The 208,263-nt window shown below is 45.9% G+C and overlaps 12 protein-coding genes, 4 long non-coding RNA genes and 1 other non-coding gene across 18 annotated transcripts; 13 read left to right on the top strand and 4 right to left on the bottom strand.

Moving 5' to 3' along the window:
• The first annotated feature begins 558 nt into the window (after nucleotides 1-558).
• LOC110141977 (spermadhesin-1-like) lies at nucleotides 559-7,298 on the top strand. Its single transcript, XM_070469877.1, has 5 exons — nucleotides 559-604; nucleotides 3,904-3,933; nucleotides 4,966-5,101; nucleotides 6,904-7,091; nucleotides 7,285-7,298. Exons 1-5 carry the CDS (start codon nucleotides 559-561, stop codon nucleotides 7,296-7,298), a joined length of 414 nt encoding a protein of 137 aa, XP_070325978.1.
• A 2,672-nt stretch (nucleotides 7,299-9,970) lies between these two features.
• LOC110141976 (vasculin-like) lies at nucleotides 9,971-13,029 on the bottom strand. Its single transcript, XM_070470365.1, is given in 3 exon segments — nucleotides 9,971-10,497; nucleotides 10,500-11,267; nucleotides 11,328-13,029. Coding segments are annotated over 3 exon segments (1,419 nt in total). The 5' UTR covers nucleotides 11,806-13,029; the 3' UTR covers nucleotides 9,971-10,324.
• Nucleotides 13,030-17,511: 4,482 nt separating this feature from the next.
• On the top strand, nucleotides 17,512-22,997 carry LOC110125150 (spermadhesin Z13-like). Its single transcript, XM_070470367.1, has 4 exons — nucleotides 17,512-17,614; nucleotides 19,935-19,964; nucleotides 20,830-20,971; nucleotides 22,811-22,997. The coding sequence occupies exons 1-4, from the start codon at nucleotides 17,569-17,571 to the stop codon at nucleotides 22,995-22,997; spliced, it is 405 nt and encodes a 134-aa protein (XP_070326468.1). The 5' UTR covers nucleotides 17,512-17,568.
• Nucleotides 22,998-26,287: 3,290 nt separating this feature from the next.
• Nucleotides 26,288-74,014, bottom strand: LOC139035990 (uncharacterized). The gene is made up of 3 exons (XR_011488661.1): nucleotides 73,878-74,014; nucleotides 28,385-28,432; nucleotides 26,288-27,377 (listed from the first exon to the last, which is right to left on the bottom strand). It is a non-coding gene; the product is annotated as an uncharacterized lncRNA (long non-coding RNA).
• On the top strand, nucleotides 34,384-41,462 carry LOC110122841 (spermadhesin-1). Its single transcript, XM_070469870.1, has 6 exons — nucleotides 34,384-34,429; nucleotides 36,550-36,639; nucleotides 36,713-36,742; nucleotides 37,837-37,972; nucleotides 39,902-40,089; nucleotides 41,196-41,462. Exons 1-6 carry the CDS (start codon nucleotides 34,384-34,386, stop codon nucleotides 41,198-41,200), a joined length of 495 nt encoding a protein of 164 aa, XP_070325971.1. The 3' UTR covers nucleotides 41,201-41,462.
• Nucleotides 45,087-48,001, bottom strand: LOC110122840 (uncharacterized protein C10orf120 homolog). The gene is made up of 3 exons (XM_020870400.2): nucleotides 47,691-48,001; nucleotides 47,406-47,481; nucleotides 45,087-45,850 (listed from the first exon to the last, which is right to left on the bottom strand). The coding sequence occupies exons 1-3, from the start codon at nucleotides 47,888-47,890 to the stop codon at nucleotides 45,110-45,112; spliced, it is 1,017 nt and encodes a 338-aa protein (XP_020726059.2). The 5' UTR covers nucleotides 47,891-48,001; the 3' UTR covers nucleotides 45,087-45,109.
• Nucleotides 74,015-78,703: 4,689 nt separating the features above from the next.
• On the top strand, nucleotides 78,704-95,013 carry LOC139035989 (uncharacterized). The gene is made up of 5 exons (XR_011488660.1): nucleotides 78,704-78,735; nucleotides 79,321-79,350; nucleotides 88,310-88,363; nucleotides 90,156-90,221; nucleotides 94,959-95,013. It is a non-coding gene; the product is annotated as an uncharacterized lncRNA (long non-coding RNA).
• A 2,418-nt stretch (nucleotides 95,014-97,431) lies between these two features.
• Nucleotides 97,432-103,287, top strand: LOC139035945 (scavenger receptor cysteine-rich domain-containing protein DMBT1-like). The gene is made up of 5 exons (XM_070469878.1): nucleotides 97,432-97,746; nucleotides 98,666-98,695; nucleotides 100,495-100,566; nucleotides 101,211-101,528; nucleotides 103,205-103,287. The coding sequence occupies exons 1-5, from the start codon at nucleotides 97,437-97,439 to the stop codon at nucleotides 103,285-103,287; spliced, it is 813 nt and encodes a 270-aa protein (XP_070325979.1). The 5' UTR covers nucleotides 97,432-97,436.
• A 2,634-nt stretch (nucleotides 103,288-105,921) lies between these two features.
• Nucleotides 105,922-109,957, top strand: LOC139035991 (uncharacterized). The gene is made up of 3 exons (XR_011488662.1): nucleotides 105,922-106,045; nucleotides 108,841-109,031; nucleotides 109,864-109,957. It is a non-coding gene; the product is annotated as an uncharacterized lncRNA (long non-coding RNA).
• Nucleotides 109,958-111,503: 1,546 nt separating this feature from the next.
• On the top strand, nucleotides 111,504-115,898 carry LOC139035946 (putative DMBT1-like protein). The gene is made up of 3 exons (XM_070469879.1): nucleotides 111,504-111,531; nucleotides 111,849-112,231; nucleotides 115,464-115,898. Exons 1-3 carry the CDS (start codon nucleotides 111,504-111,506, stop codon nucleotides 115,896-115,898), a joined length of 846 nt encoding a protein of 281 aa, XP_070325980.1.
• Nucleotides 115,899-116,128: 230 nt separating this feature from the next.
• LOC139035947 (putative DMBT1-like protein) lies at nucleotides 116,129-132,304 on the top strand. Its single transcript, XM_070469880.1, has 10 exons — nucleotides 116,129-116,132; nucleotides 116,370-116,402; nucleotides 119,725-119,878; nucleotides 121,785-122,002; nucleotides 124,482-124,523; nucleotides 126,147-126,176; nucleotides 126,832-126,985; nucleotides 129,326-129,543; nucleotides 130,953-131,355; nucleotides 132,298-132,304. The coding sequence occupies exons 1-10, from the start codon at nucleotides 116,129-116,131 to the stop codon at nucleotides 132,302-132,304; spliced, it is 1,263 nt and encodes a 420-aa protein (XP_070325981.1).
• TRNAQ-UUG (transfer RNA glutamine (anticodon UUG)) lies at nucleotides 127,147-127,218 on the top strand. Its single transcript has one exon. It is a non-coding gene; the product is annotated as a tRNA-Gln (tRNA).
• Nucleotides 132,305-133,125: 821 nt separating the features above from the next.
• On the top strand, nucleotides 133,126-144,742 carry LOC110140525 (scavenger receptor cysteine-rich domain-containing protein DMBT1). The gene is made up of 8 exons (XM_070469881.1): nucleotides 133,126-133,147; nucleotides 133,899-134,052; nucleotides 135,944-136,161; nucleotides 136,967-137,278; nucleotides 139,581-139,631; nucleotides 140,547-140,585; nucleotides 141,473-141,784; nucleotides 144,648-144,742. The coding sequence occupies exons 2-8, from the start codon at nucleotides 133,988-133,990 to the stop codon at nucleotides 144,740-144,742; spliced, it is 1,092 nt and encodes a 363-aa protein (XP_070325982.1). The 5' UTR covers nucleotides 133,126-133,147; nucleotides 133,899-133,987.
• Nucleotides 144,743-152,229: 7,487 nt separating this feature from the next.
• LOC139035988 (uncharacterized) lies at nucleotides 152,230-155,999 on the top strand. Its single transcript, XR_011488659.1, has 6 exons — nucleotides 152,230-152,267; nucleotides 152,982-153,014; nucleotides 154,849-154,881; nucleotides 155,044-155,082; nucleotides 155,250-155,294; nucleotides 155,961-155,999. It is a non-coding gene; the product is annotated as an uncharacterized lncRNA (long non-coding RNA).
• A 1,494-nt stretch (nucleotides 156,000-157,493) lies between these two features.
• Nucleotides 157,494-168,767, top strand: LOC139035987 (scavenger receptor cysteine-rich domain-containing protein DMBT1). Its single transcript, XM_070470366.1, has 6 exons — nucleotides 157,494-157,568; nucleotides 159,373-159,678; nucleotides 161,173-161,205; nucleotides 161,742-161,917; nucleotides 164,499-164,866; nucleotides 168,080-168,767. The coding sequence occupies exons 1-6, from the start codon at nucleotides 157,553-157,555 to the stop codon at nucleotides 168,369-168,371; spliced, it is 1,191 nt and encodes a 396-aa protein (XP_070326467.1). The 5' UTR covers nucleotides 157,494-157,552; the 3' UTR covers nucleotides 168,372-168,767.
• Nucleotides 168,768-168,897: 130 nt separating this feature from the next.
• Nucleotides 168,898-176,287, bottom strand: LOC110140530 (protein FAM24B-like). Its single transcript, XM_070470370.1, has 4 exons — nucleotides 175,075-176,287; nucleotides 174,261-174,381; nucleotides 172,938-173,126; nucleotides 168,898-169,060 (listed from the first exon to the last, which is right to left on the bottom strand). The coding sequence occupies exons 1-3, from the start codon at nucleotides 175,154-175,156 to the stop codon at nucleotides 172,943-172,945; spliced, it is 387 nt and encodes a 128-aa protein (XP_070326471.1). The 5' UTR covers nucleotides 175,157-176,287; the 3' UTR covers nucleotides 168,898-169,060; nucleotides 172,938-172,942.
• Nucleotides 176,288-183,597: 7,310 nt separating this feature from the next.
• Nucleotides 183,598-203,149, top strand: C7H10orf88 (chromosome 7 C10orf88 homolog). Of its 2 annotated transcripts, XM_070470368.1 has the most exons (6): nucleotides 183,607-183,948; nucleotides 184,789-184,992; nucleotides 185,787-185,859; nucleotides 187,708-187,914; nucleotides 197,004-197,458; nucleotides 202,414-203,149. In XM_070470368.1, exons 1-6 carry the CDS (start codon nucleotides 183,785-183,787, stop codon nucleotides 202,646-202,648), a joined length of 1,338 nt encoding a protein of 445 aa, XP_070326469.1. In that variant the 5' UTR covers nucleotides 183,607-183,784; the 3' UTR covers nucleotides 202,649-203,149. The 2 variants fall into 2 exon arrangements, with proteins under 2 accessions (XP_070326470.1, XP_070326469.1); XM_070470369.1 differs by lacking the exon at nucleotides 202,414-203,149 and having other exon boundaries at nucleotides 183,598-183,948; nucleotides 197,135-197,221.
• Nucleotides 203,150-208,263: the final 5,114 nt, after the last annotated feature.

The following is a 208,263-nucleotide window of genomic DNA, read 5'->3' on the forward strand; positions in this document are numbered from 1 at the left end:
CAATCGTGACCCACACCTGGAACAGGCGAGGGTCCGTTTACCTGCCTTTGCCCTGAGTGATGCAGGAGGGCTCTTAAGACCAGCCAGCCAGGACGTCAGACTGGTCCTGCTTCTGCCACTGGCGCCTTGGGATGTGGGCAAGTCCCTTGGTCTCTCTGGGTCTCAGTTCCTCTCCATCCAAGTTGTGCTGAGGTTTATGAAGTAACTAGGGGTGGACACGCTGTACCTGGACCCCAGGGAAGAGGGCCCTGCAGACAGGGCATCCTGGTGGTCTGGGGCTCATTTGTCAGCCTTCATCGAGGACCACAAAGACAGGAGAGGGAGAGAAGGAACAGGTCATCATTTTCCAGTCCGGGTGGGAAAGGACACAGAAAATCTCTGGTGAAGACAAGGTGGGCAGCAGTAGGCAGCCCCCTTCTCCTAGAGAACCCGGGGTTCCCGCAGCCCTGCGAGGCTGGGCTCCAGGGGAGGAGGAGATCAGGTGTCAGCTGCTGTGTGTATATAGCCCCAGGCCTCGGGGGCCAGGCTCACTGCTGAGGCCGGGGCCAGGCTGCGAAGATGAAGCTGTCCAGTGCCATCCCTTGGGTCTTGCTGCTCAGCACAGGTAAAGCCTGGCCCCCAGCCCCCTGCCCCCGGGCCTCTCTGCTTCCTGTTCACCTAGAGATCTGTGCAGTTCGCTTGTTGCCGCGGAAGAGGGTCTGCAAGCTGCCCTCCTCCAAGGAGATGCCTGCCCTAGCCTGGCCTGGAGGAGGAGGGTCCAGGAGGATGGCCAAGACCCAGGGCTGAGTATATAATGATTTTTAAGCATTTTCTGGGCTGTCCGTCCTTGTTCTGGCATTCATTCCTTGGGCCCCTCTGCCTTAACCAATGTCCCCTGGGATACTTCCCTGCTGGCTCAGCTGGTAAAGAATCTGCCTGCAATGTGGGAGACCCGGGTTCGCTCCCTGTGTTGGGAAGATCCCCTGGAGAAGGGAAAGGCTACCCAATCTAGTGTTCTGGCCTAGAGAACTCCATGGAGTGTATAGTCCCTGAGGTTGCAAAGAGTCAGACACGACTGAGCGACTGACACTCACCTGGGATGCCCTGAGGAACAGCCATCCCTCACCCAAACCTGGAGGAGGTGAACCAGTCACGGTCAGCTTTTCAGGGGTCTTGGAGGTGTGACAGTGTGGGTGCTGTAGGTGGGACCCTGGCTGGACCTGATTGGAGGGTGGCATCCAGAGGGAAGTGGGGGCCCTTAGAGAAGCCCCTGGAGATGTGGGAGTGCTCTGCCTCTGCCCGCGGGATGGAGACGTGGCAATAACCTGAGCTCAGGAATGACCAGCAGGAGCAGCAGCTCCCAGCAGGGCTGGGGACGTCCCGACAGGTAGTCAGAGTTCTTCAGGGGGCTAGGCCTTGGGCCTGCACTGAACACAGAGGGCCCCATGCTGGTGTGGACTCCCCGGGCAGCGCTAGTGGTAAAGAATCTGCCTGCCAATGCAGGAAACTCAAGAGATGCGGGTTCGATCCCTGGGTTGAGAAGATCCCTTGGAGAAGGCAATGGCAACCTGCTCCAGTATTCTTGCCTGGAAAATTCCTTGGACACAGGAGTCTGGCGGGCGACAGCCCATGGCGTCTCAAAGAGTCTGACACCACTGAGGGACTCGCTACTCATGCTGGTTCCCAGTGCTGGCGGGAAAGAACAGGAAGGCAGCCATTTCTTCAGGGAAATCCCTGTCTCCTCCTTCCTGGTTCTCTCTGTCTGTCTCATTTTGTCCTTCCTCCTCTGCCCTTTTCAGTCCATCTCCTCTTTTCCTCTCTCCTCACCCAGCTTCCCTCCCCTCTCCCTATTTTTCCTCCGGCTCACCTTTGCCCCTCACACTTCCGGTCAGGGGCTGTCCCGTGGCTAGGCTCTCTCTTCCCTCTCCGCTTCTCTCCCTACAGTCAGTGGTGGGTCACGACTAGGAGTGAGTGGGGGCGAGCGGAAGGGAGGGTCATGCAGTCAGTGTGTGCGCCCACATCCCCCTCAGCGTCCACCCCAGGCTCTGGTGATGGGGACCTTCCTGTCTCCCTGGCCAGCGGTGGGGGTGGTGAGGGGCAGCCCTTCTCCTGGTACACTTCGTGGGCACCTTGCAGGTAGAAGCGGGTCCATCAGAGCCCCTCCGGCTTCTGCTCCTTCTCAAGCGCCTTCAGCTCAAATCATCAACAGATCAAGATGGCATGTTTTGGGGTGACGTGTCTTGAGCTCCTACAAGGGGCTATGTGTCCCCCTGCTTCAGAGTCGGGACCTCAGACTCTAGATCAGAGGAGGTCACTATATGTGTAGGTCCAGGCCAGATACACCACCTGAAGGGACAGGAATGCTTTCTGCTTCTGTCCTTGAGGCCTGCTCTCAGGCAAACCTTCATTTGTATCTTCCTAAGCAGACAGTGATGGATGCCCCAGGGTGGGGAGGGTTTTTCATTTTTTTAATATTTTAACTTTTGTTTTTTAAATTATGAAAGTATGATAACACCTTTACAGGAGACTTGGAAAATACAGAACAAAGTTACATATAGTTCCACTGTCTATTACAATTATTTTTTAAAATAGATAAGATGTTTCACTGGAGTTTCAATATCAAACTCTCAAAACTAATATAAAGAATATACAGAGAAGTTAAAGGATATAACAGACCTGAGAAGCCCTGTGAACCAATTCAACATAATTAATATTTATACAGTTTTCACACAACAGTAAGATACCAATTTTATTCAGGTTCCTATAGGCTATAAACTAGGAGACACTGGAACATATCCAGGGACATAAAACAAGGTACAAAAATTTCATGGTCTAAAGGCTTTGAAATCATACAGTCTGTTCTCTTATCACTGTGGAATTATGTTAGAAATCAATATCAAAAGAAATTTGGAAATAACTGTGCCCCCAATCCAATGACACTTCAGGACTCAGGAAGGGTAGGTGGAGATGGACCACAGTGTCCTGGTTGACATTTATGGTCAAATGGCTTCCAGAGGACTTGTTGATTTCTATTTACCAAGGAAAGCAGTTTCTATGGGAAAGGAAATGAAGGAGTGGCAGGTAACCTAGTGGGGAGCATCCCTGGGCCAGGCACTGAACTATGCATGTGTGGACTGTCCTCTGGAACCAAGGAGGCTCTTACTGTTGAATTTCCATTTTAGAGATGAATGGATTGAGGCTTAAGGAGAGAAAATAACTTGTCCAAAGCCATGCATCTCTAATCCCCACAGGGCTGTGACCCAGGGCCATCTGATTCCTAAGCTTTGCTACGCCTGATCGTTGTATTGTGAAGATAAGCCACATTGTAGGTCCACCCTGGGAGGCCATGTGATTGAAATCAGGGCCCTTGATCCATTCACCTAACTCAGGTCCCTGATACAGTGAACCTTCTGCAAATTAAGATGGTCCACTTCTCCTTAACTGAAAATGTTCACTCCAACCTCAAATTCACCACCAAAGGATGAAAAAGAAACGTTCATGCCCTAGTTTGGTGAACTACTCTCTTAGTTTGGCTGGGATTGAGACATTTTCTGGGAGAAGGTAGTTCAGTGCTGAGACCTGGATAGTGCCAAGGCTAAAGGGACAAGGTGGTCACCTTCCTGGGAGCTGACTCTTCCAACTCTGGCTACAGAGAGGGAACAGTGGCCCTAAACTGAGTAGATCTGGGGAAAACAAAGACATCAAGCTGAATGGGCCAAACATCGAGGGCCCTCCTTCTGCCCTTCCGCTGTGTGACCAGGACGGTCCCCAGGGTGGAGGACAGCAGAGCATCTCTCTCATCTCAGTGCCATCCCTTGGCACACAGCTCGTCCGCACAGGACGTTATGCGTTTTCCATTCTCTTACCCTGGCCGCTCCGTAACCTCTCATTTTCACAATGTTTTTCTGTTTTGCCACCTTTCAGCCACACTGGTTTCAGCAGAATCGGATGAAGGTAAGTGTAGACGATATGATTTCACCACTTCCCCTCATCACGTAGAGATGGGCCTTAAAGTTGAGGTGCATGGTTTCTCTACAAGGGAAGCGTACGCACCCGTTACCAAAAGAACGTAGCTTTCTGGACTTCACAGCCTGGCTCCGTCATCACAGTCCCTAACTCTAGTCTCTCCAGGCCTCTGAGGACTCCCCGCCCTGCCTCACTCCTGCTCTCCACCCCACCGCGTCTCCCAAACTCAGGAGAAGCCTCACTTGGCGGGAGGAGGAAGGGGCCGCGTCTCCATGGAGCAGGTGGCCCAGGAGGATGGAGCCGCCTCCTAATGGCTGGAGGCAGTAGGGCTGGGGGACATCACCGTTTTCAGGGTCAGAGATGAGAGCTTCGAAGGGAGAGGCAGTGAGGGCAGCGGGAGGGACCGGGTCAGAGGGTGCAGCTGGCCAGAGATGGGTCCTGTGCTCTAGAAGTTTCCAGGCCCAGGCACTGGCTGAGCGCCTTCCAGCCAGGAGCTCATTAGATCCAAATGCCCGAAGGAGAGTGCTCTTTTTATCCTCACCTACAGGGGTGGAGCCTGGGCGTCACTGAGTGGGTCCTGGCGCCCCTGCTGGTCCGCACAGTGAGTGGGTTCTCTTGGCACTGAGGGGTCCTTGGGCTGCGCCTTTGCTATTTCTCAGGCTTCACTGGGAAGAGACATGCAGGAGACAGAAAGAGGGGTTTGTGTGCACCTTCTGACCTCCAGTCTGGCCATGCTGTTGATGATAAAGATTTATTTGCTGAAGAGGGATTAAATATATCTGTGTTCAGGGGTCAAAACAAATTTCAGTGATGGGTATGGTTCCCTTTAAAATGTTTAAAAGAGTAAAACTTTAAAAATACATTTTTGGAGGTCATTCGACTTGGATCATTGTTGATTTGTGATTCTTGGAATCCAGAGATCACAAGGTGTAATGATGGTATGGGGCCCGAGGATGGTGCAGCCCCCACCCAGGGGTTGTCACAGCCTCTGGGCAGCAAGAAAGCTGGCTTCTGTTGTAGACACTAGGAAATGCGGGGGCGTCCACAGAAGCCTCTCCGGGAGGATCTCCAGCGCCTTCTCATGGCAGCCAAAGTGCACCTGGACCATCCAGTTGAAGAGTGGTTATCAAATTATACTGACAATTCCATTTCTCAGGTCAGTGCTCAGCAGAGGGTTCTTTGCTGATGCTCTGTTTTGATGGGAAGGTGTCCCTCTTTGCCCCTTCCCTTTCCCCCTGCACCACCCAGCACACACATCTGGACACATCCTGACTCCAGCTCACTCCTGCTGACGACCCTGCATGGCCCCCTGCCCTCTGCATAAAGCAGACCCTCCTTGCATGGCTTTCAGATCCCTCCAGGGGACCCCTGATCTCCCCTCCCTTCTCACCTCTTCTCCCCCTGCCCCCTCTCTGAGCTGAGCCATCACACACTGAGCTGTGGACCCACCAGACTGTCGGGCAGCTCTGAGCCTTTGCTCACACTGTCCCCTCTGCCTGGAAGGCAGCTCCCACCTCTCCCAGACTCACCACCTGCTGCTTAGGGTCCTCATTTCCTAGTGCATGATTTCACTGGAGGAAGAACGTTTCCATCACACCTGAAACCCCTGCTCTGACTCTGTCCACAGCTGGGCGGATCTTTCTTGGATTTGTGCCTTATCCATTAATCCGTGCAAAACTCTGGGGGAATTGGCAGCATAACATCACTCCTACTGATGTCTGAGTTTGTCTCTCCTAGGATGCGTGTCTATCGCTTGTTTGTTTTACCTAGGAGTGGATACATGAATGAAAGATCTAATTAATGTTTGAAAGTGTGAATGAAGTTATTACGCTCCAGAAGGCATTTCCAAAGTAGCAATAATTACAGCATTTCTGTAGCAGGTTATTCTTCACATATTTTAACCTGGAAGTGACAGTTTCATTATTTGTGGAATAAAATTCACTGTCAGGGGTGGCTGGGATTAGTTCTATCATCTTGTGACTGAGGGCCTTGTCCCTCCAGACCTTCTATGAGGTCAGGTCTCCCACTAGGCGGAGGAGCTGCTCCGTGTGAGGAGGACAACCTGGAGATGCCTGCCCCGTAGCAAGGCTCAGACCATCTACCCAAACCACATGCCAGGGCTGAAGGAGGCAGGCATTTCCTGCATCACCATTTCTGTTAGAGTCAGAGGGATAGATTATCCTAAAAGTTTTCATTATTGTCCCTTTGACCCTCTCCAAGGCCAGTTTTGGATATGACTGCCCTTGGGGCCAGGAAGGAATCAGTCCTTCCAACAGCAAGCTAGTCTAGAGGGAGCTGAGTCTGTGTCCTGGTGAGATGTCCCTTCCGGGTCTCGTTTTAACCCAGAGAGGCTCCAACCTCCCTCCTGGGTGGGACACACGCTGGGGGCTGAGAGAGGAAGACAGAGTGGGGTCAGGTCTGATGGGCAGGAGGAGGAGATGGAGAGACCTCAGCAGGAGTGTGACAACCCGTGTGTGCACTTTGCTCACAGCAGGGAGAGCTGGATGCCCCTCTCGCCTCTGCAGGTCCCGGAGGCCAAGCAGGGGTCCTGGGCCCCCTGTGCCAGGGGTGCAGAGGGTGAAGCAGAAGTGGAGTCACACACGCCTGTCTGGGCCTCACCTGACTCCATGCTTGTTGCCCAAGGAAACGGTCCTCAGCGTTGACTGTACTATTCCCTCCAGTGGCTCCTGATCCCAGAGTCCTGGGTGGGCTTCCCTGAGCCCCATCAGTGGGGCTGCCCAGGAGGCAAGGAGTCACCTGCAGCCCTGGTGTGGGGAGGGTCCTGGGTGACCACCACCCCCTCCTCCAGAAGGGTGAGTCTCCCTCCCCGAGGGCACCATCCTGGGAAGTCTGGTGAGCAAAGCCGTGTGATTGTGTGGGGTCTGGACAGGGGAGGCTGCCTGCCGGAGGGACCATGATTCCAAAGGCTGATGCCTGCCCTTCCCACTGCTCCGACAGACTCAACTGTAATGAAGAGGATGTGGAAATCATAGACGGGCTGCCAGACAGTACTACATTTGGGAAGTTCTGTTCAGGGGCACGCCTGGTATTTCGTTCTTCTTCCAATGTCATGACCGTGAAGTACTACAGAAATTCCAACCAGCCAGTATCTTCTTTTGATATATTTTACTACGGGCGTCCGTCAGGTAGGTGAGATGGGCAGGGGTCTGCTGACATGCCCTCTCCTGTCCGCGCACGGCTCTGTGGCCACTTGGGCACGTGGCTGTCACGTGACTGCTGAAATAAGGTGGAATCTAAGCTCTGCATGCCCGTCACTGGGTGAGCGAGTCAGCACGACCCAGTGAGTCTCTCCGGAGACATCCACCCTCTCATTCCCAGCATTCTGCATCTGAGATACTGGAATTTGAAAGGCCCATATGAAAATTCTTTTCAAATTTTACTCTTCCCTTTGATTATGTCCCATATTCCTCCCAAATAGAACATTTCTTTCTTGATCTTATTATATAACCTTAAGCATTTCTAGCATGTATATTTAAAATGTGTACTACACATAGTATACTATATAAAATGTATATATTTAGCAGATATATAGATATAATGCACATACATATCTTAGTACATAGATATAGCAGGATGTATATTCGCCATTTACTATACAAAATGTATATTATGTTCACCAAATATTTATGCATACAAATATATACATGTGTCACCTAGGGCAAATCAGACACAGTTTCTCAAAATTGTTTCTTTTTTCTCATTAATGATCAGTTAAACTTTTCCCCCACTTATCAATGGGAAGAAAATGCTTGTTTAATTGAAGTGAAGTGAAAGTCGCTCAGGTGTGTCCGACTCTTTGAAACCCCATGGACTATACAGTCCATGGAATTCTCCAGGCCAGCATACTGGAGTGGGTAGCCTTTCCCTTCTCCAGGGGATCTTCCCAACCCAGGGATTGAACCCAGGTCTCCTGCATTGCAGGCGGATTCTTTACCAGCTGAGCTGCAAGGGCAAGAAAGTGAAAGTGAAATCACTCAGTCATGTCCGACTCTTTGCGACCCCATGGTTCCTCCATCCATGGAATTTCCCAGGCAAGAATACTGGAGTGTGTTGTCATTTACGTCTCCAGGGAATGTTCCTGTCCCAGGGATTGAACCCAGGTCTCCGGCATTGCAAGCAGACGCTTTTACCGTCTGAGCCACCAGCAAAGCTCCCTGAGCCACAAGGGAAGCCCACATATACTGGAGTGGGTAGTCTATCCCTTCTACAGAGTATTTTCCCAACCCAGGAATCGAATCAGAGTCTCCTGCGTTGCAGGCGGATTCTTTACCAACTGAGCTATGAGGGAAGCCCTGTGTAACTGACTTAACCAAAGACTAGTTAAGTTCTCCATCCACAGCTTCGTGATCTGTGCTCACACCGAAGAGTGGACAAGTGTTGCAGATGAAAACAATCTTCCTGGAAGACTCTTCTGGAATCAGCTGACCAGGAGGAGAGACACTTCCTGGGCCACCTGTCCCACCCTGTCTCCTCCATCCTTCTGTCTCTTTCCTGCAAAGAAAGATTCCTTACTCCTGAGTTTTCAATACTTACCAGTCTTGTGGTTGGATCATTCTAGTTGTCATTATAATCATTCTGAAAAAAGTCTCTTTACCTGAGTCTGGATTTGTTCTTTTACTCTAAATGTCTTCATGTCACAGATTAGAGAATCAGACATCAGTGAGAATGAGAGGAACCCCTTCTGAAGTTCTTTAAAATCATAGGGGTTTTTATTTTTTGAGGCCTGTCTTCAGATAGTTCATTATTTACTATTTCCCTCTCCTGCCAAAGATAAACCTCTAAGACAAAATAGAGACATTGGAGCATCTTTCTGCTAAACTTTCTGACAATGTGGTTGATGATAAAGGATATTTGATGGCGATGCCTTAAATTTCTTCTAATACCCACTAGCCAACTATAACTACATTGGGGTGTCTTTAAAAGTTCTGCAAAGACTAAAACATATTTTGTTTGTGGGATCATCAGATTCAGGGGTTTTTGTTGGTTGGTTGGTTGGTTTTTAATGTTTACAATGTTGTGCTGGTTTCTGCCGTAAGAGGACGTGAATCTGCCATAATCTTACATTTATCTCCTCCTCCGTGTGCCTCCCTCCGCTCCCCCATCCTGCCCCTCTAGGCCATCTCAGAGCACCAGCCGGGGCTCCCTGTGTTACAGAGCAACTTCCCTCTAGCTACGCATTTCACACATGATAGTGTGCACATGTTGATGCTACTTTCTCCATTCGTCCCACTCTCTCCCTCTCCTGCTGTGTCCATGAGTCCAGTCTCTATATCTGCATCTCCATTAGGTTCATCTGTACCATTTTTCTAGATCCCATAAGTAAAGTAAAATATTAGTCGCTGCGTCATGTGCAACTCTTTGCAAATGCATAGACTGTAGCCTGCCAGACTCCTCTGTCCATGGAATTTTTCAGGCAAGAATACTGGAGCGGGTTGCCATTCCCTTCTCCAGGGCATCTTCCAGACCCAGGAGACCCAGTCTCCTGCATTAGCAGGCAGATTCCTTACCATGTGAGCCCAAGCCCCAAATTCCACCAGTTTCAGTTCAGTCACTCAGTTGTGGCCAACTCTTTGAGACCCCGTGGACTGCAGCACGCCAGGCCTCCCTGTCCATCACCAACTCCCGGAGTTTACTCAAACTCATGTCCATTGAGTCGGTGATACGATCCAACCATCTCATCCCCTGTTGTTCCCTTCTCCTGCCTTCAATCTTTCCAGCCTCAGAGTCCTTTCCAATGAGTCAGTTCTTCACATCAGGGGGCCAAAGTACTGGGGCTTCAGCTTCAGCGTCGATCCTTCCAATGAACATCCAGGACTGATTTTCTTTAGGATTGATGGGTTTGATATGACCATGATACCCTGAACGTGGCCAATGTCGTCTGAACTCAGGAGCTAAATCCCATATATATATGTGCTAATACACAATATTTACTTTTCTCTTTCTGACTTTCTTCACTCTCTATAACAGGCTCTAGGTTCATCCACCTCTCTAGAACTGGTTCAAATTTGTTCTTTTTTTTTTTTTTTGCAAAACATTACACAATTTTTTTATTATTAAATGAGAAACTCTCATTTGTTACATCGTCACATTGCTAGTCAGAGAAATGCTGCAGTGATGAAGAAAGTCAATGTTGGATCAACCAAAGTCCTCATTTCTACAACATTCATTTACAAAGAAATAATGTTCAGCACAGCCCAACACAACATTCTTGGTTTTCTTCATATTGAAGTCCCCCCAAAAAAATCATCTTCTAACGGGGTATTTTACTACATAAATTATAGTTCTTCATTTTTACAATTCACCCCAAACTGTATGAGAGATGTATCACACTATAATTCTAAAGCTGTTAGGAAATCCTTCACACATCGTCGTCATCTGATGTGTCACTGCTACTTGTCTCTGTGTCCTCATTCTCAATAGTGGGTTTGAAAGTGCTGTTTTTCCAGGGTCCAAACTTGAAGTCACAGATCAGGCCATTTTTCAAAATACCATTTTTCCTCAGACCATTCTTCTGTAACTGTTCACTAATAACTGGAATTCTCTCATTTCATCCTCAGTTAAGGGTGCACATGTTTCATCATTTTCACTGTCTTCTTGCCAACCCATCTCCTTTAACAATCTGTGTTCTGCTTCAAGTGAACTAGAAAGAACATCAGTCTGTGGGAAGGTTGAAGACCGAATGATCTGTTGGGAAATAACCGAGGCATTGCCATTCTCTTGTGGAATTTCATTTTCATCGAAGTTTCGATTTATATCCCTTTCTTGGTGAGTACTATTGCTGTTATGCAAATTAAATGAGTCGTCATCCTTTTCTGAGCCCACATGGCTTTCATCTTCATGCTCCTCTTCCACTCTGTCCCTTTTCAATGCTTTCAAAAACTCACTCTTCTTATCTGTGCGCATTCGTGTCAGTTTGGTTAGACGAGGCTGCTGATTAAGTTTGTCAACAGGTGAAGAAGAATTTGAGAGATTACACTCTTTCACTGAAGTTGTTGATGGACTAAAATTCTTGGCAGTTGATTTAAAAGCATTAAAGTTGCCAACACCATAGGTAGACTCATGAGGGAAAGAAGTCCCAACTTTATTTTCTTTAGTTTGGCTTTTCCATTGTGTAGGTTTTGTAGGTGGAGCAGCAGGTTTAGGAACTAAGCCTTTATAAACACTTGGACCAGTCCCATTCTTAACTGGCTGTGACTGAAGATTTCCTACTACTGGGAATCCAGATAGTTGTAAGTCTTTTGTATTACCTTTCTTAATGACCAGCATCCTTTGAGTTCTAGATTTAGGATTCGGGGGATATTCTAAGAGACGAGCTTGGGAGATTTTTTTGGTTGGGTATGTGTGTGTCTGGGCGTGTAGGCCCCATACACCCGCAGCTAAAGATTTATTCTGATTTGGTTCTCTCTCATATTCAGGATTTAGAGATGGAAAATCCTCAGCCTCAAACTGCTTGCGTTCTCTCTTGTCTTCTTTCCTCCCTGTTTCACTGTCAGGTATATTGTTTTCATGTAGTCCTTGGCTTTTTCCAGAATGGAAAATACTGCTACGAGAACGGGAACTTCCACCATGGTATCCCCCTCGATGATTTATGTTTTCAGTACCATTTCTTCCATGTGTACGCCATCCATTTTTTTCTTTCCTTCCAAAGTTACCTCCATTAGGACGTCCAATGCCAGAATCAAAGCCATCTGAAGAGTTGTGTCGTCGGCGGTTCACATCGTAACGATTTTCTGTCCATGAAAAGTTTTCAGAATGCTTTTCAAAATTCAGTGACGACTTTGTTGATGATGGTGGGGTAGGAAAATTAAGCCAGGCTGGAGCAAAGTCATGCTGCGCCATTTAGGTCCAGTCTCTCCAACTCAGCGAAACAAGGTTTCAACACCTCATGGCAAGTCCAAATTCCAACAGGACTGCACAGGAAGGTGTTGGGTTTGTCTCTGTAATCTTTATGTTTTCCAGTTTGTTTTTTTATTTTGTATCCTCTGAAATAATATCCAAGTTCTTTGAAGACACTTAACCTATGGCTATTTGACATAGAGTTACTTCAGTCAGCTACCCATACTTCTGTTTTAAAGTTTTCATATGGCTATCGCCAGAATTAGCCAAGTTCCTTGGATTTTAAGATTTTAAAGTCTTCTTTATTATTCCATGTACTTGTCACTGTTGTACTTATCCACTCCAGATGAAATAATCCAATTTATGAGTCAAAAAGCAAAAACAAAAAGAAAATTTCACATCTGAAGAGCATTCCTAAACATCAGCATAAACAGAGACTATCTCAATACTACCATGCTGCTGGGAAACTGCCACATCTTAAATTTCCACGTAAATAAAAGATAAAAGCAAAAAAACTCTGTATTCATTCAATGTCTTCATTTAGAAAAGCTGTCCCATTGTGACATGAAAAGGGCTGAGGTCAAAAATTCCTAAAACTTTTAATAAAGGTAAAAACAAACTGCCATGAAAAACTTCAGCAATATTTAAACAGTAATTTGAAAACTGCCGAAACTACTCAGTACACAAATCAAACTTATCTTACAGTTTTGGCTGAAGAACACCAACAACAGGGGAGGGGTTGGGGGGGAAGCAAAAATACCACCAGCTGAAACACTTTAAACCAGTTATATAATCCGTTTGAACCAAATACTGAAGAAATGCCTGGATCTCTTTTTAAGTAGCTTGTAGAATTGTTCACTACTATCAATTCACTTCAGAGATGATTCTTGCCAATTTTAATAAACTTCTGGGGTAAAATTATCCAAAAACACTGTAATTCCAAAATGGCCACTTGAAATATCCGGGGCCTTTTACACAAAACCTAGAAGATGATCTTCATATCTGAGTAATTCAATCACCCGGCAGCCACGAGATGTGAGGGTTACCATTTCCTTCTGCCACACCAGAGGTGCCCCTGGCCTAGGGGTGCCGCTGCGCTCGATCCCGGGAGGAGGTTTTCGGTACTTTGAATAATCCCCTTTTGCCGCTTTTCCCTCCCCCACAACCAGTCTCAGTCCCAAAATGGCGCCGACCCGATCCGCAATGTTCTGGGCCAAGTCTCGCGAGATCGTGAAATTTGTTCTTTTTTATGGTTTAGTAATATTCCCAGATTCAGGTTTTGATGTTGCATTTTACCAGAGGCCAGGATGTTAGGAGGACCGAGAAGCATAATGTCTGCCTGAGTGACACAAATCCCACACATGAGGGCACACCCATATCCTCCTCTGTGTTATTTTGTTCTCTTTGGAGAGTTGGGGGATGTAGAGTCTTTTCCCAGACTTGGGGCAGGGTCATCAACTCCCTCGAGAGCACCACTACATCTATCTGGACCATCCTGATGAGACCAGCTCAGAAAGTCATGTTGGGATCTCCCTTCCTCAAGTGAGTTCCCTGGAGGTGGGGTTTCTCTCCTGATGTAGATTTTAAGAAAGATCCCACCCTGGTCTCTTCCAGTTCACCATCCAGCACACGCATCTAAACACATCTGATTCCATTTGCACTTCCTGTTGAAAACCCTTCTATGGATCTCTGTCTTCAGGATAAAGTTTACCCACCTTAACCTAGTTTTCCAAAATCTCCCCTTTTCTGACCTGCCCTCCCTTCTCACCTCTTCTCCCCTCTGCTCCTTTCAATGCTGAACCATCACACACTGTTTTGGAGACTGAAGAATTTTGGACAACTCCATGCCTTTGACACACGATCTGGTCTGCCAGGATTGCATCTGTCCAACCCTCTTGCCTCACACGCCCTCTGCCAGAACCCCCCCCCCCCCCCCATACAGGATACTGTGGTTCAGAATGAGGGCTAACGTTACCTTATCACCTTCCCGACACCTCTTAGGTGCAGGGATCTCGCTCCTTCCCCTCCACTTACCTTGTGTAAATCCCTGGGTCATTTAACTTATCATTTGTTTATTAGTTGTGTGGCTGTACCACTGTGGGACTCCAAAGTCCAAGTTGCAATTCTTGAATGAATGAGTGAATGAGTATGTGTTCACACATGCATTTTCAATGATCCTCTAAAGTACTGCATTTCTTTCCAGCCAGTCTTCACACAGGTTAACATGGGGAATCATATTTCCTTCCATTCTAGGCTAAGCTGAACATAACCTATGTAAAATTTTGTTCTACATTTTCCAAATCTGTAAATATGTTATCATACTGTCATAATTTAAAAAACAAAAAAATGGAATTAATAATGAGAAGATTTCTTTTCAGAAAGTTGACAGTTCCAGAGAGTTTAACAATGAAAATCACTGTTTCAGTGACCTTTAACTTTTCCAAAATATCTTGAGGAAGTGAAAAGGGTACCCAGCTCATTTTATAAATTTAGAATAATCTGATGTAAGTATAATCTGATACGAGTAATGGGAAAGAACAGTACAGGAAAGAAAACTTCATGCAATCTAATTCAAGAACATAGATGTCAATATAAGAGCAAGAAATTAAATAGAATTTCAGTTTTAGAAATTTAACTTAGTAGAGTGATAATATTCATAAAGTATAAGGATTTATTCCAAGAGTACAATGATACACCAAAAAACTAGAGAAACTTGTCATTAACAGAATAAGTATAAAATCTATAATGACACATCAATAGATTCAAAACAAATGAAACAAAATTCTGTTAACTATTAATGATGTCAAATAAAACTCTTAGAAACCACTCACCGACGGGTACAAGCTTAACATCATAAAGTGCAGCTATGAAAAACATCCAGCAAGATGGCTTCTTTACTGATGAGTCTTTGGAAGGAATTACATTACATTACAAGCAATACACAATGGCTGGCATCACCCTTGGTCAATTTTCTGTTGCAGGATTTGAAATTTTTGCTTTTACTCCACACACACACATGGCTGGAGCAGGTTTGCCAGCTTGGGGTTTCGAAAAGGGGCTAGAAAGTTTTTCTTTTTTTAAGACTCTCTAAGAAATTTTAGGAACACTTTTTTGTTCTGGGATTCATGGCACCTTGAAGGGGTGAGGATATTTCCTCCTTCGAGTGACTGACATGCCATCTCGAATCCTTCAACCACAAGGACAGGCAGTGCCTCCTGGAGCTGGAAGGGAAGGGGCTTTGGGGCGAGCTTGCCCGGTGGCTCTGGGCTGGTGGCCCCACCATCCTCTTGCGCTGCCTCCATTGTGACTTGGCTTCACCCTCAGTTGGGATGACGTGGAGCAGACCTCTCCCACCTCCCCTGCAGCCAGACCTTCCCTGTCCCTTCACCTGGGGACATGCTCATTCCTGCACCATCACCTGGATGGGGAGCTTCCTGGGGACACTCACACCACCTCCTTCACCACTGAGGCCAGTTCTCAGAGCTGGGTCTGGGATCGGCTTCTCCCAAAGCCCGTGGCACACGCAAGGGGAACAGATGCTGAATAAACCTGTGGTTCCGGGGAGGCAACTTACAAAATGCCCGGCAGACCCTTCAGCTCCTCCCTGAGAATAAAAGCGTGGTCGCTGAGAAGGAGACGATGGCTACCCACGGGACGGTCTAGAAAGAGAGTGCTGGGAAGCTCTGATGGAGTGGGAGGTACTTAGGGGGTCTCTGAGCCAGGTGCAGACACCCAGTGCATCTCATGGAGAGGAGAGGACAGTGTGCAGGGGAGCAGTCCACGGGGAAAGCGTTTAGAAGCAAGGAGACCAGGCTTGTTTAGGAGCCTCAGAAACCAGACGTGAGCTTTGGGACAAACATCTGAGGGACGGAAGTCCTCAAAAGCTGCTGTTACCCCATAAATTTTCTCCAGAGGGTCTTGTGAATTTAGGAACCTAAGACTTTGATTCCTGAGTGTCCCTAGAAAAGAGACTGTTGGTTTTTTTTCCCCCCAGGCAGCCACAGCCCTGCATGGACACTTCCGAGGAAGACAGTGGGCCTGATGTGGGATGACGTAAGATGAAGACAGGCTGCTTGGGCTCGGATGTAAGATGAGCAACTGCCTTCCTTCCATGGTTCCTGCATTCCCTCCATCCAGGCACTTCCATCCGTGGGCAGCTCCTTGATCTCTCCACAGACCAGGGCCAGGAAGCATTCTGTGTTTGGGGACTGTGAAAGGAATCTGGAAATGGTTAGGAAAGAGAGATTCTAGATAGAAGGGGAACTGTGAGGAATTATTGCATGTTATCGTAGTCACAACCAGGGAGCTTAACCACTAGTGCAGAACCAGTATTGTTTCCTGAGAGGGAGACCCAGTCTAATCAGCCTCCTCCTCCATTCAAGAGCCAGGAGAGCTTGAATGACCAGCTGGCTCAGGCAGTTTCCCTGGGCTCTGCTTGAGGTGGAATGTTTCTCCCACTGAGCCCATTAGGGCTTCTGTAAAGAAAGATATGATTTAGAAAGAACAGGAAGTTTCTACAACCCATAAGGAAAAGTGAGTGATGAAATAGTAATAGAAACTGGCCCAAAGATACGCACGAATAGGCATTTCACCAAAGGACTACAGCTGAGCTAGAGACATATGGATAAGAGACCAAACTCACTGGCAGTTGGAGAAATGCACATTTTAAAAGATGTTTTATGAGCATTCCTAATCAGCCAGAAATTTTGAAAAATTTAATAAAATTCAGAGTTGCGTAATGTCAGGAATATGGACATCGTGTTCTCCTGGTTGGTATGTAATTGTAATGGCCCTTGAAATGCTATTGGACTGCTGTTCCTTTAAATGGGAGAATGACTTCTGTTGTATAAACAGACCATGTTTAATTTATGCATTCGACGATGAATGGATGGACATTTGGGTTTTTACCACTCTTTGATATGAATAAGGAAACTATGAATATTCATACACAGTATTCTGTGTGGACATGTTTTCATTTCCTTGGTTTTCATTACCTGGTAGAGAGTTGGCTTATACATCCTCCACATGCTGAGATTCTGATGCATGTTTTCAACAAGGAGCTCTTCTGGGTTCTTATAACTGTAACACCCTCACTAGTCTGAACCATGTGGGTTTTGGTATAAAAATAGAACAAATGTCAACACGTGCATACCTTTCTCCCCTGTGGACACACCACACACAGGCTGACATGTCCTCCAGCTGCCCCGCCAATCGTGACCCACACCTGGAACAGGCGAGGGTCTGTTTACCTGCCTTTGCCCTGAGTGATGCAGGAGGGCTCTTAAGACCAGCCAGCCAGGATGTCAGACTGGTCCTGCTTCTGCCACTGGCTCCCTGGGATGTGGGCAAGTCCCTTGGTCTCTCTGGGTCTCAGTTCCTCTCCATCCAAGTCGTGCTGAGGTTTATGAAGTAACTAGGGGTGGACACGCTGTAGCTGGACCCCAGGGAAGAGGGCCCTGCAAACAGGGCATCCTGGTGGTCCGGGGCTCATTTGTCAGCCTTCATCGAGGACCACAAAGACAGGAGAGGGAGAGAAGGAACAGGTCATCATTTTCCAGTCCGGGTGGGAAAGGACACAGAAAATCTCTGGTGAAAACAAGGTGGGCAGCAGTAGGCAGCCCCCTTCTCCTAGAGAACCCGGGGTTCCCACAACCCTGCGAGGCTGGGCTCCAGGGGAGGAGGAGATCAGGTGTCAGCTGCTGTGTGTATATAGCCCCAGGCCTCGGGGGCCAGGCTCACTGCTGAGGCCGGGGCCAGGCTGCGAAGATGAAGCTGTCCAGCGCCATCCCTTGGGTCTTGCTGCTCAGCACAGGTAAAGCCTGGCCCCCAGCCCCCTGCCCCCGGGGCCTCTCTGCTTCCTGTTCACCTAGAGATCTGTGCAGTTCGCTTGTTGCTGCGGAAGAGGGTCTGCAAGCTGCCCTCCTCCAAGGAGATGCTGCCCTCAGCCTGGCCTGGAGGAGGAGGGTCCATCAGGACGGCCATGACCCACGGCTGAGCATATAATGACTCTCAAACATTTTCTGGGCTCTCCCTCCTTGTTCTGACATGTGTTTTCTGGGCCCTCTGCCTCCCCTCTACCTCAGCCTTATGCCAATAGCCCCTGGGATGCCCGATGGGACAGCCAGTCCTCAGTCCAGACCTGGAGGAGGTGAACCAGCTGTGGGCAGCTTTGCAGGGGTCTTGGAAGTGTGATGGTGTGGGTGCTGGAGGTGGGACTCGGGTTGCACCTGATTGGAGGGGGCATCCGAGGGGAAACAGGGACCCCTGGAGAAGTCCCAGGACAGATGGGGTGCTCTGCCTCTGCTCCCCGGGAGGGAGATGTGGCAGTAACATGAACTCTGGGTTGAGCAGCAGGGCTGAGGACGTCCTAACTGGGGTCTTAGCCTTGCAGGGGGCTGGGCGCTGGGCCTGCACTGAACGCAGAGGGATCCATGAGGATTCTCGGTGCTGGAGGGAAAGAAGGGGACGGCTGTACCTTCAGGGAAGCCTGTGTGTCCTTCTTTCCTTGCTCTCTGTGGGTCTCATTCTGTCCTTCCCTCTTCTCTCCCCTTTTCTGCTCAGACTGCTCTTTTCATCAGCCCACACTCTGCTTCCCTCCCCATCCCCTGCTCCCCTGCAGGCAACTGTAGTCATGACTAGGAGCCGTATGGGAAGCAGGTGGAAGGACGGGCTTGCGCTGTCAGCATGTGAGCACAGATCCCTCTTAGCATTTATCCCAGTCTCCTGTGATCAGGACCTTCCCATTTCCCTGGTCTGGGGGCCTCACGGTTCTCTCCTGGGACACTTTGTGGGCAGCTTGTAGGTAGAAATGTGTCCATCAGAGCCCTTCCTGCGTCTGCAGTTTCTCAAGCACCATCCGTTCAAATCGACAGATCAAGGCAGCATGCTTTGGGGTGAACTCCTACAAGGGGCTTCTTGTTCCCCTGCTTCAAAGCTGGGACCTCAGATTCTAGATCAGAGGAGGTCACTGTACGTGTGGGTCCATGATGGGAAGATGTGTGATTCTGCCCTTGAGATCCACTTTCAGAGAAACCTCGATTTGTATTTTCCACAGTCGAAGTGATGGACGCCCCATTCATCCATGGAGGGTGGGGCCCCCAATCCTAGGCCACTTCGGTACTCAGGACGGGCAGCTGGAGATGGACCCAGTGTCCTGGTTGACATCTCTGGTCACATAGCTTCCAGAGCACTTGTTGATTTCAATTTACTGAGGCAAGCAGTGTCTATGGGGAAGGAGATGAATGTGGTGGGAGGTTGACAGTGGCAGGGAGCGTAGTGGACAGCCTCTCTGGGCTGGACACTGATCTGTGTATGCATGGACTGTCCTCTGGAACCAAGGAGGCTGTTACTATTAAATTTCCAGTTTACAGGTAAATGGACTGAGGTTTGTGACAATAAATGCCTTGTCTAAAGCCATCTAGCTCTCATCCGAGCAGCTCTGAGCCGCAGGGCCATCTGATTCCTGCACTGTCTGTACCCAGTGGTCACATCGTGAGGACAAGCCAGGGTCTCATCAACGGTGGAGCCTGAGGGGCTGGATCAGCACCCTTGACCCAAGCCCCAGACTCAGTTCCCTGATACAGTGAAACTTCATAAACTCAGATGGTTCACTTCTCTCCAGTGGAAAATCGATTTCATTTTGTTCAACCTCAAACTGGTCACTGAGCTCAGTAAATAACTGTCCAAACAGTTCACTTTCATTAGAGTGATGAAAAGTCTTGTGACCCGGTTGGAGAGGTTTCTCGGGAGAGGGTCTTACAATGTTAAGACTGGGAAATTCCTGGGGAGATCAGGACAGGTGGGTCAGCATCCCGAGTGCTGACCTCTAACTGGCTCCGGAGAGGGGGCATCACAGGAGACGTGGTGGAATTGGAGAGACGAGGAGAAAGCAGCTGGATGAGGGAGTCTCCAAGGTGGAGGGCCAGACCTCCATGCTGCCCTGCCCCTATGAGACCAGGTTCGTCCTGGGGACGAGGATGGCCGTGCTTTCCTGTCTGTGCTTCGCACCTCCCTTGAGACTCAGCCCTTCTCCACATTGTCTCTGCGAAAGGCTTGACTCTTCCGTAATGTCCACCTTGTCATCTTGACTTTCTGGTTTTTTTTTTTGTTGTTGTTGTTGTTTTGTTTTTCAGCCACACTGGATTCAACTGATGGGCTTCCCTGTAAGTGCACAGATATTATTTCATCCTTTCCTGCTCATCACACAGAGAAGTGCTTGGGGGTTGCAGTTTGAATAGTTCTCCTGGAAACACTGGTACCGGTTTACCATTTTGGTCAAAGGAACGTGGCATTTCCAGAGCTGACTGTCGGCCTCGGTTTTAACAGTCCTTAGGGTCCCATACCCCCTGACCTCTCATGACTCCCACCGTGGTCCTCCTCCCCTCCCCACCTTCCCTCCTCCACCGCCCACAAGCCTCCTCTGCCCTCCTGCCCGAACAGCCTCACGAGGCAGGTGTGGGACCCCCTCTCCACAGCACAGGTGTCTCAGGATGACGGAACCGCCTCCAATGGCCAGAGCCTGGAGGGCTAAGGGGCATCACCGTGTCCAGGCAGAGGGTGTGCTGGCATCAGGAGGGGTGCTGGGCAGAGGGACAGGCTTCCTCCTGATGAGAGGGCTGATTGATGATTGATAATTGATTGATTGATGATTGATTGATTTCCCTGGTGACTTCTGGCCCAGGTACTCGCTGAGCATTTTTTACAAATAAGAAGTCTTTTGATGATAAACACCCCTGAGGAAAGTACTGACTTTATCCTCACTTGATGAAAAATGTTTCATCATGCAAGTGTGAAGTTCTTCTATTTTCAGGTGTCAGAACAAATTGCAGTAATGTGTGTGGGTTTGCTATGTTCTGCAGGGTACAAGATAAGATTCACTTTTGGGGGACTCCAGACTTAGACCCTGGAGGTTCCTTTGTGATTGACAGAAGGGGAAGTTAGGACCAGGTACAGTGGTGTGGCGCCCAGGGGTGGGACCTTCCCCGCTGGCCTGGTGTTGCTCCTGGGCACCTGGAATTCTCTCTTCAGTTAAAGATAAAAATTTGTGTGGGGGCTTTTATGAAGAGGAATATGGAGTGATCCTCCCCTATCTGGGACTGCACACGGAATGCCTCTGGATCATCAACATGGACCCAGGTTACAAAATTCTTTTGGAAGTACGCCATCTCTAGTAAGTGCTCTTTGCTGATGTTGTGGCTTTATGGGAAGGTGTCCCTCTTTGCCCCTTCCCTTTCCCCCTGCACCACCCAGCACACACATCCGGACACATCCTGACTCCAGCTCACTCCTGCTGATGACCCTGCATGGCCCCCTGCCCTCTGCATAAAGCGGACCCTCCTTGCATGGCTTTCAGATCCCTCCAGGGGACCCCTGATCTCCCCTCCCTTCTCACCTCTTCTCCCCCTGCCCCCTCTCTGAGCTGAGCCATCACACACTGAGCTGTGGACCCCCCAGACTGTCGGGCAGCTCTGAGCCTTTGCTCACACTGTCCCCTCTGCCTGGAAGGCAGCTCCCGCCTCTCCCAGACTCACCACCTGCTGCTTAGGGTCCTCATTTCCTAGTGCATGATTTCACTGGAGGAAGAACGTTTCCATCACACCTGAAACCCCTGCTCTGACTCTGTCCACAGCTGGGCGGATCTTTCTCGGATTTGTGCCCCATCCATTAATCCGTGCACAACTCTGGGGGAATTAACAGCATAACATCACTCCTGCTGATGTCTAAATACGCTCTAGAGAAAGCAGCCTAATCTTTGGGGGGTCAGGGAATAGTTTTTTAACTAATGAATGAATAAATGAATGAATGAACCATTGGAAGAAAGAAAGAGTAAATGAATGATAACAGGAAAAGTGAATGAAATGATGTGGCAACAGAAAGCATTTCCAACATAGCAATAAATTACAGCACTTCTATAGCAGGTTAGTCTTCATAGATACTACCGCAGGAGCCACATTTCTATGGCTGGCCACATGCAGTCCAGGGTGGTAGTTGAGACAGGTGATGTTATCTTGTGACTTAAGGCCCTGTCCCTCCAGACCTTCTATGACGTCAGATCTCCCACTAGTTGGAGGAACTGCTCCGTGTGAGGAGGACAACCTGGAGATGCCTGCCTCACTGCAGGGCTCAGACCATCTACCCAAAGCACACGCCAGGGCAGAAGGAGGCAGGCATCCCCTGCATCATATTTCTGTTAGGGTCAGAGGCACAGATTATATGAAAGCTCCCCCTGACTGGCCTCTCCCCTTTGCAGAGATTTGTTTTTGTTCTCACTGTCCTTGGCACCAAGGAAGGAGTCAGTCTACGAGCAAACTAACTAAACAGAGGAGGGCACAGCTAACTAACTAAAGGTTAGCTAAACTGACTTAGAGAGTGTCAAGGGTGTGTCCTGGTGAGATGTCCCTTCCGGGTCTCGTTTTAGCCCAGAGAGGCTCCAACCTCCCTCCTGGGTGGGACACACACTGGGGGCTGAGAGAGGAAGACAGGGTGGGGTCAGGTCTGATGGGCAGGAGGAGGAGATGGAGACCTCAGCAGGAGTGTGACAACCCGTGTGTGCACTTTGCCCACATCAGGGAGAGCTGGTTGCCCCTCTCACCCTGCAGGTCCTGGAGGCCAAGAGGGGGTCCTGGGCCCCCTGTGCTAGGGGTGCAGAGGGTGAACCAGGAGTGGAGTCACACACTCATATCTGAGCCTCACCTGACTCTGTGCTTATCCATGGAAACAGTCCTCGGTGTTGGCCGTATGGTGCCCTCCATTGGGTCCTGATCCCAGAGGCCTGGGTGGGCTTCCCTGAGCCATCAGTGGGGCTTCCCAGGAGATGTGGAGTTGTGTGAGGGGAGGGTCCTGGGTGATGCCCCTCTCCAGAAGGGTGAGTCTCCTTCCCTGTGGGCATCAGGTCTGAGAAGTCTGGTGAGAAAAGCTATGTGATTGGGTTGGGTCCAGGAGGGGGGCTGCCTGCCGGAGGGACCACGATTCCAAAGGCTGATGCCTGCTTTTTCCTCTGCTCCGACAGCCTCAATTGTGATAAAGAGTCTCTGGAGATTATAGATGGGCCACCAGAATCTTCTAGCTCATGGAAGATTTGTGAAGCTTCATATGCGGAATACACATCTTCTACCAATATCATGACCATCAAATACACAAGAAAGCCCAACCACCCTGTCTCTGTCTTCTTATTACTTTTCCACCGTGTGTTGTAGGGTAGGTTTTAGAGAGCAGAGACCTTCTGCTCTGCCTCACCCCTGTCCGTGAATGGCTCCACAGGAGCTAGGTGTGTGGTACTTACGTGACTGTTGAAATAAACTTGACCATCACTGGGTGAGTGACAGGTAGGGTGACCCACTGAGGCTCTCCAGAATCAACCACCAGTTCTATCCCAGCCTTTCTGCAAACCCCAGGATTTTGAGTTGGAAAGTCCTGATATGAAAATTCTTTTACAAATTTTATTTTTCATCTCAATGATGTGAAAATTTCCTCCCAAATGTAAAATTTCCCTTCTTGATCTTTTTAAGAATCCCTTTGGCATTTTCCAATAAATTTATTTTAAATTTAAGGTGCAGATAGTGTTGCATGTGTGTGCTCAGTTGTGTCCGACTCTTTGCGACCCCATGGACTGTTGACCGCCAGGCTCCTCTGTCCACGGAGTCTTACAGGCAAGAATATTGGAGTGGTTTGCCATTGCTTCCTCCAGGGGATCTTCCTGACCCGGGGATTGAACTCGCATCTCCTGCGTCTCCTTCATTGCAGGTGGATTCTTTACCATTGAGCCATCAGGGAATATACAATACATATATATAAGGTCTATAGGTGTATAGTAAATATGTAGATATACAGCAGATATATATATATATATTATATATGTATCAGTTCAGTTCAGTTCAGTTCAGTCGCTCAGTCATGTCCGACTCTTTGCATCCCCATGAATCGCAGCACGCCAGGCCTCCCTGTCCATCACCAACTCCCGGAGTTTACTCAAACTCATGTCCATCAAGTTGGCGATGCCATCCAGCCATCTCATCCTCTGTCAACCCCTTCTCCTCCTGCCCCCAATCCCTCCCAGCATCAGGGTCTTTTCCAATGAGTCAACTCTTCGCAACAGGTGGCCAAAGTATTGGAGTTTCAGCTTCAACATCAGTCCTTCCATTGAACACCCAGGACTGATCTCCTTTAGGATGGACTGGTTGGATCTCCTTGCAGTCCAAGGGACTCTCAAGAGTCTTCTCCAACACCACAATTCAAAAGCATCAATTTTTTGGTGCTCAGCTTTATTCACAGTCCAACTCTCACATCCATACATGACCACTGGAAAAACCATAGCCTTGCCTGGATGGACCTTTGTTGGCAAAGTAATGTCTCTACTTTTTAATATGCTATCTAGGTTGGTCATAACTTTCCTTCCAAGGAGTAAGTGTCTTTTAATTTCATGGCTGCAGTCACCATCCAATCCAACCTCTAGATGGACAAGTTTTTAAAGCTCAGGAGTAAGAAGTCTTTCCTTCCGTGGAGGAGACAGATGACTGGGACAGACACAGAGGGAGGGATGGGGTCAATATGTGATCAGACAGGTGAGCAGTGGACGTCTTTCCTCTTGCTCAGCTGATTCCTGAAATCTGCAAGGACTGTTGTTTTCATTTGCAATGCTTGCCCACCCTTAGGTATGAGGAAAATGTCACTAATCTCTGGGATGGAGAGCCGCTTAAATAGACTTTGGGTAAGTCAAATCAATAAGCATTTTCTCCCAACTGATAAGTGGGGAAAACTTTCAGCAAAACATTAATGAGGAAAAAAGTAATTTTGAGGACTGTGTCTTGTTTCCTCTGGGTTACATATGTATCTATAGACCTGCATAACACCTATATAATGAACATAAAACCACAGGAATTCTCCTTTGTCCGAGGCCTGTCTACAGACAGGAATTGTGCCTATTGACTATTTCTGTCACTTTCACAATGAAAACCTCCCCAGAAATGGAAACGAGATGTGGCCCAACTCTCTGCTAGACTTTCTGGCAATACGGTTGATGGGAAGGAATATCTGATGAGAACGTGTTGAATCTCTTTGATTCTCCCTAGCCTAGTGTAACTTGTACTGCATCAGGGTTCCTTTCGAAGTTCTGAAAAGAGTAAAGCATAAAGCCCACGTTGTTTGTCAGTTCATCAAAGTTGGGTAATACTGCGTTTTATCAGATCAGATGGTAGGAGGATCAAAAAGCACAGTGGCGCCTGAATGGCACAGCCTCTTGCAGGCCTGGAACTGACCAAATTGCCTTCAATTCTTTTACTTGTGTTCAGAGCAGAGGGGGTGTTGTGGGGGCCTCTTCATGGACCTTGAGCTGGGTCATCAACTCCCTCAGGAACAACAATGCCCGATGAGGCCGGCTCAGGACCATGCTATGATCTCCCTCCCTCAAGTGAGTTTCCTGGAGGTGGGTTTTCTTTGCTGATGTTGTAGATACTAGGAGACAGCATATTAAAAAGCAGAGACATTACTTTGCCAACAAAGGTCCGTCTAGTCAAGGCTATGGTTTTTCCAGTGGTCATGTATGGATGTGAGAGTTGGACTGTTAAGAAAGCTGAGCACCAAAAATTGATGCTTTTGAATTATGGTGTTGGAGAAGACTCTTGAGAGTCCCTTGGACTGCAAGGAGATCCAACCAGTCCATCCTAAAGGAGATCAGTCCTGGGTGTTCAATGGAAGGACTGATGTTGAAGCTGAAACTCCAATACTTTGGCCACCTGATGCAAAGAGCTGACTCATTGGAAAAGACCCTGATGCTGGGAAAGATTGAAGGCAGGAGGAGAAGGGGCCAACAGAGGATAAGATGGTTGGACGGCATCACCGACTCAATGGATATAGGTTTGGGTGGACTCCGGGGACTGGTGATGGACAGGGAGGCCTGGCACGCTGCGATTCATGGGGTGGCAAAGAGCCGGACACGACTGAGCGACTGAACTGAACTGAACTAGCAGAGTTTGAGGCTTCCCTGGTAGCTCAGTCGGTAAAGAATCTGCCTGCCATGCAGGAGGGCCAGGGTTTGATCCCTGGGTCAAGAAGGTCCCCTGGAGAAGGAAATGGCAACCCACTCCAGTACTCTTGCCTGGAAAAATTCCAGGGACAGGGAAGCCTGGTTAGAGTTTATAAAATCCTTTCCATCTGACCTTCCCTCCCTCTTAATGTCTTCTTCCTTATATGCTTTCTCAGGGCTGAGCCATCACACACGGAGTATTGGGCCCAGCAGAACTTTGGGCATCTTCCTGCCATTGTTCACACTGTCCCCTGGGTCAGAAGTGCATCCTTACAACACTTCCAGTTTCACCTGCCTGCTTCTGAGGGTCCCCAGTTAGAACATCATGATTCAGCTGAATGGATAACTCTACAATTGATAGCTTACGGTGAACAGTGCTGAATTCTCCATCTCTGTAGAAGAACATTTTTAGCTTCGTGACCAGGGACCAGGCTTGATCACTCAAGAGCTTTTTTGTAGCAGAGTTTTATTAAAGTATGAAAAGGGACAGGGAAAGTTTCTGACATAGACATCAGAAGGGAGACAGAGAGTGCCCCACTTGGTAGTCTTTAGCAAGGGAATTACATACTTTTTAAATTAGTTATTATAGTAAATCAAAAGAATGTCTCAAGGTTGTAAAAATTTTACCAGACCTACTCCCACAATTTACACTTTAGGGTAGCAGGATTAGAACTTAACAATAGAAAGATCCTAGCAGACCCACTTCCATAATATACATTCAATATCAGGATTAGTCAGAAGGTTTTCAGGAGGAAGAAACTGTCCTCAAGCAAGATCAGTTCAGTTCAGTTCAGTCGCTCAGTCGTGTCCGACTCTGCAGCTCCATGATCACCAGGCCTCCCTGTCCATCACCAACTCCCGGAGTTTACTCAAACTCATGTCCACTGAGTCAGTGATGCCATCCAACCATCTCATCCTCTGGCAAGCATTCTCAACAAAATACTAGTGTATCGAATCCAACAGTGTACAAAAAGAATTATAAACCTCAGGCATTTGACATTTATTATAAGTATGCAAAGCTAAACATTTAAAAATCAATTTCTGTAATTGATTTCTATAATTCATTGCATCAATATGAATGAAAAGGAAAAGTCACATGGTTGTAAAAAAGGTGTTTCTCAAAGCCTTTGAGAAAATTCAACTCTTACTTATCATAAAAACTTGCAGATAAAATATAGGGAAACTTTCTCAACTTGCTCAATAATATCTAGCAAAAAAAAAACCACACTGTAGCTAACATCTTACTTGGGGCTTCCTTGATGGTTCAAGCAGTAAAGAATCTGCCTGCAGTTTAGGAGCCACAGGTTTGATACCTGGGTTGGGAAGATCCCCTGGAAAAGGAAATACCTGGGAAATTCTTGCCCAGGAAATACCATAGATAGAGGAGCCTGGCAGGCTACAGTCCATAGGGTCCCAAGATTTGGACATGACTATGCATGCACACACCGCATCTTACTTAATGATGAAAACCTTGAAGATTTTCCACTAGTATCAGGTATCAGGCAAGGCTGTCTCCACTCACCACTCCTCTTCAACACCACACTGGAAGGTTTTGCTTCCAAAATGCAATAAGACAAGAAATGTAAATTAAAATATTCACATTGGTAAGGAAGACAGAAATTATTTTTGCATACAGACTACACTACCATCACTTAGAAAATCTGAAAGAATCATCAAAAAAAGAAAAACTCCTGGAAGTAATTAAAGATTACAGCAAGGTTTCAGGATTTAAAGATTAATACACAAAAGCCAATATACCAAAATAAACAAGCAGAATTTGAAATAAAAAAGACAATGTAATTTACCTTAGCACTCCCCAAATGAAATATTATAGTTAAGTCAAATGAAAATTTTACATGTTCGATATGAGAGAAACTACAAAATTCTTATGAATAAAATCTAAATGAAACTAAACAAATGGAGAGATATGTCTTGTTCATGAATAAGAAGACTCAATATTGTCAAGACTTCAATTCTTTCTAACTTGATCTATATATTCAATGCAATTCCATTCAGAATTCCCAGCAAGTTATTTTGTGAATATGGACAAGCTGATTCTAAAATTTAGGTGGAGAGGCAAAAGATTCAATCTGCAGAAAAAATATGGAAGGAGAAGTACAAAACTGGAAAACTGATGCTACTTGACTTCAGGACCTACAATAATGCTACAGTAAACAAGACAGTGTGGTAATGGTGAAAGAATAGACCACGGGAACAGAATAAAAAGCACAGAAATAAATCCCCATAAATACAGTCAACTAATCTTTGACAATGGACAAAGGCAATACAATGGAATAAAATAGTCTTTTGAACAAATGGTGTTGGAGTAATTGATGTCCATATACAAAAATAATATATCTAGATTCAGAGTTTCACAAAGCTCTTCATAAAAATCTTCTCTAAATGAACCATTCACCCAGATGTAAAATATAAGGCTAGAGAACTTCTGAAAGAGGCATAGGAGAAAATCTAAATGACTTTGGGTATAGTGATAACATAATACAAATGGCGTGATCCATGGAAGAAATAATTGATAAGCTGAACTTCACTAAATGTACTCACCTAGCTCTGTGAAAACAGTATCAGGATAATGAGAAGACAAGCCATAGACTGAAAGAAAACATGGGGAAAAGACATATCTGATTAAGGACTATATTGAAACATACAAAGTGAAAGTGAAAGTCACTCAGTCGTGTCTGACTCTTTGTGATCCCATAAGTCCATTGAGGGCTTCCCTTGTGGCTCAGCTGGTAAAGAATCTGCCTGCAATGCTGGAGAATTGTCCATGGAATTCTCCAGGTCAGAATACTAGAGTGGGTAGCCTATCCCTTCTCCAATGGATCTTTCCACCCCAGAATTGAACTGGGGTCTCCTGCATTGCAGGCAGAAACATACAAAGGTCTGTTAAAATTCAAAGAAAAGGAAACGGTCCATTTTTCAAAGGGCCAAATTTTAATAGACACTTCAACAGAAAGAAAAGTATACAAAATGGCAATAAATTTGTAAAGATGCACCACATCTTGTGTCACCAGAGGATGGCAAATTAAGACAACAGTGAGATACAGCTTCAGATGACCACATCTGGAATCCTGACAGCACTGTATGCTGATGAGGATATAAAGCAATGGGAACTCCCATACACTGCTGGTCAGGAAGAAAAATGGAAAAGCCATTTAGGAATGAGAGAGTCAATTCCTAGGCAGGTTGATAAGAAGTCCAGGGTCCCCAAGGAGAAGAATGAGGTCTGGGGCTCTCAAGGAGGAGGAAAGGACAAACTTTTTTTTTCTTCTCTACATTCCTCAGTCTTAGTCACATAAAATTTTTTTTTTTCCTTTAAGCCCAAAACTTGTGATTACACAACAAACAATTCAGTTTAAACTCTGTACTAGGGATTATGTAACAGCAATGTATAATTATCGGAGAAGGCGATGGCAACCCACTCCAGTATTCTTGCCTGGAAAGTCCCATGGACGGAGGAGCCTGGTAGGCTGCAGTCCATGGGGTTGCGAAGAGTCGGACACAACTGAGTGACTTCACTTTCACTTTTCACTTTCATGCACTGGAGAAGGAAATGGCAGCCCACTCCAGTGTTCTTGCCTGGAGAATCCCAGGGATGGCGGAGCCTGGTGGGCTGCCGTCTATGGGGTCGCACAGAGTCGGACACGACTGCAGTGACTTAGCAGCAGCAGCAGCAATGTCGAATCTGACACTGTTCATAGTAAGCTATCAGGAAGACAGTTTAGCAATTTCTTATAGAAATAAACATAGTCTTGGTACACCCAGCAATCTTGCTTCTTGGTATTTATCCAAAGGAATTGAAAACTTATATTCACATGAAAACCCACACAAGGCCATTATAGCAGTTTTATTCACAATTGCCAAAACTCAAAAAGCAACCAAGAAGTCTGTTGGAAGGTAAATGGATAAGTAAACTGTGATACAATAGAATGATATTTTTTACTAGAAAGAAATGAACCAACAAATCATCAAAAGACATGTGAAAGAAACTTAAGTACGAATTGCTAAATTAAAGATGCCAATCTGAAAAAGCTACATACTGCATGATTCCAACTATTTGACGTTGTAGAAAATGTCAAACTATGGTGACAGTAATAAGATCAGCCATTGCCCAGGGTTGGGAGGAGAGATGACTATATGGAACACAGAGGATTTTTAGAGCACTGGAAATATTCTAGGTGATATTATAATGATGGGAACGTGTTGTTATACTTTTGTCCAAACCCATATAGTGAGTCACGCTAACAGTGACCGCTACGCACACTATGCGCTTTAGGCGGTTGTTAATGTTTCAATGCAGGTTCATCAACTAAAGCAAACACGGCACTCTGGGAAGGGGTGATGGGAACCGGGACGTGGCCTACCTGGGAAATCTCTGTTCCTCCCTCTCTAAGACTGCTAAGGGAAGAGTCATAAGCAAAGAGGGGCACTCGAAAGGGGGGGACATATGTGCACCTGTAGCTGATTCACTTTGTTATACAGCAGAAACCACACAACACTGGAAATCAACTCCGATCCAATAAGAAGAAGAAGAAGAAAACGGGAGCAGTGATGCAAGCATCTTTCAAAATAATTACTGTATCTATTCATCCACTCATTAATTCATTGATTCATTAAACATTTTTGCCTGGGGAAAAAAATCGGAGATAGTGAGCAAACGTTTTCTTCTTTGAAGACTACAGTTCTAGACAGTTTAACAATGAAACATCACTGCCTTCAATCACTTTTGATGTCATCGTTGTTTAGTCGCTAAGTCGTGTCCAACTCTTTTGCATCCCTATAGACTGTAGCCCACCAGACTCCTCTGTCCATGGAATTTCTCAGACAAGAATACTGGAGTGGGTTGACATTTCCTTCTCCAGGGGATCTCCCTGATCCAGGCACCAAACCCGAGTCTCCTGCTTTGCAGGTGAATTCTTTAACACTATGAAGCTCAATAACTTTTAATTAATTCAAAATATCTTAGAGGAAGTGAAAATGTTACCCACCTCATTCTACAAATTTATAATAATCTGATATAACTATAATCTGATATGAATTATGGGCAAGGACAGACAGTAAAAGAAATTTTAGGCAATGTAATTTAAGAATACAGATGAAAACAAGATAAAATTAAATAGAATAGGATATAATTTTAGGAAATTGAGTTAAGTATTGTTAAAAATATTTTTTAAAATAAGAATTTATCTCAAAGATGTAAAGATAATTCAAAATCAGAAAATCTACTCGTGTAATTTTTGAGTTTAACAGAATAAGCACTAAAGTCTATATTACTACTTCATGAATTCAGAAACAAATCCAGCAAAACTCAATAAGCATTAATGAATCTTATTGAAGGGAACCAGCTAAATGCCTTAAAGCATAAGTATAAAAAAATCTCCAGCAAACCTCTAATTTATGGTGACACTTCAGAAGTAATCCCATTAAAGTTAAGAGTAAGACAGAATGATTACCATCACATTTAATCAGCATTGTTTAGGAGACTCTAGTCATTTTAGCATTTTTCTCTATAAGAAAAAGGGGTTAACATTGTAATAAATGGCAAAAAAGTAATAAAACTAATCTTATTTTCAGCAAATATGATACACAAATATGATAGAAAATAAAAAAATATCCTCTGAAGTTAAATGATAGGAACTAATACTAAGATTAAGATTGCTGGATCAATGTGTGAAAAATAACAATGCTTCCAACTGTAATAACCGATTAGGTATATCAGGTTTCTATGGAGAGAACTTCTAAATGATACTGAAAGACATAAAAGAAAATGTGATGAAATGGAGAAACACAACTGTTACAGGTTCAAAAGCCTCAGATCATAAAAATGCTAATTCTGCCCAACAAATCTATTAATTTAATGCACTTTCAATCAAAATCAACTTTCCTAGAATTTGACAAGACAATCCAAAACTCACATAGAAGAATGAAAGTTCCAAAACAGGGCAATTTTGAAAAGGAACTGAAATCACACATACAAAGGAGAAATAGCAACTATCACCCATGAAGCATTATTTAAATAAAGCTTTGGTAATTAACCTGTCATATAATTGACACAAGGGCTTCCCTGATGGCTCAGTGATAAAGAATCCGCCTGCAATATGGGAGTTGAGGGAGAAGTGGGTTCTATCCTTGGGTCGAGAAGATCCCTTGCAGGAGGGCATGGCAACCCACTCCAGTGTTCTTACCTGGAGAATCCCATGGACAGAGGAGCCTGGCAGGCTGCAGAATCAGACTTGACTGAAGCAACTTAGCACGCATGAACCCATGATTGGCACAATGGGACACAACCAGACCAGTGGCAGAAGGACAGTTGGCTATCCATACAGAGCTCAGACTTTGACTCCTGAGTGCCCCTGGAAATGGGACTCTGTTTTTCTTTTCCTCCCAAGCAGTCACAAGCCTGCATGGATGCTGAGGGAGAGGACAGCAAACCTGACATGCAGGGAATAAAGGTGGGATGCTTGAACTGGGATGGAAGACAAGCAACTGCCTTCCTCCCACGGCTCCTGTGTTCCCTCCATCCAGGCATTTACAGCCATGCGGTGCCCCTTGTTCGGCCCACAGATCATGGCCAGGGAGTATTCTATACTTAGGGGACTGCCAGGGGTAACAGGGAATGATAAGCTAAGGGAGATTCTAGATGGAAGGAGAACTGTGAGGAATTATTGCATTTTATAGAAATAGCAACCAGGGAACTTAACCACTGGAGCAGAACCAGCACTGTTTTCTGAGAGGGAGATCCTGTCTAATAAGCCTCCTCCTCCATTCATCAGCCAGAAGAGCTTGAGTGACCAGATAGCTCAGGCAACTTGTCTGTGCTTTGCTTGAAGTAGAATGTCCCTCCCACTGGGAACCCATTAGAGTTTCTGTAAAGAAAGATGACTTAAAAAGAACAGGAAGTTTCTACCACCCATAAAGAAAAATGAGTAATGCAACAATAACAGAAAACTGGCTCAAAGATATGCATGAACAGGCATTTCTCAAAAGAACTGGGGTTGGACTAAAAACATTGGAAAGTGAAAGTAAAGTTGCTCGGTTATATCCGACTCTTTTGGACCCCATGGACTGTAACCTACAAGGTTCCTTCATCCATGGAATTTTCCAAACAAGAGTACTGGAGTGGGTTGCCATTTCCTTCTCCAGGGATCTTCCTGACCCAGGGATCAAACCCGGATCTCCCCCATTGCGAGCAGATGCTTTTACCGTCTCAGCCACCAGGGAAGCTCAAAAAGAACCAAAAAAAGCGGGGCAGGCGGTGGGTGTTCTTAGCAAATGAGGACGCATCTAGTGCTGGTTTAGAACCCAAGACAAATTCCACACCCACGCCAAGAAAACTGGAAGTGCTGGGGATTGAACCCAGGACCTCCTGCATGCTAAGCACACACTCCACTGAGCTTACACCCGCTTTGGAGAAGTGGCCAAACCCACTGGCAGTTGGAGAAATGCACCTTTTTAAAAAGATACCATTTTAAGCGTTTCTAATCAGCATGGGATTTTGAAAGATTTCATAAAATGCAGTTTTTAAGGTCAGGAAAGTGGACATCGTGTTCTGCTGGTTGGCGTGTAATTGCTAATGCTCCCTGAAAGACAAGTGGGCTGGTGTTCCTTTAAATGGTCGAATGACTTCCATTGTACAAACAGACTGTGTGTTTTATTTATGCATTCAACGATGAATGGACGTTTGGGTTTTTAACCACTCTCTCTCTTTACAAATAATGCAGCTATGAATATTCATGAATAATGTTCTGTGTGGCCACACTTTCATTTCCTTGGATAACTAGGTAGTAGAAAGTTGACTTATATAGAAACTCCGGTAGAACATGTTAGGAATCTGCTACATGTTTTCAACGAGGAGCTCTTCTGGATTCTCATAGCTGTAACACCTCACTATCGGAGCCATGTGGGTGTTGGTATAAATATAGAACAAATGCCAACATGTGCCCACCTATCTCCCTTGTGGACACACAACACAAGCTGACATGCACTCCGGCTCGACCACCAGTTCTGACCCACACGTGGAGCAGACGGGATGTTTACCTGCCTTGGCCCTGGGGGACAGAGGGCTCTTAAGACCAGGCAGCCAGGACGTCAGACCACCTTTTGCTTCAGTCACTGTCACCCCTTGATGCGGGCAAGTGCCTTGGCCTCTCCGGGTCTCAGGTCCTCTCCTGTCCAAGGTGTTGTGAGGCTTATGCAAGTCACTGGAGGTAAACGTGCTGAAGCTTAACCTCAGACAGGAGGGCTCCCTAATAAGAGTTCCGTGTGGCCAGTGCTCCGTGTCACCCATTATTCAGGACCACAGGAAGAGCAGAGGAAAAGAAGGAACTGGTCATTATTTCCCAGGGAAAAGGACCCAGAAAGTGTGTGACAAAGACATGGAGGAAGCAGCAGGCACCTCCCTTCTCCTAGAGAACCCGGGGTTCCCGCAGCCCTGCCGGGCTGGGCTCCAGGGGAGGAGGAGATCAGGTGTCAGCTGCTGTGTGTATATAGCCCCAGGCCTCCAGGGCCAGGCTCACTGCTGAGGCCGGGGCCAGGCTGAGAAGATGAAGCTGTCCAGCGCCATCCCTTGGGCCTTGCTGCTCAGCACAGGTAAAGCCTGGCCCCCAGCCCCCTGCCCCCGGGCCTCTCTGCTTCCTGTTCGCCTAGAGATCTGTGCAGTTCACTTGTTGCCACAGAAGGGGGTCTGCAAGCTGCCCTCCTCCAAGGAGATGCCGCCCTCAGCCTGGCCTGGAGAAGGAGGGTCCAGCAGGATGGCCAAGACCTAGGGCTGAGTATATAATGATTTTTAAACATTTTCTTGGCTGTCCGTCCTTGTTCTGGCATTCATTCCTTGGGCCCCCTCTGCCTTATCCCTGGGATGCCCTGCACGACAGCCAGACCTCAGCCCAGACCTGGAGGAGGTGAACCAGCTGTGGGCAGCTTTGCAGGGGTCTTGGAAGTGTGATGGTGTGAGTGTTGTAGGTGGGACCCTGGCTGGACCTGATTGGAGGGTGGCATCCAAGGGGAAGCGGGGGCCCCTGGAGAAGCCCCTGGACAGGTGGGGTGCTCTGCCTCTGCCCACGGAATGGAGACGTGGCAGCAACGTGAGCTCAGGAATGACCAGCAGGAGCAGCAGCTCCCGGCAGGGCTGAGGACGTCCTGATTGGGGTGGGGTGGGGGGGTCTTAGCCCTGCAGGGGACTGGGCGCTGGGTCTGCACTGAACGTGGAGGGGCCCGTGAGGAGTCTCGGTGCTGGAGGGAAAGAAGGGAACGGCTGTGCCTTCAGGGAAGCCTCTGTCTCCTTCCTCCTTGTTCTCTCTGCGGGTCTTACTCTGCCCGCCCCCTTCTCTGTGCTTTTCTGCTCCAGCTCCTCTTTTCATCGACCCACACTCTCCTCCCCGGCTCCCCTGCAGGCAACTGTGCTCATGACCCGGAGCCGAGTGGAAGGACAGGCTTGTGCTGTCTCTGTGAGCACAGATCCCTCTCAGCATTTATCCCAGCCTCCTGTGATCAGGAACTTCCCGTCTCCCTGGTCTGAGGCTGTGGGGGTGGGGAAGGGGAGCCCTGCTCCTGGGACACTTTGTAGGCAGCTTGTAGGTAGAAACAGGTCCATCAGAGCCCTTCCTGCACCTGCTGTTTCTCAAACACCATCAGTTCAAATCAACAGATCAGGACGGCATGTTTTGGGGTGACGTGTCCTAAACTCCCCCAAGCGGCTTCTTGTTCCCCTGCTTCAAAGCTGGGACCTCAGATTCTAGATCAGAGGAGGTCACTGTATGTGCAGGTCCATGATGGGAAGATGTGTGATTCTGCCCTTGAGATCTGCTTTCAGGGAAACCTCAATTTGTATTTTCCAGAGCACCCTCCCCAGGGTGGGGAGGTTTCCTCTGTGGCCCCCAATCCTAGGCCACTTCGGTACTCAGGACGGGCAGCTGGAGACGGACCCCAGTGTCCTGGTTGACATCTCTGGTCACATAGCTTCCAGAGCACTTGTTGATTTCAATTTACTGAGGAAAGCAGTGTCAATGGAGAAGGAAACGAATGTGGTGGGAGCTTGACAGTGGCAGGGAGCATAGTGGACAGCCTCTCTGGGCTGGACGCTGAGCTGTGTACGCGTGGACTGTCCTCTGGAACCAAGGAGGCTGTTACTATTAAATTTCCAGTTTACAGGTGCATGGACTGAGGTTTGTGAGAATAAATATCTTGCCTAAAGCCATCCGGCTCTCACCGAGCAGCACTGGGCCCCAGTCTGTTTCCTGAGTGGGGCTGTGCCCACTTATCACGCCCTGAGGTTAAACCACAAGCCACAGCAACAGAGGAAACAGTGATTGCTGTCAGGTCCCTGATACGGTGAAACTTTCCTAAATTAAGAATGTTCATTTCTCCTCAGCTGAGATTTTTATTCCATGTATTTACACCAACAGCAAACTCATCATTGGTTTCATTGAAGAATTAAAAGAAATACTCAAGTTATTTTTGAGTGCCCCTCTGTCCTGATTGGCCCGGGACTGAGAGGTTTCCTAGGAAATGGCAGGTTCATCCTGCCGAGCAGAAACTCCCAGGTTAACTGGAGAAGCCTCTGAGCCTCCTGAGAGCTGACTTGTCTGACTGTGGCTCCAGAGCTCGAACGTTCACTTTCACTGAGTGGAACGGAGAAACGAAGGGTCACAGCTGAACGAGCGAGTCTTGAAGGCGGAGTGCCAGACCTCCTTCCTGCTCTGTCCCTGCAGGACCCGGCTCTTCCCGGGCCGAGGGCGGGCAAGTACTGTGCGCCCAGCACCACCCCTGGAAGCACAGCCTGTCCTCACAGGATGCGCGCTGTGTGTGCTAATGCCCTGACACTCCAGTAACTTCCAGCTTTTCATTTGTTGTTCTCTTTTGATGTCTTTCCAGCCTCAGTGGATTCATTAGACTGGCTCCCCCGTAAGTACAGTCTCAACCCTTACCATTTTATGCTCCCACGGGGAGAAGTGCTTCAGGGCTTCAGTTCAGATGCCTCTCCTGGAAACACTGGTGTCGGTTTACCTTTTGGTTAAAGGAACTTGGCATTTCCGGAGCTGACCGTGAGCCTTGGTCTTAACAATCCCTAGGGTCCCGTACCCTGACCTCCCATGACTGCCACCCTGTTCCTTCTCCCCTCCCCTCCTCACCTCCACAACCCAGGAGCTTCCCCTGCCCTTCTGCCTGCACAGCCTCAGGAGGCAGGAATGGGACCACCTCTCCACAGCGCAGGGGTCCCAGAACAATGGAGCCACCTTCAATGGCAGAGCCTGGAGGGCCGAGGGGCATCACCATGTGCAGTGTCAGATATGAGAGCCTCCAGGCAGAGGGTGTGTCGGCATCAGGGGGGCACTGGGCAAACAGAAAGGTTTCCTCCTGATGTGGGGGCTGATAGATGACTGAGTGATTGATGACTGATTGAGTGACTGGTGATTGATTGATCGACGATTGATTGATTTCCCTAGTGATTTTCAGGTCCAGGTAAAATTTGAACTCATTTGATCAAAACACCAATGATGAAAGTGCTGTTTTATCTTCACTTGACGAACTGTGGGCTTCTGCGGTGGCTCAGCTGGTAAAGAATATGCCTGCAGTGTGGGCTATCTGGGTTGGTCCCTGGGTTGGGAAGATGCCCTGGAGAAGGGAACAGCTACCCACTCCAGTATTCTGGCCTGAAGAATTCCATGGACTGTATCATGGGGTCGCAAAGAGTCAGACATCACTGAGTGACTTTCACTTTCAGTTGACAAACAATATTTTGTTGACAAGGTGTTACACTCGTATTTTTCAGGGATCAAGACAAACTGTAGTAAAGGGTATGGATCTCTTTAAAATTCTGAAAAGATTAAAACCTTGAAAACCACGTTTTCCTGGGTGCTCAGACTGGATGGCGGATGTCTGTTTGTGATTGGGGGGTGGGAGCCGGGACCACCTGCAGTGGGGTGGGGGAGGGGTGGCACAGAGCCCGGCAGCCTGGTGCACCTTCTGGGAGACTGGAATCCCTCCTTCTGTTGTAGGGAATACTAACTGTGGGGGAATCCTCAAAGAAGAGTCTGGAGTGATCGCCACCTATTACGGACCGGAAACTAACTGTGTCTGGACTATCCAGATGCCACAAGAGTACCAAGTTAGGGTGACTATCCAGAACCTCCAGTAAGTGCTGAGTGGAGTATTCTTTGCTGATGTTGTGGTTTTATGGGAAGGTGTCCCTCTTTGCCCCTTCCCTTTCCCCCTGCACCACCCAGCACACACATCCGGACACATCCTGACTCCAGCTCACTCCTGCTGACGACCCTGCATGGCCCCCTGCCCTCTGCATAAAGCGGACCCTCCTTCCATGGCTTTCAGATCCCTCCAGGGGACCCCTGATCTGCCCTCCCTTCTCACCTCTTCTCCCCCTGCCCCCTCTCTGAGCTGAGCCAGCACACTCTGAGCTGTGGACCCACCAGACTGTTGGGCAGCTCTGAGCCTTTGCTCACACTGTCCCCTCTGCCTGGAAGGCAGCTCCCGCCTCTCCCAGACTCACCACCTGCTGCTTAGGGTCCTCATTTCCTAGTGCATGATTTCACCGGAGGAAGAACGTTTCCATCACACCTGAAACCCCTACTCTGACTCTGTCCTCAGCTGGGCAGATCTTTCTCAGATTTGTGCCCCATATATTACCTGCTTTGGGAAGATCCCCTGGAGAAGGGAATGGCATCCCATTCCAATATTCTTGCCTGGAGAATTCCACGAATAGAGGAGCCTGGTGGACCACAGTCCATGGGGTCTCAAAGAGTTGGACTTGACTGAGGGATGACGCATGCACCATTCCTACCCATGTCTGAGTTTGTGCCTACAAGAAAGGGAGTCTTATTTTTGGCGGTCAAGAAATATTTTTTAACTAGTGAGTGCGTGGATGAATGAAAGACTGAATGAACAATTAAAAGACAGAATGGATCAATAATCCTGCAACAGAAAGCACTGTCAATGTAGCAATAAGTTGTAGCATTTCTATAGTAGGTTACTCTTCACAGATATTAACACAGGAGCCACATTTCCACCAACTGCAGACCAAGTGATATATAGTCCACAACGGTGGTTGAGACAGGTGATGTTATCTTGTGACTGAGGGCCCTGTCCCTCCAGACCTTCTATGAGGTCAGGTCTCCCACTAGGCTGAGGAGCTGCTCCGTGTGAGGAGGACAACCTGGAGATGCCTACCCCACAGCCGGGCTCAGACCATCTACCCAAACCACACGCCAGGGCTGAAGGAGGCAGGCATTTCCTGCATCAACATTTCTGTTAGAGTCAGAGGGATAGATTATCCTAAAACTTTTCATTATTGTCCCTTTGACCCTCTCCAAGGCCAGTTTTGGATATGACTGCCCTTGGGGCCAGGAAGGAATCAGTCCGTCCAACAGCAAGCTAGTCTAGAGGGAGCTGAGTCTGTGTCCTGGTGAGATGTCCCTTCCGGGTCTCGTTTTAACCCAGAGAGGCTCCAACCTCCCTCCTGGGTGGGACACACGCTGGGGGCTGAGAGAGGAAGACAGGGTGGGGTCAGGTCTGATGGGCAGGAGGAGGAGATGGAGACCTCAGCAGGAGTGTGACAACCCATGTGTGCACTTTGCCCACATCAGGGAGAGCTGGATGCCCCTCTCGCCTCTGCAGGTCCCGGAGGCCAAGCAGGGGTCCTGGGCCCCCTGTGCCAGGGGTGCAGAGGGTGAAGCAGAAGTGGAGTCACACACGCCTGTCTGGGCCTCACCTGACTCCATGCTTGTTGCCCAAGGAAATGGTCCTCAGCGTTGACTGTACTATTCCCTCCAGTGGCTCCTGATCCCAGAGTCCTGGGTGGGCTTCCCTGAGCCCCATCAGTGGGGCTGCCCAGGAGGCAAGAGTCACCTGCAGCCCTGGTGTGGGGAGGGTCCTGGGTGACCACCACCCCCTCCTCCAGAAGGGTGAGTCTCCCTCCCCGAGGGCACCATCCTGGGAAGTCTGGTGAGCAAAGCTGTGTGATTGTGTGGGGTCTGGACAGGGGACACTGCCTGCTGGAGGGATTATGATTCCAAAGGCTGATGCCTGCCCTTCTCACTGCTCTAACAGCCTCAACTGTGATAAAGAGTCCCTGGAGATTATAGATGGGCTGCCAGGATCTTCTGTCTTAGGGAAGATTTGTGAAGGTTCACTCCTGGACTATAGATCTTCTGCCAATATCATGACTGTCAAGTACATCAGAAAGCCTGACCACCCAACTTCTTCCTATGAAGTGTTATACTTTCAGGATCCACAAGGTAGGTAAAATGAGGCAGGCACCTGCTAATAAGTCCTCCCTCTCTGTTCATGGTGCAGGAAAGTTGGGCGTGTGGTGTTTTTGTGACTGTTGAAATAAACTCGACTGTCAGTAGATGAGTCAGAGGCAGTGTGACCTAGTGAGCCTCTCCAAAAACATCTACCAGTTCTATGACAGCATTTCTGCATCCCCAGATCTTGCAGTTGTGAAGATCTGACATGAAAATTCTTTTACAAGTTTTACTTTACATCTAGACAAGATGATCATTTCCTCTCAAATACAAAATTTCCCTTCTTGATCATATTAAAATCCCTTAGGCATATATCACTTTAGTCACTCAGTCGTGTCCGACTCTTTGCGACCCCATGGAGTACAGGGGTAGGCCTGTCCATCACCAATGCCCGTTTATTCAAACTCATGTCCATTGATTTGGTGATGCCATCCAGCCATCCCATCCTCTGTTGTCCCTTTCTCCTCCCGCCTTCAGTCTTTCCCAGCATCAGGGTCTTTTCAAAAGGGTCAGTTCCTCGCATCAGGTGGTCTATGTAGTGGAGTTTCAGCTTCAACATCAGTCCTTCCAATGAACATTCAGGACTGATTTCCTTTAGGATGGGCTGGTTGGATCTCCTTGCAGTCCAAGTGACTCTCAAGTTTTCTCCAACACCACAGTTCAAAAGCATCAATTTTTCAGCTCTCAGCTTTCTTTATGGTCCAACTCTCACATCCATGCATGACTACTGGAAAAACAATAACCTTGACTAGACAGACATTTGTTGGCAAAGTAATGTCTCTGCTTTTTAATATACTGTCTAGGTTGGTCATAACTTTTCTTCCAAGGAGTAAGCATCTTTTAATTTCATGGCTGCAGTCACCATCTGCAGTGATTTTGGACCCCCCCCAAAATAAAGTCTGTCAATGTTTCCACTGTGTCCCTTTCTATTTGCCATGAAGTGATGGGACCAGATGTATATGTAACCTAAAGCAAACTAAGCACAGTCCCTCAAGAGTGTATTTTTTCCTCATTAATGATTGACGGCAATTTCACCCACATGTCAACTGGAAGAAAATGCTTCTTAAACTCTACTTAACCTGTTCTCCATCCCACAGCTTAGTGATCTCTGCTCAGGCTTGAGTGGACAAATGTTGCAAAAGAGAACAACATTCCTTGAAGACCCTCTGGAATCAGCTGCCCACAAGGAGAGGCATCTTCTGATCACCTGTCTAATCACACCTGCTGCTCTCACCCTGTCACCTCCATCCTTTCCAGCCCCCAGTCTCCTAACTGCAGAAAGATTCCTTACTATTGGGTTTTAGATTGTTGCCAGTCTTGTGGTTAGTTCCTTCTATTTATCACTATAATTTTGAATAAAGTCTCTTTACCTGAGTCTGGATTTTTTTTTTTTTTTAGTTTGTGAGGCCTGGTGTCACAGGGTTGGAACCCCAGACATCGCTGAGAGTAGTTGAAACCCCTTCTGAAGGTCTTTATGCCCAGAGGGGTTCTCATTGGTCTGAGGTCTCTCTCAAGACAAGAGTGCTGTTTATTTATGATTTTCCTTGCCTGCAGAAGAAAACCCTCTACAGACATAGAAATGAGATGCTGGCCTGGCTCTCTGCCAAGTTTCAAACAATGTGCTTGAAGACAAAGAATCTTTGGTGAGGATATGTTTAATGTCTTCTGATTCCCACCATCCAACTATCAATTATATTGCATCATAGTCTCTTTTAAAGGTGTTCGGAGAGTAAAACATAAAGTTCACATTGTTTGGGGGCTCATCGAGTCGGGTGATGTTGCATTTTATCAGACCAGGCATTAGGAGGGTCAAAATCACAGTGGCCTCTGGATGGCACAGCTCCTTAGAAGCATGCAACTGCTTCCATGTCCTTTTCTTCTGTTCAGAGAGGAGCGGGAGTGTGGGGGTCTTTTCACAAACTTGTGGGGAGAACCATCAACTCCCTCAGGCACAATAATCCATGTGTGTGGACCATCCTGATAAGGTCAACTCAGAAAGTCACGTTGGAATCTCCCTTCCTCAAGTGGGTTCTCTGAAGGTGATTTTCCTTTGCTGTTATGGTAGATTTTAGGATCTTTTCCAGTTCACCCTGCACCATCCAGCACAGGCATCTAACCACGACCTGGTTCCATTTTTCACTTCCTGGTTGAAAACCAGCCCATAGAGTTTACCCGCCTTAGCAGAGTTTTATCAAACCCTTCTTCACCTGGCCTGCCCTCCCTTCTAACGTCCTCTCCCCTCTGGCCCCTCTCGGGGCTGAGCCATCACACACTGAGCTTTGGACATGGCACACCTTGGAGCAACTCTGAGCCTTTGCTCACACTGTCCCCTCGGCCAGGAGTCCATCCTTCCAACCTTCCAGACACATCCGCCTGCTGCTCGGGGTCCCCATGAAGCACCTCCTGGTCCAGCTGAAGGGCTGACTGCCATCGCATCTTTGGGACTCCCTCACCTCATGTAGGTCTCTATGCAGTTTAAGAATACAGCTGCTGTTAGACACTCAGTCATATTCAACTCTTGGTGATCCACGAATGGAACCTGGGCTGCCTGCATTGCAGGCAGATTCTTTGCCATCTGAGCCACCAGGGAAGTCAAGTATACAGTACCAATTGCTTATTTATTCAGTGGGTACCACTGCAGCACTCAAACTTTAGGGTCCTACTAGTAATTCTTAAATGAGTGAATGAGTGATAAGGTCAGAGTTGTGTTTTCAGTGTTCCAAAGAGACTCTGCATTTCTCTCCAGGTAGCCTTCAGTGTTAACATGGGAGTCACGTTTCCCTCAACCGTAGGCTGAGCCAAACAAAGACCAGAAAAGATGCTGAGACAGAAGATGCCATCTGTGTGAGGCAGGGTCTCTGTCCTTCCAGACTTGATGTGGGGTCTGGACCTATACTAAGTCACTCTCGTGTGCCCAAGGATGAAACGCCTTGCAGACGGCTGCAAAACGGGGTTTAGACTCTATTCAAACGGTGCTTCTGTAAACTTGAAATAGTGTGGTCAAGAATCAAGACTATGGTGCAAACTCAAAGAGGTAGGATTGACAATGCACGCATTTCCGATGGCTTATATAATTTCTCCAGGTTCAGATGGTTAGATGGCTCTGAAAATTTCTCTGCATTGGCCCTTTGCCAATTTCAGAGATTTCAGGCTCTTCCTGTCCTTATCTCTGCGAAGGCTCTGTTTGGTCAAGCGTGAAACCTGTATAGAAGGTCCTGGTGTGTGTTCTTCCTGGACATGTCCCCTGCCTCCTGCTGGATCCCTTAGAGCCTCCAGCCTGTCCGCTGTGAGCAGGGCATGTGCTTGTGGTTAAGTGAAGATAAAGGAAGGGATTAGGAGTTAAGAGCAGAGGGGGCTTTGAAGGCCAGAGAGAGAAGCAGAAGGACCTCCTTAAGACTAGGAAGGTGCTCCACAAGAAGATGGACACGACTTGTGCCTCTGATCCTGCCCTTGGACAAAAGCTTGGCTGCTGGAGCCATGCAGCCCCACCCCCAACCCCATCCACCAGGGGAGGGGCGGTTAGAAACCGAGGAGAGGCATCTACACACTCATGTCAGAAGGAAAGCTTTGCTTCTGAAGACAGAACAATGAAAGGTTTTATTTTCTGCAGAAGCATTCATCCATCTCTGCGAGGCACTCATCAGCTGCTTCCTGAGCTTTCCTTCTCCTGGGCAGCACTGTGTAACCTCAGTTGGTGTATTATGTTGCTTTTCCCTGGCATCTACCTGGAGAAAAGAATTCCTGGGTAAACAGCTCATCATGAAGCCCGTTGATGATTCAAGGTGTGGGGATGGCAGGCAGGTGACAAATGGAATGCTAGTGACCAGCTAGGACATGGCTGTCTGGAGCAGAGCCCCACGGAGACTCTCCAGGCATTCATGTACAGCTCAGAGTCCTAACACCTCCAGGGTGAAAATAGGTTTGTCATAGGCCTGAGGGAGACTGACTGATGGTCCTGGGCGATGTTGCTGTAATGACCTCTGGCTGTCACAGGAGGGGCCGTGGCTTTCAAACAGGTGGACAGAAACCCTTTGGCCACATGGATGTGGGCAATGGCCATGCATCGGGGTGTTCCCAAAATGACGTGGGTTAGAAAGATCATGATGACACTGACAGTGACTCCTCAGAGGAATCATGAAAAACATCAGCCCAGAGTCTATTTCTCAAAGTTGCTTCAGCTTTGATTCCAGTTGGACACATCTGGGCTTTAGATCTAACCTTCTTTCTCTGTCTCACAGACGCCCGGCCCCAGACCACACACTGGTCAGGTGAGGACCCAGCCTCCCATCTCAGAATGTCACTTCTCTCCCTGCCCTTCCCCCCATAATATAAACCAGTCCACGTGTCCCTTCTGGACATACGGCTTGCTCTACCACTGGCAATATTTGTGCTCAATGGGGCTTCATTTTAAGGACTCACAAGGCCTTGCAGAGCTTACACTTGCTCTGTGTGTGTGTGTGTCTGTGTGTGTGTGTGTGTGTGTGTGTGTGTGTGTGTGTGTGCTCAGTTGCTTCAGAAGAATCTGACTTAGTGTGACCCCATGGACTGTCTCTGCACTGGCATGTGGATTCTTTCCCACTGTACCTACTACCTGGGAAGCCAAAAAGAACATGGAAGTGAAAGTCGCTCAGTCGTGTCTGACTCTTTGCAACCCCTTGGACTAGACAGTCATGGAATTCTCCAGGCCAGAATACTGGAGTGGGCAGCCTTTGCCTTCTCCAGGGGATCTTCCCAACCCAGGGATCAAACCCATGTGTCTTGCATTGCGGGCAGATTCTTCACCAGCTGAGCCAACAGGGAAGCCCCCCCAAATATTAATACATATAACTGAATCACTCTGCTATACACCTGAAATATTGTTAATCAACTCCATTCCAATATCAAAGAAAACTTTTAAAAATGAAAAGTTTTTTAAAAGTAAAAAAAAAAAAAGAGAGAGAAGCCACCTGGGGCAGAGCTGCAGGAGTAAGAAGGACCAGGAGGCTGGGTTACCATGGAGATAAATAAAACTTTAATAATGATGGGAAGCAGTTTTGCACATGTACTCTTTCCAGGCATTCTCTTTTTCCAGGCTGGTGGCCTGTGATGCATAACTGGGGTAGATCCCCCGAGACAGAAAATCCTGATTCATTAGCAAGAGGTCTCCAGGAAATTCTGCCACGTGCAAAAGACTTCTGTTTGTTAAGCCAGTGATGGACCTTTCCACTTTCTTTGCGGGGAGGAACGGTTTTAGATCATTTGGATGGTACGTTATGCATTTTTTGGGTTCTTCTGACTTGAAAATGACATTCATTTTTATTTCTTGTCTTTTGGAGGTTTTGCTCTCCACCTTGCCTCTCCCCTCTTGATGGGCATCGTTGCCATCATCCTGGCCTTCCCCAGCCCTGGCCCTTGCCGTGGAGCCCAGGTCCCCTGAAGGCAGAAGCGAAGAGCCCCTAAACCTTTCAATGTAGGGTAAGAGCTGCTTGCTCCGCAGGGCTCTTGCCAGCTGCATACGCTCTATGTGCTTGCTGATGTTCAGCCTTTCCCGCCGGGGCATCCTGAACTCCTCCGGGGACACGATCACCTTGGCTGTCCACATTTTCCCCAGGGGCCCACAGGTGGCACAAGGAGGGGTGTGCTGCAGTTTATAGTCCACCACCCGTTTGTAGTCTGAAGACAGTGTCTGTAGTTCCTTGAGCATTTTCTGTTCTTCCTCTTGCTTGTAAGTCAGAAACCTCCTGGCTGCCACGGTGTGAACGCCACCTAGACGCTGACAAGTGGGAAAAGGTGTGTGAGTCCTGCAGTCGTGTCCGACTCTCGGCAACCCCGTGGACTAGAGCCCACCAGGCTCTTCTCCAGGCAAGAATGCTGGAGTGGGTTGCCATCCTCTCCTCCAGGCCAGTGGGCAGGGGGCTGGGGGGCGAGGGGAGAGAGGTGGTGGTTAAAATCTCAAGGGGATTGATGTGTTCGTTTAGTCCACATGTGGGTGAATTTCTACAGTATTTGTCTTTCTTAATCTGATTTATTTCACTTAGTATGGGCTTCCCTGGTGGCTCAGAGGGTAGAGTGCTGCCTGCAATGTGGGAGACCCAGGTTTGATCCCTGGGTCAGGAAGATCTCCTGGAGAAGGAAACGGCAACCCACCCCAGCATTCTTGCCTGGAGAACCCTGGACGGAGGAGCCCACCAGGCTGCAGGGAGTCAGACATGACCGAGCGAGTGGGGAGGGGAAGGAAAAAGGGGTGCAGGAGATGAGCTGTAAGGTTATGGAGAAAACTACATTTTGGTGGTAGCACATAGAGAAATATGAAACACAACGTTGTGCACACGACACTGATGTAATTGTTGAGTCCTGCTGCAGGCCACAGGTGTGAGGCCTTGTACCAAGGCCACAGAAGCAGAGTCTAGAACCAAAGCTAACTGAGCCCCTTTGTAACCTTACCACAAGTCCCCTTGATCATCACTAACAAGCTTCCTGACTCCCAGTTAGGCAAAGACGCCCACTCCAGCAAACACCCTGTCACGCCCCAATCACTTTAACGCCAACCTTCTTAGCAGGAATTGTCTTTGTCTTGAGGCTATAAAAATCAACTGTTAACTCACGAAAGCGGTCGACTCTCCCTGGCCTGTCAGGAGTTGTCAGCCTGCTGCACTCGCAGTACCCACTTTATCTTTGCTCTTTTTTAATAAACGCTCTCCTTTCTGCAGTACTCTGTGTCTGGAAATTCTTTTCCAACCTGCTCTCAACAATAATGTTCTAAATCAATGTTACCTCAAAACAACAAAAAAATAAAAATATAGCATTTATGATGGAAAATTTTTAAAAGGTTCTCAATGGGACAGGAGCAAAGGACACCCACAAAAAGAATTATCTAGCGGCTCCCTTGCCCTCCACCAGTGAAGGTGCCCGAGACCCTGTATAGTGAGAATGAGGGTAGATCTTTGGGAACAGACGAGCCTGGGTTCAAATCTGACTCTCCTTCTCACCTACTAAGAATCCGAGAGAATTGTATTGATCTTACAGGCCCCTGTGAGGTCTCCATAAGATGACAAATAGGAAAGCAACTAGTGCAAGATAAGGGCTCAAGAAAAGGCAGCTTCCATGATTTGTTATCACTTGTAGTTACAGTCTTGCTTGGGACTTTGTAATAAGAGAGTATTTTGCTTTTGCTAGGCAAATATGGAGACCACTAGTTAACTCGCCAACTCTCCTCCACTGCTTGGGAGACTCACACCTGTGTTGCTGGTGGTTTTTGAAACTCTGACTCTCCTAGCCTAACTGCCTGGATTCCATGGGGCCTCGTGTATAAATCTCACAGCACTTACTAGGATCTCTTTCTCCAAGGGGGAGTATTTCCCGAGGGCAATGCGTGGGTCTGACTTGTAGAATTTGGTCCATATCCTGGAAGGCAGAGAGGTATATTAGAACTCCGAAAGGGTCTTCCTAATTTTGCCTTTTGGAGTGGGAAATCTCACTAAGGGTGATGCTAAGTTGATCAGGATAAAGCCCCTGTGACCATAGTTTCTAAAGCCACAGGGTGGGTTCTTCCATTTAGCTTCAAATCTGACATGGGTGGGACGTAATGGACCAGAAGCATAGGTTACACTCACCCCAGTGGTGAAGCAGGGCATAGATCCCCTTGGGAGTACAGGGACTCTTTATTCAGGAAGGAATCGCTTATATTGAATGCTTGCATTGGTGTTCCATTCTTATTTAACTTCCCCTCTGTAGTCATCTTTTCTTGGGTCCTTGAATCTCTAGCCCTCTGTTTTCCAATCTTCGGACAGCCATTCTCCCATTCTCTGATCATACTCTGGCTCCAGGCTAGGATGGGAGGTGTCAGTGCCTGGAGTTTCTTTCTAAGACAGCTTTAATGTGAACCCAAATGACAGCCACAAACTTCTTGCATCATAACTGGCCTATGTGGCAGCTATTGTGAGGTCTGAGTTTAGGCATCAGATGATCCCCTGGGGTGAAATGGACACACACTGCCATGGTCTTGGTATGTTGGAGTCCAGAGGAATAGAGCGGGCAGAGAAGTGTAGCTGGAAGATGATCTGACCACTTCAATGCCACTTATAAGCCCATAAAGACTGCTCAGTTCTTTCAGGATGAACACTCATCACCTGAAGTCTCTCCCTGGTATTGGCTTGTCTCTCCAATCTTAGTTCCAATTTTAGTTCCTCATGTTCCATCCATGAACTCTATCCATGGTTCTTGGAATCAGCTTCTAGACATGCTCCCCTCATGTCACAAATACCCGTTTCTGCCTTGACAACTTGTTTATCTTTTAGGGCCCAGCTTAACTGGAAATATCTCTGAGAAATACTGTTAGTGCAAAAATAAAGGCACAGAAGTACATAAATTGTAGACAACCTTTTTGTATTTGAAAGGAAAAAATAAGCATGTATACTTTCATTTGCATAAAGAAACATTAGAATAATACATACAAAAAAAATGTCACAAATGATTATCAGAGGTGGGTGCCTGGCAGATATAGATGAGGTGGTAATGAGTCTTTTCATGGTATACATTATCATTTTGTCTTGAATTTTAGAACCATGTGAGCCTATTACCTTTTGAAAAAATGAGTTTAAAAAGTAAAGAAGCAGCTCATGGAAGAAGATGTCTCTGTCAAGTACTGGTCCTGAAGCTTTCCTTTGCTTCTACCAGAAAACACCCCTAAGTGGGGATATTTAGAGATGGGTCCCGGGCTCATGCCCACAACAGCCATCTGAAACACACCAATGCCCCTCTCACATACCCAGGCAGTTTCAGTTCCCTAGAACAGCTGTGAACCTGGAAATCAGCAGCCAGTGCCTCTGAGCAGTATAGACAGTGCCTCTTGCCCTGTATGCATTGACTGACACATTTGTCCTACACACAGCTGTTTGCTCAAGCCACATGACACCTGGCATACTGGGCGCACTCCACAAATATTTGTGGAACAACCAATGAATGGGACATGATAGAATATTAAGGACTGGGACTTTCCTGGTGGTCCAGAGGCCAAGACTGCACTCCCAATGCAGGTGGTCTGGGTTCAATCCCTGGTCAGGGAGCTAGATCCCATACTCTTCGACTAAGAATTCGCATGCCTCAACTAAAGATCCCACTTGCCACAGTGAAGATGGAAGATTGTGCCACAACTAAGACTTGGCACAGCCAAAAATATAAATATTAAAAAAAAAAAGAATATTATGGACCTTGGTTCTGACGGTAAAGAATTGGCCTGCAATGCAGGAGACCTGGGTTCAATCCCTGGGTTGGGGAGATCCCCTGGAGGATGGCATGGCAACCCAGTCCAGTATTCTTGCTGGAAGAATCACTATGAACAGAGAAGCCTGGCAGGCTGCAGTCCATGGGGTCGCAAAAGGTCAGACGTGACTGAGCGACTAAGCACGGCACACATCAAAAAAATCAAATCTTTGTCAAATTTCCAATAATACAGTCGGAATGTAATGTGATACTTTTTAAAAGACCATACAGAACTTCCAAGAGAATTCGAGAAGAAAAAGGACTGGAAGGAAAAACACAGAGATACGAGCAGTGGACTGTGGGCTAGTGGGGGATATTCTAGGACTGGCCATGGACATGCAGCCTGGTCACCTCCAGGTGTTGAGATGGAGTAGCTATGGCCTTGTCTCAGCAGGTTCAGGTAGAAAAGGTGGCACAGCTCCTCCAGGCATCAGAAAGAGAGTGATAAAGGGCACCCTGCCATGCTGCCCGGAAGTGATGTCACCATGACGACAGTAGGTTTGGGGTGGAACTGGAAAGAGAGAGAGAAATTCATTTTAAGGGATTAGCTTACATGATTGTAGAGGTTGGAAGGTCCAAAATCTACCGGTGTGGTCCAGCAGGCTGAAGACTCTGGGAGAGCCCAAGTAGATGTACAAGACCACTGGGAGAGATGCCTCTTGTTCAAGGGACATAAGTCTTCAGTCTGTTCATGCCTTCAGTTGATTGGATGAGGCCTACTCACATTACGGAGCAACAGGCAATTTGCTTTACTCAAAATTTGCTGATTTAAATATCAATCTCGTCCAAAAACACCCTCACATAAATATCCAGAATAACGGATCAGACCAAAGCATGACTGGGCATACATGTGTGCTAAGTTGCTTCGGTTGTGTCTGAATCTTTGCAACCCTATGGACTGTAGGCTCCTCTGTCCATGGGATTTTCCAGGCAAGAATACTGGAATGGGTAGCCATGCCCTTTCCAGGGGATCTTTCTGATCCAGGGATCTAACCATGGTCTCCTGTGTTGGCTGGCAGGCAGTTTCTTTACCACTCATGCCACCTGGGAAGCCCTGACCGGCACTATGGCCCAACCAAGTCAACACATGAAAGTAACTCTCAAATCTGCTTATAAGTATTAGGTTTTAATGATTTGCTTAATTTTTAAATAGTTTTTTAATATCAGGGCTTTCGGTTTTATATATAGTTTTGCCCATTTTTGAACTTCATATTAACAGATTCGTATAGTATGAATTCTTTTACACCTGCATTTCCCCCTCAACATTGGATTTGTCAGACTCTGCTGTTGTTATGCTTGTGAGTTCAATCGTTTTCATTGTTGTTTAGCATGATCATCTTATTAAACAGTCTTCTGTTGCTTACATTTGGGTTTTTTTAATTTGGGAGCATGATAATACAGGTTTCCTTGCAGTTGCTCTGTTGGGTGCATACCTAAGAGTGAAATTGGTAAGCCCTAGGAGATGTGCAACTTCAGTTTCCTAGCGAATTCTCAGCTCTGTTCCAAAATGTCTTTATCATTCACCATCCCACCAATAATGTATGAGAATTCCTTCTTGCCAACACGAGTGGGTATGTTGTGATATGTCACTGTGGCTTTAATTTATACTCTTCTGATTACAAATGAAGTCAAATATTTTTTCTATTGCCCATCGAGTGTACCCTTAGTGAAATGTCTATTCAGGACTTTTGTCCATTTTTTTCTAGTAATTGCTTTTCTTATTGATATGTACAACTTCTTTACATATTCTTTGTATAAGCCCATTGCCAGTAAAATATATTGCAAATATCTACTCCTACTGTTGACTAGCTTCTTCCCTTTCTTAAAGATGCCTTTTGGGGGTGTGAAGAGTTGGGAGACTGGGGTTGACATATATACACTATTTGTACTACATATAAAATAGATAACTAACGAGAATCTACTATACCGCACAGGAAACTCTACTCAAAGCTCTAAGGTAACCTAAATGGGAAGGAAATCCAAAAAAGAGTGGATACATGTACATGTATAACTGACTCACTTCTCTGTACAGCAGAAGCTAACACAACGTTGTAGAGCAACTATACTCCAATAAAAATTAATTTTAAATATATACACACTACTATCTATAAGACAGATGACAGACAAGGACCTACTATACAGCATAGGGAAGTCTACTCAGTATTTAACATATATGGGAAAATAATACGAAAAAGAATGGATATACATATATGAATAACTGAACCATTTTGCTGTACATCTGAAACTAATGCAGTATTCTAAACCAACTATACTCCAATAGAAAATTAAAATTAAATTTAAAAAGATGTCCTTTATTCCAACTGCACTCCAATTTATGAGCCTTTTTCTGAATGGTTATTGCTTTTCATGGCTTAAGAAAGCATTTCCTGTTCTAGGAAGGAATGATAATCTATATATATTGCATATATATTTATGATTTCTCATATCATTCTCTAAAAATTTCTTTTCTTTTGAACTTCTTAACTTCCTACCTCGTTTTCTTTAAGTACATTTTCCAACTTATTATTATAATGGCTATCAAGGATTGCTTGTACGTGTGTGTATGCAGGTCATACACAAAAAGCCCAGGATTTTCTTCCCTGCTAGCCACACCTGTCCCTGCAGTCACCGCCTAGGCTCTGGCACCCTCTGGTGGATTTTTCCACTCAGTGAAAGCTGGCTCTGCAAAGACCCACCAGCCATCCCTGCTCTCCAGGGCTGATTCCCTACAGACATCGCCCCCTCGGTTTATAATAATGGCGCTCTTTTCTAACAGTGCACTCACTATATCCAGACTTTATATGAGAGGCTGTGTGCTTTAGAATCATAGTTCCCTTTACAAAGCCACTGGCTCTTGGCAGACCAGCCTCCTAGAAAGGTCTTCTAGGCCAGTGATTCCCCAACATTAATGCGCATACAAACCCCCTAGCAAGTGTTACTTGCTCAGTGGTGTCCAGCTCTTTGTGACCCCATGGACTGTAGCCCACCAGGCTCCTGTGTCCATGGGATTCTCCAGGCAGGAATACTGGAGTGGACATGGGTAGCCATGTCCTTCTCCAGGGGATCTTCCCAACCCAGGGATCGAACCCAGGTCTCCCGCATTGCAGGCAGACTCTACCGTTTAAGCTACCTGGGAAGTCCATATAAACCTCCTAGAGATCTTACTAAAATGCAGTCACTGATACATAGAAGACACTAAATAAATATCTGATGGAATGAGAGCAAAAAGCTTAGCTAAGATAGCTCTGTAAAGTGAAGCAGGGCGGTCTGAGCTATGGAATGGCAAGATGTCCTTCTGTGGGCTGGGGTGTAAAGGCAGCGGCCACAGGTTGAGTGAAAACAGCCCTCAGCTCCTGATAGCATGCATCTGGGCTCGTTTCTGGTGGCCTGGTTGAATCACTTAGGTGAGGTCACACCACCATGTATAGGAGGTGAGGCATCTTCCTGAAAGCATCAGGGGTGAGCCCGGTGCTCTGGCAAGAAACGGGTGCCTGGAAGAAAGGCTTTAAACTAAAAGAATTACTGCCATTCTCCAGCTCTTACTCTCCTGCATCTAGGTCTTGGAAAGGTCTAACCACTCTTGCAGGTGGCTCTGGTGGGAAGGAAAAGATGGCCTCTACCCCAGGGAGCCAGCTCGGAGCAAAGTCAGGAGCCAGACCGGGAGCCCCATCGTGGCAGCCAGAGATAAGCTGAACCTTGTAGTTCCATGTGCTTTCCTGATTATGTCTGCTTCCCTGAAGGGCGAGCCCAAGCTCCGACCGCTCCAGCCCGGTCTCGGTCTAGGGTTACATTTGGGCTGCGGGGAGGGGTGGTGGGGAGGGAGTGTGGACTGTGTCTCAGAGGCCAGGACCCTGGGGTCAGCCGTGGTTAGTGAGACCCCTCTCAAGGGGAAGTGGAGATCCAGCAAGGAGCAAGGTTTCATAAGACAGGATTTAGCAGCAGCTCCAGTGGTGACGGAGAGACAACAAAAAACCCAATGTACTCTACAGCAGAAAGCCAGGAGGCAAGGGTAATTTGAAGTTAGAAAGGGATCACTTTAAAAAGGAAGCACTTGAATGCAAATTTGTAGAGACAGAAAGTAGACCAGTAGACTACTGGTTTTCAGGGGATTAACTGTAAATGGGCAGGAGAGATCTTTTGGAGGAGATCCAGCCTGGGATAATGTCTGAGCTCTCTCTGAGAGTCAGGCTGGTGATGGTCCTACCTTACCCTTACTCCAGCTTAGCAGTTCCGAGACTCCATCAGATTACCGGGGAGGGTGTGAACCGTGGTTTCCCTTATCTTTAAATAACAACTTCCACTGTTAGCCTGGCGTGAAGGTGGCGCCAGACAAACTAGACATTGACTGTGCTGATCCCGCTGCAGCCAGACAAGGTGGGAGCGGGGGAATGGGCAGCCTTCCTGTGTTGAGAGCGCTCCTTCCTGCCTGTCGCTCCATGTGCGATCTGGACACAGATAAAATAGGAGACAAGACTCTCCTTGCTGGACCACACCAAGTCAAGTCCGTAGGCTGTGATGCTCCTTTCTGTCCCACGAAGGGGGGAAAAGGGAAGAGGATGGGGAAGAGTATGACCAAGCAGAGTCCAGGCTCCATTCCTGTCTTGCGTCCCATCCCTGCTGACATCTGATTCAGCTTTGTCCCCTATCTGGGTTGCTACAGACCCCACCTGAGAGGTAAACAGCCAAAAAGAGGATGTCAGAGGAAAGGAGGTGACCATGTCTGGGGGGTACGTCCCAGCTGGCTCACCAGATGCAAGGCTCAGAGGGCGCTCATCTGACCTGTGGAGAGACTTAGAGAAAAAGAGAGAGGAGTCACTCAAGACCATGTGGTCTAAGGGCAGATCTGAGTCCCCAGGGCAATGAGAATAGATTTTAAAAAGAGAGAGACGCTTAACTCTTCAGTGCAAATGAGAAAAACAAATCATTTTCACCCTCTAACTAAGGGACCGTGCACCCCAGCAGTGGAAACCCAGGACTGCTGATGTGACCAATGCCCTTAAGTCAGCTCAAGGCTCTGGTTACACCAGGAGTGCCCCGTACAGAGGAGCCAAGAAGGAAAAAGCCCCGTCTTCTTCATCATTTTGAGAGGGAAACTATGGCTTCCGGTGAAGGGATTTGTCCCAGGTTCAGGTCTCAGCCCTGCCCCTCCCGTTCTGCGGGTGCTTGACCTATAATGGGAGAAGGGTCTGAGAAAGAGGGGGTATGTCAATCTCTGGATGTGTAATTGATTCACATTGCTATGCAGCAGAGAGTAACACAACAACGTCAATCAACTCTACTCCAATTAAAAAATTGTTTTTTCCTAAGTGAGATGTGGCTGAGATGCAGCAGGGAAGGAATGATGGGGAAACTGGGAATCAACTTCAAAGGGAGCTCAGCCCAGGGCTCTGTGATGACCTAGAGGGGTGGGATGGTGGGATGGTGGGGGTGGGGGGGATCAAAAGGGAGGCGTATATGTCTAATTATAGCTGACTCACATTGTTGTATAGCAGGAACGAACACGACATTACAAAGCAGTTATGCTCCAGTTTAAAAAAAAAAGAATCTTTTTTTTTAATTTCGAGGAGGCAGACATGGCCCCCAAAGAGAACAAACAGCTCTCCCCACACAGAAGTTACAAACATGAATGATTTTGCGTTTTGAGGTCTTGACTTCCAGGAAGTCCTATTTGTGAATCTGGAAAAGAAGACAACAGGAAAGGACTCCCAGAAGTTGTCTCTACTCTTAACATAGTAAACAGGGCTGCTCTCAGCGCTGTTGCGCCAGGGTCTCTGGGCAGCCCCCTACTCATTCTTCCTCAGGAGATCCTTCGATGGGGTTTTACAGACAAAGAAGTCGGCTACTTTGGGGGAAAGTTTCAATGATTTGCCCAAGGTCACAGTATTTAAAACTAGGCAAAAAAAACCCAAAAAACAAAAAACCCAACAATCTCAGTATAATCTGAGGTTAGAGTCCCTCCAGGAAATGATGAGGTGCTGAATGGACACAAATCAGTCTGATAAGGAGATTAAAACTGAACAGGAAGCTAATGAATTCACACAGGAAAATGGTGAGAGGCAAGGGTTTAGCAGCCCCAAAGTTACCACCCCTAAACCACCAGTCTGGTCTGAAATAAGGAATGCCACCAACATTAGCAATAATAACTAACACCCGCAGAGCATTCATGGATAGGCAACAGTCTATGAACTATAAATGCCTTAAAATATTTAAATACTTTAAATATGCATATTTATTTAAAACAATATTAATGAGAGTTCTAGAAGGCATTTGATTCCAAAACAAAGCATATTAACAGCTTTCAGTTTCAGTTCTGTCCATTCTCTCAGTCGTGTCCAACTCTGCGACCCCATGAATCACAGCACCCCAGGCCTTCCTGTCCATCACCAACTCCCGGAGTCCACCCAAACCCATGCCCATCGAGTCGGTGATGCCATCCAGCCATCTCATCCTCTGTCGTCCCCTTCTCCTCCTGCCCCCAATCCCTCCCAGCATCAGGGTCTTTTCCAATGAGTCAACTCTTCGCATCAACTGGCCAAAGTACTGGAGTTTCAGCTTCAGCATCAGTCCTTCCAATGAACACCCAGGACTGATTTCCTTTAGGATGGACTGGTTGGATCTTCTTGAAGTCCAAGGGACTCTCAAGAGTCTTCTCCAACACCATAGTTCAAAAGCATCAATTCTTCGGCACTCAGCCTTCTTCACAGTCCAACTCTCACATTCATACATGACCCCTGGAAAAACCATAGCCTTGACTAGACGGACCTTTGTTGGCAAAGTAATGTCTCTGCTTTTTAAGATGCTATATGATGGGTGTGTGTGTGTGTGTGTGTGTGCTCAGTCCTGTCTGACTCATTGCAACCCCATGGACTGTAACCTACCAGGCTCCTCTGTCCATGGAATTTTCCAGGCAAGAATATTGGAGTGGGTTGCCATTTCCTAGTCCAGGGGGATCTTCCCAATCCAGGGATCGAACCTGCACCTCTTGTGTCTCCAGCATTGGCAGGCGGATTCTTTACCACTGCGCCACCTGGGAAGCATAATCTGCTATGATAGGCCAGATGATATTAGAAAGGTTGCAGCCCTGGCACAGGGCATATCAAGGGTTGCTGAGTAGATGTATTTCTGTGTTTACATTTTATGTAGGGAAGGTCTGAACTCAGGAAATGGGCTGGGATTCCAAGTGGTTCTAAGGGCACTCAGGAAGCTCGTTACCCACCATTAAGAAAGATCTACAATCTTTCTACGCTGCTACAACTACATATAGCAATCCCTGATGACTCAGATGGTAAAGAGTCTGCCTGCAGTGTGGGAGACCCGGGTTCAATCTCTGGGTGGGGAAGATCCCCTGGAGGAGGAAATGGCAACCCACTCCAGTATCCTTGCCTGGAGAATCCTATGGACAGAGGAGCCTGGTGGGCTACAGTCCATGGGGTCACAAAGAGTTGGACATGACTGAGCGACTTCATTTCACTGATGGAAGACCAGCCCTGCTGGCAAGTCTCAATTCTCAACCATCTTCAGTTTTTCTGGAAACTTCACCAGGTATCACCAACATCTTGCAGTGGAACTACCTGTATGTTTCATAAAATGTAGAGTATGACCCCTAACTATCTGTTCCTGCCTAGAAATGTGATGGTTCTCTATTTGGAAGTACCCCTGCTTGCTTCCCCTGGGCTTGCAAGTATCTGTGTGAATCCCTGGGCTTTTTCACCAATTGAGACACAGCTTACGAGTCGTTTGCAAGGGCTTGGGTTTCCTCCTCCCCAGAAACCCATTGCCCCACCGGGGACTTACTCAGGGAGGAAGCACGCTCTTTTGCAAAGGCTGCAGCAGCAGCAGAACCCAATTGAGCATGCATAAAAAGATTGTGTGAGTCACGGTGTACAAACATGAAACCATCTTATCTTAAAACCCTAGTTGGCAAAGCATCGCCTAAAGATCATAGAACTCCCATGGTGGGTAAGAGGGAGGGAGTTACAGTCTATCTCCTTTGGGATCTAACCCCAGGAAGAGTACAGGTTCATGATCTTTCAGTTGTGTGCGTTGAACAGAGTCCTGGGAACAGACCTGAATGGCCAGGGTAGAGAACCCCAAATTAGCAAAAGGAGCTCTTACTGGAGTTGTGCAATGCTTTGCCTCTTATTCATTCAAGAGCCCATCGATTCTATAAGCGGGAAATTGGTGGTTAATATTTTTAATAGTAGTGTTCAAAGCAAAAGCCCTCCGTGGAGTGTCAGCACGGCTGCTGGCTTCACCACCCACTTCCGCTTTGTCCCTCCCACCCTGCAGTCACAGGCAGGCCTTAGGCTTCTGTGACTGTCCCACTGTCACCCACTAAGGTGCCCTCATGGCAGCCTCCACCCCTACCACCAGCACCCCGTCCCCTCAGTCAGTGCTGGACCCCTCGATGGCAGCTACACCACTGCCTGTGACTGTGGTCACATCAGAGGGGCAGTCACTGTGTCACTGTGTCTTCACCAGCTTTGCTGTCCCTGCAACCCGACTGCAGGCGCTGTCGGTGGGCACTTGAAGTATCAGGCATGTTTGATGTGGCGTCCAGAAGTGGACACATCCAGGCAAGGAGGTCAACTGGCCATGAACCACGAAGGATAGAGGATGGAGGGGGTGCTTTGAGAATGGTGATGTCAAGAGATGGGTCGATGGCAAAGCAGATGAGTGCACTTGTGACCCTGACGACCCCCAGGAGGCCAATCAAGCCTCAAGAAGAGGGATGAGGGGAGGAGAGGGCAGAAATGTGGGTGAAGAGTCACGACGGGCACGGTGGTGAGGTGGTACCATTTTGTCTTGGATGGCTTTCACCTGTAATTCAGGATTTTGTATTTGCAGCTGTGTGTTTTGACTTTGCTGATGACAATAAAGACTTCAGCCTTGTCTGTGCCGGCTGCCCATTCAGTCCACGCCATGTGTCATGAGCGAACTGTCTTCATCCCATAAGTCGAAGTCCTGACCCCTAGGACCTCAGAAGGTGACCTTATTTGGAGACAGCACCTTTATAGAGGTAATCGAGTTAAAATGGGATCATTACAGTGGGTACTAATCCAATATGACCAGGATATTTTTTAAATGGGGAAATCTGGAGGCAAATAGGCACACAGGAAGAACACAAACCAAGGAAAAAGGCAGAGACTGAGGTTGTGCTTCTACAAGAAAAGGAACAAAAAGTACAGATGAACCTATTTGCAAAGCAGGATTAGAGACAGACATAGAGAACAAATGTATGGATACCAAGAGGGGAAAGGGAGGGTGGGATAAATTGGGAGACTAGGATTGACATATACACATCTGCTTTGTATAAAGAAGTCTGAGCACCGAAAAACTGATGCTTTTGAACTGTGGTGTTGGAGAAGACTCTTGAGAGTCCCTTGGACTGCAAGGAGATCCAACCAGTCCATCCTGAAGGAGATCAGCCCTGAATATTCGTTGGAAGGACTGATGCTGAATCTGAAACTCCAATACTTTGGTCACATGATGTGAACAGCTGACTCATTTGAAAAGACCCTGATGCTGGGAATGATTGAAGGCAGGAGGAGAAGGGGACAACAGAGGATGAGATGGTTGGATGGCATCACTGACCCAACGGACATGAGTTTGAGCAAGCTTTGGGAGTTGGTGACGGACAGGGAAGCCTGATGTACTGCAGTCCACGGGTTCGCAAAGAGTCAGACACGACTAAGCAACTGAACGGAACTGAGCTGAGTGAGAACTGATGGCAGAGCAATAGCCTGCTCAGAGCTCCGTGGTCCTAAAATGGAATAAATCCAAAACGAGGGAATGTATGTATATGCGTACCTGATTCAGTGTGCACAAAACAACGTTGTAAAGCCACCATCGTCCAATAAAATTTTTTTGTTTGCCAGCAAGCCACCAAAATCTAGGGGAGATTCATACGCAGATTCTTCCTTATAGTCTTCAGAAAAAAAAAAAAAAAAAAAAACCTTGCCAACAACTCAATCTCATCTCCAGCCTGAAGAACTGTGAGACAATAAATCTCACAATTTACTATTGTTTAAGCCACCCCATTAGTGGTACTTCATTACAGCAGCCCTAGAAAACTAAGACTTCATCAAGCTCCTCCGTACAGACTGTGCCCAAATAGAACTCACATTCTACTAGGAAATTGTTGATCTTGGTAAAGAGCATGCCTGTCTCAGCCAACCTCTGTTAGATAGGGGGATAAAGTCTTCATTGCAGCCTAAGAGCCTGGAGAAGGTGAATTCAAAAGAAACCAAGAACTGAAGAGAGAACTGCTCGAGGGAAGGAAGGAGAAGGCAAAACGGAGGAGAGAAGGTTGAAAGAAAAGATGATCTTGCAACAGTGGTTCTTAACCCCGGTTGCACATTAGATTCGCCTACGGAGGTATGGAGATGTGAGAGGCTATACAATCACATCAGAACCTGGGCTGTGGGACCCAGACATCAGTATTTTGTAAAGATCTCCAGTGTGCAGATCTCTCTGACTCCAATGTGCAGCCAAAGTTGACAACTATTGTCTGGCGAGTTCCCCATCTTTGGTAAACTGCGTTTTAAAACGTTTCAAAACACAGTTCTGAGACATGCTGAAGCTATTCTACTGCTCCCAAATAGTCCAGAATCATGTTTGCAGATGTTGGTGAGCCTATGATTTTCACAGTGGTGTTTTTTCTTGAACCTAATGGTATTTCACGAATGAGGTGCTGAGAGATAAAATGAGGCCAGCCTAGGAGTTTGAGATGACCTGTACACACTGGTGTAATTAAACCAACAAGGTCCTGCTGTATTAGCTCAGGGAACTCTGTTCAGTGTCATGTGGCAGCCTGGAAGGGAGGGGAGTTTGGGAGAGAATGGATGCATGTATATGTATGGCTTAGTCGCTCTTCTGTCCTCCTGAACCTAGCACAACATTGTTAAATCTGCTATACTCCGATATAAAATAAAAAGTTAAAAAAAAAATAAAGTTTAAAAAAATGAGGTCAGCCCCACTCATTCTAGTTTCTTCTGCAGAGGAATGGACAAGACAGGCTGAGTGGTGCGTCAGCCCGTACAGGAGAAAAGGAAAGAAGGCCACTGTGAACAGTAACAGGAGGCAGTGAAAATGCAAAAGGACACGGAAATGTTTGAGCGGTGAGTAACTCAGCTTCCCTTTGTGCTTTCCCGGTGGCTTAGATGGTAAAGAATCTGTCTGCAATGCAGGAAACCCAGGTTCAATCCCTGGGTTGGGAAGATCCCCTGGAGAAGGAAATGGCAACCCATTCCAGTATTCTTGCCTGGAGAATTCCATGGACAGAGGAGCCTGGCGGGCTACAGTCCATAGGGTCACAAAGAGTAGGTCATGACTGAGCAACTAATACTTCCACTTCCACATCAGCTTCCCTTTGTCATTTCTTCAATTAATCTTGAGAGTAGAGATCTGGATACTTGTGTTGAAGCTACCTCTGCTGTAGATTACAAATCAGAGCACTTTCTCCAAGACTATCTAGTCCTGCAATCAATAACTAGTTTGTAGGAGATCAAAAGATAACTGTAATAGAGAAACTCAAGATGCTGGTGATAGAGGGTAGAAGATAGGGACCAGAAAGGAATAAAAATATATCCATACCCAGCAGAGCACAAGCTGTAGTGGGTCAGAATATGTATATATCTTTGAGGAAAACCTTGAATGTAATTGCCTGAAATATAGCTCTCTCTAGGACCTAAAACTTGCATTAGATTTTTCTTGTTCAAAGAAAGCTTTTTGTTCAAAAATGAGTTTAAAAAAAGAAAAGAGCAAGCCAGTTTCTCCCACTTTGAACTGGGATAATACCCTTTGAGCCTCGTATTTCGGATGCAGTCAGTTCTATAATGTCTGTTCACTGTCGTTATAATTCCATCTGATTAGTTTCTTGTCACGTAGAAGTAGGGTTAAAGACGTGAGATTTTTTAGAATTGGCATCTGAGATCACTATTTATTTAGAAAAAAAGACTTTTAGAAGGACCAGTGAAAGTGGTTTTTAGGTCAACTTCCCTTCGTGTGCCTTTGCCTTTTGGTCAGGAAAACACAAGCTCTGGGCAAGAGACATCCCATTTTATTTCAAAGATCTCTCAAGTAATAGAAGTCTAAAATATCTAACAGATCCACATTGCATGTTCATAACATTAGTTGTTTGGTGACTTATATGACAGTCAAATGAAGTAGCTATATGAAGTTCATCTTTTTATCACTAGGCAATTAAAAACTGTTTATTTTTAAAAATTAATAAGTTGGGACTTACCAGGCAGCCCAGTGGTTAAGACTCCAAACTTCCACAGCAGGCGGCACAGGTTCCATCCTTGGTCAAAAACTAAGATCCCACATGCCATGTGCAGTGCAGCCAAAATTAAGTTTTTTAATATATACAATGCAGTCTCTATACAGGTGGCCAAGGATACAGGGTTTACATCCATCCACAGGCCAGGCAGGCCCCATGCTGCGTCAGAGGGTGTGGTAAGTGGCTGGGTTGGTGGAGCCATGTAACCATGATCACCATATACACAACCATCATGTCTACCTAGAGTTTTGAAATTAAAGCTGATCTCATAAGTTATAATAAAATTCTAATACATCGTGGAGAGAGAGAGTGCCCACCCAGTCTCACATGGCCTTTTCAGGACACAGAGACAGAAGACACGGAACCGGCTAACCTGAGTCCTCATCCCACAGTTTCCTTCCCTCACCAACTGACCTCAGGCATGAGAATCCATCTCTCCTTGCCTTAGTTTTCCCATCTGTAAAATGGAGAGAAGAATATCTGTTCTTACAGTACTCTTAAAAGAATTAAATAATGAGTGTGAAACACTCAGCATGATCAGTATATACTAGGAAACATAAGGGGTTACCTGACTCTTACTTTATTTATATAGCAAATGTCCTTTTCAAATTTATTGTTTTAGTCAATTTTGGTGCTTTCACGTCTTCTCTTGGCTTCAGGTCATTTTTCCTAGTCTTATTTTTGCTTTACTCCAGATTCTTCATTTAGTTTTCTTCTTCTTTTTCATATTTTTGAAATTTGTGTGCATTTTTATATCAGCCTTAAGTTTTGTTTTTTATTTCTGGAAAAAGGTGACATGAAAAAAAATAAATAAATAATACATTGGATTCACCCAGCTTGAGGAATCATCTTGATGAGTAATATTACATTGGAGTATTTGGTTGGTAAAACACTTCCTTCCATTTCCTAGAGCTAGACACCTGCTCCAGAAGGTATGTTCTCTGCCCGAAGACCGTGATGGGACATCCCTGGTGACACAGTGGATAAGAATCCACTTACCAATGCAGGGGACGTGGGTTTGATCCCTGGTCCGGGAAGGCTCCACATACCACGGGGCAACTAAGCCTGCGCATCGCCCCCACTGAGCCCACGTGCCTTAGGGCCCGTGCTCCGCAACGGGAAAGTAGCCCCTGCTTGCCCCAACTAGAGAAAGCCTGCACATAGCAATGAAGACCCAGCACAACCAAAACTCAATAAAGAAACACAATATGAGATGAAGAAGACTGTTGTATCCCAAGGCTCAGAAGAGAGAATCCATTGAGATTATGAGATAATTTGTTACTATCAGTCAATGATCTAAGCAGAGAGAAAATACCCATTATGGAAGCAATAATTTGAAGAGCATTGGATGTCAGTGACTACTTCAAAGTTCAGCAAGTATTTCGGTCCAAGGCATCATGCTAGGCAACAAAGTCAGCAGTATTATAAGCAGGATATAAATAATAAAAAGTCTTGTCCTCAGAGAGTTTACAAACTAACGGGGAAAATAAGACGAAAACACTAGCAAGTACAATGCGGAATGTTTTGAGTGATGTAAGAATGGACAGGTGGGCATTGAGGGAATTTGAGAATGCAATTGAGAAGGGAAGTAAAAGTTGCTCAGTCGTGTCTGATTCTTTGCGATCCCATGGATTATACAATCCATGGAATTCTCCAGGCCAGAATACTTGAGTGGGTAGCCTTTCCCTTCTCAGGAGGATCTTCCCAACCCAGGGATCAAACCCAGGTCTCCCACATTGCAGGTGGATTCTTTACCAGCTGAGCTGCAAGGGAAGCAGTTGAGAAGAGAAAACTCAAAAAAGAAGGAGGAGGGGTAGATGTGGGCATTGAAAGATGAGCAGACGTCAGCAGCTTCCTCTACTAGGAACTATTGCCTGCTGAAGAAACGATGTCTTCATTGACATATAGGGCTCCCAGTGGTCTCTCTCTCCTGATTAGGGGCTAGAAGGTCCACCTGCATAGCCAGACATCAGGACACAATTTGTCTTTTTTTCTTCTCTCTGATTTCACCTCCCAATGGTTCCATGAAATGCCTCTAGTAATGGAATCACCCTTTCCCCATAGCAGATACACACCAAAGACCACAACAAAAAGCCTGCCAATCCAAGCCTGTAAAGAGCATCAGATTGCAATGCCCGCCCCGCCACCACCCTCAGAGGAGACTTGAGAGCATATAAAGCTGAAACTCCATGTTTCCCCGGAGCTGGAAGCCTTCCCAACATGGGCCGCCCAGTCCTCCTCCTCTGGCTGCTGCTCTTCCAGACTATTCTACAAGAAGCAGGTACCAGAGCTGATGCCCCAGGCTGTTTTGCTCCTGCCTTGTTCCAAGCTTGAAAGGGAAAGGATGGTTATTTGCACATAGTTCACCAGCACACTAGAAGAAAGCTTAGCATTAAATCCAGACAAATAGAACTTTACTGTTTAATCCAATCCAACCACCATTGAGATGTTACTGGAATAATAACCAAATGCATAGTCATGATTGATTAAGGGAAGTTGCATCAAATCTTTTCTCTAAGATATTTTTTCCCCCATGGACAAGGCACTGGCCAATTTTTCGTTCTTTAAGTCCACGGCTCTGTTTTTAGGATTTGGGGAGAAATAGATAAAGGAGGAATACTTGTCTGCAGGATAATTAAATAGGAGTTTTGAAAATGTTCTTTGGCTTCTGTATTGATATTTACTGCTTTGTTGTTGTTGTTGTTTAGTCACTATGTCATATCCAACCTTTTTGCAACACCATGGATTATAGCCTTCCAGGCTCCTCTGTCCGTTGGATTTCCCAGGCAAGAATACTGGAGGGGGTTCCCATCTCCTTTTCCAGGGGATGTTCCCAACCCTGGGATCGAACTCCGGGTTCCTGCTTGGAAGACATATTCTTTACCACTGAGCCACCAGGGAAGCCCTATTTAGCGCTAGAGGTACTGAATTATTGCCATGAATTCTTTACTGTTGCTGAATGGAGTTAAAAATATAAAGTAAAATAATATCTTAGCCTGAAGTATTGGACATGGCATGAAATTATCTGGACTACTAGACTCGTGAAGTCTTCTAATCTGAAAATCTGTACCTTTCCAAATCAATTTTACTTTCTTAGTCTTAATCTGTACTCCACATCTAGCCCTCTTCAAGAAATTTTAATTTACTTTAGAATTAAAGTAATTTAAAATATCTATATTATTTGAATTATTTCAAATATTTCAATTATCTATATAATTTCAATCATTATTTTGTGGCTCCGGGGAGAAATATTAAAGTCCTTTACTACTTAGCTTTCCCATTTATACTAACAAATGGAAATTTGGAAATACTCTTGACCAGCTAATAGCTTGAATATAATTTTCATTAACTTTAAAGAAAAACATAACCCCAACCACAGAATAATGTTTGATTGTAAAGTTTATACTCTTCTTTTATTCTTCAAGTAATTGTACAGATATGTTTATGTCAGACACTAAAACATTATTTATTAAAACACACTAGTGTGTTAAGAAATTAAGTGAGTTTTTTAATCCTTTGGGGTTCTGGGCCTAATTTCTCATGTATATGTCTGAGGAGGTATGAGTCTGGGCTTATTTAAAGCCAGCTTATTAAAGCATCTTATTTAAAGCCAGAAGGGTCTGCATAATTCTGTACTCCTGGCCATCTGAACTTAGAGTTTTTTCACCGCTCCACGCTATTTGTTCTCCCGCAAAAAGGGGATAATTCATTGTATTGTTGGGAGATTCAGTATGCATTGTATTGTTGTGCTGTGGTTTCCCTTGTGGTTCAGCTGGTAAAGAATCTGCCTGCAATGTGGGAAACCTGGGTTCAATTCCTGAGTTGGGAAGATCCCCTGGAGAAGCGAAAGGCTACCCACTCCAGTATTCTGGCCTGGAGTAGACTCTATAGCCCATGGGGTTGCAAAGAGTCAGACACGACTGAGCAATTTTCACTCACTCACTCCCTCATTGTTGGGGAGATTTAAAAAAATAATGTTTGTAAGTTACTTGAAAGAGTGCCTCAGGTACAGAAAATGCTCATTCAAGATTAAATGTTAGTATAGAGGCTGTAAATTCTAAGTTGTGCATTGTAAACTGATGAAAGATGACTATATAGATTACGAGATTTAGATTATAACATTTTACCATGATATTTCCATTCCCCAAGAAACCAAGAATTTCCTCTTTCAGTATTTCAGTGTAGATTTCAGTTTAATTAACTGATTTAATATTGTCAATATGCATAGCACCAAAAGAGTTCTTTTCTTCTAGCAACATCAGTACTAAGCAGGTAGGTGCTTTGGAGATTCATGAACTAAACCGAATGTAGGTGGGAAAATTGGACTTTCTGAAATATAACATTTTGGAAATTTCTGAGAAAATTCAATTCTTATTTGCTACAATTCAGGTGAAGATGATGCTGACTTTGATGGTGCTGAAAGTAACAAAGCACGGGCTTTGAGAATATAGTTACAGGCAGGACTGAAAGTGACCCCTGGACCAGTCTGGAACGAGGCTCAGTGAGCTCTGCACCCAGGGCCTGACTTGAAGTGTATTGCTACTCTTTGGAAGCAGAAGTGTGCTATGATTTAATGTGCCTGGAATCAGATGCCCAAAGGATTTAGGATGGACATGAAGGGGGCAGGGGGAAAGTGGAGAGACAACCCCCAGTCTGGGATAAGCAAGTTTAATAATTTCTGGGAACTGGACAAAAATGCATCTTAAAATCCAGTGATTTTCTTAAGACTACATCTCAATAACTACTTAAAAATGTGTTGAGAAAAGCAGAGAATGAGTCCCTGGGAATAAAGATCAGCCTCAATTCTAACTCCATCCCCCACCTCCCATCACATTGAAAAACCAAGTATCTGTGGAAAAAACAGCCAAAGGAGGGCTATTTATTACATTCAATTGGGCCCTGTGATAACCTGGGCTTCTTTGGTGGTTCAGATGGCAAAGTATCTACCTGCAGTGTAAGAGATCTGGGTTTGAATTCTGGGTCGGAAAGATCCCTTGGAGAAGGCAACCCACTCCAGTATTCTTGCCAGGAAAATTCCACGGACAGAGGAGCCTGGTGGGCTACAGTCCATGGGATAACCTAGTTAGAACAATATTCAACTCTTGTCTCCTTCTGCCTTATCTTGCTTTCCTTGAAAATTGAAAACTCACCCCCAATGTCAGCGTTATTTGTCACACTGAGGGCACACATTGCCACATTTCTGGACCCATTTCTTAACACAGTCACTGACACAATAGCGGGCTCTCCATAAACAGTTTGAACAAATGAATGAACCAACACGAGCAGGAATGCTTGCAAATCATTTCTATAAGCCCTACTGATACCTGCTTACTGGATCCTCTCAAAATAAAGACAGCAAGATTGTGGGGTTGTTGCCTCTGTGTTGCTTCAAATCTAAGGATATTTGAGAGGCTCAGTGGATCTTACAGACAAGACTTGCCAGTATCCTTTACACCAGGGCCACCTTCTCCCAGACTCTCCGGCTCCTCCTTTATCTGTGCTCCCTCCAAGCCTTTTACCTAGGCTTATCCTCTCCCCCAGGATGAGCACCTCACCCTACAGCTTGTAGGGAGGTGCTCCTGAGCCTCCAGGAGCACGTGGTTAGTGGTCTGATACGGTCCTACAGGCTTTACCAGGCTCCTCGTGTGGACTGCATAAGAGACTGGCAGACAATGGGCCCAGTGAGAGCTTCTGGGAACAACCACCCAGAAACACAGCTGCAGTTCAGTGCAGTCCGCCTGGATATCAGGAGGGATTTGGGGACCTGCAAGCCACTGGAGTTCGGTTGGTATTAGGGTGATTCATGCGGAAAATGTGAGCACAAAGGACAAACTGTTGACTGCCAGAGAAAGCAGGGCTACTTCTGAAAATGTGATTGTTCCCTGTGTTGACTTCACCTGACCAACACGATCCAAGTTAAATATTTTAACAAAATAGTCCCTAAAACCACCTTGCAAATGGAGTTTGGAAAGTTTTGATTTTCAGCCTGATTAAACATCAAATCCCTTAATGGTTGAGTTGCTAATCACTCCCTTCCTTCACATGCATAGTGATTTATGATCCTGTCTAAGGACATTCCAAGACCACTTATCTTTCCCTGGTAGTGAAGATGTAGACTCAAATTTCACAGATACGTTTACATAACTGCAGATGCTCAAACCTGGAAGAGCAGGATTTTAGAAGAGTGAATAGAAACAAAATGTAAACAAAATTTAGTCCAGAGCAGGCTACAGGGGCTAGGAAAGGAAGAAAAAACCAAAAAAATCAAACCTCCTTCCTCTTCAGGCTAGAATATCACATAATCCACATTTAGAATTTGGTTCCACTAGTAAGGAGTTGTGTGGTCACTTAACCTCTCACAGCCTCAACTTCCCCATTAATAAAATGAGAAGAGAGAGAGCAGCCAGTTCACGGAGTTTCTGAAAAGGTTCTCTGGTGGGTCTAGTGGTTAGGATTCCAGGCCTTCACTGTGGTGGCCTGGATTCAATCCCTGGTCCAGGAACATAGATCTTGCAAGCTGCACGGTGTAGCCAAAAGAATAAAAAAGTAAATCATGGACAGCTCTCAGCCCTGCGGCCAGCTCATCGAAGATGGTGGTGTGCTCCACCCTCTCACTTAGAGCAAATTCCCTGAGTGGTCCTTGACTCTGCCTTCTCCCAGAGCCTTCGCCCAATCCTCAGGAAACCGTGTTGGCTCTGCCAGAATCTAGTTACTTCTCACCATCCCATCTTGACTTACTGTCCCACCTTAGACGGGGCCCCCACCTCCTCTGCCTTGATTTCTCCAGTCGCTGTGACTGGTCTCCTGGCTTCCACCCCGTTCTCCCAAGTCAGTTCCCCACACAGCAGCCAGACTGATCCTCTGAAACTCAAGTCAGATCACGTCAATCTCCTGCTCCAAGCCCTGCAAAGCTTCCTCGTCTCACTCAGGGTAGAGGTCAGAGGCCAGCAAAGCCCTCGAAGGCCTGCTCCCTGGTTACCATCCCCACCTCTTTCCATTCCTTCTCATGCTTCTCTGTTCAGGATCCTCAGTCCTTCCATTGCCCCCCGGGAACATGATGGGCAGGCCGGGGCGGGGGGTGGGGTGGGCTTTGCCCTGGACACTCCCTCTGTCTGGCAGTCTTCCCCACATATCAGCAAGTCTTACTCCTTACCACCTGCAAGTTTTTCTCAAATGTTAATTTCTCACAAGACCTACTCTGACCATTCTTTGATCATCCTAACCCTTAATTTCCACTTTTTTATTTCCTCAGCCACTTTTTAAATGCTATAATTCACTTGCTTATCTTCTGTTGTGTTCATTGACTGTCCCCTTCCTCTAGAATGTAAGCCCCACAAGGGCGGGGGTCTTGGTCTGCAATGTTCAATGATAAATGCTGCTGCTGCTGCTAAGTCGCTTCAGTCGTGTCTGACTCTGTGTGACTCCATAGACGGCAGCCCACCAGGCTCCTCTGTCCCTGGGATTCTCCGGGCAAGAATACTGGAGTGGGCTGCCATTTCCTTCTTTATTATTTCCATGATAAATACTAAAAAGCCTCTAATAGTCCTTGGCACAGAGTTGGTATGCAATGCTAACCTTTGAATAAATAAATGTAGGTGTTCAATCAGTGTTAGCTGATTTTTTCCTTTTTTCTCTTATGTATTTATTTATTTGGTTGTGCCAGGTCTTACTTGTGGCATGGAGAATCTTTTAAGTTGCAGCATGTGGGATCTGGTTTTTCAACCCGAGATCAAACCTGAGCCTCCTGCAATGGGAGTGCAGAGTCTCAGCCACTGGGCGACCAGGGAAGTCCCTGATTTTTTTCTTTTTTGGAAGCAAAACATTGAGATATTGGGAAGAACATCTAATATGTATTCCCCAATTCAAGATATTTTCTTTCACACAGCTCTTATTAAAAAAGGGCTAATTGTTGTTCTCTCAGGTACCTGATTGCCTCAAAATATTGCAATCATCATCAACCTCTATTGTCATTCTTTTCCAATTCCTATCTTTCATGGATAACCAAGCCACAGATTTTCAAGTGTATGATTATCACCTGAGAAGTTTGTTTAAATATAAGCCATAATCACACAGGTCAGTAGGTCTAGGAAAAGGCCTAGGAATCAATATTTTAAACAGTTTCATAGGTAATTCTGATAAAGGCAGCTGGAGGATTAACTTAAGAAACATTGTCTTCCATTTTGTTTGCTCTCCTCAATACCCCTTGAGCTGCCATCACACACAGCCCAAGCCTTCAATGTTTCTTGTCTAGCACCCCAGCTAGACACTAGCAACATCTGCACCCCAGATTTCTCCCCACCTTTGCCTCTCACTCACCTCTAGCCACCCCTGCACTGGGCTATGTCATGTCCTTTCTCTGATCAAGAACCCAAAATGGTGCCTCCACTGACACTTGAAAAGTCTGGACTTCTTTTCTGTGCATTCAAAATCCCAAAAAGTGAAAGCCTCCTATTTGTCCATCCTTGTGCCCACTCTTTATCCAACACAGTCACTGTTCTAGTTCAGATGGTTCCCTTTTGATTCCTATACTTAAAAAAGGGTCATACTGATTTACCCACTTCCTCTAAATTTAGCCAAACCATTCTTCAAGGCCTGCTTGACATCCCACCCCATTAATTCATTTACTAGTCAATTCGGGAGTGCCCAGCAGGTTCCAGACACTGTGCAGGGAGAATGGTCCCTTCCATCCAGGTCCACCAATCTGCTGGGGGGGATAAAACACGAACACAGGTAGCCCCAAGTTAGTTGCCAGCCAATGGGTTATTGAGACACTATCATCTGTTGTTGGATCCCCAGAGCTTGGCACATAGAAAGTACTCAGTGATGTTAAGCTTGAATGAACTAAGTATAAATACTTTGGGAAGTTAGGTTTCCAGTTGAGGGAACTAGGAAATACTTTATAAGAGTTTCCAATTTGAGATTGGTCTTGCTTAGGATACCATGTTGATATGAGGGGGTTAAGACATTGCAGAGAATTTTGATAAGTCAGGAAAAGTCATATTGAGGCGGGCAAAAAGAGCTTCTTTCTGAGGAAAGGAGAACACCGTGTCAGTAGGTGAGAAGCTGGAAAGGAAGATGTGAATCTGATCATGGAGGGGTCTGAAATTGAGGCTAAGAACTTTGGGTTTTATCCAGCAGATGATGAAGATCCATAGTAGGCTGAGGGGTGACACCAGAGTGACTTTTCAGATGAGTAAACACTTAGTATGGACTAGAGTGAGGAGAGACTGAATGAGGGACACTGGTTTCTTAAAAATGGATTATGGTGGTTCACACAAAAATCATTTTTAAAAACCCTAAATAGAAGTGTCAGGCATGGGTTTGAATGGCAGGAATAGAAAGTCCACTTTCTTTTCTTCTTCTTTTTTTTTTTTTTTGAATGACTATCTGTAATCCAAGTCACCTGGCTGGGCTTTACCAGCACAATCACAGGGCTTCTTTGATAAAATGAGACAATGGGTGGAGAAAGTGCTTTGGAAAGTGATAGTTTTGTGCAGACATACGGGAAAATCATACCAGGGAAAGGGTAATTGGGAGAAAGACCTGGCCTGATGGTAGGAGATGGGAGGTGTGGGAGGGAAAGAAGAGTCAAAGGAAAGAAGCGGGACTGCCCGGGGCATGAGAGGCTGGGGAACTTAGTGGCTAAATGTCCAGATTCTGGAACTCAAATCCTGGCATTGCCTCTTATTAGCTGTGGGGTCTGGGAACACTACTTGACTTCTTTTTGCATCGACTGCCTAATCTGTTCAATAGGAATAAAAACAATAGAGTCGCTCTCAATAAGACATGGAAATTGCTCCGCCCCATGGCAAGCACATAGTAGGTGCTGAATAAGGGTTAACTATTATCAACAACACCAACTTAGTTGACTTCCAGAAGTCTCTCCACCCCATGGGGAGACCGCTCTTCAGTCTTGCAGCCCAGACCACATATCTTGTCACTGGGTTACATCCTGTCTGGTCTAGTGCTCAACCTATATAGTGAATAAATAGAGATTTTTTTTCCAGCCACAGGAACCAGGCTCTGTATGTCTGTATGGCCATAGAATCTTAGACTTGTCTAGTTTAAATGGACAGCTGTGAATCTACTCAGACCTGACAGCATCACAGGCCTTTGTCCTTGGGTGTGTCTACAGAACATGGTTGAAAGAGGTGGCAGCTGACAGAGATGCTCAGGGTGCAAAAATCTATCAAAGGGACCACTTTGGAAGATATATCTTATTTGTTTGGTCAAAACAATGGTTAGACCAAAGTTATTGTACCTAACCAGAAAGAGTTAGGAACCAGGGGGAAAAAAAAGACTGCTTTCTTTTTGTTGAGCAGCAGCTAAATAGTTCATCCTTTACCAAAGCTATCTTTAAAAGGTAAATGCAAAATGTAAAATTAATTAATTTTAATTAAAAACCCAGCCAACAGAAAAATCTATGTTGAAGATGAAAATAGAAAAATAAATAAAAAGCAAAAAAGGGAGAAACAATTGTAAAATGGCAAACTCAGAAGATATTAGAAAACATCTAATTAAAACTAAGAAGCATGATTGAATGTACATGTAAAGTTTAATTAAAGAAAATGCCTGCAGATTAACTACAGAATAGCTAAAGACATGTAATAAACTATAGTGGTTGACAAAAAGTTGGAATAGCTGATGAAAATAGCTTATAACTATCACTTATTTGATGAAAAGTAATAGTTATAAGACCAGCTATACCCTGCAAGGTAAGAAAGTCATTTTCCAACTTGGCTGAACAACAGAATCACTTGGATTGATAAAATTCAGATTCCCAGGTCCCACTCTGCTGAGCTTGTGAGTCAGTGGGATTGGAGTGGGGCCCAGGAAGCTGCTGTCCAATGCCAGACCATGATCTCTGCTGGGAGGTTATTTCTCTCTCCCTGTTCTGAAGACTCTGGTTCTAACATGGTTCATGCATCTCAGTTTATTCCAAGGGGGATGGCAGAAGACCCAGAGAAAAGCTGTGGAAGAGACTGTCTAAGAGAAGCTCCACGCCAGGCACACCTGTGGAGCAGAGAGACGGTGAGTCAGAGCCCGGTGGTGGCCTGGGCGGACAGGAACGAGGGAGGAAACAGCTTGGCCCTGCTGGGCAGAACATGCTGAAAGGTTGTTGCTGAACCACGAAAGATGCCGGGATTCTTGGCCTCTGGAGGAGAATTCAATCTGGGGCCAGAGATGAAGCTTGATCACTCAGAGCTTTTGTGTAATAGAGTTTTATTAAAGTATAAAAGAGATAGAGAAAGTGTCTGACACAGGCATCAGAAGGGGGCAGAAAGAGTGTCCCCTTGCTAGTGTTAGCAATAGAGTTATGTACCTTTTAATTAGCTATTACAATGAATCAAAAGAATGTCTGGAGGTTGTAAAGACCTTACTAGACCCACTCCCATAATTTACATTTTAAGATTACAGGGTTAGCCAGAAGGTTTGTTTTTTTTTTTTCCAGAAATTGTCCTTAAGCAAGATTATTGTTACATAACCCTAAAGAATGTAGAGGGGGGAAAAAAAAGTTTGTCCTTTCCTCCTCCTTGAAAATTCTTGGGGACCCCTGGACTTCTTATCAACCTGCCGAGGAATTGGCTCAATGCCGAGAAGCAGGGAAGACCCCCTGGGGATGGGTAGTCCCCACCCTGCAGGGCAGGCTCCTCTCCCCTGGAAACGAAGACACTCCATTTTTACTTCTGCCTGACAAGCTAGGAATGCCCTCAGATCTTTATCTCATCTCGTGTTTCTTACACAGTAAAGACTCACGGTAAAGAGCACTCTGTTTCAGATGCTCTTATATATCGGGATATAGCATAATTGCCCCCCAAGAGCTTGTTGAACATGCAAAACCACAGACCCCAGTCCCAGTGTTGGAGTGTGCTCCAGGGGTCCGGTTCCCCAGAGACTGGAATGATGGGGGCTGGGTGAGGACCACACTTGGAGAAGCGCTGCTCAGTACCGCTGGGGAGTCCAACCTGCGGAGGCCCTCGGCCAGCAGCCGGCCCTGGGAGCTTTCATCGGTCTAGTCGCCTCTCTAATCATTCCTGGGCGAAGAGATCAGAAAACTTGCAGCTCCTCGAGTGGCCATTCAGTACCTGGACCTTTATGGATACTTGGTCCATTCATTTCTTAGAGGCAGATACTGTTACCAGCAACCGCGTTTTGCAGGCAAGCAGAGTGCGCCACTCTGCCCACACCTGCTGCACAGCTACCGAGATGAGAAGCAAACCCCGAGTCCGCTGGGCGCTCTGGGGCCCCTCCCTACCTGCTCCTGGGGAGGTGGAGGCCCCAGCGAGGTGGTCCCAGCAAAGAACTGGGGAGAGGTGAAGGGCGGGAGCAAGCTGAAGCGGGAGAGCCCCACCCTCTCCCGAAGAGGCACAGCCTGGGGCGGGGCAGGGCACAGCGCCCCGGAGTAAAGCACAGCGCATGCGTCTATTGTGGAGGTGCCCCCCCCCCCCCCCCCCCCCCCGGTACCCTGGGCTCCAAGCTGGCGATGACTCCGTGCCAAGCATCCTAGAATCAAGAAATATTTCTTAAGCTAAAATAGTAAGGCGCCCTGAGCTTAGAGCTTCTGTCTTCTTAGATGTAGATATTCTTGCCAGTGGGATGGGAGGATCCAACGGGAAGTGCTTTTGAAAAGAACAAAGCAAAGCCGGATGTTCCCCACGAGGCCTGCTGAGGTCAGGGGGATGACCCCAGACCCCCGGGAGCTATCAGGATGTGCTAAAGTTCCTGTTCTGTCCCTGTTTCCTCCTCCCTGGTAAAATGGGGACAGTAATCCGAGATCAGGGAGTCCTGCGATGTCCGCTGAAGAGGGCTTAGCCGTGTGCCGGGAACCTGGATGGCACTTGATGAACAGTAGTTTTTGCCTGGTGATGACGGGGGTGAGGGAGATGCTGACTCCGGTCACCAACGCTTTGGCGGGGTTTGGGGGGCTGCCTTTCTCGCAAAGACTGGCTTGCTGCGCAGCTCGTGGAAGGTAATGGAAGGTGCTCTGGCCGCGTCGAGATGTATTTTGAAGGCGTGGGGTGCACGGTGTGTGCCTACCTGTGGGAGGAGAGTTACGCGCAGGTGGTGTGCCAGCGCTGGGCTGCGGGGCGGCCGTCTCGGCCCCGAAGGGGCCCGCTTCGGCCGGGGCACCGGCCCCATTCTTCTGGACCAGGTGCGGTGTTCTGGGGTGGAGTGGTCCCTGGCGCAGTGCTCCCACGCCGGCTGGTTCATCCACAACTGTGTGCACAGGGAAGATACCGGCGTCATCTGCTCCGGTAAATGTCTCTCTCTTTCCTGAGAGTTGATGTTTCATTTTTTCCAGTCGTTTCCTCAGTCTCTCCTTGACTCTCCTTGACTCACCTTGTCGTCGTTCAGTCGTGTCCGACTCTTAGTGACCCCATGAACTGCCGTAGGTCAGGCTCCCTTCCCTGTCTCTCACCACCTCCTGGAGTTTGCTCAAACTCAGGTCCATTGAACTGGTGATGCCATCCAACTATTTCATCCTTCACTATCTCCCAGAGTTTGCTCAAATTCATGTCCATTGAATTTGTGATGCCATCCAACCATCTTATCCTGTCACCCCTTCTCCTCCTGCCTTTAATCTTTCCCAGCATTTGGGTGTTTTCCGGTGAGTCGGCTCTTTGCATCAGGTGGCCAAAGTATTGGAGCTTCAGTTAGACACTTTAACTCTAACCTCAACCTTTGTGTGTCTGTCTGAGAAGCCAAAGGTAATCATTCTAGGAAAGAATACTAGGTTTGAAATGAAAAGACTTAGTCTAGTTGCAGTAATTGCAGATCCTAGTGCAAAATGATTATGTGGGTCTCCTTTTTCAAAAATTATTAAGAATTTCAAAAGCCATCATCAAGAGCCAAGCACCCATTCATGGATGCTTTGTGAGCGACCCAGCAGTGGACACAGTGTCTGTCTCCTGTGGAATTGACCTCTAGACTATTCCATGTGCCAGCTTCTGTCACAAAGGAGTGGACTCACTTCTCTTGGTGATGACTGAGACCAGAACTGCCCTTCAAGAACCTTTCCCGCTGAAGGTGGCTCTGAGAGTAGGATAAGGGGATGGAGGAGGATTCTGGTCCATTAATCCATCATTCCCAACCATCTCACCACCCCCGCCTCCTTGCCCAGGGTAAAGGCAGTTCTGGTCCCTCCACACTCCTAGACCCCTGGCACCCACTTCGTGGTCAGACCATGCCAGACACTCCCAAGACCTTTCCTTTATAGGCAGAATCACCTTTGCCGTGTCTAGGTGCTCCAGGGGGCTTGGCCCGGTGATAAGAGTAGTCTACTAGTCTATTCTACAGCGTGTCCTCGAGGCCAAGCACCTAGGTTGCTGGGGGGGGGGGGGGGGGGGGCGGGGTGGATGAGCAGGTAGTGCTGCATACAAAGAGGTGCTGAGAGTAGCCCAGTTAGCGAATCTTTGAAGCCGCTTACTTCGGGAGAATTGAAAACCACTTTTCAGGTAGGATTTTGAACAGTTATTCTCAACCAGGGGTGATTTTGTCCCCCAGGGGATATTTGCAATGTCTGGAGACATTTTCGATTGTCACGACAAGGGGGCACTGCTAACATCTTATGGGTGGTGGCCAGGGATGTTGCTCAACATCCTGCTGTGCACAGAACAGCTCCCATTCCCCCCCTAGAGAACGTTCCAGAACAAAGTGTCATTAATGCTGAAGTTAAGAAACCTTGCTTTAGAACCAGGCATGTGCCATATAATTTGTTCATTTTAATAAGGACTTATTAATTGATATTCATTGATGGTTAATAATTAATAATTGTTTTACTAACGAAGTAGACTTATCTACCAGAGAAGGCAATGGCACCCCACTCCAGTACTCTTGCCTGGAAAATCCCATGGACGGAGGAGCCTGGTAGGTTGCAGTCCATGGGGTCGAGAAGAGTCGGACATGACTGAGCGACTTCACTTTCACTTTTCACTTTTATGCACTGGAGAAGGAAATGGCAACCCACTCCAGTGTTTTTGCCTGGAGAATCCCAGGGATGGGGTCGCACAGAGTTGGACACGACTGAAGTGACTTAGCAGCAGCAGACTTATCTACAGCTCCATCCTCAAGTATCAGCCTCAGTTATTTTCCCAGTAATTTCCTCTGATTCTCCCCTTTAAGGATTAAAGTTGATTAAGTTTCCTCTGTCATTTTTCTAGGGAGAGGAATAATCTAATTTCTTTCTAGTATGATTTGTTGACAGACTTACTGGATCTTTATTGTAATCTTAGTCTGCCCCGTATTCCAAGTCCAGGTGCTTTGAATCTCTTGAACGGTTTTGCCTGAGAGCCTGCCTCAAGCGGTCAATCCTGACAAGACTTGTTAACTCCTCCCCATTTTCTAGACACCTAGGCGTTTCTAGGCACCTTCCAGCCACGATCCCTCACCATCCTTACCAACTCTGGTGGGCTTGTTTTATGATGTCTGTTTTACAAATAAGGAAGCTGAGGTTCAGGGGAAAGGTTAAGTCAAGGTCATGCACCTCAACCAAAGTCACGTGGCAAATATTCAAGCCTCTGGACTCCACATCAGCTATTCAGTACCCTTCAGCACCTGCATTCTGGTAAAAGCTGCCCTGAGCCTGAACAGAATTGGCAAGTGTGTAGAGTTGTCTTTGTTGCTCTGCTGCTGACCTCACCCTTCTCCCCTACCTCGCGTGCCCCCAACCTCCCCTCGCCCCCCACCAAACATACACACAGTCACACGCCCCACAGCCTGGCCAGCTCCCCAGCTGCCCTCATTTATTAAAACCGGAGCCTCCAGACCCGCCTTCCCTGTCTTTGCAACTCACTCCACCCTCTTCCATTTCCTGAAGTGCTCTTCCCTCCAGGGATGTTGAAAGAAGGTCAGTATATGTTAATTGGAGAAATGAGTGATTGACTGGGTGGGTGAGGGGACCAGTGTGAATGGAGTAACCAGTTCCCTTGTTTCTCAAACAAATTCTCCCAAAAGCGTGGCCCAGAGTTGCCTGCCTAGAGCAGAGACTCTCTTTGAGATCCTTTTATCTTAAAAAGTCACCTGGAGTTTTACTTCCCAGCCATAACAAAACCTCACTTATTGTGGTATGAAAATAGTGTTTTGAATATTCCCCATTTAGTAATATTGGTCCCTGGGGAAGATGCACCTCTTTAGCCTGCTGCTGCTGCTAAGTCGCTTCAGTCTTGTCCGACTCTGTGTGACCCCATAGACAGCAGCCCACCAGGCTCCCCCGTCCCTGGGATTCTCCAGGCAAGAACACTGGAGTGGGTTGCCATTTCCTTCTCCAATGCATGGAAGTGAAAAATGAAAGTGAAGTCACTCAGTCGTGTCCGACTCTTTGCGACCCCATGGACTGCGGCCCAGCAGGCTCCCCCGTCCATGGGATTCTCCAGGCAAGAGCACTGGAGTGGGTGCCATTGCCTTCTCCGGTTTAGCCTGCAGGTGCCTCCGACCCCAATCTCAGGCTGAGAAACAGAAAAACCAGTACTAGCTAGATGTGTTGTGTTATTCCTGAGTGTGAAGTTTGGGGCTTCCCTGATACTTCAGTTGGTAAGAGTCTGCCTGCAATGGAGGAGACCCCGGTTCGATTCCTGGTTTCGGAGGATCTGCTGGAGAAGGGATAGGCTACCCACTCCAGTGTTCTTAGGCTTCCCTTGCAGCTCAGCTGGTAAAGAATCCGCCTGCAATGTGGGAGACCTGGTTTGGGAGACTCCAGTTCAATCCCCGGGTTGGGAAGGTACCCTGGAGAAGGGAAAGGCTACCCACTCCAGTATTTTGGCCTGGAGAATTCCATGGACTGTATAGTCCATGGTTCGCTAAGAGTCAGACACGACTGAGTGACTTTCACTTTCACTTTCTTTTTTTCATGAAGCTTAGATTAAGATGTTTGTATTTCAGTAACTGTTGAAATAGTCAGAAGGCATTTCCTTCCAATATTCCTTTTTGGAGAAACCGTATTAAAGACTAATTCCAGGCTGAACTGCTTCACCGGAATCTTAACAGTGGGATGATGGCTGAACCATCCAGCAAGGGCAGGACATTCCAGAATCTTGACTCAACTTGCTAGACTCAAGTTACAATCAGCTTTCTTTTCTTTCTTACAGATGATGAATATGAAACTTCAGGAGCTTTTGGTAAGAAACATACCTTAGTATATCTTTAACAGAGCACCCTCAAGCACCCCATCCTCTGATGTTATTTGCCAACATAACCCACTGCAGGAAGTGGGGGAGGGGCAGAAAACAAATAGTGAATTTCACCGAAAGGACTAAGTAAGGGAAAGAAAAGAAGCAGTCGATTCCTGGCCCTGAACCACGCATAAAACATTCTCTCCCCTGACTGTTTTGTTCTTGTTGCCTAGATGCATTTTAGAAAATTATGGAGAGAGAATATGGATGTGATTTAATCCATTATCATTCAAACATATAATTAAACTAAAATCAGACTAACAAAAATCCTTACTTCAGCTGCCCCAGTAATGCCTGTGGCTTTGTGGGTCCTCATAAAATCTTATGTGAAAACCCAATGAACATTTTGGCCAATCCAATACTATCAATTTCTAGAAAGAACCTACCAGATATACTCCTGGAATCATGCCTTTAGCTTAACTTCTACTCCACGGGGCTATCATCACATACGTGCAGTGCTCACCAAGAAACTTGGGTGGGCTATTTTGCAACAACAGCAATGATACATCATTTCTTCCTCTTTGCTCTTAGATGCTGAGATGCTGACACCATTTCCCTGGGGTGAGTCAAGGTTTTGTAACTCCTCATTTGATGTGGTTTAGTGGGTTGTGTGCTTTTAAATGGTGAGTAGGTCCCAACTTTACAAATACTACCAAATAGAATGATTTCATCTGGGGATTTCTATGCATTCTCATCACTCATAAACTCTGCCTTTTCTCAATACATCAAGGAAGGCTCTGCCTCTACTCCATCCCTTTGTCTACTTAACTCCATCCTTCTCTTCCTCCAAGCCTCAAGTCCATCATCCCTTCTTAGAAAAGATATCCTGGAACCCACACCCCCTTATGTTCTCAAAACATTATGAACATCTCCACGTTTGCTTCTTCAGTTCAGTTCAGTCACTCAGTCGTGCCCGACTCTTTGTGACCCCATGGACTGCAGCACGCCAGGCCTCCCTGTCTGTCACCAATTCCCAGAGTTTACCCAAACTCATGTCCACTGAGTCAGTGATGCCATCCAACCATCTCATCCTCTGTCATCCCCTTTTCTTGCCTTCAATCTTTTCCAGCATCTGGGTCTTTTCAAATGAGTCAGCTCTTCATGTCAGGTGGCCAAAATATTGGAGTTTCAGCTTCAACATCAGTCCTTCCAATGAACATTCAGGATTGATTTCCATTAGGATGGACTGGTTGGATCTCCTTGCAGTCCAAGGGACTCTCAAGAGTCTTCTCCAACAACCCAGTTCAAAAGCATCAATTCTTCTGCGCTCAGCTTTCTTTATGGTCCAACTCTCACATCCATACATGACTTTTGGAAAAACCGTAGCTTTGATGTTTGCTTCTTAGCATCTTGCAGAACTGTAAGTTTAAATTTAATGTTGGATCAATGGGGCTGCCTCCTCTAGTCTCCTCAAACTGGACTCTAAACTTTGGGCCAGGAAAAACCAGGGCTGGTCTGTGAATCGCAGTAGCCACAGGGCTATTTGCTGGGACCCAGCATGTGTTCAGTTAATCTTTGTCGAACAGCTCAACAAATGGGTTAATGCAGAAAGTGTCCCTTCTCCTAATATGCAATTTTTTTTTTTTTTTTTGAAGACTTGCTGCAATTGCAGCTAGTGAATGGGTCAGGCAGATGTTCTGGAGGTGGGGAGGTTTTCTACCGTGGCCAGTGGGGCAGGGTCTGTGAGGACACTGGGACATGCATGAAGCCAAGGTGGTGTGCCAGCAACTGAGCTGAAGGCCTGCCCTGGCAGCCCCAGTGAAGGCCCACTTTGGGGAAGGAGAAGGCCAGTTTCTGCTGGATGATGTGGACTGTACAGGAAGACAAGAGTTTTCTGGGACAGTGTCCCCATGCTGACTGGTACATCCATATCTGCGGTCCTGGAGAAGACGCCAGTGTCGTCTGCTCAGGTAGCAGTCACCTCTCCCTCCAAGGATGCACATCCCATCATCCAGACAGCATCTCCACTAATCTATCAGCAGAGCTTGCACTTGTGTGCAGTATTGGTGGAAGTGTGTATGTGCATGTGTTTGTGCATGTGTGTGTGTTTTGGGTTTTTATCATATATTTTTTCTTTTTTTCCCCCCCTTTGATTTGCTTTTGTTTTGTTCCATCAGTTGGGGTTTTGGTTTAGAATGCCATAAAAGCATGTGTGTAGACCATCTATGACCCTTTATATGAGCGCAAAGTCAAGACAGTTGTCAGTTGAGGCACTCAACTTGAGTGCAGGAATTTTCTAACAAATAGATGTCGAAGTGGATTTTAAACAGAGAAATATAATGAAAGGTACTGGGGTTCCCATTACAAGGACTGGAGTCCAAAGTGACTGAAAAAACACCAGAAGTCAGCAGTGACATTAATCATTCACTGAATGCATTGTATTTCCGCAGGGCACTGTGGGGGACTAAAAGATAAAGCTTTTCCCACTAAAAAGGATGCAATCAAATGAAGGTGTAGAAGCCAGGAGTTTAGAAATTAGAATAGCAATGAGTTTTGTCCTGTTGACTGCCAGTCCAGGCCATGTGTTGCTAATCACAAGTCTTTGACCAGTTAGTAATTGTCTTGATTGTTTCAGCCCAGGGTTTCTCAGCCTCAGCACTATGGATGTTTGGGGCCCTGTAATTCTCTGTGATGGGGGCCGCCCTGCGCATTGTAGGCTGTTTAACAGCATCCCTGACGACTACCCACTGAGGGATCACCACCCAAACTCTGGAAACTAAGAATGTCTTCAGACTTTATCCAGTGTCTGCTGGGGTGGGGGTAGGGGAATTGCCTCTGATTGAGAACCACTGGTCCAGACAAAGAAATGAATTTCCACCGGACGTGTGGCTGATATGTACACAACCAACCCTGAAGTCATAAAGGTGTGTACCAGCTGGGAAACAAAGGAAGTCATCTAGTGGATCTAGAGCAAATAACTTGGTTATTTGCTAAAAATCCCAGTTGTATTCAACCGGAATGACTGTATTCATGACAATTAAAAAGTTTTTTAAGTCTATTCCGACAGCTCAAATATTGGTGGAAGTATGTATGTGCATGTGTGTGTGTTGGTTTTTTATTGTATGTTTTTTGTTTCATTCTTTTCCCTTTGATTTGCCTTTGTTTTGTTCCATTATTTGGGTTTTTGGTTTAGAATGCCATAAAAGCAGACAATTCTGTAGAGCTACTGTGTTTCCCTTGTTTCGTGTGGGTCAGGAACTATTTGCCTCCTATTTGGAGATATTGCAGTCTCTGGGAGGAATAGGATGGCCACGATTGTCTAGGATGTGTTACTAGACACACTGGGCTATTGTGTGTCCGTGTATCTGATGGTTAATTAAAGTCATCTGAACTAAGGCACGGAGCATCAACATTTTTATTTCTCGGAGTCACATTCTTTCATTTTAAAATTCACTTTGAATTGAAGCCTCTCTAGAAACAATATCCCTATTCCTAAAAGCGATCTTTTCTTTCTCCACATATTAACAGAGACTGAAAAATTTAAAGCCAGCATGGGGTAAATGCATGTTTTTGTTTTATTGACTTGACATTTTTCATTCTGTGAGCCACCCAGGAAAGTAATAGGTAGATCATAAAGGAAAAGGTAGAATAAACAGGGGATGGACCAGATTGCCGTTTTTTACTATCATTATTTGCCATTTGCACATTTCTGGGCCATTAAGATGATCCCACCAGTAAGTTTTCATGTACAAAATATGTAGTATACTCAGCTGGTATAGAATCTGTCTGCAATGAGGGAGACCTGGGTTTGATCCCTGGGTTGGGAAGATCCCCTGGAAAAGTGAAAGGCCCACTCCAGTATTCTGGCCTGGAGAATTCCATGGACTGTATAGTCCATGGGGTCACAAAGGGTCAGACATGACTGAACGACTTCCACTTCACTTCACTTCTCCCTCCCCAGTTTGGCTCATCAGTTCCAACAAAAAAAAAACCCTTTAACTTTTAAGTCAAAAGGAAAATTTGCATCAAGTAAGTTGAAAGTGCTACTGGGTCACTTTGTTCCCTCAGTAAGAGTTAGCTTCATTTTCTTTTCAGTCATGAGGTTTTTAAGTTATCAACTAGTATTGATATTTTCTTTTTGCCAATGGAGTTGCTACTAAAAGCCTTATTGCTGCCACCATACTAAGGGAAAGTCTTGGTAAATCTTTGTGTAGCTTATGCAGCTGTTCAGCCTATGTTCTTTCCACTCTGTGGCTCAGAATGAATATTTTACATCTTAACAGCCGCTGGAGTCTTGACTCCTCTCCCTGAAAAGAATGCTGGTGAGTCACTGCCATTGCCACAAGGTGGGAAGTCTTCTCATGTTGAATTTGAAATATTCGTCCTTATTTGATGCAAATTTTCTTTTTGACTTAAAACTAGAAGCTTTTTTGGTTGGAACTGATGAGCCAAACTGGGGAGGGAGAACATACTACATGTGTTGTACATGAATCATCCGTTTGTTGATGGACTAGGAAACTGCCGAGTCTTGCATTGTGCAACTGGTAAACTCAGTGGGAACATGTTGAAGACAGGCGTGGGTTACTCAGCTGAGCTCTGGGTTGAGGGAAAGGCCGTGGGTTTAGCAGTAGAAGCTCCATGTTTGAGTCCCACTCTGCATTTTTGGGCTTTCCTGGTGGCTCAAATGGTAAAGAATCTTCCTGCAATGCAGGAGTCCCCAGGTTCAATACCTGGGTCGGGAAGATCCCCTGGAGAAGGGAGTGGCTACACATTCTAGTATTCTTGCCTGGAGAATCCCATGGACAGAGGAGCCTAGTGGGCTACATACAGTTCATGGGACTGCAAAAGACTCAGACACCACTGAGCAACTAACAGTTTCACTGCCATTTATTTAGTGTAGCCTTGGGCAAGCCATTTTTATGAGGGGATTAAAACATCTTTTTTTTTTTTTTAATAAAGGGAACTAAAACATCTGCTTCACTGTGCTCCATTTGGGTTAAATGAGCTCATGTACATGGAATGATAAGAGCAAACTTTATTGAGTGTCAGTGACACTTGGGGCATTGTTCTAGGTCTTGGCGTGCAGAGTTATTATTTAATTCTTTAGTTCGTTCATGATGACTAGCCCACTCTCAAGGGGTGAACATTCTTCGGAGCCAATATCACAGGTTGAAGCTACTACCTTTAGAGTCTCTTCAAATCAATCAAATCAGCAAATATTTCTGAGAATCTATTATGTCCAAGGGCTTGTATTTCAGCAGGAGTTCACTATGTTTTACATTTGGTATTTTTGACCTTCACGTTATAGATTTGTTAAAAATGATTAAGTAGGTGAGGTAGAAGTTATTTGATTTAGTTGAATATTAAATATTTCCATTTATTTGTACCCAATAGATGATGGAAATTCAGAAACTGTACTGTCAGGTAAGAGAACAGTTTTGTGCTCTTTCCTGGGACATTTCTGATTGCTTGTCAAAATACAGGAGAAAAATAAATGAAAGAGGTGCTGTTGAGTTATTTCGCTGAGTGATTCATTATGTGTGCTTAGTTGCCTAGGCATGTCCAAATCTTTGAGACCCCATGAACTGCAGCCTGCCATGATCCTCTGTCCTTGGGGATTCTCCAGACCAGAATACTGGAGTGGGTTGCCATGCTTTCCGCCAGGGAATCTTTCAAACTCAGGTCTTCCACATTTCAGGCAGATTCTTTATCAAGTGAACCACCAGGAAAGCCCAAGAGTACTGGAGTGGGTGGCCTGTCCCTTCTCCAGGGGACCTTCCTGACCCAGGAATCGAACCAGTGTCTCCTGCACTGCAGGTGAATTCTTTACCAGTGGAGCTACCAGGGAAGCCCAATTCATTATAACCTGCCCTTTGTAATGCAGCTTGTGTGGGGTGATTTTCAGTGTTGCCCCAGCTGAGTCTAAAAAAAAAAAAATGAGATAACAATGTCATTATTTTAAACAAATACTAGAAACTATTTTGAACATGGCAATTTTATTATTTTTAATCCTCATCTTGGCAACTTCTCTGAGAGTGTTCAAAATCCCTTAAATGATACGTTTCAGGTTTTATTTGGAGTAAGCATCATTTGATCACATGTAATATTTGTTTATTATATGAGTTTCTAATCTCTGCTTTAAAAGATTGGCATAAACTTAGTGGCTTAAACAACACATTCACTATCTTACAGTTCTGGAGGTCAAAAGTCAAAATTAGGTCTTACTGAGTTAAAACCCAGGGCTACGCCAGGCAGTGCTCATTCCAGAGGCTCTAGAAGTGGAGATCCATTTCTTTGCCTTTTCCAGTTTCTAGAGGCCGCCTGCATTCTTTGGCTCATGGCCTCCTGCCCATCTTCAAAGCCAGCAAGGGGGAGAATATTAAGACCCAAAACATGTCATTCTTGTTAAAAAAAAAAAAAATACTGAGCACCTGAGCTTGAGCTTGGACATCAGCGTGAGACAGAGAGAGAGAAAGGGACTGGATGAACCTCATTAGACTGAGGACCAGTGGCTAAGAGGTGGTCTAGCATCTCTGTCACTCCCACTCCCACTCTAAAGAGTGGGAGGAAAAGGCAGGATTGTGTTTATGCTGAGGGGGGAGGGAGGGTCTGTGTGTCAATGAATGAGAAAAGGAGGTTCCTAAAGAGTCACCTCATATCTTTAAAATTTACAAAATAAATCAGAACATCTGGCCTGATGTCTGGGAAGTGACCAACCTGGAAAGGTTTCATTGTTTCCCTGAATCACCTGAAGAGGGGATGTGTCTCCCTGGTCGTGGTGTGTGCAGTCACCATGCAGGTCATTTTATCTTCGCATCGTGCGACACCATGCCCTCTTCCTTCCTCCATCATCTGTGAGGCTGCCATGTCAGTTACACCATCAAATGATTCATGTCCTAAAGATACTGATGGGATCTTCAATGAGCCCTTGTACCTGCGTTCCATGTGGCTCTGTGGGGCTGAAACCTGCTGTGCATGTCAGATACACCCTGGTTCTTTGGTACCCTAGGAAGAACGTAATACTGCTTCATCAGCATCCTTATATGGACGGCATGTTGCAATAATCATAGTTTGGACGTATTGGATTAAATAAGGTACATTACTGAAATTAATTTCACCTGTTCCTCTTTACTTTTTAAAATCTGTCCGCCAGAACATTTTAAATTGCCCAGGTGACTCATGCTCTGCGTCTGGTGGACAGCACTGCCTTCCTCCATGTCAGTCCCCGTTGTTGACTGCCCCTTGGGGATTTTCTTATCTGATCCTCCTGACAGTCAAATAAGACAACTTCTGTAATCTCCATTCTCTCAACAGGGAAACTCACACTCAAATAAGTTAAATATTATCCCCAAAGGCAGTGGGATGACAGACAATCTGACCTCAGAGCTTAGAGATTAATCTCTGAACTATTTTTTCTCTCTAAACCACATTCAAATCCTATTAACTGCTAAAAACACTGACTAGGCATGAGGCCTATTCAGAGATTCTGAGACAAGGAAAGTGAAGAGTAATGAGAGGGCACTGGCACTGGCAAATAGCATCCAGTCCCATCACTTCATGGCAAATAGATTGAGGAAAAGTGGAAACAGTGGCAGATTTTATTTTCTTGAGCTCGAAAATCACTGCAGAAGGTGACTGCGGCCATGAAATTAAGAGACGCTTCTTGGAAGAAAAACTATGACAAACCTAGACAGCATATTAAAAAGCAGAGACATCACTTTGTAACAAAGGTCTGTATAGTCAAAGTTATGGTTTTTCCAGTAGTCAGGTATGGATTTGAGAGTTGGACCATAAAGAAGGCTGAATGCCCAAGAACTGATACTTTCAAACTGTGGTGCTGGAGAAGACTCTTATGAGTCCCTTGGACAGCAAGGCCAATCAAACCAGTCAATCCTAAAGGAAATCAACCCTGAATATTCACTAGAAGGACTGATGCTGAAGCTGAAGCTCCAATACTTTGGCCACCTGATGCAAAGAGCCAACTCACTGGAAAAAACCCTGATGCTGGGGACGATTGAGGGCAGGAAGAGAAGGGGATGACAAAGGATGAGATGGTTGGATGGCATTATCAACACAATGAACATGAGTTTGAGCAGGCTTCAGGAGATGGTGAAGAATAGAGAAGCCTGGCATGCTGCAGTCCATGGGGTCACAAAGATTCAGACACGACTGAGCGACTAAACAGCAAGAGTAAAGAGACAGCTCAGCTCTGAGTCAGCCTTGCATTTATGTTCTTCCTCTTGCACTTACTCATCCTTTGCCTCCAGGGCACCCATTAAAACACCAGCCGCAACCTCCAGAGCACTCGTCCAGTCCCCCACCCCAGGCTGGCAACTGCCATCCCTCTTCTGGACCCACAGTTCTCTATTCTCACTTTCAGCTCTATTCCTTTCCTGTATGTGTGTCCATATGTCTCTTCAATGATGTCATCAGCTCCTGGGAGCAGAATTTGTATCTTTCTCATCTTTGATATTGCCCCCAGCCAAACACACACAGACACACGCGCACACACAGAGCCTCAAGAATAGTGCCTGCTGTTTGGTAGGCTTTCAGTGCTCATTAAATGAATAAATAAATAAATGCTTGAATAGTGAATACTGCTCCACCCATCCTGGTTTACAAATGTGCATTCACTTCCAAATGTTTGCAACAGAAATCGTGGACCCAGTCAGTTCTTCGATCTCCTGTCTAAGTGGCTCAGGATTCTTCTGAAATCAGAGGGGCATATCCCAGGCTCTTGGCAGGACGGTGCTCAGTGCCAGCTGCTGGTCTCTGGGTTTGGAGCCCCCTCTCCTGCCTCGCAGCTGTGTGACCCTCACTGGGTTTCTCTCCCTCTTGGTGCTTCAGTTTCTGTTCTGAAACATGCGGTGACAACTGTGTGTTTCAAGGAGCGGTTGTGAGTGTTAAGTCAGTGAGTTCGTGTAAGAGTCTGGTGCACAGTCAGGCCCCGTGAGCCTGGCCTCCTGTGCCTTGAGGTGGGTGCAGTGCGATATTGCCCCTCTAGAAGAGGGAATTCTGCCCCATGGCACTCAGCTGGGTCAAGAGAGTGCCGCAGGTCTGCTCTTTGCTGATGGCCTCAGCCGTTTTGTCATCACAAGTCCTCCCCCCAGCACTTGGCCGTCACCAACTTGCTTTCTATCTCGACGGAGGTACTTCTTCTGATTAGTTCCTATAAATGAAATCATACAACGTGTGGCCTTTGGTGTCTAGCACAATGTTTTCAAGACTGATGGTTCCTTTTTAAATGCTCTGTATTGAATGAACTTGTCCACAGCTAATTGGATTCTCCTGGAAATGTGAAGCAGGTGAATAAAGTCTCCTCTTTCTGTGTTGTGCTTAGTCACTCTTTGTGACACCGTGGACTGTAGCCTTCCAGATTCCTCAGTCCGTGGGATTTCCCAGGCAAGAATACTGGAGTGGGTTACCATGCCCTCATCCAGGGGATCTTCCCAACCCAGGGATCAAACCCTCATTGCAGGCGGACTCTTCACCATCTGAACCACCAGGGAAGCCCCCTTGTCTTTCTGTTTGGTATTAAACATCAGGAGTCATTTCTCTTATATTGTTACTTTCCCAGCAGCTCTCTCAACTTCTGCTGTCCCGGAAGACATGAACCACCCAGCTGTATCCTCAGGTAGGTCAATGAACGGTTAGTTAAAGCAATGAAGATGGGTGTGGTGTATTGTTACATGCCACTTCCAGCATTTTAAGCCCAGAGGCAGGATGTTGCAGGTCAGGCTGAGGGAGAATTCACTGACAGCCAAGAGCTCTGTGGTCAATGTGGTGCCCAGTGTCACCTTCAGAACCAGATTTTAAGCTCCAGAGAACAAGGTTTTTATCTGCCTTTCTCATCACTGTATCTGCAGCACTGTCACAGTGCTTGGCACATTAGAGGCACCCAGGGAAAGTTTATTGGATCCGTAAGTGAATGTATAAGACCTGCATGGGTTTTCCAGGTGGCACAGTGGGGAAGAATCCACCTGCCAGTTCAGGAGACACAGGAGATGCAGGTTGGATCCTTGGGTCAGGAAGATCCTCTGGAGTAGGAAATGGCAACCCTCTCCAATATTCTTGCCGGAAAAATTCCATGGATGGAGGAGCCTGGCAGGCTACAGTCTGTGGGGTTGCAAAGAGTCAGACATGATTCATCGACTGAGCACATAAGCCCTCCATGTGTGGATGGGCTGTCTGACCCTGCTGGGATAGCTCTGGTCTTAGTTAAGAATAGTCCTGCTATGAATGGATAAGGAAACTGTGGTACATATACATCATGGAATATTACTCAGCTGTTAAAAAGAATTCATTTCAATCAGTTTTAATGAGATAGATGAAACTGGAGCCCATTATCCAGAGTGAAGTAAGCCAGAAAAATAAAGACCAATACAGTATGCTAACACATATATGTGGAATTTAGAAAGATGGTAACGATAACCCTATATGCAAAACAGAAAAAGAGACACAGATGTACAGAACAGACTTTTGGACTCTGTGGGAGAAGGCGAGGGTGGGATGTTTTGAGAGAACAGCATCGAAACATGTATATTATCTAGGGTGAAACAGATCACCAGCCCAGGTTGGATGCATGAGACAAGTGCTCGGGCCCGGTGCACTGGGAAGACCCAGAGGGATCGGGTGGAGAGGGAGGTGGGAGGGGGGATAGGGATGGGGAATACATGTAAATCCATGGCTGATTCATGTCAATGTATGACAAAAACCACTACAATATTGTAAAGTAATTAGCCTCCAACTAATAAAAATAAATGAAAAAAAAAATAGTCCTGCTAGACAGTGTGTAGTAGTGGCAAGTCCCTCTGCTCAAGAGACCTGACCATCACTCTGGAAAATGCTGGTAGCCCACTGTTGGCACTCACATCCATCCTCAGAAAGAAGTTCTAGGATTTCACATGTTAGCAAACTAATGAAGCCGAATTCCAACAAATATTTTTATTTTTTCATCTCAGCAAATAATGAAGAGTTACCAACTGTCATACCACGTAGAACAATGATTTCATCACTGGATCTATAGATACACAGCCTTACCATGCAGATGGGTGGTACATGGATGGTCATGTCATCAGATTACACAGTGTCCTTTGAGGGGTCGACGATCAAATCTGTATGGATATTATGATTCTTAGAACTTTTGTCCAATTCATCCATGATTATTTTACTACTGCTGAGCATCCTTATGCAGAAAGGGGACAAGGCTTTGGGGGCAGCAGAACACATTTACGAGCTTTCTAACGTCAGTCTGAAGGTAACTCCAGCCTCATTAGAAATGGGTCATTTGTTTTGACATGAGGCCAGCCCAGAGGTTCTGGTAGTGCTGTGGCATAGCTGGCGGCTAGTCCTTGTCTGAAGTGCTCTTGTGTCTGGTCTCAGAAAGAGATGCTTCAGTCCTAATCACAGTTTCCCTGTTGTTCTAGTTCTACCTATGGTCGACTCGCCAGCAGCAAGTCGCAGAGCCAGTTTTCCTTGGCCAAGCCCATCAGGTCAGAACCTTCCTGGAGCTTCAACATCAGTCCTTCCAGTGAATATTCAAGGTTGATTTTCTTTAGGATTGGCTGGTTTGACTCCTAATTCTATCTGGCTAATATTTATCCTGTGAGATAGAAATGGGATGAAAATGACCATGCTAAATCAGGCTTTAAAGCAGTTAATGGAGGCTGGTTTGCTTGGTCCTTATCTCTTGAAGCCTAAAAGGTTTCCCAGTGCCTAATTCAGTATGCCATACAGACGGAACTCACGGACACGCAGTGCTGACCTGGCTCTCCTGTGCTCACGCTCTCCTCTAGGAAACCGCCTCATCCTGGGCTGCTTGGCCCCTCTTCTGGGCAGCTGCTAGAGGGCAGATCCCAAGCACTCTTTAGGGGTGGCTTGGTGGACAGCTCAACCAAGAAAATGAAATGAAACACCAGCAAAAAAGGGAGTTAGAAACGAGCCAACTACCCTGTCACCTGGTGCAGTAATCTTCCCGCATCTGAACTGAGTTAGCAGGCCGTTGCCGGTGTCTGGGGCCACTGAAGGAGTATAAATTAACGGTCATTGGGACTTCCCCAGTGGTCCAGTGGTTAAAACTTCATCTTCCAATGCAGGGAGTGCAGATTGTTGATCCCTGGTCAGTGAGCTAATATCTCACATGCCTCACAGTCTCCCCCCCCCAAAAAAAATCATAAAACAGAAATAATAAAGACTTTAAATGGTCCACGTCAAAAAACATCTTTTTAAAAAGTATTAATGTTTTAAAATGGTCATTGATTTTAGGACATAATAGTTTTCTATGACTATGCCCACTAGTCATCACCAAATCTCTTTTTTTGGAAGAAAATTACCATCTATTTTCCAGAGTGATTAGATCAGAAATTTATCCCCCTGGAATCTGATCCTCCCTAATAGGCAAAGAAACTACACTAGTTAAAAATTTATATTTATGTGATTTTAAAGTACTTTGGCCACTAGGAGAAAACCATGGGGCCATTTCCATCACTTCTTTTTGTCCTAAAGCAGCAGTTTTTTGTTTTGTTTTGTTTTAACTTTAATATGCATCAGAACCACCCAGAGGGTTTGTTAAGACACAGATTGCTGGGCCACGCCCCCAGAGTTTCTGATTCAGTAGGGTGGGGTGTGAGAATTTGCATTTCCAACAAGTTCAGGATGGTTATGCTGATGGTCTGGGGACCACACTTTGAGAACCACTGTCTGAAAACAAGGAATCTTTCTTATCCTAATAATTAGAAGCAGAATTATCATCTTCATCATCCTCATTGTCATCATCATCACCTTTGCCATTGTCATCATCACCATCGTCTTCACCACTGTCACTATCCTCACCACTGTCACCATCACCATTGTCATCCTCGTCACCATCCTCACTACTGTCACCATCACCATTGTCATCATCATCACCATCCTCATCACTGTCACCATCACCATTGTCATCCTCATCACCATCCTCACCACTGCCACCATCACCATTGTCATCCTCATCACCATCCTCACCACTGTCACCATCACCATTGTCATCCTCATCACCATCCTCACAACCACTGCCACCATCACCATTGTCATCCTCATCACCATCCTCACAACCACTGCCACCATCACCATTGTCATCCTCATCATCATCAGCACCACTGTCACCATCAGCACCACCATTGTTGTCAGTGCCATCGGGATCAGCATCATCATTACCAACACCACCATCATCACCATCATCAGCAAAAACTAGTCTGTCTGGTAAGTCAAACTTTTTATTTGTGAGTCACTTCCCTGGTTGTTTTCAGTTTATGTGCTTTTATGGTTGTGTATAATCAACACTGGGCTTCCCAGGTGGCCATAGTGGTAAAGAACCTACCCGCCAATGCAAGAGACATGGGTTTGACCCCTGAATCGGGATGATCCCCCAGAGGAGGGCATGGCAACTCACTCCAGTATTCTTGCCTGGAGAATCCCATTGAGAAGCCTGGTGTGCTACAGTCCATAGGGTCACAAAGAGTTGGACATGACTGAAGTGACTTTGCAAACTTGTGACTAATGACTAGACTATGACTAATGTGCATAGCCAACATTAAGCATCCAGACAAGAATTTTTAAGTAAATTATTAAGATATCTGCAAAATATTTGAATATCTAGTGCTATGCAAATAAACATCCCTATGGATGAATCATTCTTCATTTTTAGCTAGGAGCCTGAGGTTGCATTCATGGCCTCCTCTTCATCTGTCAGCCACTGTCCTCATCCAGATACTCGTCACCTCTTCCTGCCTGGATGAACTCAGACTCCTAATTGGCTTCCCTGCCCACAGGCTCCCAACATTCTATAGTTGGCCTGCAGTCAGAATTCAGTTTAGTTCAGTTGCTCAGTCATGTCCAACTCTTTGCAACCCCATGGACGCTAGGCTGCCCTGTCCATCACCAACTCCCAGAGCTTGCTCATACTCATGTCTATCAAGTCAGTAATACCATCCAACATCTTATCCTCTCGACCCTTCTCCTCCTTCCTTCAATCTTTCCCAGCATCAGGGTCTTTTCAATGAGTCAGTTCCTCACATCAGGTGGCCAAAGTATTGGAGCTTCAGCATCAGTCCTTCCAATGAATATTCAGGACTGATTTCCTTTAAGTTAGGCTTATTAAGATAGAATTTACCTACAGTAAAAACTGTTGTAGTGCAGAGAATATTATTACAGCTATGTAACCATTACCACCATTAAGATATAAAACATCCCATTACTTTAAAGGATTCTCTTATACCCCTTGCAGTCAGTCCCCTCTCCTGACCCCCAGATTCTGGCAACCACAGATATGATTTCTGTGCCCGTGGGCCTGCTGTTCCCAGAATATTATGTATTGAATTAAGACAATGTGCCACATTTTGTGTTGGGCTTCCTTACTTAGCATAATACTTTTTAGATTCATCAATAGAGTTCCATGTATCAGATATCCATTCTTTTTTACTGCTGAGTAGTATTCCACTCCATGAATATACCAAAATTTATTTCACTGTTTACTACTTGATGGATATTGAATTTATTTCCAGTTTTTAACTATTATTAATTAAGCTGCTGAAGCATTCACATACAAGTCAAGTGTCCCATTTTGTTTTCCCACCAGCAACACTTGAGAGTGACAGTTGCTCCATGTCCTTGGGAATACTTTGGATTTTCTGGGTTTTGTTTGGTCATTATAGTCTCTACTATAATGAGATAGTGACATGTCTTTGTGGTTTTAATTTGCCTTTCCATGTGACAAATGATCCTAGGTTTTACATGTGTTTATTTGCATCCCTTCTTTGGTGAAGTGTCTGCTGAAAGCTTTCATTCTTTTATTTTATTCTTTTTATTTTAAACCGGATTGTTTATCTTACTGTGTTCTAAGAAAGGTCATTATACATTCTGGAAACAAGTATCTTTTCAGATATGTGTTTTGCAAATATTTTTTTCTCAGTCTATGACATCTTTTCAGTTTCTTATTGGTGTTTTTTGAAGAGCAGAAAATTTAAAATTTAATGAGTCCAGTTATCAAATGTTTTTCTTTAATGAATTATACTTTTGTGTTTTATCTAAGGAATCTTCACTTAGCCAAAGGTCTCACAAATTTTCTCTTTTCATCTAGAAGTTCCATAGTTTTAGGTTTTTCATTTAACTGTATGATTCATTTTTGTCCATTTTTTAATATGGTTTAAATTATAGCTCAAAGGATTTTTTTTCATAGAGATGTCTAATCATTCCAATGCCATTTGTTGAAAAGACTCTCCTAACTCCACTGAAATACTTTGGCACTTTTGTCAAAAATAAAATAACCATTACATAACCATTTACAAAAATAAAATAGACCATACATGTTCTATTTCTAAACTCTTCTACTGATTTATGTGACTGTTGGTACACCTGTAACACGCAGCGTCTTGATTACTGTAGTTTTCGATTAAGTATTTTTTTAGGGTAAGTCTTGAAATCAGGTATTGTGAGTGTTCCAACATTGTTCTTTCTTCTTCTCTTTCAAAATTATTTTCGCTAAACTAGGTTTTTTGCCTTTCACAAATATAGTATTTTAGAATCAACTTACCAATTTACACAAAAAAAAAGTCTGCTAGGATTTTTAATTAGGATTGACTCTACATATAAAGTTGGAGGAAGTTGGCATCTTAACTATATTGAGTCTTCGGAGCCATCTATACACTGTGTCTCTTCATTTACTTAAGTCTTTATCTCATCAGAAGTTTGCATTTTTCCATGTACAAATTTTTCACATACTTACCAGACTTATCCATAAGAATCCCTTGGTTTTGGGTGCTATTATAAATGGCATTTAAAATTTTTTCTCTTTCCATATTTATTTATGTGGCTAATGAGTTAATTTTCCCCCAACTAACCAAGTATTTATTAAATTGGGAAAATTATGATAAGTTTTTAAAATATATTCACTTCTTAGTTCATAAACCCCACTCCTATCTGTTATCAGATCTGATTTCCAGTTTTATAGATCAGGAAACTGGTGTTCATTTGTACCTAAGTGTGTGCTAAATAAGAGTTAGATCTCAGATTAGAGCAAACATGTCTTCAAGCTGGACATTCACTAAGCCCTTGAGAACTGGCTTCTTATGTTTCACAAAGAGATGCTAGACATGCTGTGGGGGGTGAGACAGCTCTCCTTTCATTCAGCTTTCCTTCTGGTTCTCTTCATGTGTCTTGTGTGTTCACCTCTAGTTGATGTTTTCTTTTTACTGCAGCTGCTGAAGTAACAATTGCCCCCATCACCTCTGGAGAAGAACAAACACCAACAGGTATACAAAATATAACTCGCGTTTGCAACAAAACTTTATATTCTGTATATTCAAGTTTACAAGTTAACTTTCACATTTCTGAAAATAAAAACAAAAATGGAAATTTAATAACAAATATTGCTAGGAGGCTCCAGCCCTTACCAGGATCTTTGAGGTAATCAAATAAAGATGTTTCTGAGATTGTGCTCCCAGAACCACTAGTTCAACAAGACGTTAAGGTGAATCACACAGGTGCACGCACACACACATTCCATGGTCTCATGAATTTAGGCAACATTGCATTAAACAAACTAAACAGGTTTCTTCACTACAGGATGTCTGTTGTTCAGTCTCTCAGTTATATCCAACTCTTTTGCTTCCCCATGGACTATAGCCCTCCAGGCTCCTCTGTCTGTGGAATTCTCCAGGCAAGAATACTGCAGTAGGTTGCTATTTCTTCTTCCAGGGGATCTTCCCGACCCAGGGCTTGAACCCAGGTCTCCTGCTTGGCAGGCGGATTCTTCACCACTGAGCCATCAGGGAAGCCAACAGGATGTCTAGGAGCCGTCCAGTATAATTAACCTTATAAAATTCCCACGAGAAGTCGTGGGTTGCCATGCCTATGAAATACACTTGACCCAAATCCCTTTGTCTTCATATACCGTCTGTTCGGAAGTTTTCTAATACAGTAAGGAACATGTGAAGTCCAGGTATTTGGGATTAATGCATATGCTGCCAGAATATTTTAATCAAATTAAAATAGCATAGACCCTCATCTCCCTAAATATGTGAATTTGAAGTCACTGTCCTCTAATACCTGTGCTGCCTGAAGCAAGGTCCCCCCTCCCCCTCTACCTGTTAAAGTCCTACCGTGGCTGGGCTCCTTTTATCCAGGTAGCTTCCCCTGGCCTCAACAAGGACACACATCCTCTGTACTTGTGTCTTTTCTGTTGACATTGCTCATAATCCACTTCATATTACAATTACTTAGACACTTATTCTAGCTTCCGACTGAGTTACAAGCCTTTGAAACGCAGGCTCTCTCTCTCTCTCTCTCTCTCTTTGTATCAAATATTTTAAAATAAATGATGGCATACAGCGTAATTATAGAAGCTGGCTTCATTTCTTTTAGTTTTCTTAAATATGATGTTCATAAACTCATCACCTGTTTTTTTAAAGATTTATTTCTACTGAGCCAAAGATTTAAGGTTAAGTTTGCCATGAACATAGAAGAGATGAATAAAAAAATTAAACAATCTTGTTTGATGGTGATGGTGACTGACTTAGATGAACCAAAAGAAAAGAAAAACTTCAGAAGGGAGACTTCCCTGGTGCTCCAGTGGTTAAGACTCTGTGCTCCCACTTCAGGGGATGTGGGGTTCAATCCGTGATGTGGGGTTCAATCCGTGATTAGGGGTTCAGTCCCTGATTAGGAAACTAAGATCCCACATGCTGCATGGCATAGCCATAAAAAATATTAATTAAAAAACAAACAAAAAGGTTTCCTTTAAAGACCAAAAAATACTTCAGAAAGGTCTTATCGTGAGTCCTCCCGGGAATGTGTCTACTTTATTCTTTTCACTCTGCGAACAGATGGCGACCTAGCTTCGAGGTCCCTTCCAGCTGACAGCTCCCTGGTGCCTTCACACAGGCTTGACACGGAGACCTTGACACCCACAGCTACAGGAAGCTGTTCCTGAGAAATCAAGGGCTCATGGGTCATGTGGGAGAGGCATTCCTCCCAGCTGGAGGGAGACCGCAGGCAAGGTTAAGGTGGGGACAGCCCGCTGACAGGCTATGGGATTCAGAGCAATTTTCTTCCCCTCTCTGAGTTTCAGTTTCTTCATCCGTAAAATGGGCACCCACCCCTTACCCTGGGGGGTTGTAGTAGGGAGTCAGAGAGAAGCGGTAAAGTTAGTGACTGTCTGAGGCTCTGGCACTAAACTCCCAAACAACAGGTATGAGTTCCTGTCCTCAGTGCCCTGGACAGACTAAAGCCATTAACAAAGACTTAGGGGACAGAGGGGCCAAGCAGCTCCGAGACTGAAGTAGTTCTGCGTGGCCAGGAGTCTCTTTAGCTGTATTCAGCCTACAGACAGTCTTGTTTCTTGTTTCATTAGATACACTGAAATCGCTTATTTCTATCGCTGTCCATGGTAGCGGGAATAACACAGACTCTTGTTGGGAGAATCTAGGATTTCAGGCAGTTTCTTAAAGATAGCTTCAGCTTTTGGAAAGGGGGATAAAGTCTTCCTGAGGGGACTTGAAATTGAAGATTATCCTGGCTCTTCTTGCTATCTGGGTGGCCGAGGACTGCGTGATCTTGCATGACTGTAAAATAGGGATGTGACCACCTGGAGATTAAAAGGATAAAGGGAGCCTTCCGGAGATGGGAGGGCAGACCCCAAGAGCCTCTCCTCCTTGTTCCTCTCCCCAGGGGCCTGGATGGCCGTGAGGCTGGTGGGCGGCCGGGGGAGATGCTCAGGCCGCGTGGAAGTTCTGGTCCAGGACACGTGGGGGACCGTGTGTGATGACCTCTGGGACCTGGCCGAGGCTGCTGTCGTGTGCCGCCAGCTGGAGTGTGGCCAGGCGGTGGCGGCTCCCCCGGGGGCCCACTTTGGGGCAGGTTCCGGGAAGATCGCCCTGGACAACATGCAGTGTGTGGGCAGCGAGAGCCACCTGGGGCAGTGTGTGCACGGTGGCGAGGCCGGGCACAACTGCGGGCACCTGGAAGATGCCAGCGTCGTCTGCACAGGTGAGCGGCCACTGTCAGTCCCTGCCTGGAGGGCTGCTCCTGTGGCCCCCTACTCACCGCCCCCCCCCCCACACACACATACCCCACCCCCCACAGCCCAGTCACAGAATGTCAGTGGGCCAGGCAGGCAGCCTGGCTCCTTCCCAGGTTGTTCAGCCGCCCGACCACCCCCTTAGCTGCAGTGATTGCTGAGTATGACTTACAGGCTGGATCCCAGCTCCGAAGTGGCTGGTTAGGTTTGAAAATTCCAAGCTGAACCTGAATCCAGCCAAATCAGAGGGTTGGGCATAAAAATTCAAATTCTTACATTTTGTGGCGAAAATAAAAGTTGAAGTGCAGCAGGTCCAAAGCAGCAAATTCTTTCATTACATTAACTGACTGGATCTGAGAAAGCCCTGCTCCTCTGGATGACGAACAGCTTTCCCGTGCACACGGCTCCCACCACTCAAGTTCCCTGTGGGTCCTCAGAAATGTTTGCGCCTGTGACCTCAGGGTGATAGGCCAAGTTGTCAGCTGATATGCCAGGCCTTCCACATCTGGGCCTGGTGACCTCCCCAGAACCATGTGTCCCTCTGGCTGACTCTGCCCCTGCTACCCTCCCCGTCTTTCCTGATTCTGCCCCACTGGTGACTTGAATAATGTCCCTACAAATGACGAGCTCTCAGGCTGCACATGCCCACCTGGAGCCACCCTTGCCAACTCCTGAGGCCCCCCAGGGAGCAGTGGACCCTGAAGATGTCCTGGGTCAGCCCAGGTTTGCTGCCTGGTCCTGTGTCCCAAATCCCCAGGAAATGCCAGGCTCCTCGCGAGCAGAGTCTCTGCCTCTCTACCTCCCACCCCTCTCTACCTGCAGGATGTTCACAGTAAACGTTCTCCCATTAAGACGTGGTAACATGTACAGTCTCTCTCCACGTTACAGGTGCTGATTCCACAGCTGCTCCACCTACAGGTAGGGCCCGTGTTACGTCTTCTACTAAACTCTGCCTGATGTGAGAAGACCATGAGGCTTAGAGTCAGATCCTGGTTTGAGTCGCAGCTTCGTTCTTTCACTCGTCTGTTCATTCAACCATGTGCCAGACTCTGTGCCAGTGAAGCATGGAGGCCATGCAGTGGTCAAAGCCCTGGACCTTTCATTCATGGGGTTTACTCCCTAATGGGAGAGACAGCCTGACATATGACCCCCTCAGTTAGACGACCAGAGCCAAGTGATGTCATCTCTCCCTCCCAGCTCATCTCCATTCCTCTTCATTAAAGTGGGAATGATACAGAGAATCTAGTAAGGTCATGAATTTTGTGTGCTCAGTTGCTCAGTCACATCTGACTGCGACCCCATGGACTGTAGCCCACCAGGCTCCTCTGTCCATAGGATTTCCCAGGCAAGAATACTGGAGTGGGTTGCCGTTTCCTACTCCAGTGGATCTTCCCAACCGGAGATCAAACCTGTGTCTTCTGCAGTGACAGATGGATTCTTTATCACTGAGCCACCAGGGAAGCCCAAGCTCATATATTAGACGATACCTAAAGATTCCTGGCACCTGGCAGGCACTCACACAGCCATGGCCCCTTCCTCTGGTCGTGTGCCCACCTAAGGGAGTGCATGTGGGGATCGGAAGGCCCTGAGCTGTTGGAGTTTGATCCCGACTGGTTTCTCTTCAGCTGAATAATCATGGGCTTCCCTGGTGGCTCAGAAGGTAAAGAATCTGCCTGCATTGCAGAAGACCCGGGTTCGGTCCCTGGGTCAGGAAGATCCCCTGGAGGAAGAAATGGCAACTGACTCCAGTATCCTTGCCTGGAAAATCCCGTGGATTGAGGAGCCTGGCAGGCTACAGTCCATGCGGTCGCAAAGAGTCGGACACAACTGAGCGACTTAACTAACTTTTCAGTCTCCATGTCATTAGAACAGGCACATTGGATGCCATGCTCCCTAAAATTCTATGCTTTTGATGTTCTGAGACTAACAAGGAGGGAAGAAGTAGCCACATAGGTTAGTTGAATTAAGTGTACACCACTGGGAAAGTGAAAGATGGTTGTTGAAAAACAGAGATGCAGGTCTTAAAATAGAAATTGAGAGACACCTTACCCCCTAACATTTTGTTATGAAAAATTTCAGATATACAGAAAAGTTTGAGGGATTTAATGGTTAACTCCTACCTGGATTCTATGATAAATTTATCAATCTATCTATCATTCATCAACTTACCTTTTGTTAAGGTTTGATTTATGTGCCATAAGGTTCACCCGTGTTAAGATCCAGTTAGATGAACTTTGGTGTTGTACACGGTTGTGTGATCACCACTGCGGTCAAGATACACAACAGTTCCCTCGACCCCAGGGGTTCCCTCGAGCATTTCAGACCTGCTACCCTCCTCCCTTCCCCCTCCCCCAAGGATTTGCTGTGTGACCCTCCTTGCTTTGTTTAGGTGAAGTCACTCTGCCCCTGGGGCGAGGGTAACCAAGAGAGAGGTGATAGCCCCCTGACAGCCCGCATACAGCAGGCCACTTGGGGCTAACTGTCTTTGCTTTTGCAAAGTGGCCATGTGGCCCGTGTCAGCTTGTCAACAGGCAGTAACGCCATGTTTCATCCTAAATGGGGATCTCAGGGATGGGAGGTCACTGGCCTTAGCAGTGTCGTCCTTATTCCTGCTGAATCCTGATGGGAGGCAGCTGCCCCTTGGAGTAGCTGTTCACCTTCTCTCGATGTTCTGACTCTTCCCTCTCATCACTCCTTCTGTTTTCCCCCGTCAACAGCCCATGAGGACCTACTTCCCACGTCACCAGCAACATCAGTGGCCCAAAACCCACCTGCTTCGGCGCCTCCAGGTAAGGCTGTTCCTTTGGGAGGGACAGAAGTGACACAGCCACATGCCTTTCATCGCCCAGCAGGCCACCCAGGCCTACCCATACATCTGTCTCCGAGCTCCCCTGGAGCCTGTCCTGAGGCTTTATAGCTCTGAACCATTACCTCTGCCACAGGCTATTGACCCAAGCAAAATCAGGCCACAGGCCCCGGGGGTCGAGGACTAGGCAAATAGACTCAGCCTCCTGGGAGGAGCGGGAGGGTTACACTGCAGAGGCAGAGAGCGAGGCTAGAAGGTGAGCAGTCTTAACCCGCATGTGATTAGCTTGGCATCAGTTCTCAGACTGGTTGGCATCAAAGTGCAATTTTGAGCTTCATCAACATTCTGGTTTCAATTGGTTTGAAGTCTACATGCTTGCAGTCAGCAATTTTCATCTGGTCGGGGTCCACTTCCTGCAAATACAAGTTAGGATTCTGTGTTGGGCCTTTAAAGATGGATACCATCAGACGCCTTAGAGCCGCACGTTGGCATGGGACCCTCGCGGCAGCGTGAAGTGTGTGGGTACAAAGCCACGGAAAGAAAGGAGAGCCAGAGTGGCAGAGAGCAGTCCAGTCCTCAACAGGCAGAGGGAGCGGCCGGCACCCTGAGACCCCTTTCCTCCCCCAGGAGGCTGGGCCCCCCTGCGGCTGGCAGGCGGCCACGGGAGCTGTGCCGGCCGCGTGGAGGTTTTCTACCAGGGCGCCTGGGGGACGGTGTGTGACGACCTCTGGGACCTGCCGGAAGCAAACATTGTCTGCCGACAGCTGGGCTGCGGCTGGGCCGTGGAGGCCCCGGGCGAGGCCCAATTTGGGGAAGGTTCCGGAAAGATCCTCCTGGACAACGTGCAGTGCAGGGGGCAGGAAGAGCACCTGGAGGAGTGCTCCCACACTGGCTGGTTTGCCCACAACTGCGGGCACGGGGAGGATGCTGGCGTGGTCTGTTCAGGTAACCCCACTCCCTTCCCAGGCAGAACCCAGCTGGGCCCTTTTGAAACAGTCCTTTCCTGGGGACAGTGTGAAAAATCACAATTGAAAGTAAAGCAGGACGGGAGCTTCCTTGGCAGTGCAGTGGTTAAAAATACTCCTTCCAGTGTGGGGAACTTGGGTTCGATCCCAGGTTGGGGAACTAAGATCCCACAGGCCGCAGAACAACTAAGCCTGAGCACTGCAATTAGAGAGCTTGCAACAAAGAACCAGTGCAGCCAAAATTTTGAGAAAAGAAAAGAAAGCAGGATGTTTTTCACTGACAGCAGATGTTTTCATCTCTCCCACTTACAGATGCTGAATACTCAGTGGCCTTGCTACCAGGTGGGGAAGGGGGTGTTCACGTGTGTGGTTTGTCAAAACCTGGTGGGGGGGAATTCTGCAGGAAATTGAATGGGTTTTGCCCTCCAAGTCCATAGAGCAGCTCAGAGATGTGGATGCCCACTGGGAGAGACGAAGAGCCCTTGGAAGTCATTTGTTCCCACCTCACCTCCTACCTCTTCAGTTCTCTGTGCATTTCACACTCAGGAAGCAGATTCAAAATTTCCTAAACTTTTGCACGGCACTTTGGGGTTGTGAGGGGCTGGCAACGAGAAGCAGGTGGGGAGTGGTTGAGATGGGAGAGGTAGTTACGGACACTTTCTGCCCACGGGCAGCAGAAGGCTGATGGGCCAGACCTGGCCAAAGTCAAGGCTCAGTTTAATTCCTACCCTCTCCTGGCCTCTCTCTGGTCCTGGGCATTCTGGCCCCATACTGCTTCCTTGCTGTTGGTTTTTCCACTTGCTCTCAGCGTCAGTACCTGGAGTTTTCCACATCTGTGCCCCGTCTCCTTTATCAAACCCCTGGTCCCTTGATGCCTTGCCCTTGGCCAGCTCCTGGCCAAAGGGTGAGTCATGACCAGAGCTGAGTGGACAAGGTCTGATAAAGCTGCAGTCACATCCCCTCCTGGGCTGTCAGCCTTTAGGAGGTAGGAATGGATTGGTCCTTGGACCGAGTCCCCAGTAGGAAGCTCTGGGCCAGGTGTTGCTGGCTGGAGAGATGTTGGGGACAGGAAGGAGCCACCGTGACCTTAGGCCCTGACCCACCGTCTCTGAGCAGCACAGGTCAAAGGAAGCACGCAGCCAGTGCCTCCTGCACTTGCATTGAAGCCTCATAACTCCCCACACTGGGGTCTCAGAAATTGACTACAGGAGCCAGAAGGTCACATCTTTCATTTTCTTAAATTCCCCAATTTTAAAATATCTCATTTACATTCTCTGATTCTCTGTATCCTTCTCTGTCCTTTCTTTTTCATCTTCCTTTTTTTTGTTTGTTTGCTTTTGTTTTGTTCCTCTCCTCTTGCTGGTATCTTGGACTTTCAGAAGCTCCATTAAACTTTTCTTAGCGCCTCTTGGAGATAAAGGGCTAGGATAACATGACAAGAGAGTGAGTGCATCAAAGTCCGAAAGATCCGGATCAGTGCTTCTTCCCTCCTGCACGTGATCGCCCCCTGCATGCTCTGCTTCACCCCCAGAGGCTGGCTCGGAGTTCTGGGAGGGGCCCTGATGACGTATCTCTTACCAGCTCCTCGGAGGCTCCTTGTGTGGGTGTGCCGCCCTCAATGCCAGCCGACAATCCTGTGTCCTTTGTGTTTGACAGGTCCCCCTTTGGATGTCATGGCGGAGACGGAGGCTGCAGGTGAGACCAGGCTGTCCTTGGTTGCCCTGATCATCATCATCTAGCTCAGGCCCTAAAGTGATTTTTCGAGGAAATTGAGCAAAATACTACTGCCCTGTCTAGGTCACCCTTCTGAGCCTACATTCTGAGTGACTTGTCCAATAATGAAGGTTCCAGTTCCATTTCTATTAGTCCTAGAAGGTAATCCAAATGATCAAGTGTGGTTAGCCTTCCTGGTCTCCCAGCACGGACACCACATGTGCAGGACAGGTGTGTGGCCATTAGTACCGCCACATTGCCAGGGCACTGCCCCAGGGCACCATTTCAGAGGGCTGTCACCACAGTGGGCACTTTCTCTGCCCTCTCTCCTTCTCTGACTTTCTGTGTCCTTCCCTGTCCTTTCTTTTTCATCTTCCTTTTTTGGTTTCTCTGCTTTGGCTAGGATCCTGGGCTTTCAGAAGCTCCACTAAACTTTTCTTAGCACCACTTGGAGTTGAAGGGCTGCTGCTACTGCTGCTAAGTCACTTCAGTCGTGTCCGACTCTGTGTGACCCTATAGACGGCAGCCCAGCAGGCTCCGCCGTCCCTAGGATTCTCCAGGCAAGAACACTGGAGTGGGCTGCCATTTCCTTCTCCAGTGCATGAAAGTGAAAAGTGAAAGTGAAGTCGCTCAGTTGTGTCCAACTCATCGTGACCCCATGGACTGCAGCCCACCAGGCTCTTCCGACCATGGGATTTTCCAGGCAAGAACACTGGAGTGGGGAGAGTTGAAGGGCTAGAATAACATAATGCCTGGAGGGCCTAGCTGGTCCTTCTAGCGAACAGCTCTAGCTCAGTGACTGGAGCCAGCTATGTGTAGGTCCACTTCTTACACAACCAGGTAATCTGATGGAGAAAGCTGTTGCTGGAGCTGTCACCTTTCATTTTGAACTAAATATTGGGCAGATGGATAAACAAACCGACAAGCAGGTGGAGAATCAAATGGACAGTGGGTGGACAGATGGACACAGGACAAATCAGAGTTGAAGAGGGTGGATTACTCACAGCAACTTCTTTCCACTTAGTGGATTTTCAGTGGTCTAATTTTAATAAATTACAAGTGCTAGTGGGTAGAACACTGCCATCTACATATATAGAAGCTCCACATGAGCTTGACCTTAATTGTGAAAATAAAGTAGTTTATTCATTACTACTGATGACATGATTAAAAATCAAAGCTTTAGGATATAGGACCCACTGTAACCAAAACTGGAATCTGGCTGCTCACTGATCAAAAGCCAAGAAAGAGACAAAGTTGGTGGAAAGGAAAGTTTGCCTTATTTTGGATGTCGGCAATCAGGGGCTAGGGGAATGGCACCTGTCCAAAAGCTGACTCCCGTTTCCCCAACATTCAGGGAGCAAGAGCTTTTACAGGCTGAAGGAGGGGGCTACATGCAGAAACAACACAGTCAGCTCTGACAAGTGTTATCTTGATACAGTTACAGATTGATTCAGTTCAGTTCAGTTGCTCAATTGTGACCAACTCTTTGTGATCCCATGGACTGCAATATGCCAGGCCTCCCTGTCCATCACCAACTCCTGGAGTTTACTCAAACTCATGTCCATTAAGTCGGTGATGCCACTGAACCATCTCATCCTCTGTCATCCCCTTCTCCTCCCACCTTCAATCTTTCCCAGCATCAGGGTCTTTTCCAAAGAGTCAGTTCTTCACATCAGGTGGCCAAAGTATTGAAATTTCAGCTTCAACATCAGTCCTTCCAATGAACCCTCAGGACTGATCTCCTTTAGGATGGACTGGTTGGATCTCCTTGCAGTCCAATGGACTCTCAAGAGTCTTCTCCAACACCACAGTTCAAAAGCATCAATTCTTCGGCACTCAGCTTTCTTTATAGTCCAACTCTCACATCCACACATGACCACTGGAAACACCATAGCCTTGACTAGATGGACTAGACAAATTAATTAGGTCCAGTTAATTTTCAGTTTCAGGGTCAGCTTGTTTCCATTTCTTCTGAGGCCAATTCTCAGAACTGTGGCAGCTTCTGTCGTGGGTACACTCTGCTCATTATATAGTTAACTTCTCCACCTGATGCGTGTTTCAGTATCTATACGACAGCTCACCGGATATGGTCAGAATATCATCTATAGCCCTTGAGGAGAAACTAAAGGTCCTTGGCTTTGCTTCATGACTGCCTTCTTATTATTTGGTCTCTTGCCTATTCTCCTTTGTTTCTGCATGTTCTCCCTTCTCTGATTAAACTTAGTCTTTGGCTAAAGTTTTTCCGCAGACAAAAGGCAGGTGGAGGACATGGGGGATGGGCAGGCAAGGACCATAGAGTCCTGCTCCGTTTCACCAACACTGGGGAGTAACCAAGGGAAAGGTCCAGGCTGATTCTGGATAACTGCCCTATGCAGAAAGCACTTGTCAGCAGCAAAATTCTCTTGAGATCAAGAGATGCTGCAAACTTCAGACCTAATGTCATGTCTTAATTTCCTAAGTTTACAAGAATTTTTTGACTAGTTTATACCTCTGCTACATCCTACAATGTACCCAACAAAGCAATGACCCATGAAACCTTTCAAGGGGAAAGAAAAAATGAAAGAAAAAAAAATGTCAACTATAGTGAACTGAGCAATGAAAAAAACTGAAATTCTGATTTATCTCTCTGCTTTTAGGAAAATCTCAGTGTGGCAGAATCATTACTAACTCATCTGGAGCTATCAGGAATCCCCCTCGGAACAAAATGCATGACAACATAACGTGTGTGTGGGAAATCAGAGCTAACGCATCTGATCACATACGACTGGCGTTTCCATATCTTAAGTAAGTCGGAAGGACTTTCCTGAAGTGCGCCGTGTGGTTTAAGATTCCAGGCATTTACTCCTTTGGTTTATTCTTGTAATTAAAAGAGTCTTTCTTTTTAAGTTTCTATTTTGAACTAACTACAGACACATAAGAAGCTACAAAAATAACAGAGTGCCATGTCCCCTTCACTCTTCTTTCTCCATTGGTGATATCTTACATAACTGTAGAACAGTGTCAAAAACACAAATCTGACATTAGTATAATGCTGTTAGCTGGAATATAGACTTACTCAGTTTTCACCATTTTTCTCTTGCACTTATGTGTGTGTGTGGTTCTGTGCAGTTCCATCCCATGTATAGGTTCACTGGGTTTCCCCAGTGGCTTAGTAGTAAAGAATCTGCTGGAAGTACAGGAGCTGCAGGAGATGTGGGTTCAACCCCTAACTTGGGAAGATCCCCTGGAGGATGTGTTTTTGCCTGGAGAATCCCATGGACAGAGGAGCCTGGTGGGCTACATTCCATAAGGTCGCAAAGAGTCAGACACAACTAAAGCAACTTAGCACGCACACACACATCCATACGTCCATGAAACCACCACTACAATCTAGAACAGTGATCCCCAACGTTTTGAGCATGAGGGACCAGTTTCATAGAAGACAAATTTTCCACAGATGGCGTGGGGATGGTTTCAGGATGATTCACGTGCATTATGTTTGTTGTGCACTTTATTTCTATTATTGTATCAACTCCACGTCAGATTATTAAGCATTAGGTCCCAGAGATCGGGGACCCTTGATCTAGAAGCAGAGAGTGTGTTCCCTGACCACAAAGGGGTAACTACTTTATCCTTCATTTTTACAGCCACCCCAGCCCCTGTCCCTGGCAGCCACTAAACTATTTTCCAGCTATCTGTATATTTTGAGACCATTCAATCTATGGAGTATATATTCTTTTGAGATTCACTTTTTCTCACTCAGCTTAAGACCCTTGAGCTCCATCCAGGCTGTTGTCTATCAAGAGTTTGTTCCTTGTCATTGCTGAGAAGGTTTCCATTGTGTGGAAACCAGAGTTTGTACAACTATTTCTTCCAGTGAAGGACATTCGGGCGGTTCCTAGCCCCTCTATTATATATAAAGCTTCTATGAGCATTCATATGCAGGTTTTTGCATGAACTTAAGTTTTCATTTCTCTGAGATTGATGATTGAGAATCAATTGCTAGGTTGTGTAGTATGTACATTTTTAGCTTTTAAAGAACATATCAAACTATTTTCCAGAGTGACTGCCATTTTGCATTCCTTCCAACACTATATGACAGATCTAATTTCTCCATATCCGAGCCAGCATTTGCTGTTATTTTTTGTATTTTTGTTGTTTTTGTTCAATCATATCTGTCTCTTTGTGACCCCATGGACTGCAGCATGCCAGGCTTCCCTGTCCATCACCAACTCCTGGAGCTTGCTTAAACTCATGTCTACTGAGTCAGTGAGGCCATCCAACCATCTCATCCTCTGTTGTCCCCTTCTCCTCCTGCCTTCAATCTTTCCCAGAATCAGGGTCTTTTCTAATGAGTTGGCTCTTTGCATCAGGTGATATCCATTAATTTTGTATTAGCTGTCATTTTTAGCAAACAGGTCTTATATATGTTTTGTTAGATGTGTATGTTGGTGTTTCTTTTTTCTTTTCTCTTTTGGAGTGATTGTAAATAATACTGTTTTATAATTTTGGTTTCTACATGTTTGTTAGAAATATGATTGATTTTTGTGCCCATGAATTTGTACCTAAAATGAAATTCACCTTGTATGCTTTGTATGGGGGTGTGTGTGTGTGTGTGATGGGGTGTGAGAGACAGAGCTTGATTGTATGTATGTATTTCAGCTTGCTGGTTAAAGATGCAGATTCTATGGAACCCTCAGACCTAATAAAACAGGAAAGTTTAAATTTTCATATTGTAAACTGTCAAGGTTGCTATTATTCATAGGTGAATGTCTTACAGAAACTAACCTTCAGAAACAAATTATTTATTGCTCTTGACTTTTGCTTCATCAAAATATGACTTGGAACAGACATCTCATCAGGCTGAGATGTGCAAATGGTTCTCTGATTCCCGTGTTCTGCACAGAGCTTCACAATAAAGAACAACACAATCAGATGACTTCCACAAAGCCGGCTGAGCCGATTTGGTGGTGCACCTCCCTCTCAGACAGGTTGGCTGCTGAAAGCCTGGACGTAGGCTGTTTGGACCCTGAAGCCACATCCTAGTGGCTGCCCATTGGCTGGCCCTGCGCCTGGGCCCAGGTTTCAAGGTACCTGTGGCCTCAGGGTGCTCAAGGCCTCATCAGGGTTACACTTACTACACCAGGCTTTTCTCCCCTCTTCTAGTTAAAATCCCATCCCCAAAGGCAATGGCTCTCAGAAAAAAATGGGGTAAAGGCTATCTGCTATGTTTGGGCCCACCCTGCTGGTTCAGAAAGTAAAGAATCTGCCTGCAGTGCAGGAGACCTGGGTTCGATCCCTGGGTCAGAAGATCTCCTGGAGAAGGGAATGTCTACCCACTCCAGTATTCTTGCCTGGAGAATTCTGTGGACAGAGAAGCCTGGCTGGCTAGAGTCCATGGGGTGGCAAAGAGTTAGACACGACTGAGGGACTCACACACACACACACACACACACACACACACACAATGTTTGAATGATGACAGCCTTTTGATCTTGCCCCAGCCTCTTGATAGCAGCATAATAGTCTGCCTCACAGCAGACTCTGAGGTCCACTGAGGTGGGGGGAGACTGAGGCTCCCACGGTGCTTGCTTCCCCAGCCTGGACTGCACCAATGAGTATTTTGAAGTTCTGGACGGCCCTCCATCCTCAGCAAAGTCCCTGGGGAAGACCTGCTCTGGCACCTATCTCACCTACTCCTCGTCCTCCAGCTCGCTGACGCTCGTGTACTACCGAAGCTACAACAACATAGGGAAGAACTTCGTCGCGTATTATTACTCCGAAGCCAAAGGTAAGAAAGGGTGGTTAAGGGCAAGCGATCTGGAGCTGGGCTGTCTGCCTGGGGACTCTGGGATTTCAGGTGAGAGACTCAGCCTCTCCACGCCCCGGTCCTGTCCCTATGTAATGGGGAGAAGAGAGCCTTACTTCCTAGGTTTGCTGCGAGCGTTCCCGGAAAAGATGCAAGTAGAGCCCTCTGCACAGTGCTGCCCGTGATAAATGCTCAGTAACTGGCAGCCTCATCACAGGCTGTTCTTTCTCATTTAACCATCTGATGGCAGGCAGCCCGCTAGGAAGCCACTGCTGAAATTACTCTGAGTACTAGGTGGGTATCTACAGAAGGTCTGATCCCAGCCTAAGGGAGTCTCATGTACAATCTAGAAGGAATTCAAGACAAACACATGTGACACAATTCGAGGACAAATAAAACACAGTGGCGTTAGCGGTAAAGAACCCGCCTGCCAATTCAGAAGACCTAAGAGATGAGAGAGTTCGATCCCTAGGTGGGAAGGATCCCCCGGAGAAGGGCATGGCAACTCACTCCAGTGTTCTTGCCTGGAGAATCCCATGGACAGAGGAGGTGTCCTGAGGACATGCAGCGATGGGTCCTGTACTGTTTACCATGAAGAGGAAAGAATCTGAACTGGTGAAGAATTCTAGCATCCCCCGTGTCCAGGAAGCTGCTCATGAGTCTGTAATCTTAGCAAGTGCCGGAGGAACTCACTGAGCGAGCTCGGGGACCATGCTGTTAAACAGAAGGAGACACTCTGTCACAAAGTGGGCCGGGGGAAGTCACTGAGATTGGCATTGAACAGTTACTGATGATGATTCTCTTGTATTTGCAGATGCTGTTTCCCAGACCCCACATCTAATCAGTGAGTCACCTTTATAGTCCATGGACTTTTCCAGGCAAGAGTACTGGAATGGGTTGCCACTGCCTTCTCCAGGGGATCTTCCAGACCCAGGGATCGAACCCGGGTCTCCCGCATTGCAGGCAGACGCTTTACCATCTGAGCCAGCAGGGAAGTCCTTTACTGACATTACTTAATCTTAATTCCACATTCATATTTATTCCCCTGTCCCCGCTCCTGGTGTATTTACTGTCATAGTCTGACCTCTCTTATATATGTTTCCTGATTTCCTTTGTAAACCCACATTATTTGAGAGATTCTGTCTACACAAGTTACACAAGTATGAAGAATGTAGTAGAACTAAATTACACTCATTAACCACAGGGTACTGTATATTGATAAACTATCCATTTGATTTCCTTAATTCCTTGTTTTTAATCAAAGACAATGACGGGCATCTAATCAGACACTCCACATGCAGGGAGAGTTAATAGCAAAAGCCAAAAGCAGAAGCTTGCAGAAGAAAGAGCTGTTTTCCCCAGAAGGGCACTGATGGCGAATGTATTTTAACACAAAATGGCACAATATAAATGCCAAATTTCCATGGCTGGGTAGAGGAGGGAATATTATTTCTGTTGGATCTCACAGCCCTGGCCAACATCGAGACTCACCTGTGAGGAGAATTTGACTTCAGAGGTCACAGAGTATAAGGACGATAGGGAAAATGAATTAGCCAGAATTTTGGCATTTAGTGGAGGCTGAACTCAGACTTGTCTGCATCCTCCCATTTTACTCAAGGGTGTCTTCTTGTATCCACAGCAATCCCAATAGCAACACCCAGAGTGGTGACAGCAAGACCAGGTAAGCCATGGAACACACACATTCCTCATCCACTGTCCTTGCCTCTGAGTGCCTGTGTTAATGCCTGCATCTGTCACTGCCTCGAAGGCAGAGGCTGGACTGACTGCAAGTGGTTCATCTATTTGCAACGGGCCCACTGACCCTGTGCAGACTTTTCAGGACCATTCAGAGCTCTTGGGATCTTTTGGCTCTAGCATCCTAGAACAAGCAGAATTCCTTTTTTTAGCACCTTTCAGAGTCATCAAAGCCTGACCAACTTATAAGCACCCTCTAGTGGGCTTCTGCCTTTTCTTTTTACGGCCTGTCCTGCTCATGGTTAACCTCACACCTGCATCACTAATAGACTTGTTCCAAGTGAGTAGAGTGCCAGAGGCATTCCAGGGGCAGTGAGCTGGAATAGCAGAGAGAAGAAAAATAGTGAATTTCAGAAGCAGGAGAAATGAGTTGAGATCAGCTACTGACCAGACATGGGATTTAGGGTAAGTCACTTTGCTTCTCTGGGCATCCCCAGTGACTGACCAGTAAAGAATCTGCCTGCAATGCAGGAGCCGTAAGAGATGCAGGTTTGATCTCGGGGTCAGGAGGATCCCCTGGAGAAGGAAACAGCAACCCACTCCAGTCTTCTCGTCTGGAAAATCCCACGGACAGAGAAGCCGGACAGGCTGCAGTCCATGATGTCACAAAGAGCTGAACAAGACTGAAGCAACTTAGGACATGCTTCTCCAGCTATCAGTGTCCTCAGAGATAAAGCTGGCTTATCTTCCAGAGTTACTATGAAGTCGAAGGTGGACACACAAACACGTACACACACTCAAAATCACTGTGGTTTTCTGTGATACTGTTTTTCTGCATTTAGCCAACACAGATTTGCATATAGCTCTGGCCCAATAGATGTTCATTTAATGCATGTTTTAGGCTAAATGTTGTTTTGACAGTTTTAGTGACTTTTGTGTCACTTTAGTGACACTTTTGTTTTTTACTTTTTGTGACTAGTTGACTGACCGTTTACTGAGTTCTCCATCCCGAGCAGTAGTATGGGGTGAGGAGCTCAGCTGGCCCCAGGGGAGTGAGCACACGCCCAGGAGGCTACATTACGGTCACCCACTCTCTGTCTGCAGGGGACTGGCCGGAGCTGCGGCTGGTGGGCGGCTCAGGTCGGTGCTCAGGACGCGTGGAGGTCCTGCACCGTGGGGCCTGGGGCACCGTGTGCGACGACCTGTGGGACCTGAACGAAGCCGAGGTCGTGTGCCGGCAGCTGGGGTGCGGTCGGGCCGTGTCCGCCCTCGGGAAGGCCCACTTCGGCCCAGGCTCTGGAGACATCTTCCTGGACAACCTGCAGTGCGCCGGGGCGGAGCGCTACCTGGGCCAGTGTGCCCACTCGGGCTGGTCGGAGCACAACTGTGGCCACCACGAGGATGCCGGGGTCATCTGCTCAGGTAGCCTCTCCTCCCCCCGCCGGTCACCACCCACGTGCCTCAGGACCACCCTGCTGGGATTCAGAGTCAGCCGGGGGCAAAGACAGTCTTCCCCGGTGGCTCTGCAAGAAAGAACCTGCCTGCCAAGCAGGAGATGCAGGTGGAATCCCTGGGTTGGGAAGGTCTCCTGGAGAAGGAACTAGCAACCCGCTCCAGTATTCCTGCCTGGGAAATCCCACGGACCTGGAGGCCACAGTCCATGGGGTTGCAAGAGTTGGACAGGACTTAGAGACTAAACCGCCACCACCAGGGGTGAAGACAGGATCCTCAGCACGTAGCATTTGATGTTTGCTTTATCCCCTTAGGGCTTCCCTGGCGGCTCAGCTGGTAAAGAATCCGCCTGCAATGCGGGAGACCTGGGTTCCATCCCTGGGTTGGGAAGATCCCCTGGAGAAGGGAACAGCTACTCACTCCAGTATTCTGGCTGGAGAATTCCATGGACTGTATAGTCCATGGGGTAGTCAAGAGTTGGACACAACTGAACGACTTTCACTTCACTTCACTTATCCCTTCTAAATTGGTTGAACAGATAAGATTTTAACTGATTCCCAGAATAAAATATTAAAATTTTCTAATTTGAGAGTAAGAATTACCAAAGGGATGTGTGCCTTACTGCATACAGATATATGAAAAAAGCATGGTTAATTATGGGGATTTTTAAGGAGTATTTCTAAAGGTCTTTGTTTAAAGGGGCAGCCAATATAGTAAATCTAAGGAAGATTGCAGAGCTGGGCAAACTTGAGTCTGGATCTCGGAGCTGGTGATGACACTCAGACAGCATTTGATCAACTCTGAAGCTCTTGGAGCCTCAGTTTCCTCATCTGTAAAATGAGGAGACTGCTTGCGTTCTGGCAGGATTGCTGAAAGGACTCCTTCACGCTGTCTTTTGGATAGCACCTTCAGAGTATCAGTACCTGACAAAGGGCTGCATTCTTAGCAGTTTTTACTACCGTTTTTCTCACTCAGTCATCTAACACCAGAGAATCAGTAAACTAAAATGGCTGATTTTAATTACCTTGCGACAGCTTTTCAAAGTACTTTGGCATAGAGACTTCCTCAGAACTCTAGTGGTTAAGACTTCACCTTCCAGTGCAAAGGGTGAGGGTTCGATCCCCAGTGAGGGAGTTCCGATCCCACATGCCTTGGGGCCAAAAAACCAAAACATAAAACAGAAGCAATACTGTAACAAATTCAATAAAGACTTTAAAAATGGTCTATGTCAAATATATATATATATATTTAGATGTGAACAGTTAGAAGTGTGTTAATCACCTCTGGAGGTCTAGTAATAGCCCTCTCCAGTAGAGAGATATCTCTATAAACTAGCAGCTGTAATACCCAGAGTGATTCGAGAGATTGGGTAGCTAGAACTTGAAAGACTGCTTGTTCACGGACATGCCACATGAGATGGAGCTGGCGCCTGGGACTTTTAACCGGTTGTTGTTGTTCAGTCACTAAGTCGTGTATGATTCTTTGCAACCCCATGGACTGCGGCATGCCAGGCTTCCCTGTTCTTCACTATCTCCCAAATTAGTCAGTAGTCCTATCTAACCATCTCATCCTCTGCCGCCCTCTTCTCTTTTTGCCTTTGATCTTTCCCAGCATCGGGGTCTTTTCCAATGAGTCAGTTCTTTGCATCAGGTGGTTTAACTGGGGGCACGTCTTTTTAAAATTAATTTATTTTTATTTATTTGGCTGTTCCAGGTCTTAGTTGTGGCACTAGGGGTCTGAAGTCTTCCTTGGAGTGTGCTGGGTCTTTAGACATAGCATGCAAACTCAGTTGCAGTATGTGGGGTCTAGTTCCCTGACTAAGGGTTGAACCTGAGCCCTTGCACTGGGAGTGCGGAGTCTTATCCACTGGACCACCAGGGAAGTCCCAGAAGGTGCATCTTTTAAAACACTGTCTTGTTTGCTGGAGCATTCACTGACCCATCTGCTTACTTGGAGGTGTCTTATTATCTGTGGAATGTCCAACCCAGTTATAGCCTCATGGAGTGATTTTTATTCCTAAGTTTCAATGTTCTGGAGAATGACTGTACAAATCTGAAGTGTGGAGTGTTAGTCGCTCAGTCGTGTCTGACTCTTTGCGACCCCATGGACTATAGCTCGCCAGGCTTCTCTGTCCATGGGATTCTCCAGGCAAGAATACTGGAGTGGATAGCCATTCCCTTCTCCAGGGCATCTTCCCAACCCATGAATTGAACCCATTTCTCCTGAATTGCAGGCAGATTCTTTACCATCTGAGCTACCATGAGATGCTCCCAATGTGAAATTCATCTGCTACAAAATCAGGAATCTAGGTCATATCATCCCAAATGTGCCCATCCATCTGACCATTTTCTCAAAGCACAGTAGCCAACCAACCACCAGCAAGAAGCTTCCTAGGTCTATAGCTGAATCCGTTTCTCCAAGTGCTATGGTCTTTCCAGGGACTCATTTTTCCCATATCAGATGAATAATCATTTATAAGGATGTAAGGAGAATCTTTGCTGTTGGTTATAAAAGTCAGGATTTCAGAAAAAGACTGACATATTTTTTCTCTGCCTAAACAGATGCGGGAGACTCATCTAGTAGCTCAGGTAGGTCACGCCTTTTTTTTGATGGAACTTGAATATCAGCTGTTTGTGATTTATTGCTGGACTCAGTTCATTCTTTGTCTAAGCTGATGATACTTTCATGGCTTTAAGATGCCATTTAAAAGTGTTATTTGGAATTACTCCTTTTGATATTGTTACAGGTGATGATGTCCCTGTGTGTGTGTTAGAGACACATATGTGCAGGCGTGACATGGCACTTCAAGGGCCTTTTGCAAAAACTTTTCCCCTCACTCAGAGGCATTTCCCTGACTGTCCTTGACTGGCTCTTTCTCAGTGTTTTAAGAGGAGTCTTGCAGCCACTCCCCATCACTCTCTTGAGCACACTCTCATCTTTTCACAGCCTTGTATTGATGTGAGAAAGCATTACACTCGCATCTGTGTTTGACTAACAAATAGACTGCATGGCTCCCTGAGGCAGGAGCCATGCCTCTTTGATTTACAGCCATATCATCAGAGCGTAACGGGAAAGGCAGTCAGTTTCACTTTGAACACTGCTGAAATGACATCACACTGACTGAAGGCCCCGCAGTCTGCACGCAACTCAGACACACATGAGAAACATGAGGGACAGGCCCCAGGGGTCCCCGCATCGTCCCGCTGGCCTCCGAGGGTCTCCTGGGGACTCACAGGCCCCTCTCTGTCTGCAGGGGACTGGCCGAAGCTGCGGCTGGTGGGCGGCTCAGGTCAGTGCTCAGGACGCGTGGAGGTCCTGCACCGGGGGGCCTGGGGCACCGTGTGCGATGACCTGTGGGACCTGAACGAAGCCGAGGTCGTGTGCCGGCAGCTGGGGTGCGGTCGGGCCGTGTCCGCCCTCGGGAAGGCCCACTTTGGCCCGGGCTCTGGAGACATCTTCCTGGACAACCTGCAGTGCGCCGGGGCGGAGCACTACCTGGGCCAGTGCGCCCACTCGGGCTGGTCGGAGCACAACTGTGGCCACCACGAGGACGCCGGGGTCATCTGCTCAGGTAGCCTCCCCTCTCTCGGGCTACAATTTCAGATGTTGTGGTTGAAGACGTTGCGAAACTTTGCATCCCAGGTGGAATTTTTCAACCAGCCATCCATCCATCTGCTCATTCTGTTGTCAGCCAATCCATGAGTGCCCACTGTGTGCCAGGCGCTGGGCCCAGGCACACGCCCTACCCCGGGCAGCCCCCGGTTACACTTGGGAGGCCTTGAATGTTAGCGTGAACTGGCACCCCCATAGCCTCGCCTTGCTGAATCCTGGACCCCACCCCACCCCAGAGATGGTGATCAACTAGGTTTGGGAAGGGACGCTGGAATCCACATTTTAACAGATGATCCAGGTGATCCTGCAAAAGAGGGGCCATGGGTAATCCAGCCCTGGTGAGCGGGGGGCAGAGTTGACCTAGAGGCTCTACCCCGCCCTCCAAGGCCAAGGACCCTGCTGGAGGAGGACTGGAGTGAGCCAGGAGCAGCATTCTGAGTCCTGGGCCCAAAAAGACGGTGGTCCTCCCCACTTCATCCCCACCTGCCCCCTTGTGACCCTATCTCCTCCACTTTGGATTCACTAAAGAGAGTGACCTGTTGTCTTTCTTTGTGCATTCAGATTCAGAAGACCTGCCTCCTCCCACACCTCCAGGTATGTCCATATTTTTTCTTGTTCAGGCAACTTTATAATAATAATAATAACATCGAATACTTATAAATGCTTTCAGGCACTGTTTTGGGGCCTTATACCTATGTAACTTACTTAATCTGCACAATAACCTCTTAAAGTAAGTTATTTGATTATTCCCATTTTCCAGATAGGTAAACTGAGACACAGAAAATTAGTAACGTACCCAGGGGTAGCCAGTGGACTTGAACCACAGGTGTCAAGCCCTGAATGTGTTCTGTGTATTCCTGGGGGAGACCAGCTTTATGTGTTGGGGTTGTGAGTGAGAGGAGAAAGGTCATCTAAAGTTAAAGGGCCAGCGCTGGGGTCAAGGGCAGTGGGTATTCAAATAAAGCCTCATCTGTAGTTTTCCCATTTATATAATTCAGCTAAACTGAAAATTACATGGATGATGGGGAAATGGGGAAGACCATATTGCATGAATGATGGCTCAGTGGTAAAGAATCCACTTGCAATACAGGAGACTTGGGTTCGATCCCTGGGTCGGGAAGATCCCCTGGAGTAAGAAATGGCAACACAGTCCAGTATTCTTGCCTGGAAGATCCCATGGATAGAGGAGCCTGGTGGACTACGGTCCATGGACTTGCAAGAGTCAGACACGACTTAGCATCTAAACCATCACCACCATACTGCATGAAAGGAGCCATCCTGCTCCTCTCCTGCTCTAAAATGCAGTGGTTTAAAGCAACAACTACTGAATTATAAGCCGCGGTTTGGTGAGTCAGGACCTGGGGCAGGGCTTGGCTGGGAGAGTCTTCTGCTCCACATAGTGTAGAGCAGGCTTACCCAGTGGCGGCCCTGGAGAGTCCAGGACAGATGCACTCTCACGCCTGGGATCCTGGTGGCGGCTCAGCCAAGGGCCTGCTTCTTCTCCAGGTGGTCTCAGGGCCTCTTTAGAGGGCCTCTCCAGCAGGGGAATCAGACTTCTTACAGAGTGGCTCAGGGTGCCATGAGCACCCAGAGACGGGAAGTGGAAGCTGCCAGTCTTTCTTATGGAACAGCTTCTGCCATATTCTGCTGGTCTGAGCTTCCACAGAGCCCACCCAGGCTCCAGGGAGGGGACCAGACCCCACCCCTTGACCAGAACCTGTAGCCTTCTTTAGCCTGCCCCAGGACCGTAGAGAATATTCGGTCAGCACCTTCACACTTTTCTCCATTTGCCCTATGTACGTGGACATTTCTAAGGAAACCCTTTACATTTTGCTAACTTGTAGATGAGACTAATTCTGATGTCAGCATTATCTCCCTTTTTTTTTCCTTCTAGGTCTTTCCACAGCGTCTCAGGATCATGTAACAGGTAGCCGCTTGTTTTAAACTGACATGGTAACTCTATTCCAAAAGAACCACCAGAGGAAACGCCAGGCGGTGTGCCCAGGACGGGGCACAAAGGCTGGCTTGGTGTGGGTGAGGGGCTGCCTCTGCTGCTCAAGCTACACCCGCCGCAGCCCCTCCCAGCAGAAGGCGGGGCGGCCAGGACTCAGCCCAGGACCAGCTCTGTCCTCACACGCCCCGCCCCCGCCGCTCTGAGGGGCGTGGCATTAGTGCAACCGATGCCTGGAAATGCTGACTTTTTTACTAAAGCAGCAGTTGGGAAGGGGCGTGTGGATCTGCCCAGATCAGAATAGGCAGGAGGGTGACAAGGAGCTCGAAGAAAATGTGGCTCAGTCCATCTGCCCATTCTCAGCCTGCGTCCTATGGGCACAGTCCTGTAATAGGAACCCGCAACAGGTACCAGCCCATCACCGCCTGCCATGTGTAGTTCAGTTCAGTTCAGTTCAGTCGCTCAGTCGCGTCCGACTCTTTGCGACCCCATGGACTGCAGCACTCCAGGCTTCCCTGTCCATCACCAACTCCCAGAGTTTACTCGAACTCATGTCCATTGAGTCAGTGATGCGATCCAACCATCTCATCCTCTGACGTCTCCTCCTCCTGCCCTCAATCTTTCCCAGCATCAGTGTCTTTTCAAATGAGTCAGCTCTTCGCATCAGGTGGCCAGAGTATTAGAGTTTCAGCTTCAGCATCAGTCCTTCCAATGAATAGTCAGGACTGATCTCCTTCAGGATGGACTGGTTGGATCTCCTTGCAGTCCAAGGGACTCTCAAGAGTCTTCTCCAACACCCCAGTTCAAAAGCATCAATTCTTCTGCACTCAGTTTTCTTTATGGTCCAACTCTCACATCCATACATGACCACTGGAAAAACCATAGCCTTGACTAGACGGACCTTTGTTGGCAAAGTAGTGTGTAGAGGCTTCGAGAAACCCAGTCCTGGGGGTTTTAGCGTCAGTCTGATGTTTGTAACCTACAAACAGCAGTCCACACTAGCTCCCTGGGCTGGCTGTGTCCCTCACCACTTCCCACCCTCCATCACAGGAAAGACCAGGAATCTGTGAGATTCTGGGAGGATTACAAGGTGTTCAGGGGAGAAAGAAGAAAGTTCAGCATCTTCATAATTTGGGTACAAGGTCGATAAAATGTTATGCTTTCAGATTTCCTCCAAAATAATTTGATGATTCGAAGTTTTCTGCTTTTTTTGTGTGGTGTGCTGTTTCAAATTTATATGTTTGTGTGTGTGTATAGTTATATAATATGACAAGCAGAATGGAGGAGTTAGATTTCACTTGTTTAATTCTTGAAAGTCCAAAACCTATAAGCGCCAGTCTCAATGGATATGGAGCTGAAGGAAAGACAACCTACCCAGAAAAAGTGGTGAAAAAGTAGTTTAAAGGGAGGTCCCAGTCACACCCTCCCAGAACAGTCCACACCACCCCCTTTGTCTTCAGTTCCTCAGGCCCTCAGCTCCTCAAAGTCACCCCTTCCCCACCACGTACAGCTCCATCTCTGTCTCTGCCTCTCTTTCCCAAACCCTCAAGCCAATCAGCTCCACCTGTCTCCCAGCAAGTGAGACCTTCCACTTTAGAAAGAGTCAACAGGACAGAGATAATATTTTCCCCATTGGATGACAGAGGGAAGCAGTGCATTCTGCTGCTGCTGCTGCTAAGTCGCTTCAGTCGTGTCCGACTCTCTGCAACCCCATAGACGGCAGCCCACCAGGCCCTTCTGTCCCTGGGATTCTCCAGGCAAGAATACTGGAGTAGGTTGCCATTTCCTTCTCCCAGTGTGTTCTGACCCATCACAATTAGACTGAATAGACTCTCCTTCCCGGAAGATGCTTAGGCTACAGATCTGTTAATTCAGACTGCAGCCTGAATCCCCCAGGTCCTTAGTGGGATTACATAAGTGACGCCATGGAGACATATCCTGACATCCTTTTTCCTGCTGTTTCAGGAGAAAGGAACTCTTGTGGAGGGGTCATTTCTAGTCTCTCTGGCTCATTTTCCAGTCCGCTGTATCCAGAAAACTACCCAACAGACATCCAGTGTGTGTGGGAGATCCACGTGGATAAGAAGTTCCGCATAGAACTCATGATTCCAACTCTGAAGTAAGAAAACAACTTTTTAAAAGAAGCGTGTGCATGCTTCGTCACTTCAGTTGCGTCCGACTCTTTGTGACCCCGTGGACTATAGCCCACCAGGCTTCTTCTTTGCCTGGATTCTCCAGGCAAGGATACTGGAATGGGTTGCCATACCCTCCTCCAGGGGATCTTCTCAACCCTGATCTTCTCAAACCCGTGTCTCTTAGGTCTCCAACATTGACAGGCAGGTTGCTTATCACTGGCACCACCTGGGAAGCCCCCTTTAAAAGAAGAGTCTACCTAAATAAGAATATTGCCTTGAAAAAAATCAGTAAATGGCTTAATTCACGTATTTGACTTAACATTACTATGAGGGTTCTTTTTTTATTTATTTAAAAAAATTGTCCTTTTCAGCTTTGCCCTCATTGTACACTGGGTACCAATATTCATCCTTTTAGACTTTCTTTTTCTTTAATCTGAGTTTTAAGCAAGCAGTAAGAGGCTTTACCTACACATGCATTAGGCGACTACTCCAGCCATGAGCCCTGCATCCTCTATATGTTACCTTAAAATGAAGTGAGATGGTAGTCATTGCTTCATCTCTGACATAAAAAGACTCTCCTAAGTCACTGCCATTCTCTTCTTATCAGTTCATAAAATAAAAACGGACACTTTTAGTGTGCTCAGGCTCTGCACTTTGTGTTCCGTATGCTTTGTCACGTTGCAGGGTCACTATAGCCCTAATAAAGATGGCCTTATCACCCCAGTTAAAGATTAAGAAGCTGAGACTCAGAGAGGTTACTCACCAAAGGCCAACCTTCTAGGTCCATTGGGTGTCAAAGGCCCAGCTCGTCACCAGCATACAGTGCTGTAGGGTAGTCTGCACAAAGCCCTTCTTGTTGGCTACGACACACACCATGCAACAAACACAGCAATAACGTGACATGCTATGAAAATCCCCCGTTAGCATGCACTGCATTGTTCTCAGCCCATGGAATCAGACACACCCTATCCCAAAGAATATTCTAGAAGAGTATTATCTTTGTCAGTTGAAACCCTAAGGACACAGCCCTCAATGAGGTGAGTACCTTGAACCCACACCTCTAAAACCTATCATGTTATCAGTTATCCATTTCTTCTTCAAAATCAGCCCTCGGGACTTGGTTAAGACTCTGTACTCCGAATGCAGGGAGCCCAAGTTCGACCCCTGACTGGGGAACTATAAGATCCCACATGCCATGTGGCGTGGTCAAAAACAACAACAACCAATCAGCCCTCATACACATCCCTGTGAATAATTATCAAGGTGCAAATACGGTTCCACATGCTGACTTTGTTTTTATTTCAAAATCAAGCTTTTTCTCCCCAAGAATTTGGGTATGAAGAATGTTGTGAAATACAGAGGTAGGAAAATTGGGTTTTGATGTCAGTTACATGTTGATCAGTTGGGGTGACTTTGTTGTTAAGATTTTATGTGCAGTGTACATTTGCCTCTCCTGAGGTTTCATGTGAGTTGTGATTGGCTAAAATCAGTATGATTTCTGAGTTTCTATTGCTGAGCTGTGGCCATAAACCTCACACATTCTTCAGAAAGAGATAAAAGGAGTTTTGCTAATAAGGCATCTGAAAAGGTTAATTGATATTTTATGTATTACTATGCAATTCAAAGTATAATCCAAATAGTTAATTCTGTGCGTGTCATAATTTTCAAGCTTTAAGATCTAGGAAGCCCTGGGACTTCCCTGGTGGTCCAGTGGTTAAGAATCTGCTTCCATGGCAGGGGGCAGAGATTTGATCCCTGACCGGGGAACTGAAATCCAGCATGTCACATAGCCCAACCAAAAAATAAATAAAAATAAGCCTAAGTAAGCAATTAAAAAAAAAATGTAGGAAGCCCTAACCAGCTGCTAAGCCTCTGCTGTGATTCCCCCAGACTGGAAGATATCCTTGGATGCCCGTACGACTCAGTCGAAATCTTCGACGGCCCCAGGATCGCCTCGCTCTCCGTGGGGAAGTTCTGTGCCTCAGCAGCTGTGATGTTTTTCTCCTCCTCTAACATCCTGACTGTGGTGTTCCGAAGTGATTCCATGATCACCAACACTGGCTTTTATGCTCTGTTCAATGCGATTCCCCAGGGCAGAAGAGAATCAGGTAGGAAGCTTCAAGTAGGCTTTTGGCCTTGAAAAAAAAAACAAAACAGAATAGTTTTCTAATTTAAGGGATCCTCCTATTAGCAGAAGCATGGGCTTCAGTTTTAAAACCTCCCCTACAATTAACCAGAAAGGCCCTGCTGTATCACTGCTAGCTTTTTCCACTCAGAGGGCCTCGTGGGCAATTGAAGTAAAGCAGTGATGGGCTTCCCAGGTGGCGCTAGTGGTAAAGAACCCACCTGCCGATGCAGGAGATACAGATTCCATCCCTGAGCCGGGGAGATTCCCTGGAGGGGGAAATGGCAACCCACTCCAGTATTCTTGCCTGAAAAATTCCATGGACAGAGGAGCCTGCAGGGCTACAGGCCATGGGGTCGCAAAGAGTCAGCCACGACTGAGCTTCTGAGCACATGTGCAGCCTGTGTGTGAATGGGCAGGCAGCTCTCCGGGGCTGCCTCGTCACAGCCCTCCGCCCGGACCTGTTACTGTCCAGCGTGCTGAAAGGTAAAGTCAGACTTTCAAGAATTCTCCTCCCTCCACCAGCTGGCTCACTTTGCCTCCTTTGAACCCTAGACTCACCACATAAGAGGCTTGGGGACTCCTTAATGGACAGACCTTATGGCTCATCATTCCAGAACCAGATCCAGTTTGCACCAAAAAAAAAAAAAAAATACTTATCTGCCAGATGTGGGGCCACAGTAACTCAGGTCACTAGGAATTCAGGTAGAAACTTCCAGTTTGTATTTTGAGGCCAGTGGGGTGAAGGGTGTTTCTGAATGAGGGAATTCCTTAAATATTTGACTTTCCAAAGGCATGTGTGAGATCTTGCCCTGGGGAGGCTAAGTAAAGTCCAGGGGTTGAAGTCCAGACCATTCATTGACTCAGGATCATCATTTACAAATCCAATAATATTCACTAAGGTCCTTCTATGTGCCAGCCCCAGGCAGAAGTGCTGGGGACGCAGCCAACAGTACAGAACCCTCCCCCTGCAGTTTACGGTAGGGCGGGTATGGGTGAGTGGGGGAGGATCAAGACACAACAAACAAGCAGATAAACAAGATGATGTGAGGGTGGTGACAAGGTTGGGAACACAGAGCCACGTGGGATGGAGGAGCCGCTGCTGTGGACTGAAAGGGGATGGCTGGCCTTGCTAAGGGGGCCATACGTGAGGAGTGACCACACAGGGCCATTCCAGGCGGAGAGAAGAGCAACGCACGGGCTCCCAGGGAGGAAAGAGTTGGACGTGTCCAAGAAACTGAAAGAAGGCAGAGCCTGTGAGCACAGTAAGGGAAGAATGTCCCCAGGTGTCTCCAGGGGACTGCACGTGATTCCAGCTGGCCGTAGCCTGTCAGCCCAAAAACAGCAGGTCCCTTTGGGCTTTATGGAGTCATAGACACCCTTGTGGCCAGGTGCCTTCAGGGGATTAAATCTACACTTATCCAAACACTTGTCCAGGACATGCTCAGAGAAGCAGCCAGGAACCCATTGCCCCAGGAACCCAGCTTTGTGACCCAGAGAACCACATGGCAAGATCTGCAGGACCCAAGGTGTATCGGGGCTGAGGGCTGTGCTTCATGTGCATGCTGTTATTGACTTGGCATCCCATTTTACAGATGAGGAAACTGAGGCCCGGGGAGATAATTTATCAAAGGTTACACAGTGAGGGAGCAGGAGAGCTGGAATCTAAACCCACCTCTGTCTCATGTATTACAGACTCAAGACAGCCTTAATAAGGCTTCATTCTTGCAGTTATTTGACTTAGCTGCAAATATAGGAGCTAGAAATCCTTCCTATTTAAAACTCCTAAACTCAAAGGTTTAGAAGATGAGCCAGAGCTGCGGCTGGTGGGCAGTTCTGGGCGGTGCTCTGGATGCGTGGAAATCCTGCACCAGGGAGCCTGGGGCACCATGTGTGATGACCTACGGGACCTGAAAGAAGCCAGGGTCATGTGCTGGCAGCTGGGGTGTGGTTGGGCCATCGCTGCCCCGGGAAAGGCCCACTTCGGCCCGGGCTCTGGAGACGTCCTCCTGGACAGCTTCCAGTGTTCAGGAAACGAGAGCCACCTTGGCCAGTGCCCCAGTTCCGGCTGGTCAGACCACAAGTGTGGTCACCATGAGGATGCTGGCGTTGTCAGCTCAGATACCTCTCCCTCTCCTCCAGGGGCAGGTTTTTTCTGATCCTTCAGTAGCTATGGGATGGTGGAAGGTGTGCACAGAGCAGGGCTGGTGCCCTGGCAGAAGGTGACCCTTCAGCCAGGCTAACAGAGAATGCCGAGAGCTGGGCTCTCTTGGGAACACACATCCAGGGCCACATAATTGTCAGGTCGTGTTTTCTGCAGCTCCTCTCAGGTCTGGAGCTGTTTACTAAACATGCCCTTTCTTGCTTGTGTAACAGGAAGCCTGCCTGCTTGGGATCTGCCCACACTGGAAAACCACCACTTGTCCTGATACAATTTAACTATCTTTTTTTAATGCATGCAGATGCAGGGGACTGGGCTCCAGACGTGACTCCTGCACCCCCAGGTAGGTCTAACCCTGCATTTCCAATATCTCTGCAAAGTAGATAAGAAATCTAACCTCTTTCAGGGAGATCCAGGTTCGATCCCTGGATCTGGAAGATCCCCTGGAGAAGGGAATGGCAACCCACTCCAGTATTCTTGCCTGGAGAATTCCATGGAGAGAGGAGCCTGGGGGGGGGGGCTACAGTCCTTGAGGTCGCAAAGAATCAGACACAACTGAGCAAGTAACATGCACAACCTCTTTCAGCATCCAGACACAGGTAGACAGTGACCTAGACACTGGAATCACCCAGGGAGCTTTAACATTTTATGATACTCAAGCTGCATGCCAGACCAGTCACATCAGAACCTCTGGGTCACACCCAGTCATCAGTGATATTTAAAACTTCCTGTGTAATTCCAGTGTGTGGTCAAGGCTGAGAGACAGTGGCTTGGACAAGAAGCTGAGAGTCACGTTGCCCAAATGAAATAGCATTCGACACTCTCCTGTCTGGACAGTGGATCAGAGAGGGGCAGGAGGGACTGAAAGAGATGGTCCATCGCAGTGGCCAAGCAGAGGGTTGATCTGGAGGGGAGGAGGTGGGAAGGTCTACCTCTCAAGAATATGAGTTAGAGAATGAAAGTGTGCAGGTAAACAAAGATGCACTGGATGTCGAATTCTCCCAGTGGGTCAAGAGCAGATTGGGGACGAGAAGCAAAAACAGCTGGGGCTCCTCTGGGAGCCTCCTGGCTTAGCCAGAATAACAGGGATAGAGGAAGGTACACCTTCTTCAGGTAACCTACTCAAAGTCCATGTGATCCACACCCCCCTACACTGGAGATTGCAGCTGTATCAGAGCATCCGGCACCCACCAGCCTCTGCAGAACAAGTTCTTAGCTGCCAGCTTCCCTGATCACTGGCACCCTGGGCCCCATCCAGCCTCCTCCCAGCCTTACCCAGTGACTGCGGGCACCCTCTGCCCTCCGTGAGAGCCTGGGTTGGGGAAGGTCAGGGGTGCACCTCACAGTGTTTGGGGGCCAGGCAAGGTGGCCAGCAGCTGCCCCAATCCTGGGCTGGCACCGCTACGGCATATGTGGAAGCACACTTGGTGGAGGCCTCTTTTCCTCCAGTCCAGGTCCCGAGGGCATCCCAGGTGCAAGTCACCATCCCTGGCAAGCCACCCTTCTGGGGTGGGTTGCAGAGGTGGGCCCGTGGGAAGGGGCCTGTCTTACTTCCTTGGACTCCTTGTCCAACCTGCCTTTCCTCACCATGGCTCTCAGCTTCCCAGGTTTGGTCCCTTGACATTTTGGCACCTGATAAATGTCTGCAGGGACAGTGGCATGCTCACAAGCCTGGTGCTGTGACTGTGGGTGATGCCTCATGACTGGTCACTCTCAGGACAGCCCTTGAGTTGGCAGACCCAGCGCAGAAGAGAAAACAAACCACATGACTGCGTTGTCTGTGATTTCATGGTAAATCACCAAAAGAAGGGGAGAAGCTACATCTCAGGTTGGGGAGCAAAGAGGAATGAGTGTGTCCATACCATGTATTAAGACTAGTAGCAGCTTCATTCATTTGCACTTAAGTAGAAGGTGATGTCATCGGACGAAGCTCTTTCCTGATTTTCTTTGGTTTCAATTTTTGCAGCTGCTGTTCCCCAAGCGCCTGTCCCACCAGGTAACTCTTCTTGCATTGAAAGTATAACCCATAAAGGATAGAATGATGATTGTTGTTGTTCAGTTGCTAAGTCATGTCCAACTCTTTTCGATCCAATGGACTGCAGCATGCCAGGTTTCCATGGTTTTCACTATCTCCTGGAGTTGGCTCAAACTCATGTTCATTGAGTCAGTGATGCCATACAACCATTTCTTCAACTTTTATGATTTAGAATTGTGGTGATAATTCATAAGAGTAGAATAGACATCCTATGTCCTGGCTGCATGAGGGAGAGGAGGTGAGGGATGGAGCCCTCCCAAATGGGTGGATTGTCTACATCTCAGTTGAGCTGATTTGCATGACAGGAAGCTGGGACAGGATTAATGATGTGTCCTTGACACCCCACAGCTGCCATATATATATCCAATCCATTTCCAGCCTCACCTACAATCTCAAGGTCCTTCCTACCCATCACACATCTTTCCGCCACCCTCACCCCCTCTTTGGGTGTACGACCACACTCCAGCCAAGCCACAGCTATGTCGACACTAGCATGATCCCTTCCCATTTTGTGATTCACTCTTGGTTTGGTGGGACTCTGGAGTCTATACCTGGGAAAAGGTAAGGTACCTGTCTGAAGACTCCAGCCACGGGTCTCTTCATCCCGTTTTCACAGGAGGAAGTAGCTCCTGTGGGGGCGTCATTTCAAGTCTGTCCGGATCCTTCTCCAGTCCCCGGTACCCAACCAACTACCCCACTGACGTGGAGTGTGTCTGGGTGATCCACCTGGCCGAGAAGTTCCGCATAGAGCTGGAGATCCCCAGCCTGAAGTAAGCAGTTGTGTCTTTTTCTGCTTCAAGGGCCAGATTGGATTTGAATCCGTGCTTTCCCCAGGAGGTTGCCTTTCCAAGTGCCTGAGTCATTAGCTGCTATAACAAAAATTTAGTAAACTAGGCATCTTAATAAACAACAGAAGTTTATTTCCTGTAGTGGCCCTGTGGTGTAATGGTTAGCACTCTGGACTTTGAATCCAGTGATCTGAGTTCAAATCTCTGTGGGACCTGACTATCTTTTGTGCTTCCCTGGTGGCTAAGATGGTAAAGAATCTGCCTGCAATGTGGGAGACCCAGGTTCAATTCCTAGATTGGGAAGATCCCCTGGAGAAAGGAAAGGCTACCCACTCCAGTATTCTTGCCTGGAGAATTCCACTGACAGAGGAGCCTGGCAGACCATGAAGTTGCATAAGTTGGACACCATTGAGTAACTAGATGACATGACGTGACGAACAAAAATATAATAGACTGGGTGTCTTAATAAACAACGAAAGTTTATTTCTGACACTTCTGCAGGCTGGCAACTCCAAGATACGTATACCAGCTGATTCAGTGTCTAGTGAGGACCTGCTCCCAGGCTCACAGATGGCTGTTTTCCATTATGACCTCGCGTGAGGGAGGGGAGCAGGAGCTTTCTCAGCCTCTTTCTAAGGGCTCTAATCCTGTCTTGAGGGGTCTGCCCTATCAACCTAGTCACTTCCCAAAGGCCCCACCTCCTAAGACTATTGCTATTGAGGGTTAAGTTTCAACAGATCAATTTTGAGGGGACACAAACCTTCTGCCTACAGCACCATCTAACAAATCCTTTCACATATTAGGTGAAAATTGGTCTGGTCATCTGAGCTTAAGGAGTTTTTTTAAAAAGTTATTTTTTTCAGATTGCATTTTATTTATTTTTTAAATTTATTTATTTTAATTGGAGGTTAATTACTTTACAATATTGTGGTGGTTTTTGCCATGCATTGACATGAATCAGCCTCAGGTGTACGTGGGTCCCCCCTCCCGAACCCCCTCCCACCTCCTTCCCCATCCCATCCTTCTGGGTTGTCCCAGTGTACCAGCTTTGAGTGCCCTGTTTTATGAATTGAACTTGGACTGGAAATCTATTTCACATATGATAATATACACGTTTCAGTGCTATTCTCTCAAATTATCCCACCGTCACCTTCTCCCACAGAGTCCAAAAGTCTATTCTTCATAACTGTATCTCTTTTGCTATCTCACAAAAGGTCATCATTCAGTTCAGCTCAGTCCCTCAGTCGTGTCCGACTCTTTTTGACCCCATGGACTGCAGCACACCAGGCTTCCCTGTCCATCACCAACTCCCGGAGTTTAATCAAACTCGTGTCCACTGAGTTGGTGATGCCATCAAACCATCTCATCCTCTGTCATCCCCTTCTCCTCCCACCTTCAATCTTTCCCAGCATCAGGGTCTTTTCAAATGAGTCAGTTCTTCACATCAGGTGGCCAAAGTATTGGAGTTTCAGCTTCAGCATCAGTCCTTCCAATGAACATTCAGGACTGATTTCCCTTAGGATGGACTGGTTGGTTCTCCTTGCTGTCCAAGGGACTCTCAAGAATCTTCTCCAACACCACAGTTCAAAAGCACCAATTCTACAGAGCTCAGCTTTCTTTATAGTCCAATTGTTACCATCTTTCTAAATTCCATATATATGCGTTACTATACTGTATTGGTGTTTTTCTTTCTGACTTACTTCACTCTGTATAACAGGCTCCAGTATCACTTAAGGAGTTTTAATCACTGAGCTCAACTTCCCATGCAGTTGGAGAAGACCCCATGAGACTCCCTGGTGCCATCATGGAGGGAGCCTCAGCTGGGGTGACCCACACACGAGGACCCCACCCCTCCACTCTCAGCCAGCTCCATTTGGGACACAGCCTCTATCTCTGGCTGAGCCCCAGTCTGTTCGTTGTCATTACCTTTTCTGACCTTTATTCTTCTGCCTGGTGTTATACACAACAGATTATCTTCCTCTTCCCTCCGAGAATTTCTATCCTGTCCCTACTAAAACTTTTCTTTTGCATATTACATAGCCTCAGTTCGTTCATTCATCAGTTCATCCCCTTGATGGGGGAGCTGAAATAGACCAGGAAAGACAAGAGGCTGACTGAACTGGACCAGTCCCAACAGGGAGCAGGACAAAAGGGTAGACCCAAGCAGCATCAGAGGGGTCAAATCCACGAGGGAGATGTGTGGCTGGAAGGAGATGCGGGGGTAACTGCAGCTCCTGGCTGGGGGTGAAGCAAAATTTAACTTTATGTGTAACATTCCGGCAGATTGCCTTGGGGAGCTTAACTCTGCCTTCACCTCCTCAGATTAGAGGACGTCTATGGGTGCCCTTACGACTTCATCGAAGTGTTCGATGGACAGCAGGTTGCCTCGCTCTCCTTGGGCAGATTTTGTGCCGGAACTGAGCTCACATTCCACTCTTCTTCAAACATCCTGACCACGGTGTTCAGGAGCAACGCCAGGATCACCAACACGGGGTTCTACGCCTTGTACAGCGCCGTCCGGCAGGACGAAAGGGAGAGCGGTGGGTATCCTAACACGGACTTCGGAGGGATGTCAGGTCTAATGTGCACCCTTTCCCTTTAAGGGAGGAGATGCTTTTGTAAATCTGACCTGTGGGTCCCGCCCACATTACTGACATCTCAGTGACATCACTCTGACACTGACAGCCCCTAGCCCACCCCTGCCCCTGCTCTGCCCCTCACTCTTGTCTTCCTCCACCAAGACATCCCCCTAAAGAAATAGAGAGCCAAGTCTCACGTCTTGCCATGGCCGTTGTGTTGAGGGAGGGCCCATGACAACAGTCTCCTCCTTCTCCAAAGGAAGCAGAAACTCAGTAGAGCAAATCCTTCTAGAACAAAACCATCCCAAACTACAACTGTCAGCCCACCTGCTTCCAGATGAGTTCAATGCAGAAACCATCCAGAATACTCCCCATACAAGATAGGAAGACCATTACACAGCTGTCAGTGGATAATACTTAAGGTGACTGTGCAACTTATCCCTCAGTCAGGGGACTTTGGAGAGTATAAAAAGGAACTCTGAAATAATTGCAGTAGTAGTGTTAGTCGCTCAGTCGTGTCTGACTCTTTGTGACCCCATGGACTGTAGCCCACAGGCTCCTCTGTCCATGGGATTCTCCAGGCAAGAATACCGGAGTGGGTTGCCATCCCTTCTCCAGGGGATCTTCCCAACCCAGGGATCCAATCCAGGTCTCCCGCATTGCAGGCAGATTCAACAGGCACTAATTGACCTACCCCAGTCATAAACCAGGAAGCTATGACAAACCTAGACAGCCTATTAAGAAGCAGAGACATTACTTTGCCAACAAAGGTCCATCCATAGAGACAAAGCAATGGTTTTTCCAGTATTCATGTTTGGATGTGAGAGTTGGTTGAAGGCTGAGTGCAGAGGAGTTGATGCTTTTGAATTGTGGTGCTGGAGAAGATGCTTGAAAGTCCCTTGGACAGTAAGGAGATCCAACCAGTCCATCCTAAAGGAGATCAGTCCTGAATATTCACCAGAAGGACTGATGCAGATGTGGAAGCTCCAATACTTTGGCCACCTGATGCGAAGAGCCAACTGATTGGAAAAGATCCTGACGCTGGGAAAGATTGAAGGCAAAAGGAGAAGGGGGTGGCAGAGGATGAGATAGTTAGATAGCATCACCAACTCAATGGACATGAATCTGAGCAAACTCTGCAAGATAGAAGAGGAGCCTGGCATGCTGCAGTCCACGAGGTCACAGAGTTGGAGGCAATTTAGTGACTGAACAATTCCTGGCATATCAGGACATAGGGTCTCCCTATCTAGGGTCCAGCAGCTGAATATGCAGAAATGTGCCCATAGGAGAATGTCAGAGATCCTCTCTTGGGCAGAAGAGAGATGGGGCACAGCCCCACAGCTCAGGGGACTCTGCTTTCCCGTCCCCAGGTGAGTCCCTGAGGCTGGGGGATGGCAGTCACAGATGTGAGGGTCGGGTGGAGGTCTCCTACAACGGCACCTGGGGCACCGTGTGCGACGACAGCTGGGACCTGACGGACGCCAGGGTCGTGTGCCGGCAGCTTGGCTGCGGCGAGGCCTTGTCGGCCCCGAAGCAGAGCCACTTCGGTGGAGGCACCGGCCCCATCATCCTGGACAATGTGCAGTGTGTGGGGAGTGAGGCCAGGGTGTGGCAGTGCCCACACAGTGACTGGTTCTCCCACAACTGCGGGCACCACGAGGACGCGGGTGTCGTCTGCTCAGGGGAGCCCCCGGGGGCACGGCACACCTTGCCGGGGAGCATCTCACCCCAGCAGCCTCTGGGAAGGGGGGTGACTCGGGAGGAATTGGAGCCGTGGGCTCCAAGCCGTCTTTTTAAGTCAATTTGCCGAAGAGGTAGTTTGCTTTCTCTTAAATCGTTGTGTTTGTAAAATGCTCAAGTGAAGTGAAAGTCACTCAGTTGTGTCTGACTCTTTGTGACCCCTTGGACTATACAGTCCATGGAATTCTCCAGGCCGGAATACTGGAGTGGGTAGCCTTTCCCTTTTCCAGGGCATCTTCCCAACCCAGGGATCGAACCTAGGTCTCCCGCACTGCAGGCAGATTCTTTACCAGCTGAGACATGAAGGAAGCCTGAAAATGTCCCACCTCAAAGTCCCACCCTAAAAGCTGTGGTGAGGGACTGCCCTTGGGGTCCAGTGGTTAAGGTTCCATGCTTCCAGTGCCAGGGGTGCAGGTTCAATCGCTAGTTAGGGAACTACGATCCCACCTGCTGTGTGACAAAAAAATAAATATTCATCATAGATCACTCATATGTTTTAAAGAAAGCTGCAGTGGTTAAATAGAGGGTTATATCACCACCTGGTGCTGGGAAAGAATGGAGGCAGGGGAAGAAGGGACAACAGAGGATGAGATGACTGAATGGCATCACTGACTCAATGGACGTGAGTTTGAGCAAAGCTCCAGGACAGGGAAGCCTGGCATGCTGCAGTCCATGGAGTCGAAGGGTCAAACCCAACCTAGCGACTGAATGACAACGTGTCCACTGAGTCAGTGATGCTGTCCAACCATCTCATCCTCTGCTGCCCTCTTCTCCTTTTGCCTTCAGTCTTTCCTAGCAGTGGGATTTAGTGCTACACTCCTAACTGCCCAGAACAGAATGTGTTTGATTAAAAAAAAAAAAGCAAATAAAAGAAATAGAAATTTTAATTTTAAATTAATTTTAAAAAACCTGATTTCCTTTTGTGTGACTGTCTTACTCAATTCATCTCTTATTCTCTCTTCTGTCTTGGAGTAGGTATTGATGGCAACCCAAAAGTAGGACCAACTTCCAAACATTTTAACCCATTGCCAGGTCTCTAGTATGAGTGAATACTAGCTACTTTTTAATCCTGTAATTGGGACACCATCTGATTAAATTATTTCTTGTTAATTAACAAGAGCCATGCAGTCCATTAGTCTTTCCTTGGTGGTTCTGACGGTAAAGCGTCTGCCTATAATACAGAAGACCTGGGTTCAATCCCTGGGTTGGGAAGATCTCCTGGAAAAGGAAATGGCAACCCACTCCAGTATTCTTGCCTGAAAAATCCCATGGACGGAGGAGCCTGGTAGGCTACAGTCCATGGAGTCGCAAAGAGTCGGACACGACTGAGCGACTTCACTTTCACTTATGCAGTCCGTTAGCATTGGCAAAATGGTGGGGCTTGGGGCCGGGGCGCCGCAGAGGGTGAGGAGAGAAAGAGGTAGAAGAGAAGGAGAATTCAGATCCACCAGAAATGCAGTCTCTGGCCAGTGGGGTTTCCTGAATCTGTGTCCACACGCAGTGGGGTGGAGTCACGGTTGGGGTGGGCTTGGTAACTGCCTGCAGTGGTGATCATGCAATAGTTACGTGCAGAGCAAGGAAACAGAGACCCAGGGTCAGGCCTCAGCAAGTTGTATAGAGCTACACTGTCTGCAGACTTGTCCAGGCACCCAGCCTCTCGTAGCATCGGCGCGTCTCCGTCCACTACCGCGCAGAGCCGTCACAGATCTGCACGTGGATGTTTTTGAGTACTCTAAAGGAGTTTTCTGAATAAAAGTCCTTGCTTACAGTATCATTTTTTTTCTCTGTATTTTCCCAGGCTCGACTGATGACAGCTCCCCTGCAGGTACGTCAGCCGTATTTAAAGGCTTCCTGTGATTTTACGTGTGCTTTGTTTTCAGTTGCAGCACTTGAAGCAACCGGATGAATGCTGTAGCTTCCTTTTACATATGAGAAGCTCCAGCACAGAGAACCCTTTGGAAAAGCCACTTCAAATCCAGTATTTCAGCCACAAAGTGGATGCGTTTAGTAACCACCGTCTTGACGTCAGCTAGGGTTTGGACGTAATGCAACAAAGGGTCTCCTAACACAGCTGTTCTGTGAGGACACAGTCACATTGCACTGGGCAGGGAGCCCTTGGCTTGGATCGTCTTTGCTCCCTTCTCATTAAAACACGTGCTCAGACCTGTCAGCGCATGTGTGTTCATAAAGCCCTCTCAACCTTATGTCCTGATCATTTCTCCTCACAAAAACACTATAAACTTGGGGCTTCCCTGGCGGTCCAGTGGTTAAGACTCCACGCTTCCAATCAGGGTTCAATACCTGGTCGGGGAGTTAAGATCCCACATACTGTGCATGTGGCAAAGAAAACACACACACACTATAAGCTTGAGAGGACACAGGTAATGATCTTATCTAACAAAGAGCAACTTGGGAAACTCCAAGAGCCTCCAAAGCTATTTTTTTTAATAGTTACAAGCAAAAGTAGCTTTAGAACAAGTTCTCCTTATTCTGTTCCCATCCCTCTTGGTTCCTCTAAAAACATCAGCAGAGGTCGGTGCCTCCTTCTGATGGCGTTTCTTCACTCTTTCTTGCAGATGAAAATATCCATTGTGGTGGTTTGCTGACAAGTAATTCGGGCTCTTTCTCCAGCCCCTGGTATCCTAAAAAGTACCCCACAAATGTGATGTGTGCCTGGGACATACAAGTGGATAGCAGGGCGCGTGTCAAACTTACATTCGAAGTGATAAAGTGAGTAAATAGCTTCTGCTTTTACTCTCCTCTTTACTTGATTGTACTGCCTGCTACCACCACTACCCCCACCCCACCGTCACCAAAAAATCCAGCTTTCATATTTAGTTCTCAAAAGTAAGGAAGGCCTTGGAGACCCATCCAGTAATACTGATTCAAAAAATTTTTTTTAAATTTTATTTATTTATTCATTTTGGCAGTGCTGGATCTTCGCTGCTGTGTGGACTTTCCTCCAGTTGCAGCGAGTGGGGGCTACTCTTTGTCGCAACGTGCGGGCTTCTCCCAATGGTGGCCTCTCTTGTTGTGGAGCACAGGCTCTAGGGCACGTGGGGTCAAGGAGTTGTGGTGCACGGGTTAAGTTGCCCCTCGGTTTGTGAGGTCTTCCCAGACCAGGGATCAAACTTGGGTCCCCTGCATTGGTAGGTGGATTCTTAACCGCTAGACCACCAAGGAAGTCCCCAGATCAAAATTTAAACACATAGATCTTTTAACCCAGCAATTCCAGTTCCAGGAAGTTGGTCTACAGATAAAATCTCATGCGCACTGAGAAAAAATATTGGCTGCATTCTTACAGTAGTGCTAGGTTGGAAGCAGTCTTATTGCCCACCAGGGGGTCAGTTAAATAGATTTTGGTACATCTATCTATTGCTGTCACACAGTTCAGCTCAGTCGTGTCTGACTCTTTGTGACCCCATGGACTGCAGCACGCCAGGCCTCCCTGTCCATCACCAACTCCCAGAGCTTGCTCAGAGTCATGTCTATCGAGTCGATGATGCCATCCAACCATCTCATCCTCTGTTGTCCCCTTCTCTTCCTTTCTTCAGTCTTTCCCAGCATCAGGGTCTTTTCCAGTGAGTCAGTTCTTCACATCAGGTGGCCAAAGTACTGGAGCTTCAGCTTCATCATCAGTCCTTCCAATGTATATTCAGGGTTGATTTCCTTTAGAAGTGACTGATTTGATCTCCTTGCAGTCCAAGGGACTCTCAAGAATTTTCTCCAACACCACAGTTCAAAAGCATCAATTCTTCAGTGCTCAGCTTTCTTTATGGTCCAACTCTCACATCTATTCATGACTAGTGGAAAAACCATAGCTTTGACTACACAAACCTTTGTTGGCAAAGTAATGTCTCTGCTTTTTAATATGCTGTCTAGGTTTGTCATAGCTTTTCTTCCAAGGAGCAAATGTCTTTTAATTTCATGGCTGCAGTCACCATCGGCAGTGATTTTGGAGCCCAAGAAAAAGTCACTGTTCCAAACTGTCACTGTTTCCATTGTTTCCCCCATCTATTTGACATGAAATGATGGGACTGGATTTTAAGCCAGCTTTATCACTCTCCTCTTTCACTTTCGTCAAGAGGCTCTTTAGTTCCTCTTTGCTTTCTGCCATAAAGGTGATGTCATCTGCATGTCTCAGGTTATTGATATTTCTCCCAGCAATCTTGATTGCTGTCTCACACATAGGATGTATTGCTATGGAATGATCTGTAAGATTGGGGCCAATAGTACAGGGACTGATATTATGCATAAACCATCTCTGGAAGGAAACAAATAGAAACTGTTCATTGTAGCTGCTTATGGGAAGGGGACTAGCCAGAGCTAGAAGAAAAGTTGCTTTTAACCATGTGCCCACCAATACCACTTAAATTGTATTTCTTATGCTTGTAATGTATATTCAGAAAATACAATTGAATGAAAACTTCAAAGAATTAGAAGATTTTTAGAGCTGGGAAGATATGCACTGCCTGCACCAATGGGATTATGGCTTCCTACATCCTGTTTGAAGAGATGTAGGTTTCAGGCAGCTTTTCTAGAGCCCTTCCTAGAACAATCATGGCAGTGCCTCTTATGGGAAAGTCAGTGGCTAGATCTGAATTCTGTCATGATTTCACAGATTGGAAAACTTCTACAGCTGTCCGTATGACTTCATTGAAATCTTTGATGGCCCACAAAGCAAATCTTTTTCGCTGGGGAGGTTCTGTTCTGGCACAACCCCAGTATTTACCTCCTCAGCAAATCGCCTGACTGTGGTCTTCCAAAGCGACGCCATTGTCACCAATGTTGGCTTTTCTGCATCCTACGAGGCTCTCCTGCAAGACGAGAACAACACTGGTAGGTTCTTGGATCATCTTAGCCCCTGGCCCTGCTTGGTAATGACAGGGAGGGTGGGTAACCAACTCTGTGATTGGGGGAAGGGGTCCCGAGTGCTTTAGTTTACCCTCCAGATCTGGCTAGAGAAAGTGGTTGAACACCCAGCACTGCCATGAAACCACATGTCCACATACATCTTCTGACAATAGAGCACGTGACCCCGGGTGAGAGGGTGTGTGGCTGATGCTGTCCCCAAGTCTTGGCACTCAGAACGCCTGCCTAGACAATGTGGGTCCTGACTAGGGCAACGACAGCCAGGGTCCCCAAGCTTGGTGCTTCCCACATCACACAGGGAGCTTGGGGACCTCCTTTGGTCTCTGTGAGCAGGCAGTCCTGTCTGGGGAAGAGCTTTAAAAAGCATGCTGTTGTTGTTTTGTTATGTCATTAAGTTGTGTCCAACTCTTTTGCAAACTCAGACTGTAGCCCACCAAGCTCCTTTGTCCATAGGATTTCTGTCAAGAATACTGGAGTGGGTTGCCGTTTCCTCCTCCAGGAGATCTTCCCAACCCAGGGATCCAACCTGTGTGTCCTGCATCACAGGCGGATTTCTTCACCACTGAGCCACATGGGAAGCCTGATAAAGCATACACCACCCCAAATCACATTGACCTGAATGATGAAACCCAAAGTACCTTTGTAGGCTCTTTAACCCACCTCAGTCCCTTCCCAGAATGAGAAGGGAGCCCTGGGAAGCTTGTTAGCTCAGAGGAGATACACAGAACTTCCTCAAAGGCAGAGCAGTGACTTGAGCGTGTCTGTTTCCTAGACGCGGTGCTCAGGCTGGCCAATGGAAGCCAGCCCTGCGAGGGCCGCGTGGAGCTGCACTTCAACGGCAGCTGGGGGACCGTGTGTGATGATGGCTGGGACCTGCAGGACGCCGAGGTGGTGTGCCGGCAGCTGAGCTGTGGCGGAGCAGTGTCAGCCCCCGGGAGGGCGAGATTTGGCCGAGGCCTGGGCCCTATCGCCCTGGATGACGTGAAATGTGTGGGGACTGAAGCCAGGCTGTGGCAGTGTCTGCACGGCGGCTGGTTCTCCCACAACTGTGGCCACCACGAGGATGCTGGCGTTGTCTGCTCAGGTGGGCCTGATGCTGGGGCCCAGGGTGGGTGAAATGACATTCCTGCTCCATGAATCTTCACCCAAGTGTACTTAGAGCCGTGAGGAAGTCCTGGATGGTCCCTGTTTCCCAAGCTTCAGCCCTGCATGCTCCCCATCATGTGCACCTACTACCCTTGGTGGTTGTTGTAGTCAGTAAGTCATGTCTGACTCTTTACGACCCCGTGGACTGTAACACAACAGGCTTCTCTGTCCTCCACTGTCTCCTGCAGTTTGCTCAAGTTCATATCCATTGAGTCGGTGATGTACCGAACCATCCTATCCTCTGCCGCTCCCTTCTCCTTTTGCTCTCAATCTTTCCCAGCATCAGGGTCTTTTCCATTGAGTCGGCTCTTTGCATCAGGTAGCCAAAGTATTGGAGTTTCAACTTCAGCATCAGTCCTTCCAATGAATATTGATGATTGATTTCCTTTCACATAGATTGGTTTGGTCTCCTTGCAGTCCAAGGGACTCACAAGAGTCTTCTCCAGCACCACAATTCAACAGCATCAATTCCTTGGTGCTCGGCCTTTATGATCCGACTCTCACCGCATCTGCACATAACTACTAGAAAAAACAGAGCTTTGACTACACAGATCTTGGGAAAGTGATGTCTCTGTTTTTTTAATACACTGTCTAGGTTTGTCATAGCTTTTCTTCCAAGAGCAAGCGTCTTTTAATTTCATGGCTGCAGTTACAGTCTGCAGTGATTTTGGAATCCCAAAAAGAAAATCTGCCACTGTTTCCATTTTTTTCCCCTTCTATTCGCCATAAGGTAATGGGACCAGATGTCATGATCTTAGTTTTTTGAATGTTGAGCCTCAAACCAGCTTTTTCACTCTCCTCTTCACCCTCATAAAGAGACTCTTTAGTTCCTCTTTGCTTTCTGCCATTAGAGTGGTGTCATCTGCATATCTGAGGCTGTTGATATTTCTCCCAGCAGTCTTGATTCCACCTTGTAGTTCATCCAGCCTGGCATTTCATGTGACGTACCCACAGTTGAGTTTTCTTAATGCTTTCCTTTATATCAGCTCTTCTCTTTTCACTTAAGTGAATTCATTTTGCAAGGAAAATTTGTATTACCACCATATGGAGGGTCAGGATCACTTGCCATGAATAGAAAATACATAAGAATAAATGCAGCAGCAATGAAACAAAGTTAAAATGGTTAAAAGTAAATAGTGAACTATCTAACCAATTTACAACCCCTACATCGGAAAATATCCTTAAGCAGAACAGAACTAAATGTAAGCTTTTATATTTTAATGCAATGAATGCATGACTCTGAAAATAGAAGTCATATAACCTCAGATTATCTGGCATCCCACCAGTGCTGAGTGATGCCTTGGGAATGGTATCTTCAGTTCAAATCCTCTCCCCTACCAGTTTCACAGGTAACCAGGGATGCTCTGAAAGTCACAGAGCTGGGAGCCCAGCTCCTCACCCAGCCTTCTTACTCCTCAGTTGTATCCCAATTGAGTCTCTGCAGATAAATTCAGTATTTGGAGTCAAAAGCCCCCCTTTATCTCCACATCCTTTTGGCTTTGGCTGGCAAGAGGCAAACTGGTTCATCAACTAGACTGGCAGCAACTGCCTGCCACAGGAGGAAAGAACAAGCAGAGGTGAAGGGCCTGGAAGGTTCTGAGCGGAGGAGAGAAGTGAAGAGCAGAATCAGTGCTCTCAGCAAAGCAGGAGCTGTAGCATCAGAGGACAAGTCTGGGGACCTACAGGGCAGGAAGGTTGGGAGCAAGGGCCCTGGGCACGCAGGGGGTGAGGATGGGGCAGAGGGGCCTGGCCCAGCTCCACCACCCACTCTGGGGCCCATCTGCTCCTTCCCAGTGCTGACCTTGCCAGTGTAAGTCCTTGAGACATGGTGTATATCCTTGAGACAAACGTGGTTCTGCCCTTTGCAGACTGATGTTTAGTCTGGGAGGCAAGCCCACACCCAGGGAGAATTACAAAACCAAACCAGCTGGCAAGACAGGTGCTTCACACAAGGCAACCAGCCCTGTGGCCTCTGCTTGCTACCCGCCTGCCCACCACCAGAATCCACAGAAATGACATTGCAGTCTCCGGCAAGGGGACAGAAATGAAGTGTGATGACATCTGGACATTGTAGCCGTGGCAACTCAGGGCCATTCTTGGAGGCCCAGATGGGGTACAGTTTCTCCCCAAATGAGAGATATACCTGACTGCTTCAAACAAGCCAATCTACCCCCTTGGGTTTAAGAAAAATCAAGGGATGTAATGTGATTTATGAGTCTCTTGATTTACATCTCTTGTAGCCTCCCTGCCTTACTCAACACCATCAGCAGCTGTGGGCCACCCAACTTCAGGTAATTGCCCTTGCTCTGAATTGAGTGGCTGTAACTTGCCTTGGCGAAGTCATCATGGGAGATAGGGTCGTGATTCAAGGACCAGATGACCTGGGCTTGCTGCCCTGGCTTCACCTTCACCAGCAGTGGGACACTGAGCAAATCCCTGAGTCTCTCTGGGCCTTGGTTCCCTCCTCTAAGGATGAGAAGGACGATCATAGTATTTGTATTGTAAAGCCAGGCTGGTGTTCAGTAGATCTCTCTACGCAGAGTAGGGGGGTGGTGCTTGCCGTGTGGGGCTCACTTGTCAGATGTCAGCTATCTTCTTACCCCCCACTTCCATCTTCCTGTCTTCTCACTCTCCCCCCACCCCCCGCCACCTTCCATCACCCTGCAGGGAATTGCCTCTGAATATTGCCTTCTGCTTGACAGAACTGTAAATGAAGGAGCCAAAATCACCACCCCTTAAGTCTTTCCCTGACTCTGATTGGCCCAGTCATTGTCACAGTTTGAATTAGGTCAGCTCCTTTTCCATAGTCTTTAAGAATAAAATAAAATATGCTGAGAAGAGTTAGAAAAAAGAGAAGTGAACCCTAGCCTTTAATGAGCACTAGAGTAGGTTATACTGAACAGCTGTGATCCCCAAAGGATGCACATTGACTTTAAAACATCCCTACTGTTTTTTCATCTATTAACCCCCCTACTCCATGCTTTTATTTTCTTGAGCTTGTATGAGTTGGCTTGTACCCTTCCAGACACAACAGTTGGTGTGTACTCCCCACAGAGAAAGGACTTGGGAAGGGAATCAAGTTAGAAACTAGATAATCTACAAGCCAGGGAGCCCTGCCCCCTCAAGCTTTGGCTGAGAGTTAAATATGTTTGACACTTAATGAGGTTGTTGTATAATTTTTTCTTTCACTTTCTGTCTGTTCTTAGCATCTTTTCCAGCGCCAACAGAGGTGCCTACATCAATAGGTAATCTTTTCCACTTTCTTTAACTGCCTTCCCTTTCACAGAGTTTTAGGCCAGAAAAGCCCCAGCATTACTATGGGAGGAAATGTCCCTGCAGGAAGCACCTTCCTCCGCAGCCTCAGGCCATACACATGGCTGCAGTCGAAGGAAGGGCTGATGAAATCCAGGCTCACCTAGCAAATCTGTGATTGGAAAGGGAGAGGAAAGAGGCTGTGAGATGCAAGGATGGCTTGTGGGAACCAGTATGGAAGCCAGCACCCAGAAAGTCTGGGATGGGAGTACCTGGCTGACCCCACATCTCCACCCAGTCCTGCTGTGAGCTCCCCTTGGCTATGTCCTGAGCATATCCAATCTCGACTCTCGCAACACTGCCCTTTGATCGTGGGGAGCAGCCTGTGATGACTGCCCTTTATACTTCCCAGAGCATCTTTGCATGTGGTGACACCTGATCCTGGGGATAACACAGATGCAAATTATTGTTCTTGTCACTTGATCAGTATGTACAAGGCACTCAGAGAATCTTACACACAGACACACACACACACATGTTCACACACCAGTTAATGTGTGCATGATAGCTTCTCATGAAAAATCCAACAAACCCTGTGAGTGCCAGAAACCAAGACATCACAGAAAGAAGGGGCAGCTATGCAGGAAGGCAGGGCTCTGGAGCAGCTGGCTAAGGAGCAAAACTGTTTGTTAGCCAGCTATAATGCTGAAAAAACAAAAAGTTATACCCAAGGTGAAATTAAAATAAAATGAAGGCGGGGCGGGGGGAGTAGGTTTGTTATCATCCATGGTGAGTGCCCAATTTCCAAGAGATACTGGTTCTTCCAGTGGCCTCTCTGGATGAGCTTTGATGGAGGTCATTGTTTGGATTGTCCTCCAAGGTCTGGGCCTGCGGCTGGCCGATGGGTCAAGCCGGTGTGAGGGCCGAGTGGAAGTCTGCCATGCCGATACCTGGGGCACCGTGTGTGATGACAGCTGGTCCATCGAAGATGCCCACGTGGTCTGCAGGCAGCTTGGCTGTGGCCAGGCTGTGTCTGCCCTCCCGGGAGCCAGATTCAGCCCTGGGGTGGGCAGCATTCTCTTGGACGATGTCAACTGCACGGGCAGCGAGTCCTCCCTGGCGCAGTGCCCTCACAGCGGCTGGTTCACCCACAACTGCGGGCACCATGAAGACGCTGGCGTCGTCTGCTCAGGTGAGCACAGGTGTCTTCTGGGCCAGGCGCGGGGCTGCCCAGGCCAAGCCTGGAATTAGCACACTGAGCCTGGAATTCCTCCATGCCTTCAACCTTCCACCGTGTTCCAGACAGCAGATTTCTATTCTAACTCTGAAAGATATGCCAGCCATTTAATATACGGGAGGACGCCATTCATCTTGAGTGTCTGCAAAGATTAACCAGTTATAAAATAAAGAAACTAACAGTACTTATCTCATAAAGCTGATGGGTGGATTAAGTGAAACTTTCCATGTAGAATATGTAGTCAAGCATATGGCACATTGTCAATGTACAAAAAGAATCCTCCTGCCAATGCAGGAGATCTGGGTTTGATTCCTGGGTCCAGAAGACCCCCCAGGAGGAGGAAATAGCAACCCACTTCAGTATTCTTGCCTGGGAAATCCCATGGGGAGGGGAGCCTGGCGGGCTATGGTTCATTGGGTCACAAAGAGTCAGACATGACTTAGTGACTAAACACACACACAAAAACACAAATGTACAAAAACTTTAATTATTTTATTTTTGGCAGTGGTATTTTGGTTGCCAAGGCAAACTCTGTCAGAATCACTAGCTCAGAGATTTTAGCCAGGTGATACAGCCCACAGCTGGCTGTGAAAACCAGAGGAGGCAGCCCTGGATGCTTCAGGATGATTGTTTACCAGGCCTGTTGAGCAGCATGTAAACTGAGACCGTGATCTTTGAACCACTCCACCACCCTGGTTTCTATTAATCCATTCTCCTGTTTCCTTTATCTCTGCAGATTCCGCAGTTGCTGGGAATCCAGGTACTTGTGATCTCATGTCCATTTTACTTGCTGATTGGTGACTAGCCATCTGGTGCAGAGTCCCCACGCTGGAAGCTGAGGACTGGGTCTTCCCCAGTCTGGGTCTTCCTTCCCAGTCTTAACTTTCCTTAACCATTGATGCTTTGAGCTCCTGACCTTTCCACCCTCCCAGGTAGTGAAGCTGCTCCCCAGTCCCATGGGGGCCCTGCTTTGCACCCAGAGGAGAGGCTGTCCTGGGTGTTAGCATGTTGATGTGTCATTGCTTCCGCATGTGAGAGCTGCATTTCAGTGAAACTCTGAGACACTAGTTCTTGACCCAGAACGGTGGTTCATATTGCAGAGGCCATGGGAGGCCAGAGACAAGAAGGTCCAGGGGCAGGTGGGCCTGGGCAGGAGCGGCTCCTCCCCTGGGACCACCCTACCTGGGGCCCGGGATGCTGCCCTGGAATTCTGCGGCACCAACAAGATGCCCCCGCCCTAGGTAGCCATATCTGCATGATCCCAAAGTGAATGTGAAAGTCACTCAGTCGTGTCTGACTCTTTGCGACCCCGTGGACTATATAGAGTCCATGGACTTCTCCAGGTTAGAATGCTGGAGTAGGTAGCCTTTCCTTTCTCCAGATCTTCCCTGGAGATCTGGACCCAAGGATCGAACCCAGGTCTCCCGCATTGCAGTTGGGTTCTTTACCGTCTGAGCCACCAGGAAAGCCCAACAACACTGGAGTGGGGAGCCTGTCCCTTCTCCAGAGGGTCTTCCTGACACAGGAAGAAACCCGGGGTCTCCTGCATTGCCGGAGAAGGCAATGGCACCCCACTCCTGTACTCATGCCTGGAGGATCCCATGGCCCGAGGAGCCTGGCACAGTCAGTCGGACACAACTGAGCGACTGAGACTTTCACTTCACTGAGAAGGATATGAAATTTCATTGTGCTTGTTTGGAGTGTCCTCATGGTGAACTGTGTTTCTTTTTTACTCTCTAGTTACTTCAACACCTGGGGAACAGTCACATGTTTACCAACCGATAGGTACTGTTTCCATTCTTATATTTTGTATCTGCTTTTCTAAGGCTGGGGTTCCGCCACTAGTGGCCAAGAGAAATATAGCCAACATTATTCTCATAGTCCTGTATGGAGTAAAATGTGCTCATTAAGGGAAGGTGGGTGTTCCTCATGTAGGGACCTTTTCAGGGAGAACAAATAACCCACCTGCCCTCAGTCACGGAAAGGCCTTATTAAGGCCCGGACCCACACAGGGCTCTGGTGGGGCCTTCTCAAAGGGGAAGCCCCCCAACCAGCCCTGAACTCTGGGGCTCAGAATCCGAGCATTGACTTCACCTGCTTTTAATTCAGGGCTCATTGTCACTTGGCCAAATCCTTTACCTTCTTGAGCAATGACGCCGTCTCTTCTGCTACTCATTCTCCTAACCTCTGACTTCCTCCATCATTCTCCAACGAATATGGTTTTCAAATTCAAGAAAAGTGAAAATAGTTGTGTCCTGAGAATTTCACAATATACTCTGAGAGATCGGGGCTAGAAAAGCAAAGTCTGAATCCTAAACCTTCAGCTGAACTGTGTTTAATTTTAAGAGAAACAACATGAGAAATGACACCCCAGAGAGGATGAAGGCTGGTTATTTTTATTGATTTATAGTTTATTTATTTGGCCATGCCATGCCTTAGCTGTGGCATCTAATTCCTAGATCAGGGATTGAACCCTGATCCCCTGCATTGGGAGCATGGAATCTTAGCCCCTGGACCACCAGGGAAATTCCCAGAAGGTTGTTTTTAGGTGTGTGTGTCTCCTTAAAGTGGCTTTCCTGATGACTCAGTGGTAAAGAATCTGCCTGTAGTGCAGGAGACTCAGAAGATGCGAATTCCATCCCTGGGTCAGGAAGATCCCCTGGAGGACCTGCCTGCTCCTGTAGATCTGCCCGTGGTGAGGCTGGCCAGCAGCAGGAGCATGTGTGAGGGCCGTGTGGAGATCCACCACCACGGCACCTGGGGAACAGTGTGTGACGACCCCTGGGACCTGCCGGCTGCCCGGGTGCTGTGCCGGCAGCTGGGCTGGCAGCCCCGAGGAGAAGTCTGTTTGGCGATGGCTTTGGCCCCATCTCCCTGGACCACATGCAGTGTGCGGGCGATAGGCCCACCTGAGCCAGTGCCTGCACCTCGGCCTGTCTTTCCACAACTGTGGACCCCAAAAGGTCACCGGGGCCATCTGCGCAGGGACCGGACCTTCCCTGAGATCCAGCTTCCTCCCCAAGCAGCAGAGCCCCATCTGCCAAGCAGGCCGACCCCACATGGTTTGGGGCTCCAAGGCAGGCAAACGACTTAGGGGGAATCGAGTCCCACCAGGGTCCCCCAAACACAAGGTCAAGGCCCCTTTTCAACATTGTTCCAGTGGGCCTCTGGGTCATTCCTAGTCTCTCTTCATTTGTTGATCTACCCAATGCTTGAGGCAACACCCTTGAGTTCACTTTAGAGTCCAGTCTCTCCCATCTTCAAGGAATTGCCAGGTCCCCTCTGTAATCCACCCACTGGGGTAGTTCACTGTACTTCCTAATCTTTGCCTTGAGATGATCTGTTGTGAGCTAAAGCTGACTTAGTAGTGCTGTGTTGGGAAATTTCTATGAACAAAACTGGGGTCCTCTCACCTATGCCCCTTGTGAAAGTGTCAACGCTATTTCTTTTGGCCCCAATGATTTGAGATAGTTTCCCTTTCTTCTTTTGTTAATTCAGCCCAATTATGCACTATAGGAGACTGCCAGAAATGTAAAATAGAAAAGGAAATCAGATGAAATGAAATTACCCACTGCCCAGCTTCTCTTACTTTTATAGAGCAAAGATCAGAAGAATAGGATTTAGTTCATCCATCCATTTATTTAACAGATATTTACTGAGCACTTTGGGCTTCGCAGGTGGTGCTAGTGGTAAAGAACCTGCCGGCCAATGCAGGAGATATGCGAGATGTGGGTTTGATCCCTGAGTTGGGAAGATCCCCTGGAGAAGTGAATAGCTACCCACTCCAGTATTCTTGCCTGGAGAATTCCATGGACAGAGGAGCCTGGTGGGCTACAGTCCATGGGGTCACACAGAGTCAGACACCACTGAGCACATAGGCACTGAGCACTTTATATTCACCAGACACGATTCTAGGTGATTATAATAATGAGAGCAGCAGACAGCCATCCCGCCCTTGAAGCCCAGTGCGAGGCTTCAAGATCACGTCTGTGTTTCAGCCATGATAAATCATTAACAAGAATAAAGGAACACTGAATTGGGGCTCATAATACCCTTTATTGTGTTACAGAACCACTTTCTCCTAACATTTAGACAACTTAGTACTATGTCATAAACTAGTTTGTTGGATGAAGATGAGAAACCAATGTTAGAAACCTAAAGTCAGGACGAGGAAGGTTCCTGTGTGCGTGCTCAGCTGCTTCAGTCGTGTCTGACTGTTTTGAAACCCCATGGACTGTAGTCCACCAGGTTCCTCTGTATATGGAATTCTCCAGGCGGGAATACTGAAGTTGGGTTGCCATCCCCTTCTCCAGGGGATCTTCCTGATCCAGGGATCAAAACTGTGTCCCCTGCATATCCTGCTTTGCTGGTGGATTCTTTTACCACTAACGACCCTGGAAGCCCAGGAAGGTTCCTAGTACTTTGCAATTCAAGGAAATGTTTTCTTTTTACTGCATCCAGGAAACAGGCTTTCTGATCCATCCGGGGAGATGACACCGTTCCCACAACAATAAATGTTTGCTTCCCACTTCCTGCCTCATGCATCCCTTTCTCTGTTCCAGTCTCATCCAAGCAGCCTTTATCTTTAACGTCACATTTCGGGTCATTTTGTATCTAATTTGCACATATGAGGTACTAATCTTTAAAATATTGGGTTGGCCATAAAGTGCATTGGGTTTTCCATAAGCTGGAACCGGAAAACCTGAATGCATTTTGTGGCTAACCCTATAAAACAGTATCTTCTAAATTTCTTATAAGTGGGTGGGATTTTTGTTTGAATTTTATCTTATTTTGGTTTCTGGTTTGTTTTTTTCATTTCAGTGTCAGCCACAGAAATGATCACCTCACCTGGTAATTTTATTTTCTTGTTTGCTTGATATAAATTATATATGTATAGACTGCCTTGCATATGGTTAGGGTTAAAGTTTATACCTCATATGAAGATAAGCATCAAGCTCATATCAAACTAATATAAAATACTCATATATTTCTTCAGTAATGTAGGAGTAAATTGGACTGATTATGGGCCTTCGGTACATAGGACAGTGTGTTCAATGTGCTTCTCAGTCCTTGGTGCCACATTAGAGAAATCAGGAGCTTTGTTCATACTCCCATCAGTGTTCACATATTTGGGAATTCAGTGAGTTAATTTTTTTAACAGTTACAGGACTTCAGGTATCTCAGGCAAAAATATTCCTCTAATCTGCGTTTTCAGGAAATAATAGAGTCCCACATCTCCCATGTGTGTTTCACATTATAGCACACCAATCCCATGATAGGCAGATTTTTAAAAAGCATTTACGGGACTTCCCTGGTGGTCCAGTGGTTAAGGCTCTGCGCTTCTGCTGCAGTAGGCAAGGATTCGATCCCCGGTCCAGGAACTAAGATCCCACATGCTGCAAGGTCAAAATAAAAAGCATTTGCATGGCTAAATAAGGTGAAAGTGAAAGTCACTCAGTCGTGTCTGACTCTTTGTGACCCCATGGACTATACAGTCCATGCAATTCTCCAGGCCAGAATACTGGAGTGGGGAGCCTTTCCCTTCTCTAGGAGATCTTCCCAACCCAGGGATCAAACCCAGGTCTCCTGCATTGCAGGCAGATTCTTTACCAGCTGAGCCACAAGGGAAGTCCAGCAATACTGGAGTGGGTATCCTTTCCCTTCTTCAGGGGATCTTCCTGACCCAGGGATCAAACCCAGGGCTCCCACATTGCAAGTGGATTTTTTACCAGCTGAGCCACATGGGAAGCCCATTATAAGTTGGAGAAATACAATACCCTTCTCTTGAAGATTCAGTCTATTAACTTGTTAAAGTTCTGACAAGCCCTACCATAAGGGATCGTCTTTAAACTTGGCTCAATCCAATGTTTCTCAAACTTCTTTGACTGCTGAAACCTTCCAGGTTTGAGTAGAAATGCAGTATCACAAAATTTGTTGCCAGCGAACCTGGGATTATGTCCTGGCTCCAGCTTTAAACCTTTGGGTGACAACCGGGCAAGCCCTCTTCCCTCTCAGAGCCTCTGTTTCATCATCTGCAGAATGGGAGGGTGGCTCTTGTCCTGACAATTAAGTGGCACACACCTCGGCAAGCTCTCAGTGATGGGGGCTTGGCATCACATCCCTGAGGGATGTGTGTGCTGTCACCTCCTGAGAGCTGCCTGGTTCTATGGGTGAGCAGCTGATGTGTCCTTCTGTAAACTTCCCTCTTGTGGACACTAGGGATCGTCTTAGGACCCGAGTGGATCAATATACTATACAACCAAGCAAGTTGGAAAAATACAATCTCAACCCAGGTCAATTCAACTCAATATTCTCTGAACTGTAAACAGTTATGTAAGTAGCTCACAGTTCCTATTTTTAAAGTCTTAGAGCCCTCTACTAAACTTGGTAGAAATGGACATTTTATGGAAAATCAGATGATGGAACAGATTTGCCTTCTTGTTGTATCTTTGAGAATCAGCTACCACATCTCTTAGCCAAGGACAAATTCAATATCTCATCATCACAGTGTAATATCTTTACAGGAGTCAGAAGAAATCTTAGAGATTGTTCAGAACCAGTTTTGACCTGTGGATGGGTTTTGTTTCAGACAACAGAATTTTGCCTATGCGAAGTTTCATTTTTTTTAATACCACATTTTAAAAGTAGGAGATTTCATATAAAAGTCCAGATTTCAAGCTCTGATGGGGAAGCCAGAGGCTGGGAAATACAAGCATGAATTTTCACAGGGCACCAATTGTCCAGGGCGGAGCGGGAAGCGATTTCCCTTTATGGGCACGTGCTGTCTGTCTGGTTTCCTGCTGGCCCGTGCCGATTATTTCTGGACCTGGAGTCATCTCCACTGGGATTCTTGGTGCCTCTCAAATTTTAATGTGTCTATAAATCATCTGGAGATCTTGTTAAGATGCAGATTTCGATTCAGTTTCTTGAGCAAGAGTGAGGGGTGGGGTTTTAAATGTCTGCGTTTCTCACAGGATGGTGCAGAAGCTTCTAGTACATGGACTCTTTCTTCAGATGCATCCTCTGAAGCTTGGAGATGCAAAGGAACTTGTCTAAAGTCACCTGCTTATTTACACACAGAGAAGAGACTAGAATCCAAATCTCCTGGGTCCCAGACCCAAGTACCATCTCCTGCACTGTTTATTTCCCTTAGCTTAATGAAAAGGAGAACAGGAGAATCAAATAGGAACAGAGCATAATCAAATATGAACAAGACTGGGGCATAGTTTATAAGCAGGGTAATTCTTTTTAAAAATTTTACCAATGAACATGATTGACAAGAACAGCATTTAATTACAATTTTCTTTAAACTGTGCTTGTTTTGACAGTTCCTGCCTCAGTTTCAGCCACAGATTTGGTCCTTGCAACTGGTAACAAGTTTCTGCTGATTTGTCCTGTTACTAACGTTAAGAGATATTGATGGGTTGAAATTCTACCTCAAGAGTACTGTTTGCCCAGGGGTCACTTGGCTGAATTAATCCCTTGGAAAATAGACTAGAATCCAGAAATTGACAAATATACAGTGAAGCTGAGGTCCCAACATTCAAGTAAAGCACTTGCATACACTTGTGAGTGATCCACAGAGTCTACGGTTCATACTTCCTACACACACATTGACCGTTGGCTCTCTGATCTCCCTGCTGACTGTGTATTATAAAAGACAACGGATTAGGGAGGGGGTGCAGAGACTGGGAGGGGAAGACCTCATAGAAGAGCCACAGTGGCAAGGGCAGGAAATGCTAAAAGACAGCCACAGAAGGGTTCAGAAAACCAGTGTCACCAGGCTTTCTAAATAGCGCAGTATGAAGCAAAAATACCCACTAAACTCAGCATCCTTTGAGACACCTCCTTAATACAACCTTGAACAGCAATGGTTTCTTCTTAATGAGCCAGAATCACGCAAGTTAAAATATGACCAAGTATCTTCTGTTTAAGAGGACAGGGAAACTTGTTTTCTTTCAGGAGAGTTTTAATTTATAACAGCTCATGTGGGGTTTTTATTTTTGCCATCCAAAAAGTATTTATTGAAGGATAATTGATTTACAGTGTTAATTTCTGCTCTACACCTAGTGACTCAGTTACATACATATAAACATCCTTTTATATTCTTTTCCGTTATAGTTTATCACAGGATAGTTCCCTGTACTATACAGTAAGACCTTGTTGTTGGTCCATCCCATATATAATAGCTTGCATCTGCTCACAACATCCCTCTTGCCATTTTGCCAGAAGCTCTGATATTCTAATGAACAGAAGATCTGTATTTAAGAGACACACAGAGAAATGTACAGTTTATCTTGAAGAGATAGGATAAATTTTAAACTTTAATTAGAAAACCAAAAAATAGAAAAAAATTAACACAGAATACAACAGACAATTTGACTTTGGCACTAAAATAGTCATGGGGTCAATTTTCATTGAGTAGAAAAGATTGCAGTTCAGTTCAGTTCAGTCGCTCAGTCGTGTCCGACTCTTTGCGACCCCATGAATCGCAGCATGAATCATGAGTTCGTGAATTCATCATGACCCCATGGATCGCATCACCAACTCCCGGAGTTTACCCAAACTCATATCCATCGAGTCGGTGATGCCATCCAGTCATCTCATCTTCTGTCATCCCCTTCTCCTCCTGCCCCCAATCCCTCCCAGCATCAGGGTCTTTTCCAATGAGTCAGCTCTTTGCATCAGGTGGCCAAAGTGTTGGAGTTTCAGCTTCAGCATCAGTCCTTCCAATGAACACCGAGGACTGATCTCCTTTAGGATGGACTGGTTGGATCTCCTTGCAGTCCAAGGGGCTCTCAAGAGTCTTTTCCAATACCATAGTTCAAAAGCATCAATTCTTCAGCACTCAGCTTTCTTCACAGTCCAACTCTCACATCCATACATGACCACTGGAAAAACCATAGCCTTGACTGGACGGACCTTTGTTGGCAAAGTAATGTCTCTGCTTTTTAATATGCTGTCTAGGTTGGTCATAACTTTCCTTCCAAGGAGTAAGCATCTTTTAATTTCATGGCTGCAATCACCATCCACAGTGATTTTGGAGCCCTCCAAAATAAAGTCTGACACTGTTTCCGCTGTTTCCCCATCTATTTCCCATGAAGTGATGGGACCAGATGCCATGATCTTAGTTTTCTGAATGCTGAGCTTTAAGCCATCTTTTTCTCTCTCCTCTTTCACTTTCATCAAGAGGCTTTTTAGTTCCTCTTCACTTTCTGCCATAAGGGTGGTGTCAGCTGCATATCTGAGGTTATTGATATTTCTCCCGGCAATCTTGATTCCAGCTTGTGCTTCTTCCAGCCCAGTGTTTCTCATGATGTACTCTGCATATAAGTTAAATAAGCAGGGTGACAATATACAGCTTTGACGTACTCCTTTTCCTATTTGGAACCAGTCTGTTGTTCATGTCCAGTTCTAACTGTTGCTTCCTGACCTGCATACAGGTTTCTCAAGAGGCAGGCCATGTGGTTTGGTATTCCCATCTCTTTCAGAATTTTCCACAGTTTATTGTGATCCACACAGTCAAAGGCTTTGGCATAGTCAATAAAGTGAATTTAACTCAGATGACCATTATATCGACTACTGTGGGCAAGAATCCCTTAGAAGAAATGGAGTAGCCATCATGGTCAACAGAAGAGTCTGAAATGCAGTACTTGGATGCAATCTCAAAAATGACAGAATGATCTCCGTTTCCAAGGCAAACCATTCAATATCACGGTAATCCAAGCTTATGCCCCAACCAGTAACGCTGAAGAAGCTGAAGTTGAACGGTTCTATGAAGACCTACAAGACCTTTTAGAACTAACACCCAAAAAAGATGTCCTTTTCATTATAGGGGACTGGGAATGCAAAAGTAGGAAGTCAAGAAATACCTGGAGTAACCGGCAAATTTGGCCTTGGAGTACAGAATGAAGCAGGGCAAAGGCTAATAGAGTTTTGCCAAGAGAAAAGATTTAAAACCACCTAATAAACATATGGTAACCCACTCCAGTATTCTTGCCTGGAGAATCCCATGGACGGAGGAGCCTGGTAGGCTACAGTCCACGGGGTCGCAAAGAGTCGGACACGACTGAGCGACTTCACACACACATTCAATAAACATTTAACCTCAGGGCAATGTCTGATAACAGAGAAATGACTGCAGTGTGTACTTCCACTTCGGTTGACTGTTGTGTATGTAAAAACATGGTAGTACAGGGAACACAACTCATGTGTTTTTAATTTAGTTACTTAAACTTTTATTCAAGAGGGTGGGGAACAATTAGTTCTCACACTTAAATTTTCCAAAAGCAAAGCCTGGTTAATGAGATAATAGGAAAGGCAGAATTGTGTATATTAGAAAAAGAATAAGAACTTTCTGATCCACTGACTAACTTTCCTGTTTGTGTTTTGTATTCAGGCATCATTCCAACCTCAGCAGAAGTGACTCCTTCACCTGGTAATGCCCTCTGCCCACTGCAAATGTAGACGGATGAGACAGTAAGGTTGCCTCTGTCATGCCACCAGGGCCAAGACTAGGACAGCTCTGGGGGAGGTGTATTGTCAGCTTGCTGTCTTTTGAGCAGAGTGCTTAATCTGGGTCAGACCCTGCACCAGGCCTGGGGACTTGAGGGATCAGGAAGGCAGAGAGGGTATCTCCCTGGCCAGGTCAGCTCACCTGTCATAGGTTCTCATAGCATCACGCAGCTCTCCTTCATAGCACTTGTCACAAGAGCAGTTTTGTAGAGCGGGAGCAGCAGCCATACTAATTTTGTTGATCGCCCCATTCCAGCATTTAGCACAGTGCCTACCAGAATAGATAAATGAATCAAGACCTATTGACTAAATAAATGAAGTCTGTGGTTTCTGTAGGCTTCCCCAAAGGCTCCGTGGGTAAAAAAAAAAAAAAAAAAAAAATTGACCTGCAATGCAGGAAACTCAGGTTTGATCCCTGGGTTGGGAAGATTCCCTGGAGTAAGAAATGGCAACCCACTCCAGTATTCTTGCCTGGAAAATTCCATGGACTAAGGACCTGGCAGGTTACATGACTGAGCACGCATGCATGCACGCATGGTTTCTATGCTCCAGGGACAGAGAGAAGAAAATAAGTTAACAATACTACTATTTCTTGCCATTTGGCAAGTTTTGATCAATTGTCTTTTCTTATCTCCAGCATCTCTGAGTATTGCTGTAACCACCTCGACAGGTAATTTTGATGTTATTTTGGGCTTCGTCCATCTTATAAATTATTTGCTTATAAATTGTCTTATAAATTACATGCTTATAAATTATTTGATTTTCCAATGAGCTCATTAAATAACTGTTTATGTCATGATAAATTCTTTGAAAGTTTTAAAATGTGTTTATACTGACCTGACTCAAAAAAGGCCATACTAACTGCGTGGGCCAAGGGGAAAATGAGTCCAGCCAATTCAGCCAAACACAAGCAATGAGTCATTTGCTGGACTGACTGGTGGTCGAATGTCAACTGTCCATGAAGGGAGCTTCTCCTGAACACCAGCCATCATGTAGGTGTTGTCAGACTGGTGGAGAGTCAGACCATGGCTTTAACTGATCCTTCTGAATGTTCAACCAGCATTCGGTGAAGATGGCCATGAGCCAAGATAGTGAGGGATGCAGAGCTGACCAGGGTAACAAATAGCTGTCCTCTTGGATGTTAGACTTTGAGTGATGCCGTTATCTGAGGAGTTACTGTGTGACTTTGTTTTTTTTTCCCTCTTTCTTATTTTTTAAATTATGAAAGTATGATAACACATTTACAGGAGACTTGGAAAGTCCAGGACAAAGTTACATATAGTTCTACTATATATTACAATTATTTTTAAGTATATAAATTAAGAGTTTTAGTTGGAGTTTGAATATCAAACTCTCAAAAATTAATAGAATGAATATACAGAAATCTAGAAGGATATAGTAGACCTGAAAAGCATGGTGAAGCAGTTCAGCATAATTTAGATTTGTACAATTTTCACACAAATAGAATACAAATTCTATTCAAGTTGCCACAGACTGTGAGCTTGGAAATATAGAACATATCCAGGAACATGAAACAAGGTGCAAAAATGTCATGGTCTAAAGGTATTGAGCTCATACGGAGTCTGTTCTCTTATCACTACGGAATTATGTTAGAAATCAGTATCAAGCGATATTTGAAAATAACTCACATGTTTTCACCTGTCTGACTTTGGACTTAATTTGACAATTAGTGTTAGAGATTTATTTGGGTGGAGGACAATAAAGAAGATGATCTACTCTACTCCAGGTGTTGAAATAAAGCAGTTCTAAAATAAAGCATCAGAGTCAGAACCAAAATATGGCCTTTATTACTGATACAGCTAAGAGATGCATGTATGAGACAAATGGACTTTTCATACTCTTCCTCACCCTCAGTCTATATCTTGAGACAGCCTACCTAGGGAAAGTTCCAGTCTGCAGAGATCACCCTTTCCTGGGTCACTGCCTCCCACTCATTTAAGGGGAGGCAGGGAAAAGCAGGGCTTCCCTGGTGGCTCAGAGGTTAAAACGTCTGCCTGCAATGCGGGAGACCTGGGTTCGATCCCTGGGTCGGGCAGATCGCCTGGAGAAGGAAATGGCAACCCACTCCAGTATTCTTGCCTGGAGAGTCCCATGGACGGAGGAGCCTGGTGGGCTACAGTCCACGGGGTCGCAAAGAGTCGGACACAGCTGAGCGACTTCACTATCACTTATGGAATCTTTGTTAGATGAACACTGTGCAATGGAGAAACTTGGACCAATGGTTGTTGCCCTCTGAACAGGTAGCCTTCAAGAGAAGAAGGGAAGGGTGGCCAAGAGGAGACCCAGGGAGTAGAGGGGTGGCCTGGGGGCAGTAAAGCATTTGGAGATGCCCTGCTGTAGCTCCTGTCTAGACAGTAGGCAGACAAGCCAAGTCAGTCATACTGGTCTTTGTTGGCCATTTTTACGTCTTCTGTATCTTATAGAAACACGTATGGCTGATCAGTCTGTCTTATTGCTGCCTTCTTCTCTTTGTTCATCTGCAGCTCCATTGTCAGCCAGTGTGACCTCCACACCAGGTAAAACACTGTCTAGTGTCCCATAAGTGTCTCTTCTTGGAGCTCCATTTATCAGACTAGGCTGTCACATCGATATTTTGCACCCAACACTGCCTCAGTAAAAACAGAAACCCAGGAATCTTCTCCACTGGTATGTAAGTTTCTTCATCTCTTTTTTTACAGATCTCTCTTCAGCCTCAGCAGATATGACCTCTCCATCTGGTAAATGCTCTCTCACTGTGGTGTTTAAGTGAACCAGACTAGCTTCTTACTGCTCGGGTCCTATTTAGAAAACAAGCCCACTTAACGACCACAAAGTAAACCCCAATGAAAAGACACACGAAATGTCTTTTTGTCTCCTTTCTAAGTATCCTGTTTTCTTTGTTCAGGCACAGATGTGTTCTCGGCCTCAGCAGAAGTGGACACCCCCTCTGGTAATGTTTTCTACCTGTCACATTTCCTAAGTTCAAACTCTCCTCTTTCTGTTTAACAAGTGAACATATACATAGAATATTTTGTCTACAGAATAAGCCCCAAGGTAAACAGAAGTCCTAGCCTCCTTTTCACAGAAATTAAGCTTCATGTTCTCGTTCACTCACAGACACAGAAGTGGTCCCTCCACCAGGGAACACCTTCTGCTTGTCACACTGGTTTTGATCGGATGTGCCCAAGAGACTCGAGGGCTGGGGGTCCACGCCTCCACCTGCTGGGTGGTCATGTTATGATTCAAGTGATGCTTTGACCCCTCCACCCAGATGCACCCACTAGGGGACGACTGTGATTGTGTCGCTATTATCCATTCACCACTTCCCTGGTGGCTCAGACGGTAAAGTGTCTGCCTACAATGTGGGAGACCCAGTTTCAATCCCTGGGTCAGGAAGACCTCCTGGAGAAGGAAATGGCAACCCCCTCCGGTACTCTTGCCTGGAAAATCCCATGGACGGAGGAACCTGGTAGGCTACAGTCCATGGAGTCGCAGAGTTAGACACGACTGAGCAACTTCACTTTCACTTTCTTCTGTTTTCAACCACACTGTTTTTGAAAAATTCATTCCATCTCCTTTTCACTAATACTCGAGTTTGATCCTTCTTTGTTTGCAGATATGACTCCCACTTCAAGCGAAGCTCCTTCTTCACCAGGTATCTCTCTGCTCTTTGTAGTAACTCTGTGAGTGGCTTTCTGAAAGAATCCAGCCAAGAAGAGAGGGTTCCTATTTCCCTAACAGAGGAGAGGAGAGAGGACAGGAGAGGCTAGGGGGGCTCCAAGCCACTCCCCCCCATCCCTGAGTCACCTCGTGGAGCCAGAGCGGATGCGACTCCCACATCTTATGCTCTGAGAGGCAAAGGGGTGTTGGAAGAGTGTGCTTTGGGGTCTCATGGGTTTGAATTGTGGATGATCCAGGCACATGTACAGGGCCTCCCAGGTGGCGCTAGTGGTAAAGAACCTGCCTGCCAATGCAGGAGATGTAAGAGATGTGAATTCGATCCCTGGGTCGGGAAGACCCCCCCTGGAGGAAAGGCATGGCAACCCACTCCAGTGTTCTTGCCTGGAGAATTCTATAGATGGAGGAGCCTGGCGGGCTACAGTCCATAGGGCTGCAAAGAGTTGGACACGACTGAAGTGACTTATCATGCACATGCACTCACAGACATGTGTGTAAGCTGAGTCTCCATGTCCTCATCTCTAAAATAGTGATAATACTTAGCTGGCATGTTTGTGGTAAGGATTAGAGTCGTAAATTATAAGACACATTGTAGATGCTCATAATGGGAATGGTTGTTAACCTACCTTGTTAAAGACCAACTTCACATACACTGTTTTACCCCTTGCGTGCACAAGTCCACAAGATAAATAAGCAGAGTGGATTCTATTATTTACAGCTTAAAACAGTCTTGTTTTCAAAACCTTGTGGTCTACAGCATAAAATTTCAATGAATTCAAATGCTAATGCTTTCTTTTCACTGGAAAAAAATTTTTTGGCAGCCACAGATCTGGTTTCAACAGAAGTGATGTCGTCATCTGGTAACGATCATATGCCTGTTGCTAGATTAATCCTTAGTTTTATAGTAGTTTATACAACCAAACGCTGTCATAAAGTCCATTGTTACTCTTCCTACCTTGCCTCCTTCTGAATATTTTCATATGGGATTGCATCTCTTAGATATGGTCTTTCTCTTATCTAAAAATATTTCTGGAATCTCACTTGATTTTCTTCATTTTCAGCCCTTGTAAAAATCTATTGCTTTTGAATTCTTCCTATAAGAACTTGAGTGCATTTATAAAATTATTCTGACCATTGAATAGATTATTTGATAACTATCAGTTAAGACTCCATGCTTCCAAAGCAGGGAGCACAGGTTCAGTTCCTGGTTTGGGAAATAAGATCCCACATGCTGCACGGCATGGCCAAAAAATTTTAAAAATAAGTCAATAATTTGAGTTTTGGAGAATAAAAAGCCACACAACACTACTTGTTACATTTTGATGCAACTTAATGGACAAATAAATAAATAAAACCTAATAAACAGTATTCTGGCTCCCAAACTAAAAACTTTTTTAGAAAGCATTAGTGTCTAAACGTAGAAAAAACATTTGGCTCATTTTCATCTTTGAATATATATATGTGACTTTGAAGATATGCATATTTTTAAGCTTGTTTTTTCTTTTTTTTACAGTTTCAGTAGGTGAGGAAATGACCCCATTACCTGGTAATTTTTGTTTATTTCTAAGCACTAAACCTATCACATCATTATTAATACTGTTATTTCTTTTTCATTGAAATTTCCTACCCTTTACAGAAAACTTTATAGCTTTTAGGTGTGTATATGCAGGTTACAGATGTGTGCGCACACATACATTTTGTAGCTTAGAAGCCCCGATTCACCTCTCAAGGCCTCACTCAGAAGACGTTTGCCTTTATTCATAGTTTGGACAAGAGTTGTTATCTTGCTTCCAGTACCTCAGTAACAAATCAGATGAGGAGAGCAACCATCCTGGACCAGGGTATTTCAGTCACAGAGAAGCAGATGCCAGAGGTGTTTATTAACATTCACTGAGCATCTTCTATGTGCTGAGCAGAGCAGGAAATTGAAAAATAGTCACTAGCAACCAATTTATATGAAGGTAAATCATTTTATACACATTAGTGGGTATAGCACCACCAACATAATATGGGTTTTCTTTTAAAATTAGTTTTACTTTTTACATCACCTTTTTTGAAGTATAATTATGTACAGTAAATTGCACACACCTGTGAGTTTTGTCTAACGTATACAGCTGTGTAAGCACCACCACAATCAAGATCTAGAGCATTCTGGGACTTCAGTGGGGTGTTTGTGCGCTTAGTCGCTCAGTCGTGTCCCTCAGTTGTGTTCAGTGGTGGTCCAGTGGTTAAGAGTCTGTGCTTTCAATCCCTGATCAGGGAACTAAGATCCCACATGCCTCAGGATGAGGCAAAAAATTTTAATTAAATTAAAGAGATCTAGAGTATTTCCATCCCCCCAGAAAGTTCCCTGATGCCCTTTACAGTAAATCCTTTCCACTTCCCCCAGACCAACTGATCTGTTTTCTGTCACCGTAAATTAGATTTGGTTTTCTAGAATCTCATATAAGAGAAATCAAAGCGTATATGCTTTTGTGTCTTCTAAACCTTGCTTAACAAGTTTTAAAGAAATATTTATTTGGTTGCAATGGGTCTTCGTTGCAGTGTTCGGGATCTAGTTCCCTGACCAGATATCAAACCCAGGCTCCCTACATTGGGAGCTCAGAGTCTTAGCCCCTGGACCACCAGGGAGGTCCCAACAAATTGTTTTTAAGATTTGCCCCAGGTGGTTCCATATGTTGGTGATTTGTTCTTTTTTTCATTTGTATTGTTTCTGCTTAGTATTGTTGCATTGTGTGGGACATACCACAATTTATTATGGACATACATACCACAATTTATTTGTCCATTCCTCTGTGGATGGACATTTGGATTGTTTCCAGGTTTTGCATATTGCTGAGTTTGCTATTTATACATCTTTCTGTGATCATGTGTTTTATCTTGAGTAAATATCTAGGAATGGAATAACTACATTACATAGTATAGAGGTTTTTATTGAGGTATAATAGGTACCTCAATAAACATGTTAACATAATTAACATTAACATAATATTAACATATTAACATAAACAATAAACATATTAATTGCAGGTGTACAACATAATGATTTAATATTTGTATATACCGCGAATGATCACCACAGTAATTTGAGTTAGCATCCATCTCCAAACATAGCTACAAAAATTTTTTTCTAGAGATGAAAATTTGCAAGTTCCTTCCTAGCAACTTTCAGATACATAATACAGTCTTATTAACTATAATAGTCACCATGCTGTACATCACATCCCCAGGAATTATTTTATAACTGAAACTCTCTATCCATAGTAGTTCTTACAATGTTGACTTTTATTCATTAAAAGAAGCTCCATTGGACAGATGTGAGTAAGAGCAGTGCCTCTTGCCCCCCGCAGACCTCCGCCTGGTGGGCGGGCGCAGCCGCTGCGAGGGCCGGGTGGAGGTCCGGCACGAGGGCGTGTGGGGCACGGTGTGCGACGACCACTGGAGCATCAGGGACGCCCGCGTGGTGTGCCGCGTCCTGGGCTGCGGGCGCGCGCTGGGCGCCCTGGGGCGCGGCCGCTTCGGCCCAGGCTCGGGGCCCATCCTGCTGGACGACGTGCGCTGTGCGGGCACCGAGGACGCGCTGGAGCGCTGCGCCCACGCGGGCTGGGCGCGCCACGACTGTCAGCACCGGGAGGACGCGGGCGTGGTCTGCGCAGGTACCCGGGCTCCCCTGCCACGCCGGGCCCTCCCCGGGGTCTTCCTAAGGCTCCACCCTTTCTTTCCTCCCGGAACATCCCGAAGGTCAGAATTCACCAGCCCGAGGTATATCAGGTCGGCCAGGGCCCCAGATTCTAGGATAACAAGAGCGTATTTATTACATAGCCCGTTGTGGTACATCTTTTAGATGTACAGACAGAGGTGGAACTGTGTTAACCAGGTTTTTCTAATTCCAGTTCAGCACAGTATTTGTCCTGAAATACAGCTAAAAGTTTGTGAAGCCAAACAAGTGACAGCTTTAAAAAGTGATTTAAAATTAAGAACTTGCTGCTTTCAGTCAGACTGCAATTTGTCTGTTGTCCCCTTTTCAACCTCTGATAAGGGCACAGTCCTAGGTGGAGTCCCTTCTCCACTTTGACCTAACCCTTGGAAGTCAGAACCTCGCAGTCCTGGTTCCCCTCGGTCCCTTTCATCCAAGATTTGGCAAATAGTTTTTGTCCCCGGCCATCTGTCTTGGCATTTGACTTCCATGGGCAGAACTCCTTCTGTGTGGAGTCATACTCCCCTATATTTGCCCTTAATTTATCCACTAAATCTCACTTGTGTGATGGAATTCTACGGTTTGGTGAACAAGGTTAGCTCACTTTGGCTCTTCCATTCTACTTTTTTGCAGGTGAATCAAAGGCATCCTTGCTGTTCCTTTTGCCTTTATGTGGCGATTCCTCTTATTTTGCATAGAAATGGAGCCCAAATAGAAAGGCTATCAGAGCCCCCTTGAGAAAGTTAATTCCACAGGAAGCCATGTAGTGTGACTCACCCTAGGGCTGTGGGTTCCTTTTTCTCCAGATCCTCACTTTTACTGTCTGTTCACAGTTCCAGCCATTCCTCATGCTGTTGGGGGGCCCCCTGTAAATGGTAATTTATCTTCTATGGGATTATACATCAAAGGGTTTGTTTTTCATCAGGTTTGGCAGCCAAAGGACCAGTTGTCTGGGGCTGAGAGCATTTGAGGGGCTGAGGGAATCTGGCCAGCCTTCCTTTTGGGCCTTGGCCCTGGGTTTCTGTCTTGCCTTGCTTCTGAGAGGGGAGGGCTTGAAAGCCATGAAGCGTGCATTTCCCAGCCTGGACTACCAAGCACGCCATGTGCATGGGAAGGGACGCCAGCCAGGGTTCAGCCACGCGATGAGGTTTAAAACCTGCAAAGCCCTGTGTTTACTAGTCTCTCTCTCCAACAAATCTTGGTGTTCATGACACCATTCTCAACACTACTTTATCCATGTCAGAACCCCTCCCTCCAGCTCCATCAGGAGGCCCTGGGCCCTCCTTTACTTTGCATTGCCCTGGAGTATTTTCAGGCCATTGCTTCAGCTTTAATAAGTGAATGCAGTGAGCCCCCTTCCCTACAGCCCACGTCTACTGCTGGCTATGTTGTCCCTGCCCAGTGCTTCTGCACAGCTGACGTTTGCTTTTCTTTGTCCCCGCCCCACCACCAGGTGCAGCCGACTCTGTGGTACCCAAGGATAACGGTAAAGTCTTCTTCCCTCCTAGGGTGTGAGGCTCTGGAAAGGGGAGCTAAGAGACATTGGGGAAGAATGAATAGGCTGTGTGTAGGGACCAGCTTCTGTGTCTCTCCTAAGATCTCTCGTATCTCCATCCTCTTGTTGGACTTTAGAAGGCTGGGGAGGAAGGCCCTTTGCATCCCCCCCCCCCACCTTGGCTTCCACTCCCCTTTTCTAACTTACCCCTCATACAAAGGCCCAGATGCATATTCAGGCTTGGATGTTCTTACCATATGAGATTAACTGTCCTTTAAATCCTTAGAAGAGGCTCTGACTCTGGGACACGTTCTGTGGGTAGGACCCCCTTTGGAAAGAAGAGGAAGTATAAAGTCAGTGAAAGTCAAGTTGAGTGTAGGGGGTGATGAGAGCCAAACCAGCCCCAACCCAGGGCACTGTCCATGGTACTTTTATAAAGTAAACATAATTCACACCCCTGAGTGCACTCTATGTCCAGTGCTCCAGGTTCTCTTTGTAATTTTCTCCCCTTCCTCCCCCTTCTGCAGCCCAGCTCTCCTGCTGGCCTCACCTTTTCCAAGTTGTCATTGACCGAGGCTACCTCCGGAGGCTGGGCTACTCGTCCTGGGACATCCACTTAAATGATGAGCTGTGTCGCCCCCGAGTCACAGGGCGCTACCTGATCTTCAACATTCCCTATGGCCACTGTGGCACCATCAGACAGGTATGAAACTGACAAGGTGGTGGTACCCTTCTGTGGATGGAGGCCAAAAAGAGAGGCTTGGGAGAATCAACCACCTGTTAAAAACCTGAATAGGGACAGAGGAAAGGCACAGCCATGGCTTTGGTTCTGAGTTCTGCGAAACCTGGAGCAGCTCACTAATTTGTCTAAAACTGCCTCTCCTTTTGGGAATTTGGAGTACATAGTAATAAGTATAGAGTGCTGATGGGCTGATGGGTGGATGGATGGATGGACGGATAGATGGATAGATGGATGCTATTCTTTAAGCTGCAAAGCTAAAGCATTTTGTTACCACATGCTTTTTTATTCAGCAATAGTGCCCACCCACCATGTGCAAGCTATAGTGTTGGGCTTGGGGAAGACAGGCTGAGGGCCATGTTTCTAACCAGGTTTCCTAATGTAGGAAACAAATATTAAGATATTTATGTATAATCAAATGAATATGTTTATTTCATTTTGCTTAACCACCTACTTATTTTACAAACAAGTATCATTGAAATCAAGGAAATAAGTATACCAAAGATACAGGAAGAGTGTATAACCAGAAAATCATGTTTATAGGCACATTTAATAATGTAACAAGCTACAGAGAAAGATCCCTATGCTATTCATGTATTCTTTCACATCCCTGTATAGACACATGCCCCCAAAAAAGAGCACCCCAAACACTTGACATCGTTGGAGGTTGAATGCATTCAGTCTGCATGGTGCTAAATAACCCCTTTAACTCCATACTTCACATTGCACCTATTTGTGCAGACTGTAATCATTCTTATCCTCTTTGTTCTAAAAGTTCTATTTTTGACCTCAGAGGTTTTCCTCCCCAGCAGTCTGCTGGAAGCTCCCCAGTGTCTGGGAGGAGAGCAGGCCCTGGACATTTCCAGTCCACTGGGGAGAACCCTGAGCCATCCTCTCTTGCTCTGGCTGGCCCAGCTCCCCCTGCAAGCCTCCTGTGCTGACCACAGTCCTGGGGCCAGAGGAGATAGCAAACCAGGGACCGCCTGCAGTGGTGGCAAGTTCCCAGGCATCTATGGGGAAAGGCAGCACTATACAAAGGTCCCATGTCGGATTTCAGAGTCAGGGAATGAGCATCCTTCTAGCAGCCAATATGATTGACAGAACCACAGCTCCACGGCTCTCACATTGGAGAGAAGGGAGACACAGGTCCTGAGTGAACAAACGGATGAGAGTCCTTTGTCACGAAAAGAATTAAGGAGACCGTCGTGCTGGAGGAGACTCTTGAGAGTCCCTTGGACTGCGAGGAGGTCCACCCAGTCCATCCTAAAGGAGATCAGTCCTGGGTGTTCATTGGAAGGACTGATGCTGAAGCTGAAACTCCAATACTTTGGCCACCTGATGCAAAGAACTGACTCATTTGAAAAGACTCTGATGCTGGGAAAGATTGAGGGCGGGAGGAGAAGGGGACGACAGAGGATGAGATGGTTGGATGGCATCGCCGGCTCAATGGACATGGGTTTGGGTGGACTGTGGGAGTTGGTGATGGACAGGGAGGCCTGGCGTGCTGCGGTTCATAGGGTCGCAAAGAGTCGGACCCGACTTAGCGACTGAACTGACTGAACAAACAAGGAAAAGGATAGAAAATGCTTTGGGTGGAAGACCACGTTTGAATAGGGTGGTCAAAGAGCCGAGGCCTGAAAAAGGGCATAAAGCAGGTACAGAGGAATAGGAGGAGGGCTCCACGTAGGGGATCAGCAGACAGGTGCAGAGGCCCCGAGGCAGCAGCCAGCTTGACGAGGTCAAGGGAGAGACTCAGGGCCATGAACCACAGGAAGCCCAAAGTCTGGTTGGAATTGGGCGGGGCCACGCGTTCCTGGAGTTTAGCTTTTCTTCTAATTGTGTGTTCTCAACAAGGGTGACATCCCCCTCAAAGGGGAAGAGAGATAAGGATTCTTAGGGGCAAAAAAAATAAAGGAAAACAAGGCAGACCAGTGAGAAACACTGCTGTAAGCTTTCGGGGCTTTCCTTGGAGGGTTTCAAGGCAGACTGCCACTGGATCTGAGCCGCACAGGCTCAGGCTTGAACAGACATCCCTGGCCACGATGAGTCTCCATGACATGCCAGACTACGGGAAGGACACTGCTGAGGCCCCTACTCATCAGCCTCCAGCACCTTCTTGGCCCCTCACAGTCGTGTTGGATTTGAAGGAGCAAGGCTGAGAGCGAGGGTCTGTGGGGCCAGACACGCAGCTCACAAGGAGCCAGGGTTGGTCTGGGGTCAAGAGTTGGGTGGAGCGGTGGAGGAATTCAGCAGCTGGTGTGGACCTCCCACCCTATCTCATATTCCCCAAGCCTCGCACCCATAAGAGGGCAGAAGGGAGTCCAGACTCACACACTAGGGGTTCCCTGCATGCACCCTAAACTCCCAGAAGCAGGGACATAAGGTCAACCCCTCATGACCTCGGATACCAGAGAGGTCATGCCTGAGGCCTCATGCCCTCCGGCTTCTGTGAGTGGCAGGCACAGAGCAGAAGTCTCCGTTCGTGAAGAAAGCGCTGGTCAGGAAGCCAGGAGCACAGGCCACCAGCTCTCCCCTCTCCTCCCAGGAAAGCCGAGGCTCCCTCAGCTACTCCAACTCCATCAGAGGCCGAACCAGGGGCCACCCCGGCCAAGTCGTCGTGCGGCACAGGGTGCCTCGGCTCAAGTTCACCTGCAGGGTGGACGGCCCGTCAGCAGTGGAAGTTGTCCCTGGGGAGAACGCTGGCTACGATGTGTCCATATCGTTCCTCGAGTGGTCCCCGTCCCAGCCTGGAGAAAACACGGGGCCACACGTCGCCAGCCAGAGGAAAGAGGTCTTCCTCCAGGCCACGCTCCACAGCCCCAACCCCAGCCTGCAGCTCTTTGTGGATAGCTGTGTGGCTTCTCCAGACCCCAGTGATTTTACAACTGTCAAGTATGATTTGATCCAGCAAGGGTAAGGAAAATGGAAGGCCCTCTCTGGTTGCTGTGGTTGACTATTTACCTGTTATTCCTTTGGGGGATCTGTTTTGTTTTATTTGTAATAATTTTGTGTATTTGTCTGGGCTTCCCAGGTGGCTCGGTGGTAAAAGAATCCGCCTGCCAATGCAGGAGATGTGGGTTTGATCCCTGGGTTGGGAAGATCCCCTGGAGAAGGAAATGGCAACCCACTCCAGTATTCTTGCCTGGAGAATCCCATGGACAGAGGAACCTGTGAGGCTGCAGTCCATGGGGTCACAAAGAGTTGGACACAGCTTAGAGACTAGACAACAACAGTGTATTCATTGGTGTTTATTTCTGTCTGCACTGGGTCTTCACTGCTGCTCACTGGGCTTGCTCTGCTTATGGTGAGCAGGGCCTGCTCTTCATTGCGGTGGCGGGGGCGGTGTCTCACTGCGGTGGCTTCTCTGTTGCAGAGCGTGGACCCGCGAGCACATGGGGGCTTCAGTGGTTGTGATGCACAGGCTTAGTTGCCCTGTGGCACGTAGAATCTTCTGGGATCAAATCCATGTCCCCTGCATTAGCAGGCAGATTCTTAACCACTGGACTACCAGGGAGGTCTGACCATTGTCTTCTTAACTAGCAGTCCTAAATCAGAAAGTTGTGCCCCGAGTCTTCATCCTGCCCAGAGGCGGAGCCCAGACCCTAACCATCCCTCTGATCCCAGCTGGGGGCAGATAGTTATAGGAAGTCTAGACAACGTCCCTTGAATCCCCAAAGAGTCCTAGGCAGAGTCCATGCTGTCTCAGGCTCTGCTGACTCATGCCTCTCTTCTCTCCAAGTTTTATAACTATTGTCTTCCCCATTCCTCAGGGTATTTGGCTAGCACTGATGGGCTGCTGGGTTATCCCAGGCCAAGCTCTTACAGTGATGAGGTTTATTCTGGCACCCTTGGTTAGACAGAACATTTGCCAAATTGGAACTCAGGCAAGATATTTGCCTTTATAGCTCTCTTATCCCCCAACCAGCGCAAAATGCTTACAGATGGGTAATTGGCAACCCATGTGAAGACATCAAAACTCACTTTCTGATGGCAGCTCCAGAGTGGTGAGAGCCACTAAAGTGGTGAGAGCTTCCTAAAGTCCCTGAGAGGTATCATGATGCCTGTTTCCAAAAATTGGGGAGGGCAAGGGGCAGCACTTTCCACAGGCACAGTGAGCCTGGTGTGGGAGGTACATGGATGTGGCCCTCAGCCGCACTGAGTCAGAGGGAGAAAGCTCTTCCCTTCCAGGTCTCCCGTCCCAAAATTTGTCAAGGAGAGGGAGGTCCCTAGTGGTCCAGTGGTTACGACTCAGTGCTTTCACAGCCATGGCCCAGGTTCAGTCCCTAGTCAGGGAACCAAGATCCTGTAAGCCAAGTGGCTGTTATATATCAGAGAGGCCAGAATTTAACAACTGACATACTTCTGCTTATTTTATTAACAGGTTTAATTTGCTCTTCTTTCTCTAGTTTCTTAAGGTGGGAGCTTGTTGTTGTCGTTCAGTTGCTAAGCCGTGTCCAAGTCGTTGTGACCCCATGGACTACGGCACGCCAGGCTTCCCTGTCCTTCACCCTCTCCCTGAGTTTGCTCAAACTCACGTTCATTGTGTCGGTGATGCCATCCAACCATCTCATCCTCTTTTGGCCCCTTCATCTTTGTGTAATGCCCCTTTTCATCTCTAATGCTGGCTCTGAAGTCTGTTTTGGCTGAAATTAATATAGCTAATCCAGCTTTCTTTTGATTGGTATTAGCTTGGTAAATCTTTCTCTATCCCTTTACTTTTAATTAATCTTTGTCTTTATATTTAAAATAGGTTTCTTATAGACAGCATATAGTTGGATCTTGGTTTTTCTAATCTACTCTGGCAGTCTGTGTCTTCAAATTGGTATATTTAAATCATTCACATTTAAAGCGATAGTTGACATAGTTGGATTAAAATCTGCCGTCCTAGTAATTGTTTTCTATTTGTTACATTTGTTCTTTGTTTCTGCCCCCAATTCTCCTTTTGCTGCCTTCTCTGGTTTTAATTCAGGTTTAATACATTTTATATGCAGGTTTTAATTCAACATTTAAGTTAATTCCATTTTAACTCCTCTCTTGATATGTCATTTACTTCTTTCTTTAGTTTTTCAGTACTTACACAAAATACATTTTAAAATAAATTAAGTTCACCTTCAAATAATACGTGCTGTGCTGTGCTTAGTTGATCAGTCGTGTCCGACTCTTTGTGACCGCATGGACCATAGCCCGCCAGGCTCCCCTGTCCATGGGGATTCTCCAGGCAGGAATACTGGAGTGGGTTGCCATGCCCTCCTTCAGACGATCTTTCCAACCCAGGGATCAAACCCAGATCTCCCTCATTGCAGGCAGATTCTTTACCATCTGAGCCACCAGGGAAGCCCAAGAATACTGGAGTGGGGAGCCTGTCCCTTCTCCAGGGGATCTTCCCGACCCAGGAATCAAACTGGGGTCTCCTGCATTGCAGGTGGACTCTTTACCAGCTGAGCTACCAAGGAAGCCCCTCAAATGCTACCACTTTTAATCTACCCTTTTGAAAAAATAGAGTAGGTAATAGTTCTGGCTAACATTTACTTTGTTTTGTTTTTTTATTATGTTTTACAGTGCCTTTCTCTTTCTGGCTAGGAATGGTGGTTTTTTCCTCTCATCAGTTCAGTTCAGTTCAGTCACTCAGTAGTGTCCAACTCTTTGTCACCCCATGGAGTGCAGCATGCCAGGCTTCCCTGTGCATCACCACCTCCCAGAGCTTGCTCAAACTCATGTCCATCGAGTCAGTGACATCATCCAACCATCTCATTTTTTTCATAAAAGAAAGAAAGAGTGGGTAGTGGGAGGAACTCTGGTTGAAATTCAGAGATTTGTGTCCAAGCCCAATTATTTGAGCCAGAATTAATCCACACCATGCTTTAAATTGGGGCTTCCCAGGAGGCACAGTGGTAAAGAATCCACCTGCTAATGCAGGAGACACAAGAGATGCAGGTTTGATCTCTGGGTCAGGAAAATCCCCTGGAGTAGGAAATGGCAACCCGCTCTAGTATTCCCACCTGAAAAATTGCATGGATAGAGGAGCCTGGCAGGCTGCAGTCCATGGGGTCAAAAAGAGTCCAACAACAACAAACAACAGCGTGCTTTAAGTTAATCCTCTTGACCTGGGGTTTTTTTTCCCATCAGGTGCATCAAAGACAATACTTATATCAACCTGCACTCCCGGCAAAAGAATGTAGCCCGATTCAAGTTCAACATCTTCAGCATTCTCACCAGCTATGACGTGATCTATCTGCAGTGTAAGATCACCATCTGCAAAGTGGGGGACCATTCCTCCCGCTGCCCCCAGGGCTGTGCAGGGCGGAGCAAGAGGGGCACAGGCCTCAGGAAGGCCACAGGAGAGCAGACTGAGCATTTCCAAATAGTGGGGCCGCTGCAGATCCACAAAGCAGCCGGTCAGAGAAAGACTCATGGGTGATTTCTCCGAGTTTCACATCAACCTGCTAGAAATTGGAAGCAAATTCTATTTCTGCTCAGCGAAGTAATGTTGGATAAATCTGAGGTTGTCCTCGTAGAGACAGATAAAAGAGCTAAAGAGGTTCTCTTTGAGGCTGATTGCTAAGTAAATCTTGTCTGATTACCAAATTTCTAAGGCAATTGCTCTCTTTGCAGCTAGGAATCTTGCATTTTATAATTCTTCACTATCAAGAATTTGATCACTGTCTTAAACTGTGCAACATGTCAGAAGAAAAGTTCTCTCTTGATACCACACTGCACTTTAAAGATATTTTTGGCTCCTTAATGTTTAGATGCTAGTAGGTGGATCTTTTTGTTTCTGTCCCTCTGGTGATGTGAGAATTTATTTTCAGATCTTGCCAAGGGCCCTGTGAAGAATAAACTAAGTGTCTATCACAAAATCACTGCTCTTTTTTTTTAAACTATAGTCATTGGTCAGTTGAATCAAATGTCATTTACTCATTGTTGTTTACACAAAATGAGCTTTATTTGTCTGTTTCAAAGAAAACAAATTGGGCCTTGGCTTTGTTGAGTTTGGATTAAGCTTGCAAATGAGAGCCTGAGCAACAATTACAGGAACCCCTCAGGACTGCTCTGTGAGCTACCATGTGCTTCGTCTGTTTCCCAGATCTTCAAAGCCTCATGGGAAACCTGAAAGGCAGACAAAGAAAGATTAGCATAGTCCCAAATCCTCCCTGAAACGAAGGGCAGCACCCACATAATCTAATCTCTCGTTATATCTGAACAGAAAGAATTCTGCACTAGGCTCAGTGCCCTCAAAGTTGTCTTTAAAGAAACAGACTTTTTTTTCTTTTGTTTTTCAAGAAATATTTAGTAACAATATTTAACACATGAGCTCTCAAGTCCAGGGGATATTGTTCCCATCTTTGTCAATAAATAGCATGTACCAGATGATAATACACTATTGTCCAATCCCTCAGGGAGGAGGGCAGGGTTTGATGAGGCCCAAAAGTGAACCCCAGATTCTTGAGAGATAAAAATCTGATAAGTGGCTTGAGGAGGGACATTGCCTCTAAAGCGAGACATGTCAGTTTCACTGTAAACATGGCCTTCACTGAAAACCATCTTGGTAAAAGTAAATTCTATGCAGATACATGTAGAAATTGATATGCAATTAATTGTCAGTTTGATGAAGATAGCATCTTTATATCCAAAGTTGATTACCTCTCACAAGTAACTTCATCCTCAGTCACACGAAACAATGATTTTAGCATCTGGCATCTATTTTGTGCAAATGCTTCAAATTTTTTTTAAAAAAAGAGTTTTTCCAGGTTACCAGGAGCTGCTAGAGTTTCCGCTTTTAAAAGTTCGCCTGCCCATTAATGGTACCTGTCTAAATCTTGCAGAGAAAGCAGAAGGCTAAGAGCTTCCAAAATTAGCACCTTATGGCTTTTATTAGCAAATCCCTAATGTGAAAAGTGTTGACAATTAATGCACTGAACTTTCAAGAATAAATAAATAAGGGACTTCCTTGGTGGTCCAGTGGCTAACACTTCATACTCCCAAGGCAGGGGCCCTGGGTTCAATCCTTGGTCAGGGAACTAGATCCCACATGCCACAACTAAGTCTTCACATGCTGCAACTAAAGTTCTTGCATACTCAGCTAAGACCTGGCACAGCTAAATAAATACAGAAATAAAACTTTTTTTAAGAAAAATAAATTTGGGTCCAATGAACTTCCAGTTCAGGTACTCTGGGTATAGTTCAGGGAATGGGACCCAGGAAGCTACTCTTTCCAAAAGCACTCAGATGATTCTTAGGAATGAAGAAGTTTGAAAACCATGACTACTGTTCAGCATCTCATGTCATACGGATCAAAATACACTTAACAAGAAGAAAGGTACAAACTGGAAGCTCCAATTAGTACAGACAAAATGGCCTGAGAGAAGCCTGCTCTCTCTAGCCAGAGGACCAAAAGAGGCAGCCAGGCAGTTCTAGAAAACTCTGAGGCAATAGCTTACTTGCTCCATGGGTAAAATTGTGGCCCCACCCCTAGCCTAGCCAGCAAAGGTGAAGTGGGGTGCCTGGACTTCCCCCTGCTCTCAGTGCCCCTTACCTATCCTCTCCCATCTCCTCCCCTCCCCTGCCCAGGGTGTTATCAGAGAAGGCAGAGTAAAGAGCTTGGCAATGAGGACCCCCCTGCACCCTCAAGTCAGGTGGAGCCTGGACTTTCAGCTCCACCCAGCAGGTCTGAGACACTCCTTTGAGGCTGCTATAGAAAAATAACATTGATATTATATATTATATGCTAATTGTGCATTGTATAGATCAATCACTCCACTACAAAGGAGTTTTTTTTTTTTTAATTCCTGGTGATGGGATTTTACAGTCTCTAGTGGGTCACAATATTTGGCAGGTTTCATAGTATTATGCTATTCCACCTGATACACCTCTGAATACCCCTCTTGCATGGCCATCAGCAGGTGTTCAGTCTGTTCCTGATAGAAGAATGGTTGATGGGCCAGTAATCAGACAGTTTTCAAGTGCTGCTTGTAAATACTTCATTTGATTTTCCCAATCTAGTTAAGTTCTTTTCACATTAGAAAAGATCTTGACAGCTGAGTTTAAATTGTATGAAGGGATGCAGAGGAGACTGACCCACATGGCCACTGGGGGAAGTATTTCGAAGATCTACATGAAACTATTAACAAGAAAATGGGGGGAATCTGTTTTAATTTGGACATGGAATCCAATCAGGCACCTAAGGACTTGTTTGCCTTTATCTCCATGGTGTATCCCCTGGCACATGAGTATGCATCCTCATATATAGGAGTAAGAGAAAGCCTTTGGGCATCAGGAAAGTGGCTGCCGGTTGGGCAGCCCTCCTTCCCATTTTACATTAAGGAAACTGAGGCTCAGAGAGGTAAAGCAACTTCTCCAGTGGCACAAGCTTGTGAAAGGCACAGTTGGTTTTGAACCAAGTCTGCCTGGTTCTAAAGTCTCTCTGTTATGTTCTGTTCCTACTGCCCACCAGAGGGGTGTCTCAAAGAACCCCTTACTCCATCCTGCCTCCCTCAAGGACCCTGCAATGCCTGGACTTAGGGTGTACTCCCCACATTTGGAACACACTTGCACAGGGCGTCCTGGGTGCTGGGCGCTGTGCTGACCACTGAGTGGAGCTCAGGGGGAAATTGCACTGATGCTCAGGGGCTTGCTGGTGACAGGAGAAAATCCAAGTGCACTTGAACTCCTAAGATGAGGCAGGAAGTAGTAGATGCCAGGAGAGGAAGTGCTCCAAGGACACCCAAGAAGGGCTCAGCATTTCCAGCTGGAAGGTTTGGGGCAGGCTCCAGGGAAGGTGCAGGCTTGAATTTGCCTCTCGAAACCCTTACTGAGGCTGGGGGCACTCATGTCACCCTCCAGGGAGCTTCTCGGCCATTCCAAGGGCTACTGTGTGAGAGCAGCTCACCCTGCTGCCTCTGAAGTGCTGGATATACCTTCCTCAGCCAAGCCCTCAGCTTAGAGGACTGCCTCTCTGCCAGGAGGCGACCTCTTCCAAATGCTTAGTTCTACCATCGTTTTCTCCCTGTGAGCCTAGAGCTAGTAGTTGTTTCTCATTATTTCCTGTTATCCTTTCATCCTTTTTAGTAGGTAACCAACCACTTGTTACTAGTTAATTCCTTATCTTGAGTAAAACACGGGATGCTAACTAAGCAAAGGCTGTGCTAATGAGGGAAAGTACAAACTCTGGCTACAAATGGAGAGTCTGGGGTTGGAGCGGGGTTTCAGAGGAAAGAGCAAGGAAAGGAGCAGCCCAAGCAGGAATTAAAGGGGTGCATCCTCCTGCCTGTTACTGAGACCAGAAGGATCTGGGCTTCACCACTCAGCAGGTTAAAGATACTGTCTGCAGTTAAAGATACTGAAACACCCGAGTCAGCAAAAATCAGTGTTAACAGTGATGCAGAAAGAAGGAAAATCGGCTTCTGAAGATTTGGAGGGTAGCAGGAGGAGGCATCTCAGGTTTTTTAAATGTCCTTTTGACACCACAGAGCTCAACCCCATCGTTACACAAATCAGGTGCCCTCCACCCAGAGAAAAGCCTCCTGGCTTATACCCCCTGGGATGAATGGAGGTTCCCTCCTGACCATGTAACAATGTCCATGGCAGAGCAAGCTGGGTGAGAGTGAAGGAAGCCAGTAGAAGGAGAAGGGCTCGGGCACAGGAAATTTATAGCAGAGTCTGACACTGGAAACACTCCAACATCTATTTTTTTTTCCTGGGGTTGTATATATAGATTACTCTTAACTCTCCTTATATTGCAATATAATATGATAAGCTAGTTGCCCCAAGTCCCAAAGTAGGTAAGACACAAATTTAAGTACTTTTACAACTAACAACAACAACAATACTGGAGGCAGAGAGGGTTATTTTCAATATTGCATTTATTCAAAAGCACATAAATATGGTATATAGTACATGATATAATGGAAACAGTATAAAACTTGATTTGAATAATAAAAGACTCTACTAAGAAAGAAATATTGTTCATGAAGATATTTGTACCCACCCAAGTCAGAGCCCCTCGTTTACATTACAGCAGCACGGAGGCAGGGCATCGAAGCCAGGATACAAGTTACATTCGTCACAGCACTGGAGGCTGGGGTAAGACCCAGCGGTGAGGGCTGCACTGACCTTGTCCGGGGTGACCACAGCTGGATTACTTTTTAAGGCCAAACAAACAGGTACCTTTGGCATGCTTTAGAAAAGACATACACAGAGTATAGGATTAGAATTGTTCTTCTTGGTCCACCTATTGCAACTGACAGGGGGATCTGGAGAATTTGGGGCTGGAACCAATCAAACCCATGACACCAGCCCAAGAGGAAAGCAACTCTGCCCTCATCCCAAGTTCCTATCCAATCCGTTCCTCTCCTAAGAGTGCCAGAAATGTAAGATCAGGTGCCAGCAAATGAGGGAGAGTGAGTTGCAAGCGCGGGTCACCCAGGTGATCACTGCAAGTCTGCCAAGTGCAGAGCACAAGCCGGGAGGGTGCCGAGTCAGCCGCCCCTGGACCCTCGGGTGCTCGGAGTTACCTTCCTGCTCACAGAATGAACTTCCCTAGAATGGGAACACGACTGCTGCTGGTTTGGGGGTTTTTTTTTTTGGTATTCTCCCCACTTATCACATAAAGAATCCGAGACATGGAGAAGCACACTGCCTTGATCAAACACACACAAGTAGAGGAGGAGCTGGAAATAAAAACCAGGTCACTCAAAGCTTGATGCAGGACTCTGTTCGACAAACATGCTGTCTCCTTGGAACGTTAATGCATGGGAACACCACTGCTTTTGACAACCAGTCTCGCCTATATCTGAGGCCTCCTTTCTCCCAAATTTAACACTCCCTTTTCTGATTTACACTCCCTGGTGAGGCAAAGCCCAGGATCTTCACACAACTCAACTTCCCCAGGGTCCTACAGGCCCATCCCACTGTGCCTGGAGCCAAGGACCCGCTGAGCGCGCCCCAACTCAGGCGGGGGGAACATCAGCTCAGCCCATCCTCTGAGTGAGCACAGGCAGACTCAGTCACGCCGTCTTCAGTCTGCAGTCCTGTGGGATCAACCCGCTAAGGGTAAACCCGGGGAGGCCAAGGGACGGCAAAGCAGCGCAGACCCAGCGGCTGAGAACATTCTCCTTGTGAGCTCACAGCCCCAGACCAGAAGGGGCAGAAAGCCAGATCCTACCCTCCCTGCCTCGGTCCTCTCAAACCCTCCTGCTGTTCCTGACCTCACCCAGGGTGCGGCCACAGGGCCGGGGATGACCCCGCTCAAGCACAGAGCCCCAGGATCCCATGCGAGGGGGTGTTAGCCCCTCTTACCCACATCACTCACTTCAGTGCGTTGGCTACTTTGTAGTAAAGACAGATGACGACGGCCATCAGAACGAGCATGGCCAACAGGATAGCACCACCAATGCAGAACATAATTATCGCGTTAACTTTGGAGTTTTTATCTAGGCAGAGAAGTACAGGCAAGCAGTGAACGTGGCTTCCCTTCTCACAGTCACTTAGCAACCACAATATGCTTCCTTCAGTGGAAGAAGAAAGAACCCAATGCTTGTAAAGCACAAATGAGTCTTCCTAGGGGGGTGTCCAGGACCATAAGTGGGCCTAGAGATGGGGGGAAATGTTCATTTCTAAGGGAGATGGGACTCAAACACAAAGTCCAGAGAGAAAGAAGGAAAGACAGTGGGAAGAATCTTTTTTTCTCTTTCACATGCAGCAAAGTGCAGCTGTAAATAACAAACCTGCCTACACTGGAGCAAATGATTTTACTTCCAAACATCTGGGCCTCGAGGTTCACTTTCAGAGTCACCTCTGTTCACTTTCAGAGTCAGAATTGAACCACTGCTGTACATTAGGCTTAAAAATCTCTAACAGCAATTATTAAGGGAACAACTTTCTTAAAATGTTATGTTCATAGTCCTAAGAATATACTTATCTCTCTTGTAAGAGATATGTGTTTCAGGAAAAGGAAGTTTTTCCACTCTCCCTCTGACAACGGCCAACTTTCTCCTAAACCCTAAATCTTTCCAGGAAGTCCAAGTTATGTGGAATAAGCAGTTTATTTAATCTAATGCCCTTAAACTCGGGTAAAGTGACTTGGAAGAGAGAACGAAACCATCCAACCGCCAAAGCATACTTACGAGAATCTAAGTCGTCAAAGCTGGATGAAGGCTGACAGTAAAAAAAAATTACAATTAAAATAAACTTGAGGGAACAGTACATCTTATCAGGGATTTCTCAAACCTTTAATTTGAGAAAGAAAATTCTAACTGTCCCTGTTAAGAGTAATTGAGATGTAAGTTTGAAGAGCTCGCTTTTAGAAGTACAGCCTCCACCAGAGCAGAATGGAGAATCAACTGTCCAGCTCCAACTTCTGTGCCAATCAGGCCATATGCTGTGTGACATCAACTCTTTGGACATCAGCTCTTTTTCATGGAGTTCTGAATTCCATTCAATGTTCAGATATATTGTGGCACCAGTGGACATGTAAATGCCCAAATACTATTTTAAATCATTTCATTTCAATCTCACATTTTCAGGTTTTGTTTCTCTCAGAGGACTTTTTAAAGGTTTGACTGTTAATCAAAAGGAAATCTGGGGGTTCAATACAATAAAAAGACAGTGATGTGGGGAGGCTAATATCTAAAAATGCTCAATATTTGTAAAGGTACAGTTATAGAAGGCTGCTTAGACTCTGTTTTAGCAACACAAAGAAATAGTATATACTTGTAGCCACTTAATAGGATTCAGATATAAGTTCACTGAATGACTTCAGAATATTATCATACTTTATGGTTAAGACAAAAAGATTTCAAAAAGCAATTTGAATATCAGGATATCTTTTAAATCGAGGTTCTATGATTTTAACGTACTCACACCAGCAAAGCTGGTTCCATTAAATGAAAGAATTAATTTAACTACAAAGGGTTAGTCCTTGCTGCTCTGGCCAATCCCTGGGTGAGGTTACAAATAGCAGGGAGTTATCACCCTGCCAAAAATGCCAAAAATAGTGGCATAAGATCTCTGAAAATTCTCTGCTCTATAAAAGCAATAAAAATCTGGCAAACAAAACAAAACAAAAACTGTCAGAATCAGGTTTTTCTGACTCTGAATACTAACTATAAGCTTTTAGCAGCTCAGGGAATATTTAAGAACAACTGAATTTCAGTATGAACAGCATGCTAGCATGCCTTGTGGCTGTTTCACCATTCATTCTCCAGCTCCATGAAGACTTCTTTTTTTCTTTTTTTTTTAATTTATTTTTATTAGTTGAAGGCTAATTACTTTACAATACTGTAGTGGTTTTTGCCATACATTGACATGAATCAGCCATGGATTTACATGTGTTCCCCCTCCCGCCTCCCTCCCCATCCCATCCCTCTGGGTCTTCCCAGTGCACCAGCCCCGAGCACTTGTCTCATGCATCCAACCTGGGCTGGTGATCTGTTTCACCCTTGATAGTATACTTGTTTCAATGCTATTCTCTCAGAACACCCCACCCTCGCCTTTTCCCACAGAGTCCCAAAGTCTGTTCTGTACATCTGTGTCTCTTTTTCTGTTTCGCATATAGAGTTATCATTACCATCTTTTTAAATTCCATATATATGCGTTAGTATACTGTATTGGTCTTTATCTTTCTGGCTTACTTCACTCTGTATAATGGGCTCCAGTTTCATCCATCTCATTAGAACTGATTCAAGTGAATTCTATTTAATGGCTGAGTAATATTCCATTGTGTATATGTACCACAGCTTCCTTATCCATTCGTCTGCTGATGGGCATCTAGGTTGCTTCTGTGTCCTGGCAATTATAAACAGTGCTGCGATGAACATTGGGGTGCACGTGTCTCTTTCAGATCTGGTTTCCTCGGTGTGTATGCCCAGGAGTGGGATTGCTGGGTCATATGGCAGTTCTATTTCCAGTTTTTTTACGGAATCTCCACATTGTTCTCCATCATGGCTGTACTAGTTTGCATTCCCACCAGCAGTTTAAGAGGGTTCCCTTTTCTCCACCCCCTCTCCAGAATTTATTGCTTGTAGACAAATCACAGCAGGATCCTCTATGACCTACCTCCCAGAATATTGGAAACAAAAGCAAAAATAAACAAATGTGACCTAATCAAACTTAAAAGCTTTTGCATAACAAAGGAAACTATAAGCAAGGTGAAAAGACAGCCCTCAGAATGGGAGAAAATAATAGCAAGTGAAGCAACAAAGGATTAATCTCAAAAATATACAAGCAAATCCTGCAGCTCAATTCCAGAAAAATAAATGACCCAATAAAAAAATGGGCCAAAGAACTAAACAGACATTTCTCCAAAGAAGACATACAGATGGCTAACAAACACATGAAAAGATGCTCAACATCACTCATTATCAGAGAAATGCAAATCAAAACCACAACGAGGTACCATTACACGCCAGTCAGGATGGCTGCTATCCAAAAGTCTAGAAGCCTTATTTTCAATAGCCCAGATCCAACGCCGCCAACCAGATGGAGGAGGATAGAACTAGAGCTCTTTCAAAGCCTCATTCCCAAGAGGTCATCACCTGACTCATCTGCTGGTTTTCTCAAAGACCTCACTTACAAAGCTATCTGTAACTGACTCAACTTGGAGTCCAAGTTGAGTGAAAGAAGTGCAAGAAGTCTTCTCACAGAACTTCTGGCAAAAAGTTCTCACTTCCTGGCTCTCTGAGCAGTGGATAATATTTGGGGCCAATGATTGTTGTCTGTCAGCTATTAAGCTAATCAATAGAGACTTCAGTGTCCACACACAACAAAGAATTCAGACTTTACACAGAATTAGTTTAGAAAAATCACTAAGCAAACAAGCATAATAAGCGGCAACAATAACAAAACTTGGAGAATGGGGAGAACCTGATCCCGAGTTGCCATGTTGTATTACAGTATTTTATCTCGCTTTTGGGGGAGAAGGGGGGACACAGCATGTGGCTTGTGGAATCTCAGTTCCCTAACCAGGGACTGAACCCAGGCCATGTGGTAAAAGCCTGGAATCCTAACCACTAGGCCATCAGGGAACTCTATATTATTTTAAATGTGCAATTTTCAATAAAAGGTAAGACATGCAAATAAACAGGAAAGTATGGCCCATAAAATGAGAAGGAGGCAAGAAATCAATAAAAACTTTCCCTGAAGAAGCCCAGGTGTTGGCTCTGCTTGACAAAGACTTTAAATCAGCTATTTTAAACATGTCTAAAATAAACCACTTCTAAAGAACTAAAGTAAAGTATGAGAATAGGGGGAAAAAAGAAAATTCATTGGAGGGGTTCAACAAATGATTTGAGCAGGCAGAAGAAAGAACTAGAAGACTTGAAGATAGGTCAAGTGAAATTATTCAGCCTGAGGAGCAGAAAGAAAATATAAACTATAATGAACCTTCCAATTTCCACTCAAAATGTAAAGAGTTTGGGAACTGTCATCCTCAAAACAAGAAAACAATCAGAACCAATTGAAAACCAACAAGCCTTAAGTCAACAAGAGAATTGAAGTCACAGGGAAAATGGCCACCCCTCCCCCCCATGGGCTTCCCTTTGGCTCAGCTGGTAAAGAATCCACCTGCAATGCAGGAGACCTGGGTTTGATCCCTGGGTTGGGAAGATCCCCTGGAGAAGGGAAAGGCTACCCACTCCAGTATTCTGGCCTGGAGAATTCAGTCCATGGGGTCACAAAGAGTCAGACACAACTGAGCGACATTCACTCACTTCACTCCCAAAAAAAGCTGAGAGGCTGGTGCATACAGAGAATCATAGCATTCAGCATACCAGGAGCAGAAGCCACTGCTGGAACCAGCAACGGGTAGTAACACTTAAATAGTAATTGAGGAATTGCTGGAGAGTCAATAAGGACTAGCTTAAGAAAAAAAAAAAATCCCCTGGGGTCTCAGCTTTGGTTTTAGTGAAGGCGGGCACTCTTTCATGAGTTTTACCTCTAGGAGATCAATTAGGTTTTTATGGTGAACACACAAAAAAAATCCCTCATGTTTTTGGTCTCCAATGACACCATTGTGGAGGTGTCTTTGTTACTGCTGGGAGATAGTAAAGATCCTCAGTTTCCTCTAGGCTTCCTCTGACACCACCCGAGCAGTTAGGTGGAGTAGTGTTTCATATCCACCAGGTGAGAGTGGGAGTCCAGAGTTCCAAGGTCTCCACTGATACCACAGAGAATAGGAAGAGGTGTTACTACCTAGGGATGAAAGTCTCAGCTCTACTCAGCCTTCTCTGGCACTAACATGGAGACAGGGGCTTGGGAAGTCTCTTTACAGCCTGGTGGAATGGAAGTCCAGTTTCTCCACGCAGTCTCTGCTGGGGGAGGGGAGTTGTGAGGAGATGGGGAGGAATAGGGCCATAGTTTTTTCTGTGGTATTTGGCTGGAATACTGTCTTTTTAGGCTGCTTGTTTCCTACTCCTTTGGATAGAAACATAGGCTTTTGTTGGGCTTTTTTGTCTGCCCCCCAATGGTGTTTGCAGGTTGCCAGCTTCTTCAGCTCCAAGTCTGGAAATGTGAGGAAAAAACAAAATCCAGGGGACATACCACCACGTTTCCTTGAATCTCAAAGGTTACTAGCTAGTCTGTTTTCTTCTCTCCGTCTTTCAGAGTCTTGCTTTACACGTTCAGGGTTTAGTCGCACAGTTAATACAAAACATAAGGTACCTAGACAGCATATTAAAAAGCAGACATTACTTTGCCAACAAATGTCCATCTAGTCGATGCTATGGTTTTTCCAGTAGTCATCTGTGGATGTGAGAGTTGGACTATAAAGAAAGCTGAGCACCAAAGAATTGATGCTTTTGAACTGAGCTGTTGGAGAATACTCTTGAGAGTCCCTTGGACAGCAAGGAGATCCAACCAGTCCATCCTAAAGGAAATCAGTCCTGAAAATTCATTGGCAGGATGGATGTTGAAGCTGAAATTCCAAAACTTTGGTCACCTGATGCAAAGAGCTGACTCACTGGAAAAGACCCTGATGCTGGGAAAGATTGAAGGCAGGAGAAGGGGACGACAGAGGATGAGATGGTTGGATGGCATCACCAACTTGATGGACATGAATTTGAGCAAACTTTGGGAGTTGGTGATGGACAGGGAGGCCTGGTGTGCTGCATGCAGTCCATGGGGTTGCAGAGTCGGACATGACTGACTGAACTGACTGAAGGAAAGGTACATCTACTCCATCTTACCAGAATATGGGAGATTTTGAAATCCACCCTCTACTTAACGATGAAAGCCACAGTGTCAACCCTTCACTTGTCCGACCCTGAGTGAACATCTCAAATTCTGCACCTCAGGCACTTCCTGTGTGTCAAGCCCCTAAATGGGGCCTGTCCACATCTCTACTTATCTTTCCAGCCTCATTTCCTGCTGTATTTCCCCACACCCAATGTATCTTCATGCCTGAGCCTTGGCTAGATGGCTCGCTAGTCTCTCCTCCTCTATCTGCTGAAATATTAATTCTGCAAAGCTTCACAAAAACACCATTTCCTCTGTAAAATCTTCACTGATTCCCATCCGCCCCGCCTCCCATGGTAGTTGCTCCTTTTCCTCTGCCTCCGTGACCTTTGCTTGTACCTCTCTGAAAATGTGAATTTCATTTACCTTAAGAGTCCCTTGGACTGCAAGGAGATCCAACCAGTCCATCCTAAAGGAGATCAGTCCTTGTTGTTCATTTGAAGGAAGGCCAATACTTTGGCCACCTCATGGGAAGAGTTGACTCATTAGAAAAGTCCCTGATGCTGGGAGGGATTGGGGGCAGGAGGAGAAGGGGACGACAGAGGATGAGATGGCTGGATGGCATCACTGACTTGATGGACATGAGTTTGAGTAAGCTCTGGGAGTTGGTAGTGGACAGGGACAGCCTGGCGTGCTGCAATTCATGGGGTTGCAAAGAGTCGGACAAGACTGAGTGACTGAACAGAACTGAACTGAAGGTTTTTCAGCTCCTGCTTTAACTTTAAACAAACATTTAAGTAAAGGAAACTATTATGCTCACCCTCACTGAACCCAATACTTTGAATTAAATTAACTGTGGGTTTCCTTTCTTCTCACTCAAAAATGCTTTATTTTTCCAAGTATTTTTTTCCTACTCCTTCCTGTTGAAGCAGCAATGATTCTGAGGTGAACAGTCTTGAATGAGCTAAGTCATGATTAAGGACACAGGCTATGTTGACTTTCCTTACAGAGCTGATCGCTTCATCTCTTGGTTTCCTTCTAATCCTGTGGTTACTTGATGACTCTGTACATTGAAAGTGTTTTTTTCAAGGTGCGAATTTTCTGAGGAACAAACTCTGGATCCCCCAAGTATCCGAAAGAGTCTAGAACCCATCAGGTGCTAGCATGTGTCACGGACAATGACTCAAACATCAATTTTATCAATCGAGTAACAATTTACCCCACCTGAGCCTCTAAATTCAGACACAGAAATAAATGAAGACATACCCATTTACCCCAGGAAAACTGCACAAAATTCAAAATGTGTTTCCATAAAGATTCTGAAACACAGTGGCACTCATTTGTCGAGAACTTGTCTACTTTTGCTGTCAATGTAAAACAGCAGCCTCGAGTAGTGTCAACAGAAAATGGCCTACAAGTTTAAAAATTTATTTAGTTTGGTTCAGTTCAGTTGCTCAATTGTGTCTGACTCTTTGCGACCCCATGGACTACAGCACACCAGGCCTCCCTGTCCATCACCAACTCCTGAAACATACTCAAACTCATGTCCATAGAGTCGGTGATGCCATCCAACCATCTCATCCTCTGTTGTCCCTTTCTCCTCCTGCCTTCAATCTTTCCCAGCATCAGGGTCTTTTCCAATGAGTCAGTTCTTCACATTAGGTTGCCAAAGTACTGGAGTTTCAGCTTCAGCATCAGTCCTTCCAGTGAATATGCAGGACTGATTTCCTTTAGAATGGACTGGTTGGATCTCCTTGCAGTTCAAGGGACTCTCAAGACTCTTCTCCTATATCACAGTTCAGAAAAATTTATTATGTGGCTCTTTACAGAAAGCTTGTCAATCTCTGATGGAACATCAGATGCATCCTCTCATCAGATTGTTACATCTCCTTTAACTTCTGTCCCAAGTCTCAAGGTGAATAATATAAAAACTTTTAAAATAAAAAAATAAAAGGTACATCACAAGAAAAGGATACAAGTCAAAGAAATATTTTTCATAATTGCATATTTACTGAAAAATACATCAGAATAATGTAAATGTGACTTTCTAAAGCAAGTGAAGAAATAAAAAAAAATATACTTCAACTGACATGCTAAAAAAAATAAAAAATCTCCTCGGCGAAAGAAATAAAAACCATAAAGATATTTGTTCCCGGCATTTCCAGGTTAGATTTCTTCACACAAATGAACTGTGGCAGGGGTGGCAAAAAAGAGCTCACCTGTAACTGGTGAAATGCCACAATATTATTCTCTAAGGCTCCATAAATTATCTAACAACTAAAGAGGTAGGAAATACTAGATTTTTCAGGATTATCTTCTTCCAAACTCTGTTACATGCTTCTTGTGTCAATGTCATTGTTTTCAGTGTTTTGCTTCAACACCCTTGCGATATATTTTTTACAATTAGATTTGTGGAGTTTATTCTAAGACCATGCTGCTACTGCTATTTAGACCCTAAGTCCCATCGGAGTCTATGTGACCACATGGACTATAGCCTGCCAGGATCCTCTGTCCATGGGATCCTCCAGGCAAGAATATAGAAATGGTTGCCATTTCCTTCTCCAGGGGATCTTCCCAACCGAGCAATGAACCCGAGTCTCTTGCTTGGCAGGTGGATTCTTTACCACTGAGTCACCTCTACGGTCCACTTTTTTCACAAGGTAGGGCTGACAGAAAGGGGCAGAAAGGCATCATAGGTTTAACTATCCCCCGGGCATCTGAAAAGTTCCATCCAATACCATTTTTCAGCACCAAAGTTTAAAGGCCCTTCAGGTCCAGCTCAGATTCTACAGCTCCACAAGAGACCCAAGGCCGCCTTCCTAATCTCTCCTCCCGGGCCTGGAGTGCAGACCAGTGGGGCAAGCCCCTTTCGGGCCCTTGTCTTTCTCCACTTTCCATCCGACCCGGTGGGGCCCGATCCTGGGCCCCAGGGGACACGAGAGGGGTCCGGATCAGCTGAAAGGATGACGTCCCAGGGCCCCAAACCTTCTCTAGAAATTCGCCCCGGCCCCACAGCTGCGGGGTACGCCGTCCAAACCTCCTCGGCGAAAGCCGCACTGCGGGCACCCACCTGATACCCTCGGAGGAGAGTGCGTGTGGGAGCTGGGTGAGGAGTGAGAAGGAGACTCCACGGCCCGCCCGCGCAGTTCCCGGCCCCCCGCAACACAACCGCCATCAGCAAAAACTATCGGCGTCCACTCCAGAGACACACAGGGTCGAGAAGAGGTCCTTCAGATCTCGAGAGCAACGAACACCACACCGAACTCAAGATGGACTCTCCTCATTGGGCCAACCAAACACGGTCAGCCCAGCAAAAGGGGAGCGTCACCACCTGCTTCAGCTCTAGGGGTAACGTTGAATAACCGCTGCGTTCCCGCGCGCTCTGCACCGCGCCTGCGCAAATCCCAGGGTTGCACTAGGCTGCCAGTGCGCATGCGCCGCCCTCCAGCTCTTTCCCCAGTGCCTTGGGAACCCCGCCAACTAAACTGGCCGGCACGCGCATGCGTGTTTACGGAAGCTGGTGTCTTCCCGAAGCCGCCTGGAAACCACGGCTCTCAGGTTTGCTGCCGGCCGAGCCGGAAGTTGCCTTTAACCGTCCTTGGTCTGGCGAAAATTAAAGAGCTATAAAGAGAGGTTCCGGAGCCGACCTGGTCCGTAGGTGGCCGAATGGAGACCGAGACTGTACACGCGCCATTGACCCGGCGCCCGACCCTGGCCTCTTCCTGGGATGCCGCGTGCGGAGCCTTGGCCCAGAGTCTCCGTCTCACCCGGGCTGGTCTCGGCGCCGGAGACGCCGACTGGGAGGAGCTGCTGGCGCCGCCCGCCGCACGGTGCGCTGGGCCGGCGGGGACTGGGTTGTGCTCGGGGACACAGCCGCGCTCCTAGGGGAGCCGCGAGGGGAGGCGGGGACCCTGAGGGGAGAAGGTCTGCGCCCGAAATGCGGGAGCCGAGCGGGTGACGGGGCTGTGCGGGAGGCGAAGGCGAGACGGCCGGGCCGGGGTGTCGGGAGGACAGAGGGTCGTCCGCGGGAAAGCTGAGGGGACTCAGGTGTGAATGTTGGGGACCGGGGGGGGGGGGGCAGGTGAGCGGGAGACAGCGTTTCACACACACCCTCCTTGAGTCCATCTTGTTGGCTCCTGAGGCCCCTTGTGGGGATCAGAACCGGCCTCTTATTCTGAAACAAAAACCTCCTGTCTACCAAAATAGGCATTTAAAAAAATCCAAATGTCGAAAATCTTCATAAACTTGATTTTAAAAGTGGCACACTTTGGTCCTTTATTCCATTCTGCACCCCCAGTCACACACACACACACACACACACACACACACACACACACTTCTAGCCACCACCACCGCCACCCCCCCCCCCCCTTATTTTAAATTTCATGCTAGCCGCCCAGTAAATATATTTCATTAACTGGGCAGGCAATTACAGGAAGTCGCATACAATGTTGATATAAGTCAAAGGAAAATACTGGAGACCCTCGCGTCTAAAGCATCATTTCCTCATGATTTCTGTATTGAACATTTATTTGGTCAGTGTTTTGGAGTGCACTTGGACTCCAAATGCAGACGTAAGTGAACTGGATAATATGTCAACCCTGTGGCCCATTAACTGGTTAATGACAATGTTCAGAGAACTATAGGTATATTCTTCATTTTCTTTTCAGCCAGGACCTGGTGATTTTGCAAAGGAACCTGAACAGCCAAGATGAAAACCCCTGCTTCCTTCACCTGAGATGTGACCCTCATGGAGGTGAAGAAATCGTTTCTATTGGCATTTTAAGCTCAGCAAGAAATATGGAAGTATACTTAGGAGAGGAGTACTGTGGAACCAGTAGGGGCAAGAATGTTTGTAATGGTCTGGATAACAGGTGTGTGACTTCTGCATGTGCAAGTATTCTTCTGAAGTGTTTCATTTTTTTGAGCTTTTGCAGTATTTGTTGATTCTCTGACATTGGTGCTAAACACTAGAAGAGAGAAGATAAAAAGATACCAGCAGAGGTAGAAGTTTAGGCCTTTAGGGATCTTAAAGACAATCTAGAGCAGCCTAATTGTTTTTATAAATGTGGAAATGGAGAGCAAATGGAAGAGAGAGAAGTTGGTAAAATATCATAGCTAGTTAGTGGAAGAGTTTTATTAGAATGAAACTCTGCTAAGTGTTTCACATTTGTTTTCTTTAACTTACAAGGCTCTGTTTCCCAAAAATTAATTTTGTCTTATCAGTCTGGAACTTTGAACATTTTTCTGTAGGAAACCCTTTACAAATAGTACATGAACTTAAGACTGCCATACCAGCATACTTAACCCATTTATTATACCTCCCTCCCCCCAATTTCTTATGAAGATTCTGTCTTAATCGTTCCTTAATATGAATCAAAATGTGAACTGTCCATGTTGTATATAATGGATATATTCTTTAACTTTATGGTGTGCTCTGTGCTACATAATTATACAGTTGGTATAATTTAATTTTCTCATGTAGCTAGCAAGTGGCAGATAGTGTTTTTATATCCAGTGCAACTCCACAGGAAATTCCAACTGTTTATGTCCCACCAGGAATACTGAATTTCAGGATTTAAATATTGTCCTGGAAACCTTTATTTTCAAATGTAACTATTATAAATGATAATGTATGAAACTTTTTGTAATTTTTTTTAATTTTTAGTGAACATGAAAAGATTACTTTGTACAAAAAATATCTAAAATTGGAGTCTCCCACACATGCTTGTAAAATAAAGGTAAGTCATTTCTAAATTTTAACTAATTTGAAAACTATAGTTGTTTTTCTATTATATATACACTTACTTTCTGTTGATTTGGTAAAATAATTAGTCCAACTTGGTCTCTAGTTCTAGTTCAGAAATACTTAGTAAACTGTAAAAAAAAAAAATTCTTTTCTAAAAATATGCATTTTTCTTTTAAAATTTGAACATTTATTACATTGCAATGTCATGACATATACTGTTGATAATAGAGTAGTATTTTACTTTTAAGCCTCCAAAAACTGTGATTAAAAAAAAAATTTTAACTAAGTTATAGTTTATTTACTTGAATATGTAAGTTTAAAAGATTTGTTATCTTTTTATGAAACTTAGGTGTCAAAAAAAACACATGCAGTTTGGGCCCCTAAATATTTAGAAAGATAAAATATAATTAGAGAGCTTTCAGACAAGGGTAACACAAAGTTAAAGAAAATTGGACTGATGTCTTCAGCATGAACAATATTGTTAAGGTGAAGTTTACTGATGTCATTGGGTGTAGGGAAAGGGTATAGAGCTGGAAACCATAAGCCCTGGCTGTTAAGTAGGCTCTTTTGCTGACTAGCAGAGTAACCTTGAGCCAGTTTCTTCATTTTGTTTGGACCTACTTTATGGGTAATATTAGAGAAGTGAAGAAAATAAATTATTGAATTGATTATTTTTAACTCTAAAATTCTGTGCTGATTATTACAGAAGAGCAAAGACGTTGTTTAGGTGTATATACTAATAGCTTCTAAAGTTGTTTAAATAAGGTGATTCATTCATCCACACATATTGGAATGCCTATTAATAACAGCTATGGTACTTGACATTTAGGAATTAGCAGTTATGAAATAAATTAGAATGAAGCCATCACACTGCTAATATTATAGTGGGCAAGACAGATAATAAGTTGATTCAGTGTGGAAAATAGGCACCACATTCACTCCTGAGAAAGGTTTGGGGATTAAAAAGCAGAGCAGGAGTAATATGGAAGTTGAAATGTGGGTGTATACATTTCATGAGGTATTTACTCACTTGCTGATAACAGTCACATCTTTGGTGCCACACTGTTTTTAGATCATGGACCTCTATTCACCTGTGTCTTTGTGTGATGTATGGGTTTGTTGTCTCTGGAGATGAATGGGGTTTGTAACTGTGCTTAAGAAGTACCAGGGAGTGCTTTCCACTTTGCTACTTTGCAGTCCTACAGCACACAGGAAACATCTTGATTTAGAAGCATGAATAAAATGAGGCAGCATAAAGCATTGGAAAAGCTCCTGGGAGAGAAGTCAGAAGAATTAGGCTCAAAGATTGACCTTTATTACTCTCTTGACAAATTAGAAAGTCATATTAACTCATCTTTTATATGTGCAAACTATTGAGCTCTAACTCATCTTTTCTATGTGCAAACTACTGAGCTTTAACTCATCTGGACATTCTCTTAGAATTCCTTCAGAATTTATTCTAAATTGTAAAATACTGAACTGTATTAACTATCAGCCAACACTTTGCATGGACTTCTAGTGAGTCTTATTTAATATCAAGTAATATTATGGCAAGTTTCAGTATGTTAAGTACTCAGATTTGAATAGTTTATCTTTAATTCCTTAAACTACTAAGTAAAACATTATTTACACTTAATTCTTTTAGTTGTAAAAAGACTTTTTAAAGTTGATGTAGTTCTTTTTAGCTTTCTTCAGTGACTAGAGAAACTTTAAAATATACTTGAGGTTAATTTTTAGACTTTTGAATGCTTCAGTCTTACTTCAATATTGACAAGAAATGACCTTAAATAATGGTTGTTTTTATTACTATTAATTTTCCTGGTCTTCTCTGTTATAATAGCTGCTCTCCTTTGGTGAAAAGAACTGTGTGTTCATCAGTAAAGTTGTGGTGCACATGAGGCCAGTCTCGGCACATTCTTCAGCAGGCTCTCCTGCTCTAGGATCAAGGATAGACCTGGAGAGGGTCCAAACCATCATGGAGTCCATGGGGTCAAAGTTATCACCTGGAGCTCAGCAGTTGATGAATGTGGTGAGATTCCAGCAGCAGGTGAGTACGAATGGATTTCTTTCCAGAAACTATTACAATTCTTTAAATGATAGCACTTTATTACAACATGTGGTAACATAAATTTTTTCCTTTTAGCTTTTATTATTACTGATTTCCCTGTTGTCTTTGCTTACTTATGTAAAAATTGCATCTTGTTAAAAAAAATGGTTTTTACAGCCTTCACAATTGTCTGTGAATTCTCTAGCTCATTCATTCAGTAAGCATTTACTTAGCCCCTTTTTCATGAATAATGCACTGTTTTGATTACTTTAGAAAGTTCTAAGGTGAATGAGCCTACAGCCTGTCTTTAAGGATTTCTATAAACTTAATAGGGAACTCAGGGCATGTAAGTGGGGAGTGTTGAGAAAGACTAGGAAAGGCTTATTAAAGGAAGTGGCATTTTATCTGGGCCTTTAAAGAGAAAAGGTGGGATTAAGCAAGTGAGTTTGGAGGGACACAACTTAAGAAATGATGCTGTGAAAGTGCTCCACTCAATATGCCAGCAAATTTGGAAAACTCAGCAGTGGCCACAGGACTGGAAAAGGTCAGTTTTCATTCCAGTTCCAAAGAAAGGCAATGCCAAAGAATGCTCAAACTACCACACAATTGCACTCATCTCACACACTAGTAAAGTAATGCTTAAAATTCTCCAAGCCAGACTTCAGCAATACGTGAACTGTGAACTTCCAAATGTTCAAGCTAGTTTTAGAAAAGGCAGAGGAACCAGAGATCAAATTGCCAACATCCACTGATCATTGAAAAAGCAAGAGAGTTCCAGAAAAACATCTATTTCTGCTTTATTGACTATGCCAAAGCCTTTGACTGTGTGGATCACAATAAACTGTGGAAAATTCTGAAAGAGATGGGAATACCAGACCACCTGACCTGCCTCTTGAGAAACCTATATGAAGGTCAGGAAGCAACAGTTAGAACTGGACATGGAACAACAGACTGGTTCCAAATAGGAAAAGGAGTACGTCAAGGCTGTATATTGTCACCCTGCTTATTTAACTTATATGCAGAGTACATCATGAGAAACGCTGGGCTGGAAGAAGCACAAGCTGGAATCCAGATTGCCAGGAGAAATATCAATAACCTCAGATATGCAGATGACACCACCCTTATGGCAGAAAGTGAAGAGGAACTAAAGAGTCTCTTGATGAAAGTGAAAGATGAAAAAGTTGGCATAAAGCTCAGCATTCAGAAAACTAAGATCATGGCATCCGGTCCCATCACTTCATGGGAAATAGATGGGAAACAGCAGAAACAGTGTCAGACTTCATTTTTCTGGGCTCCAAAGTCACTGTGGATGGTGATTGAAGCCATGAAGTTAAAGACGCTTACTCCTTGGAAGGAAAGTCATGACCAGCCTAGACAGCATATTAAAAAGCAGAGACATTACTTGCCAGCAAAGGTCCGTCTAGTCATGGCTATAGTTTTTCCAGTGGTCATGTATGGATGTGAGCGTTGGACTGTAAAGAAAGCTGAGTGCAGAAGAATTGATGCTTTTGAACTGTGGTGTTGGAGAAGGCTCTTGAGAGTCCCTTGGACTACAAGGAGATCCAACCACTCCATCCTAAAGGAGATCAGTCCTGGGTGTTCATTGGAAGGTCTGATGTTGAAGCTGAAACTCCAATACTTTGGCCACCTGATGCAAAGAGCTGACTCATTGGAAAAGACCCTGATGCTGGGAAAGATTGAGGGCAGGAGAAGGGAATGACAGGATGAGATGGTTGGATGACATCACCAATTCGATGGACATGGGTTTAGGTGGACTCCGGGAGTTTGTGATGGACAGGGAGGCCTGGTGTGCTGTGGTTCATGGGGTTGCAAAGAGTCGGACATGACTGAGTGACTGAACTGAACTGAACTTAAGAGGTAGAGAATAGTTCAGATTAAATCTTCAGTGTTGGAAGGAGTAGGATGTAGCTAGGAACGGAATAGAAGTTCATTTCTGTGGAGTGAAGATGTGATAGGAGAAACTTCAGGTGGACTGGGGCTGGATCATACAGGATTTTGAATGCTGTTATAAAGTTTGTGGGTATCTTTTAGCTTTATGTGACAAAATGTGGTCCACTGGAGAAGATAATGGCAAACCACTTCAGTATTCTTGCCTTGAGAACCCCATCAACAGTGTAGAAAGGCAAAAAAGATAGGACACTGAAAGATGAACTCTCCAGGTAGGTAGGTGCCCAATATACTACTGGATATCAGTGGAGAAATAACTCCAGACAGAATGAAGAGATGGAGCCAAAGCAAAAACTACACCCACTTGTGGATGTGACTGGTGATAGAAGCAAGGTCTGATGCTGTAAAGAGCAATATTGCATAGGAACCTGGAATGTTAGGTCCATGAATCAAGGCAAACTGGAAGTGGTCAAATAGGAGATGGCAAGAGTGAATGTCGACATTTTAGTAATCAGCAAACTAAAATGGACTCGAACAGGTGAACTTAACTCAGATGACCATTAGATCTACTACTGTGGGCAAGAATCCCTTATAAGGAATGGAGTAGCAATCAGAGTCAACAAGAGATTCCAAAATGCAGTACTTGTATGCAGTCTCCAAAACAACAGAATAATCTCTGTTCATTTCCAAGGCAAACCATTAAATATCATGGAAATCCAAGTCTGTGCCCTGAAGTAACACTGAAGAAGCCGAAGTTGAACAGTTCTATGAAGACCTACAAGACCTTTTGGAACTGTCACCCAAAAAAGATGTCCTTTTCATTATAGGGGACTGGAATGAAAGGTAGGAACTCAAGAAACACCTGGAGTAACAGGCACATTTGGCCTTGGAGTACAGGATGAAACAGGGCAAAGGCTAATCAGGTTTTGCCAAGAGAACGCACTGGTCATAGCAAACACCCTCTTCCAACAACACCAGGGAAGGCTGTACACATGGACATCACCAGATGGTCAACACTGAAATCAGATTGATTATATTCTTTGCAGTCAAAGATGGAGAGGCTCTATACAGTCAGCAAAAACAAGACCAGGAGTTGACTGTGGCTCAGATAAACTCCTTATTGCCAAATTGAGACTTAAAGTGAAGGAAATAGGGAAAACCACTAGACCATTCAGGTATGACCTAAATCAGATCCCTTAAGATTATACAGTGGAAGTGGGAAATAGATTTAAGGGACTAGATCTGATAGAGTGCCTGATGTACTATGGACGGAAGTTCGTGACATTGTACAGGAGACAGGGATCAAGACCATCCCTAAGAAAAAGAAATGCAAAAACCAAAATGGCTGTCTGAGGAGGCCTTACAAATAGCTGTGGAAAGAAAGAGAAACGAAAAGCAAAGGAGAAAAGGAAAGATTTTCCCATTTGAATGCAGAGTTCCAATGAATAGCAAGGAGAGGTAAGAAAGCCTTCCTCAGTGATCAGTGCAAAGAAATAGAGGAAAACAACAGAATGGGAAAGACTAGAGATCTCTTCAAGAAAATTAGTGATACCAAGGGAACATTTCATGCAAAGTCGGGCTTAATAAAGGACAGAAATGGTATGAACCTAACAGAAGCAGAAGATATTAAGAAGAGGAAGCAAGAATACACAGAAGAACCGTACAAAAAAGATCATCATGACCCAGATAATCACAATGGTGTGGTTACTCACCTAGAGCCAGACATCCTGGAATGTGAAGTCAGGTGGGCCTTAGGAAGTGTCACTATGAACAAAGTTGGTGGAGGTGATGGAATTCCAGCTGAGCTATTTCAAATCCTAAAAGATGCTGTGAAAGTGCTGTACTCAATATGCCAGAAAATTTGGAAAATTCAGCAGTGGCCACAGGACTGGAAAAGGTCAGTTTTCATTCCAATTCCAAAGAAAGGCAATGCCAAAGAATGCTCAGATTACCACACAGTTGCACTTATCTCACACGCTAGTAAAGTAATGCTCAAAATTCTCCAAGCCAGGCTTCAACAATACATGAACCGTGAACTTCCAGATGTTCAAGCTAGTTTTAGAAAAGGCAGAGGAACCAGAGATCAGATTGCCAACATCCGCTGGATCATTGGAAAAGCAAGAGAGTTCCAGAAAAACATGTATTTCTGCTTTATTAACTGTGCCACAAAGCCTTTGTCTGTGAGGATCACAATAAACTGTGGAAAATTCTGAAAGAGATGGGAATACCAGACCACCTGATCTGCCTCTTGAGAAATCTGTATGTAGGCCAGGAAGCAACAGTTAGAACTGGACATGGAACAGCAGACTGGTTCCAAATAGGACAAGAGTATATCAATGCTGTATATTGTCACCCTGCTTATTTAACTTATAGGCAGAGTACATCATGAGAAACTCTGGGCTGGAAGAAGCACAAGCTGGAATCAAGATTGATGGGAGAAATATCAATCACCTCAGATATGCAGATGACACCACCCTTACGGCAGAAAGTGAAGAGAAACTAAGAAGCCTCTTGATGAAAGTGAAAGAGGAGAGTGAAAAAGTTGGCATAAAGCCCAGCATTCAGAAAACTAAGATCATGGCATCCGGTCCCATCACTTCATGGCAAATAGATGGGGAAACAGTGGCTGACTTTTTTGGGGGGGGATCCAAACTCACTGCAGATGGTAATTGCAGCCATGAAATTAAAAGACACTTTACTCCTAAGTTATGACCAACTTAGACAGCATATTAGAAAGCAGAGACATTACTTTGTCAACAAAGGTCCATCTAGTTAAGGCTATGGTTTTTCCAGTAGTCATGTATGGTTGTAAGAGTTGGATTATAAAGAAAGCTTAGCACTGAAGAATTGATGCTTTTGAACTGTAGTGTTGGAGAAGACTTTTGAGAATCCCTTGGACTGCAAGGAGATCCAACCAGTCCATCCTAAAGGAGATCAGTCCTGAGTGTCCGTTGAAAGGACTGATTTTAAAGCTGTAACTCCAATATTTGGCCACCTGATGCAAAGAGCTGATTCATTTGAAAGATTGAAGGCAGGAGGAGAAAGGGACAACAGAGGAGGAGATGGTTGGATGGCATCACTGACTTGATGGACATGAGTTTGGGTAAACTCCAGGAGTTGGTGATGGACAGGGAGGCCTGGCGTGCTGTGGTCCATGGGGTCACAGAGAGTCAGACATGACTGAGCGACTGAACTGAACCGAACTGATTACTTGTAAAGATGGGTCAGCAGGAAGTGAGGCTGCAAGATGGAAAACATGTGTTATTTCTCATTCAGATGAGGGTTAAAGAGGACCTAAACTTGAAGGAGGAACCTGGTGCTGGGCTGTGAGATGCTACAACAGTGGTACTAGTGGCATTTGACCATAACTTAGTATGAGTTTTGTGGGAGAAAAACAATCCAATGAGAAACTCAAGTTTTGTAGATGCTGATACTAATAATACACATGGAACACAACGGAGGGAGTGACTTGGTGAAAAAGAAGTTTAATTTGGAAGTATTGAATTTTAGATGTGAAACTTTAAAACAAGAAATACAAACTAAAAAGTCATATAACTTCTGTGAGATTTGCCATCATTAATTTAGCAGGAGTATCATTGGAGGGACGGGCAGACATAGGAGAACAGGAGAGCTGGTGATGATCTTGGAAACCTCGGAAAGGAGAGCTTCCAAAAGCACAGAGTCCGTCCTCTTCGTACTCTGGTACAGTGATCTCGCCCGCATAGCTCAGGCGGTTCCTAACGGGTGCTCCTGGTCCAGTGCTCCCTCTCCACAGAGCAGCCAGAATGATCTCAGAGGGTCCGTCAGACTCGACCTCCCCCGTGTAATGTCCCGAACTGCTTCCCCTCACACCAGAGTCAATCCAGATTCCTCACCCTGTCATCTCAGATCTGGGCCGTTGTTCCCACCTCAACACCATCTCCTGTCACATCTGCTCAGATGCTCGTCTCTAGACATTCTGAGGTGTGTGTTCCCCAAATATCCACCTGGGCTCCCACCTCAGGACCTCTGCACTCTTAACTGTTCTCTTTGGCCAGAATCCCCTCTTCTTGATGTTAGCAAGTCTGCTCTTTTCTTGTTCTTTGAGCCTTATCTTAAATGTTCCCTCTTGAGTGAGACCGTCCCTAACCACCCTATTTAAAATAATTAGCCTCTTCATCCTAATCTCTATCATATTTTCATCAGAGCTTTCTTGACTATTTTTGTTTTTGTTCATGTGTTGTTCTGTTTATCTCACTAATACATAAACTTCGTGCAAATAGGATCTGGCTCTCTTGTTTATGGCTCCAGGTAAGTACATAATATATATGCCCTTCAGATTATCAACAGGTACTCCTTGGAGATCTTCAGGGAGTTGGTTTGAATAGTGATAAGCTGAAAGTGTTTAGTTGCTCAGTCACGTCCACCTCTTTGCGATCTCATGGACTATAGCCCACCAGGCTCCTCTGTCCATGGAATTCTCCAGGCAAGAAAACTGGAGTGGGTTGCCAATCCCTTCTCCGGGGATCTTCCCCACCTAGGGATCGAACCCAGGTCTCCCACATTGTGTGCAGATTCTTTTCTGGGTGAGCTACCAGGTTAGGAGATAAGATTTTGTAAAGGGTCATGTGAGCTCTGTAACTATCTGTTGAATATAAAGTAGGAATACTTCATGATCAGAACCGATGGATGGAGTGTAATGACACACACTCTTTAGAACCTTTATGTGTGAGTTGGGGCAGGACCTGTGCTGGAGGGGAAAGGGAGGACATGGGAACAGCTTACTGGCCTCTCCGTTTGATCTGTGCCTTGCCGAAAGTTTTATTAAAGTGATCTCTTATTTTCTTGTGTTTGAAGTTCAAATGTGCTGACGTTGCTTTTGCTTCAGCAGTTTAGAATAATTGAGTAGGAATTCTGTCTGTAAATTCCTGGTATATGGTTGTCATTTAATGTTATCTGAGTGAAAGCTGTAAGAAAATATATTTTCTGAAAGAAAATATATTCAGTTATTCAGGATTTTATTGTTTACCTTTTTCATCTTAAAAAACTAAAAAAGATCTTTTTTCTTGCTTTTTCAAGGTGATACTTATACACATTCTTTATAATTAAAAAAATTAAGGACAGTCTTCAAAAATACCACAAGATGTTCAGAGATAAACAGTTTTTCAGACATCTTGGAGTATATATATACATATGAAATTACATATACAAGTATATGAACACAATTCTACATAAATGCTTTCATGTTTTTTAGCCTGCTCTGTTTTTTTCCCACATATTAATAACATATGTAATGTGCCCTAAAGAATCATTTTATACATATTTTTCTGCCTCCTTTAAAAAAGGTTTGATGCCCTTGCAAGGCAACATATAACAGCTCAAGAAAATGAAGGATTGAATAAAGGCAAACTAAAGAAGTAGAATAGCCACCAGCATCTGAACTTGGTTCGTTTACTGCAGTCATATTGACTAACCTGTGAAATTTCTCAACATTTCATACAAAGTAAAAAATAATCATCTTAAGAGCTTTTCTCTAGAAGAATATGACTAATTTTTATAAAGAGTAAATTTCTTATAATTATGACATATCAGAAAAGAAAAACTCATATAGCAAATGCCTTAATTGCATTTAGATTTTTCTAATTAAAACTTATGGCAAATTAATTGTCATGTACAATTTTGATATTGATTCCACTGTTTATGTAATTGCGATTTTGTAGAATTTTGAATTTTCAATTTTCTGTCATAAAGTTTTCTTGCAGTATCAAAATTATGTAACCACCAAAAATAATTGATTTTTACCTTTACTCAAGTTTTGCCTTGAGTAAAGCTTCTTTTCACCAAAGGAGAGTGGTCTAATTTTTAAATTTTAAAAATATAATTGTATACAATCATCGTTTTTTAGGAATAATTTAATATTTACTTAAAACTTGCATTCAATAGAAGAAGATAAGATTCCGTTATAAAGGGAGTTTCTCCAGTGGGCAATTCAGTAGCAGTTGCGTGGGGGCTCTGTTGCTCCCACTCACCAGCTTCCCTGGCTCTCATGATTCACATGTCCTGTGGTATTTTCCCTAAAGTATTTATCACCGTCTCCATCCACAGGGTTTCTTTCTTTGTTGTGTATCTCTCCCTGCTCACTAGATTGTACTGTCCACAGTTTCTTGTTCACTGGCTTATTTCTGGAGCCTGAAACAGGACCTGACACAAAGTAGATTTCTGGAAAATATTTGTTGAATGAATAAGTTTGGGGCTCACTTAATCCAAGAATCATTCTGGACTGCCTTCACTTGATCTTGGATAATACTTTTCTCAGTCTCTCTTACAAGGTATTGAACAATAATATCATTGGGAGATGATATTCCCTATGTATCTCTAGTAGAAATCTGGGTTTAGAATTTAAGATGGCATCATATAATGTAACAGTTAGCTAGGGTGGAGGTAGTTTTGCTTTTCTCTTGTGGAAAAATTGAAGAACATAGCAAGAGCATGCCTCTCTATAGATGACAGTTTAACCTCCTATCAGATGTGAGCCAGTCTTCTCAGGAAGGAATATAGCCTAGCTGGTCGAGTTGAGGCCACAAAACATAATCATTACCCTATAAATTATTATGGCAGACAAGGCCCAAAGGTAGCTAGCTCATTTTAATCATTGAAAATATCACAAAAATATTCAAACTTTAAGCATATAAGTAGAGCATCAAACTTTAAGCAAGTAACTATCTAGTCTATCTTCCAGTAAAAACAAATTGTATTTCTTTAGGGTGGCCTACATTTCTGACAGTGGGCAGATCATTTTTAATTCTAGGAAAATTTATCAATTACTGTGACTTATTCAAAAATACCATAAATTAAGGAGGCCTTTGTAGTGGAAACACTAAAATATGCCTGTGCAGTTTTACTAAGTATGCTTGTATTTATTTGCAGATTTTCCTTAGCAGAACTACACTGGAATTTGGAATGACTGGAAGTCCTGACTGGAGTTGGGTGTCTGGGGCTCCAGTCCTAGTTCTGCCACAGACATCTGTGTTACCTTGGCCGGGTTAGCTTTAGTCTTTTCTCCTCAACTCAGTACTGGGGCCGTGGCTGTAGTCTACTCCATGTGGATGTTCCGAGGCTCGGAGGGAAGAAGGCACCTTGCCTCCAGAGTTCGCTGTCATTGTCATTAATGTTCCTGCTGTTTGCTTGCCTGCCTCCCTTAGAATTGTGTTGCCCTCGGAGAGCAGCTCCAGTCGATCCTGGGAAACGCGGGACACAGGCACGCGCTGGGACTGCAGTCCTCGTCTGCTCCGGGAGCCTTCGACAAGTCATCCTCCACACCTTTTCCTTTCAGAACTGGGCTGACATCTGGAAACGTGGCTGAAGACTCGGAAGCTAACACTGAGAAAAGTCTGCAGCCAGCTGGTGGAGGAAGTCTGAGCAGCCTCCAAGAGTGTAAAATTGTGCCACAAAGCTGTTCTCTTCTTGAGAATGACCTGAAGAATGCAGTATCTTCTTTCTTATCAAAGAAAGCAAGTGACAGCTCACACATACCTAACTCGGAGTTGCTGCCTTTTCTCCAGAATTTGTGTGGTCAGGTGAGCCATCTCCGGGTGGGACCCGGCATCAAGTGGCAGGACAGCATCCCGAAGCCCGGCGGAGGCACTGGGGGTGTCACGTAAGTGTTTAGACCCGTGTGGTCGGGTGGGGTGTGGGGGAGGGTGAGGAGGCAGGTGGAGGAAAGGGGTTTGTTTCAGTAACTTCTTCCTGAAATTGTTTCCGGAGAGAACCGTAGGAGCTTTGACATTTCACCACTGACACATGTAGAGGAAAGAAAGATTCTCCGGAGTAGAACGCGTTGCTTTGAGAGAAGTGTGTAAACTGGAGGTGCCGAGCACGTCTCAGGCGTTTGGTGGCAGGAGCACAAGCATCAGACAAGGGTCGGGGCGGGGAGTTACCTGTGTGAAAGGAGCGGAGCTGCAGTGGCCGTGATGTGTGCGCTTTGCCCGACTGTATGAAGTGAGCCACTGCAGCGGGTTTTCCCTGTAGATCTGTGTGAGCCGGGCCGATTTTGGAGTCATGCAGACAGTTTTCAGCTCGTAATTGTTTATAGTATACAGGCGCTTATCCTCTGGTTTCATAATTCCAATTTTTTCCACTCCTGCTTTGATTAAGTGGTAGCTATTTATTTTTAGTATGTTCCCCATCCTTTATATAAATGGAGTGTGTCCAAATATTGCACTGGAATTCAGGACTCTAATCATAGTCCTGGCTTAACTATTTGACTTAACAATTTCAATCTTTGGATTTATACTTTTATTACATATAAAATGAGGTAGTTCTGTTGGTTGAAATTTTTTTAATATTCCAATAGCATTCAGTTTGAGGAGTTTAATAAGTTATTGAAACAAAAAAGTGGTTCTTACTTGAGAAGGACAAGGAAAGATAACATTAGTCTTTAATACTTTAAATTACTTTAATATTAGGTTGGTGCAAACTCAGTTGTGGTTTTTGGACCGTGAATTTTAAGTCATTATAACTAAGCTCAAGCACATCTTTATTAGTCATAGTAGGAACCTTTACAATCAACACATTTTTACCAATGAGAAATAAGTTTGTTTATTCTTGTAGTGTAAAAATCTGTGCCTCTGGATCCAACAACTCTTGGAAAGCATTTTCTGCCTCTTGCTGGTTGTGGAAGCATTTTCCCTGCAAAAAGCCGTTGAGATGCTTGAAGTGGTAGTTGGTTGGCAAGACGTCAAGTGAATATGGCGGATGAGGCAAAACTTTGTAGCCCAGTTCATTCAGCTTTTGAAGCATTGGTTGTGTGACGTGCAGTCAGGTATTGTTGAGGAGAATTGGGCCCTTTCCGTCGACCCATGCTGGCTGCAGGCATTGCAGTTTTCAGAGCATCTCATTGATTTGCTGAGCATACTTCTCAGATGCAATGGTTTTGCTAGGATTCAGAAAGCTGTAGTGGATCAGATGGGCAGCAGACCACCAAAGAATGACCATGACCTTTTTTTGGTGCAAGTTTGGCATTGGGAAGTGATCTGGTGCTTCTTCTCAATCCAGCCACTGAGCTGATCATCACTGGTTGTCTTATAAAATCCACTTTTCATCACGCGTCACAATCCAGTCGAGAAATGGTGTGTTATCATTGCATACAATAAGAGAACGTGATACTTCAAAATGATATTTTTTTTTGTTTTTGGTCAGCTCACAAGGCAAGCACTTATCCAGCTTTCTCACCTTTCCAGTTTGCTTCAAATGACCATAGAATGGTTGACGTTGAGTTTTTAGGCAGCTCTCTTGTGTAGTTGTATGAGGATCAGCTTCAATGATTGCTCTCAGTTGGTCATTGTCAACTTCCGTGGCCAGCCACTGTGCTCTTCATCTTCAAGGCTCTTGTTTCCTTTGAAAAACTTCTTGAATCCCCAGTGCACCATATATTCCTTAGGAGTTCCTGGACCAACTGTGTTGTTGATGTTGGGAGTTGTCTCTACTGCTTTATTTCCCATTTTGAACTTGGATAAAAAAATCACTCAAAGGACTTCTTTGGTGGCTCAGATGGTAAAGAAAATGGCTTGAATTTGCTTTTTGTCTAACATCATTTCCCTAACCTAATATAAATATAAAATACACAACAAGTAATAAGTCATTAGCAAAAAAATCATAGAGCAAGAATGCATATAAAATGATGTATAACATAACCACATTTATTTAAGAATATATTCCATTATCAAACAGCAGGTTTCAACAACGCAAAACTGCAATTACTTGTGCACCAACCTAATACTTTAAAAGTATTAAATTACTTTAATACTTTGACTTCCTTACTTCCTAATTATCAGAGAATTTCTTTCATCATGCATAGGTGTCTGTCAAATATTTTCCCTATGGCCATTTATATGATCATGAATTTTCTTCTGTAGTCTGATCTTATCATTAATTACATTAATTTCAAAACCTGAACCCACCTTGCATACCTAGAGTAAATCCCACTTAGTGTGGGCTATAATTTTTATACAGTGTTGGATCTGATTTGCTAATATTTTTTTGAGTATTCTTGCATCTAATTTATTAGAGGTACTGGTCTGTATTTTTCTTGTCCCATCTTTGGTTTTTCCTATGAAGATAATACTGGCCTCATAAAATGAGTTCCACATCTTAAAAGAGATTGTGTACAACTGGCATTATCTCTTCTTAAGATGTTTGGTATTGATAGGAGTCCTCAGTGCAACCAGCTGGGCCTGGATATTTCTTTCTCAGAGACTGTTAAATTACAAATTCGGTTTTTAACATAGTAAAGTTGTCAGTTCTCCCCGTTGATATAAAGGTTTAATGCAATACATACTAAAATTTCACCACAATATTTTGTAGACATAGACAGGATTATTTTAAAAATATATGAAAAGCAAGAGGCGGAATAGCTAAGACAACCTTGAGAAAGAAGAATGAGGTGGGAGGAGTCCCTCTTCCAGTGTCGAGCCTTCTGCAGCGAGAGTATCAGGACAGGGCAGTGAGGGCGGAGGGGCGGCCCAGGGCTCAGGGGAGGCCAGTAGAGGGTTCAGAGATGGACCCACACAGGTGTGCTCCCCTGAGTTTTGACAGAGGCGCAACCGCAGTGCAATAAAGGAAGAAGAGTCTTTCTAACTCAGGGTGCTGGAGCAGATGGGTGGCCAAAGAGCAAGAAGTGAACTGTGACCCAGGTCTTGTACCTTGTATAAAACTTCACTCAAAATGGATCAGGGATGTAAGTTTAAAACATGAAGCCATGGAAGTTTTCTAATAATCCATAGGAGACTGTCTTTGGGAACCTAGACAAGATTTCTTAGATATGACACAAAAAGCGGGATAATTGAAAATATATTGGACCACATGAAAATGCAAAATTGTGTTCTGTGAAAGACTCTGGGGGCTTCCCAGTGGCTCAGTAGTAAAAAATCCACCTGCCAGTACAGGAGACAGGCTTTGACCCCTGATCTGATAAGATCCCACGGGCTGTGGGGCAGCTGAGCCTGTCTCTGCACCGCAGCTGGACAGTCTGTGCCCTGGAGCCCGGGAGCCACGCCTCCTGAGGCCCGTGTGCCCTAGAGCACCACAGCTGGACAGTCTGTGCCCGGGAGCCACGACTCCTGAGGCCCGTGTGCCCTAGAGCACCACAGCTGGACAGTCTGTGCCCTGGAGCCCGGGAGCCACGACTCCTGAGGCCCGTGTGCCCTAGAGCACCACAGCTGGACAGTCTGTGCCCGGGAGCCACGACTCCTGAGGCCCGTGTGCCCTAGAGCACCACAGCTGGACAGTCTGTGCCCTGGAGCCCGGGAGCCACGACTCCTGAGGCCCGTGTGCCCTAGAGCACCACAGCTGGACAGTCTGTGCCCGGGAGCCACGACTCCTGAGGCCCGTGTGCCCTAGAGCACCACAGCTGGACACTCTGTGCCCGGGAGCCACGACTCCTGAGGCCCGTGTGCCCTAGAGCACCACAGCTGGACAGTCTGTGCCCTGGAGCTCGGGAGCCACGCCTCCTGAGGCCCGTGTGCCCTAGAGCACCACAGCTGGAGAGTAGCTCCCACTCGGCACAGCTAGACAGAAGGGCCCATGCAGCACAACCGAAAAGAAATAAATAAAGTTCTTTTTTAAAAAAGAATTAAAAAAAAAGACTCTGTGAAGTGGAATAAAATACAAATTCCAAACTGGGGAAAAAAATGTGCAAATCACAAGTCCAATAAATGACTTAACATCTAAAATATAGAAAGGGCTCTTAAAACTCAACATTAAAAAATCCAGCTAGCACATGGGCAAAAGACATAGACATTTTACCAGAGAGGATATACAAAAGCAAATAAGCACATGGAAAGATATGCTATTGACCTCATGGTTATTAAGGAAAAGTGGATTAAAACCACATGATACCACTCCACAGTTATTCAAATGGTGGAAATAAAAAGTGTAAAATGGTGGCAATACCAAATTCCGATAAGGGTGTGGAGAAACAGGATCTCTCATACATTACTCATGGAGATGTAAAGTACTACAGCCACTCTAAAAAATACTCCAGCAGTTTCTAATAACTAAGCGTATATAGGTACTGTGTGCCTCAGCAGTCATGCTCCTGGGCATTCATCCCAGAGAAAAGAAAACATCTGTCCACATAAAAGCCTGTACACAGTTGTTCATAGAAGCTTCTAGTAATTTAGTAAGGTGGTGTGGATTAAAAAAAAAAAAACAAACAAACACCACAACTATTTCAATTGTACCATTGCTTAGGGAAGTACTTGGAAGACCTTAAAAAAATTCACAAGATGACTTTAGATTTGGAGCTCAAAATAAAAAAAGACCCTTTCTATCTAATGGTCTATTCTTTGAGGGTAGAATTTCCATCATCTTCATTTTTATACTCTCACTTCACTTTGTGCTTAAATGTTTAATGAATTAAAGAAATAAGGCGACTTTGGGCATTCAGGGTTGTGGTCGCCTGTTGGATATGTGTTAGAAATATGTTGCAAAGAGACAGAATATAGTTGTGGAGACAAATTACAAAGTTGTGGCTACTTTATTGTACTACAGTTTAGTTGTTTTTGTTATAATATTAAGGAAAATTGTTACATTATTATTTAAATTTACTTCTAGACTGGAAGAGCAATCCATTTGTTGCTACTTGGAAAAGATTCTTTCTAAAAATATGGAACTGATGGAAAAGAAACTTACAGACTACATTGATCAGCGAATATATAAACTCCAGGAGCACATAGATAATAAGCTTGCTTTGTTAATGGACTTGCTGCAGCGTCCCAACTCCCCACCCTCTGGGTTGCCTCTGAGACATTATGACTCTGGAGAAGGACTTTCAAATGGAGAAAGATAAAGGCTCAACATGTACAAAGTACTACAGATATTTATTACATATTTATTATAAAACCAAACCACCAAGAGTTACAGCAACTATTTAATGTCATTTGAGGACCGCTGTTTACTTGCATAAAGTGACCTCAGTGTTCATTTTACTGTACTGTTACTATAAATCTGGTACTGTACACTAAGATTTAATGTGGTAGGGTCATAAATTATTCCTGTTTCCCATATTTTTCACTCTTGTAAGAAATTAACATACACTTCTGGGTTGCTTAAATGTTCAGATTTTTTTAAGGATTTCTGAAGCATTTCATTAGTTTGTACTATATATGTGTTTGATTGGAGTACTCTTACGTTTAGGGGTATACAAAGTGCTTAGAATATGTAAGTGATATTTTTTCTTTTTCTAATTAATTGTTCTTATAAAACTGGGTACTTGAGACTTGCAACCTTTAATTTCAAATCACCATGTTACCTTTTTTATTGTTTATTTCCAATAAAAAATTAAATGTGATGTTTGGCATGTGTAAAACTGGTTTTACATTGGAGCTGTTAATTTTGTGTTCTGTCACATTGTAGCTGTGGATAGAAAAGTAATAATTAGAACTGACCTATTCTCTGTTAGGCTTATTACTTTCAGAATCAGTGTTTGGTGTAAAATGAGAGAAGTCATCTTATTTTATCTCAGTCAACCCAGGAAGTAGAAGGAACTCTCTCCTTTTCCAAACTGATACAGGTTCTTCTTTCCAGAGCCCTTTCTGTTTAACGTGTGAAATTCCGAGATTTTGGATTGAACCATTAAGGCACAAAAATCAAGGAGATTACAGTTCTCTCTGGCAGACTTAAGTTTCAGAAACTATACCTATCATATATGTGTTGTAAGGTGATATATTTGCCTCTAAAAAATAAATGAATTCACTCTGGAAATTAAATGTTTTCACCTAGTATTTTAGATGAAAAAGGATGGTTTACACTCATTTAGTATTTTGATGAATTTAGTTCTTTGAAGTGAGAACTAATATAAAGTTTATTCATTTATAAATCACTCTGAAGTTAGGGACATGAGGTTGGTGTTCAGTCGCTTTTGTGTCTGACTCTTTGCGACCCCATGAATTGTAGCATGCCAGGCTTCCCTGTCCTTCACCGTCTCCCGGAGTAGGACTTGTACCATATATAACTTTGATCAGTCTTTTCCTAATTTATTAACAGCATATGTCACCATTAGATGGCATTTCTTTTAGCACATAGGAGAAATGTGTCTCACTTAAAGTCGAACCCTTTCATTAATAGTTTACACAGCTTCTGATAATAGTGGTCTATATTTTGAGTCACAAATTGCTTAATATAATTAGAACACATATGCTATGTTTTATAAAATAATTAAATACAATATTTATGATTATAGTATTGTAAATAATTCAGATGAGCTTTAATTCCTGATCTTCCATTTTAAAATTGTTTTCATGTTAATAAAGACCTAAATTACATTTTAAATGTATTAGAGATTCATGTGTGTGCTCAGTCGCTCAGTTGTGTCTGACTCTTTGTGGTCCCATGGACTGTAGCCCACCAGGCTCCTTAGATCATGGAATTTTCCAGGCAAGAATACTGGAGTGGGGTGCCATTTCCTACTCCAGGGGGATCTTCCCAAACCAGGGATCATAGGTATTGATTTTCTTACATTTATAAATTTCTATACATGTGTATATGTAATTGCTTTGTTAAAATCATTATTGCCTAAGGAAATACTGCTTGAATTTGCTCAAATGGGAGGAGCAGACCCACAGTATGCACAAAATCTCTATTAAAGTATTTTTTTCTTGTAACTTTCCTCCACTTGTAGGTGGCACAGCTGGTAAGTCCAGTCTGGGCAATGAGGGTTGGCAGATGCACCTGTGTCAGGGTAGCCACAGCAGTTAGAGGTGGCTGCACGGGATGTGTGGGTGATCAGAAATGAGATCAGGAGACAGGTTATGTATTTTAATTTCCACACTGCCTCCCCCTTGAGGATTGTTTCATCTCTGTCTTTCCCATGGTGACATATGAAGGTTTCCATGCCTCTGTCACCACTGGATTTTCAGCTGTTTAGGGGCAGGACAGAGAGTATACTTGTGTGCTGCTGCCACGTGACTTGTCATGAAGATTCGAGCAGCTCACTGGAGGCGCTTCCTCAGCCCCAGTGTAGCTTTCCAGGTGCACCGGCCACCACCACCATGTGACCTGCTGTTCCAGCCTGGCCTTTCTTCCCAAGCCCCCTCGGCTGTTGGCTCCAGTCCTCCTGCATACGACCCCCCACCTCGCCCTGCCCTCATCACAGTCATCACACTACTGTCCACAGCTCAGCTCATGTGCAGCCTTCATGAAGCTGCCCTTGTTCTCTCCATTCCTCAGCAAATGGCTGGACAAGTGAAACCTAAAGAGACAACACTGAAGGCTCTTCTTAGGGGGACGTAAGTGAAAAAGTTGGCTAAAATCATGGTCCCATCACTTCATGGCAAATGGATGGGGAGACAGTGGAAACAGTAGCACAGTTTCTATTTTTGGGCTCCAAAATGACTGCAGATGGTGATTGCTGCTGCTAAGGCGCTTTGGTTGTGTCTGACTGTGCAACCCCATAGATGGCAGCCCACCAGGCTCCCCCGTCCCTGGGATTCTCCAGGCAACCACTGGAGTGGGTTGCCATTTCCTTCTCCAGATGGTGACTGCAGCCATGAAATTAAAAGACACTTGCTCCTTGGAAGAAAAGCTATGACCAACCTAGACAGCATATTCAAGAACAGAGACATTACTTTGCCAACAAAGGTCCATCTAGTCAAGGGTATCGTTTTTCCTGTGGTCGTGTATGGATGTGAGAGTTGGACTATCAAGAAAGCTGAGCGCAGAAGAATTGATGCCTTTGAACTGTGGTGTTGGAGAAGACTCTTGAGAGTCCCTTGGACTGCAAGGAGATCCAACTGGTCCATCCTAAAGGAGATCAGTCCTGGGTGTTCATTGGAAGGACTGATGTTGAAGCTGAAACTTCAGTACTTTGGCCACCTGATGCAAAGAGTTGATTCATTGGAAAAGACCCTGATACTGGGAAAGATTGAAGGCGAGAGGAGAAGGGGATGACAGGATGAGATTTTTGGATGGCCTCACTGACTCAGTGGGCATGAGTTTTGGTAAATTCCGGGAGTTGGTGATGGACAGGGATTCTTGGCATGCAGCAGTCCATGGGGTTGCAAAGAGTTGGACACGGCTGAGGGACTGAACTGAACTGAAAGCAGTTTAGATTGACTCAAGCATATGATGCATGTCAGATAGAGGAAAGACTTGAAAAAGTAGTAGCCTGGGTCTGGCTCAGGAAAACCATCACTGCTTAACTGTGGATCTTTAGCACCAAGTTATCAGCAGCTCACGCAGAAGGGTGACCTGATTACCCTGGGCCTTGGGAAGAAGACCAGAGTAGAGCTTTGCTCCTGGCCTCACTTGCAGGATTTCCTGGCATCCTGCTTTGGGTGCTGGAATGGATCAGTAGAACCATGTAACATCTAACTGACTGATGAGTTAACTTAGTTGCTCCTCACTTGCTCTGCAGGCTTTGCCAGAATCACCTGGGGAACTTGTTAAACATGCAGATTCTACAGCCCAACTCATTCTAAGGAATCACACCAGAGGGAGAAGCTGTCACTGAACAGGGGCCTTTCAAAAGATCTCAGGGTTCTTATTAGTTGACGGGCTGAGCTGGTACACCTCGACCCAGAGCCACCCTATCAGCCTCACCTGGGAACTGATTGAAAGGCAAATTCATCAGCTTTACCCCCAAACCACTGCAGATGGTGATTGCAGCCATGAAATTAAAAGATGCTTACTCCTTGGAAGGAAAGTTATGACTAACCTAGACAGCATGTTAAAAAGCAGAGACATTACTTTGCTAACAAAGGTCCGTCTAGACAAAGCTATGGTTTTTGCAGTGGTCATGTATGGATGTGAGAGTTGGACTATAAAGAAAGCTAAGTGCAGAAGAATTGATGCTTTTGAACTGTGGTGTTGGAGAAGACTCTTGAGAGTTCCTTGGACTAGAAGGAGATCCAACCAGTCCATCCTAAAGGAGATCAGTCCTGGGTATTCATTGGAAGGACTGATGTTGAAGCTGAAACTTCAATACTTTGGCCACCTGATGCGAAGAGCTGACTCATTTGAAAAGACCCTGATGCTGGGAAAGACTGAGGACAGGAGGAGAAGGGGACGACAGAGGATGAGATGGTTGGATGGCGTCATCGACTCAATGGACATGGGTTTGGGTGGACTGTGGGAGTTGGTGATGGACAGGGAGGCCTGGCGTGCTGCGGTTCATGGGGTCGCAAAGAGTTGGACATGACTGAGCAACTGAACTGAACTGACTGACCCCCAAACCAATGAATCAGAATCTCCATGGTGGGGCCCAGCAGAGAACCCTTGGTGAAGGTTGCATCACTCAATGTTTTCACTTCCACACTTTCCATCCAGATCAAGCTCAGGAACAGAACATATCTGTGGCTGGATCAGAGCCACCATCAAAGGGGTCAGCTGCTCATGCTGGCATCAGTTTACAAAGTACTGACACGTCTGTCTGCAAACAGCCACCACCACCTTCAGACCACACAGCGTTCATTATCTTTTCGCGTTTGAGAAGAAACAACAGGCTCAGAGAGCTGAACTACTTTGCCAACCATTCTATCAAGTAAATGGAGGGAAAGGGCCTTGAATCCAGGACTCCTTTCCTTCTCCTGTTTCCATACTCTGTTCCCTGTGCCCATGGAGGTCAGACTCCCCAAGATTCCAAAGGTACAAAACCCATGGGTTGATTTCCCCCCCTTGATTTAATGCGAGTCCTACTGACAAGCCCAGGCTAGCCCAGCACCAGTGGCAAGGTGGACAGTGCAGGAGCCCCCCGACAGTTGTAGCTAGGAGACATGCTCTGGTCATGAGTCTCACTCCCTGGTCATGAGACTCCTCCCCTCCACTGATGGGTGTGCCAGTTGGCAACCCAGAGGGGAATCCCACCACAACAGTCAGCTTTGCCCCCATGGGCCAGAGATTCCTTCTCCCATCTAGATGCACCCATGACTCTAGCTGGGGAATCTCTGGTTCATTCAGGTGGCACTGCTGGGGGCTTGGGAGCCCCAGTATCACCAGAAAAATGGATCAAAATAGCACCTGGAGGGATTTCCATGACAGTCCGCTGGCTAAAGCGCCACACTTCCACTGCAGAGGGCGTGGATTCGAGGCCTGGTCGGAGGAGCTAAGATCCCTCATGCCTAAAAACAAGTGAAAAAAAACAAAATGGCACCTGGAGTCTCCTCTTTTAACGTTACTAAACTGGCTAGGTACGAGTACATTTATACAGTTGACTTACAACAGGTATCCTATTCAGCTTTCATTTGTAATGCTTTTAACTTATAAAGTATGAAAGTCTTCCAATGTCAATGAACATATGCTTGAATCCTAGTAAATGCCTCCATATCATTTTATTGTGTGGTAACAATAAAACTTTATTTTATTGTAACATAAAGTCTTCTATAATCAAAACTCTTAAGAGTGTTTTTCACCTCCCCATGTTTCTATTTATTTTTTTCACTGTAATTTTAAACCTGCTTTTGATTACCA

The sequence above is a fragment of the Odocoileus virginianus genome, chromosome 7 (assembly GCF_023699985.2).
Source record: "Odocoileus virginianus isolate 20LAN1187 ecotype Illinois chromosome 7, Ovbor_1.2, whole genome shotgun sequence".
Classification (NCBI taxonomy): Eukaryota; Metazoa; Chordata; class Mammalia; order Artiodactyla; family Cervidae; genus Odocoileus; species Odocoileus virginianus.

Bases quoted from the DNA above. Each gene is read 5' to 3' on its own strand.
- LOC110141977 (XM_070469877.1), top strand. From the start codon at position 559: ATGAAGCTGTCCAGTGCCATCCCTTGGGTCTTGCTGCTCAGCACAG. The intron at 605-3,903 runs GTAAAGCCTGGC...GCCACCTTTCAG, and splicing joins GGTCTTGCTGCTCAGCACAG to CCACACTGGTTTCAGCAGAA. The intron at 3,934-4,965 runs GTAAGTGTAGAC...CTTCTGTTGTAG, and splicing joins TTCAGCAGAATCGGATGAAG to ACACTAGGAAATGCGGGGGC.
- LOC110125150 (XM_070470367.1), top strand. From the start codon at position 17,569: ATGAAGCTGTCCAGCGCCATCCCTTGGGTCTTGCTGCTCAGCACAG. The intron at 17,615-19,934 runs GTAAAGCCTGGC...TTTGTTTTTCAG, and splicing joins GGTCTTGCTGCTCAGCACAG to CCACACTGGATTCAACTGAT. The intron at 20,972-22,810 runs GTAAGTGCTCTT...CTGCTCCGACAG, and splicing joins TTGGAAGTACGCCATCTCTA to CCTCAATTGTGATAAAGAGT.
- LOC110122841 (XM_070469870.1), top strand. From the start codon at position 34,384: ATGAAGCTGTCCAGCGCCATCCCTTGGGCCTTGCTGCTCAGCACAG. The intron at 34,430-36,549 runs GTAAAGCCTGGC...CTGTCCCTGCAG, and splicing joins GGCCTTGCTGCTCAGCACAG to GACCCGGCTCTTCCCGGGCC. The intron at 37,973-39,901 runs GTAAGTGCTGAG...CTGCTCTAACAG, and splicing joins GTGACTATCCAGAACCTCCA to CCTCAACTGTGATAAAGAGT.
- LOC110122840 (XM_020870400.2), bottom strand. From the start codon at position 47,890: ATGATCAGAGAATGGGAGAATGGCTGTCCGAAGATTGGAAAACAGAGG. The intron at 47,482-47,690 runs GTGAGTGTAACC...TCTGCCTTCCAG, and splicing joins TGCCCTGCTTCACCACTGGG to GATATGGACCAAATTCTACA. The intron at 45,851-47,405 runs GTAAGTGCTGTG...CCCACTTGTCAG, and splicing joins CCTTGGAGAAAGAGATCCTA to CGTCTAGGTGGCGTTCACAC.
- LOC139035945 (XM_070469878.1), top strand. From the start codon at position 97,437: ATGGCCGTGAGGCTGGTGGGCGGCCGGGGGAGATGCTCAGGCCGCGTG. The intron at 98,696-100,494 runs GTAGGGCCCGTG...CCCCGTCAACAG, and splicing joins CACAGCTGCTCCACCTACAG to CCCATGAGGACCTACTTCCC. The intron at 101,529-103,204 runs GTAACCCCACTC...TGTGTTTGACAG, and splicing joins TGCTGGCGTGGTCTGTTCAG to GTCCCCCTTTGGATGTCATG.
- LOC139035946 (XM_070469879.1), top strand. From the start codon at position 111,504: ATGAAGTCGAAGGTGGACACACAAACAC. The intron at 111,532-111,848 runs GTACACACACTC...CTCTGTCTGCAG, and splicing joins GAAGGTGGACACACAAACAC to GGGACTGGCCGGAGCTGCGG. The intron at 112,232-115,463 runs GTCAGCCGGGGG...GACTGGCCGAAG, and splicing joins CCACCCTGCTGGGATTCAGA to CTGCGGCTGGTGGGCGGCTC.
- LOC139035947 (XM_070469880.1), top strand. The intron at 116,403-119,724 runs GTATGTCCATAT...CTGCTGTTTCAG, and splicing joins GCCTCCTCCCACACCTCCAG to GAGAAAGGAACTCTTGTGGA. The intron at 122,003-124,481 runs GTAGGAAGCTTC...TAATGCATGCAG, and splicing joins CCAGGGCAGAAGAGAATCAG to ATGCAGGGGACTGGGCTCCA.
- LOC110140525 (XM_070469881.1), top strand. From the start codon at position 133,988: ATGTGTGCCTGGGACATACAAGTGGATAGCAGGGCGCGTGTCAAACTT. The intron at 136,162-136,966 runs GTAGGTTCTTGG...TCTGTTTCCTAG, and splicing joins GCAAGACGAGAACAACACTG to ACGCGGTGCTCAGGCTGGCC. The intron at 141,785-144,647 runs GTGAGCACAGGT...CTGTGCCGGCAG, and splicing joins CGCTGGCGTCGTCTGCTCAG to CTGGGCTGGCAGCCCCGAGG.
- LOC139035987 (XM_070470366.1), top strand. The intron at 161,918-164,498 runs GTATGAAACTGA...CTCTCCTCCCAG, and splicing joins ACTGTGGCACCATCAGACAG to GAAAGCCGAGGCTCCCTCAG. The intron at 164,867-168,079 runs GTAAGGAAAATG...TTTTCCCATCAG, and splicing joins TATGATTTGATCCAGCAAGG to GTGCATCAAAGACAATACTT.
- LOC110140530 (XM_070470370.1), bottom strand. From the start codon at position 175,156: ATGTACTGTTCCCTCAAGTTTATTTTAATTGTAATTTTTTTTTACTGT. The intron at 174,382-175,074 runs GTAAGTATGCTT...TTCTCTGCCTAG, and splicing joins CTTTGACGACTTAGATTCTC to ATAAAAACTCCAAAGTTAAC. The intron at 173,127-174,260 runs GTGAGTGATGTG...TCTTTTCTAAAG, and splicing joins AAAGTAGCCAACGCACTGAA to CATGCCAAAGGTACCTGTTT.
- C7H10orf88 (XM_070470368.1), top strand. From the start codon at position 183,785: ATGGAGACCGAGACTGTACACGCGCCATTGACCCGGCGCCCGACCCTG. The intron at 183,949-184,788 runs GTGCGCTGGGCC...TTTTCTTTTCAG, and splicing joins CTGGCGCCGCCCGCCGCACG to CCAGGACCTGGTGATTTTGC. The intron at 184,993-185,786 runs GTGTGTGACTTC...TTTAATTTTTAG, and splicing joins TGTAATGGTCTGGATAACAG to TGAACATGAAAAGATTACTT.